The 288,358-nt window shown below is 38.2% G+C and overlaps 2 protein-coding genes and 2 long non-coding RNA genes across 6 annotated transcripts in view; 2 read left to right on the top strand and 2 right to left on the bottom strand.

Annotated features, from left to right (window-relative positions):
- Positions 1 to 108,532: 108,532 nt before the first annotated feature.
- alcama (activated leukocyte cell adhesion molecule a) lies at positions 108,533 to 194,900 on the top strand. Of its 2 annotated transcripts, XM_048180165.1 has the most exons (16): positions 108,533 to 108,871; positions 164,590 to 164,696; positions 164,874 to 165,093; positions 167,869 to 167,933; positions 171,353 to 171,440; positions 172,589 to 172,762; positions 175,729 to 175,853; positions 175,979 to 176,111; positions 183,119 to 183,231; positions 183,323 to 183,449; positions 184,215 to 184,336; positions 186,399 to 186,528; positions 187,345 to 187,371; positions 187,675 to 187,789; positions 188,057 to 188,180; positions 193,408 to 194,900. In XM_048180165.1, exons 1-15 carry the CDS (start codon positions 108,814 to 108,816, stop codon positions 188,145 to 188,147), a joined length of 1,695 nt encoding a protein of 564 aa, XP_048036122.1. In that variant the 5' UTR covers positions 108,533 to 108,813; the 3' UTR covers positions 188,148 to 188,180; positions 193,408 to 194,900. The 2 variants fall into 2 exon arrangements, with proteins under 2 accessions (XP_048036122.1, XP_048036115.1); XM_048180158.1 differs by lacking the exon at positions 187,345 to 187,371 and having other exon boundaries at positions 108,624 to 108,871.
- On the bottom strand, positions 132,938 to 159,736 carry LOC125261612. Its single transcript, XR_007183383.1, has 3 exons — positions 159,609 to 159,736; positions 140,106 to 140,241; positions 132,938 to 133,070 (listed from the first exon to the last, which is right to left on the bottom strand). It is a non-coding gene; the product is annotated as an uncharacterized LOC125261612 (long non-coding RNA).
- Positions 194,901 to 194,965: 65 nt separating the features above from the next.
- cblb (Cbl proto-oncogene B, E3 ubiquitin protein ligase) lies at positions 194,966 to 270,212 on the bottom strand. Of its 2 annotated transcripts, XM_048180146.1 has the most exons (19): positions 269,940 to 270,212; positions 269,140 to 269,302; positions 268,311 to 268,561; positions 229,226 to 229,372; positions 222,961 to 223,117; positions 220,709 to 220,830; positions 217,578 to 217,715; positions 214,820 to 214,907; positions 214,585 to 214,716; positions 211,382 to 211,573; positions 208,446 to 208,613; positions 208,004 to 208,366; positions 205,600 to 205,685; positions 199,644 to 199,772; positions 199,506 to 199,570; positions 199,161 to 199,265; positions 198,096 to 198,251; positions 197,870 to 197,992; positions 194,966 to 196,700 (listed from the first exon to the last, which is right to left on the bottom strand). In XM_048180146.1, exons 2-19 carry the CDS (start codon positions 269,290 to 269,292, stop codon positions 196,450 to 196,452), a joined length of 2,826 nt encoding a protein of 941 aa, XP_048036103.1. In that variant the 5' UTR covers positions 269,293 to 269,302; positions 269,940 to 270,212; the 3' UTR covers positions 194,966 to 196,449. The 2 variants fall into 2 exon arrangements, with proteins under 2 accessions (XP_048036103.1, XP_048036107.1); XM_048180150.1 differs by lacking the exon at positions 199,161 to 199,265.
- A 16,878-nt stretch (positions 270,213 to 287,090) lies between these two features.
- Positions 287,091 to 288,358, top strand: part of LOC125262926 — a 14,433-nt gene continuing 13,165 nt past the window's right edge. The window contains exon 1 of the long non-coding RNA XR_007183663.1: positions 287,091 to 287,193. This is a non-coding gene — a long non-coding RNA (uncharacterized LOC125262926). The remainder of the gene's footprint in view (positions 287,194 to 288,358) is intronic.

Raw genomic sequence — 288,358 nt, 5'->3', positions numbered from 1 at the left:
AAAGACTTTCCTGCCATGAAGAAGGTAGATATAGAGAATGTGAAGAATGCGCAGCCTCGGCAAACGCGAGATCCGAGCCTCGCGTTAGACTTTTATTCCCTCGAGAATAAAGCCAGCAGGAGTGGAGCTAAAAACTCCCGCTAGTGCATGCTTCTCTTTACACTTCGGGACATTTTTATGAATGACCACTGTCGGCCCCATGTGAGCTGACGTGCATGCTCCACTCCCAGCAAACAATACATAAATCGTGTATATACCCACTTGCTTTGTAGTGTAGCACAGGGAGGAATGCGATTCAAACTGCTGTTTGCTATATCTTAAATATTTGTAAGTTTACAAAATCAGAAAGATATTTTATTTAATTTTTTCAAAATTAAATCGAGCAAATAAACAATCAGACAATTATATCAAATACACACAAAATCATCATGGCTTTCAAACACAACTCATTTGTTTTGATGTTAGAATAATAAATGTGTGATTTTGAAACACAATATGTGTGTGAGGTGGCGAGTTCTCAGATCGATATCACAATATCCACCTCCTCAGAGCTGGACCTGTGAAGTAGGTACCGGTGCCTCAACCCGGGAGGAAGAAACTGCAGAGCGAGCTTCCACCTGGGAAAAGGCACTGAACCTGGCAGGTAAGGGCAGAGAAAGGGCAGTGCCCATCTCTAACCCCTCTGCCAGATTCAATTGTGAACCCCATGATCTGAGCTGCTGCTCAGCCTTGGCAGAAGCGGGACCCGACCACGAGGAAAGCAAGCCGTGGCGCCCTCTTCAAAGGGCGCCCGGCGGGAGTGGAGAAGTTTTATTAAACTTTTATTAAACTTATCACAATGCTCGCAAACAACCCCCTCAAGGGCTGCCTGGGCATGCTCCACTCCCATACAAACAACACAGAGCTTGTGTGTATCCCCACCAGTGAAGTAATGAGGGTAGGGAGAAGCACACGGTCTGAACTGCTGTTTTCTCGCCATTATAGTGTCTTTTATATAGAAATATTCAATTCAATTCACATTTATTTGTATAGCGCTTTTCACGATTTCGAAGCAGCTTTACACGTTTCAAAGCAGCTTTACACAGAATGCATGTCAACATTACAATTTAAAGAATGCAGTTAGCAAATAATGTAATAATTTAGGCAATTAATTAGAAGCAATGAGCTCCTAGAAAAATGAATTGCATATTAACAATAATTAGGATATATAGAAATTTGGGAATGTGCATGTTGATCCAGATGATTGCATCTTTTGAAGTCCTCGCAGGAGTTGGCGTCGTCTCTTCATAGGTGTTGGTCATCTGAGGTCTTCTTAAGAGGCTGGATCCAAACTGAAGCTGATGTCCTCTCTAGTCAACTCAGGACGGGTGTCCCGAGGTAAAACAGAAAAGCAAATGAAGAATAATTAGCGTAGCTGCTGTTCATAACATTATGCAAAGATCTGATCTGATATGAGATGCATTATGTGAATGCTTGGCTAAAGAGATGCGTCTCCAATCTAGATTTAAACTGGGTGAGGGAGTCTGAGCCCCGAACATTATCAGGAAGGCTATTCCAGAGTTTCGGAGGCAAATGTGAAAATACTTTCCCTCCTTTAGTGGACTTAGCTATCCTAGGTACAACCAGAAGTCCAGAGTTTTGTGATCTTAAAGAGCGTGAAGGATTGTAGGGCGATAGAAGATCGGTTAAGTACACAGGAGCTAAACCATTTAGAGCCTTATAGATCATTAGCAATACTTTATAATCGATACGGAACTTAATAGGTAACCAGTGTAAGGATGATATAATTGGTGATATCATATTTTCTTGACCTGGTAAGAACTCTAGCAGCTGCATTTTGTACTAACTGTAGCTTATTTATTGAGGAAGCAGGACAATCAGCTAATAATGCATTACAGTAATCTAGTCGAGACGTCATGAAAGCATGAACTAACTAGATAACATATTCCGTATCTTAGCAATGTTTCTGAGGTGGAAGAAGGCTGTTTTTGTAACATATGAAATATGATTTTCAAAGGACAAGTTGCTGTCTAATATAACACCCAGGTCTTTAACTATCGAGGATGGAGTAACAGTACATCCTTCTAAATGCAGATTGTAGTCTGAAAGATTCTGTGTACAGGTTTTTGGCCCAATAAGTAATACTTCAGTCTTATCTGATTTTAATAGAAGAAAATTACTAGTCATCCAATGTTTTACTTCTTTAACACAATCTGTCAAATTGGATAATTTAGAGATTTGATCTGGTTGTGTTGAAAAATAAAACTGAGTATCATCGGCATAGCAGTGGAAACTAATTCCATGTTTTCTTATAATATTGCCGAGTGGCTGCATGTATATTGAAAATAGCAGAGGGCCTAAAACAGATCCTTGCGGCACTCCATAGTTTACTATCGTTATCTTAGATTTTTCCCTGTTTAAATAAACAAAATTGTGACGGTCTGATAGGTACGATCTAAACCACCGTAATGCCTGGCCCTGAATACCAGTGTAATTTTGTAGTCGATCTAGGAGTATTTTATGATCTATAGTGTCAAATGGAGCACTGAGATCAAGTAACACTAGCTTTGGTCAGAAGCTAGAAGTAAGTCGTTTGTAATTTTAACGAGTGCCGTTTCTGTGTTATGAAGAGACCTGAATCCTGACTGAAATTTTTCATAGATAGCATTTTTTTTGCAAGAAGGAGCACAATTGGACTGACACCACTTTTTCTAGTATTTTAGACATAAATGGAAGATTTGAAATGGGTCTGTAATTTGCCAGTACATTTGGATCTAATTGTGGTTTCTTAATGAGAGGCTTAATAACTGCTAGCTTAAACGGTCTTGGGACATGACCTAGAGATAAAGATGAGTTAATAAAATTGAGAAGAGGCTCTTCTACAGGTAACAATTCTATCAGTAGTTTAGTGGGTATTGGATCTAATAAACATGTTGTTGGTTTAGACGCAGTGATAAGTTTCTTTAGCTCTTCCTATCCTATAGTTTTAAAGCACTGCAACTGTTCTTGAGGGGTGATAATTGAGGCTGAATCACAAAACGCTGTCAAAGGTTGTACATTTACATTTACAAATATATGTGGTGTAACACTGATACTCTTGTCCTCAAACAAGAGATCGTTTATGTATATGTAACTGACAGACAACAGCAAATAAGACAACGATAACACAGAGCGCTTGCTGAAGACACAGAAGCTGGTGTTCTTTGTTCTCAGGAGTGCTTTATAGTTTCCTAGCATAGACTGTAAAAAAGTTTCCTGGTCCGTGACGTCACCCGCTCTGACGTCCCGTCATCCTATTGGTTCGATTTCACAAGTGATTCATGACGCAATCACGCAGAGGCGTTCCCAAAGCGCTCGACGCAGCGTCGATGTCCCCCTGAAAGGGAACTACAGTTACATTTACACGCACGTGAAATAAGTTATAAAAAACAATATATGTTATGTAAACGATATAAACACCTTCTGGGTTCTCGATTTTTTGAGTAACCATAAACGACGCAAAACATACGAATTTTGAGTTTTTGATAGGATTCCTATATAGAAAAATCACTCCCTGCCCTCCAGACTCATTCGCGCTGCTGCAATGACGTCATGTCCAAACAACCTATTAGACCTAATTAGGGCATTTAAGTACTGTAGCTTTTATAAACGTGCTTTAGAAAAAAAAACATTACTGGTGTGCATCTTGAGAATGGTACTGACATATTTTAAGATATGTCAGTACAAGTTGCTTTCAGTTAAAACAGCTCAAACATGCATTTTCGTCTGGAATAGGCTTAAAGGCAGGTTAGGTGATTTGGCGTAGGACCATAATATGTTCGTCCAATCGATACAATGTCCTACCTGCCTGTCAGCGTATGTATTTCCATACCTTGGCGCACCCTGCTCACGCAGACATCACACATCATGCTATGCAGAGTTAGACACACACCGAGTCAGCCACTGAGCATGCAACCAAAACTGCAGCCACTTTTTAAAGTTACTCCTGAACCAAAACAACAAGGTTATGCTGGTTCACACCGTAACTACCGTAATTTGTAAGAGATGGAAACCATGGTTTGTGATGATTCGTGACTCAAATGTATGCGTTTTAATGGCAACACTATCAATGCCGACATGAATCTGCAGCAGTCAGGTGATATGGGTCAGTGCTCTTTAAGTTTTTTATGTTAATTATTACCAGGGGTTAAATTGGGATTTGTTATGTGGGGGGGAGCTCTGTGGTTTCAGGCTTTTGAGGGGTGCATGTGTATGCAAAGACTATATTTTTGTTATTTACCCTGGGGGCATTTTATTAACCTTTATAAAGGGCATTCCCCCACCCCCCAATCTAATTAAATTTATGTTTAATCTTTTATTTAAAATTCTAACATTTGATGAATTAAAATAGGAAGACACTATAGGGCTGTTACCAAGTTAAATCATTTACACTGAAAAAGTACAACTGCATTCAATAATGAGATTGTTGAGTATGAGATTGTTTAAATATTTTTGAATAAACAAATAAGAAATGTTGGTGGGAAAATTATACTTTTAAACATGAAATTAAACCGCTAGTAGATGGCGGCAAGTGACCGTCTTAATGAGTGAGCCACTGAGTCATATTCAAACGATTCATTCAAAAGGCTGAATCAAGAATGAAGCAGTTGTTTATGATTGGGCCACTGAATCTTCATTCAACCGATTCGTTCAAAACGCTGAATCATTCGAAACGGCTGAGCGTAGCTGCGAGATGCGCTGGTTCTGCCTTGTTTGGAACTATTTTAGCTGCTACAATAGAACAAAAAACAGGCAATATCGCACCTAAAACGTAAGTGATTAATATTAACTAGGCTACTTGTTTATTGAACTGCTGAATGAAATTAGTGTCAATTTCAATCGAGGTGATATTCAGGAATTAAGCACTTTCGGTCGTGTGACGCTTAACTTTATCATTATGTCGTAAATAGGTTGTTTTCAGTCACGTGGTTCTCGTGACGCGCGAAATTCCGGTGGAGGGCAAGCAGTGAAAATTAGAATGGAAGAGATGGGAAAAAGTCCGTTCTGTGCTGATTTAGACAGAAAATCACAACATATGTTGGACGTGATACTTATGTTATGAAGAGGAGCGACATTTCCACTGAATTGAAAGACTTGACTGCCATCGAGGAGGTAGATATAGAGGATGTTAAGCTGCCGTCACGCCGCATTCAGTTCTAGTCTGGGTTTGTTTATATCGTGCTGCCTTTCTGCAAGTGATGTTAAGGGCAGTACGTATAAATACGTATTTTAATTTTCTGTCATGATTGTGAAAAATGTCGCCATTGTTGGTCATTTATGCTGAATCGAGAACTGTAATAGGAACTCACGATATCGTTCGGGGGAAAAAAAACTGCTAATACAATTTTTGCCTTGGTTGAGAAGGTGAGACGACTAGCAAATGTAATAATGTCACTAAATAAACCCACTATCTTTCACTCAAAATAAACACATACTGTACTTGGCTGAGTTTTGTATTTGGTTTTTGTGTAATATTTAATTAACATTGTTTGTGAGTATGACTCACTCGCTTGTGAATGATTATAACTTGCACACAGCCACTTCAAAACTGTTGATGAGCTTCTATAGGTTTGATTTCGGTTGTCATTTGTTGAAATAAATACAAAAATACAGCGTGTCGGTGTCTGTCCCTGAATGTGACCCTCCGATTCTCCTTCGTGGTCATATGGGAAAGTGAATATTTACAAAAACAACATTAAAACTAGTTACATTTACACGCTTCCAACAAAGAAATGCATCGACTTCTGTCAGCTTGTTAAACATTTCTTTTATTTGGACATTTTCTATAATACGACGGCTGAAGCAGCAGCGCGTGACTGGTAACCAGATCAACATGAACGGAATTCTACAAAAATGAAGTTAAAACACCAAATTATCATTCAATAGGATAAAATATCTTCTCCTCCCTGCAAACGATAGCATGAAGAATGTGAATATTTAACCAATTCAAAAACAAAAGGTAAGCAGGTAGCCTATCCATATTCATTTCAGTATCAGCAGACGCAAAACGCTATAAAAGGCGACAACTTTTAAAGTTAAAAAAACTAAATAAGTTATAAAAAACGGTATAAGATATGTAAACGATAAAAACACCTTCTGGGTTCTCGATTTTAACGATTTGAGCAACCATAAACAACGCAAAACATACGAATATTGAGTTGTTGATAGGATTCCTATATAGAAACATCACTCCCTGCCCTCCGGACACATTCGCGCTGCTGCTGTGACGTCACGTGAAACCAACCTATAGCATGCAAGCAAGCTATAAAAACCCCACATATTGAATTTTTATTGCAACATGATAACGGAGTTTCTTTGTGTGAGCAGAGCTCATTTGTTTTGAATTCTCCTGTTACGTGCGCCTCGCAGGCTATCACCGACAATATAGGACATTACATATAGCCTATTACTATCCACTATCAATCGCCACATTCTCGCGTTTTCGTTGTTATTGACATTTTAATCAAGCTACTTATCTGGCAAGTAAAATTCTCTTTCACTTCAAATAATCCACTGGTCCCGCAGTCCCGGACAAGCGTATGTCGAGTCTATGTGCCGGGGCTCAGCCCCCGACGGCCCCGGCCCAATTTAACCCCTTATTATTACTGTAATGTTATATGCTTTGAGACATGAGGTTGTTTAACGATGCCTCTCATGATGCTTTTGTTTGCTCCCTGCTGTACGCGTTCATGTGTTTTGGAGGAGGCATGTCTGTGAAACCGCAGGAATAAGTGTCAATTAAGACTAAAAATCAGCTTTGGGAAGAAATAAAACAGATCCTTACCAGTTGGATAATAAATTTAATAGGAGGACCATTGATATTACAAGTTTTAAACTGAATAATAAGAATTATAATGTCAGTTTGGACACATACACTTAATCTTTATTATTACATTTTTAGAATTAACATTTATACTTGTTTAAAATGAAGACAAATGGATGTATGGGAATTATGTACTAGCTAAAATTTGTTAAATCAAAATTATAAAACTATTTTATATTTATCTATACTGGAAACTTTCCTGCTTTTCCTTCACTATCTGGTCAAACTTGCCAATTTAAAAATGTTATATATTTGATATTAAAATATAAATTATTGTTATATTTCATATAGGCTATTTAATAGCCACTTTATTAGTTACACTTGTTCAACTACTGATTAAATATCTAATCAGCCAATCACATGGCAGTAATTCAATGCACTTAGATCAGTACATATGGTCAAGATGATCTGCTGAAGTTCAAACTGAGCATCAGAATGGGGAAGAAAGGTGATTTGGCATGGTTGTTGGTGTCAGAAGGGCTGGTCTGAGTATTTCAGAAACAGCTGATCTACTGAGATTTTGCTGCGACATTCAGATGGTAGGGTCAGAATTTGGTGTAAACAACGTAAAAGCATGGATCCATCCTGCCTTGTATCAATGGTTCAGGCTACTGGTGGTGTAATGTGGTAGAGGATATTTTCTTGGCACACTTTAGGCCCCTTAGTAGTAACTGAGCATTGTTTAAACACCACATCCTGAGTATTGTTGCTGACCATGTCTATCGGTTTATGACCACAGTGTACCAATCTTCTGATGGCTACTTTCAGCAGGATAATGCATGATGAGCTCAAATCATCTTAAACTGGTTTCTTGACCATGACAATGAGTTCACTATACTCAAATGACCTCCACAGTCACCAGATCTCAATCCAATAGAGCACCTTTGGGATGTGGTGGAATGGGAGATTTGCATCATGGATGAGCAGCCGACAAATCTGCAGAAACTGCATGACGCTATCATGTCAATATGGACCAAAATCTCTGAGGAATGTTTCCAGCACCTTGTTGAATCTATGCCATGAAAAATTAGGGCAGTTTTAAGAAATAAGGCATAATTAAGAAATATTTTTGTCTGGTAAATTTCTTCATTTCCTCCAAAATTCTACACCAAAATTCTACACATTTCTACAAAATTCTACAGAAGTGTTCCAGCACACCTGCTGCTGAGCTTGCTCTGAAGGACAGAAAGTAATTCTGCATAAAGCCATTTTGTTCCAGGCAATGTAACAAACAACTCAAGTGTAAGCGATATATTTCAGAAGTAGATGCAAAATTGAACTCAAATAGAAACTGGAAATAGCAAATGCTAGCGTGAAGCAAGAGGAAACAAGAAACAATTACAGAAACTCAATACAGAATTAGGCTCAGCGCATCTGTCTTTACTGCTCATAGCGTCTGTCTGTAAACTATATAAAAGTAATTTCCGTTTACTTGAGCCTCTGTGTGTCTGAGACAAGAGTCTTTTACTGAAAAATGTTGAATTAGGAATGACAGGCATTTAGGGGAAAGGTCCTACCGAGATTAGGACACAGGCCCATTAAAGTTCTCTCCTAAGTAAATTGGTAAATTGGTTCTGGGTACTCAGTGCCCAAAGCAATCATATCACGTCATATTTTATTATTTAGACATGAATGCAAAGTTATTCAGGGAATCCCTGCTAAATCATAAGGGAAACCAAGATAGCACTTAAGAGTGTAGCATGTCCTAGAACAAAAGGCGACTGCAGATAAAGACAACGGGACTAACACAGAATATTAATGCAAATTTCACAATTTCCACAGAATAAAATCCCTTTTCACAACCCTCTCCCGAGACAGCAGCAGAATTTTAACAAGATATTTCACCCATAAATGAACATTTGGTCATCATTTATTCACCTCATGTCATTTCAAATTTGGCTCTTTCTTCCCTATAACCCAAGAATGTCCAGGTCACTCTTTCAAGTTTAGCAAAAACACAATAAAGTTGTGTGACTCATATGCTTTAAGGTATTTTAAAGTCATCCAAGAGTATTGTGTTTGCAGGTCATATACGGTATTACAATGACGTGAGTAAATTTCACATTTCCTATATGAAGTAATATTTCATAGCCCTGTCTGCCGTCTCCTGAGAAAACATCCGTATCTTAAGAAGAGGAGACAATGCAGTGCTACACATGGGCCACATCAAAAATCTGAAAAGCTCTAACTTATGCATTCATTATGTGGGAGTCATGCTTTTAACGTCTTGTCACTCTGGGGGACACACTGGAAGTATAAAAGAGACATTGAGAGAAAAACAGAGAGAGGGATAAAGAAAATCAGCAGCATCCTTGCAAGAGAAGTTAAAAATTCCATTCCTAATTAATGTCATTGCATCCTGTGGCTGACACGGGACAGAAAGCAGTGGGACAGAAATCAGCTCTTTGTGTAGAGACAATGAATGCTGAAGTCTGGGCGCCAAATGAAGAGGTCTGAATACTTTAGGAAGCTGAGGGAATAAATGTCATCTCCGCTTGTCTTATGAAACCTCCTGAAACATCTCCACTTATGCAACACTTTCAGGAGTAAAGGCCGTTAGTCAGCAAGTTAGGACAGGCCCATTTCTCTGGGCGATTTGTGAGTGTCTAGTCTGTTTGTTCCTGAGAGTGCAGGTGGATTAATGGCCCTTAAGTGCTGACGACTACATACCTGAGATTCTGTTTAAGGTGAATCGAAAGGCCCAAGATGCCCTTCTCACCATGAACGCATGTAACCATAGTGATGGAGATGTTAAAGGGATAGTTTACCCAAAAATGAAAATCAAGTTATTCCAAACCATGTATGAATTTCTTTCTTCTGCTAAACACAAAAGAAGATATTTTGAAGAATGTCAGAAACCAACTTGAGGGTGAGAAAATGATAACAGAATTTTATCCCTTTAAGTAAATAATAAATATGGCAATCAGACTAATGTGTCAGTTTATCTGTCAAATTTTAATTAACAGATAGCAGCTTCAAAAAACTGGATAACATTTTTTTCCCCAAAAGTATCTAAAGCTTCAAATGACACATCTCATATCTCCAGAAACCCACATGAAAGAAAACAATACACCTATTTTAGCATTTAAAATAGGACTTACAACTGTATTCTGCTATGAATGTGTGTGTGTGTGTGTGTGTGTCAAAAGTGACAAAAGTGATCAAAAGTGACATTAAACACTTTTATGTTACTAAAGAGTTCTATTTCAAATAAATGCTGTTCCTTTGAATATTCTATTTATCAAGAATATTAAAAAAATGTATCATGGTTTCCACAAATATATTAAGAAGCACAACAGTTTTCAACATTGTTAATAATAAAAAAAGTTTCTTGAGCACCAAAACAGCATATTAGAATGATTTCTGTGTGATTTCATCATTCGGATGGATGGATGGATGGATGGAGTGAGTGAGTGAGTCTCTTAATCATTGAATAAATCTGTTGATTCTTAAAAAAAAAAAAAAAAAAAAAAAAAAGCAAATCAAGTCTACTAAGACGCTCCAGAGTGTGTTTAAAGGGATGGTTCACCTAAAAATGAAGATTCTGTCATTTAAACCTGCAATATAGTGTCAGACCAGTTCCGGCCCACATCGGGTCGGCATGTAATCCACATGTATCAGATGTGGACTGGATCTGGGCCACCCTATGTTGCTCTCTGGGGTATGAGTTTCTTTGTTCTGCTGAACACAAAAGAAGATATTTTGAAGAATATCAGCAACCAAACAGTTCATGGGTCCCATTGACTTCCATAGTATTTGTTTCCATACTATGGAAGTCAATGGCTACAGTCAACTGTTTGGTTACCCATATTCTTCAAAATATCTTCTTTTGTGTTCAGCAGACAAAGAAACTCATACAGGTTTAGAACAACTTGAGAGTGAGTAAATGATGACAGAATTTTCATTTTTAGGTGAACTATCCCTTTAGGCATACATATTTTTCTCATGACAATGCATTTTCCCCTCCATTTTGTTAACTCCTGGGAATGACTTTTATCCTTCATTTTGAAAGAGAGCAACATCAGTGAATAAAATATGAATATGTGCATGATAGTGAACAAGGCTTATTCAACTACATCTGAATTAAGTTCCAGAGCAACATCTTGAAAGGGACTTCAAACTCTTGTGGCATATTAATTTATAGCTGAACAGAAACGCTTCCTCCCTGGTACGGGTGGTCAAGATGTAGACACTATCTCATTCCTGTTTACATCTCAAAGAAGGACGAATAGTGCACTTTTTTACTAAACACTTAACATTTAAATCTTTTATTTATGTTGTGCCTGTTATGCATTGGCTGGTATCCCAAAGAGCCTCTCAAAAACTTATGAGAGCCGTTGAACTATTTTCAACGATGGATTATTCAACAACACTTGAAAAGCATAGTAAAAACAATCCCAAAAGGTCTATACTTGCCAAGTGCAAGAAGCTGTGCAGATGAAAGGTGTTAGAGAGAGAACTTTCAAATTACAGCTTTATAACAGCAGCAAAGGCAAGAGCACAGGGGTCAGAAATGGAAAGTTCAACATGTTTTTGGCCGTTTGTCATGATTGCCTCAAGATGCCCCACATCTATGCTCTCTGTTTTTAAATGCACAAAAACTTGGATGAAATTGAAGCAATTTTTGAAGTTCTTTAGTGGTAAAACTTGTTCAGAAATTGAGCTCTTTTAGTAGCCAAAGATGGGTCCTGAGGGCACAGGATGGTAATTGAGAAGATCAATTGCCTTCTTAAACATCGGAGCTCTCAATTATGTTTCATTTACATACTTTGTCTCAGATGTTTCTCCTAAAATTCATTCGGGTATATAAAAAGAGATTTGATAAAACACAATAGGAGTTTTGAGCTATAAAATGTAGGCAGCACAGCCTAGATAATACAGACTTGGACATTTTAAGGTCACTTTGAAATCTCTGAAATTTTATTTGCAGATGTTGGTACCTTGACAAATCTGAGCACAGTGTGAGACAGTGTTGAGATCTCTTCTGAAAGCCTCAAAGGACATGCTTGAAAACTAAGAATCTTTTCTCAGAATAAAGTCTCCATTTGAGCACAATTTAGTCACATTCCTGTCAGGAGAAACACATCTTCATCATTAATTTTACTTATTTTCTTTGGGATAAGCCTTTGAGCTTTCAGACTCACTTATTCTCAAAGATTTCAGAGAAAGGCAGCCCAAGATGGCCACTCGCTTAGGCAAACAGTGAGGATTTGGGCTACCATGGTGATAAATTAGTGGAAAAAAAGCAGATGATTCATGCTGTTCATCCATCTCTGCCTTCGCTGCCATGAGAAACTACACTATTATATTATTATCAGCCATATTAATCCTACTAATTACTGATAAAGGTTCTTTCTTATTCTGGACAGGCCTCATTTCCCCTAATTCTAAATTCTGCTTTGCTGTCATTTTTGGGACAAAAATGGTTTTGAAGGAACAGTTTCTTTAAGAATGGAAACTGTCATCTTTTACTCACCCTTACTCAATCTTTCAAGCAAAAGTTCCTTTAAAGGACAAGAAGTCTGACTTTACAGTACAATAATTGTGTTTGCTTACAGTATTTGTCTAATACTCTGGCAAGATTTCTGCGAAAAGGTTTGAGTGCTGTCCCACAAAAATGAAATGTCAGAGTGCATGATCACTGTCTTTCTGATTGTCACCATTTCCGTTATCATGATCATCAGTGTTTTTGTGCTGGCTTCCTAGGCGGCGCCGTATGAATGAGATTTGGGGACGTTCACGTGCACGCACCTGCAAAAGCAGAAAAAAGCCCCATCATCCCCTCTGATAGACTGCAAAATGAACCATTCGGAGCTCCTTCACATCCTCCACTTTTAATTTGGGAAGGAGAAAATGACACTGAGAAGCTGCTATTTATTTCCCATGCTATCATTCACTCACCAGTGAGTCAGACATCCTGAGGACAACATAGCATGCCAAGATGAAGGGAAATGGCACAAACACTCATATTTACAGGCCACGATACTGCACCACAATGTTTCCATTCATTAACCTGTGCCAGCTGTAATCGTGGCATTCTGCCCCTTTTCATTTGGACACAGGACAAAGCCACATGAATGAAAGGAAACTCAAGCAATCAAAAGCACAGCATTGAGGATGATTTTTCTCGAGAAGGGATGTATTAGAAAATAGAGTCATGATAGATGACTGCAATTATCGGGGGCTGAAAAATGCTCCCACTTAGAGCAAATCAGCTTGCGCTTTGTCTCTATTGGCATTTCATCCACTCTAAAGTGGCCTGTGAATACACACTGAAGCAGTTACACAATCATCTAACTTCCATTTGCTATTAAGGACTCTGTCAATATATTATTTAATGATGAGCATGGATTGTCAGCCACTACCAAGGAGGTGAATAGCCCTTAAGCTGTCATTGTGCCACAAATGTTTCATCACATCACTTGTGAGCTAAGAATGGGAGGAATATTGAGATAATCCACATTTTTCTTGTTTTCCAGGAAAAAAATAATACCCAAAACAAGGCCAATTTACTTAAGCAAAATTGCATAAGATATTATGCCTTATTTTTAGAGAATAAATATTTTTCCTACCCATTGGCTTTTTTTTTTCTCTTGTTTTAGCCTCTCTGAATTATTAAAATAAGAATAGAACAAAAACAGAATAGAATAAAAACAAGTAGAAAGAAAAAATTACAACCAATTACCAAACACTCATCATATTCAGCAAGGACACATTACATTGATCAAAAATAACATGAAAGACATTTATAATGTTATAAAAGATTTGTATTTCAAACAAATGCTGTTCTTTTGAACTTTCTATGCTGAAAAATATATCTGGTTTCCACAAACATCATAAAGACAATAAAAAAGTAATTAAGCAGCACAACTGTTTTTAACATTGATAATAATAAGAAATATTTCTTGATGTATCAAGAAAAGATTGGAGTAGTGATGCTGAAAATTCAGCTTTGTGATTGCAGGAATAAAATATAGCTACAAGCAGCCATTAAAGGATTAGTTCACTTTCTTACTAAAATTTCCTGATAATTTACTCAACCCCATGTTATCCAAGATGTCCATGTCCTTCTTTCTTCAGACGAAAAAAAATTAAGGTTTTTGATGAAAACACTCCAGGATTATTCTCCTTATAGTGGACTTCAATGGCCTCTAAATGGTAGAAGGTCAAAATTACAGTTTCAGTGCAGCTTCAAAGGGCTTTAAATGATACCAGATGAGGAATAAGTGTCTTATCTAGAGAAACGATCCGTCATTTTCTAAAAAAAAAATAATAATAAAAATGTATATGCTTTATAAACACAAATGATCGCCTGGCAAGTGCTTCTGCCAGACCGCCTTCCGTATTCTTCAAAAAGCTTACACTGTATGTCCTACACCTTCCCTATTCAACTTACAGAAAAAAACGGAACTGGCGCCACGTTCGTTCCTTAATTTTATTCTGAAAGTGAACTAATCCTTTAAGGGGACAAGCACAAAGAAGCAAGCAAGAAGTAAAATCATCAGTAAAATATAGCATTTTATTTCATATACTTTATTGTAGTTTGTGGCAATTTAATATTTATTAATATTAATATTTATAACTTATGGTTTCATGTTAGGTATCACTGGACTCGGCAAGTATTCAGGAATCTAAGGAGATGACTCTCATGAACATAAGTCAACCAAAAGTTATGGTCATATGAATATTTTATATCACCACTAGGTGGCGCTGTCTTGAAACTTCTCAGAATCCTTCATGGCATTGTGCTAATCACCCATACCAAGTTTCGTAATGATATGCTAATGCATTAAAAAAAATACAGCATTTTGCAACAAAATGCAAAATGGCTGATGCCCAAAATGGTTGATATGGTAAAATTGCATATCATTTAACTTGGCATGCTGCCTTGAATCTAACAAGGACAGTTTTATCATCTTTGGCCATACTGCAGAAGTTATAAGCAAAATAGCCCTTTTGCTATCTCCAGACCAGTAGGCGGCGCTGAGCTATAGGGTGCATCTCAATCAGCTCCCTAGCTCATGAATCAGTATATATCTTGTACACGAATTCAGGCACTGGTAAGGACAGTAAAGGACACTGGCTCACTACACATTGGGACACTTATGACTCTTATGACACTTATTTCCGGCGACAACATAACATCCTCATTGTACAACACCACTACTGGTATTTATGAACAACAGCAGAGCTTCTGACATTACTTGTAATATTATTTAAAGTACATTATGATAAATACTTGTTACATATACGTGCAACATTTCAGCTGTAAATAAATTATACATTTTAGCTAGATTATGTTCATTACCTTTCTAATGATGTATGTTTGTGCTGAAATATAATAAAATAATGGTTTGTATTTTTAAAAACATCTATTGCACATCGTTATGTGTAGTGAGTTGGCTCACGTGATTCAAGTTTCACACTTCAGAACTTCTGTTAAGGGAGCATAGTGAGCATCGATCGGCCCTGTCCCAAATAGCACATTTCATGTGCACTTTCAGCCTTGTGGACTTACAATGAGCAACCGTGAAACGCTGCAATGGCTGCTACGTAAACTTTGAGCGTTGAAGGGGTGCGACCCAGATTCAAACGCTCCTGGAGAAAAGACAGTATCTGAGATACGTCACACTCCACTGGGTCTATGTTGCGTGTAGAACACCAGTCAACAAAGACCGACCATTTCTGGGCGTAGAGGCGTCTCGTGGATGGAGCTCTCGCCTGAGAAATGGTATTCAGCACGTCCCCGGGGAGGTTAGCAGGCTCCCGTCGAGGGACCAGAGGTGCAGAGCCCAGAGTTCTGGCTGGGGATGCCAAATCGTCCTGTTCGCCTAAGAGAGGAGGTCCCGTCTCAGGGGGATCGGCCACGGAGCTTTTGTGGAAAGCCTGAACAGCTCTGAGGACCAAAGTTGGCTCTTCCAGAGCGGGGCCACCAGGAGGACTCTGTGCTTGTCTTCCCTGATTCGTCTGATGACCTGTGGGATCAGAGTGATCGGGGGAAAAGCGTAAAGGAGGGTGCTGGGCCAGACATGGGCCAGCGCATCTTCCTCCTTCGAGAAATAAATTGGGCAGTGAGAGTTGCCTTCTGAAGCGAAGAGGTCTACCTCTGCCTTTCCGAAGAACTCCCAGATCATGAGAACCGTCTGGGAGTGGAGCATCCACTCGTCTGAGGGGACATTGCTCCGAGATAGCATGTCTGCTCCCAAGTTTGTTCTCCCGGGTATGTGAGTCGCCCTGAGCGACTGAAACCTCGGTGATGCCCATTCCAGAAGACGCTTCACCAGAGCGCATAAGCGGCTGGACGAAAGACCGCCCTGGTGATTTATGTATGACACCACTGTCATGCTGTCCGACTGGACTAAGACGTGGCGCCCTGTCAGGTGTGCCTGGAACGCATGAAGGGCTCGAATCACTGCCAACATCTCGAGGCAGTTGATGTGCAGATGGCATTCCTCGTGAGACCACGAGCCGAAGGCCGGTCTGCCCTCGCGAAGAGCGCCCCAACCTGTGTTGGACGCATCCGTTGAGAGCACCGTCCTTCTGGACACCGCCTGTAGGGGTACCCCTTGGCTGAACCATACAGGGTTCATCCAGGGTTTCAGAGCTGCCAAACAGGCCTGATTGACTCTGAGACGCAGGCGGCCGTGCCGCCAGGCGTGAGGAGGGACCCGGAACTTCAACCAGTACTGCAGAGGCCGCATCCGAAGAAGGCCGAGCTGCAGAACTGGGGAGGCGGAAGCCATCAGCCCTAGCATCCTCTGGAAAAACTTCAGAGGGAAATAGGCTCTGTTCCTGAGCGATGCCGCGAGCTGCTGAATGGCCAGAGCGTGCTCTGGAGAGACTACAGCCGTCATATGGACTGAGTCGAAAACCGCACCCAGGAACGTTATACGCTGGCTGGGGAGCAGTGAGCTCTTGGCAAAGTTGACCCTGAGACCCAGGCACTCCAAGTGGCTGAGTAACACGGATCTGTGATGCTCCAGCTCGGCTCGTGACTGGGCTAGGATGAGCCAGTCGTCGAGGTAATTGAGAACCCGGATTCCCATCTGTCTCAGTGGGGAAAGCGCTGCGTTCATGCACTTGGTAAAAGTGCGAGGAGCTAGGGACAGTCCGAATGGAAGGACCGTATATTAACCGCTTCAGCGTTAGCATCTTGAACTTCCGTCTCATGAGGGAGAGGTTCAAGAGCCTGAGATCTAAGATGGGTCTGAGACCGCCATCTTTTTTGGGAACTAGAAAATAACGGCTGTAGAACCCCGAATTGCTCTCTGAGGGGGAGACTATTTCTATAGCTCCTTTCCTCAGAAGAGACGTGACTTCGGCTCGGAGGACATGAACGTCGTCCGTGTTGACTGAAGTCTGAAGCACCCCGCTGAAGCGCGGGGGCCTTCGGGCGAACTGAAGCGAGTAGCCTCGACTTATGGTTCCCAGAACCCAGCTTGACACTCCGGGGATGGCCCGCCAGGCCTCGGCCCGTGTGACAAGGGGCTGAATGGTATCGGGTGACGGGCCGCCAATCGGGGGCCTGTGCACCAGAGAGAGTGGAAGAGGAACTTCACTCTTTCTTAGAGAAGGTAGAATATTCACAGTGTTCGCCATAATAATGGCGTTTTGCATGGACGCAGCACTGGGCCCAGTTAGCACAACACTGAACATATCTCCCACGCCCGGAGCTGAACGAGGTGGAGGGGGGTGGAACGAAAGAGCTTTTGGGGTGGTCCGGCCGTGGCGAGACTTTGCCCCATCCTCTTCCTTCCTGAAACATCAGGAGGGCTTAGGAGGCGTCGGGTCCAGCGTAATCTTAGGCCGGGGTCCCTGACGTTGCCTCGGAAAGGAGGAGTGCTTACGATGGCGCTGTTCCTTGGGTGGTGCTGCCTGAGAGGTAGAGGGGGCAGGTTTGTTCTGCTGAGCCGGCGCAGACTTGGGGCGGCTGGAAGCAGACGTGGAGCTAGAGCGTTTAGGCAGAAAGTGTTGCATAGCCTGAGACGACTTTTGTGCTGCAGTAAAACTCTCTGTAAAGCCCTCTACTGCTGGCCCGAAGAGACCAGAAGGAGAGACCGGAGCATCCAAAAAAGCCGTCTTGTCCATCTCCTTAATCTCGGTCAGGTTGAGCCACAAATGGCGCTCAAGCACGACCAGGCTGGCCATGGATCGTCCAATGGCCTGAGCTGTGGCCTTTGTGGCACGCAGGGCTAAGTCAGTGGCGCTGCGAAGGTCATGGAAGGCAGGTGCATCGACGAGGGGCCTGGCGGGAACCCGGCAGGAACCACTCATTGAGCCTGCTCCGTGATGGCTCCTCTGGCAGAGCCCATTCGAGGTCCAAAACCTCTACTGCTTTCGAGAGGATGCGGAAGAGCTCGGCATCCATACCCGGCTTGCAGTCAATGGGCTCCAGCGAGGGAAGGCGGGCGGGGTCAGAATCACCGGCCCAACCTTCGGTTTCAGAGGCCGCGAGAGACATGAAGTCATCAAGCGGCTCGTCCTCAGAACCGCCAAAAGAGATGAGGTCACTCGCATCTGCCGAGGGACGCAGCTCAGGGTGGGAGAACAGGACGGGGGACTGCTCTCTCGGGGGAGAGGGTGAGGCACGCGGGGAAGCCGGCGTGACGTCATCCAACTCTGTGCGCTGGGCCGCTCTGCCCCGCTGTCTCTTCCTAGCCGGCTCGCGGCTGAAGAAGGCGATCCGCGAGCGCAGAGAGGCGAGACTCATGTTCTCACAGTGAGAACACGAGGTCCCGGTGAGCGCGGCCTCTGCATGGGGTCTGCCCAGGCAGCCGACGCACTCACCGTGTCCGTCGTCGTCATGCAGAGGGGCTCTGCATGTGACACACGAGTGGCGCGGCATTTGTAACAATGCCGCCGCCGTGAAAACGGCGTTTGAGGGGCTCTTTTAGAGCGGCGAGGGCCGCTAGAACGGTGAAAACCGCTGTTGGAAAGCTCTTTTAGAGCAGCAATAAACCACGGGAAAATCACTCTTTTTTTCCTATTTAAAACTTGACTCTTCTGTAGTTACATCGTGTACTAAGACTGACGGAAAATTAAAAGTTGCGATTTTCTACGCCGATATGGCTAGGAACTATACTCTCATCCCTGTGCAAGCAGGGGATTACAGGCGCTGCGTAATATCATTGCGCCTGCTGCACTCATGGTACGGCAGCAAAGTTACTTGATTAATATGCCGGAATGAGAGTATAGTTCCTAGCCATAGCGGCCTAGAAAATTGCAACTTTTAATTTTCCGTCGGTCTTAGTAAATACAGAAGAGTCAAGTTTTAAATAGGAATAATATCGAAACTCTTTTGTCATTTTTGAGCGAGATGCTAACGGTCTAATCAGATTCAATGAACTATGCTAAGCTATGCTAAAAAAGTGGTACCGTAAGACCCGGAGATCGGCTGAATGGATTCAAAAACTGTTTAACTCTAGGGGAGTTGGAAAATGACAAACAACTAGTTTTCCAGTCCTGTTCCATTCACACAGCGCGAATATTCAGAGAATGCGGTTGTGAGTCCTGAAAATTTACGGGTGTGAGTTTGGTTGTCACGCGCGTAAATAACCATACTGTGTGTGAACATAACCGTATTAAGGACTCAAATACAAGACTGACAACCGTATTCTGCTGCTGTGTGAACAAGGCCTTATTGTCTCATGCAAGTACATTTATCTTGTTTTAACAATGTTTAGATACTTCTACAGGAAAAACAAGATAGAATATACAGATAAAAAGATTATGCTCTTCAGGTCTCATTCTCTGCCAGTCTGTCTTTATTCTCTTTCACTGTCTTTGACCGTCTCCTTCTGTTACTTTCACCCGTTCTCTGTCTTTCTTGCTTCGCTATCTCACCTCTCTCTCTCTCTTGCACACTCTCTCGGTTTCTCTGTCTCGCTCTTCCTCTGGTCTTCTCCCTTTTGTTCTCTCTTGCTGTCGCCCATGACTGACGTGCAGGAAAGAATCTATGTATTTTTATTAGCATTGTGATTGAGACCGTTGCACGTCTGCTGAATTTCATTATTCTAAAGGCCACTGATGCTCCAGGATACTAATGATGCCGCGGTGTACGGACGTATCTGTCTTTTTCATTTTCTCTCAGCTGAGCCTTATTAAAACGCTCGGTCGAATCTGTATGGAGGACATGCTCTGCTTTTACAGGAGGTCATTCTACCTCATAAAGAGCAAAAAACAGCACCACAAACCACCATAGAATTTAACAGACTCAATGAAGCGAGAACACATACTGTAAGCAGACACAACAGACACATTAAAATATATGAGATCCTCTAAAGATAGCGGTTTGCTATTAAAATGTCTTGTAAGTTAACAGGAATGTGTTTTCGAGGTTGGAACATAAACATATCACCACCTCTGCATCTGTGGTTACAGAAATTCTCTTCATTAAAATTGTAAGAGGAGAGATTTTCTGTTGGATAAGCATTCTCCAAGAACTCCAGACTTACTAAAGCCAAAGTTGACACAGTAATCACACTTCTCTTATTTATATATATTTTTAATCACTTAATATTTTTAATACTTAATCACACAACATAGGCTGAGGCAAGCAGTAAACATTTTCACAAGTTTTCTAAAAACACTCGAGTTGTGACTATAAAAAACACGGTGAGATCATTGGCTGTGTTGCCATGTAGAATATCAAGTCTTGTGAGAAGTTAAATAGCGAGAGTGTTGTTTAATACAGTTTGCCTGTAATGGTCTGATCCAGGACTGTAAATTTAACATGAATGTATAAAATATATATATAAATATATATATATATTTGGGCTGTCAATGTTAACTTGTTAATGTATGCGATTAATTCAAAATCCTTAACGCGTTAAAATAATTTGACATATTTAACGCAAAAAATTGCGGAAGCATGTGAAATTGCGTCATAACATAATTTACGTCAAGCAGTTAGATGATCTTAAAGTCCATGCTGATTATATCAGAGATGGCAGAGAGAATTATTTATTCCAGTGTCTGTTTTGCTTTAAAATACGAACTCATATTCTGTCATTGTATCTGAAGAGCACGAGCTCTCCCACGTCGCGCTGTTCCTGTCTAAACGGAACGTCGAAATGTCCCACCGCTGTATGGCCAGATGTTATGAAAACTATGTGTCTCGGCTGGATAAAGCAAACCAGCTTCTTGCTATGAAGGTTTTGATGGATGAGGGTTGCAATCAAGCTCTTGCACATACTATACACTGTGAATTCTGAAACGTTTTTTATTTTTTTGCTGTGATTTTTTCATGGGTGCTTTGGTGTAGCCTACATAAATGTATGAATTATATGAAATCATATAATTTGGTTATTTGGTGTCCTTTTTTGGAAAGACATCTAAATTTACCTTGAGAAAAGCTGAAAAATACAGTTTCGTGAAAATCACACTTCAGTCTGATGGTGGACGTGGAAGTGGACGTGTTAAACAAGATAAATGGTGTATGCTTAATTTCACAATAAATGTGCGATTTATCGCGATTAAGGGTGTGTGATTAATTGCGCTTAAAAAAAAATCTATTGCCAGTCCTAATATATATATATATATATATATGAAGAAGATTCTTGTCAAATGCACTGGAATGGAACAGAATGCATTTTAGCTAGATTGTTTAAAAACTTGGGGTTGGTGAGATTTTTTAAATGTTTTTGAAACATTTTTGAAAGTCTCTTATGCTCACAAAGGCTGAATTCATTTGATCAAACACACAGTCAAAATATAATATTATCAAATATGATAAAAAAAAAAAACTTTTCAATTTTAATATATTTTAAAATGTAATCTGGCAAAGCTACATTTTCAGCAGCCATTACTCAGAAATCATTCTAATATGCTGATTTGGTGCTCAAGAAACAATTAGTATTATTATCAATGTTAAATTTTTTTTTTTTTTTTTTTTTTTTTTGTGGAAACCGTGATCATTTTATTGGATAGAAAGTTCAAAAGATCAGCATTTATTTGAAATAGAAATCTTTTGTAACATTATAAATGCATTTACTGTCACTTTTGATGCATTTAATGCATACAGTACTTGCTGAATAAAAGTAAAAATCTTACTGAACCAAAACTTTTTAAAAGGTATAGTGTAAATATGAATTATTCCACCTGTTTGAAAAAAAAAAAAAAAGTGGTTCCAATGTCACCCACCTTACAGTTTTACTGTAAATTACATCTGGACCTACAGTAACTATTCGAAAAATGACCAATAATATTGTTTTTTTAGAATATCATTTAGTATAAACAAACTCTGTTGTCAATATGCATATTTAATAACAAGTAACTGTTCATTTTATATCATACATATCCGTAAAATGGTTCAGTGTTAGACTCTAAACAGTGCACTCAGCAAATCTGAATCAATACTGCTTCGTGAATCTTTATGACACATTACAAAGGACCAGTTCATAAGAGTCATTTGTTGGCAAATCATATGTCACAGCTCATTACACTGAGATTACGTATGAAATGATATTTTGATGTACAATGTTTGATGTTTCCTAAACAGATTTTTTGTGCAAATGTAACGAACATAGGCCGGTAAGAGCTGTGCGTGTAAACCTCATTCCCCTGATCACAAGAGGCGCTCTAGTGACTGATGCAAGAGACTGCGGTCTTTAGCCTCCTTGTTAGAGCGCCCGACTCCTATGCCGGCGACCCTGGTTTTGAGTCCCGCTTAGAGCGGTTGGTTCAAAGAGGAGGTGTTACACAAACATTGTGTAAACGTTTTGAATTATTTTCATTTCTTATCCAACATTGGCACTAAAATGTTTTTAATTTGATTATTTAATCAGCATATTGTGTAATTAATTTAATTAAAATGTATTTAATTGAAATGTAATCAATTGACAGACATAGTCTGAAGGCATGGCAAATAATTGATGCTATTTCAACATGGTCCAAAATGTGATTTTATTACCCTCCCGCCAACACACAAAACCAATGTGTATCCTTTGAGCCATCAAGAGAATAAGCACAAGGGGTCAAAGTCTGGCGTGTGATTGATAGGTCTGCTCTTTCAGTCACAGAGCAGATGATAGAGCTCTCAAAGGCAGTGTAATCCCCCAGATTACCCATTCCCACATCCAGGTCACGTTTTTTTTTCTCTACTCTCACTTTTTCATCAGGACCAGCGTTCAGTGGCTAGCCATGTGCCCGACTCACAGGTGAGCTGGCGAGGGAGGCTACAGAGGCCAGAAGGCTTGTCATTTTCAGAGGAAAATAAATGTAATCTCTCAGTTGGGGCTGCTTCATACTGGGACTCTCTTCTCAAGGTCATTTAAACAAAATGGATGTGTACCTGTGGCGCCACTGGGTTATCCATCACAACCGCTTCCTCAGATGAAAGCTACCCAAATAATATTTTCAGTCTTCTACAGTTTAACGCTGTCTTCATTCTGAACACTAGCGCTTACACTCACAGAATGGCTAAAATGGTTAAGAAAACACAGGCAGTTCTATGACAACCCACTTGACCCAAGTGACTTTGAGCCATTTGACCTTTTGTGACGGACAAAAAAAGGACCAAACAAACCAAACCAACATTGGAATGAGGCAGTGGTCTGAATGGTTGTTGCTAAGGCATGTAAAGAGTCCTCTAAAGAAATAGCCCTGCCAAAGCTTGAGAGACTTATTGGAGATATCAATTATGCATAATTTATGTATCTTTGTCTCAGATGTTTCTTATAATACAAACCCTTGCAGTAAAATAAGTCATATTTTATCAAATACAATGAGAAAAAAAAGGCCAAATACAAAAATGACTCTTTTGAACCGATTTTTAGAGGATCAAAAATATAGGCCTACAGCACAGTGTAGTACACAAACAAATTATTATTTGAGCTTGAGATTCAATTCAGTTCCGGTTTGGATTAAATTTGATTCGATATTGATATTGAGTATAGTGAGGGCTGGAAATAGGAAGGGGGACTCTGAGTGCAGGAAGTTAATTTCATGGGGGGACAGAGTTCCAGCTCAAAATGTAGAGGATTTCCATCTTTTATCCACGTAATACCATCCAAATGCTATATGCAAATTTCATACATAAATATAGAGGGATTTTCTTGTATCTGTGGTTTAAAATATAAAATATGTCCCCAACTAGGGTCCCCCCAGTGAATCTCAGCCATTTCAGTACTTACACAAGCATAAACATTTAAATTGCGCATAAGGCAGTTTTTATATATATGTTATAATAATAACAATTCGGTTTTTGAAATATAAACATTTAAACAGTTTTAACAACTGATAACCATTTTCATGGTGAATTTATATAAATAAATTAAATATTGAAGAACAGGTTAAGTAAAAATATAACGATTATGTAATATAGTGCATATATTTAACAAAATGCACCTCTCAAGTGTTCATTTGTCAAACTATATGTCAAATATCGAGCTATGGTTACTGAAGGGCTTTTATGAGATAAATGTAATGTGACATATTGTTTACGAACGTTTTATTGACGTCTTTCCGCGCTTGAAACACTGATTGGGCGATTACATGAGACATGATATTTTTAAGTAAGTTGTACAGTTTCTTTTAACATACCTTGTGGTGTAAATCCTCGTTAATTCCTGCTGGAACTAGAGATGATCAGTTCTTGTGCGCTCCGTGCAGACGCTTCGCTTGAGCTGAGGCATTACATATATCTTTCATGCTACATTTAAAGAGTGCCAAACGGCATTTATGTTTTGATTCTCATTATAATATTGACAGAATTTGAAACCTGTGACTTTGTTTCATATCAAAAGTAACAAAGCATAAAGCTTAAAGGTGCCATCGAATTGAAAATTGAATTTACCTCTGCATAGTTGAATAACAAGAGTTCAGTACATGGAAAAGACATACAGCGAGTCTTAAACTCCATCGTTTCCTCCTTCTTATATAAATCTCATTTGTTTAAAAGACCTCCGAAGAACAGGCGAATCTCAACATAACACCGACTGTTATGTAACAGTTGGGGTGTACGCCCTCAATATTTGCATAAGCCAGCCCATGTTCAAGGCATTACACAAGGGCAGAGCGTCTGGATCTGTGCACAACTGAATCATCAGACTAGGTAAGCAAGCAAGGACAACAGCGAAAAATGGCAGATGGAGCAATAATAACTGTCATGATTCATGATAACATGATATTTTTAGTGATATTTGTAAATTGTCTTTCTAAATGTTTCGTTAGCATGTTGCTAATGTACTGTTAAATGTGGTTAAAGTTACCATTGTTTCTTACTGTATTCACGGAGACAAGAGACGTCGCTATTTTCATTTTTAAACACTTGCAGTCTGTATAATTCATAAACACAACTTCATTCTTTATAAATCTCTCCAACAGTGTAGCATTAGCCGTTAGCCACGGAGCACTGTCAAACTCATTCAGAATCAAATGTAAACATCCAAATAAATACCATACTTAGGCGATTAGACATGCTGCATGACGAACACTTTGTAAAGATCTATTTTGAGGGTTATATTAGCTGTGTGAACTTTGTTTATGCAATGATAGAGTCGAGAGCTCGGGAGGGGGCAGAGAGCGCGAGCAATTAAAGGGGCCGCAGCCTGAATCGGTGCATTTCTAATTATGTCTCAAAATAGGCAGTTAAAAAAAAATGTATTAAAAAAAATCTATGGGGAATGTTGAGCTGCAACTTCACAGACACATTCAGGGGACACCTTAGACTTTTATTACATCTTGTAAAAAAAATGTTCGATGGCACCTTTAATGCGATTTACTGGATAAAAGGTGTGCTAAAATATTTAGTGAAGTTGTTCATGCATCACTTGAAAACAGCATATAGACCAGCACATTTTTATTTATTTATTTATTTTAAATTTGAGAAATCAATATTTTTTTACCCAACCCTAATGCATTATTTACTGAATGAACTCACTGAATCCTTATGAGCAGTTACTGAACCAAGATCAACGTATCATTACTTTCATTGATGGATTATTTTTACCAAGTTAGAAAGTTCCTTGTATATTTTACTATAAGCAAAATAGACATTGTAACTGAAGTATACCTAAATGAATTAGAATCAAATTGGGCAAAATAAACCCATCTATTCCTTTTACTTGCTTTTTTTGTTTGTTTGTTTGTTTGTTTGTTTCAGAATGCAGTTTCTTTTAAATGACTGTCAATGACAATCACCTAACAACAGCCCTAGCAACCACCCATAACACCATGGCAACCACAAAGAAAAAAGTGCTTAAAAAAACATGCACACAATTATTACACCTTAGCAGCCATAATGCAATGCACTGGCAATGACACTGGCAAACAACCTAATATAACTTGGAACGATTTCTGCATGGACAAGCACCAGTGTCTTTTAGTGGATGCAAATGAAATCTAGTTAGGATTGAAAGAGAACACAAACAAACAGAGTAGCAATGACATTCAAAATGAGAATGGTGAGAGAGATTGATGTTTGATGACAAAATATTCTGATGAGGTAATCTGGATCACTAACCTGAAGGAGGCATGTGTCCTGAGGCCTTAAGTGAGTATAGCATTAACCCTGCTTTTGAAGCTGTTTGTTTGAAGTTGAGCTTTAAGACTTAAAGAGACCATTAGGAGGTTTCAGGTACAGCTAAATCTCTTCTTCTGCAGCACTGCATCCAGTCAATCTCTAGTCACCAGAGAGGGATACCTATCCAACAGTGAAGGAAAGTCATATAAGCCTAAATATACTAGGATGTCTGAGTCAGTTTCTTAAACTGAAACTTCTGTAAATTCTCAAGCACAAGCAAATAATCAGGCTTCTGCATGCTTCAGTCAAAGACTTACAACAATATGAGAGAGCATAATCTTACAATCACAACAGCGATTTAATTGCAATTTGATTCCATTAAAATCCCATATTTTAACATGGCAGACTCAAGGCTGTCCATTAGTAATGACTCCACTGCATTGTTGTGTCTCATGAAGAGCTGTGTGTCTCCAAACACTGAACGATGCAATACTAACTTGAGTCTCAAGTGTGCCACACAGACTCCGGTTTACAATTCCAGCAGATTTGATTAATGCAATGGGCTTACGTACACACAAAGAGATGACTATCACTTTTCCGTGGGCAAGAAAACATGCTGAATCGCCTGATGCCATATCCAAAGAACACAGCACATTGATAAGAACCAAAGGCACAACAAAGATTTCAATGTTATTAATTCCATGAGCCATATCGACAACATAGACTCACTGGAAAAACATGCCTAAACATATAATTCACTGCAGATCCCTGCTGAAATGCACACTAGTGGCAGTAAAACTCCAACAACTTTAATTCCTTTTCACACAAATAACAATTATAGGGGCAGATTATCGATTAATAAAGCCTAATTTTTGCATGTTCCTTGCACAATACTATGTTATCACCTCAAAACACTTTTACCATAATGAATGATTTGTAAACTAATACATTTTGACATTTGCATCACATAACCAGCTCCATATGTTTGGCTTTTCTGCTATGTAAACTTGCTTAGTAGCTCACCTGTTACAGCACTGTTACGGAGCGCTTGGGTTCGAATTCCATGAAACACAAATCATGACTCTCAATAAAAGCACTCAAAGACTTGTACAAGCAAGCAAAAATGGCATGGCTGCTTCAGAAAATGCATTTTCATCTCGCATTTTCTTTTGTTAACGCTATTTGTTAGTTTTTGGGTCGGGTTTAGTGTAGGTAGTACATTATTTTCAAACACAATAGAGCATTAACCTTTTAGCACCACTTACCGGACATTTAATTTCCAAACAAACACAATATATAAAACAACTAAAGTTATAAAACGTTGCCACGTAATATCATTTTGCAGAAATGTTGCAATGAGCTTTTCCAATGAGCATGGGTTGCGTAGCAATGAGTTTTGCTAGAAAAAAAAAAAAACTCATTTAAGGTTTATCGCCAAAAAAATACTGTACTGGAAAGTATGGCAGTAAACGTTAGGCTTCACCATGCACAATGACAGCTACGTGTCAAAGTAAAGGTTCGGCAGTCATACTAAAAAGCTTTCCTGTTCAGGAGAGAGGACCTGACCTTTAGAAACATTGAACCTAATTCACACGCTCCAGCTTTCTCTGCCACATATGGCACATCAGCTGAAAGCACATTAGAGTGCATTAATTTACCTGACAGAGAAACAAACATAGAATTAAGAGGGAGAGAGGGAGAGTAGAAGGTGGAAATGACCTTTGGAGGCATCTGACTTAGACAGGGAAAACATACCTGTTCAAACACGCCCACCACAGACCGTAATTACATTCAACCCTCTCACAACAATCGAATATGAGTGAAGAGAAAGAAAGGGCTGCTGGAGCTGTTCCACATGGTTCAAAGCTTAAGTTCCTTTGGGGACAGGAAGTACAGTCATTGTTAGTGTTTAAAACGAGAAGGATAAAACACAAAGGCTTTAAAGGTGGTTTGAAATGCAATTACAACCTGATTTCTACAAATGAGTCTCAGTCAGGCTGCTCAAATCGGAATTCAAATTGTCTTTTGCGTCACAATTCTCAATGCTATGAACCTAAAGATTGAACTTGCATTCTTATGAAGACCATATGCGCCAGGCTAACTTAAAAGAATGAACGCGAAGGACACGAGGACACAGAATGCATCTTTGTGAGAATTGAGATGTGCTGTGATCTTGTAGCTTAACTGACCATTCAGCACATATTAGGCAGTGTGACAGCACCATCCAATGCGCACTAAATAATAAATAACATCACAGATGTCAAAACCTATTAAATATTTACTTACATAATTGTTATTATCTTGCGAGATATGATGCAAGGAAAGAAAATGAGATGGAGGAATCGAAGGAAATCTTATTTGTGTATTGGAATATTCTTGATCACTCAAAGCATCATCAGCTATGCTCATGGGATCTGCACTCATAATGTTAATGTATAGTTATCATAATAAATATTAATAAAGCAAGATACCCTGTTAAAATATGTGCAATGTATGGTTTCACAAGTTTGCCCGGCCATTCATTCTGAATGGTTAATGGTAAAACAAACTTGGTTTTGCTATCCTTGAAACTTGGCTCAAGCTCCGAGTTAACCCCCCCTATAACAGTACTGATTTTGCTGACTTAGATGCGTTCCTGGGTCAACATATTTTGTTGGTCCTGGAACAACATTCTAGTCTGAATATTTAGTCTTAACCCTATTCCTACCCCTAAACCTAACCCTACCCATAAGTTATCCCAAAAATCAGAGGGAAATGATGAATAACACTGATGTAGAAGCACCGATTCATGATTTTAAGCCTAAACTTGACATAATCTGTAAACTTGTCCCTCAAATCTGATTGGTTGATTTGAATGTTGTTCCAGGATCAACAAAAATGTTGACCCAGGAACATGTTGAACTCAGCAAAATCAGGTTCTGCGTGCAGAGGGAGAATAAGAGAAGTAGAGGAGGAGGGATGCTGAAAGAATTGTCGCTGGGATGACGAAGTGACTGCTGCTTATATGCGCTCGTAATGATGATTGACAGGACTGAATGTTTAGGCTCCTAACGAACCTACATTTGGAACTACATTTATTTAAACTGCAAAGGTAAAACATAAATTAAAATTATTGCGACAGATGTGAATGGGGGAGAAGAATTTATACATGCATCAGGTTTTTCGAAAAGACTTCCACATATGATACGCACCCTCGCTTCGCTCATAGCTCCTCTGAAAGCTTCCTCACTCCTCGCCTCCTCATGGTGCAATTAGAGAATTGAGATGTCCTTCAAGTTGGCTTACTTTGATCGGTTTCTGGGTCACAGGCTGGAGCAAGCATCAATTTGAGTATAGAGAAGCACCCCAAGTCTGCACTCAATGCTTCCTCAATATCAAAAACACATCCAGGCACATGCATTATTGGAGTATTGGAACCGGACTTTGATGTCCGAATTCACAGTACTGATAAAAGAGTAGGCAAAAATTACCCGGATGACCAATCCGTTCTCACGGCAATTCGTACATATTTTATGAGGTGGCTAATTCATACGATTCATAAAATGAGGTCCTTTGAATTCATATGTTTTTTGCTAAATCGAATTTTACGAGTTGCCAAATTCGTATGAATTTGTACGAATGACCTACCCCTAACACTGCCCCTAAACCTACCCGTCACTGGGTTTAGACAAATCGAATGAATTCAAACGAGCGAGGTTGTACGAATTTGTACGAATTAGCCACCTCGTAAAATGCGTACAAATTGGTCATGAGATAGCGTTGGGATGACCTACTACTTCCGGCGAAAGTAGACACTAGATTGACACTAGATCCCTTAAAGGGTTGGTTCACCCAAAAATTCTGTCATTTATTACTTACCCTCATGCCGTTCCACACCCGTAAGACCTTCGTTAATCTTCGGAACACAAATTAAGATATTTTAGTTGAAATCCGATGGCTCTGTGAGGTCTCCATAGGGAGCAATGACACTTCCTCTCAAGATCCATAAAGGTACAAAAAACATATTCAAATCGGTTCATGTAAGTACAGTGGTTCAATATGAATATTATAAAGCGACGAGAATATTTTTGGAGCGCCAAAAAATATTCTCTTCAGGAAGCATCGGAGCACAAATGAATCGAATCTGCTGTTCAGAGCGCCAAAGTTACGTGATCTCAGCCGTTGGCAGTTTGACACGCGATCTGAATCATGATTCGATACACTGATTAATTTGTGCTCCGAATTTTCCTGAAGCAGTGTTTTGAGCCATCGGATCTCAACTAAAATATCTTAACTTGTGTTCCAAAGATTAATGAAGGTCTTACGGGTGTGGAACGGCATGAGGGTAAGTAATAAATGACAGAATTTTCATTTTTGGGTGAACTAACCCTTTAAAGGATTAGTTCCCTTTCAAATAAAATTTTCCGATAACTTACTCACCCCCATGCCATCCAAGACGTCCATGTCCTTCTTTCTTCAGTCGAAATGAAATTAAGGTTTTTGATGAAAACATTCCAGGATTATTCTCCTTATAGTGGACATCAATAGACTCCACTGTTGAAGGTCAAAATTACAGTTTCAGTTCAGCTTCAAAGGGCTTTAAATGATACCAGACGAGGAATAAGGGTCTTATCTAGTGAAATGATCTGTCATTGTCGAAAAAAAATGTAAATGTATATGCTTTATATAAACAAATGATCGCCTTCCAAGTGGTTCCACCAAAACCGCACTTTCGTATTCTTCAAAAAGCTTACGCTGTATGTCCTACGCTTTCCCTATTCTACTTATGGAAAAAATGGAACTGGCGCTGCGTTCGTTCCATAAGTTGAATAAGGAAGGAGTAGGACATACAGCGTACGCTTTTTGAAGAATACAGAAAGCGGAATGGCGGGACCACTTGGAAGGCGATCATTTGTGTTTATAAAGCATATACAGTTGTATTTTTTTTTTTTTCGAAAATGACTGATCATTTCGCTAGATAAGACCCTTATTCCTCGTCTGGTATCATTTAAAGCCCTTTGAAGCTGCACTGAAACTGTAATTTTGACCTTCAACAGTGGAGTCTATTGATGTCCACTATAAGGAGAATAACCCTGGAATGTTTTCATCAAAAACCTTAATTTCATTTCGACTGAAGAAAGAAGGACATGGACATCTTGGATGACATGGGGGTGAGTAAATTATCAGGAAAATTTTATTTGAAAGTGAACTAATCCTTTAAGAACGTATTTTGAGAAACCAGTGACGGAAACACCACATCCCTCGCTGCACAGCGAAGACGGTCATGACTACAGCATCGAACATCAAAATATATACCAGTCTATTCAGTCACTCAGTTTGTCTTGAGCAACAAAGGAGTTCTGCACCATGACTCAACACGGTGCTTATTTGGAGAGCGAGATGATGCACCTACATTTTTCCTTGCATCAGTTTTGAAAGCCTCGTCACATACGTAGTACGCCTACGTCCTTACCAAAGTAGGTCATATAGGTTGGTTATTTCTGGACACAAAAATCTTATTTGATCACTTGCAATTAATAGCATGGACAGTCTGCCTGAAAAGATCTGATTTTTAAAAAAAAATCCAAATTGCCTGCAGTCTGAACATAGCCAGACACACCAAAACATTACTTTATACTTTCAAACTAGCGAACAAATTAATGCTGGTACATATTCGTCCAACTGCACAACACTCATTTTTGTTTCCACTGTTGTTTTTATTGCCATTTTCTGCCTTCTTCAATAGATTTTGATAGTAATGGCCCAACTGTGAGTCAGCATGAAATGGATATTAACCCTTTCTATTTTTTTAAATGCATATTATTGGTCTTGTGAATGATTCATACATGCACACTTCATATTTTTAAAAATTTGAGCTTGAGCTTATAATTTTTTAGCCAAGATGACTTAACTCGACCTTCTGATGAAACAACTTTTTTTCTGAGGTACTGTATGCTGGACTTCCTTGATAATGTTTAAATTGAATTTACATCAAAATACAGAAGAAAAGATCTTTCACAACTTTAAAAAGTTGAACAATACCGCAACCCTATATGTTGATGGATAATTAGTCTTGCACCTTTAGCTTGATTAGCACTGCTGTAAAGCCCATTTTGATATTTCATATTTTCCATTATATTATGTTGAACTTGTAACCTGAAGGTCGTGGGTTTGACTCTCAGTACTGGCAGGAAATGTAGGTGGTGGGAGTAAATGAACAGCGCTTCTTCCACTCTCATTACCCACAACTGAGGTGCTCTTGAGCAAGGCACCCAACCCCCGATCTTTCCCCGGGCGCTTCCAGGTGAGAGTTCACATGGATGGGTGAAATGCAGAGCACAAATTCCGAGTATGGGACACCACACGTCATGTCACTTTCGCTTTTTTTACTAAAAATACAATGGGCTTTATTTCTGAAAGCATTACAACTTTTTCAAATGCATGTACAATTGATACATTTTCTATATTGGTTCTGTTCATTTTCTTTCGCTAGTTCTGTTAATGGAAAAAAGGAAAGCAGGAAGAAAGGTTTATTAGATTAGACGTAAAAAGAGCTGGAGTGAAGATTCATAATAGAGCAAAAAGGAATGGATGGGATTTTCACTCTTGCTCTGTGAGAGTGGCTTAGCATCACTTATAGTGTGGCAGCAGTTATAACCAGATTAGTTAAGAGATTATACCTGGGTCATGGGAAAGTCGCCACACAGAGATCTGAACCAAAGCAGTAGCCTGCTAAGGTAAAAATGAGCTAACTCTCTGAAACACAACGACCTTCAATACTTCTTTCTCCACCCAGTCTAACTCTGCAGGATTTGTTGCGGCTTTTGACAGAAACCAAACCAATACACCAGAACAACAAACACTTCAGTGACAAACAACAACAGTGCTGAGAAAAAATTGAGAGCTCAAGCTTCAGATTTTCATCCCAAAAAAAAAGGGAAAAAAAAAAAAAAAGGATTATTGGTGGCTCACGAAGAATTCGACACTCAAGACATCCATTTATTCACAATTAAAATTGTAGAATCCACCCCAAAATGAAAATTCTGAAATTTCTGTCACCCTCATATTGTATCAAAAGTGACTGATAAGACTTTTCTTTTTTATCCTACTGATGAAATGAAAGTCATACAGGTTTAGAATAACATGAGGGGCAGCAAATTATTTTTTAGGCGAACTATCTTGTCAATTTGCTGGAGAGTTTTTAATTTACACTACCTCTACAATTCAGCTGTGGAGAAAGCACATTTCTAATAGATAGCATTTAGATAATACTTGAGTTACTGTTGAGTGCAGTTCTTGCAGGAGGTTATGGCAGCCTCTTTAGCCCAACATTCATTTCTCTCACTCACTCTTTTCCAACTCTCTCCACATAACAGACACAATTAAGGGGCTGTTCGGCAGCAGAACTCGCATAAAATTTCATTACCTGCATACTAAGTATTAAAAGCTGCTAGATGATTGCTGTTCTCCCCACTGAATCAGGCCTGCCAGTCTGGAACCAAATAAATAATATAGCTTTTCCCAATAGGACTCTAATTAAACGGGCAGAGAATACAAACTCGCCATATCTTTTCCCTGCTACAAAACCAATGCAAGCCGCAACTCTAAGGTCACTGTAATCCTGAAAATTTAGCCAAGATCATGTGGAGAGGTCTAAGCACTATAAAGCCCTCAAATTTCACAAAAAGGGTGATTTGGTGCCCAGACCTATTGCTTTTATTTGTTCACAGATGGAGCAAAACCAGGCCAGCCAGCCACCCTCTCTTTCACTCTCTCTCTCTCTCTCTCTGTCCGTCTGTCTCCTTCTCCCAATCCATCATGAGAATGAGGAATATTTGTGGCCATTGTCAGCTAGATAATCAGGGGATGTTTATGATCAGTGAAGGGGGGAGAGACGAAGAGATGGCTATTTATCAACCGGATCTTTCTCTCTGCAAACCCACCCACACAGACTCTCTACATACACTCACTCCCAGAAAGGGCAGATCCTGGCCCTTCTTTTTAATTAGTCATCTTTACAGAAAGAATCCAGAGACGTTTGCATCAGATGTACCGAGCGTTCAATGAAAATTAATACGGCTGCACACATCAGAGAGCAGCAGGGCGGGTAAATGAGGTAGTCAAAATTATAAAAAGCTAACTAAATTCACTGCTAAACTCCAGGGAATTAAATTATTCACTTGTGATTGATTGGGAAATGTTTTAATTGCTCACGTTTTGCCACATGCATGAGCGCCTTGATCTCATAAAATTCAGTCTCATGCAGCAACGAGAATGTGAAATGTTAAGAATCTTGTTGCCGCTCCCTCATAATGAAACTGACAGCCTTAGCATCAAATGAATGATTAATAAAACCTGATATTGACATGGTTTTATTTATATTTATTAGCAAAGAACAGCCCTTTCAGTCCAGCTGTCGCACTCTTTAAAATTAGCTCCGCCCCCCTCGGTTAATGTTCCCCATGCTTAGAAAAGCCTTACAGAATGTTCCAAGTAACAAATAAGATTAACATGAGTAAATTGTGCTGTAAGTGGTAAAAATGTAATGAATGTTATTCTTACTGGTACTAGAATAAAGTATAAAAATTTATCTGCCATTATTTCTTGGTAAATAAACAACATTAAACTTCGGAGTCGAGTCAATGTTTCTCATGTAATGTGTGAGAATTGTGTAAGCAAACAGATTTATCCCTAACGTTTCTACAATGCATTTATTATGTTACTGTAAACTCTTTAGTAATGCTTAGGTTAAGTATCATTCATACAAATAAATAAAAACGTAAAAGTTAAATAACCTAAATCTTAAAAATAAATACACTACAGCAAGATGTAGATGTTTGTATATTTGTGAATCTAATAAAGTATGCAGTTCTCAATTTATTTAAAGAGAAAAAATATTTTAAAATGAATCATTGTTTATATAAAATTATGGTCACACTTTAGATTAGGGTCCAGATTTCATCAAAAATATATTAATTTGTGTTCCGAAGATGAACAAAGGTCTTACAGGTGTAGAATGACATGAGGGTGAGTAATAAATGACATTATTTAAATTTTTGGGTGAACTAACCCTTTAACTAACTATTAACTACAAAGTTTGCCTCAATAAACTCCTAATTACCACTTATTAATAGTTAGTAAGATAGTTGTTAGGTATTGGGTAGGATTAAGGGATGTAGAATATGATCATACAGAATAAGGCATTAATATGTGCTTTATAAGTACTAATAAACAGCCAATATCCTAGTAATATGCATGCTAATAAGCTAGTTCATTGTGAGAATTGGACCCTAATTATCATTTACTTAAATTATTTATTAGAAATTATGGTAACGCTTTACAATAAGGTTCCCTTTGTTGTCACATTAGTTAACATTTAGCTGTATCTGTTAATATTATTTTATGGTCCTGAGCCAATATGAACTAAAAATGAACAGTTGTGTTTTTATTCATCTAATGTTAACAAAGATTCATAAATACTGTAACAAATGTATTGCTCATTGTTAGTAAATTCATTAACTAATGTTAACTATGGGACCTTATTTTAAAGTGTTACTGAAATTATAAATAATTAATTATAAGTAACCTTTTAGAAATTAAATATTTTAATATTAATTAAAAATTAAATAATATGAATATTATTTAATTAATTAAAGTTAAATCTAAATACATAGGACTTCTAAAAACTTCTATTAGTAAATTTTATATGATAATATGGAAAATACCTCCACCACTCTGTTAACGTTTTAAACAAAGTGTCAAGATGGAAGTGCATCAAATAAAAAATACACGTCTCAATACCAATGTGTTCTACTACATTGTGCTTTTTAATGCAAGATCATGTGCCGTGAATACGTCCTCTGACACATCATACGTCTAATAAAACTTACTGCTGACAGATCTGCGCAGCCCTGCTGCTAAATCTTATGGGCAAATACAAACATATGAAAACTGAGATGGGGGGTTGAAAAGGAATTGTCCTTGTCACCTGGAAACTGAGGAATGAGTCTTCTCATTTGAATAAATGAAAACAGGGACAATGGCTCTGCTGAAGACTCTCCACATCAATCAACACATGCTTTTGTCTCACCTATTGTAAGGGCGCTGTCAGTGAGGGTAAATGCGAGCAGCCGGTCTGCGGTCTGCTATTTGCATATGGGTTATTGCTATTCTGTGACTCCAGAACAGATTATAAATAATTCGGCGCGGTCTGTAAGGGCACGTGGATCAGAAGATGTTTAACCAAAAGGAGTCCTGTGGTCTCATTCATTATGGAAATTAAAGGCTAAATCCAGACGTGGAAAGGCTAATGAAGGAACTCTGACATCCCTTGACATGACTTTTAAAACTAGTGCAGTTTGTGTGACTCACATCTACAGACGAGAGGGCGAGAAGCAATGCTGGAGGAATAAAGATTGTACCCTCATTTCTGTATTCTTTCTCAGGGGTCTGAGAGTTGTTTGCTTAAATTTTGACATACGTAAATGCTTAAAATTAATGTTAAGCATATAAAATGCCTAAGAAAATGCTCCAGATTCTATTTAATTTACAAACTACTATACCTAAGCTACAGAAAATCAAGATTATTCTGAAGAAAAAGGTTGTCAAATGTATTTAACAACCAAACATCTCACCAGTATTATGGCCCCATTTTAAAGGACACTAGGTTAAATGTGTAGGAGGATGATTGGGGAGTTGGGTTGAGTGACAGAAACCAGCTACTTGCACTCCTGGTGGTGGTGCAACTCTATCATCCTGGGCCAAAGAGAGTGGAAGCAGCAGGCAGCTTATTGCTGAGTAAAATTCAATAGGGGCATAATGATGTCTCACAGCCACAGCCAGAGGTGGGCTGATAATAACTGCTGCTGGAAACGTGCATCATCATTCTCTTCACGGCAGAGAAGGGATCTTTCTCTCTTCGCTTCACTCGTTTTCTTTTCAGCGAAGAGAGTGATATGCCAATCACGGTCCTAGTAGGAGCCCAGTCATCACACAGAGCAGCTCCGCAATTAAACATGACTCACACTTTCAAAAAACGACTGCCCGCACCGATATGGAGAAATAAACACACTCATTATTCAGTTCATTAATCAGTGAATTAGCGATCGTGGATCAGGGATAAAGTACACGCAGTTGGGTTAACTTCTTTGAAAGTAAGTGTTCTCACAACCTCTCTAGTCTAATGAAGTCGAGTCTATCGCGGCAGACTGGAAATCCTTACAGTGCATGCACACTGACAGCAACTGTAGGAAAAGCAACCAAAAGTAGACGATTTCTATTGTGATAACGACAGCAGTTGTTGACAATTGGACAAAAGTTGAGCAGAGTTCAACTACTGTACTCAAACTCACATTTATTATTAAAATTGAGGCTATAAGTATTGCAAATTAACCGCAGTGTGTACATAATAAAAGACTGTTATTTCTGAATGAATCTACCAATCTGACTTGTGATGCAGCCTGGAATCATAACCACACCACACTGTAAACCCAAATAAGTTGGGCTAACTCAAAAAATTTGAGGTAATCAGTTACATAAATTTTTTTTGAGTTATAATGTTCCCAATTTTAAGTAAGTAGAACTATCAAGTTTTGAATTTGTAGTACTCATCCATGATAATTGCTCTTAACTTGAACTTAAGTTAGTCTAAATTAAAATAAATTAGTTCAACTCAAAACAATAAAACAGTTCCGTTTACTTAAAATATATCAGTGCTGTGAACTCAAAAGAAAAAAGTTTGAAATACTCATAACAGTCAATTTAACTGAACTAATTTGTTCAATTTAAGTTTGTCCTACTCAAAACAATTAAGTATTTTGAGCATTAGGGTTTACAGTGCATGTTTATTCGTTTGGCCAGAGGAGGACTGGTTCCCCGACTGAGCCTGGTTTGTCCCAAGTTTTTTTTTTTCTCCATTTCTGTCACCAATGGAGTTTGGGTTCCTTGCAGCTGTCGCCTTTTGGCTTGCTTATTTGAGGACACATAATATTCTGCAAAACTACTGATTTGACTGCACTGAAGCTATTGGATGAGAACTGAACTGAGTTGGACGATGACATCACTGTTTTTTACAGAGCTGTTTTATAACTGAACTGAACTCATTGCATATTTGATGATTTTTACAGTTGTTGAACAAAACTGAATCAACACTGAACTGATCTCAGCTGAACAATGGCACCATTTTCTTTTTAGAGCTGCTTTACAGCAGAATTGAACTCTGTTTGCATCAGTTAATCATTATTTTCCTGTTTATCCCTGCAAAAGCTGCTTTGAAAAATCGGTACTATTTCTGTCAGGACAACTATAGTCAAAGATGATTGACAATTAGCATACAGTTTGGATTGGCGGTATGTTTCTGTTCAGGGCAAGAACTCCTTGTGCATCTATGCAGCCTAGCATGGATAAGAGCAGGGAGAGCAGCGATAACCCTCCTAGGGTGAACAGAACCGAACATAAATGTATTGCATATCATTAATGTTCAATCATTTAATGTACAACATAATTTGAGAAATAGTCTGATTCAAAGGGGAATCAGAAGGCCAAATCCTGACTAAAAGAGCGGAGAAGCTGGGGATGGAAGAGGGTAATTAGCTCCTGAGCAACGTGATAAGCTGCTGATAATACTGAAGGACATTATATATGGATGTTGTGATAGGCGTGGAAGTCAGCTGATGCGGGCTTGACTGACATGACCTGCCAGAACTAACGCTGTGCTTGATATAAGTAAAGATGACTAGATTAGAATTAGATTAACTGCAAACATAATAAATCTAATTATTTAAAAAAAACAATTATGATAATAAAAAACTTTATGAAAATAAGCACTGCATGTGCTGATGCGGTGGCTACCAAGAATCACAAAAAAAAAAACATGACCGTAACCCATCCTTCTAGCCGCCTACAGTAGAACCTGATTTCACCATGTGCAACATGTTCCTGGATCAACATTCCAATCAACCAATCAGATTTGAGGGACAAGTTAACAGTTTATGTCAAGTTTAGGCTTACACCCAGCGTTAGGTGCTTCTACATCAGTGTTAATCACATATCATTTCCCTCTGATTTTAGGGATAACTTATGAATAGGGTTAGGTTTAGGTTAGGGATATGGTTAGGACAAAATTTTTGGTCAGGAATCCGTATGACTGTTGACCCAGGAACGTGTCAAAATCAGGGTGTGCCCATCTACACCAGACATGATACTGAATTGCATGCAGTTTCATAAAGAAATTCTAAAAGACAATGATTTGAGCTCTCTTGTGGAATCACGTTGGACTGTTTCTGTGGGGGTGACTAGTTTTGGCATAAAAACCTGCCTTCCACTCAGAGTGTGTGGTCCATTCATCTCTGACAGACTAGATGTGTCCCCATGTCTGCCGGTAAAGAGACATCTTTCTACCACCATCTATCAGTCTAATGGATATTACTGACACCAGGACAAGGTGGACAGGAAAAGAGACACTTCATCTTCAGAGATCGAAAGAGAAAAAAAGACAGCTTTGCAGGATACCACCTAATCTGATTCGCGACGATCCCCGGTGGTGTGACAAATCCCGCACCAGATCATTTCATGATTACCTTTTCTCTTCAAAAGAAGTCGATGGCTGTGAAGAGCTTGAAGAGCTGCAAATGTTTACATAATCAATGAAGGTGAACTCAGACTGAGACATAGACAGGTAGAACCACGAGAGAACCTCATTTGCAGTAAGACGCCTCAGAGATCACACAGAATAAGACATACTTCCCTCTCTAGCTACCTACCTCCCCCTCTCTCACGTCCTATTTTTCATACTCAGGCCGCGATGACTGAGGACAGAGCTTAATGATGCTGCATCTGCCGCTACATTAATGAAAGCCCCTGGGGTTTGTGCACCAGCCAATCAGCATTCTTTACTGGTGCGCCAATTATTCCAGTTCCATCCCAGACAATGGGAGAGTCAATGAAGGGCAAGGGGCATTGGACGAACTTGACCAGCGTGCTGTTTGGAGGGGAGTGAGATATCACTGGTCTCGGGTCTAAAGGCCACTGTGCTGTTAAAGAGTACAATGCTGTCACTAGTTATCCTATCCTGCAAGAAACGGACAGAGAAGGACTGTGGGTGGACGGGGACTCAGGGTCAGACACTGAGGGGGTGGAAGACAGAAGAGCTCCGTGGCACACAGATGTGATTAAATATAGTAAAACAGGAACAACACGACAGTGTGGGCATGGTCAGACAGCTGTCAGAACTTTCTCTTTAATATTTGCATTAACTAAGCCATGTTTGAAGAAAAGAAGCAGTAACACATGAAATCAACAAAGCAGTGATTGCTAGTCCACCTTTGTGAAGTCTCATACTCTCTATAGCATACAAATGGATTGCGTCTTTAACTCAGGCGATTCACTTTTAAGAAGACACAACACTTTTTTATGACATCAGTTAAGTATAAACAAAATCCATCCTGAAAGTGAACAGGTACTGATGCCATATAATTTGCATACTTGCATTCTCCCTATCACATTTATTATAGGATTCCCAACTGCCACCATTTTAGTGGCCATCTAGAGCCACTATTTGTAGAATATATCACACATATTTGTAGAAAATGAAAATAACACTTGAAATGAACAAAGCAGTGATTGCTGGTCCACCTTTGTCAAGACTCATATACTCTCCTGCATACAAATGTACTTCATCATTATCACCAGCAAGGATGCTTTTAAGAAGACAAGACACTTAATGAACAGATGAGAGTTATTCGAGAGGAAATGCATGTATACTTCATTAAAACACACACTAGAGTATCTGATAGGGCTCCATGTTCCCTTACTGATTGCTATAAAAAGTATAAGGCAGTGGACGAGTGTTTTTTTAAAAGCTTCAAGGTTTTTTCTTTTTATCTTAATAAAAGAACCGTGCCAAGCAGCGCTGAACCAACTAAAATGTTTCATCATGAACCACTTTCATCAGCACCATGGAAACCAATTCAAAGTATTTAAACAACCAGTCAAGTGGCTGAGATGATATATTTTTCCAGAGCTTTCAGTGTCTGCGCGGGACTGTTTTTTTCGTCCCGCTCCTGCAATGGTTCTATTCCGCACAAACCTGCTCCCGCCTAAAATTCACCGTGTTCACCCGCTATCCACATATAGTGATTTTCTTCCCGACCCGACGGGGCTAATCTTGTGTTGCGTTTAAACTTCCCCTAAAGAAAGAGAGTGATTGGGGATAACAAATATAAAATGTTGCATACAAGTATTTGTTATTTGTCTATAATGCTGTCAACACCCTAACAAATGTAAGAGAAAAAATGTCACAAAGAATAACAGGCTAAATATCACAGAGAAAAATAAGCTAAATTAAATAGCCTACAACATGTCACTCAAACTATAGGCTAAGCCAAAATTACATATGGCCACGTTCACACAGTCATTTTTTGGGATTGACAACCGCATTTACTTAACAGGTGTGAGTCTCATTTGTCTACATTTGTCTCGTTCACACAGCAACTTTCAGTAGCGTTTGGAAAACTGCCTGTATGAACGTGCAGCGAGAGTCAAGCCCATATTCTCTTACTAGTAACCATGACGACAGTGATCAACGTAATATTAAAGATGGCGACGTCCATAAAACTGAAAAGTATTATCACTATGACAAGAGTAACTGAACTGCGAGTCATCCATCAAAACTTCATTAACCAACAGCAGCATGTAAACGCGCTAGCCGGAGTCTTTAACCGCTGCACACGTTTGTCACGTCCTTTGCGACATCTCGCGCATGACATTTGAAAAGAAACACAAAAACTGACATGAGCCACTCCGGTGGAGAACAGTGACTGGATATAACACCTTAAGATGACGCACAGCTCACATCTCTGTCGCAGTAAGTTACCGAAACCACACACAACACCTTAGCAAGAGCGGCTCTCTCACACTGTTGTCCAGTCCCGTTCACACAGCGCGAATATTCCGAGAATGCGGGTGTGAGTTCGGTTATAGAATGCGGTTGTCACTCCCGTAAATAACCGTACTGCGTGTGAACGCAACCGTGGACTCAAATACAGGACTGACAACCGTATTCTGCTGCTGTGTGAACGTGGCCATAAAGGAAAACTGTTATACTGCAAAATTAAATCTTTTTTAACATCCACGCAAGAACAGAATGACGTTGACTGACGACCGTTTCAGAACGTCTCTAATGCAAAGAACAGGTTTCTCAGGAAAGGGAACTGGTGACTGTGTGAACGCCACCACTGCAGAAAGTTTTGTTCACTTCAAGTTCAAGCACATATGCGCTGATGTCAAAGCATCTCGGGAGCGACCGGGTTGTCAGACCGCCAGCTCCCGCCTAATGCACTCTATAGTTACCGACCGCAATCCACCTTTCATTCAAAATTTAATCCCGCGCAGCAAGAAATCTTATCGGGTCCCGCGGTTCCTGCGGGAGAGCCGCGGGAATGCAGACCTCTAGTAGGCCTATAGTGAGAATGTTTCTTCATACCAACCTTCACAACGCATTAACCAACATTAGTACTGACAGCTAAAGCATATATAAAAATATATATATATATATATATATATATATATATATATATATATAAACTCTGTTGAGTGCTTAGGTAAAGTGCAGATTACAGCATGAAGTCAAAGAATAAGAGAATTATGTTAGTTTCAAAATTTGTGTTGAGAAAAGCTAATGTGAAAGGTCCATAATTTGACATTTCTCACTAAAATTACTTCCTAGAATTTCTTTAGAACCTTCTTTGACATTGTTTAATGATTTGTATATTTGGAAGGTAAGGGCCTGGTTTCAGAGACAGAGCTTTATGCTAGAATTAGGCCTTAGTTCAATAAGGGGACTTAAAGGGATAGTTCACCCAAAACTGAAAATTCTGTCATCATTTACTCACCCTCAAGTAGTTCCAAAGCTGTATGAATTTCTTTGTTCTGCTGAACACAAAGGAAGATATTTGGAAGAATATCAGTAACCAAACAGATCTTGCCCCCCGTTACCTACCATAGTATTTATATTTCCTACTATGGTATTGACATATTTTAAGATATGTCAGTGCAAATTGCTTTCAGTTAGAACCGCTCAAACATGCATTTTAGTCTGGGACTAGGCTTAAGCCTTGTTTGTGAAACCGGGGGAAGAATACAAAACATACTGGAGTTAATATTTGCTTTGCCTAAAGAGAACAGAATAATTGCCTTCTTCAAAATGGCACATACTGTACCACAGCAGATTCATGTGTTTGTTTACCACCACTTCTCATTGGATATTATTGTCTATTTACAGAATTAAATAGTCAACAAAATTCTTCAGTATTCTGGTAGCATGAACAAAGCAATGAGAGAAAGCTCTGTAGCTCATTATGACTTAAATGAACGCAGGTCCTTCAGACGGCGATAAAGCTTGGAAATTAAAAACCCGCTCTCATTTATCGATGCCTCCCCTAAAAAGCACAAAGAATCTCACCATAATTGGATAATGGTTCTCTAATTGCAAGATTTCATTGTTTATGATTATGTGGTTTTGCTTGTGTCTCGACTTTACATTTTATACTCAAGATGTTCGGAAATGTTCAATGAATTGAATGAAACTAAGGAAAACGTCCTAGCGATTGAATTATGTTTTATAATTTGCTTGAACAGATTTGTTCTAGTCTTATTGGATGAACCTAATTTTCTTTAGTTATGTCAACCAGATGCAGTAAAAATTAAAAGAACTCAGCGAGAACATTGGCATCTGATCACATGGGCTTCCTATGCTCCTGTAACACAATTTTAAATAAAAAATAGTGCACAATAATACACATTTTTAATGCATTTTTAGAACTGATAGTTTTTGAAACCAAACACTGACAACTGACAGCTTTTGTCTGGCATGCAACCAGAAATAAAAGTAGCCATATTTTATTTTCAAGCACTAAATTAAGTCAACTGATTCACTGTCCACCCCTTCCATTGTACAAATTTAATGAAACAAAATTAACTTCAAGAATCATTTTAACTGAGCAAAAAATAAATAAATAAATAAATAAATAAATAATCATAATTATTTGTTATTGCTGAAAAATGCAGCAAAAATTCTTCTTACTAAAACTGCATCAAAATTAGAGAGAGCAGCCATGATCAGCAGTACTTCTGCCAATGCCACTTGGCCACACTATCTATTTTTTTCTGTAATGACACACTGCTGACCACCTTCCCCACTTCCCCCTTCGCCTCTCTCTTTGCCTCCTGGCAGAGATCACACCCTCAATAATGAAAAACTCAGTCTGAATCTACCAGAGCAGAGAGAAAGGGATAAAATCTTTGCATTTACTTGATACAGCCCCAGGCATCCCTCAAGCAGAAAAGCAATAATTCTGGCCTGCCATCAGAAACAAGAAGAAATAAGATCATATTTCCCTCCGGCTGATTCAAATACAGCATTGTATAGAACAAATTAACAAACTTAGCTTCTGCGTGCAACATGCCAGACATCCTGTTGACTAACTAGGCATGGATTCCCTCACCACAAAAGAGCAAGGGCATTATTCTGGAATAATTTTAATATGCACATCTAATTTGGAAGGAGGGTTGGTTTGTTTATTAAAATAAAAATGGAGGACAGAGCAACCTATTTTTCTTACATTACAGCACATCCAAAAACACTCTCTAAATGTGGGAAAATCAGGTATTCCTTAATTAGCCTTCTATTTTTGGCTCGCATAGTTAGAAATGTAATTAACCTTATAAAATACATTCATAACATTTGGCTTTCCTGAGTTTCCCAGCTGCTTTCAGAAATTTAGATTAGTATGAGCCCACTCAAGCAGCACTGAGCACTCTGGTCCTTTATTGCAGCATTCATTTGAGCACTCTTGACTTTTGATATATTAAAAAAACTCCCAGCTTAAAGCTATTCTAAAGACATTACAGCAAAGGACTGTAAAGAAAAATAAATAAAGTGGAACTGCTTTGAGGGTAAAGTCCTGTTTGAAGGAGTCCACTTGGCTGCCATCTTGTTTACACCCTCGGGCAGCTATGTCCAGTCATGCAGTTAGAGTTCCAACACTCGAATTGGGAAGAACAGTTTGCCAAACTTGCATTTCTATAACATGCCAAATAACTAATTCAATCTGATAAAATGATATACTTATACTCCTTTAGTCAAGCCAGAGTCCAGACTAAAAAAAAAACAAAAAAAAACATTATTTATTTTTCAGGTTCTCTCTATAGGGTTGGCAATAAGGCAACTGTCTCTTTTAATTAAAAGGTGTGACTATTTTGCTGGTGCAATTTCTCTCTTTCATTTTACAATGAGATGCCAGTCTCCTCCTTATACTGCCTTTCTTGTGAGGTATTGGAATAAATACACTGCCATTCAAATGTCTGGGGTTGGTAAGACGAGAATGAACCTCATTGGTTCTCGCACACGTCAAGCAAACATGCTTGAGCTTAGTGCTGGGCGGTATACCGGTTCATACCGAATACCGGTATTTATTTTTCTTATGATATGAATTTTGATGATACCGCAATACCGGTACATGTCGCTTAACCAACGTTCGGAACGCGGCGCAGCCCATCACTGTTTGAGAGCGTCCCATTTCACTTTTGCACTGTAGTGAGAGCACAGCTGAGATCGCATCACAGCCTATGTTAAGTCCGAAATCACCCACTAAAGCCTCGTTCACTATTCCCTACGTTATCCACTTATATTGTTCACTTGAAAGAGTGAATGAAAACGAGTGAGTGAATTCGGACAGCCGTTGTGTGTACATCAGCTGTACACTCGTTATTGCGATGCAATGTGAGATTGAATGAGTGTGCTCAATAACGTCCACTATGGTTTCGGACACCACTACAAATGGCTGTCGCCTCAGATAATGGCCTATTTGAGGTTATAGGGGGCGATTTCGGATTCAGCCCTTGATTACAGCGGAGAATTCAAACTACACGCGGCGCGCGAGATAGAGCGGTTCCCTTTCGTGGGAACATCGACGCTTCGTCCAATGACGCAATGGGAACCCTCTGCATTTTGTGTTCGTGAAGCACCTCTGTATCCAACCAATGAGGAAACGTGACGTCAGAGGCGGGTGACGTCACGGACCAGGAAGCTATAAAGCATGCCCGGAACAAAGAGCGCTAGCTTCTGTTGTCTTCAGCAAGCGCTATCTGTATCTTGTCTGTCTTATTTATTGTTGTTTGTCCAGTTCTATTACATAGTGATCTCTTCGTCTGAGGACAAGAGTTTCCAAAGCACAATTACAAGACAAAAGACATATATATATATATATATATATATATATATATATATATATATATATATATATATATATATATATATAAAATGGCGGAAAAGAAGCAGCAGTTCACAAAGTGTGTTCATCCTTGTCCTCGCTTCATTACGGACGGGGATACACATGAGATGTGTGTGAGATGCCTGGGAGTCGAGCACGCAAAGGCAGCTCTAGACCCAAGAAATCGTATTGGGTCCCGCGGTTCCTGCGGGAGAGCCGCGGGAATGCAGACCTCTAGTAGGCCTATAGTGAGAATGTTTCTTCATACCAACCTTCACCATGCATTAACCAACATTAGTACTGACAGCTAAAGTTGGTCTAGTCCTAAAGGCAATTATTTTCTTTCAGTTCACTGCGAGAGGCTCACTCTCAGAGTGCTGCGTTCACGCCGGGCGCTCTTCGAGGAGGGCGCCGCGGCGAGTGTTCCCCGCGGGTCCGGTCCCGCCGCTGCTGAGGCTCAGCGTAGTCTGCACTCATGGGGTTCACAAATGGATCTGGCAGAGGGGGGAGAGACGGGCCCAGCCCTATCGCTCCCCTTACCTGCTGGACCCAGTGTCTCTCCTTTGGCGGTGGAAGCACGCGCTGTGGTTTCTTCCCCCCGGAGGGAGACACCGACACTCAATATATCTTCCTCCGAGGAGGTTGATGTGGAGGGTGTCGAAGGTGGAGATGAGGAACCGCCATCCTCATCTCCAGCCTATGAGGAGCTGCTGGAGGTAGTGACCAGGGCAGTTGAAAAGTTAAACATTGACTGGCCCGCGGAGAAATATGAAAGCAAGCCTAAAAGCAAGCTGGATGAAAGATTCCTTCCCGCACGGTCACTACCCCAGCGTCGGGGTCTGCCGTTCTTTCCCGACCTCCACACCGAGGTGTCGAGGTCGTGGAGAAGACCTGTGAAATATCGTGTCTTCAGCCCCCAAACGTCACTATACAGCAAAATCATGGGGCAGAAGCACCACGGCTATGGGGCGATGCCGCGGGTAGAAGAGACGCTTGCAAGCTATCTCTCGCCCGAGTCTGCATCGTCCCTCAGGACCCCGACATTGCCCACCAAGCCACTAAAAACAACATCTAGTTTGGTGGGCAATGCTTACTCGGCGGCAGGTCAGGCGGCGGCTTGCCTGCATACTATGTCAACTCTGCAGGCATACCAAGCTGATCTGCTGGAGGAGATAGACGAGAGTGGGGAAGCAACATTTGATGCAATCCAGGAAATCAGAAAAGCAACAGATTTAGCTCTCCGGGCCACCAAGGAGACGGCCAAGTCAATGGGCCGCTCTATGGCAGCCCTGGTGGCCACGGAGAGGCATCTATGGTTGAATTTATCTGATATGTCTGATAAGACAAAGATAAAAATGTCTTGATGGATGCGCCGCTGTCTCCTGGCGGCCTGTTCAGCGACGCAGTTACAACTGTCGTCGACAGGTTCCAGGAGACACGAAAGCAGTCAGCGGCCTTCCAAAAAATTCTTCCCCGTCGCTCTCATCCCCCCGAGGCTGCTGAGCGGGAGCAGCCTCGGCCGACAGCCAGCTCCTCGGCGCACAGAGCGCAACAGAAAGCCAGTGTGGCCACCCGTGCTCCCCCGCAGAGAGCTTGGGGACCGGGGCGGTCAGCACAGGCGAAGCCATCTGGGGGGTAGGACGGATCTGAGGACTGTCATTATTTCCTGGAAGACTTCAAAGAAAAGGTCCTGACGCCATGCATCCGGGGCCTTTGAGGGAAGCCCCCTCCGGGAAGGTTCGGTTATTAAAACAACAGATGCTCGTTCCTTCCCGGTGCCCTCAGGGGGCCGTTCTGCCAACCCTGCCACCCAGTGTGCGTCAGGGTGCAGCGGTCTCCACCGATCCTCCGAGGAGGGTCGGTTGGCGCTCGATTCGTTTATCTGCCGGTGCGCCGCGTCAGATGGACGAGCCAAGTGCTCAAAAAACACCAGAGACCAGTCTCGAGAGATCCCTTAGTAGAATATGTGGAAGAATGGAAACGTCTCCCGAACATTTCGAAATGGGTGCTGCTCATGATAGAACAGGGTTACAGAATTCAGTTCGGTTCTACACCGCCCAAGATCAATGGGGTGCTTCCCACAGTGGTAATCCCAGAGCAGTCTCTGGTGATGGAACAAGAGGTTACGACGCTTTTGCAAAAAGGAGCTATAGAAATGGTTCCTCCTGACAGCAAAATGTCGGGCTTTTACAGCCGCTACTTCATTGTTCCAAAGAAGGATGGAGGGTTGCGTCTGATCATAGATTTACGTGTGCTAAATCGATCTGTAAAGAAGTTGAAGTTCAAAATGCTTACACTTAGACAGATCATCCCTCAGATCAGGTCCGAGGACTGGTTTGTGGCGATAGATCTGAAAGATGCATACTTTCATGTATCCATCCATCCTTCTCACAGGAAGTTCCTCAGGTTTGCTTTCGGGGGCGAAGCTTACCAATACAGGGTTCTTCCTTTCGGCCTATCTCTCTCACCCCGCACGTTCACGAAGTGCGTGGATGCAGCTCTGGCTCCGCTGAGACTCCAGGGCATCCGCGTGCTGAACTATATCGACGACTGGTTGATACTAGCTCAAACAGAACAATTGGCAGTTCAACATCGAGATGTTGTTCTGTCGCACATGAGAAGGCTTGGGCTGAGGCTCAATGCCAAAAAGAGTGTGCTGGTCCCGAGTCAGGTTGCAAACTATCTAGGAGTAATCTGGGATTCCACCACTATGCAGGCACAGTTGTCCCCTGCTCGTGTGAATTCCATTCTCGGGGCCGTGAATGGGGTGAAGTTAGGCCAGTCACTCACTGTAAAACAGTTTCAGAGACTGTTGGGTCTGATGGCAGCTGCGGCCAACGTTATTACTTTTGGCCTCCTGCACATGAGACCCTTACAGTGGTGGCTCAGGACCAAGGGGTTTTCTCCGAGGGGAAATCCTTTTTGCATGATCAAAGTCATGTGGCGATGCCTTCGTGCTCTGGTCATGTGGAAAAAGCCTTGGTTCCTGTCCCAGGGACCCGTGCTGGGGACTTCTCGTCGTCACGTAATGCTTATGACAGATGCTTCTCTCACGGGCTGGGGGGCGATCATGAGTGATCGCTCGGCTCAGGGTCTTTGGGAGGACCATCAGCTCTCCTGGCACATAAATCGGCTGGAGATGATGGCGGTGTTTCTTGCACTGAGACACTTCCTCCCAGACCTGAGAGATCACCATGTGTTGGTCCGCACGGACAACACTACGGTGGTCTCGTACATCAACCATCAGGGGGGTGTGCGGTCTCACCTATTATCAAAGTTGGCCAGTCGCATCCTCCTCTGGTCCCAGGGAAAGCTCCTCTCACTGAAAGCAGCTTATATTCCCGGGCGGTTGACGTTCGGTCGAGGCAGAGCGCGAGACCGGGAGAATGGAAACTCCACACCGAGGTGGCGGAGTTAATATGGAAAACTTTCGGTCGAGCTCAAGTCGATCTATTTGCCACAGAGGAGTCATCTCTGTGCCCTCTGTGGTATTCCCTGCAGCACCCAGCACCTCTAGGGCTGCATGCTATGCTACAGACGTGGCCGAGGCTGCGCCTGTATGCATTTCCCCCAATCTCACTGCTCCCGGGAGTTCTGGAGACGGTTCGCCAGGAGAAGGTCGACCTAATATTGGTGGCCCCTTACTGGCAGACCAGAATATGGTTCTCAGACATAATGTCTCTACTTCACGGCTCTCCTTTGGAGCTTCCTCTCAGACAGGATCTCCTGTCGCAAGCGGGCAGCACGATTCTCCATCCCCGTACAGAAATATGGAGACTGTGGGCCTGGCCTCTGAGGGGGCAAGGCTCATAGAATCTGGTCTCCCAACCGAAGTTGTGTAGACCATCCTTCACTCCAGAGCTCCCTCCACGAGGAAGCTGTATTCATATAAATGGAAACTGTTCGCTACATGGTGTGGCCAACGTAATTTGGACCCTGTCCAGTCTCCGATCAGCTATGTGCTGCAGTTCCTTCAAGAGAAGTTTTCGGAAGGTTTAACCCCTTCAATACTGAAGGTTTATATCGCAGCCATTACGGCTTATCATAGACCTGTAGGGGGTTCCTCGGTGGGTCGAGACCCCCTAGTTATACGCTTCCTTCGTGGCGCGCTCAGGTTGAGACCTGCAGTGCGCACAAAAACCCCGACCTGGGATCTGACTATTGTGCTCCAAGGGTTAGCCGAGGCTCCCTTTGAGCCAATAGAAGAAGTATCGGATAAATTCCTGACACTAAAAACTGTCTTTCTGTTGGCAATTTCATCCCTAAAAAGGATTGGTGATTTACAAGCGCTGTCAGTCACTCCATCATGCTTAGAATTTGCGCCTGGTATGATTAAGGCTTTTTTGCACACTAGACCGGGCTATGTCCCAAAGGTCCCAACGAGGGTCCCAGGTCCTATTATACTCGAGGCGTTCTGCCCGCCTCCATTTACAAATGTGGATCAGGAAAAGAAGAATCTGTTTTGCCCTGTGAGGGCGCTGGATGCTTATGTCCACAGAGCTGCCCTGTGGAGAAAAACAGATAAATTATTTGTATGTTATGGGTCCCCTAAGAGAGGGGGCCCAGCATCTAAGCAGAGGATGAGCAAGTGGGGGGTCGAGGCCATCTCACTCGCATACGAAGCAGTGGGACACCCATGTCCCTTAACTGTGCGCGCTTATTCCACAAGAGGTATGGCTGCTTCCAAAGCTCTTTTATCAGGAGTTTCCCTAGACGACATTTGCGGTGCGGCTGGATGGTCATCCCAGCACACCTTCATCAGATTTTATAATCTCAACTTAAATGTTACTCCAGGTGCCAGAGTTCTGCAAGATAACAGCCAGGCACTTGGAGACACAGCATAGTTGGGACAGCGTTCCCATTGCGTCATTGGACGTAGCGTCGATGTTCCCACGAAAGGGAACGTCTCGGGTTATGAGTGTAACCCTTGTTCCCTGAGTAAGGGAACGAGACGCTACGTCGTGTTGCCGTACCTCCTTCATGCCTGGAGTGCTTTTGCTTCAGACATATTACAGAAGCTAGCGTTCTTTGTTCCGGGCATGCTTTATAGCTTCCTGGTCCGTGACGTCACCCGCCTCTGACGTCACGTTTCCTCATTGGTTGGATACAGTGGTTCTTCACGAACACAAAATGCAGAGGGTTCCCATTGCGTCATTGGAGGTAGCATCTCGTTCCCTTACTCAGGGAACAAGGGTTACACTCGTAACCCGAGACGTTTCTGCGCAGAGCACCGTAATGAGATTAACAATGTTCTCCACATGGATCATATTATATATAGACCGGAGCGAGCGTGTTTAAGTTTTTTATGGACCTATTTCATATACTTTAGTGCTCTAAACATGAACCAGCAGCGTGTATGCGCACATATTTCATCACGTCTTCTTCAAATGAAATGTAACGTTATGCAAAGGACACTGAACTGTACATCTGATCACGACCGCGATGACATGATGGGTTATTCTGCTACACAGAAGACGATGTAAGTTAATAATTAGACTGACAATTCAAAGAAGAATGGGCAAAAACATTAACTGCCTAATTCTTTCTGTGTTAAACTTACGTATGTCATTTGTTCAGAGACTTCAGTGCTCTTAAATGTACTGAAAATATCCTTAGACAGTTTAAATGTTCTTCCGCGTTTCTCCCTCGTTTTGGCAGTTTGTTGTTATATAGGGTTAGATTTTTAAAATGCTTAAGGTGCCCTCAACTCTTTTTTTTTTCTATCTCCATGGTCATATTTTAATATTCATGTGTCTGTAATGAGTGTGTTCCAGGTTCCCACAGCATCATTTTGTGGGGCTTTGTAAACCTGTATTAACTCTAGTGTGGAATTTTTCTACAATATTCACTCATCATGACAGTAAAACAGGGCATTCTAGTCAATCTACTGCAGTATTTCCTCTCTCAATCAGTAGAAAATGTGGTTAATGCCCAGTCTTGCACAGGGGAAAAAAATACCGTCATATAGCCTACCGCGAAACCAATATAATTTTGAAAAATACCGTGATATAAATTTTTGGTCATACCGCCCAGCACTACTTGAGCTTCCATTTACCACAACTGATGTGTGCGTTGATGAATGTTTACATGTGAATAAAAGCCTAAATTCAGTCGGTTCATCATAAAGAGCGATTGTGTCTTCAGAAAATTTGGACTAAACTGATCAATTCACATGGATTAGTTTTACAATCTCTTTATGAACGTTTTGAAGTGTCAAAGTGTCAGTCACGTAGCTGTCTATGGAGGGACAGAAAACTCTCAGATTTCATCAAAAAGATCTTCATTTGTGTTCTAAAGATGAACGAAAGTCTTACAGGTTTGGAACGACATGAAGGTGAGTAATTAATGACAGAAATTTCATTTTTGGATGAACTAAGATATTGCACTATATACTTATAGGTCACCAATCAAATGCAAGCTTATTTTTTTTTACAATTATGGTAAATCCTTATTGAATTTTGCTAAGAAAAGTATAGTTAATGCTACAAACCTCTGTCTGTCTTTTTGCTTTGTCATCAGTGCTTCTCAGTGAGCAGCAAAAATATCCCTCACCGGCTCTGGCCTTTGCCTGCTGAGGAGCTGGCCATCTGACAGAAATTAATTCTCTCATTTGCTCTTTTCTGCTGACATGAAAGAAGACCGCAGCATGAATCAAATCACAAAAGATCTGAACCTCACTCAATCTCCATTTCAAGGCTTTAGCTTCACAATTATTTCTTGAAATAAAATAACATCAGATATGTGATAAAATTCCATGGTATTTGTGCTTATGGAGCTTACAAAAAGAGATGTTCATAGTGTTGTTAAGTTTGGGCCAACAGCTGAAGTGTCCCCTGTGTCATTGAGATAAAACTCACACAGGTATCTGCCCTGTTGGACAGAGCTTCAAAAGCTGGATCACAGCTGACACTCCAAATGTCAGTCAGTATGAGAGATTTTCTCAGTATTTGGAAGAGGACATACAGGGAATGACACATCCCACCAGAACACGATGAAGAGAAAAAGGGAAAATCGAAAAAAAAAACATTTTTAAGGTTTAAGTAGAAGACAGTATGCTAAAGATGTGGAAGAGTAAGAGAATACACACATGTACGTAAGGTGTTAAACACCCTGCAGCTCTTCCCTGGCTTCTAATTGCTTCACACATTGAACTTGTTTCTGTCAGAGGTAATTACACAGCCTGCTGAAGCCTATTAACAAAGATTCATTCATTCTATTAGGCCTGATTAACTAAGGCTGCTCACTATCATAAATTTTAGATTTGAATCCTCAATCAATACAGCACTGATAAATCAATAAGAGTTCTTGCAGGGACTGCAGGAAAGAAAAGTCCAAAATGAGACAAATCTCAATTGCTTATCCTTACGGAGCCCCGCACGACATGCAAGAAAAAAAATTAAATCGTGCGCATGAGTTACTATTTCGTTCCCTTGATTTACTAATTCGTTGCCTCAATTTACTAAAACGTGCGCACGATTTACTATTTCGTTCCCATGAGCATGATTTATAAATCGAGGGAATGAAATAGTAAACCAGGCGCATGTTTTAGTAAATCGAGGGAACGAAATTGTAAATCGTGCGCACATTTTAGTAAATTGAGGGAACGAATTAGTAAATTGTGCGAACGATTTAGTCTACTATTTTTTTTCCTGCATGTCATGTCTGGGGCTCCATATATCCCAAGCAACAAGAAGAGCTTTTTTTTTCTCTCACTTCTCAGATTTTGAGAAATAGATCTCAGGTAATTTCATGTGTCTCTTCTAGAACAAAAACCCAAGAGGAAAACGAGAAAGAAACCAAGACAATTTAGTGATTTAGCGATTTTGTCGCTAGATTTAGTGACTTGCCCGCCCCTTTTGAGATTTTTTTTTTTTAAAAGCCTAGCGATATATCTAGCAACTTCTTGGACAAACCTAATGTAGATTACATGACTCGCCCACTGATTTATATTTATATTAATATAGATCAGTGGACCCGCCAGTATGACGTCATTAGCAACATTTAGCAACCAGTTCAATTGGCAACACTGGAACTGGGTTTCGACACAGATTTCCAGATTTGATTTGATTTTAATTCAGTTTATTTTGATTCATTTGGATGTATTTCAGTTATGCTAACAATTTTGCTTACATTTGAAATGAAAACTTTCTCAGACAATGCTTTAAGTTACACAAGGAACATTCTGACTTGGGAAAATAAACAATTTTAAAATCTTTATTTTATTTTATTATTTTATTTTACAAAACTATGCCAAAACTATGCTGTTCAATTGAACAGATATAACAGATAATAATCAATAAAACACACAAAAAAAGCTGATGTAAACATAAATTACATTTCTTGTGTCTTTTTTAATAATTCATTAAAAGGTCCTGCTCAAGAGAGTCATTTGATCGTAAATCAGACTACACTAATCATGCCGTATGTTTCTGATTCACTAAAAAAAGCTAGTTGAAAACAGTTATTTCTTCATGAGTCAGACTGTAAGAATCAATGTTGAGATTTTTCAAAAGAAGATAAATTGCAATCATAAAATGTTATTTTTACCCTCTAGGGTGGGTAACAGATATAGTAGTCTCTGAGTCTTCCTCCATGGAAGAGGATATTTCTACCAGTGCTTGACTTGATATCTATTTTTTTGTGGAATAAAATAAGCCCAAAGGTCCACAGAGGAAGCTTAAAAAGCCATGCTTCACTTATTCCTGTGAGCTGTCACTCAAAACAGGAGACCTCAGCCCTCTTTTCACTTGTGCAAACTTAAACGGCAGAAAATGTAAGGGTAGAAACCAAGCGAAAACCTATTAATTTGCCAAAGATGAATCACAGTACTTGTAGGAAAAAAACAAATCTGGCATCCCAAGTGCAGCGAGTAAGAACTGAACATTTGACATCCTCTTGAATTCTGAGAGGCCTACGGACATCCTGAATAAAACGTTGACCCTTAAGGATCTCTGTTGGAGAATTATAATTTCGACATATTGTACCGCAGGTTCTCACGATTGCCGCAGGCCTTCGCTAAAATCTCAGATAACGCTGATCCTAAACTGTATTGAGGGCCACAAATCCCTGTGAGCAGCCTTGGGGACATGAAGCACCAGCTAAGGAAAGTGAATCACAGGTTACATGTGCTTCCCCGGGTGTCATCGCCCACATCCTCCCGGAATAGCACGACCTTAGAACAGCCTTATTCTCCTCAATATCAGACACTGAATCTTTCATGATTGGCTACATTTCAGCCATGAAGTGTCAAGAGCTCTCCAAAGCTGGTGTGATATCAGTAATGAAAAAGAACAAGAGGTCTGGGAGGAGAGCAAATCCGTCCTTGTGGAAAGTGGGAGGCAAGACGACCCCTGACTTATGGTAACCTGATCTTCACACCACCACAGGGAGTTTAAATTAATCTGCAACCTCATTTAATGTGCTAAGCAAATTCATCTGTAATATTTAAGGGCAACGGCAGAAATAAAAACAGCTGCTACTTTGATAATGTAGGTGTTTGGTGTCTTTCTATAAATATCAGATTAATAAACACAGACTGAAGCTTTCAAATCACATGGTGGCATAAGCAAATGCATTTAAGGGACATTTCGGTAAACATGCTCTCTTTCTACCATCTCATTTAGCCTGCAGTATTTATATGCCGGTGAATTACAGATGCAGGAGGTTTCACATCCAAAGCTTAGAGAGCACATTTCATTCCTCTCTGTATTGGTATGCAGTTGCTCAAGGTTAGTGGTGAGCTTCAGGTTGTGGTTCCAGTCTCCTTGAGGCCATCTTGGTAGGGTGGCATACTGATTTAAGCAGATGCCCAATGGGAGTTCAGCTTTGAGCATCAACAATAACTTCCTACTCCTGGCTCCTACAAGGCCACCAAAGGCTGTTTGGTTAAAGCTGACGACAAATAGCAGCGCCAGAGACAAAATCATGGCGTAATAATTACAAGTTTGTATGGCAACTGCTTACAAATCAGATCACTAATGAAGACTGTGAAACAAAAAAGAATGTGTTAATTGTACTAATTCCTGTATAATTGTACATGATTAGTTAAACAAATTCAATATACCTGGAAGATGTAGATAATGAATTGTCTCGCTGAAGATGTGATGCTAAGTAGTTCTGACATGCCATGAAAAACAGTTCAGACTTTATTTATGGCACGCACATATGTGCTCCCTCACAGGCTTATTAAAGATAGTTCACTTTTCTATGTTGTTTCATGGCTTTAGTTAAAGTTGTGCTGAGACTAGCTTTTGCTGAATAGAAAAAGATAAACCACATCTTCTTCAGAGAGCCATTATAATGCAAATAACTGATTTTTTTTAATCAACATGGCTAAAAAAGTATCCAAATTGTTTAATATAGTTTAATAATGTTTAATTGTGTTTTTTATTAATTGTTATGAGATTAATTTGATGTTGCCGCTCAAACCACTTAAAATCCTTCACGGACAATTTGAGAGATCTATTTTATTTTTTTATTACATAACCTCGTTGAAGTCAAACAGAAATACCTGTCAGAAATAATGAATGTTCATGCCCTGAAATGTGAAAAGCATTACAATAACTTGTTTAATTAATGTCCTAATGGACCAAAGAATAAGACCATGACATGTTCAATTTAGAATCTGTGACTGACTAATGAGCACAGCAACAAAGATGAAACTCAAGAGAGGGTAATGCACATCCTCACCACATGCAAATATAAACTAAGCTCTCTTGATCTGCGCACCTTCAGCAAAGGTGAAGGGTGCGACCCGTTGTGTCTCTCACCTGTCAAACACCACAGGAACACAACAACACATGCAAACTAGACTGATACCTGAATCCCTTTGATGCGCCGAAGGCTCAGTCTGACAGCAGATCCATTACTGCTTCATGCAGAGAGATGACAAAATACTCCAGCTGAAGCTCAAGGCTTATTCTTTACGATTTATGAATGACCTGCAGCAGGACATCAAAGGATGGACATGCCACTCACTATGAGAGATCTGCTTAGTTATCTCTTACTCACAGTGGGATATTTGCGACTCTTTTTCAAAATCTAATGCGAATCAGCCCTAGTGAAAGACATATCCACAATCCCCAAGTACTCTCCATGTACCGGTAAAGTAAACAAATAAAAAGCATAATCAAATTGTTTTCTTTCAACTACTACCATAAGAGAAATCTACAAAACATAATCAAGCCTGTTCACTCTGCTGCCATCTTGGTAACATCCAGCAGGCAGCCGTTATCTATGTAAGCAATCGACACACAAGTATCTTCTATCTACTTAAAAGTGGAATGCCTAAAATCTTTTAAAGTGCAAGGCAAGATTTTTTCTAAAACATATTTCAAATCTCCACTAAAATCTGATAACAATGCTATCACAAATTCAGCTTCTGTAGCTCATATCATGCTAAAAACTGTATTTTTCATACTGCCATATTGAGTGTTTCTAAAATGTCATCTTTTTCAACTTCATTTAATGCTAATCATTACTCTTGAGGAAATGTGTAACAAGTGTTACTATTCATCTTAGTGCTATTAGAATCAGTCTGTCACACATCTCAATGCACAAAATCTTTAGACAGTAAACACTTGAATAAATCACCAATATTCTTTAATTAATCAACAAGTTTCTCATTTAAATTCGCTTTAATTTTTCATGGTGATGAAATGCATCAAGAAACCCACTCAATCAGAACAGGAAATAGCTCTGAAAACTTAATTTGTGTGTTATCGGGTTTATTTTCCACAACTCAGAAGACAAAGACGCCTACTGAAGTGCACATTTTCACTATCAGGACCCTGTTAGGGAGACAAACACTCAACAATAGCTTGTTGTTTAAACATGTAATTAAATTTAAGAGTAAGTGCAGAATAAATGGTGCAGACATGCATGGGAAAGCACATAAACCAAGCACGAATCACACACATATTTTTGAAGAACAGAAAAGGGTTTGAGGTCAGTGGGCATTGATTCAACAATGATAGCATATTCTATTAAGATAATATGCAAGGATTGTAAGTGGTTTACAATAAACCTATTGTCATGCTGGACATTGACACCACAACCATTGAGGTCACTTCATTTTTGTGTTTTTGTATTCATAATTAAACCACAAAAACATACAAAGTCCTTATTTTAGCTATACTGTGTATTATTTTGGAGTATATTTCAGTTTTTTGAGTGAAACTGAGTTTTGTGGACTCAATTTTGAGCAGTGTTGAGGAAAACCAGAAGTAAAAAAAAAAAAAAAAAAAAAAAACTCTCCATAGGGAAATACATTTTTAACTTAAACTTAAACCTTTAAAGACAGCCTTACTGTGAGCTACAAGGTTGTTAATTGATAGTTTTTGCTTCTGTTGAAGCCATTAGTTCAAATTAATTCTTAATTTTAGAATACTTAGAATATTTAGAATACAGCAGAATTTGTGGTGGAAAAATTACATTACCCATGATGATGTACAGAAAATTCCCCCAATCAGACAGGTGAAACAAGCAAACACACCAAAAGATCTTGTTAGCTCCACCCACTATGAAGCGCCGCAAATAACTTAATCGAGTCAGTCTCCTTACACTCTCAAAATACTTAAAGGCCCACTGAAGTGCCTTGAAATGCGTCATTTCCACTGAAACAGGAAGACAGGGCGGGACATATCGAACAGCCCCTCCCCTTTTTCAAAATATCCAATAGCGCTTCGCTTAGATCACAGCTCGACCAGAGTAGTTGAGCGTGGAAAAGCCTACATTTTCTTCTAATCTCTAATCTCCTCCATAATGCTTTAAAATATAGCATTCTGCGCAGAATTCAAATGGGTCCAGTATGGTTTATGGTCTACGCCGTCTCGCAGATATGATTCACTCTGTGCAATCGTGTCTCTGGACCGGAGTAGACTGTGTGCACACTGCGCCAGTTTGTGTGAGACTAACGTGAAACCAGACCTCATTCTCCTCAATGAAAAGCATATTCACATTGTCTTAATCGTTCCCTATCCCCTATTGGAGCACACTATCGTATAGATAACAGTAAGGCTAACATATTCATACTAAAAGCCAAAAAACGTCCATTTTGATTTGACTTTAAATATAAGTAAGCAATAAGGTATTCGAGGCTAGTGCTGAGTGAATAAGTCACAGCTGAAGGGCGTTGTTAGGCACAACGTGAAGCGAAGTGCCTGCAACCCCTTCAGTCGTGACTTATTCACGATACAGCACTAGCCTCGAGTACCTTATTGCTTTTATAAAACGGTTACCACACTATACAAATAGTAAAGCCAAAAATATGCATTAATGCAACTTTCATGAAGTAAACTTTCACTAAAGCCTTCCTTCCGCCGGAAAAAATAGTACCTGACCGTGAACAGCAACAGAAGTTACATTATTAAGCCATTAGATGGTGGCAAAGACTGTCTTTATGAGTGTGTCAGTCAGTAGTGAAGACTTTTACACTGAACACGGAACAAGACGCAACTGACATATGCTTTGACTAGTGCTGTCAGTCACAGGAAAACCCCTTAACCGTTAAAAGGACAGGATAATACATCAGACATTTAAACAGATTTTTTATTATGAACATAGGACTGACCTGAAGAAAAATGCTAAATCTGAATGCAGGTAATAAACTCGCTCACTCAAACCTTTTCTCACAATACTCTTCTACATAATACAGTAAGCTTCAATGAAAATTATCAATTGAGAACATACAGTTTACGTTGCTAAGAGTGGTTGCTAAGGGTGTTGTGTAGTGATACACAGAACCATTTGGTGATCTATTCCTTTGAGGGGTTTGGGACTTTGAGATGACTCCATTTGTGTGATTTTAAAGGCAGTATACTGTAGATGTATCCTTCACTACCTATAATATCCCGTAATTCTCTGTGAGCAATTCGGTGGTTGAAAGAACAAAAATGGCACTTTGACACTTGTTAAAAGAACATATGATTCTATTTCTACAAAGATGAGCAATGTAATCATTACATTTTCTCGTCACTCAAATGTGTTTAAGATCATCAAATGAGTTACAGTGTCATAATTTTCTTGAGAAGGTACATTCATGCGTAAAAACTGACTGACAGGGCGGCGAGGCAGCTGCCTTCTCTTTGGGATGGACTCATAGAAAAGTGACCCCACTAAGGAGGAACTAAATACAGCCATGGACGAGTGGATAAGAAGGATTTACAGATGGTCTTTGCACACAAACATCCACAACACACACACAAACAAATACCACCAAACATATTCAGGCGAACCAGCTGCAATCGCTGCTGCCAATCCGCTATCAGTGGAAAAGAAGGCCGTAGACAGCTGTGAGATAAAGGCAGGATAACATCGGCACATCAGCACACAGCCTAACAGCACTCTCTCAGCCTTGACAACAGCTAGTGACAGACAGACGGGACGCAGAGAGGGAGACATACGCGCGCTGGTGTATAACGCCGTGCTGACATCCTCTTAAATCTGCTCTGTGTTAGCGTCTGATTAGCAAAAACATGTCTACAACAGCGTGTCAGGATGAGAATAATTCCCACTGATGAGACTCAGCTACCAGGCTCAAACGCATGCAGACTTTGTCATAAGCAGCTCTCGAGTGAAGGCCTTTCTGGCAGCCATGGGTTGAAAGGGGTATCTAGACTAATCCGCAGGTTCTGTGTTTGGAATCATCAGCCATTTGCTGTACATTCATTCAATAGAGTCTAGATTTTTTTCACCCAGGGCGTAACTTCTTGACGAGACAGTTATCTCCGAGGCCTGTACCTATCTTACAAAGCAGCTTTGATGCAGCCTTTATACACTTTTCGCAAATGAACGTTTTATTGTTGAATCCACACAAGATACTTGCCTGGAGCTATGGCTTCTTTTTTCCCCCCAAGTTGAACTTCAGTATGTTTAAAAATATTCTTCAGTCAATTAGCTGTTCGCTAATAGAAGTTTTGCTGAGCTGTGACACAAATACGCTACTGAGCTCAAGGTCTCACAATGTGTTATTTGTTAAAAAAGGCCAAAAGAGCAGAGGAATCTCGTTCCAATTAACACATTTGGCTCTTTCAGCTTCCTAAAAGGTGCATACAATCAAGCACACCACCATGCAATCTCCTTACACAAACATTTACTGTAGAATAGGGCCTTTTTCTGGTTCAGCATGATCAGCCTCGGTGAACAAAGCAAGAACAGTAAAGAAACACAATGTTTGCAGCAGCTACATTTGCACTTTCAAAAGTTTGAAGTCAGTGAATTTTGTTTTTAAAGAAGAATACTTGTATTCAGCAAGGACGCATTCAATAAATGTGACATTTATGTTGTACAAGATTTCTGTTTCAAATTAATGCTGTTCTTTTGATTTTTGTATTCATCAAAGTGTCCTGAAAAAAAATGTAGCATGATTTTCACAAAAAAATATTAAGCAGTACAACTGTTTTCAACTTTGAATGTTTCTTGAGCACCAAATCAGCATATTAAAATGTTTTCTGAAGGATCATGTGACAAACTGAAGGAATGATTGAAAACTGGAGCAATGATGCTGAAAATTCATCTTTACCATCACAGGAATAAATTACATTTAAATAGGCCTATATTAAAATAGAAAATAAATCTTTTAAATTGTAATAACACATTGCCCGGCCAAAAAAAAGAAAGAAAAAAAAGTTGCTGTTTGGATTTTAATGGACAAATACTTAAGAATCTATGAATAGATCATTATTACAGTTATAATTATGTTTCTAGCATGATTTATGTTTGGCAACAATTCTTTTAACCCTTAAAGATGGAGTGTGTAGCTTTTCATTTCTTAACCCTTTCGCACGTAAGTTTCAAATATTCTGGCTGACCTCCCAGCGTGAGTTTTTTAAGGCGAACGTTATTTAGAACGTATCACTTTATGGTTTCCATGGTGACGCGTCATTGTTTGTTACGTGACACACCGCAGCACTGTATGAATGATGATCTACTTTCATTTAATTTTTCCTTTTTTATTCAAAATATTCACAAATTTGTTAACTATAGCATGAAATATCTAATATTCCGATTGCCAAATACGTGCAAGTGGATGTATTTTGCTGTTTAAACACCTTTATAACGATCGCGTTAGTTGAGCCATATGAGCGATGGGCGCCGCCATGTTAGTTTGCACCGCGCAGAGAATCGGATCTGTTGGATTTACAACCCGTGAATTTACCCACTTCTCCCGAAATACATGAAAGTAAGTGTGCCGGTGAACTGGGGAAGAATAGAGTAAGCTTTTAAGTTACTTTCACAATGTGTATCTGATATGAATTAAACGTGTTGTCAAGTTATAATGGAAAGGGTTGTTATTTCCGCTTCTATAGACATCATTGTGTATTTTACAAACTCTAAATATATTGTTTTGTTAGTATCATGTGTATTTAAATGTCTGAAACCTGAAATGAACATTATTTGGTTGAAAACACTGCATATATGTGATATATGAAAAGCGCTGCGCGCGTCCGTCTCTGGTTTAGCGCCAGTTAAAGCGCGCACGCACATTTGAATTTGGCAGTTGATCACGTAATGCACTGAACGTTCTAATCACACAGGTGTGATCGTACGCTCCTGGGGCCAGCCAAGACTGATCACACCGGTGTGATCGTAACCATGTAGGAAGACACATCATGGCCACATTCCAGGATGACAATGTCAAGATTCACTAGGGTTAAAATTGTGAAAGAATGGTCCAGACCTTAATTTCACTGAAAGTCTTTGGGATGTGCTGGAGTAGACTTTACAGAGTGCTCACCTCTTGCATTGTCAATACAAGATCTTGACCAAAAAATGATGCACCTTTGGTCAAGATCTTCTATTGACAATGCAAGAGGTGAGCACTCTGTAAAGTCTCCTCCAGCACATCCCAAAAACTTACACTGAGGTTAAGATCAGTGCCAATTCCTGTGTGAAAATGATTCTTCATGCTCTCTGAACCATCCTTTCACAATTTTAACCCTGGTGAATCTTAACATTGTCATCCTGGAATATGGCCATGATGTGTCTTCCTACATGGTTGTTTAAGAAATGAAAAGCTACACACTCTATCTTTAAGGGTTAAAAGAACTGTCTGTTGCCAAACATAACACATGATAGAAATATAATAATCACTGTAATAATGATCCATTCATAGATTCTTAAGTATTTGCCTATTAAAATCCAAACAGCGACTTTTTCTGGCCAGGCAGTGTATTTCACAATATTACTGTTTTATTTTATTTTTAATAAAATAAATGCAGCCTTGGTGAGCATAAGAGACTTATCAACCCCAAACCTTTCAACTGTATATATCCAAATGTTTTGAATATTTATGATTGCAGCTGTTCCTTTGCAAATTACAAACCAAGTGATAAAGCAATGATTTAAAGCCAGAATTAAATCTGTTCATCATATAAAGTGATCATGTCTCTTCAGAAAATTTGGACTAAACCACTCAATTCATATGGATTAGTTTTACGATCTCTTTATGAACTTTTGAAGCATCAAAGTGGGAGTCACATAGCAGTCTATGGAAGGACAGAAATCTCTCAGATTTCATCAAAAAGATCTTCATTTGTGTTCCAAAGAAGAACGAAAGTCTTATGGGTTTGGAACGCCATGAGGGTGAGTAATTAATGACAGAATTTTAATTTTTGGGTGAACTAACCCTTTAAGTTCAGATGCAAAGGTAAAGTGATGGAATCTTTTGAAATGAGTTGAACATGGCATCATGTATAAGTAGATCTAAAATCTAAATATAATTTATTAAATACAATCAAATCAGCCTACTAGTAAAAATTCAGTATTCTTTAGGCAATGTACTAACCTAAAAGGATTCATAAACATTTGTGTCTAAAGTGGTCAATACATACACTGAATGATGACTGTGTGAATCTCCCAACATCACTGCCTGAGTTCTCTGATGCTCTTATCTGAAATGAAGCAAATCCCTGTATCCATGTTCCAACATCTAGTTGAAAGCCTTCAAAGAAGAGTAAAAGCTGTTAAGAAAGACCAAATCCACATTAAGGCCAAACACATCCGCTAGAAACAATCACACTAAAGATAACTGATGAAGCAAAGGAAGTGCATGACTGAATTCATTTGTCAAAGGGAACATTGAAATCCAAATACTTTATAAGAGGCAGGAGCTTTAATAGAGTCCATAACTTCACAGCTGACACTATAATGAAGTAAGGGGTATGACACAATATAGTGTGTTTTCTGCAATAATTGTTTGTTGAGGGGCTCAAAGACTAGAAAGATGTTCCCTTTCCTTTACACAAAACAACTGGGCTATTGTGCTGAGGAAATGCTGCATAAGAGCACTGTAAGAGAACGCCTTTAGTGCGGAAAGCTTTGTCAAAATTTTGATGGCAAAACAATTATTACAGTCCAGCTGTAGGAATGCTTTTCTGCCGTAGTGTGACTGCCAAAGTGGAAATGCTGGCTGCGTTTTTTCCAAGTCAGGACTAAACAGATTTCTCCATAAAATGAGCAGTTTGGCAACCAATTATCCCTTTCATCACAGTATGAGCACAGCGAGAGACAGTGGCTATAATATACAGCAATTTAAATGAGAAAAAAAAAGTTTAATGGAAAACAAAACTATGCTACCTATCATCACCAAATCGTGTGTGTGTTAAATAGAAATATATATATATATATATATATATATATATACACACACACGTATACACACACACACACACACACACACGTATATACACATATATGGATATGGCTCACCAAACTTTTCAACTTAATCATTATTTTCAATCAGCAGTACACAAAATGCATGTAAAATAAATAGTACAGTCAAAATTCACAATTACAGCTTATTATGATCAATGCCATAGCTTCCCACCATGATTTTTTTAATCACATTCTCCAACTTGCAAAGTTCCTTTGTTGAAAGGAAGTTTTACTACAGTGGTGTACATATGCATTAATATCAATCATCTCATTCTGTAATAGTCAACTAACCATGTTCCTGTTTTTTGTTGTGCTGTGCACTGGCACACATTGTCTCATATCATTCCAATGATAACATTACATCAAAAACTTTCAACAAAATCAAGCTAAATTAAAGCTGCTGGGGTGCGTTTCACAGCCAGGAAATACAGAAAGAATTCAAAACCCCAGAAAACGAGCTAACTGCTTTAATGACTGTCAGAAGAGCTTGCCAGCTCAGAGAAGCTTCTAATAACCAGAGTTGATTGTCATTCAGCTTGAGTTCTGAGGGAAGCAGTGTTAAGAAATAACTCTGCCCCATCTGTGCTCCAGCTCTTCCTCTCTGAGACCCATTAACGCCGAGAGTTAAGTAGGTATCTGAGTAGCTCATCGGCACCACGGATCACTGCACTCCCCTGCTCAGTGGGGCTGATAGCGTTACGGATGACTGGACGGCAGCACCAGCCAAAGGGGTCGATGATAGGATGTGTTTACAGACCTGTGTGAGGTCACCGAGTCGCAGTGGGTCACCTACTTTCTGACGCTCATGCATCTTCTCAAAGCCTGTGCTCCACAACCAGGCTGAGTGTCTTGAGACTCAACCCAGTTAGAGAGAAATACTGGGAAAGATTCAATTCCAACCAACTGGTGGCGAATGTTAATTTAGAATTTAAGCCTGACTTAAAGCTTAAAGTAATTGTAGGTGATTAAACTACTGGATTAAACTTGGATTTTACTGCTTTAGAAGTCACATTTTGATTTTGCTAAATAATAATAATAAAAAAATAAAAACAATTGATTAACAGCACAATACTTGTGCAAAACACAGTGGAGTTCTTTAACCATAAGCAAAGTGCAAGGACTAGAAGATTACTTTACATTTACATACGCGCAAATAGACTATACATTTCTTTTTTTGTACCTTCACCTCAGTCTGCCATGAATCACCAAGGGAAGGCCAAAACAAATCTAAAGACAAATCATAAATGTGGAGCCAAACAAAGAAATCGAAAAAGATGAGTAAAGTATTGACAATCTTTTCAGGGTTATAATAAGACGAACCTCAATAACGGCCAAATGCCTTTTCAAACATCTTTTCAGAAAACCAGTGTCAATCAAAACCAAACGCTTCTCACAAGTTTTGACAATTTTATTGAGTGAGACATTCTTTTTTGTGGCACATAAGAAAATGAAACAACTCTCTTCAGTGGTCAGATTCACAAAAAAAGTAATAAAATAAAATAAAAAAAAATAAAAAAAAATCAAGAAAACCATTATTCGGATAAATAACTTAAAGTTCCCAAGTGATAGTCATAAAAAAACTCATTTCTCAAAAACAGACTCTCATATAATTCTAAACCACTATGACTTACTTTCTTCTGTGGAACACAAAAGAAGATATTTTGAAGAATGTTGGTCACCAAACAATTTATATGGCCAATGAGACATTTCTTGAAATAGCTTTTAAATATCTTAATAAATTTCTATTTTGGGTGAAAGAGCTGGAGGTTCTTGTGGAGGCTCTCTCTAAGCCTACAAGTATGCTAGATTATACAAGTAAAATATTGTAGTATAATAGTAGTTTGTTTGAATATGTAGCAAGTATTATAACAAGTTTAATATTTGAAACAACTCAATACATTTTTTTAACCCTAAAAAGGGCAAGACCATAAAGAGGCATCAGAAAATTAATTGATTGCTATTTTCCATCTTCTTAGGACACAAATAATACAATTTCATATATTTTTTTTTTTTTTTAAAAACATGACTTTATTTTTATTTTAATGTTTGTATCTCCCAGGTCACGTTGCCCGTTTGGGAGTATAAATTAAGTGAAAACAGAATGCATGTTACAATATTTTAGCCACATTTTTAAAATCATTCATTCTCTCATAACTTAAACTAAACATTATTTGTAAAATTCTGTTGAACAATAAGTATAATGGCTATTTATGAATATATTGTATAATGCTGTATAATTTCTAGGGCCTATAAATTATCAATACGACTTCATGCCTGTTGTCCTCTGATTGATCATTCATACTTTTTTTTTAATTAAGTATAGTCTTTTTTGCTCAGAAATCTTTAATGATTTTTATAAAGTAAATGTAAGATAAACATTTGTTGTACTAATCCAGCTTGGGTTTACTTGATTATTCATACACCATTTTTTAATGTTGAAAATTAAAAATTCTTTTGACATTTTTTCATGTTAATGTAAATGTCAAATATGACACAGCAAACTTTTGGGGAACATTTATTTGTCCATCTCCCAATTATCACTGATTTGCAATAAACTGCATATATGAGCCATTAAAAGCCTGATGTATAAATATGATACTCAACAACAACAACAACAACAACAACAAAAACATATGCATGCATACAGTATATATACAAGTTTGCATGTGGTTTTTTTTTAATTTTTTTTAAGTATTTTCATATTTCACACACACACACACACACACACACACACACACACACACACACACACACACACACACACACACACACACTTATTCGTCAGGCTTTTATGGCATATATATGCAATTCATTGAGAGATGGAAAATGTTCCCCAAAAGTCTGTTATGTCATATTTGACATTTACATTAACATGAAAAAATGTAAAAAGAACTTTTAATATTTAACATTAAAAAATAATGCATGAATAATCGAAGTAAACCCAAGATGCTTCAGTACAGTAAAATATTTATCTTATATTTACTTTATAAAAATCATTAAAGATTTCTGAGCAAACAAGACTTAACTTAATAAAAAGTATAAATTATCAATCAGAGGAAAGAATGCATGGAGTAGATTATGTAAAACAAGTTTTTCAGCAAAGTTTTGGTTGTATTTATAATTTATAGGGCCTAGAAATTTGCATATTAAATATTATACAGCATTATACAACATATTCATAAATAGGCATTATACTTATTGTTGCATAGAATTTTACAAAGCATGTTTAGTTTAAGTTATGAGAATAAAAATTTAAAAAATCTGGCTATAATGTTGTAATACGCATTGCCAAACAAGCATTCTGTTTTCAATGGATTTATACCCCCAAACGGGCAATGTGACCTGGGAGATGCAAACATGTACAGACGAATTACAAAAAAATGTAAAAATTAAATTCATAAAATTTCAACATAAATGTAATAAGCTAACACTGACCAACAACTTTTTAAACATGTAAGTCCCCTCCAAATATTGTTAATATGTGAAATGTATCAACTTTTATCAGAAGGTTAGTAGATTTCATACTACAGGTGGTCATGTTGTTTATAAATGTTGCCCCTAAGCTAAACAAAAAAAATTTATGAACAAAGTCAGCAGATCTAAATATTCACAACAAACACCCTTTCAACATGAAATGAGACCCAAACTTTCCCTGCCTCACCCCACACAGCCTTTCAAATGTTTGTATCACCCAGGTCACGTCGCCCCTTTTAGGGTTAAACATCTTACCTTATATTTACAAGTTTGAGACTATCCAACCTTTAAAAAGTTTATGATTAATACCTTTTTTAAGAATTTAATTAGTGAGAACAGTCTTAAGAAATTCAATAATGAAACTTTTTTTTGTTTTTTTTGTTTTTGCTTCTCTTCAGAAGTGTTTGTTTTCAAGAAAAATATAAAGAAATTAATAATTCTTTTCAAAAAATTTTACTTTTGCTAACCCCTTCAAGCCACTCCATCTAAGTGTGGTTATTTCTGCAGTTTTAAAACAGCAACCAAAAGATGTCTTTTAAATATTACACAAGAAAAATTCAGTGTATATTTTTCCTCTCCAAAAGGCTTTAACTTTTAAATGTAAAATGAACAAAATTCGATAGTGGCACAGCCATTCAAGCAAACCCAGTCATTTGAACTGTACACTGCATTATCTCTGCTAGCCTGTGATTTGAAAGGCAGCACATGGAGCAGCACTGATGGATCTGTGAGCAGAGTAATATTAGAGCTGGAGTCAGACATGTGAAGATAAACTGAGAAAGGAAATGTCGGCGCTGCTCTCGGGTGTGACTTCCTAGCCTTTAGGAGAGAGAGTCTGGCCCTCCAATCAGGTACTGTGATCGGGAATTTGTGATTTATGTGTTGCCATCAAGTGATTTTGGAACGGCCAACCCTCTGTTCATCTGTTCCAGGGGTTCGGTTTTCCTGCACACAGAGCAAACAAACACAAAAACATCCAGCCATCCTGCCAGATCTGCAGGCGCTGGGGGAGGTAATCCCTTTGTGTGGCTTTCAAAGAGAGCTGTAGTTTCAGGCTCTCATCCATTCTGGGTGATTGGTAATTTAACGTGCTTTCAGGCCCCGTAAACGGAAGAGTTTGCAGAGTGTCATAGGGGTTTCTTATCCGCTTTGAGTTTCCTGGTTGGGATTAGTGTAATGGGGAAGCTTACGGCAAGCGTCTGCAGCCTTTTTTGGGATCAAACTTGATTTAATTGCTTTGCCTTCTATTTTTTCATCTGAAAGCCGAGACCAACAGCTTGTGGCATTAGATGTTTGCTCTTTCTAGGTATTCACCACTACTTCTCAAGCCTAAACCTCACTCATTTGACAAGCACATTTCACTCACATCAAATGAAAAAGTCCCAAAATGCTAGAGAGCATTAAAGTCAGCAGGGGCGATTCTAGGGTCAGAGCTTTAGGGGTGCTGAGCACCCAATGAGCCCCACTGCCACCACCCACCCTCTTTTCACACAAAAACAAAAAATATGTCTATTGAAAAATAACTTTATCATTTTAACATTGATTCAACTAACTCCAAAATCCAAATTTTTTTTTTCTTTTTTTTTTAGCCTAGTTATTAATTGAATAACGAGACACAAATTCAATTGTGTTTGGTCCCATTTATTTTTGATAGTGCATACACACAAAACTTTTAGTCCAAAAGTGCGCACACTTGGAGAAATGCACGTTTACCTCAGATTTCATTAGATAGAATAAGCCGGGCAGCACGCCGGGTTTTCATTACCGAGGTCAGAAAATGTAGTATGTTAGGGGGGTCGGGGGCATGCTCCCCCGAGAAAATTTAGATTTCCCTGGTGTACATATGTGCATTTTAAGACGTTTTAAGGCCAACAAATTAGATAACAATAGCTTTAAAACCATGTCAACAAATACATGCATGCACAGTTTTGAGGCAGCTTTAATCGCATGTTTGGTAATTTCATGACTTAACTTACAACAGAACAACGACGGTCATTGCTCGTAGTTTCTTTTGCGCTTTATTTAAGCTATAATAAAGTAATTATGCAGCACGCGCCGGCGCATTTGCGCATGCAATTCTTGAGTGCGCGCCACGAGTACAGTATAACGGCTGATTGGACAGTCGTGTTCATTTTTCTGAGTTTTACCGACATAGCCTGACAACATCTCATCTGACTGCAGTTCACTGTTGTTCAACTGAAGCTCCCTCGTCGTCACCTGCACCTTTTCCGAGCTCGTTTGACTTGCGCTGAGGTGAAGTCGGAACGCGAGTCTGAAAAGTGTCCCGTTTGTTGTGGTTGTAAAGAGACAGTTCTATATAAACGCAGCGTTTTACTTTGCGATGTTTTAAAAAAAGATTTATATTTTTGGTATTTTATATGCTCTGTTGGTGGTTTGAGTAGCATCACCCAGGGGGGATATTTTTTTTATACTGACTCCAGTAGGCTACTCACCGATATGGTTTCGGAATCGGAACAACTCTAGGTAAAAGGAAAGAAGTGTGAGACACAGCTTTGGAGCAACTTAGTTGATTCACAACACTACATAACGGGTTCTCACTCTGCGTGTTTCGCGCTGGATGACGGTCGTGCTGAGCGGTGCAGGTACAGAGGAGAAGTAGAAGAAGAGAAGAGGATGACATCATTTGCTAAGGGGGATGTTTTCATTTTCATCCTTAACACATACATTTTAAACCACAAACTACAGAGTATGTTTTGGACATTATTTAACCTTGTAAAAGACGAACAAAAATTTTAGAATAACATTTCTTACTCCAAGTTTTAGGGGTGCTGAGCTCCTTTTTAGGGGTGCTGAAGCACCCCTAAAAAGGGGCTAGCCTCACCCATGAAAGTCAGTCCAATAAATAAATATCTTCGTAAACAATATAAGCAATATCAAATGAGCAAGACTGCTATTGTTCCGATACACCTTCATAAATTATTCGTCATGTGACAAATGATATAAAATATTGTTACACAATATTTCCAAAATATGCAAAAGTGGTGCTGCCCTTTGCGGGTCAGCAACACACTCTGTATAGCGTTTTTTTCTTTCCATATGGCGTTTGAATGAATTATTGTATATGAATGAATTGGTTGAGTAAATGACTCAATAACTGATTCATACGAACAGTCTTTTGTTTTGTTCCTAAATGAATCAGTATTATCTAATAAATCAATTGAGTGACTGATTCAATGTTAAAAACAGCCCTTGTTTCGTTCTTGAATGAATCAGTGTTTTTTTTAAATGAATCGATGGAGGGAATGAATCAATGATTCACTCGTATTTTTTTCTCCTAAATGAATCTGTGTTTGTCGCTTGCAGTGTTGCCAATTGCTTTCATTTGAAAGTAGCTAAAACTGGGTGCTAAATGTCATTAGATGACGTCATACTGGCGAGTCTACCGATCTATATTAATATAAATATAGACCAGTGGGTGAGTCATGGAATCTAGATAAGGTTAGTCCAAGAAGTTTCTAGATTTGTGACTAGGCTTTTGAAAAAAGTCTCAAAAGGGGCGGGGAAGTCGTTAAATCTAGCGACAAAATTGGCAGCACTGGTCACTTGTTGCCACCAACTGGCATAACAATGTAACTTGCAAAAAGACATCATGGAAGTAAAATGGCTTTATGGCAATGATTTTAAAGAGTAAGAAGAGGACTATCAGTCAGAAAATGATTTAAACAGAATTAAAGTGATTTCAGGGTTATCAAGCCATGTGGTCAGAAATATGGTAGATTAAAAATGCATTGAATAGAATGTAAGTGCATTCATTGGATTGTAAAATTATGCTAATATGGAAATAACAGCTGCTCATTCAATAATTCACGGCCTATACCCCTTCAGAGAAGACGGAGACAGAAGATCAAGTGAAGGCACAGAGGACAAGAAAAAGATAGAACTCTCTGTGGACTCTAAATTAAACAAAAAAACCCCCGACATTTTTCTGAGTGCATGCTGTATGTGGAATAAAAAAAATAAAAGATAAAAGAAAAGATTCTGTCAGAGTTCTGAAAAGATCTGAACTTCATTTCATCCCCGAATAGTTGCCAGGAAGGATGTGACACCAGTTAAAATATGTATCTGTGAATTCTTACATTACTTCATTTGGAAGTTGCTTTTTAACATGACTGAATGTTGTTTTCCATTGCACACAAAATTTGGGCAGGATTCGCCAAGATAATCGCCACGATTCAACACGATTCAGTAAACTGTCGCTGTCTCGCAAATCATATCTCTTGCACTAAACGGCAATACTCGAGCTTGAGAATACCATCATTGATAACTATTAACTAATAGACAAATTGTAAAGAACATTATCGGGTGTCTGAGACTGTTACGGACAAAAGGATAGAAGACAACAGGTATTCAAGCAGATGGTGGTTTATTGACAAACAGCAGGGAAAACACAGGAATGCAGGTGAGTGAATGGCAGAAGGAGTCTTTGTGAAGTGATAACAGAAAACTGATACTGTCCTTGGTCTTAGGTTCGCAGATGGTTGAAGTTTGGTAGGTGAACTCGCACATAGAAGATATCACACGGACACTGGGTAAACACGCTCGAGTAGAATAACTTGGAAGTCTTGGAAGCAAACATGGAGAGTCCTTCATACAAACGAGACCAGACAACTGACTGAGGTGAGTGGTGTGTTTAAGTACTGCTGTGGTGATGAGTGGATGGCTTGCAGGTGCGGGTGATTACTGAGTGCTGGAGTGAGTGCAGGTGAGGGCCAGGGAGGATGATGGGAGATGGAGTTACCTAGTCTCTATGCAGGAACTACTAGTGATCTGGACTACATCTTTTTCACTTTAAAATAATGGTCCAGATCACTAGTAGTTCTTGAAGAATGACTAGGTACTTGAGTAATTAGTGATGCATTTTATGACCACGTTGAGAGTAAAAAAAGACAATTGCTCACATCTCAGACATTTTAATGTTGTGATTAGTAATTAATTAGTAATTCTTCATAGTTTGTCGTATACCTATTAGTTCTTAATGATGCCATTCTCATTCTCTAATTATTGATTAGCTAATAAGGAACTATCTTAGTTCTAAATTTGATATTACTTACTGATTAAGTTAAGCTTGTTTCTATATTAGTTAAAGGTAGTAGTTGAATTGTTAATGTAGTACTACTCATTAGTCCTGCATTACTTTCTGCATAGTTACTTATTAATGCCATTATACTAATGTGTTACCATAAAAACTATAATAGTACTAAAAATATACTGATTCATTCTCAAGCAAATTACACTCATTGCAACAGGTCAGTAAGCTGAAAAATTGCAATGCAGTTCAGATGGAACTGGCTCTCCAAAAACTTCCAAACAAAGTACTTTAAATGTTTGGACAACAAAAAGATGGAACTCTTTGTGGAGCCAAAATTAACGAAATGGCCAAGGCATTTACCTGAGTGCTGAATGTTGTCTGTGGATTTAAAAAAAAACAAAAAAAAACGAGAGAGATAAAAGAAAAGATTCTGCCAGAGACTTTTTAATGTTCTGAAAAGATCTGAATTTCATTTCGTCCCCCAGGAAGGATGTGACATCTTTGTGTGTATCTTTACATTATTTGAAAGATGCTTTTTAACATGACTGAAGGTTGTCATCCTGTGTACATTTCAATTGCAGTGTAGTTCATTTGGAATCACTGGCTCACCAAAATGGTTTAACTTCTAAACAAGTACTTTGAATGTTTGTTTTGCAAGCGTGACCTTTTTCTCAAGATCACTAGTGTTGGAAAGGTACACAGCCTCTGCCCCAAATCCAGCCCCTCCCCTTATCCACTACTGCATTGCTACAGAGCAGATCTCACCTTGAAAGGTGCTTTGCCTCAAGACCTGAAATTTAAAACTATGAAATGACTATTTTCTCTAAAGTTGAAACTTTTAATCCGTAGCTTAAGCGAGGATTGACAGGAACCTTGCATGCTTGCTCAATGCCACACATCAGAGAAAGAGAAAAAGGGTAGACAGAAAAGAGAAAAAAAATTTAGCACCAGCATCGTTCAAATGATCACAGAGCCGAGCATACACACATTTTTGTGTCCTGAGCTGAGTTAAACACTTTATGACACTCTATGACTGATGAAATGCTAGCATGCTGAGACCAGCAGAAATGTCAAGCTGGAAGAAATCTGCCCCAAACACTCGGAACAGTTACCACCCATGGAGTTCTCTACATCAGGTTCATTCTCAGATGATTTACACTCCCCGGTTTCTGGAAAAACATTGTGCTACATATTGACAGCTTTATGGCTTGTGTTTTATGGCTTAAAGGCTATTGTTTGTTTTTGTCCTGATACCTTTCCTTCTTTTACCTCAAAAGCTTCCCTTATCGTGCTAATGTCTCTCAAACTAACCCTACTGAGCGCTCTTCCATGTGTTTTTACAAAGTATCTCATGCTAGTTGAGATGCTCTGGGATCAGGTATCGGCCTGTCACTTCTAATCTCAGATGCTATCTAACAAAAATCTAAAGTGAGCCAAGAACAGCTGGTGTTTTAAGAGGCTTTGTGAATATGGGCCATTGTGATTACAGGAAAACAAGAAATCAGCGAGGGTCGAGATTCAGCTGCCTGCTGGCTGGCGGCAGGCCAGCGATGAGAGTAATAAGAACCTGCAAGGTGGTGTAAGAGCTGAAGTGGGAGGGAGCTAGACGGACAGTAGGGGGTTAGATAGTTTAGTGTGATGCTGTAGGGGGGTTCGAATGTTTGGAGAAGACCATGGGGAGTAAAACTGCAACAAGTGAGATGGGATGTGCTGCAGTCGGTGAGATGGTTTTTATGGGTTTGACTTTTGTGTTAGCTTTGAGGTCAAATGTATGCTGGTGTAGTCCTAAAAGGTGACTTTTAGCAGATTTAGCATCCCCCCCCCCCTTTTTTTTGGGAAAATGATGCGAAAAATATTGATGACTCATCTTGCACTACACAAATTATCATCCGATTAAATATTCTCTTGAAAGGGAAAGTCCTGTGACTGACTAACACTAGCAAGTTGCAAATCACACATCATAGATGTGATTTAAACTAAAGAAGGATTTCCTAACTTTTTGATCACAAAGACCCCCCCAAAATGATGATACCTTTGTAAGGGGCCTCCTTCATAAAACATACAAGCAGCTATATGTTTTCATGTACATAGAACCTGATTTCACCATGTTCCTGGATCAACATCTTTGTTGATTCTGGAACAATATTCCAATCAACCAATCAGATTTGAGGGACATGTTTACAGTTTATGTCAAGTTTAGGCTTACACCCAGGGTTAAGTGCTTCTACATCAGTGTTGTTCACCTATCATTTTCACCTGATTTTAGGGGTAACTTATGGGTAGGGTTAGGGATATGGTTAGGATTACATTTTTTTCCAGGATTAACAAAATATATTGACCCAGGAATGCCTCTAATGCATTTCGGTTCTGCAGGATTTTTTTTAAAGAAATCATTTTATTTAGCTAGGATGCACTAATTTGATTATATAAAAAATGTAAGCAGTACAAACAAAATATAAAAATATAGCTTTTTTCCTTTCCTCTGAGGTATTCAATGGACTGCCCTGGACCCCAAAGGCTTTCTTAAGCTCAAGTTTGAAAACTTTAGAACGAAAGCATCTTGACTATTTTTTTTTTTTTTTTTTTTTTTTTTGAATCCTTAAATATGTCCAACCCAAACTTGGAAAATCCAACAACATGCATTTCGGGACATTCGGGAATACTGTTGCTCCAACTCTCAAACAAATACTGTATTAGAAAACAACAATGTTCTATTAAAAACATCACGTCCTCTCAGAAAGACTTAAAGTCTCAGATAAAAGACTGCAGTGCTGACCAGAGCAAAACAACATCTAGCAATTATGAGTCTACTCAATAGTTCACTAAGTGATAGAAGAAGCCAACCGTATTGAACACAGGCCTGAAAAATCTTGCCAGCAGCATCCCGTTCGGCCCACAGACTCAGTCTTCTGTTCAGTCTGTTGGACTTTAATTAACTATTGATTGGCACTACGTTGTGAGAAACCTTCACTAATAAAACTATAGCCACTTCAGGTCAGAGTATTTAAACTTTTATGACAGGATAAAGTTGGCAAACAAGAGGACGCTGACCTTGTGTTGAAAGCTTTCATTAATCTATCCATCCACAGATATGTCAGACTAGCATATTTCCATGTATTAAGAAGGAGAAATCTGGGAGGATAAATTTTGGAAGGAGAAATGTTGTGCGAGGTTCTATGCTGTATACTACAAAAGTGTTTTTATTTTATCTGTGGAAGTGTAGGTCTAGGGTACGTCAAAATGGTGTGGCGCCTCGATCGCATCAAACAAACAGCCCACTGGTTCCTGTTTTGGAGCCAATATTTACCCAAGAATTAATCCTCTTTAAAAAAAATTCAGCATTGGCATAAAGATGGCAGCTTTGAACACTGCTAGGCCCTTCAGAGGGATTACCTGCCTTACTGACAGAATATTTCACAGACGTAGCAGTTGCTCTTACCTCAATAAAACTGCAGTATTACTTCAATCCAGCAGTAAAACATGCAGTTTTGTGTTGTACAAAGATGCTGCACTGTACATTGTAAAACTCTACTGCAATTAAATGCTTCTGTAGTGGGGATAGTTCACCTAAAAATGTAAATTCTGTCATTATTTACTCACCCTTGATAATATTTCAGTATCTTTCTTACATACTGTATAGCTTCAGAAGACCTTAGATTATAGTTTACCATACAGTAAGTTGTAAGTACTACTTTTATAATTCTTTGTTTAAGATTGACATTTCATTGGCATATTGTAGTATAGGAAAACGACTTAAGATCTATTAAAGTATAAATACAGTTGTCTGCATAATATTTTACACTAATGAGCCAAAACATTATAACCAGTCACAGGTGAGGCGAATAGCGTTGATCATCTCCTATCAATATTAAGGTCTGGATAGATTAGATGGTAAGCAAACAATCAATTCTCGTTATCAATGTGTTGGATGCAGGAGAAATGGGCAGAAATAAAGATCTGTGCATTTCCCAAAAGCATCGTCAGCCAACTATGGTCGTAAGTTCCATCATTACCAGCATAGTTCAACGAATCTATGTTTCCTGACACCATAATTCATAATTAATAGTTACGTAGTTGTTCTGACATGGGCAAAATTATTATGGCAAGGTGATTGGGTCAAACAATCTCTAAAGTGGCAAAGCTTGTGGGTTGCTCTCGGTCTGCAGTGGTCCAAGGAGGGACAAACCACAAACCGTCAACATGCAGGGTTTCATGTTGGGCGCCCAAGGCTCATCGATGTAGAAGGGCACGAGGCAATCCCGTCTCTTTTGAGCCAACAGAAGGTCTACTGTGGAACAAGCCACGAAAAATTTTAATGATGATTATGGAAGAATGTGTCACAACACACAGTGCATTGTGCTCTGCTGCCTGTGTAGCTGCAAACCAATCATAGAGCCTATGATGACCCCTGTCCACCATCAATGTGCCTACAATGGGCATGCAAGCGACAAGCCAGTGGAGGGAGTGTGATGCTCTGAGCAGTGTTCTTCTGGGAAACCGTGGGTCCAGCCATTCATGTGGATGTAAATTAGACATGTGCCACCTACCTAAACATTGATGCAAACCAGGTACAGCCTGCATGACAATGGTGTTACTTGGTGGAAGTGGCCTCTTTCAGCAGGATAATGCTCCCTGCCACACTGCACACATTGTTCAGGAATGATTTGAGGAACAAGATGAAGAGTTCAAGTTGTTTCCTTGGCCTCCTAATTCCCCCAGATCTCAATCCAATTGAACATCTGTGGGAGGTTTTGGTCCACGGTGGCTCCACCTCGCAACTTACAGGACTTGAAGGATCCGCTGCTAACGTCTTTGTGCCAGATACCACAGGACACCCTCAGGGTTTTTTTTCCATGCCTTGGCCAGTCTGCGCTGTTGCATGAATGCAATTGGCTAGCGTCTGCACTAGGGAATTTGGCGATCTGATTGGCTGACGCCTGCATTGGCGCTTGAAAAGTTGAGAAATGTTCAACTTCTACTGCGAGCAACGCGAGTGAAGCGACGTGACGGAACCCACAGTTTAGTTCGGCAATGCATGACGTCACCCATTCAAAGTAAATGAGAAGCGTTTATGACGATGCCCTGTGTGAATGAAGCTTTATTATTGCAGCGCAGGTGCAGTTCAATGCAGTCTAATATATTACAGTTCTCAACAGTACAAATGTAGCACAACTGCACGTTAGAGTAACTACAGTTCTGTACAATATAAGTTAAACTCAATAAAGAACAACTGCAACTCAGTCCAGAAGAGCAACATGTATTTGTATGACATCTACTGCAAAATGGCTTCAGTTACTGTGCAGCTGCAGCTGTTGGCATGGTAACGATGGCAGTTTTCATATTGCACTGAACTGCAGTTATGGTACAAAACTAGATGGTTCATATTGTGATGTGCGTACATTCTTTACATGCAAGCTCTTTTATATGTCAGTTGCTGGTACAGATTTTGAGAACAGATACAGCATTTTGTGGAGGCAGGGAACAGGGGATCTGGACACAGTATGAAACACTTCAGTACAAATGTGATCATTTGGATGCAGAAGTAGTGCGTGTTTTAGAGCTGCTGTTGAAATGCGTCCAATTCGCTATACTTGTATATCATTTTTGCATGGGTTGTGATGGACTGGGGATTCAAGGGCTGATGGGACATTGACTGCTTGAAATTAAGTACTAGACATGTGAGGTTTTTCGACTAGATCATAAGGGATACACCTAAATCAGAATAAAAAATACACCTAATGACAGTCTCCAAATAAAGTTCCATTGAGGTTACCAAGGGAAATGGTGGGGGTAGAAAACACCTTTGATGCTCAAGCAGACACTACAGCTATTACCACCAGTCTAACAGGGATATTGAAAACACCCACATGTGCTGCCTAATAAGACTTTAATGGGCCTATTAAATGCTGCACATTACGTTTATAAATGATGCTTTATTTGAAACTACATCTTTGGTGAATTAATTAATTGGAGATGATTTGTAAACATGCCATCTATTCAGTGAAAAAGTAAACATCTGTGTTTCTCAGATATTCACACACATTGACTTCACTTCATTTAGATTGCCTAACTTTTCAAATATTCACACTTTTAGGTCCTTTGGAATCTAGCGATTCAATATCTTTACTTTAATGAATCCCAGATTGGATTGCTAGCACTAATAAATCACTTTATTTTAAATTTATTAAATGCTATTATTCAGGGAGCAAAACAAAATAAGAGAGAAAAATACAATCAATATCCACCATGTAGCAAAACAACAACCGTGCAATCCGAATCATAGCTGTCTGAGTTGGCATGAGAAATTTGGGACAGATCCATATGAATATATTCATTGAATATGGACACAATCATTTCATTATGCAGATGTCATTGGGGGACTTTCATTCTGTGATGTGTACTTGAAAATATTAATTTCTCTTCACTTACGCAAGATCCAAACTTTCTTCCCCTTTTCTCCAATTAGCCTCATGTTCTGTGCCAGCAGTTAACAAGTGCATTGCTGCAATGTCATTGAATCTGAGGGTATTAGCTCATTTAAGCACTTTAAAGTCTGCCAGAATATAATATTAGCTATTTTTGGAGGGTTTGTTAGAAATTCTGTAAGTCCGAAAATGAAAGACAATGACATAAATCCCAAATTAAGTCCAGTGGACAGATAGTGGGGCAACTAAGCACTGGAAATTAACTGGTCAAAACCAGTTATAATTCCAAATAGAAATGACCTTTTCAGCACCAGATTAAACTCTAATTGGCCCTTGGGTAAAACATAGCACTGTATACTGTATACTCTTAAAAACAAAACAAAACAACTTTGGCACTCTATATAATTAAGTATTGGCATCATGAAGTAGCCTAATTTTCCTATGGATTCAGTTTGACTGGTCACATGGAATTGACAGCTCAGGCAATTGTCTCAAAAACATTGTTCCAAATGTCATTGAGATGAATGGGAATGCTAGCAGATTTTTTCCAAGTATAAAAGACAGTAAACTGACAAGACAGGAAGACATTTTAGTCAGCAGATTCACACATTTTGTAAACACTTTTAGTATACACTGAAATGTTTTTTTTTAAACATAGCAATGGTCCCATTTAGAACCATATCATCCTGAAGAACCATATCAAGTTGAATGGTTCTAGAGTTTAGGGTTCTTTATTCACACCCTTTTGGTTTTTAAATATGTAATTGTCAAAGCCACCTATTGATTTTCTGGAGCTCGACCAATCAGCTACACAGACTCTCAACAGGTACTTGATATTCTTAAAATATCTATCAGTTTTAACCTTCAAATGGTAGATGGCGTCCTACCAATCTTCTTTTTCTTTTAAGTCCTTGTAACAGAACATTTAAATGTGACCAGCTCTGTTTAGTTGAGGATACTTCTGTGACAGAGATTTTGAGTTTATTATGGGTATTATTAGAGGAGGGGTTTTCAAACCTTTCCTGGAGCACCCCCAGCACCACACATTTTGTATATCTGGCACACTATATTTAGGTTTTCAGTTTCTACTCAATGACACAATGATGACGACAGAGACTGAAAAAAAACAAGTGGTAGGTTTTATTATATAAGTGTTAGGAACCCAAACCAAGGTAAGAGCTGAAGAATGAGTTGAATCAACAATAGAGACTTTGGTGATGATAACTGGTTTTGTCTTACAGAATGTCTGGGCACACACACACACTCAAGCAGATGAGATGAGGAGATGACTTGGATGGCGAGGAGTTGACTTTGGATCGACTTGGAACAAAGTAACAGCGTTACATAAGCTTACAGTAGGAATTTTCCCAAGTAAGTTTTCAGGTAAGAGACTATGTTCTCTTGATGGGCCAGACAGCTAGTGATGGGTTCTGCTGTTATAAGCTAAAGAACCATAATCTGGTACTGTTTAGAACCATTTTTCTTAAGAGTGTAATGGTGACATTTTTGCCAAGAAGTCTCATAGCAATAATTAACTTTTTTAGCAGAGTTTGTAACCTCAGCTGTCAGATTTTAACTCCACTGAAAGGAGTCACTAAATTATCATTTTATTCCACATGCATCACAGCTGCTGTGTGCTTTATCTGAAGGTTTTTTTTGTTGTTGTTGTTTTTTTTTTTTTTTTTGGAAGTAGACATTAGTGTAGAAGATTTTCTTGGCGTACATTCTTTTATTGTTTCAAGATGCACTTAAAAGCACTTCAGTCAATGCGACACCGCAGAGCATGCAGCGAGTGCCTTAATGCAGGGAGGCCAACACACAGCTGTGAGCAGCTGTCTTTCTATCTCTCGCATCACAGCTCGGCTCGCTTCTAAACTCGGACGCTTTAAATAGTGACAGTGGAGAGACGGAAAAGAGCCTGATCCTTTATAGGGACTTCACACTAAACCATCAGCCATTTGAAAGATCTAAATGCAAATTAGCTCATTACAGCCCTGCTAACGTCGATACACTTTTGTATTACACTCAAAAAAATGATTTTTGATGCTGTTCACTTTATTTAAACAATTTATTTTGATTCAACACCATTGTATCAGGTTTCTGGTTTAAATGTGATTGATTCATGTTAAATTGTGATTGATTACTCTTTGACTTAATGTATTCATATAGAAATAACATGTTTCAATCAAGTAACCCAACCAAGAGTTAATCAAACATCATGCTTTGCAAAGGGGTTGAACTAAGATAGTAAATGTTGAAATAAAGTATTATTTTAAACATTTTTTTGCAACATGAGAAAATGGAGTGTCTTTTTAATGGTTACTGTTCTATTATGTTGGTATTTAAAAGTTTCTGTTATGCTAATGGTTTTGCACAGTTTTACCACTGTGGAGAAGTGTAGCACTTGTGCTTAGGTTGAGGACCAGCTAACTACAATTCTTTTCTCTTTATTATTGTTTTGGGTTGTATTTCCCAAAAGTGTCATAAATCTAAGATGATTTTAAATGCATTGGTGGCAATGGATCTACAATCAACTTAGAACATCATTATTTGCATAAATCAATTACAATTTAAGTCTAATTGAATCAACCAGATAGTTATTCATTAAAAAATCGTATATGAACAAGACATTAACTACTTAGTGTAACAAGGCAGAATTTAAAGTGCATTACCAGTAACACGTTACAAACATTTTGATTCAACTAGTTGCAAAGAAGTTATGTTGACATATTAAAATCATGTTTAAACTACAAATGTATATTGTGTTCATATAAAATATATTGTGTTCATATAAAATATTCAAAGCAATTCAAGTTTACTTGATTTGATTAGATGCTATGATTAAATCATGTTCATTCAACATTTTTTTTTTTTTTGAGTGTAGCTGTTAATTGTTATTTAATTGTTCGTTGTAGCAATAATTACCCTTCTGAAAAACAGCTTAAACCAGTCTAAGCTGGGTGCTGTATTATTAACTGTATTATTAATTTTTTTGTACTAAACCAAATATCCATATGCATAGCACTCTTTTATGTTGCTAGGAAGTACACTGGTTCAATCTAAGTACTTTATTCTAGTACCAGAGCTATTTTACTGTTTGCTAAATGGTACAAATGCTCCTAGCACATTATACTGAGAGTTTTTGGGCTCACATTATAGTCAACAGCTTAAAAGCAACAGCTTAATAAGCATAAACAAAACATGCCATTTCTTTTGTCACCAGCCTGCTAACAAGTGTGGGGTGATAATACTCCAGTTTCCAGTTGCTAAAAGTTAATTAGTCAAAAATTTCAAAACCAAATGGGTTAAAATGGCATCCATGTTTCTTGTTTACAGGGTTATTATGGTTATCTTATCTTTTTTTAAATCACACATCGCATTATATTACAGGTTGGACATCACACAAACACACACACACATGACCACTGATAGGTAAAGTGAATAACATTGAACATTGAATATCTTTTCATCACAGCATGTGTTAGTGGGTGGAATATATTAGGCAGCAAGTGGACATTTTGTCCTCAAAGTTGATATGTTAGAAGCAGGAAAAATGGGCAAGCATACAGATTTGAGTGAGTTTGACAAGGGTCAAATTGTGATGGCTAGACAACTGGGTCAGAGCATATCAAAAACTGCAGCTCTTGTGGGGTGTTCCCAGTTTGCAGTGGTCAGTATCTATCAAAAGTGGTCCAAGGAAGGAACAGTGGTGAACCAGCGACAGGGTCATGGGCGGCCAAGGCTCATTGATGCATGTGGGGAGCGAAGACTGGCCCATTTGGTCCGATCCAACAGATGAGCTTCTGTAGCTGAAATTGCTCAAGAAGTTAATGCTGGTTCTGATAGAAAGGTGTCAGAATACACAGTGCATCACAGTTTGTTGCATATGGGCAGACTAGTCAGGGTGCCCATGCTGACCCCTGTCCACTACAGAAAGCACCAACAGTGGGCATGTGAGCATCAGAACTGGACCAGAGAGCAATGGAAGAAGGTGGCCTGGTCTGATGAATCACGTTTTCTTTTACATCATGTGGATGGCCAGGTGCGTGTGCGTCACTTACCTGGGGAACACATGGCACCAGGATGGGTGGTCATAATGTTATGCCTGATCGGTGCATATAGCATACACACATATATGCACCAATCAGGCATGGTTTTATGGTTTTAGAAAGTGTAAGGAAATATATATATACAAACCCGATTCCAAAAAAGTTGGGACACTGTACAAATTGTAAATAAAAAAGGAATGCAATAATTTACAAATCTCATAAACTTATATTTTATTCACAATAGAATATAGATAACATATCAAATGTTGAAAGTGAGACATTTTGAAATGTCATGCCAAATATTGGATAATTTTGGATTTCATGAGAGCTACACATTTCAAAAAAGTTGGGACAGGTAGCAATAAGAGGCCGGAAAAGCTAAATGTACATTAAATGTACCAATTTGCAACTTATTAGGTCAATTGGCAACATGATTGGGTATAAAAAGAGCCTCTCAGAGTGGCAGTGTCTCTCAGAAGTCAAGATGGGCAGAGGATCACCAATTCCCCCAATGCTGCGGCAAAAAATAGTGGAACAATATCAGAAAGGAGTTTCTCAGAGAAAAATTGCAAAGAGTTTGAAGTTATCATCATCTACAGTGCATAATATCATCCAAAGATTCAGAGAATCTGGAACAATCTCTGTGCGTAAGGGTCAAGGCCGGAAAACCATACTGGATGCCCGTGATCTTTGGGCCCTTAGACGGCACTGCATTACATACAGGAATGCTACTGTAATGGAAATCACAACATGGGCTTAGGAATACTTCCAGAAAACATTGTCGGTGAACACAATCCACCGTGCCATTCGCCGTAGGTCAAAAAAGAAGCCATATCTAAACATGATCCAGAAGCGCAGGCGTTTTCTCTGGGCCAAGGCTCATTTAAAATTGACTGTGGTAAAGTGGAAAACTGTTCTGTGGTCAGACGAATCAAAATATGAAGTTCTTTTTGGAAAACTGGGACGCCATGTCATCCGGACTAAAGAGGACAAGGACAACCCAAGTTGTTATCAGCGCTCAGTTCAGAAGCCTGCATTTCTGATGGTATGGGGTTGCATGAGTGCGTGTGGCAGGGGCAGCTTACACATCTGGAAAGGCACCATCAATGCTGAAAGGTATATCCAAGTTCTAGAACAACATATGCTCTAGACATCGTCTCTTACAGGAAAGACCTTGCATTTTCCAACATGACAATGCCAGACTACATATTGCATCAATTACAACATCATGGCTGCGTAGAAGAAGGATCCGGGTACTGAAATGGCCAGACTGCAGTCCAGATCTTTCACCCATAGAAAACATTTGGCGCATCATAAAGAGGGAGATGCGACAAAGAAGACCTAAGACAGTTGAGCAACTAGATGCCTGTATTAGATAAGAATGGGACAACATTCCTATTCCTAAAATTGAGCAACTTGTCTCCTCAGTCCCCAGACGTTTGCAGACTGTTATAAAAAGAAGAGGGGATGCCACACAGTGGTAAACATGGCCTTGTCCCCAACTTTTTTGAGATGTGTTGATGCCATGAAATTTAAAATCAACTTATTTTTCCCTTAAAATGATACATTTTCTCAGTTTAAACATTTGATATGTCATCTATGTTGTATTCTGAATAAAATATTGAAATTTGAAACTTCCACATCATTGCATACTGTTTTTATTCACAATTTGTACAGTGTCCCAACTTTTTTGGAATCGGGTTTGTATATTTCAATGTATGACAAAAGGAAAGGTGTTAGAGTGCTGTAACTTAAAGCAACAGGGGATCATAACTGATTCAAACACACTCTCCATATGATTTTCCACTTGCCAAACTAACACAATTCATGAACGCCTGCAGACATAACAAGATCCTTTCCTTTACATGCAGCATTCACAAGCTGAGAATTGCAAGCAAAATTCAAAACACAGCCTATAAGTCACTGGGTTTGTTTCTCTTGCTAAAGGCAATATCCTCTATATGCACAACAGGATGAACAGACAAAACTTTTCTTTCTTTCTATTTTTTTTTCCAATCTGTAAATTATAAATGTGACATGGGTGCTTGGAACATTTCGCTTGAAACTAAAATGGCAAAATGGAGTCATCACAAACACGCTTTGGAGGATGATGCAGAAAAAAAAAGAGAGATCTTTTTGCTAAGTTTCAACAGAGAAGAGGATCTGTTTTGGTTCTCTTTTCATAAAAAGCTTTAGCGTGTTGCTGGGGAGAATGCAGAGTCCCCAGAGGTGACAAACAGCCCTTATTACTGCCAATCTACGCCTACCTGTGCCTCAAAGGATGTCAGGATCCAACCTGCCAGCCCTGTGCTCATGATACTGAGAAGATCAAACATAAGGTGTTTAAAAGGAGGGGGAAAACAGGAAGTTGGGCTGCAGTGTGTGAAAGAGTCTGGAGATTTTCACACACATGAAAATGCACAGTCCAGATACGAAGGGCTCTGTTGTCTGGGAGATACATTTTACATTTAAACCAGAATGTGGCATTGCTGTCTGTCACTGATAGTGCATGGTTGAATGTCAAATCTTTCTGCTTTAGAGACAATGCTAATTTACATTTTATTGACATAAAAGAAAGATGGCATCTTCTAATTGTTACAGTACAGACGGCACGGAGGCAGAAGTAAAAGCAAGTAAGGTTGTTTTATTGACAACAGCAATGAGCAGGTGAGTAAATGGTAGATGGAGAGTTTGATGTGATGATAGGGAAATTATACTGTCCTTTGTTGCTTGTAGATGGAGTTCGTAGTAGACGATATTGAAGACGGCAGACGGGGAACACTCACACACACGGAGAGAGGCACACAGGAGGAAGACTGGAGACACTGGAGACACTGGAGACTCCAGTGATTGAGTGCGCGGGTATTGCAGGGAGGTGGAGCCTGACGTGTCTGTGACACTAATAAGGCATCTTCTTTTTTTAAAGATCGGTCATTCTATAAAACAGGTGTCTTTTCCATTTAATAAAAAATTCTATTAATACAAATAATGAGCTTAGTGTTATTTAATTTCCATGTTAAGATAAATGTATACATTAATGGTGTAAGAGCACCTTCAAAATGGTAGCAGTGTTGATCATGTTATCATTTAATTTTACACTAACTCTGTGAAACAGCTCAATTATCGCTTGGTGTCTACAAAATAATGTTGTAAAATAACATTGACTGTTGTAAAATAACAAGGTTGACATTCTATGAAACGGATGTCTTGTCCATTTAATAAAATGCTAATTTTTTTAAGTACTTTTTTAAACATTCTATTAATACAAATATTGTGTTTAGTGTTAAGATCAATTGAACATTGAATAGATAAATAAGATAAATATTGCGTTAAGATAAATGTATACATTAATGGTGTAATAATGCCTTCAGAATGGTAGCAAGATTGATCATGTTATCATTCAATTTTACACTAACTCTGTGAAGCAACTCAATTATCACTTGGTGTCTACAAAATAATGTCTATAAAATAACAAGGTTGACTGTCACACTGGGTTTCCAAGAATACACGATGATGAAGAAGAACAGGTTCAGAAAGTCTTTAAATAATCCACATGAACAAAACAATAGAAAAAGGCAGGCAAGCAAACACAACACAAGCATTAACGTGACCAGACAACTGAAGAGTGCACAAGGAGGAACTTAAAGGTGCCATCGAATTGAAAATTGAATTTACCTCGGCATAGTTGAATAACAAGAGTTCAGTACATGGAAATGACATACAGTGAGTCTCAAACACCATTGTTTCCTCCTTATATAAATCTCATTTGTTTAAAAGACCTCCGAAGAACAGGCGAATCTCAACATAACACCGACTGTTATATAACAGTCAGGATCATTAATATGTACGCCCCCAATATTTGCATATGCCAGCCCATGTTCAAGGCATTACACAAGGGCAGGCAGTATTAACGTCTGGATCTGTGCACAGCTGAATCGTCAGACTAGGTAAGCAAGCAAGGACAATAGCGAAAAATGGCAGATGGAGCAATAATAACTGACATGATCCATGATATCATGATATTTTTAGTGATATTTGTAAATTGTCTTTCTAAATGTTTCGTTAGCATGTTGCTAATGTACTGTTAAATGTGGTTAAAGTTACAATCGTTTCTTACTCTATTCACGGAGACAAGAACCGTCGCTATTTTCATTTTCAAACACTTGCAATCTGTATAATTCATTAACACAACTTCATTCTTTATAAATCTCTCCAACAGTGTAACATTAGCCGTTAGCCACGGAGCACTATCAAACTCATTCAGAATCAAATGTAAACATTCAAATAAATACCATACTTACGCGATTAGACATGCTGCATGACGAAGACTTTGTAAAGATCCATTTTGAGGGTTATATTAGCTGTGTGAACTTTGTTTATGCAATGATGGAGTTGAGAGCTCGGGAGGGGTCGGAGAGCGCGAGCAATTAAAGGAGCCGCAGCCTGAATCGGCGCATTTCTAATTATGCCTCAAAATAGGCAGTTAAAAAAATTAATTAAAAAAAATCTATGGGGTATTTTGAGCTGCAACTTCACAGACACATTCAGGGGACACCTTAGACTTATATTACATCTTGTAAAAAAACGTTCAATGGCACCTTTAAATACACAACGGTGATGAAGTAAAGGATGACCAGCTGTGATGATTGAGTTAGAGTCCATGGTAACAGATGAGTGGCGGGAAACTAACACAAAGGAAACAGGAACTAATGAAAACCAACTAAGAGTCCATTAATGAAACTAAGACGAAAACAAAGTCCAAACATAATGAAACTGTGACAGGTGACATTTTAAGATCATTCCCTAATGACTAACATAAGATAAAAGTAATATAAAAGTGTAAACTTTAACTTGAAAAATTCACTTCTTTAAAGTCTGTGTAAAGTCAATTCTGAGAATTGTTCCAAAACACATTATAAATGTTAAAAATGTATTGAAACACATTACAAAGACTGTGAACTATGTAGTACTAAATTGTGGCCGTTAAACAGTTTTTCACCAATTCTGTGTTCAGGATTTTTTGGGCGGGGCTAAAACGTTGGCTTTATGAAGCACTGGAGCTTAATCACGAGTTACTGTCATTACTAACGGTACTACAGCCTACATTTTTGCTATCTGCCTTCGTCATGCAACCCGTTAACGTGATTCCTTTGTTTATATGCAGCAATATGTTCGACTCATTAGACAAGTAAGTTGAGAGAGACAGCATCTTTCTCTTGAGTTAGTGGTTTCAGAGCAGACAGCGGACATGCCCCCAGCATTTCAGAGCAGAGAATACTGCTTATTTTTTCAAGATTTTGATAACTTATTTCATTTACTTAACGTTTTTTTTTTTTTTTTTTTTAATCATTCAAATTTGGCTGGGTGGTTAATACATTTTTCTGTGGTGTGACAAACTCAGAACACATATTTTAATATTGCTTTAAGATTTATGCAATCATTCGTTGCTTTAAAGATGAAAAATGGGTTGATGCACAAATTGGGGATGCAACTTCAAATCTTTTTTTTTAAATACATTGACAACTAAAATCTAATATACATACTGTACTGTTCAGTATGTTTTTAGATAAAAATTAAAGGATGTTTTTTAAAAGGTTAGTTCACCCAAAATTATGTCATTAATCATTGCTCCCCCAGTGGTGAACCATGGAAATTTCAAAACGTTACGAAACACTTATGACATAATGAAGCCTCGTTTACTGAAATCACGTGACTTTGGCTGTTTGATACACGCTCCGAACCACTGATTCGAAACAAAAGATTCATAAAGCTCCGAAGCTTCATGAAGTAGTGTTTTAAAATCGCCCATCACTAGAAACCTTTGAATGAAGTATTTTGTTGGGTTTTTTTTTTTTGGCGTAAAAAAAGTATTCTCGTCGGTTGACCCACTGTAGTCACATGAACTGTTTTAAATATGTCTTTAGTACCTTTCTGGGCATTAAAAGTGTACATTAACTCACTAAGCCATCGGATTTTAGTAAAATATATTAATTTGTGTTCCGAAGATGAACAAAGGTCTTACGGGTGTGGAACGACATGAGGGTAAGTAATTCATTTTTGGAAAGGAATTTTAATTTTGGGGTGAACTAACCCTTTAAAACACTCAACAAGGATACATTAGATTGACAGTAAATTTGACAGTAAAGACATTCATAATGTTACAAAAGATTTCTATTTCAAATAAATGCTGTTCTTTTGACCTTTCTAGTCTAAGAATCCTGAAAAAAAGTATCACGGTTTAAACAAAAGTATTAAGCAGCATGACTGTTCACAACACTTATGATAACAACAAACTGATTTCTGATATTAACGAAATTGATTTCTGAAGGATCTTGTGAAACTGAAGACTGCTGATATTCAGCGTTTGTCACCACAGGGATACATTATATTTTTAAACAGATAAAAATCACAACAGACAAAAACTTTTTTAAATTGGTAATAATATTTACAATATTTGTGTGTCATATGTGTCATATAAAACAATAACAAAATATTTTTTGTGTGTGTGTGTGAGTCTACACATAGTAAGAGTTTGCATGAGCTATTTAAAGTCATTTTAACACGTTATATGACAGAAATGGCACCGGTTGTGTACAATGACCCAGATGGGTTCTAGTTTGTCTGTCTCTATCTTTCGTTTCTTTTGAACTCCTACTCCTACTCCTTTTTTTCTCTCTGTCCTTTTTTCTCTCAGAGCAAAGTGAACCTCTGAAAAATTAATTTGCGCAGTGCCGCAGTTTGGTGCAGGTCTGCTAATTCTGTATAGGTGCACTAAAGTGTCTCACGCCTGGAGGGTGCACCTGCAGCTGAGCCGACAGGTGTTAGATAAATCATCAGACACTCTCAGAATCACCTTGTTTTTAAAGCCCACGTGGAAAAATGCAAGTAACTAGCTCGTGACATTTTGGTAATTAGCCTCTTGACATAATTCAGAAGGAAAATGTTATCTGCTAATATGCTTATGATAGAGGTGCAAGCCTAGAAAGAGCATTTGAGTGGGTTCACATGCATTAGTGATTGAGTTAAATATATTAATGACATCACTCAGAGTCAATTAACAAAGCCTCTGAGGTTCATTCAAACATGTCATTCTTTGCTTTATAAAAACATGAATTAAAATGCAGCCACTATTGTTATACAGATATTGTGATTCTCTTTGTCTATAATGTCAATAATGAGTTTGAATAGCGAGGATATTCTCGACTGCAAACCTCACCGAAGATACAGTCTCGGCCGGTCTGTTTCAGGCGAATGCATTATGACTATTGTTCCAGGCGAATGCATTATAATCACCGAACAGATCAGATCGGGCTATTTACATTTAACATCAAGCTATTTCCAAGAGACATTTGCACTAATGTAAGAAAAGTATGCAAGCGGATCTGTAGGTCCATTTGGATAATGTTCACCATGTCTAAAACTTGCTTACATCTGACCAGCTAAAAAGCAAAAAATTAAATGTTCATTTGGGGGCATTGGCTTTTAAGACCATCACAAGCAACTTCTACAATTAAAAACCTTATGTTAGCCTGCAAGATAACTTTACAAGATATATGTAAATCAAGAAAAGTCACAACAGCATTTCCCAATATACAGTGTGTCTGGAAAGTATTCACAGTGCTTCACTTTTTCCACATTTTGTTATGTTACAGCCGTATTCCTACAAACAATACCCCATAATGACACCGTAAAAGAAATTTGTTTGAAATCTTTGCAAATTTATAAAAAAAAATAAATAAAAAAAAATCACACGTACATGAGTATTCATAGCCTTTGCGCAATACTTTATTGAAGCACATTTGGCACCAATTACAGCCTCAAGTCTTTTTGAGTATGATGCTACAAGCTTGGCACACCTGTTTTTGGGCAGTTTCTCCCATTCTTCTTTGCAGGACCTCTCAAGCTCCATCAGGTTGGATGGGGAGCATCGGTGAACAGCCATCAGGTTCAAGTCTGGGCTCTGGCTGGGCCACTCAAGGACATTCACAGAGTTGTCCCGTAGCCACTCCTTTGTTATCTTGGCTGTGTGCTTAGGGTCGTTGTCCTGTTGGAAGATTAACCTTCAGCCCAGTCTGAGGTCCAGAGGTTTTCATCAAGGATACCTCTGTACATTGCTGCAGTCATCTTTCCCTCGATCCTGACTAGTCTCGCAGTTCCTGCCACTGAAAAACATCCCCACAGAATAATGCTGGAACCACCATGCTTCACTGTAGGGATGGTATTGGCCAGGTGATGAGCGGTGCCTAGTTTCCTCCAGACATGACGCTTACTATTCAAAGCCAAAGAATTCAATCTTTGTTTCATCAGACCAGATAATTTGGTTTCTCATGGTCTGAGAGTCCTCCAGGCGGGCTGTCTTGTGCCTTTTACTGAGGAGTGGCTTCCGTCTGGCCGCTCTACCATACAGGCCAGGAGTGCTGCAGAGATGGTTGTTCTTCTGGAAGGTTCTCCTCTCTCCACAGTGAAACGCTAAAGCTCTGTCAGAGTGACCATCGGGTTCTTGGTCACCTCCTTGACTAAGACCCTTCTCCCCCGATCGCTCAGTTTGGCCGGGCGGCCTGCTCTAGAAAGAGTCTTGATGGTTCCATACTTCTTCCATTTATGGATGATGGAGGCCACTGTGCTCATTGGGACCTTCAATGCTGCAGAAATTTTTCTGTACCCTTCCCCAGATCTGTGCCTTGATACAATCCTGTCTCAGAGGTCTACAGACAATTCCTTGGACTTCATGGCTTGGTTTGTGCTCTGACATGCACTGTTAACTGTGGGACTTTATATAGACTTTATATTTGGAAAGTGTGCGCCTTTCCAAATCCTGTCTGTCCAATCATCTGAATTTACCACAGGTGAACTCCAATCAAGTTGTAGAAACATCTGATCAGTGACCATGATCAGTGGAAACAGGATGCAACTGAGCTCAATTTTGAGTGTCATGGCAAAGGCTGTGAATACTTATGTACATGTGATTTGTTTAGTTTTTTTTTTTATTTTTAATCAATTTGCAAAGATTTCAAACAAACTTCTTTCATGTTGTCATCATGTGGTATTGTAGAATTTTGAGGAAAATAATGCATTTAATCCATTTTGGAATAAGGCTGAAAGATAACAAAATGTAGAAAAAGTGAAGCGCTGTGAATACTTTCCAGATGCACTGTATCACCAAAAATCAAATGCATGAAAACACATACACACTAATTAGCGTTTATGATTTATGATTTATTTAAGACCTGTGGTGCAATTTAAAGACATTTTTATGTTTTGTGATAAACATAAATTACATCCAGTCATGCATAAAATGTAAATTTTAAAGCCACTGTGTGCTTTTTTTTTTTTCTTTTTTTTTTTAAATGGAAATTGTGACCAGTTTGCTAACATTTGTTGTAATCCTTATGTATCAATTTAGGATTTTAAAGAACATTACAGTTTTAAAATTCACTTTTACTTGGGTATCTTTATCCCCCAATTATACAAAACAATTTATAAGAAAGTAATTACAAATATTATTAAGGTCTGAATCGCTGATCGCTTCCTCTTTCTCTGATTGGCCACTTTGAATCTATCCGTATAAATGTTCTGCCGAGATTTGTTCCAGAATTTCCAAAATCTATTTGATTTTCTGAATAAAATCATTTCTAAATAAAAAAAATCACTTTTGAGGTAGTGACTTCTTGTTAATTATGTTGTATGCCATTATTTTTTCAGGTATTTCTTAAAAACCTTTTTTAGGACTGAAAGAGCTTTATTCACCTTTAGAGCAAAAAAAAAAAAAAACAGATGCTAGTACAAGTGGCAATTAGAATGATGTTTCATGTTTTCATGGCTCTGATAATGTGTTTTCACACGTGGGTTGTGTTTGAAAACGAAATGATAGGAAATAATAATCCACATTGAAGTTACTGAGGGAGATAATGTGGTTTATCTCTAGCACATGCAATTGCACAGGTCATTCGATAGTGTATTCTGTGTTGCCCACAGTAAATAATAGCTCTTGTATGCACCACTTGCTGGCCCCTCAGAGCCACTTTGCACACATAATTATGTAATCATGTTCATCTTGCCTGCTGAAAGCCTGAGATAGATCTGACAATTGGAGGCATTCAGGCTTTTGACAACCGCACCATAATCACCCATCTGATTCTTTCCCAGCTCCTCCGTTTTGATAAACATCAATCCCAACCATACAGCCATGACAAACAATCAGGGACTTTCATCAGATCAAAACGCAGCACAAAGCCACAACACAATTTTGTGGTATTTCAAATCTAAAACCAGAACCTGACCTTTATCTATTAAACATTTAGGATTAATGGTTGCAAAATGGACCTAATTCGTTCATAAAAAGACATTTATTGCAATTTCTTTGAGGCATGAAATTCATGGTCCACTGAATTTAATAGATGTAAATGATGGATTATAATTTGCAGTAATCCATTACCACATTATTGCCTTTTTTTTTTCTTCATCAATTTGCAGTGAGCCACATTGTTTCTTAGTAAGTTTTCTCTGTCGAGTGAAATCACAAATAATTATGGTCGGAACATATAATCAAAAGATTTCAAACCAAAATAACACAATGTTTCTAGATGGAGGCTAACAGAAATGAACACACAGATGAGATTTTGCCACAATAGCTTTACGTCCTGACACAAAAAGGGCTCAGTTTCTTGGAAACAGATTAAGTGGCCAACCAGCAAGGTTAAATTGCATTTGTCATTGGTGGTTTTTCATTGAAAATCCTTTATGGTCTTGGATTGGGCTTATATTGTGCCAGTGAAATCAATCCAATAGATAATACAGAGCAGCAGTCTGCAGCAGCAGTATCTATCTGAAAGATGATAAAATATACTAATGTCATGACAACTCTCTGAGTGTTTGGCATGGTAATGGGTATGACAATGTTGATATGTTTGGTCTTGGTGAAATAGATCTGCTACGCTGCTGCTGCTATTATTATTGCTACTGTTGGTTATTGCTGCTGCAGAGCAAGTACGGGACTTGCTACTGTCAATACATACACGAAACGCTGCTGTGAGCAAGTAAGACATGATGCTGCTGTACAATATAGTGTACATGAATTACCTATAGCAGATCTATTCACAAGTTTCCTACGCCCCATGAGTCTTTGCGTCAAAAGTGGGAGTGTCTTCCGGTTCGAAGTAAACAAGCTGGAAGTGACACTCATTCATTCAACAGTTGACAGTCATTCAAGATTTAGTGATCCAAACTTGCATATGTTTGACTTTTACTTAAAGATTTAAGATACCAGCATCAATATTTGAACAATGTTTTAAGGTTTGCAACTTTACAAAGTAAACAATGATCTGAAAAACACTTAGCCTCTTCGCTAATTACCACACAAAATAACATTAGAATGCTATTTCCGCTGCCTCACCAGAAGTTGTACCCACGTTCTTTTTTACAGTAGCGCCCTGCAGAAACAGGTGGATACAGGTGGATCTGGGGAAGGTGGAGAGTTTCTGAAAGTTTGAAGGTTGAGCTCATTGGCTACTGATACAGCAGGAACCAATCAGCTCTGTCCTATAGACCTTATTTTCCAGAGAAACATGCGCGCCGCCATCTTTAGAATATTGTCTTTGAACTTCCGTTTTCGCGATAGCCCTGTATATTTCTATGGCATCGCTGTTGAAGAATAATTAGCTGGTGAAGTGGATTTACGTGTTGTAGAGTTAACAAAAGTCATCATGAGCATTGTAATGTTTAAAGCGGGTGTCTTAACAAATGTCAGTAGAACGGGACGATTTTAAAATTCATTCATAAATGCATAAGATCGATGTGGAAATACAAGCCGGAAGTCAAAAGACAACGAGCGCAGCGCTGAAAAGGGGCGGGGCTACATAAGGTCTATAGATAATGATGTGATTACGAGCAGGTTGAGTTAAGCCGCGCACACACTTAACGATTGTAAGGCCGATTATGAATGTAAATTGATACTTATGACTGATCGCGCTCAAACGCGTCCAGTCAGAGCCAGTTGCGTTCAGTCTGCTATTACAGTCGGTGTTCAAATTCCATGTGTAAGTATATAAATCGGCTCCAGTCGAAGGAAACAATCGGTATGTGTGTTCAGTTCAGTCTTAGAATGTTTCAGCTAATCGTTAAGTGTGTCCCCGGCTTTAAAGGGCCTATTAGCCTGCGCCATCTAGAGTTTAATGACAGAACTTTGTATTTATGTAAAGGGCATCCTTAAACAAAATAGAGGAAGATCACAAGCTGGGCTCAACAATAAGGATTTTTTCGACTGTAACTTTTTTTTTTTTTTAATGTGCCAACATTGTTTTTTTCTAAAATAGGTTGTTTGCAATCACGTGGTTCTGGTGACGTGCGAAATTCCAGTGGAGGGCAAGCAGTGAAAATTAGAATGGAAGAGATGGAGGGAAGTCCTTTCTGTGCTGTTTTAGAAAGGTATAAACAGAAAATCACAAGATATGTTGGATCCTTATATATTATGAAGAGGAGCGACTTTTCCACTGAATTGAAAGACTTGATTGCCATCGAGGAGGTAGATGTAGAGAATGTAAAGCTGCCGTCACGCCGCGTTCAGTTCTAGTCTGGGTTTGTTTATATCGCGCTGCCTTTCTACTAGTGAAATTAGGGCAGTATTTTGATTTTCTGTCGTGATTGTGAAAAATGTCGCCATTGTAGGTCATTTATGCTGAATCGAGAATTGCAACAGGAGCTCTCATCATCGTTCAGGAAAAAAACTGGACGGTGAAATACGGTTTTCGCCTTTTTGCATATGATGGCTGCAGTGTTGGGGAGTAGTTAACTACATGTAGCGGCGCTACTAGTTTAACTACATTTTTCAGTAGCTTGTATGTAGTTCAGCTACTTTTAAAACGGAGTAGCTTTTCCAGTAGTTAACTACATTTTCCAGCAAGTATCGGTGTAGCGTGACCAAAAGCTACAAGCTACATTCCGTTTTGTGTTGCGTTCTGACCGCCTTTTTAAATGGATTATTCTGCTTTATTGCAGTCTATATCAACTGTATGCGAACTATTTTATTACAGTGGTGACCCGCCATAGTCTAATCTGTCCCGCCAGTTTTATAATGAACATAAGATCACTAACGCAGTGTTTTGAGTCATTGCATTGGCAAAGCATCCGTCAACTGAACCGAAAACAACAACATAGCTTAGTGCGCTGATCTAATAAAATCGGTTGCTGGGGTTGCGAGAAGCGTATGATTCGCGAAGTGAGACATTTAAGATTAAGTAATTTCTGTGTAGGCTAGTAATCACTTCTGAAACTGCAGAGTGCAATTGGTCGTCGGTCCTCTCGCATGAAAAACAAAACTTATAATACATTCAGAATTTTAATATAAAGCGTGCAAGAGAGTCAGTGTGAGATATAGGAGTACTGACATTTGAGTAGCCTATATACATTTGAGTATTGTATTTTTTTATATAGTTTACAAAATAAAACACTATGCCTTGAAATCATAATTGTAGTGCATTGCTTTGTTTAAACCACAAACATCTTACTTAAACATTCTTCATTAACAGTTATCCAGTTATTTGTAATATGCTATGTCATTTAAAAAAAAAAAAAAAAGAAGAAGAAAAAAAGTAGTTTCAATGTAGCTAGCTACTTTTTGATAGTAACTTGTAGTGTAGCTAACTACTTTTTCAAAAGGGTAGCTTGACTGTAGTTTAACTACTTTAATTCATGAGTAGCTTGTAGCTTGTCAAACTACAGTTTCAGAGTAGCTTCCCCAACACTGGATGGCTGAAGCAGCAGCGCGTGTGACGCTTTTCACGGTAACCAGATCAACATTGTAAACGGGATTCTACAAAACTGAAGTGAAAACATCAAATTACCATTCCGTGGGATAAAATAGCATCTCTTCCCTGCAAACTATACCATGAAGAATGTGATTATTTAACCAAGTCAAAAACAAATAAGGTAAGCCAGTATCCATATTCATTTCAGTATCAGCAGACGCAAAACGCTATAAAGTGACAACTTTTAAAGTTAAAAAACGTTATAAGTGATGTAAACGATAAAAGCTCCTTGTGGGTTCTCTGTTTGATCGATTTGAGCAACCATAAACGACGCAAAACATACGAGTTTTTCCTATATAGACGAGATTTTCCTATATAGAAAAATCAGTCTCTGCCCTCCAGCCGCATTTCGCGTATACTGTTAAAACGTTTGGGTTTGGTTTGATTTTTTAAAATAATTTTTAAAGTAGCCTCTTATGCTCACCAAGGCTGCATTTATTTGATCAGAAATACAGTAATATTATTATCAATGTTGAAAACGGTTATACTGCTTAATAATAAATACATTTAAATTGACTGAAAAAAATACACTAAAAAACATTAGATACAGCCTAAAATTTGAAAAGCTATAATGTAACTCCATGAGAGCTATAAATACCTACACAGACTTCTGATGAAAAATGATGGCATATGGTACAAAACATTACTGATTTGTTTATCATTTTCAACCCATTCTAACTGAGGCATCCAAAACTCTCAACAACTAATTCATGCAGTTCAACAAAACATCATCTATTTCAACCAGCCAGTTAACTTTGCCTGGTATATATTTAAATCAGCAAAATTTGCAAATGTTCAAAAGATGTAGTGACAACTGAACACTGATTAACTCGACCAAAACTTTCTCAAACTGGCCCCGGGCTGCAGGACATCCTTATTATTGACCCCTGACCAGAAAGATCTGGTCACCATCTTATGAGGCAGGATCACATCCATCATAGACATATTAGATAATATCCAATAACAATCCTTGTAACTTCAGTGATGCACATTATTATACTACTTCTTTTTCTTGTTTAAATTAGCACCTACAAAAGGCCATTATTACTTTGAAAGTAAATCAAGCATGAAAGTTGTGCTTCTTGTTTTCTAATATTCCCCATACACTGCAGTTACCTGCAATTAACATTTACCTAAACATTCATCTAAAAATTACAGTGTCACTTTAGAAAGGCTAAAAACAAAATGTAAAAAAAAAAAAAAAAATGTAATGTGAAAATTTGGCTTTAACAAAAATAAAAGTGAAATGAACCATTAATACCAATTGCTCTAAATTACCACCTTTGTCACAAAATACTTCTAATTTCTCTTAATACCTGATCAAACAGTCTAGTGTGCAACTTGTTCCATTTCATGACCATCACTAATAACTGTTTGAATCATGTACACTGGCAGGTATAATTACAGACCAGCTGCAACACACTGTGAATAGCAGGATTCATTTGATTATAAAATATACCATTTCATTTTCAATAGGTCTCCATGGCTCTCCCTCCAATGGAAATTGCTCTGGGCTTTCAATTCAAACACACATACGGGCCTGACGCTGACATAAACACAAGAGATTAAACTCGGAAAATCTGCATAAACATTTCTTTTCATGTCTACTGCCCGCCTTCGACAAACATTTGAATAAAATCAATTGTTCCACCTCACCAACTTCAAGGTTTCCCCACCATGCCAAATGAGTCAATATAACAATCAATCTTGTGTTTAACTGACATTTACTTCACAGAAAAATATAAAGGTATAAACATAGAGCCCTGTCTGTCTGACAGCACCCCAACCTCTTTTTTGTCCTTGCCAAACGGGAAGTAAACAGGTTCTAGCATCAGAAAAAATGGGAAAACACATCAGCATCAGTGCTGCAGATTACTATTCCACAGGTGTGAATGCCAAGGAGTGAGACTCACAAAGGAGAAGTCAGAAGCATATAGCTTCACAAACAAATAAATAATAAAAACATTGTATGAAAAATACAGGCGCTTTCTGGACAGTTTTAGATCACAATTTATTATCTCAAACAGAATGCCTTAAGCAAATAAATGATTCTACGGTGAATCAAAGCAAAAACTGAATGTCTAAATCATTCATTCAAGCACTCAGTTGCTGATATCACAAACATAAAATGGCATGTGCTTTCATATTAATCTGGGAAAGTTTGTGACACTCACTGCAGCAGTATGACACAAGGCATGCTGAGATGAGCCAGAGCCCATCTTGGATTAAAAATGCAGGATATAAATTATAAATGTTGCAAGTCTTGGTTTGAAAATGGCGCTGGACTGCAAAGGCCAGACAGATAATTAGTCTTCCATTCATTATGCCTGGAGGACAGATAAGGAATCCTTTTGTATTGTCCCATATTTGACTTTAGTTGTTAAAACTAAGTCCAAGGAGAGAAAAACCAACTAAATCATATCCAGTGGGTTCAGCTGTCTCTCAGTGATAAAGCTACTACAGTTTTTGCAAAAACAAATGCTGAATAAATGTTTTCCTTCTTCGATAATGAAAATGTCTCAGGTCTCAGGGACAGGTGAACCTCGAGTAAACATGCTGAACATAGTTTCTAACTGATCTAATCAGTCATATTTCCGCAGTTGTATTAGTTGGTTTATGACTTTGTCATTTTGTGAGTGTGCCGCGCAGATGATAGATGAGTATAGCTAAACGCATTTTCAAACCTGTGGTCTCTCCTCATCGAAAAAGAAGTCTATTTTTGTGGTTGGACATGAAACAGCCAAAACCGATTGAGGGATGAATTGGACTGACAGTTGAAAGAAAAAATCCGGCTCTAGTGAAGATTCCAGATCACAAAATCTGACGCGTGTCTTAGGCACACATCACGTCTTCCTCAGTTCAAAGTGGACCCCTGGTGATCAAATTTTTTCAAAGATCATAAAGTGTCTTTAATATATCCATGCCTGTTCATACAGTATAAAGCTGATTTTTTATTTAAATGTAGCAATCAAAAGAATTTATACTTCAGATACTAAATCAGCTTATCAATAAACAAGAGAGATGCGGTTTCTTTGGTTTCAGTTCAAATAGGTGACCAAAGAGATGTATATTGAAGCCACTCGAAGGCAAAAGCCTGCAAGGTTAGCAAAAAAATAAAAATAAAAAGTGTATGCCTGCTAATGCTGCGGTACGCAGGGAAGGAGTCCAGAGGCCATTTTTATAATGGATGTCAATGGAGGAGAGGCTTCACTGACTGTGCTAAATAAAGTACTTTTGTGGGAAAACGGCTTATCATTTAATGAATCTACAGCCTATTGGCTAATCTTCAACATGTTTGCTCTTAAACATTAGTTTTGGATTGATCTATTTTTGCTGGGGAAAAGAAATGCTGTTTTATAAGAGAAGTCACAGACAATTGCGTTACAGGTATGATTCAGTTTACGGCACTTCTCATTTATTTCTATGGTATCTTCAAACAGTAATTTAACAGTCGGACAACTATGAACACAATTCAGTGACGTCAAGTGTTAGATTTTGATGTATTTGGCTGCGCAATCGTTTGGGTGGCTCGCCAATGTATTAGATTTCTCTAATACATAAAATAAGTAAGCTTGACCAGAGTTCTTGTGAGGGGAAGAAATTATTGAAGGTAGTAGTGTAGCACAGTTCTTCAGCATTGATGTCAGCATCTCAGCCTTCAAAACATCTTAACCCAAAGTTCTGTCTGTGGTACAGAACTTTATACATAAAGACAAAAGGGCTACAAGCAATAGAACACTGTTAGGACCTCCCACAGAAGATCGATCTACCCTGCGATCTACTCTGAGCAATGCTGTTTCTTTGTCATTCACACCCATCAGTTTCTGTGGGCCATATGTCTCTATGGGCCATTTGGTTCACACCTTTACAAACACAGAGTTGATTGCATCTGAGTCACAGTCACAATGTACATGCATCTAACTAAAGATAATGAAAATACACATAATCTTTCACAAGGCTGTAATGTGATTGGTTATTAAGGCACACGTGATCCAAGTTGGCCGTTACGCTTTCTCCAATAGTAGAGCCACTGACCCTCATGTCTCCCAATAATAAGACCATCTCTGTATATATATTACTTGAAAAAAGGTATTCGGCTTCACATTCATGTTGGCTCAAGACCTGCCAGAGCTATTCGACTTCTACTAGGTAAATGCCACATGACTGATGCTTTAAAAAGACCTAGCTCATAAAAGCAATCGACATTAACTGGGATAACGTACAGAAAGACAGACACAATTGCAAAATTAATGGGATAGTTCACCCAAAAATAAAAATTTTCCCATGATTCACTCACCCTCAATCCATCCTAGGTGTATATAACTATCTTCTTTCAGACAAACACAATCAGAGAAATATTTAAAAAATCCTTAGTCCTCCAAGGTTTATAATAGTTGTGAATGGGTGGCCACATTTTAAAACAACAACAACAAAAAATGCATCCATCCATAATCAAAGTAATCCATAGGGCTCCAGAGGGTTAATGAAGGCCTTTTGAAGCAAAGGTATGCGTTTTTGTAAGAAAAATATCCATATTTAAAACTTTATAAATTTAAATAACCGTTTCTGGCGGATGACCGTACACATACTGCGCAAGTCGATTTGCTCCAAATGAGTAACCCCCTGACGCAATGTATGACGTAGGATGCAGGAGTAGTATAAGCTTAGATGCCTCGTGAGGTTTAAACAAACAGGGCTGGGCAGCAAAGTCAAGCTCCTCTTCTCTTATATTGAAATCCTCCGACATTTCTCTGTAAAATTTCTCAATTTAGACTTCTAATTCGTTTTGTTTTGCTCTCTCCTCTGCGCCTCCACGTTCGTCTTTGCGTCAGGTCAAAGGTTGCTCTTCCGTCCAAATTGACTTGTGCAGTATGCGTACAGTCGTCGGCCGGAAGCTAGTTATTTGAATTTATAAAGTTTTAAATATGGATATGTTTTTTACAAAAACACATCCCTTCGCTTCAGAAGGCCTTTTAAATTGTCTTTCTAAATGTTTCGTTAGCATGTTGCTAATGTACTGTTAAATGTGGTTAAAGTTACCATCATTTCTTACTGTATTCATGGAGACAAGAGCCGTCACTATTATCATTTTTAAACACTTGCAGTCTGTATAATGCATAAACTTCATTCTTTATAAATCTCTCCAACAGTGTAGCATTAGCCGTTAGCCACGGAGCATAGCCTCAAACTCATTCAGAATCAATGTAAACATCAAAATAAACACTGTACTTACGTGATTAGACATGCTGCATGACGAACACTTTGTAAAGATCCATTTTGAGGGTTATATTAGCTGTTTGAACTTTTTTTATGTTGTTTAAGGCATGCGCAAGCTCTTGGGGCGTGGAGCACGAGATTTAAAGGGCCACACACCCTGAATCTGCTCATTTCTAATTATGCCCCAAAATAGGCACTTAAAAAAATGAATTTAAAAAAATCTATGGGGTATTTTGAGCTGAAACTTCACAGACACATTCAGGGGACACCTTAGACTTATATTACATCTTTTTAAAAAAAAGTTCTAGGGCACCTTTAAGATATTTTTAAATATATCTCTGATTGTGTTTGTCTGAAAGAAGAGTAGCTTGAGGGTGAGTAAATCATGGGATAGTTTTCATTTTTGGGTGAATTATCCCTTTAACCCCGACAGGGTGTTCAGGAGGACTTGGAGCGCTTACTACACACCTACTCATTAAATAAATAAATATACCTACACACACACACACACACACATATATATATATATATATATATATATATATATATATATATATATATATATATATATATATATACATACAATCGTCCTAGCAACAAGACAAAATCACTGTAATCTAATACTGATTATACACAGATCGATTTTCAATATAATTGATAACTGGTCTATTATCCATGAACAACAATGAATATTAACCTTTCAGAAGCAAGTGTTTCTAAATATATATTATGTGTGTGTGGCAATTCTTATGTTTTGTTGCCCTTGTAATCTTTCATCAAAATAACTTCCCCTCCCTCAGCAGCAACATCTTTTCTCTGATGACGTGTTTACTGGCATGACGGCAGGACAACCTGTCACTCACATGAGATCACATAGCAAACCACAATGATCCAATCAAGTCCTGATGGAAAAAATCAAGTCCTGCCCTACATTTTTTTCTTGTTCTAGAAGCCATTCTTCATATGTGTCACAGGGAAAAAGAGATCTCAACTTCCTTTTAATGCCGGCTTTAAAACAGAATTGTTTCAGCAGAAGACAACTAATTTACTGCCAGATGGTGTAGTTACACTATCTACCAGCAGGGGCCATGTTAACCAGCTAAACCTTGACCCCTTGAATGCAACTAATATTTTACATTAGGCCAAATATGTGGCTGCACCTGTCAAACTGGCCAATTAATAATAGCACACTTAGTAAGATGAAACTAAAAATTAGTTGTTCTCAGCATTCTGATCATATTGTTAATTGGTTTCAGAGGTCTTTTAAAGCCTAATTATATTCAAATTGACATGTTCTTACCTGGAGGGTCATGTAAGGTCCTTAATCAGTTCCACTAATTGAATATTAAAAAATTGGTCTTCATTAAAAAAAAAAAAAAAAACAGCAAAAGCATCTGACCATTAAACAGCTAATTAATGTTAATGCCCTAAACATAAGGCGAAGTCTTCCCCCTAAAGCCATTCATTTGGGAGGGTCAGGAAGTTATTCATAATGAAACAGCTGCATCAAACCAAAAAGACAATGACAAGATCAATCTTTTATGCTATTATTAATATAAGACATTTTGTCTCTCTCAAAAAGAAAGCAACTCTGTAAATGAGAATGAATGCCCCCTTTAAGGCCATTTTGTTCTGATAAGATAACCTCTTAATTTTGGATTAAAATATAGGACAAAGTAATCATCAGCTACAACCAGGGGCGTAGTTTGTGGGGGGGATGGGGGGGGGAGGTAACCCCCCCAATATTCAAATCCGTCAGTTATAACCCCCCCAGTACAATACAACCATACCAACGTTCAACCCCCCCAAAGTTGAAACCAAATCTACGCCCTTGGCTACAACACTAACTAATACACTATACAGTATGTGCAGTATGTTTTTCTGTAGTCAGTGATTCTCTTTATTTTCAATGAGTAAAGAAATGCAAATGTAATGCATAGAGCAGATGTTATTTTTGCAATTTTCTGAAAATAAGTGAAAGACGTATTATATTACAGATAACGATTAAAATATAACTTGATATTATTGTGATTTGTCACTGCATTTCATTCATTTCTAAATTCAGTGTGACTCATTTGGTGTTAGTTTCTTCCCCAGAGCCTCTCTGTCTACTGACAAAGTGGGAACCAGGGTGACACTGCTGAACACAGATTTTTATTATTTGTAGGTGTTTATGATTAAATGCATTCATAAAACAATTGAGCTCACCATTGTCCTGAAACAGCTCAGATGTGGAGAAAATCTCAAATGGACTCGTTTTAAAGATTTTCTTTGTAAAAAAACTGGTTAAAATCAAACATTATTCATATCTTTACTGTCACTTTTGATCAATTAAATGTGTCTTTGCTGAATAAAAGTATTCATTTCTTAAAAAAAGAGACTTACTGATCTTACTGATGAGTGTATAGGCCAATATAGTCTATATATCTACACACTACATGCACACACACACATATTATGAGCAATATAACACGAGTAGCCGTGCGATATGGCTGTATATCAGCACGGTTGTGATTTGGCTGTAGGCAATTGACGGCACAAGTGCATAAATAAATAAGAACAACAATGGATAATAAACCCTCTTTTGTGAGGAACTACTTCCTTCTGCCATGGATTAAAATCTCAAATTGACAGTTTAACAGTTGAGCCCAAGCCTCCTTTACTAATTGTAAACCATCACTTTAGAACTAACGGAGGAACATTGAGTCACTTCTGTCACGATCACCGTCAGTTCCTGTCAGTTCCTGTCAGTTCCCGGACTACATTTCCCATAATCCTCCCTGCCAGTCACATGCACACTCCACACCAATTACCTGTTGCCACAAACAGCTTAGCACATTACCTGGACTATAAAAGACTCACACACTCACCACCACCTGGCGAAGTCTTGTTTACCACGGTTGCAATTCTGAGCGTTTGTTTCCTGTCTGCCTGTCTGTTACCGTTCCTGCCTGTTACCTTTTTACGATCCTCTGCTGCCTACCCTGACCTGTGCTTTGTATACTGATGGGGAGTCGACTCCAAAAGAGTCGATTCCTCGACTCTGATTAGCCCCAGAGTCGGGGTCGACTCCAGCACAGGAATTGACTCTTGGTGTTGGACTCTCTGTTGCTGTGTCCGGAATCGCTCACTTTTTTTTACTGATTCTCAAATCCATAGCCTACATAATGCATGGCAGTTAAAGGGTTAGTTCACCCAAAAATGAAAATGATGTCATTAATGACTCACCGTCATGTCGTTCCAAACCCGTAAGACCTCCGTTCATCTTCGGAACACAGTTTAAGATATTTTAGATTTTAAAAAATGTATGTATGGTAGACTGTCCATGTCCAGAAAGGTAATAAAAACATCCGGAAGAGAATACAATGCTGAATAAAGTCATAGTTTTTGTTATTTTTGGACCAAAATGTATTTTCGATGATTCAAAAACTTCTAACTAACCCACTGATGTCACATGGACTACTTTGATGATGTTTTTATTACCTTTCTGGACATGGACAGTCTACCGTACATAAATTTTCAATGGAGGAACAGAAAGCTCTCGGACTAAATCAAAAATATCTTAAACTGTGTTCCGAAGATGAACCGAGGTCTTACGGGTTTGGATGGAATGACATGAGGGTGAGTCATTAATGACATAATTTTCAGTTTTGGGTGAACTAACCCTTTAAGTGCATAATGTCTATGGTTAAGTGCACTAAGCAAGGAGTGAACAAAATGGAGGAATTCGGACACTGACGAACAGCATCAGAGCTGTCGCAGAAACTTTGTCACATACATTTATGTAGCTTACTTTAGAAATGGATAACAGTCAGTGACTTTAGTTTGTAATTATACATACCTCCGTGTCAGCTTTAGTATTAATGGTAGCTTATATTATTGCAATAAATATAGATTTGATTTTCCACAGTTAACCGTGTTCATTAAACTAACCATACATGAAAATAATAATAAAAAAACTCACATCAACAATAAACACATTAATAAGTGTACATTGTATGCATTTTTTATGTATTGTATTAAGTTTAGTATCTTTAACTCTCGTGTCCAAGCACTTTTAAGACAATGATCATGTGCGTTTAGCGCCATCCCCAGACCATTATAATGAGATGAATTCATTAAAGAATCCCTGCTTTCTCGTTTATTTAATTCTAATATAATATTCGACCACATATGTTTTTCGTGACTTTTCTCTCTGTAAAATTAGGTATCGGCAATTAGCAACATTGATAGGCTACTCATCAAGTCATCTCTCAATTGGACTAATTTGGACAGTCTCGCTAAACGTGTGTTGTTTTAATGAGGGGATTTTAAGGCTTTGTGTCTGGGAAAAATAGATTAAGTGTGTAAAGACTGCCATCTTGGCTTATTTATGACCCTGTTTTGATGTACAGTGAATGGAGTCGGGAGTCGGAGTCGACTCCAAAAAACCTGGAATCGAACACCCCTAGGATTTGCTCATCTGCCATGACACTCGCTGTGAGAATGCTGACAGTGGAGTGATTTAAATGATGAAACGGTTCCCGTGGTGATAATGGTAGCCTAGAATGTTGCATGGCTGGAAAGACCTCTCAGCCAATCAGATTCGAGAACCAGAAACAACCGTTGTATAAATAATTAGGCTATTCTTAGATTGTCAAAAAACATCACTTTGTTTTTCATCCCACAGTGTGATTTATAAGCTAGTTCCCCCATGGGGACTAAAAATATCCTCACAAGGACATGAATTTTCGGGACTTTCCATAGACATAGGTTAATGATTTTTGTAATATCATTATGTCTATGGAAAGTTCCCATAAAACATGAAAACCCAATGCATGCTTGTGTGTGACCCTGGTAAACCCTACATTTTGGGGACAAAATGTCACTACAAAGATCCAAAATCCTTGTCCTTGTGTGGACATTTTTGGTGCTCATGAGGAAAACAGCTTATAATGCTGCCTTCACGTGCTCTCGGAATTATTGTAAGTAAGAGTTTCCCAGGTAAAAATTGCACATGAATGCCCTCCCATTTCAAAACTTGAATGCGATGAGCTCGTAATCACTACTTCAGAAGTGGGAATTATCAAATTTCCGATAGCACTTGAAGGCAGCATTAATCACACTGTGAGATGAAAAAGAAAAACATCATGTCTATGGAATGTCCGCATAAAACATGAAAACCCAACGTGTGTGAGACGAATTGCAGAATTGTTTTTTAATGACTCACTGAAACAGTTCTGATTTTCAGAAATGAATTGCTAGAATCATTCGAACTTTCCAAAGCTGCTGATTAAACAGCATCGTGTCAAAAGTTACCACAGCGACGGGCTTCACCCGAAGAGGGCGTGTCGCTGGGGGGGCGGAACGGGGGCGGAGCCTCTCGCTCAATTCTCCAGTGTGGATTCGCACTATCTCCACTGCTCGTCCGGACTCCAGACTTCACCTTCGCGCTCCGCACAGAACAACCCGTCTGATCCTTTCAACGCGCTCAACCAGCGACTTCTCTCGTTACTATCCAACAACTTCAGACGTGCATATCTCTGAGATTCTCTTCGGACTGTATAGAGGAGAGCCGGGGTTTTCTTTAAGGATGCAATCGGTTATCTACCTTTTCGGTGCCTTCATAGCAGTCCTTGTGTTTCCTCCAGGTATGTCAGTTAATTTATCATGAAAATTTTATAATCTCCTTCTCCCATTCTTTCATGTAACATCGCTGCCGTAATCCGAGAATTTTGTTGAACCTGTTCGTTCCTATAGTGACCATTCGACTTTTTATACTTCCTTGTGTCAACATCAACAAGTGTTTATAATAGCCGTTGCCGCAGTTTGTTGGCAATCATTGCCATGTCATGTGTTAGACTTTTCATTTCTCCCACGTTAAGAACAAGAGGTCAACTCTCCACCTGAAGAAGATTAAGCCATCTGTGCTCGCCTCGGACATTCACATTCATTCATTTTTATCAGCAGCAGTAGGAGACTGTGATAAAGCTTTCAAACTTCAAGGTTTCTCAGTACAGAACAGTGAATACGAAGTGTTTCAAAGTTTGGACCGATGACTTGACATGCGAGGAATGTTGTTGATACTACGTGTTTGTTACTGCATCACGCGCAGAAACATATAGAGCAGTGACATCACACCTGCGCGTGTTTCTGAAATCCCCATAGCTCTATTGTATGCGTCAGTCAAAAACAGAAACTAAACACGGACCTTAAAGGGACAGTTTACCCTAAACTGAAAGTCATTTAACCCATGAACATTTTCAAAAAATACCCTGGTTGGTCGTTTCCATGACAATGTATGGTGCCCGATTCAGCCGCGAAACGTCAAAAAAGAACTTAAACCCCATAAAAAGTCGTCCACACGGCCCGTGTGCGATATAGCCTACAATAGGTTTGTGTGAGGAACAAACCGAAAAGAGCTGTTGTCATCGGATCATTGAGTCAGTGAGAACTGGATCAGTTTGATTGATGGACGGATCATTCAGATGGGGTTTTGTTCATTAGATTACCTGTCTGATTCATTGAAAAGATCTATAATAACACTTATTTTTTTGGCCTGTTTCTCACTAAAAGCTGTTGTTTGTCGCCAGAGGACTATATGTTGCCTTTGGACTAATTTTATGGTGATTTTGTATGGTACCTATTCATTCTAATCGCACTGGAAAAAAATCACAGGACATTCTTCATTCAGCTTTTATTTTTAGCAAATTAAATAAAATCATACGGATTTTTGAATATGATAGGCCTACATCATTTTAATTGTGTAATGCACTATTTTGGATCGTGCATGGATGTTGTTCTGTGTGCTCAAATTATTAGAAGTTAATCAATAATTAAAGTCTATTGGATTTTGAGACGCGCGCGAACAGCGCTGCCCGGCTTGAATCTTCTTTGAGCGCGTGAGTGCGCTATGAGTGTGCGCGCGCTATGAGTGTGAGAGAGAGAAAGAAAGAAAGCGAGCGTGTGCGTGCTCACGAGAGGTTGCGGAGGTGGAGTGCGGCGTTACAAATTCAGTCATTTGACTGGTGTATGGTTTTGTCAGTGTCACATGCTTGTTTGCTCATCAAAATTGATCTGATATGTCTTTATTCTTGTTCATAGATAGGCTACGAATCTATGTTAAGGCGGTAAAGTGATTGATAACTGAGGTACTAGCTACTGTAGTATTGCTCATTATTCTTTTTAAAATCTTTTTCTTGAATAATGGCCCACTAAAGATGTCTATCTATCTATCTATCTAATAGAAAGAAATGTGGAGAGATAGGCTAATGCTTTATTTATTTATTTATTTATTTATTTTCAATTTCATTGGCTTCTATATGGGTAGCCCTAGTTCTCACATTCCTTGATTAAATGATTATTACACACCCATCTTTTTCAAAATGAATGTTTCTAATAAGTAATTAGATTAGAACGTTTGAGTGTGCAGTTTACATTGTAGAATTAAACGTCAAAGTATCTTCAAGTTATGTTTACTAAAGGCTTTATTTTACTCATAAATTGAAAACCCCCATTATAAAACCCCACAGGAAAATCTTGAGGGAACCAGCAGCGAATTAGTCTTCTGGGTTTTTACATTATCCCTGCACCACTCTATTTGTGAACTAATCATATTCTGTCTAAAAATAAAATTTTTACTATGTTAGGTATGTAACAATGTGCCATGTACAGTCCATAATGGGAAATTTGTTAAAATCAAATCAAATGTGTTCAGCAAGAAATTAAGGAAGCTCAGTTACACAGCAGGAAAATGCACATCATGTGACATTTCCAAATATAACACTTGTTTGTCTGTTTCTTTACAGAACTTAATTTAATTTTATTGTGTGACAAAGAATATGTTGTTGATTCTAAAGAATGCACCAAACTGCACTGGAAATTCATTGGAAAATACAGTTTGAGTGAAGATTCTGTTCAGGCTATTGTTTTGGGATCCTGTGCTATATGTGATGGGTGTGGTTCATGCTTTTCCCTGAGGAACCAAATACCATCCTTCAATATTTCCTAGTGAGACAGAACATGACATCTCATGATTTATCCTGAGATGTTAGTATATGCCCCCCCCCCCCCACACACACACACACAGACATTGGTTTAAGCCACGTAGGTGGTTTCTAAGAGTTCTCCACTACCCCAACCTACCTCAAACAAACGCACACCCACACACACACACACACATACACACACACACACACAACCCATAGCCTTTACTCAAAGGGTATTTGCTGTTATGACCCTCTGGCTCTTTTTGGTTGTGTGTTGGAAAGGTCAGTTTCTCTGAAGTGCTGTCAGCAGGAGACTGATCACTTGTATGCAAACAGGTAAAGAAAAGCACCTCAGCCATCTTTGTGAGCCCAGTCCTTGGATCATATGTTCTAGATGTATTTTATAGCAAAAACCTGTTCTATACAGCCTACTGAATACATTATTTAATTTGTCGATTAAATAACCTAGCCGATGAAACATTTCCTTATTCTGATTAAGAAGAATTTTTCCTCTCATTCTGAAAGCTGCATGATTAAAGCACTGATGAATATGGACTAGATTTAATAGCATGCATGAAAATATTTAATAAATCATCATAATATTTTAAATAAAAGAGTTTATTTAAGGTGAATTTGCACTCTTGGAAATTTCCTGTTAGGTTACACCAGGATTACGTCTATGTTTACACATCAGTGATGTCACTCTGAATGACGTTTGACTATGAGGAGGAACTGAAACTCTCAGGGCTGCAAAGACAGGCCTTTGTTTAGCACGAGAGATGGAAAAACCTAATTACGTTAAGACTGACACTAAACCGCATCTACACCAGGAAATCCCACATCTGATCATTTAAGTATTCAAGTGAAAGATTCATGCCATCGTGGCCTGATGGGGGAATATTTTGTCATTGTTTATTGGCAGGCAAGGGCTTGAGCTGATTAATGTCAGTTCCACTTAGATATCAAACAGGAAAACGCATGTAGTGAAAAGAGAATTCTAATTCATATTTGCATATTCATTTAGTTCAAGCCTAACTATGGCACTGCTTTCAGGAACAGCCAATGGGAGCATATGGTGAAAGCTAATTTTATAGCTTTAGGGCTTTGTTCATCTCAAATGGTGGGAAGAGGAGAAAAAAAATGACATAGGCTAAGTGAACAGTGTTTTATGCTAAAATGATTTTGGGTATTATGCTGAAATTATTGGATTTAGGTTTGGAGGAGAAAGGCAGCTAAGGTTTCAGAATGTGCTTTTGACCAAACATTTAAAGGGTTGAAGTGCTGAGGCCATTATGTCATCATTTATTCATATTTAAATTCTCTCCCGACCACTCACATACATGTATGCTCCATCATAGGCTTTTACAGTAAATTACTCAAGCCATGTGTTGGACCAAGCATCTGCTGTCCCATGAACACATGCACACACATACATTATCCCTCCGATGGCCTCATTGTGAGTCTTTCTTGTCCATCAAATGCACTCCCCATTTGCTAATGGATTAATTGAAGCATTGCTAAGAAGGAAGACCTGCTGTCTGCACCGCCCAAAATGGCCTCCTGAGACTACACCCAGTCTTATCTACTCATCTGGTCTCACACCCCTCCCTTTTGCAACATAATCAAAGGGAATACTTACATTAGGTTCGTGTATGCAGTCTGGCGGACTGTTAAAACGCCTTTTACCAAGATTGCTGGTTGATAAAAGCCAGTTGGTGGTCTTAAGTGCCGCGTCGAGGGAATATTGTTCTCTCTCTTTAATACTGTTATGCATATAATCAGTGTAGCGATGCACAGCAGGGAGACACAAGCGCAAAGCTTCTGAGATAAGCTTTAAATGAGAACGCTAACTTTTGCGTGCTGTACACAATAACGTAATTTTCACAGCAGCATTCTCATCTACACCAAATATGCAAGTAGCAACGACATTTAATTCAAGTTCTGCCTTGCTTTTCACCAAGAAAAATCCAAGGCTGTATGTTTTCAGATCAATATCCATCATAGAACAACTCATACAAGACGTTTGACTATCAATCAGAATGCGGAAAGCTGATTAAATGTGCCGATTGGACTAGTTTATCTGCATTTATTTATTAATATTAATGATTCTTGCAGACTTCAGCGTCTGGTAGCCTGAGAGGATGCAAGTCAGAACGTTAATGACTGGCAAACAGATCATCTTGAGTTTAATGGGATTGTTTAAAGAGCCATAACTGACTCTTTTGGGCCACTCTTGCTCATTTATGGGCCGGTGGTATAAATATATTGATGTGGCAGTCAATGAAAGGGTCCGAGCGTGGCTATCGATCAGACAAGCATCCAATTATTTCTACACAATGTGTTTTTTAACATGCGCTCTTTGGCGGTAACTCAAGAGTGTGGTTAGTCGGTCCACGACGAGGCCACCCCGGGCTGTTCAATATAGTTTTAGCAGCAATTAGGTGGCAGTTGGAATGTTATTTATAAGTTTGCTTATAGTGCAAGAGTCATAAGTCACTCTTTCTGTGGGGTTGTCGTATCGATCAGTTCAGAGATCACAGCGTAGAGCCAATTTGAGCGTGTTTAGTGCTTGTGCTTATGAAATGTACATGGCGTTTTGATCCGAGACACTTTAAGCCATAAGTTTCGAGGTCGATAATACCCTCCAGAAAAGGATTTACATACATCAGGTTGCTTGTTCTCATGTAGTGGTTAATGGTGGTCCGGCGGATATTATTTCATCAATGTCAAATGTTTGTCCTGGCATTTAGATCCATCTACAAAAGGTTGCAAGTTGTAGCGGCCCTTAGCCCGTCTCCCTCCCGCCAAATCGCATTCTGTCAAATATCCATCAGAGGCTTTGAGCGCTTCAATTCAAGCTGACATTCAAAGCCACACAACCTTTCTGGCAGCCATGGAGACGCACGATAACCGGATTCCCATTCTGGGTCCGTCGCTTTGATGCTGTCTGTGATGTGCAGATTGCATTTCTCCATGTGTGAGGAGACGTTCCTGCCTGCCACTCTCGCCTCTTTAAGTGATGCTTTGAACCCAAAAGGGCATGACAGAGGAAGGCAAAGTTTTTTCCCCTCTCTTAAATCTGTTCCGGATAGAGTGAGAGAGAGAGGCGGATGGAAAGAAGGTTAGAGTGCCTATGAGCTCCATGTGTTAGGGACAGGATCTCCCAGAGCTGTCAGTGTGAATGAGGAACCACTGATGTTGGTTAAATCTATTAAAGGTAATGTGGGCTGAACCGTAAACTTGACGGGTGGAGGCCCTATTCAGAGAGACATTCAGCGCAAACAATGCGGGCTAAAGAAATGGTCTGAAATCTAGCCTTTAAAGCCTTAATTGCTCTTTTAAGTTCACAATGCGCCTATTAGTTTGAAAGCATTTCTTTTTCAGATTCGAGCATAAGGTTGTGACATTTAGGCTTGAATTGAGAATGCCTTTTAATTTCCAATTACACTTTGCATTGTAATTTAGGAAAGTGGAATTAAAATTCACATTAATTTAAAAATTGAAACTTTAAAAGTTAAAGGGATAGTTCACCCAAAAATGAAAATTCTTTTATGTACTCACCCTCATGTTTAAAACGTGTAAAAACTTTTGTTCCGTGGAACAAAAAAGACGATATTTTGAAAAAGTCATTGAGGTCTAATGTTTTTTGAAGACTAAAGACTTTCATTACTGGAACAAAAACATTCTTCAAAATACCTTCCTTTATGTTCCTCAGAAGAAAGAACGTCACATAGGTTTAGAATAACATGAGGCAGAGTAAATTATGTATATATTTATAAATAATGTATGTGTGTGTGTGGTTCAGGACAGGTATACCCTACATTATGGAGACAAAATGTCCTCACATAGATGGCAATATCCGAAATCCTTGTCCTTGTGGGGTCATTTTTTGGTCCCCATGAAAATTTATAAGCTGTTTTCCATCTTATAAATCACACTAAGTGATGTTTTTTGAAAATGTAAAAATGCATAAAGTGTTCTGTGATGGGTAGGTTTAGGGGTAGAGAGTTAGGGTTAGGGGATAGAATCTAAAAATCATTATGTCTACAGAATGTCCCCATAAAACATGAAAACCCAACACTTGGTGTGTGAGTGTGTGTGTGTGTGTGTGTGTGTGTGTGTGTGTGTGTGTTTTTCATACTTAATTAATAAAATAACTAGGGTGGAAGAACACTTAATTTCCAATTTAATTTTGCAATTTAGTCCTCTTTCTGTCATTACAATTTAATGTCCTTTGTAGTGAGGCAGGGTGACACTGTAACTCATATGATCTCAAACATGGTGTGAACCAAAAAACCCTAACCCTCATGTCTTATGACTCTTCTGTGGGACACAAAAAACCCAGAGGTTTTGTGATTCACAGAAGAAAGAAAATCATACACTTTTGGAATGACATGAGAGTGAGTAAATGACAAAATTTTAAATAGAATTTAAAATGCAACACTTTCAGTGTTGGGAAAAAACTCCCACAGACAGGAGCTATGCATAGTAGAGTTTCAAATGTGGCAAAGTTTGCCACTGAAAGAGGAAGTGGGGGCTTTTGAAGTCATTAGGTCCATTTCAGATGTATGTCATCTATCTTTTCCTGTGCGGTTTATCTGAGAACATAGCTCTAATGAAAAAGGGTCAAATGTTATTCCCGCTAACAATTTAGTGGCCTCCTCCCTCATGTTCACATGCCTTTTTAGCACCTCCCACTAAATCAAGCTCAGACCAGATGAATTGTTGTCTTTATGCACCCAAGTAATAAATTATACTGGATATGTGATTTAAAAGGGTTACTAGTGGGAGTAAAAGGGAGGATGAATGAATGAGGCTGCGGTCGGAGGAGTGTATGTTAAAAAAAAAAAAAACATTGTGGAGATGAAAACCTTGAACTCAAATCTCAGAGAAGGAAGTTCAAATGCAAATTCATGTTGCCCACTAAAATCACGTATAGGAGTATCATTAAGAGTTCTCAAACAAAAGGGTTCCCAAAGATGCATAGCATATAGAATCAATTGCGACTCAATTTATTATTCCCTTTTCGAATTTCCAAAACCGCTTTGCCGCATGACTTTACATGCAATAGTCGGATAGCACCGGATTTTTGACAAGTTAAACATTCAGTAAACCTCATGGTGAAAATGATTAGGGCAGGCAGCCGACCCGCTCCACTCCCGAGAGGCAGGGGAAGAAGCATCCTCTCATGCGATAAATTAGTTCCAGCTCTTGCGGGCTGGAGGAGCTCCCTCAGAGCGCCGTGTTGTTTCAGCGTGCACCGTTCTAATGCGATTTTAAAAGGTTGAAAGTTGGAGTAGAGGTAAATGGTTGATTATGTACACACAAACGGTGCACAGCTGCTTCGGTTCACATCGGGGGGAAAAGAAACCTGCTTTTTTTTTTTACCCCTCTTCATGAGCCTGTTTCAGCACATTGAGACTGGTGGCCTGAGGGGCTGTTGTGACGCCTCCCAAAATTCCTGTCTTCACGAGCGGGTCTTTATCTTTCTCTTCACATGCAAATTTGCAGATTTTTTTACACTATCTGCACTGAATTTGTTGCTGCTTTTATGATGGGAATGCCACAGAGAGCAGGATAAAGCAACAGTCTTCCCTAGTGGATCTTCGTCTTTCGTCTTTGCTTCGTCTTTCCACTCTCAGTTGTCTTTTGAGGGAAAGTTTAGGATGGATCCGTCTCTCTATTTATTCAATAAATCCCACCTCTGGGTGTTTGCCCTTTTCTCTCCCTCCCTCCCTTTCTTCAAAATCCCTTGTTTCTTTATTCATCTTGTCTGACAGCACTTTCTGCATTCAGCACAAATTGATTTATTTACCATCCAGAAGGGTCAAGTACAATGGGCCCTATGTTAAAAGTCTTGTAGATGTGTGCGGAGGAAAACCAAGAGCGTGCTACACAGAATATCAAGTCTAAGGAGGCTGTGCTCTTTAGAGAGCCATCAGAAAATAAATATCTCAAAGACCTCAGTAAGGTTTGCTACACTGGTAGTCTGCCATTTTGTCTCCACTTTGCAATGCTAATACCAATCCAATCACCCAATGTTAAAAGTTTCATAGATGCGCGTGGAGAAAAAACTAAAACTTTGCTACGTTGAATATCAAGTCTAAAGAGGCTGTGCTCTTTTTGAAAACCATTGGAAACGAAAATCACTTGTTGTATATCTCAAAAACCCTCGTAAGCTTCGATGTACCGGTAGTCTACCATTTTGTCACCACATGGCCTCCACTTTGCTATGCTAATACCAATACAATGGGCCCAATGTTAAAAGTTTCGTTGATGTGCACGGAGAAAATGCGAAAAAACTTTGCTATGCTGAATATCGAGTCTGAGGAGTCTGTTCTCTTTTTGAAAGTCATTGGAAAAGAAAATTACTTGGTTATGTATCTCAAAGACCCCTGTAGGCTTTCGATGTACCTGTAGTCTGCCATTTTGTCACCACATGGCCTCCACTTTGCTTTTCTAATACCAATATAATGGGCCCAATGTTAAAAGTTTCGTAGATGTGCACGGAGAAAATGCAAAAAAAACTTTGCTATGCTGAATATCGAGTCTGAAAAGTCTGTTCTATTCTTGAAAGTCATTGGAAAAGAAAATTACTAGAGTTATATATCTCAAAGACCCCAGTAGGCTTTCGATGTACCTGTAGTCTGCCATTTTGTCACCCCATGGCCTCCACTTTGCTATGCTAATAATGCTATTGACCTGTCCTGTAATTTTCCTCACAGCAAATGAGGCAATTGCACATCCAACATTAACCTCGAAAGAAATGGTTGGTAGCAGCTAAAAGCCATGATTTTTACCTTTTAAAATGGCTGCATTCTAATAGCAGGGCTAACTATTCTGTTCGAAGTGCTCATATTAGCCATTATGTGAACTAAAAGCCACTGTGAAATAGAAAAAACAGGAAAGCGAAGAAGAAAGATTGCAGTTGTTTGTTTTTTTTTAATGCACTAATCAACCACTGTATATTTTCGACTGGTCCTAATTTAACATTTTTAACATAACCGACAGCTGTTTACAGTGATATATTTGGGATTTATTTATAAATGTATAAACATAACTCTGTTGCAAGTTACTAGCACATCCAATGCACTTTAAGGAGTCCACTCCATCTTCTGAAGTGCCATTTTAGTGACATCAGGCTGTAATATGTCTGAGAGGAACTCTGTTGCTGTCTGCTAGCAACATGCTGAAAGCTTGGGGTGATAGCACACTAAATTTAACCACAAGCTGACCAACTTCCACTTCTTTTTTACATCCTTATTTGGAAGTACCTGTGAGCACATTCATAGCAGTCGGAGATAACACCATTCTTGGGAGGTTTTCGAGTGGTTATCGTAGATCTCTTACTAAAGGTATTTAAGCTAAAAGCCTGCGCCTTTGGTGTTCCCAACATTTCAGGTGGACGATTTGCAGGTGAAGAGTTTTAATTCCTTTTCTTGCTCTTCATCTCACTCTATCCCTCTCGTTGGGGTTGCACACACACTTTCAGAAAAGATTTCTTAAAGTGTGTTCCTTGGAGATAAGAGGCAATGTATTTTTCTCTGGGCAGTGCACTAATCTTCTGCTGTTCTATATATAGGAGACACAAGCTAAAGTATTTGTTTGATTCAGGCCCATGCAGTGGTCTCATGACCACATTTCAGATGTCATTTAATGAAATTGACCTACAAAACACAAGGTTCCTCACACTAACACAAAACTAGAAATACAAGGGCCGAATTTCCCCTTTCTATTTCTGTCTGGTACTTAGCAAGTTCACAAAAACAGGGCTTATGAAATATCAAAATCCCTGGTAGCCCTTCAGGCAGGCACTCTTCAGAATTTGGTAGCTTGAAATGAATTAACTAGCCCGAATAAAAAACTTTTTTCTTTTTTTTTTTGAAAATTTGATAGGAGTTTAAACATTTTTCAAGACACAAATATCAACAGTCATATACTGTATAAAATAATCAAATTACAATCATCAATGCAAATATGCATTTGGTTCTAACTGAACTGGACTTCCTGTGTGCTTGGTTTACTTTTAGTATGTTTTTTGCAGATGGCATTCATTTTGGAAAAGACACTACAGACTGGGCACCAATGCACTTCTTGTGATGCAGGGTTTTGTCATGGTTTTTGATGGGGTCTTTCATAAAATTACTGGTTCCAGTGACAGAAGAGCTTGTCGAGTCAGAAATTGTGGAGAAATGACGAAACACCCGACAGAACATTGTGTTGTTTACCTTGTCATGTTCCAGCCACGGAAATTCTTTTGTTCATTAAACCAAAAAAAACTGCACTTTCTTTTCACCTCATAGTCTGATTTTTTTGGAACTCTTGTGGTGGTCGGCTTTTCTTTGGCTGTACCTTTTTCTTCATTTTGATCTGTCTTTTTTGGCCGAGTAGAATTGAAATGCCCTGGGATGTCGGCCTACCAATATTGCAAGCCCTGAAGAAGTTTGTCTTTTTCCGAAGCAAGAGCTTAATGGTGTTGACGTCAAGTTTTAGTCATCATAGCATTCCCATTCATCTCAGTTACACAAGTGATTGGCTGAGGTCACCACAAGAACACTGTTAGTCTCAAGACCTCCCCTAGCAACTATCTTGAGCTGTGACATTCAAGCAGACAAAGGCACTGGTAATATTTGTTTTTGCAGTATTATGTTCTTGCAAAAAAAAATTTTTTTATCAGAACACACGGCTACTTATGAATGGCTGTCAAAGGAGAAAAATGCCTTTTTTATTCTTTTTTTTTTTTTTTTTTTTCTTTTTTTTAGAATGGTGTAGTTGGCATCTACCAGCTGACGCTAACTTCTTCCTAACTAGCCAAACCTTGACCCATTGGTGGTCATCAGCCTTTTTCATTTGGTTCAAAGTCTGTTTTATACAGTTCAGGCAGTGGAACTACAACTTTCAATATAATTTCTCTTATTTTCTTGTGCTTTGTTAACTCAGGCATGGGGAAGGGTAACATATCATATCGCTGTAAAGCTTTGGAGCATGTTTGATCCTTTTCATGAACTCACCCCAGTGGCTCTCACATCTCAGATGGGCCGAGGCAGCCAACGGCTCAGTGCAATGACTGATCCATTTTATCTTCAGCATCAGTCGCTGCACCATCCTGGGCAGCAGTACAGCTACTTTCCCTTCTCATCTGCTAAACATCCCAACTGTTTTCCAGCCAACATTTAAAGTCAGATGTGATTATTCAAATTGTATTGCTGAGTATATGTTTTTTCCTTTTTATTGAAAGTGATATTTAGACCAACAGTTTGATTTTGAATGCGAAATTGCTTTTACATATTAACTTGTTTATTGTACTATATATAAGACATTTGCAATATGGTGTGTGAATATATAATATATATGCCAATGAAAATAGATGACCAATGAAAAATTCCCACTACTAATGCAGAGACTAACACTGTATGTAGTTTTGCATCTCTGCCTTAAATATTTTAACTTCTAAAGTTCTCTTTGTCACGTAATTTGCATTAACGACCGTTTTGGCTCAAAACAAACATTGACTTGAGCAGAAACTCCAACACGAAGCTCTAAAAAACAAAGCGCTCCTTTATATTCAATATTATTTTGATTTTGCTCACATATTCCTCAGGTGTTTGTGTTTTATTGGGATCTGGGGCTCATTTCTTGTTCTTGGCCAGGGAAAGTGTTTTTAAATCTTATCTTAGCTTGTGCTGTTGTGGTAACTGAATCCTCAGTGCCCCCAGGAGCTGTGCGGTAAAACGGCAGGGAGGAAACTGGCTGCCCTCATCCTGTCTCTAGTTGCCAGTGGCTATGCTGCATCCCTCTGCATGATTGAAACTACAAAGCAAAGCTGACTTTATCTTCTCATCCAGTTCAGAACATGCCTCGGCTATGTTTTCCCCCTTTTCAAATAAAACGAAATCTACAGTATAGGGATGCCATAACGGTGTGCCCAGACCTGACAAGTATTTGAACAAAACATCAGGTGTCTGCAAGTCTTTCTGAACCTCCTGCTTTGAAGGAACAGAAGGTTTAGCTGCAGGAGCCTGATAGTTGAAAGCTCTGATGTTTCTACACAAATGATGTTTGTGTCTTGTGTTCACCTTCCTCTTTCTGTCCATTCGATGTTTTCACACAATATTTCAAGAAAAACAGCAACATTCACATGATAAACACCCCGTTTTCTCAGCTGCTTCTGATTTCTCCATCAGTCATTTGCGATAGCAATGTTTTTTGCTCTGTTAAATACCCCATAGATTTTTTTTAATTAATTTTTTTAACTGCTGATTTTGGGGCATAATTAACTATGCGCTGATTCAGGCTGCGCGGCCCCTTTAAATTCTCGTGCTCTCTGCCCCCGGAGCTCACGACTCAAAATGGATATTTAAAAAGTGTTTGTCATGCAGCATGTCTAATCGCGTAAGTATGGTATTTATTTGGATGTTTACATTTGATTCTGAATGAGTTTGATGGTGCTCCGTCGCTAAAGCTAACATTACACACTGTTGGAGAGATTTATGAAGAATGAAGTTGTGTTTATGAATTATACAGACTACAAGTGTTTAAAAAATGAAAATAACAACAGTCTTGTCTCTGTGAATGCAGTAAGAAACGATGGTAACTTTAACCACATTTAACAGTACATTAGCAACATGCTAACGAAACATTTAGAAAGACAATTTACAAATATCACTAAAAATATCATGATATCATGGATCATGTCAGTTATTATCGCTCCATCTGACATTTTTCGCTATTGTTCTTGCTTTCTTACCTAGTCTGATGATTCAGCTGTGCACATCCAGACATCCTGCCCTTGTGTAATGCCTTGAACATGAGCTGGCATATGCAAATATTGGGGGCGTACATATTAATGATCCCGACTGTTACGTAACAGTCGGTGTTATGTTGAGATTCGCCTGTTCTTCGGAGGTCTTTTAAACAAATGAGATTTATATAAGAAGGAGGAAACAATGGTGTTTGAGACTCACTGTATGTCATTTCAATGTACTGAACTCTTGTTATTTAACTATGCCAAGGTTAATTCAATTTTTAATTCTAGGGCACCTTTAACACCTACAAAAAAGTTGAAGTACAAAAATTATTTAAAACTGAAATACAAAGAAAGCTGAATAGAAATATAAAAAACTTTGACAAAAGGGCATAATTAATAAAACAAAATTGATAAAAAAAAACAAAAAATTTAAATAAAACAAAAAGATCAGTTCAGTATGGTCTGAAGCAAAAAAATAAATAAATAATGAAAGCAAATTCAAAATATTAATAAAATACTATATGAATAATACTAAACTCTGATACCAGTAAATTAAAAAAGATCTGTATTATTTGCTGATAACCGATATGGTACATATATATCATGCACCTGTAAGTATATTTATATAGAAATTAAAGATAAAGAAAAGAGATTCACAAACTGGCGCCAAAGGATGGTATGCTCGGTTCATCAGACTGGACGTCATGTCTGGTCTTGTGCAGTCCGTTGGGAAGGGGCCGTTGTTGGGTGTGGTCAGGACCAACAAAAATGACTGTTCTGTCTTCAAAGTGTAATGCAGATGGCTTCAGGGTAAAATTCCATTTCCCCTCTAAAACGCACACAGACACACACCCACAAAAACCCCCTCCCCAAACGAAACAGATGTGCTTTTCCTTGTGCATTTACGCACACAGATAAAAGTAATGAAAAAAATCAGCTTTATCCCTGCTTTTTTTTTGTGCCAGCAGCCCTATTCAGGTGAATTCATAAGCAGTTGAATACCACCGTTCCAAGGCCTCCATCTATTTTTCAGCCCTGTGGTGTGTCACAATGGCACTTAAAATTTGAGTGGAGCAGATTTAAAAATAATCCACTGTTCAAAATTAGTGCTGGAATATCACACCACAGTATTTCTGAAGGCTATTCTATGTCTTCCTATTTGTTATCCAATAAAAACTCCCCGTTACACCCCTGTTGGCTTGGTAGTGAGCCGGACAGCTAGGTGCCTGTACTGAAGTGAAGACCTTTGAAGTTATAAAGCAGATTTCATTTCTTCATCAGATCCCCAGCCGAGATCAGCTAATAATGACTAGGCTTCACATTCTTTTGAGCGAACAGGCCTTGAATTGAATTGTATTTTTAAGAAAGGCCAAAAGTGATATTTTACCTCTAAGGCAGGAGCTTCACTATAGTCTAGCATAGTTCCCAATGTGTCTTTTTGAAGCTGCTTGACATGTTCACCATTAAAATGCACTGAAAAGGACCTTTCAGTTTTCCATAGCTTTCTTAAGAAATGCTTGAACTTGGGGTCTAGAGGACCTGAAGATATGGACAGATCAGGGAGGATCGGTGTCAGCTATAGAAACGCACAACACAGGCTCGCTCTCATATTTCCTAGCCGTTAGGCATCATTGGTTTATTGGCTTTCCAAAAATAAAAACCTATTTAATCTCTGTCTTTGCTGCATTTCAAAGACATCAAACGTTCAAAGAGTTTATCGGAAACTTGTATTATATAAATATGAATTAGAACAAAAGATGTGTCTTACAAAAGACGGTCCTTTTTAAATTGCATTAAAAACCTTGTCACGTTTAATGCTTCAGACCATACTGAACAGCTTTTCTCTTGAAGGTGATTACATTTACATTGACTCTAAAGTATGTTGGGGAAAAAATTTAAAAAAAAAAGAAAAAAAGATGCACATTATGTTTTATGAGCCTGAAGATGTTATACAGCAGACTGGTGTGGGAATGGTTTTTCTGCCTTCTCTCAGATTATTAAAATAGCATGGATGAGTCTAACACCTTCTGATGCACAGAGTAAACAGTGTAAATGATTCAACACATGTTCCCTAGACCCAAACTGGCTCAGAAACACTCTTTTCAGCTCTCACACGATCATTAGCTTCTGCCTGCAGTTAACCGATGTGACCAGGTTCTTAATGACTTTACACAATTTGACTACATTACAGCTATGCCATCCAAACAGATGCACGGTGGGGTCCAAAAGTCTAAAATATTCACTATTCTGCACTATTTCAAGGTTCATGTTGTTGTCGTTAAAGGAATAAATCACCCAGAAATTAAAACCCTGCCATCATTTATTCACTCTCATGTCATCTTTTGCCGAACACAAAAGAACATATGCTAAAAACACTTTTTTTATTCATTTTGTTGGATCCCAGCATTCTTTAAAATAATTACCTTTTGTGTTCTGCAAAAGAAGAAATAAGAATAATTTTTTTCTCTTACAAACAAAATGAGGACATACATACTAAATACTAAGACATTCTGAAATGCATGTTCACTTTTCAATTCAACTTTGAAACTCTTATTGTTATGCTAATTATATGATTTCAAATGAAGAAAAAAATTATTAAATTAGTGGTCTGAGACTTTTGGATCCCACTGTACAGTATGTGATTAATAAAAGGAACATAATAAATAATGTAGCAAGTCTGTGCCGAAAATGACAAGAATCTCAAATTTCTTTATGAAGTTGTTAATGAGCTTGAATTGATTTTTTTCCCCTCTCATGGCAGTAACACAGTGGGCAGTTTTGGGCAGCGTTTGCCACTGGTCTGAAAGAGGCCGGTCTGATTGCATAGTAGCCTGCGGCGGAAGAAAGAACTGGTGTAATTGCTAAGTTTTGCAGAGCAATCACTACATGGGGTCATAACTAGATTGGTGGCATCGACTCTCAACCTTTCTTCCTGCCACCAACACTCCCCCCGCACTGCCTCAATTTTAAGCTATTGTATTTTTTCTTCCTCCCCATCACTTTCATGCTCTGTCTCTCTCTCTCACAGTTTCAATCTGTCTTCGCATGCCAAAAAAAGCAGCATTACCTGATGCTTGACATTCCATCATTCGGCAAACAAATAAAGAACGCGCAACAATAATTATCAGACCTGCACGTTCCTCAACATATTTTGATCTTTGTTTTTGCATTGTTGTTTGATTGAGGAAACTTTGGTTTCAAAAAACCTTCTGAATCACATTGTGATTCGTTTAAAGACCAAACCGGTATCGATTCAGTGTCAGGCTGCTGATTTCAAAGAAGCTTCAGTCAATTCTGAAGAGCTTGACTCCGTGGCCATTAATGGCCATCTTATCTGGCGAGAACTGACTGGAGAACCTGTTTAAAAACCAATCAGCGACAGCGTGTGCCCACACAATCTCCTTTGTATCTCCCTTTCCCAATGTCCTCTGTTACTCAGGCTTACCTTTTGCATGATAAATTGGTCGGAACGGTTCACCCCACACAACACCGCTGAATCAATTTAGCTGCATATGAAATGGCTGCTCGAAGTGCGAGACGGAGCACAGTAAAATAAACTTTCAAGGTATTTCATATTGAATAATGGATGTGCCAGAAGCCATTACAAAATCATTCCGTTTTCCATCCTCCCGTCGCCAGCGGCAGATACGAGACGTTTCTAGCAAATACGGTAATAAAGCAAGTGTATGATTCACAGACGGCGAGATGTTTTACTCCAGATACTGTGATTAAATATGAATGTTCTTCAATATAGAGACTCTCAGAGAAATCTTTTCAGATTAACCGCAGGTCCCTGTTTGCCACTGTCGGCTGAATGGCTGTATTGTACAATATGTGATAGTCTTTGTTTGTTCTCTGCTCTTTCACTGAATGCGCCCATGCCACATTGCTTTTACAGTAATCGCAAATGGCAGCGGTGATACATCATTCTACATAGGGCTTTGGTTCTATCATATGTGTACCCAAAAACACTTACATGGACGTCTTCTCTAAGCAAAGGAGGGAAGCACAGTCTTCCTTGGCAGCAGCTTTATCGCTCAAACCGAGGATGTGCTTGGTGTACTAATGCTTTCTCTGTCTGTCTTAGTGATTGTGTGCGCCTCCTTAAATGAAACCTGTTACCCGGGCAAACAAAACACATTTCCTCAAAGCATTTTTCTGCTTGGTGAAATGAATTTGAGCTTCTACAAGCACCACCCGCAATGAGAGTCAAAGGCACAGAGAACAGTTGGCACATCTTTCACTTAAAGGAATATACTGGATTATATAAATTGACAGCGCGTGTGGCATAGTGTTGATTACCACAAAAATTAAGTTGCCCTTGTCCATCCTTTTCTTTAAAAACAAGCAAAAATGTGTGTTACCGTGAGCCAATATGTAAATGTTAAAATACAGCCATAGGACGTAAACAATATGAATGTAAACATGATTTTAGTGTGGAAGAAAGTCTTACTAACCTTTTTTGTATAAAATTATATCCAGTTTGCTGCTATGGCATTATCAACATAAACACTAAAACCTTAAAATGAATATAAAAATGAGGATTTAAACTACTTTACCACTCAAATAATACAAGTTTAACAAAAATCAATGTAAGTGTTCTTATAAAATGATACGCTTCACATTTCTGCATTTAAATCCTCCAAAAATTGGCCCAATTCACTTTCATTGTAAGTGCATAGCCATTAATTTTTTATTTTATTTTTTTAAGAAAACAATGGAAGATTCAAAATTATGTGGTAAATATGCTACAAAAACTTTCAAATGAGCTTGACTTTTATTGAACCCTGAATATTTCTTTAGCAGTCTGTTTAATTCACAATGGGCCAAAACTCAGACATGTAAATTAGAATCCGTTCTGGAGGAGGTGTAAAAGGAGGTGAGGCGCTACTCTTGAAGGATTTATGTAGACAAGCAATGTGCATATCTACCCTCTGATGTTAGAGACAGCGTAAATTTTATGGGCAGCCTCTGAAGTTTCTCTTTCTGACCTCTGACCCTCGTCTGCAGAGAGTTTCCGATATCCATCTTAGACATGCATGTCTCGGCAGCCTCAGCTTCGAAGCTCGAGAAACCACAACCTTTGATTTAGAAGTCGCGCTGTGCTCACTTGTAATTTACACCTTCTCAGTTCTCACTCAGTCCTAACTAGTGAGCGCTTCTGCCAATTATATTTATGACGCACGGAAGAGACGAAAGTGGCTCCTGTCGTCTCTATTCCTCCGGGTATTCACAATGGTCCAAATATATCTCCTCTGATCCGCCACCCTAATCAGAGTTTCATCCATCTCTGGGTTTTGTAACAGCTGGATTAGCTACTAAACCACACAAGCTTAACGGGTTCCAGACCTATGAGATCGGCTTTGTGTTTTCTCGCAGAAACGTCGGTCTCAAATGTCAAATGTTAATCACTAACAAACATTAAGCTTTTGTGAGATTCTCTTACACGGTGGTTCTATACATAATAGGATACTGAGATTTGTGCTTGATTCTTACTCTGTTTGTTTGTTTGCTTGTGTCTTTGCCATTAGAACCGTCCCCTCACAGTCAAATGATTGATTATAACGACACACAAATGGCTTTGGCCTAGACAGTGAATCGGATCTCCAGGCAAAAGACTGTGTTTGTGTGACTAATGCAGTGATGAGTGTTATTCTGGAGGAGTTTGAGTGAATGTCTTATAGATAAGGGGGGGAAAACGAAGTGTGAAAATAATGAGTGTTTGGACAAACACAATCAAATGCTCGTGTAGCTTTGGAAATTACTTCCTCCATTTTCTCGTACAGCTTCAGGACCTGAGTAGAACTAGTGAACTAGAACCTCATAGAACTTTCATGAAACTAAATGGCCCTCATTTGTTTACATCATCACCTCTTCGTGATTGGTTGTGAGTTATCACCGTGGTCTGCTGTTTGCTCCTTTAATTGACTGAAACTTGTTAGACATAAATGTATGGACGACATTAGCATATTTTAATTATATGAAGATCCACCTCTGCACAGCCCAAGAGTAATTTCAGAGTGGGAAGAAGATAAACTAACTTGCCATTAACTCACATTCTTTATACACACGCACACACATGCAAAGTCCTCCTCAGAACAAAGTAATTAATTTATCTTAACATCAAAGTTCTTCCACACAGTACTTTCTCTCAGTGCTGTCCTGGATGAGATGTCTGCTAGATATTAATGGTGTTTAATACTCTCAATTTTGACAGAACATGAACAAGTTTTCCGGTTTACAATCTAATGCATATTGCACAGAAAAAAGACTGAAATCTCCAGTTTAAATCTGGTTGGCTGGTGCTATGCAACTTCCAAGAGTATAGGGAGGGACCAGTTTGCCTGGAAACATAGTTGTGTTTATGAGGTAACAGGTTGATACAGTGAGCGGTTTTGAGGACAAATTAAACATTCCTGACTTTGAAAGTCTTGTAGCTCAAATAAATCATGCTTGTAGCAATGCCAAGGCCATGGGTTTGATTTAGGGATGTGTAAAACTACATATTTTCAAAATGCCTGAACGAATAAATTGACTAAATAAGACATAAGAATTTTTAACTTAACATGCCATCTTAAAAAAAAGCACTTGTGTAAGTAAGACTGTGGCTAAAGCCATCAGTCTAGATGTGTCTGACTGATTCAACCATTCTTTGAAGGAAATAAGAGAGAGAGAGAGAAAAAAAGTAAGCTGCTTTGTATAAATGTATCTATTTACGATAAGCCCACCAAAACCTGGTTAACTGGTTTTTGGCCAGAATGAATGCTAACAGAAAGTCTGGCTACACTTAACTGTTTTGTAGGTGATTAGTTAACTAACTATGATAACTTAGAAGGTTTGATTGAAGTTTAAGGCTTAAGAAGGCTTAATTAAGGAGTTTTTGGTTGATAGAACAGAAGAGTTTTATAGATGTAATCTCGTCTGGCTTAAGTACAGTGGCTATTTTCTGTCCTCCATTCCTGGCACCTCTCTCAGCATTGCTGCCGTCCCCTGGTCCGTTTGTTGTCATGGGCCTGCAGTGTCCCATACAGCTCCGACTTGGCTTTATCTAAGCTGGTGTGAGTGGATGGATGATTCCGGAACGGCGGGCCTGATAAGGCATCGACAGGCTCGTGTGGGCTGCAGACTGCTTGGAAAGAGCCTGCTAACCTCTTCCAGAGCCCCCCCCAATAACAACTCCCCCCAGGGCTTTATCTGAGACGCCCAGAGACAGGGTGACCTCGGCCCTTGACTCACCTATCTTTCCGAGCACTCCCTTGCTGATAGTGAGCCCAACACAGGGCCCTCTGTGGCCACCGTCACATACACCTGCCCCCCTTCTTTCGGCCCCCGGCGGCCTGCTGCCATGGCTGGCAGCCACTGTTTGGTGAAACGGGTGAAACACGCTGATATGAGCCACAACACCAGCCCTCTCCCTTGTTGCCATCATTCCCATCTAAACTAAACTCTGACAGCCCTCAATGGGCCTTTCATGCATCTCAAAGGTTCCTCTGTCAATCCATGTCTAGAGTTCACATTCTGTGATGCCCTCTGCGGGTCAGAGTTCTCCAATATTTCAATCTTTCACCCTCAGGCACACTTCAAGTGTCTTGCAGTCCCTTGCCAGCTCAGTTTTTCTATCATGCATGACCTTTTCAGATACAGTGACTCATCTTAGAATGTGCTGGCAGATTGTTTGGTCATTCTCATTTCCTGCACATTCTATTATTGCTAATGATACAACTTTGTTTTGATTCTGTGATGGTGACTCACATTTAGCACCGATGAGTCTCTGCATTAACTCCATTCATTGGTCGCTGAAAAAGCAAGACCTGCGCAATTTCACTGATTGACAAAATCCTGCATGGCTTGTGTGTTCCTTTTGCTTATATAATATATAGGAAAAACAATAAACCATTAGACTTCAAATAAAAGGAGTTCTTATACGGAAGACTAGAGTTCCACTTAAAAACAAAATCAGTCAGTTATTATTTTATGAATTAAAAAAAAAAAAAGTACTTTTCAAATTGATAAATAAATAACATTAAACAGACATGTTTGTTTAATGAATGTATAAAATGTAGTTAAATAAAAAAGTTAAAGTTATATCTAGTTAAATCTTAAAAGTTTAATAATAAATTATTACTGGTAAATCACTTCAAAATGACAAATGAAAATACTTATATATAACTGTATTTAATTAATGTTAAAGGGTTTGCAAAATATAATGAATCAGCTCATATTAACAACATAAAAAAACAGCAAGTGTCCAAGGTTTTTTTATTTATTTAAAAAAAAAAATTGGTTTTACATAGCATTGGCCAATTTCTTTTCTTAATCCATTTGCTTTTCTTTATCCATCTGTCAATCAATTTAAAATTGCCATGAGACAGTTCACATCTGGGAGCAACCAATACAATTTTGACTATTTTAAAACACTCCTCCCTATAAAATACAGCACAGCTGCCAGTGAAATATGTCAATTTATTATTTGTAAAATTGAATATTGAGTGCTATGTTAATGTAATCTGTCGATATTCAAGCTGCTTGCTGTTGTTAATATGAATCATAATCCTGCACTAAAAAGATAAACAGTGATCTTATAGCAGAACTTCTTTTCAACCGGCCTCTGTGTTTCGTCTCTTGTGGTTGATTTTTAACAATGACCTTCTCCGGGTCAGTAAGTCTGAGAAGACTGAGGATTGTTTCTGTCAGCCTGGTTTTAATCCTTTCTTGGTTATCAGCATTTGGTCCTCATGCTGAGGGATAGGGGTATTTCGAGGTGAATGGGGGTTTTGATGTGATCTTTGAGGACTAACAGGAACAGAGTTCCTTCTAATGACAAACACTTGCTCTTTAAGAGAGCTTTGAGATCAACGCAGGTTCTGTTACAGAAGCCTGGCCCATAGGGAGGTCAAACACACCACCACACTCTCTTTCACTTTCTCTCACTTGCAAACAGACAAAATCATAGACTTTGGCCTCTGTTGGGAAGGGCGTTTTTGTCCGTTCTGTTGTATTTCAGAAGCAGGAATCACTTTCATCATTTACTACAGTCAGTTTAGATTAAAGTAATCCGGCTTCATTACAAGTTAAGATTAATTGACAGCACTTGTGGCATGATGTTTACTACCTCAAAAATACATTTTCACTTGTCCCTCCTTTACTTAAAAAAAGCAAACATCTGTGTTACAGTGAGACACTTGCAATAGATTCCTGTATAGATTCCTACATGTGTTTTGCTGAACTAATGAACTCGTCATCGGCTAAAACGCATGCGCATGTTAATTTACTTCCTGAACAAGCATGCACCCGAGTCCAAACTGCTTTAACATTCATGCGAATAGCACCACGGTTCCAACCGAACTCAGACCACCTCCTACAGGCAGTCTCGGGTTCAGTATCCTGATGCGCTACTGGGTCTGCATTACAGCTTTCACATTACCAATTTTTCATGCAAACTGTGCCCAGTTTCGAACTAAACTGCCAGTGTGAAAGCACCCTCAAATGCCCTCTGATAAGCCTAGAGCGAGCAGACACAGCTCCTCTTTTCCTTAAAAAATGCTCCACAGGAGCCCAACTTGGCAGGGTGTGCCTATGGAGTGAGCCACCAGGCTGAGGAAGTGGAAGAAACCAGTAGGTGGTCCACTCACAAGACAAGACGACTGTACTGTATTTTAAGAGTTGATAAATTTCCCCCTTAGCCAGTGACTAAGATTAGTCAGATAATGAGGATTGTGACATTTCAGGAAGGGTCTGATATTGGACTTCTCCTCATTTTTAGCAAGCCTCACTCACTAATGACTACTTGACTCATTCACCTCCCGTTACACATTATTGAAGTTGCCTCCAGAAGCCAAAATTAGAAGGAGGGGTGTATCTTAATTCTCACACAACGGGGCTTTCCCTTTGGAATTAATTCAGTAATCTCTCTTAGATCTTAATTAAAGAGCATTTTACGCACGCTGTATTTAGAAGCCAGGAATTTGACGCTTCCGTCCTCCCCAGCCCAAATCCATCTTGGTGGGATACCTTTTAAGTCAACCAGCCAACATAGAGGTCTGTCCCACAGGGCTGACACCCTGCTTTGTTGGAGATTTCATGATAATCAGACAATGTATATGTGTGTGTCCATAAAAATAGCTCTTTTTTTGTCAAGTAGTAATCTCAGCGGCAGAGAGGTGGGATCTATGCTGGAACAAAGGATCATGACCTCTTTTGAGGGCATGAAATGGGCCATTTTTCAGTACTCAGGTGTAGTACTGTGAGTGATGGCTTGGTAGGCTAATGGAATGTGTAAATGGGAATATGCTGTTGTGCTCATCCTTTCCTTTAAGACTTTAAGCTAAAACACACACACACACACACTACTCCACTTAGACTCTAACAGTATTAGTGTGATTGAGGGAACCGGCAATTTTATCGGACCAGCTGCTGTTTGGTTCCGGATACCATGTAGAACCATTATCTGCTGTTATCCTGTAGTAAGAAGCCAAGATTTTATTATCTGGCAGTGTATGGCAACAGAGCAGTATCATGATATCTTAGCAACAGTATCCAGCGGAACAGTCTCAATGCATTGTGTTATGTGATACATTTTATTTTGTACTTTATTAACATTTTTATTTGCAATGATTTTTGGTTTGTATTTGCTTTTTTTAATGGGTGAAATGAATATGTCTTTCTTCACTGCAGTTCACTTTTATTACTCTCAAAAAAAAAAGTAATAACTTTGGCCTGGACAAAGTGATCAGGTCTCTGGATTTTTGCCTTGAAAATAAAAATAGCCAACCTCTCAGGTTGTTGGGGTAACAACTGTGCTCCAGAACTTGTGGGCATGTACAGAACAACACAGTAAATCAATCCTGAAGATTCCTCAACTCGAAAAGAATAGAAGCTAGCAAACAATAATGATGACTAAAGCAGCTGGGCTTGAGGGGCTCCGGATGACCCTGCTGTGGCTCTGAGCAGTGAGGCAAAAAAGTATCAGCTATCAACTGCTGGCCTAACCCATGACTCCTGCTGCTAGGGCTGTTTATCCGACCCCTCGACCTTTGATCTGTGGGTTCTCAAGGTGGGCCAAGTCGGGGCCTGAAGAACTTTAGCAGGGGGTTGGGATGTTCTCTTCCCTCTCACCTGTTGGGCATAAATCATATACAGTACAGTCCAAAAGTTTGGAACCACTAAGATTTTTAATGTTTTTAAAAGAAGTTTCGTCTGCTTACCAAGGCTACATTTATTTAATTAAAAATACAGTAAAAAACAGTAATATTGTGAAATATTATTACAATTTAAAATAACTGTTTTCTATTTGAATATATTTCACAAAGTAATTTATTCCTGTGATGGCAAAGCTGAATTTTCAGCATCATTACTCCAGTCTTCAGTGTCACATGATCCTTCAGAAATCATTCTAATATGCTGATCTGCTGCTCAAGAAACATTTAATGTGTACAATTGTACAAAATATTTGTCTACAATATTTTTTTTCAGGATTATTTGATGAATAGAAAGTTCAAAAGAACAGTGTTTATCTGAAATCTATTCTTTTGTAACATTATAAATGTCTTTACTGCCACTTTTGATTGATTTAATGCATCCTTGCTGAATAAAAGTATCCATTTCTTTCATTTCTTTTCAAAAAAATAAAAATAAAAATTCTTACTGACCCCAAACTTTTGAACGGTAGTGTATAATGCTACAGAAGCTTTGTATTTCAGATAAATGCTGTTCTTTTGAACTTTCTATTCATCAAGGAATCCTGAAAAAAAAAAAGTACACAACTGTTTTCAACATTGAAAATAATCATAAATGTTTCTTGAGCAGCAGATCAGCATATTAGAATGATTTCTGAAGGATCATGTGACACTGAAGACTGGAGTAACGATGCTGAAAATTCAGCTTTGCATCACAGGAATAAATTACTTTGTCAAATATATTTAAATAGTACACAGTTATTTTAAATTGTAATAATATTTCACAATATTACTGTTTTTTACTGTATTTTTAATTAAATAAATGTAGCCTTGGTGAGCAGACGAAACTTCTTTTAAAAACATTAAAAATCTTAGTGGTTCCAAACTTTTGGACTGTACTGTATATCATGTTAATATATAATGTTTAAATAATATACATGTGTGTGGTTATTCATTTCTAAACCTTACCACAATGAAAGGTGAATGAAATGAAATTTGAAATTTTTGTCTGCTGCTGCCAGCTACAATGACAGCATCAAATGCAAAAAACAAGGGGACCCCTGAATGCTGTTTTTCATACCATTCATTCCCATTGTCCTTATTGTTGTGTTGAAATCTTTAACTATAGACTCTCAGGGGTCAATGCTAGACATACAAGTCAAAGCTAGACATACTCTGAGTTCCTGAAAGGACTGTAATGGAGAGGATCACCGTTTGTCATGCTTGAACAGCAAATGTATTGTGTGTCCTTTAAGTTATTGTTGTTGTAGGTAAGTTTCAAACAAGGTTTATTGTTTAGGGATGCACAATAGTAAAATTCTGGCTAATGCTGAAGATACTACATTTTGGCAGATACGCTGAAAATAAATTTCATGTTATGGTCAATAACCAATAATTGCACAATACTAAAATCCTTACATTTTTGTCTAAATAAATTATAAAAATAATAAAAAAGCAATCATTTTAAATCCAATAAGAATTTAGATATCACCATTATGATGTTCAGTGTGAAAAATAAATATTTATTGAATATTTGTTAAATAGTAAATTTAACATTATCAATAAATGATTGATATCAGTTATCTAAAAAAATCTCTAATATCATCCTATATAATACCAATATATATTGTGCGTCCCTATTTATTTTAGAACTATAGGGTTATGGTTAGTCTGTATTAATTACAGCATGATCAGCTTTATTTAAAACAGTAGAATCATGAGAAGTCCCCATTTAGCTGATAAATGTGTGAGCAAATGTACAGGCAGTGGTGCCACTTTGCAGCACATACCAATTACACCCTTATATCTGTGTATGACCCAACCTGCTTGCTTGAGTTTCTTTTTCCGTCCTCAGTCTCTCTGCAAGTCAACACACATACACACACAGCCAAACGTGATGAGATCACCAAATACTTCACATTAATAGTAATAAATGCAGCACCCTGTGCCAACAATACCAGCCATCCGTGAATGGAGGGAAGGTTTAATACAAGCCACTAGTCCAACTCCCTGGGTAAACTCAAAGATCAATGGCTTCCTCTGTCTCATCTTCACACCCTGGCTTGGATTACTGCAGAATCGGGGCTTTTAGTCAGGATTAGGGCTGTGCTGTGAGTGAACAACACAAAAGGAGGTCTGATAGCAAAAGACCGAGCACTTAATCGGCACAGCAGATTCTGGAGCCAACTAAGCCCACAGCAGACTTACTCTGGAGGGGGTCATCCTCATTAACTCTGCCTGTTACCGTGCTCAGGCAAGAAAGAAGATGTCCACAGGCTTCAATTAACTCGGTGTTACTGTACTGAACCATTATTAAGAAGAACTGAATGCATCTGTAATGGGATATTCTTATTAGAATGCAGGAGTCTGCACTCAACTTTTCGAAAGTTGGATTTGGCAAAGCAGCGTTTTGGGCATCTCCATGGCAGTAGAGTTAGCTCATAATTAATGTTGTGAAGTGTGTAACGGAGGAAAAGGCAGCCAGGTAAGGCTCTGGTGTAAACCCAAGACCATCTGCTGTCATTTTTTCTGTGTTGTGCCTAATTGCCCCTAGGCCTCAGAGAGACCCTTTTCTCTCTAAATGAGATTAGGCGAACATTGCACCATTTGCATGTCTTTAGCGTCGTGGGTGGATTTGGAGCTTTTGAAGTTGGCAGGTGGCTTAGGCCGCAGAAGTTGCACATTCGCCATAACTTCATGTGAGTGTTCTGCACAGCCTCAGTAAAGTTTCATCACCACCTTCACCCCACGGGGTTTCTGTCAGCAGGGATTTTGACTGCAGTTCCCATGTGAAAAATATAAAAGTTCTCACAGATTTGAAAAGATGGTTCACCCAAGAAAGTTAAGTTTTCATTTACTCAACCTCATGTCATTTTAAACTGATACGATTTTCTTTCTTCTTTAGAACACAAAAGGCAAGGTGAATTTTTGAATACCATGATTGCTCTTTTCAATATAAATATGAAGTCAAGCTACAAAAATTTTATTTTAGTAATATTTCTATACTTTTATAGTACTTATTAGTAATTAGCTTTTATTTTTGTATATTCATTTTTAACTTTAAGTTTTTGTATTTTTCTTATGTTCTTGTGTAATTTTTATTCGTTTTTGGAATTTTTATATTTCGATTTAGCTTTAATTTATTAAGTTTAGGTATTGGGTAAGAATTGGGTAGGATTAGGGAAGAAGAATATGGTCATGCAGAATAAGGCTTTACATTTTGTGCTTTATAAGTACTAATAAACAGCCATTATCCTAGTAATATGCTAATAACAATATCTGATTTGTGAATGAATTGTTCTTTTAGGTCAAATCTTTTCAGTGAATCATTTATCTATTTATCATACTGGATTGAATTTGCTAATTCTCTGGTTTTGATGGATATTAACCCATTTGAGGGCAAGACTGTCAGTGAATAACAACTTAAAATTTACTTCAGAAGACTTAGAACAATGTAAACCATTCAAATAGAATTGTGCATTATCAATGCTTTTAGATCCTTTTTGAAGTTTTTACATTTCCAGTCACCATTATAACTGCATAAAAAGAGTGATCGGTACAGTCACACTGTATATTCAAAACATCTCCTTGTGTGTGTTCCTCGGATGAAACCCAGACAAACGGGTTTGGAACGACATGACGGCCGTGCATTGATGACAGATTTCATTTTACATTAATCCTTTAAGTATAAATTGCACACATCACTAGTGATCTAAAGCCAAATAAAGGAATTTTTGGCCTGGATGCGCCAGCAAGATATTCGGCCAACGTGACTGACACACACAGTGCTAATGGTGCATGTCTCACACTTCTTCTCTCACACACGCTCTCACTAAAAGGCTTACACTCCCACAGGTGTGAAACGGTTCCAATGTGTAGGAGCACGAGGCATGTCAGTCGGTTCTCCGAGTCTGTGTTGCTAAATGGTCCCAAGCCATTAAAACAACTTCACACTGTCACTCATGCCCATCCTCACTTCCCGTCTGCTTTCAAACATGACTTCCTCCCAGTTCAACTAATGGGCAACAGAGCAGCAGAATGGAAACCTCCGAGTGTATTCATGTTTTTCTCATGGGAACATTTCTTTTGCGGGTATCAAGCAGGGGGGTGGTGGGGCGTTGTCCATTCCAGGCACACTGCTGGCCTTTCACCAGCATGAGACGGGAGAAGAGAGAGAAAAACAATCTCTGCTGAGAAGACCTTGAAACTTCAGTAAAACAAACACACAGATGAGTGAGAGAGGAATCATCCTTCACCTCTCCCGCTGCTGGTTATGGTTGGGAGCTGGACGAAAAAGAGGCCTTTGGCACTAGACACTTAAATTTAATAATAGGATTTTGCTTGGATACGGTGTGATTTTTTTTTTTTTTTTTTTTTTTTCTCACCCTGCTACTCTCCATAAAGCTTTGGAAATCTGAAAACTGCCAAAAGTGAGAAGGATTTCTGCTGTGTCAAGACCTGGCAGTACAGAACATTGACTGTAATAGAGGCATGCGTGCACTTGGCACAGTATCCCTGCACATGGTGTATAGCGCAAAGACCTATTAAGTAGAAACATGGGTTTTCCTATTCCATTTTTCAGCTTTAGTGAGCTGAGTGAGAAGTGCATGTATTTGAGCTAAAAGTTGTATCCCAAATGACATATTATACTACCTATGCACTTACAGTATACTATGCATTATGTACTCAACCGTCTAGTGTGTGAATTTTATAAGGTTGTTTCACTATCCATCATCGGATCTTACAGGTTGTTTCGCTATCCAACATCAGTCTTACAGCACCTCCCCCCAACCCACTATATAAGGAAAGCTGTGACAGTTGATTGCATAAAGTGTCCAACATTCCATTCCACACTTCATTTTTTCTGTTTACATGCATCATCCGTGTAAGTGCTCTTTTTCATTATGGAATTTTCAATGTGAACACACTATGCACACTATTTATACTAAAAATGCCACAGAGTAGTGCACAAAAAAACAAGTATGCAAATTGGGACGCACCTAATGTGTTATTGTAGAATGTGCAATTATAAACACAAATGCACCTATAAACACAAGACAAAATAAAATTACTTGTTTTTGCTTGAGACTGCAAAAATCATGAGCGCAATGGTCAAATTCATCAGTCTAGTGCACATTTACATAGAAAAACAATGAAAAAGCAGTGCAGGGGAATGCAAAAATGTGTTCTGTGTGTACTATGGTGTAATCTCCTTACTCTAATGTCTAATGTAAATACATAGTTTACCAGTTTTTATTTTAAAAGTCTTGTCTCGATATTCAGAATGTGAGTGTGACATTGATTTTATACAACAGTTCGATAAATTAATGTTGTGTTTTAGATACAGCGTTGCCCATTACTTTTACTATTTTTGCGCCACCTAAATAATCCTGAACTATGGGTACGTTTACACAACAACGATGTACTAAAAACTGAAAAGTTTTTCTCTTTTTACAGACGACAGCATCATCAAAACTATCCCCGTTCACATGGATCTGCATAAACGAGTAAAAACGCTGTATTACGCATACCAGACAGTTTTCAGGCCACCAAAATGCAATTGTCATGAAAATGAATGGCCAAAACACATAAAAGTTTTCCATTTTTAGTTGAGAACAGTGTCCTGTAAACAGCCCCTGAGTCAAAGCAGAACACAGCAGTAACTTTGCTGAATGAATCATTTGTAATGAATTGATTTAGTTGACTGAATGATTCACGCATAAAGACGGTCTTTTGCTTCGTTCTTGAATGAATCAACATTTCTGAACAAACCAGTTTGTTTGATTGAAGAATGATTCACTTATAAAGATAGTCATTTGTCTGGTGTATCAATAGCCCCTTTCACACATACAGTTTTTACTGGTAAATTACCGGTAAATTACCGTTAAGAGATCGTGTGAGCAGCACATTTGTGTATTTACCAGAAAAGTCATTCTGGTAATTTTAAGGCAATTTATCGGTATTACTGTGTGAAAGGGGCTAATTTAACTGTCCCTCTGCTATCGACATAGCAGAAAAAGTCAACTATCATATATAAAGACAAATATTTTGGACATATAAACAAATATTTTTGGTTATAATTTATATTCAGCAATAATAATATTTATAATAATGTAATATTCATAAAAGCTGGGCTCCAAAACAACAACAACAACAGTGTGAACCGAAAAGATAAACATTTTAAACAGTTTATATATTATATATTTATAATATTTTCAAGTTTAAAATTGTATATACTGTAGTAATAAAGTCCTGTGCAGTATTTATACTGTAAATGACGTGAAAGTAACTGCATTAAATCGTTAATGGCAGTTATTTGCATGACAATAAATCATCAACCAATAGCTCATGATCGTGACTGTCTCATTCATAGATGACAACTCAATTCAAAGGGTGTTCCACAGGAACCAATTCTGAGCCCTCTTTCTTTCTTTCTATTTTTACCGTTTCATACCAGCACTAACTGCACAGTGGGGAACTTAGCCTGAACTGCGGTCAATCAGAGCCTACACCTGAATATATAAACAGCAACATCTGCTCACACAGTCGCTGTAGGGATCTGGTAATGGGAGGATGCCCGTTTCCCCCCTGTTATCTGGCCACTGTGCTTTTCAGATGTTTGGTGTCAGGTTCCAGATGGACCGTAGCATCCTTTGTATGAGTAACAGACGCAGGGTAATGAATCCGCTATGTTACCTGCAGTACTAAATGAGATTGGGGAGTAATGATGCCCTGCAGCAAGTCTTTACTTACGGGGAGGTTTTGTTGTTGTTGTTGTTTCCAAATGGCCCTGCAGTGGGTTTAATAGCATTTCATTAAGGGTGGCAGATGACCAAGGATGGCGATGCAATGTTCACCACCAAGACTGACTTCTTGGGACTTCATGTAAGCTTATGCTTCGCTGCTCCCACAGGATACCCTGCACACCATATTCATAATGTAGAGTATTACGGAAATTATTGCAAAGTGCACTTACCTGCCTTCCATGACTGATGGACAGGTTTTTTATGACCATGTTCTTTGCTTTGCTCTGCTCTTGTTTTCCTCAGCGTGTGTATATATATATGCATGCATTTTCATTTCCTCCTGGTCCTTGAGAGTGGTATGCTTCCCTGTGAAGAGAGCAGATAAAAGGAGAGGGGAGAATCACTAGAGCCATTTTGACTTATTCCAAAAGCTGTACTCTGACTCTTGAAAGATCCTCAAATTTTTTTTCCACATATACAGTGTAGAGGCTGAGCTATTCCATCCACTGTGTGCTTTCGAAAGATGAACCTCACCCACAACATAGAAACAGGACACATTGTTATTTTTTTCTGTTTTATGGTGCATTTAACTGCAAGTATGTTTTACATGGTAAACATGAGTTTCAATGGTGGTGCTTAAAGGGATAGTTCACCCAAAAATGAAAATTTGATGTTTATCTGCTTACCCCCAGATGTAGATGTAGGTGTTTTTGTTTCTTTAGTAGAACACAAATTATGATTTTTAACTGCAACCGCTGCCGTCTGTCAGTGGTATAATGCAAGTCAGCGGGAACTTGGACTATAAGAGTAAATAAAACACGACAGACAAATCCAAATTAAACCCTGCGGCTCGTGACGACACATTGGTGTCCTAAGACACGAAGCGATCGGTTTGTGTGAGAAACCGAACAGTATTTATATAATTTTTTACCTCTAATACACCACTATGTCCAATGGCATTCATCACTCGATTCGTAAGGTCTGATCGCGCTCTGACAACGGAAGTGATGTCTAGCACTCATTGAAGTATATGCGCGAGACATCACTGCCGCTGTCAGAGCGCGATCAGACCAAACGAATCGAGTGATGAATGCCGTTGGACATAGTGGTGTATTAGAGGTAAAAAAATGATATAAATACTGTTCGGTTTCTCACACAAACCGATCGTTTCGTGTCTTAAGACATCAATGTGTCGTCACGAGCCGCAGGGTTTAATTTGGATTTGTCTGTCGTGTTTTATTTACTCTCATAGTCCAAGTTCCCGCTGACTTGCATTATACCACTGACAGACGGCAGCGGTTGCAGTTAAAAATCATCATTTGTGTTCTACTGAAGAAACAAAGACACCTACATCTTGGATGCGTTGGGTGTAAGCAGATAAACATCAAATTTTCATTTTTGGGTGAACTATCCCTTTAAAGGGATAGTTTACCCAAAAATGAAAATCCTGTCATCACCTGTATGAATTTCTTCTGCTAAACACAAAAGAAGATATTTTGAAGAATATGGGAAATAAAACAGTTGATGGGGCCCCAGTGACTTCCATAGTATGGGGAAAAAATACTATGGAAGTCAATGTTACATTTTTAGATTAGTTGTATAAAAACATCCACATTTGGATAAGATAAATGGAATTCTCTTTAACAAGCTCTACCTGCTTTTGCAAAGAAGAGATCAAAATAAGAAAAGTGAAGGGAGGGGATGGGACACGGGAGCTGTTTCGGGCTGACGCACAATGCTCAGTTAATTTGCTTCTTTCTTTTTTGTTCCTCTGTGTGACTGTTTCAGTCTCTGCGTTTGGTGCTGTTGTGTTCGAATGCTATGATAATTGGATTTTTGTTTTGTTGTGGCAAAGGGAGTTCTATGTCAAATTGTTTTCTCTGAATGAGAAATTTGATAAATTCAGCAGAGAAACTTGGTGACTTTCACAGTGTGTGTGTGTGTGTGTGTGTGTGTGTGTGTGTGTGTGTGCGCGCAATAGTTCAGAGTGTTGTTCTTGTGTTACTGAAAAGTGAGAGAGAAGCTCAGCAATCCTTGACATTTCAGTATTCAAGATGCTTTTTACCTTTTAAAACCTTTCATTTTCATTGACATTTCCCATGTGTCACCTGTATGGCCACTCCTATAAATAGACGTGGCAGATAGGTAATTGCAAAACTATTCATGTAATGTTCTATGATGTTTTTTTTAATTTACTTGCTTTAGAAGATGGTATGTTGCTTCCTTATCCAACTACACTCAGCAGTATTTTTCATTTGAATTATGCCTGAGGAGTTTGATGGATTTATTTATACCTTTTGCTACAGATGAATTTAAACTTAAATTTTTGTTAGAGTACAGAACCCCTTAGAGACACCTAAAAATCCTTAAGTGGTACAAAAGAATAGCTTTAGCCAGGCTACAAACTATGCTAATTGTTTTTGTTCCAGTAAACAACTCTTCCAGAAAGGTCTGATTAAAATGCTGTCCATAATTACCGTGGCTGCTTCCTTTTGCACTTTTGGGTTTGTAAACTGTCAGTCTCCTAAAATACCTTCTTTTTTTTTCGTTTTCTTTTTTTTTTTTTTTAAATATAAAATAAAGCTTGCCGATATGAAATGTCATTCGCAATCTATTTTACTTCTGTAATATGACTGAAACAGGATATTCAGCTGAAACATTTTCCATTTAGGATGGATATTACATACTGTTTTATGGACAAACCATAAGAATGCAAAACCTTTTTAATTTCGGAAGTAATAATAACATGCATTTTAGTAAGTGAATCAAGTACTGATTAGGTAAACACTCTCACGGATTCAGTGAGTTTATTCAGTTAAGAATTTGTCAGTTTCTCAAACCAGTAACTCATGAGTCTTATTATCTCATTTTATCTAATTTACCGATGAATTGGACTATGCTAGCAGCACTATATGGTTTTAAATCACTAAAAAAGAACTCTATTCTTGAATCAGACTTCATTGGTTGTGCTTTATGGTTGGGTTAATTAAAAAGTAAAATTCATTTAGAGCTGCAAGTTTACAATGACGCATGAACAAAGGCCAGAAATGTCTATTAAGAAAGTAAATAGGGTCAGTTTTGATATGACTTTAAGGTCCTATGCAACTTTTCTCATCATTTGGATTCATTGTAGATGTATACCTTCTCCATTACCTTTGACACCTATTGGCATAATCCTGATGTCAGGGCTATTTGACTGGAATACATTTGAATAGCAAATATGGCAAATGGTAAGGAGTGCAAAGGTTCAGAACTTCCTTAAGCCGGGCAGAAACTTGCGTTCAGTGTACACAGAAGCAGAATGAATGCCTCCCTTGAGAGTGTTTTGGCATAGCAGAGTGGCTTCTGGATTAAAATGCTGGCCCATGCCTCAGTGCAGAGACAAACCTCCACCATCAATGGGATTGAAATCTCTCAGTACAGACAGCACTGTAGCAGTGAGCACTGGGAGAGCCGGCATTGATCTGAAACACCTAACAGAGACATGGCGACACACCGAGAGAGAGAGAGAGAGAGAGAGAGAGAGAGAGGAGGAGGAGCAGAGGAAAAAGAAAGCTGGTTGTATGATGATGCTTATCCCTATGAGAGTCCTGAAGCCCTGTGGTTTCTTTCACAGCACGTTCACTCTCTCGCACACTGCTGTTCCTCTCCTCTTTTCTGTGTGTGTCCATTGAACAAAAACAACCCTTAATTCTAGCTCGGCACATTCTTCTCCCTTCTTCCTCCACACATCGATGTCAGCCCTAACCCAACCCTAATACCCAAGGCAGCGCGACTGAAAATTGTTGCATTGATTTCTTTTTGCATGGGAGTGGCTCTCTAGAGTCTGCTGCCCAAGGTTGCACAAGCCTATGTTATCACAGTACTCATAAGTCTCAGAAATCGTATTGACTCATATAATAGTTATTTGGCCCTGCGTTGCTCAATTTGTCCTGTTATACAGCCCTCAAGGTTTCCTTATAGAAATTCTGTAATCTACTTGAATTGAGTAAGTTTGTTTTGTTAGCTCAGCGTGGCAGAAATTGCGTCTTTCCTGCCAGATAAGGCCTTTCGGGCATGTGTTGCTGGCAGTGCTATTGAGAAACTGGCTCTAACGTGGTTAGGGCAATTACAGTGTTTTTCTCGCCCTTTCACGTCCATGTCGCTGTACCTCAGACTTCCTGCCACCTGCTCAGTGAAGCACAAGCTGTGCATGGAGATGAACTGTCTCTGTCTGCATGTCTTTTTCTTTGTCTCTCTCCATTGCCTGTACACATCAGGTGTTACAGGTGTGATCGGGTGAATCTCACAATCATATTCAGGTCACAAGGGACAAAGAAAAAAAACACTATATTTGGCATTAATAAAACATAGGCTGCATGTAGGACCACAGCTTTTACCAAACTTTACTGTAATGCATTTTATTATTCTTTACATTACATTAATTCTCAATAGTGATTCTCATTACTGTATAATACAATAAAAAACTCTGTGTATAAATTCTTGCATGCATAAATTATTTCTAAAGCTGTCAATTTCACAAGTTTATATTCTTAATATAATCAGTTCTGAATGATGAAAAACTCGACATTTAGCCATTTAGTAATCTGTGGCAGCTGGTGAGTTTAAAATATAGGAGGAATTGAATAGCAGTTGGAGGACCAGGAGAATTTTTTCCTGCTTACTGCTTTAAATGGATTCTTTTGGTCACTTTTAGACTTAAATAATAATAAAAAAATAAAGATATGACATCCAAAGTATATAAGGTAGTACAACTAGATCTCTTATATTGAATCCAAAACAATTAAGGGACCATTTTGGATCAAGTCATGCTGTCAATATCATGTGACAGGATGTGACATCATTCAGACACCTGCAAAGAACCACATGGTCATGAAGCAAACTAATGAACTCTCTTTTAACTATTTGAAAAAATCATGTTTTCACTTGCTCATACGCATGTCCCAAAACATCAGGCCATTTGGTACAACTGCTATAAAACATGGAAAAAGTTGTAATATTTTAAAAACTTTTACTAAATACAAAATGGTTGATTTGTCCTTTTGTTAGCTAGCTAGATATCAGCATGTTAGCATTGTTTGAAAATAACGTGTAATAATTCGGTAAAATCAAAATTTTGGTTAAACCAAATGACTTTTTTTGTTGACATTTTTTTCCCATCTTGTAAAAAATGACAAAAGCAGTGTTAATTAATTATAAAAACCACATAATCTCATTGTTAACACTTAATAAAACTTCAAAATTAATTATATCTCCATTATGTTTTTTTTACACTTTTAAAAACCTTATTCGTCAATGACCCATATACATATGCAAATTACAAGACAATACAAATATAGTAATATAATTTCACTCACTGGTATTCGGACTTTAGTAATATTTTATGGTTTACAATGGTGAAATTACAAACAAAAAATCCAAAATATAAAGTTATAAAATTAATAACTGGGAATTATATTAATAGTAAATTGCTCTTTTCTCAAAATTTGGCTGTGTCTTCTTTGCCTCCACTGACAACCCGCCACTATTTATAAAATCTATTCACTGCTACAGCAATGTCTTGGTATTATTTTTATTTTAGGGGCTTTTTGTAATTAGTTTTATTAATTGGCATATCATATAATTATTTAATAAAAATTTTTTAATTGACCTATTTTGATATCGGAAAGAATATAGGCATAATTAGAATAAATACCTCAGGTTTCGTGAGATTCAACCCAATAGACGCCCTTTGTGTTACAAGCCCTATCGTGTAGCATACCACGTTTAACTATGTCACCATCCTGGAATGTTTGGAAGCAACAAATACTTTTCCACGCTGTTAAAAATTCACATGGTTATGAAAAGTGTCCTTGCAATGCACCGACAAAGGGCCATATCCCCACCTCACCTTAACGCCTTGGGCTACGTCTGTGCGCCTAGAAAATAAGCAGCATACTCTCAAAAGAAGCACCTGTCTTAATAATAGCAACACGTATTCCTGTTCCAGTCTCAAACTCTCGACCTTCACTTCAGTGCATACTGATGTCTATTACAAGAGGTCTGGTCAGAGACAAGTAGGTCTCCATGGTCCACTGCAGGGCTTGCATTTGTTTAAGTGGGTTGTTGAGTTAGTCTGTCTGCACAGTGTTGTATTAAATGTGAGAAGAGTACACTGCACTGTAGAAGACAGCACTGGCTCACTTCAGTCAGGGGGGAACAGGCTCAGAACATGTTTCTTTCGTTTGTTTTTATGCATGCTTTGGTGCCTGATTCACTAAAGAAGTTATGCAAGTCATGTAACTGACAAAAATCTTGGAGTACGCAATTAGCAAGATGCAATTCCCAATCTTCTGAGTCTTGATTCAATTTGATTCAATTTCACAAGCTTTTCATTTGATTCCGATTTCCAACAGGGGTAGTACTTCAGACTGATTTAAACTGGCTTATCAGATTCATTTGTTTGTTACCCCAACTACACTGATTCCTACTCTTCCAGTTCATTAAATAATCATTTGTTTATGAATCAGCCTTTACTGTTCACGTTGTGTTTTGATTTACCATCTACTAGTAACTAAGAGTTATTTGTTTGTGTACTGACTACACTATCACGCTGTATGTTTTTAGTTCACTAAAAATAAACATTTTATAAGAGTCAGTTGTTCATGAATTGGGCCAACACTGGTTTTACTGTCTGATTGTTTTTGCGTGCAGCTATGAGGACAACTCAGTAGAAAGATTATTGCTATTATTTTGTCTGTTTACAGCATTACATGCAAAATAGACTGCAAACGCATTAAATTCAAGTAAAATATGATTTCTTTTCCCATGTTGCTGAAGTAGAGAAGTGCCCGAATCATCTCTTTAAAATACCCGAAAGTATACTCATCAACTGTGTACTTATGATATTCCCAATTTTACCACTTATTTGATGATGTTTGATGAATAAATGTCATGATCAATAGAAACTTTACATAACCATCTCTTTGTAATTTAATTAAGCTTTCTGCTTACCTTTTGCCATAGCTGAAAAGAATAACAATGACTTCATTGAAATATGACACAGCACTATTTCCGTACATTTAGCGGCTGCTTAAAGGGGACCTATAATGCCCCTTTTACAAGATGTAATACAAGTCTCTGGTGTCCCCAGAATGTGTCTGTGAATTTTCAGCTCAAAATACCCCACAGATCATTTACTATAGCTTGTCAAACTTGCCCCTATTTGGGTGTGAGCAAAAAACATGCCATTTTTGTGTGTGTCCCATTAAATGCAAATGAGCTGCTGCTCCCAGCAGCTTTCCAGAAAAAGGCGGAGCTTTAACAGCTCCCTCTTTGGTTGCTCAGCAACTACAAAGCTGCTGAATCTCACGTAGCCAAAATGGCAATTGTCAGTAACGGTGTTCAGCCTTACATTGTTGAAACCAGAGTCGGACACTGATGGGGAGACTCCAAAAGAAGTTACAACTTTTAGATTGCATTTGTATGTTTCTGAATGGTTAGAGGATAAATTTATGTAGTTGCTGTTGAGTTGATTCAACTCATCAACTAGCATGTGCCGTCATGTTAATCTTTTGTGCAAATCCAGTTGAATTGACCCTCGTATGTGAAGCAGTCCGGCGTAAAATGACGGCATGGCAACAACACTCTACTACAACAACTCTTCCTCTTCTCTAAAGCAGCCCAACAGGGCCTCACCCACTTTGTTGTTTGATCTGGGTTGTTTGATTAGGTTTATGTAAATTTTAGGGTCAGTGATGCCACTAACCTGGGAAGAAGCTTGTTGTAGTCCCTATCAGCCGTTTGTTGTAGTCCTTAAACAGAGAATTCTTTAAAAGAAAATATCTCCCTTTGCATTGAACTTTGAGTGTTGTAACTTTGCAGATGTTGTTTATGCTCTAACAGCAGCATTACACACTAACTAAAGTTAAAAAAGTAAAATCATAATCAACCACCATTTAAACTGGATTGTGGTCATTCAGTGAATGATAAACAGTTTGTTGTGGCAAAAAAGTGATCCAACTGTTTAGGGAGTTCTCCCTGAGTGCAACAGACTAAAAAAGGTGGAGAGAGAGACAGAGGTTTCTCATGATTGAGGCAGCCATCCTCTGAGAGTTTCTGCTCTTCATTTCATCAAGTCAATTATTTCGGCACTCCAGGCTCTGTGCCCGTCCGCTCCTGAAAGCCTGGGCCATGGATGGGTCAATTAGCCTGCATGCACCACCAGAGGCCCTCTACAAGGAGCCGGATGAGAAAAAAAAAGATGCTCTGATTTCTTTGCCTGCCTGCGGTGTAATGAAGACTTCCCTAATAAAGGCACTGCCCTTGACTGAGCCGCACACTTTCAGTATACTTACTGTTCACTTCTGAGCACGTAGTCACGTCGGCGTGTGTTTGTGTGCTTCATTACTCTGCGTGCGCCGGCTGTCTTAATCAATTACTTCTTGCTTGTTAACAGCACTAGGGACCAGATTCAGTAGGCGAGGGGCATTGATCCCCAGTTTGCATTTGCATTATAAGCGGGTTGTTTTCGTTGTTGGCCAGACTATGGTTGCAAACTTCTCTGGATCAGGTCATTAACCGATCGCTTTACTTTCGCCCCCATGTTCAGGCATGCCATGATGGACGGGAACTCTTTTAGCCCATTGTTGTACATTGCCATTAGAGTGTCTCCATCCACAGGAAGCTCATCAGAATCTTAATCTCTCTCTCTCCACTTCCCTCATTATTATTTCATGTGGTTAGTCAGAAACGAGAGGTATTATGTTGACAGCATGATGGTTTAGGCTAATGGAGGGACTTGTTGAAAAAGCAGAGTCAAGTTAATAGTATGGACGCCACTCTGCCAAAAGCAGATTTCCTCTTGTCAGTGCGGGATGAAGTTGTTTTAGATGGTGTTTATTAGACTGCTGTAGGCGATGTTCCTGCTCAGCAAATGCCATTAACGGCCGTCTTGCGCTAGTCGTAGAGGAAGGACAATTATCGCTGTGCGCTGTGATCCTTGAATGTGTGTTTTTCCATATATCCTAATGAAAACAGTACACAGAGGCACTGTGCGGTGGTCGATTCAACTCTTATGGGGTTGCAAATTTATTGGAGCATAATCAAACACACATCTACTGCTTCCAGAGTATTGGCCCTCGTCCTGAATGGAGCTTTGCTTGGGTCCTCAGAGCAAATATTTGCTCATTTCTTAAAGGGAAGTCACAGACTCTGCCCTGCTGAAAAGACATTGCTGGTTTGCTGCTGTTTCCACAAAGCTTAACCAGTACTAAGACCAACCAGCTTCACCAGAAAGACAGCTAAACCAGCACTAACCAGCATAAGTAAAAAAAAAAAAAAGGACAAATTTTCTTCATAATAGATCAATGTGGCTACAGTGGTTACAATGAATGCAGTGTTGTTTCATTGCAAACCACTCTATAGTGCCAAATGCAATCAATCAGAACATCCTATTAACCACCTATCAATGCCCTAGCAACCACCCAGAACAGTCTAGTAATGCCCTAGTAACCACCCAGAACACCCTAGCAATTACATAGCACGTCCCTAACAACCAACTACCGCATAGTGCCTCTGTATACTGTTTTCATTAAGAAAGAACACTTTAGCAATGCCATAATAACCATCCAGTACACTCTAGCAAAACTACCGCACAGTGCCTCTGTATACTGTTTTCATTAAGACAGAACAATCTAGCAATGCCCTAGCAATCACAAAGAACCCCCTAGAAGCCATCCAGAGCCATCTAACAACCACCTGGCAATGTCCTAGTAACCAACCAGAACAAACCATCTTGCAACCAATTACTGCATAGTGCATTCATTAGGACAGAACAATCTAGCAATGCTCTGGCAACCACCCAGAACACCCTAGCAACTACTTAGCAATGCCCTAGCAACCAACTATGACAGTGCTTCTGTATACTGTTTTCATCAAAGCAGTAACCACCCAGAGTACACTATCAACAATACAGCCCAATCTAGCAACCACCTAGCATCCAGACAGAAAATGTAGATTAGATAAATGTAGTATAGATTTTTTGGAGCATGCCTCCAAGCAAACATTGCTGGAAATCCAGTTTAAGCTGGTAACTGTGTTTTAGAACACAGTAGCTGGTTTCTATCTGCTCTAGGTAGTCTTTAGCTTTGCAAGCTCTTCAAGCTGGTTTATGGTCATCCAGTTAATAACCAGACTGGAACAGCTAGAAACCTACCATGTTTCAAAACATAGTTACCCTGTATTACACTAGCATCCATACCATGGATGGATTTTTCAACAGGCAATCATTTAAGTAGCTGATAGCATATTGCTAATTTGTTGAGAGAGCCTTCCAGTTAACATCTCAATAGCTGCACTGCAGTCTTCGGAAGCAATGGATCCCAGTTGAAGTCCGGACTTTGAAAGAGACAAGGAGAGAAGAGGGAAAGTAAAAAGAGTTGAACAAATAGCCCCTCTGACAATGCTCTTTCCCTGCACTGTAATTGCTGTCACCCATCACAAAGATGATTACATTCACGCCTATCTAATGCTAACACTTTCCTGACATAGCTCACTAAACCAGCTGCTTTATGCATGACCATTGCTATTGATGTACCATTGACAGCAAAGAGCACTGTCGCTTAATGCCATTTTAGAGATGGAATAATGGCTAGCTTAACAACATAGTGAGGAAGGTTAAAAAAGGTTAAAAAAGAAAAAGAAAAAAGAGACAAAAGCACCCAGTCAAAGTAAAGTGGTGATTATCTGCTTTTTTTTTACTTGTTTATGGGCAACCAGTGAGCAGAAATGTGGGTGATTTGGCCATGACTGTTTTTTTCAGGGGTTATGCAGATGCCTGGACAAATCCCTCAATTAAACTGAACAAACTACCACTTACTGATGAGACAGATGGTGGCGCAAACCTGGACTGATGTGCTCTATTGATGTGCATATGGTTTACAGAGGGATGGGGTACCTTCGTGATTAGGGTACCATATTTAATAAGGGTGCAAATTACAAAAGAAATGTTGAGGTATTTTAAGCTTGAGCAGACAATTAAGGTGAAAAGTATACAAACAAAAAGTATTATTCATATATATAACAGTTAAGGGGTTTTCCGTGACTGACAGCGCTAGTCAAAGCATTTGTCAGTTGCGTCTTGTTCCATGTTCATAACGATTCAGTCTTTTCAATGTAAAAGTCTTCCCTACTGACTGACAGACTCATAAAGACAGTCTTTGCTGCCATCTAATGCCGTAATAATGTAACTTCTTTTGCTGTTCACGGTCAGGGACTATTTTTTCCGGTGGAAGGAAGGCTTTAGTGAAAGTTTACTTCATGAAAGTTGCATTGATACATATTTTTGGCTCTATATATATATATATGAAGACTTCAGATGCAAAAGCCTCTAAGTGCCATCTGAAAGTTTCTTCTAAAATAAGCATTTTTATCAAGCTCGTATGTGTAGGTTCAGTAATTCCACTTTAATGGCAATTAATAGGTCATTTTCACTGCCATTAAAGTGAAATAACTGAAAATAAACATACGAGCTTGATAAAAATGCTTATTTTCGAAGAAAATTAGAGGCTTTTGCATCTGAAGTCTTCATATACAGTACAGTCCAAAAGTTTGGAACCACTAAGATTTTTAATGTTTTTAAAAGAAGTTTCGTCTGCTCACTAAGGCTACATTTATTTAATTAAAAATACAGTAAAAACAGTGATATTGTGAAATATTATTACAATTTAAAATAACTGTTTTCTATTTGAATATATTTCACAAAGTAATTTATTCCTGTGATGGCAAAGCTGAATTTTCAGCATCATTACTCCAGTCTTCAGTGTCACATGATCCTTCAGAAATCATTCTAATATGCTGATCTGCTGCTCAAGAAACATTTAATGTGTACAATTGTACAAAATATTTGTGTACAATATTTTTTTTCAGGATTATTTGATGAATAGAAAGTTCAAAAGAACAGTGTTTATCTGAAATCTAATCTTTTGTAACATTATAAATGTCTTTACTGCCACTTTTGATTGATTTAATGCATCCTTGCTGAATAAAAGTATTAATTTCTTTAATTTCTTTTCAAAAAAATAAAAATAAAAATTCTTACTGACCCCAAACTTTTGAACGGTAGTGTATAATGCTACAGAAGCTTTGTATTTCAGATAAATGCTTTTCTTTTGAACTTTCTATTCATCAAGGAATCCTGAAAAAAAAAGTACACAACTGTTTTCAACATTGAAAATAATCATAAATGTTTATTGAGCAGCAGATCAGCATATTAGAATGATTTCTGAAGGATCATGTGACACTGAAGACTGGAGTAACGATGCTGAAAATTCAGCTTTGCATCACAGGAATAAATTACTTTGTCAAATATATTTGAATAGTACACAGTTATTTTAAATTGTAATAATATTTCACAATATTACTGTTTTTTACTGTATTTTTAATTAAATAAATGTAGCCTTGGTGAGCAGATGAAACTTCTTTTAAAAACATTAAAAATCTTAGTGGTTCCAAACTTTTGGACTGTACTGTATATAAACTTAATGCTGGATAAGTGTCGATATTCTGGGACAATAAAATAATGTTGATCAAATCACAAAGACTTGCTATTACTGTGTGATATTTTTTTTTTTTTTTTTTTTTTCCTTCCTGTGGATAATGTTTACCTGTTTGAAAAAAAAACAAAATCAAAAAAACAAAACATGGATTCTTCTGTTGGTTAATACCTCCATAATTTTCGTGTGGATCCATGGCTCTGGGCAGGCAATAATATTTGATTTAGAAGATGAACAGACTTGCATTAGAAGAGATGAAAGCACCTTGCCAATGCAAACACTGTGTTTTATTAGCACTGGTGCTCAGAGGCCCTTAGCTGCAAGATCAAGCTCAACACGCTATAGGCACAAAATTCTCAATCACTTTTTTTTTTTTTTTTTTTTTGCAAAACTCCTCAAATTGTAATTTTTCTTCTAGCGGCAGGGTCGGGTTCACTGTAGGCTTGTTATGTCTAGATTGTGGAGGCAGTTTATAATGAGGGATCAGTAATAATATATTTAATCGAGCTGCAGGTTAACCTGGTGGACTATCTCTCGATACCTCTCTGTGTCTCTCCATGCGTAGTAAAGTGCCTCACTTAATGAGACTTTAGAATACAATGATGTTAATAACTGTCTTTACATTCAAAATCACTGAGTTTTCTAGAAATACATCTCCACAACACTTATTTAATTGTGAGAGTGTGTCTACAGGTAAGCGTGATTATATGCAGCAGATGGTTATTATATTGCATTATATTGGATTATATACAGTGCCCATTATGTCTTGTATTGCCTAAGTTTATGCCTTGACCAGAAGCCACACATTATAGTGATAGGTGTTGTTGTGATCTCTCTCTCTCTCTCTGTGTGTGTGTGTGTGTGTGTGTGTGTGTGTAATGACAATGCAGTTCTACTTCTGTGTGTATCATGCCTGAAGAAGAAGATTTAGGCTATGTGGATACAGGTATCATTCAAACTAATACTCTGTGCCACGCTGAGTGATTCTGTACAAAAGCAAATGCCCTGCTTGTTTGCAGCTGCCGTGTCTGAGGGAATCCACATCTAATGGAATTCCAACCAATTACTGGCTTTAGTTGGAGCTTCATTAATTCCGTCAAATCACCAGTCTGGATGCATTTCATTCACTTTACTTTAATTAGACAGGCCTTAAATCAATTAGTGTCTGGGGCTGGCAGCAAAACACCACAATAGCACCCTTTCTGTGGGTTTTTATAGATTAGGAACTTTTGAAAACACTTCCCTAGGGATTCCTCAAAACCTTTGCACAGCAAACACCATTACTTTTACATTTAATGTATGTCATTATTGAATAAAAACTGCATTAATTTGGTAAATATCTAAACATACATACTGGAATAAATTCTGCTGTTAGTAAAACCTGTGGTGGATCAATTAAAATAAATTAATAAATAAGATGGCAATGTTGTAGCGTATAAAATCTACTGCAATGCAGTGGGTCTTTCTGGTCAAATTATCAAAAGTCAGAATCAACATTACAAAAGTGTCAACTCAGCACAGCTTTACCTTTTTCCACAGGTGGAGGCACAGCATTTCAGGTTTCGATTTCGATTTGGTATTTCACTGATCATACAGGAGTAATTAGGAGAGATGGACCGTACCACCAGACTACCTGAGTACTCTAAATTTTACTCTAAATAGCCTACACATTGTTGTAAAGCAGCTTTAGTGAAATGAGAAAAATTAAGTTAAAAAGAAAATGGTCTAACAACCCCCATGTGAGAAAGCCAAAGGCAACCGCAGGAAGAAAAAAAAACACTCTCTCGGATGTTTAAGTAAAGCCTAGATAAGGACATTGTACACTGTAATTTTCAGTCCATAATTTTCAACAACAGTGCTCAACACTGAGTGTGTTTACATGCTTTGCAGTAATCAAATATTAACTCTTTCCCCGCCATTGACAGAATTTTCAGTCATTTATGAGACAATGCTTCCCCACCACTGATGGAATTTTCCGACTTTCTGTGTTTTCACTGTTATATGGTAGGGGGCACTATTACACTTCTTCTGAAAGAGTAGAGAATCTTTGGATCAAAACACAAGCAAAAAAGGAGCAGAAACAAGCGATAAAAGCATTACTTATGCACGTTGTTGTCTTTGGGGGAAAAACATAATTTCTCAGCTTTTTGTTCAAATGTTTCTTTTTTATGAAACTTACCTAGATTCAAGTGTTCATAAAATGCAGTGGTACATCTTTTGAAATATTGCATGTTCAGATATTCAACAAAATATTCAGAAATTTTTGTGAAAATTATCACAAAAAAAAAAAAAACCGCTGGGGGTGGCTAGCAACTTAAAATTAAGATTAGTTTACCCAAAAATGAAATTTCTGTCATTAATTACTCACCCTCATGCCTGTAAGACTTTCGTTCATCTTCGGAACACAAATTAAGATCTTTTGATGAAATCCGAGAGGTTTTTTTATCCTCCATTGAAAGCAACAATATTACTGTCATTCAAGGTCCCGAAAAGTAATAAAAAGATTGTTAAAATAGTCAATGTGACTACAGTGGTTCAACTTTACATTTTAAGTGAAATGACGAGAATACTTTTTGTGCGCAAAAACAAAACAAAAATAACGACTTTATTCAACAAATTAGTTTCTCCCTTGTCATTCTTCTACTCTATTTCGGCCAATACTGAACCGGTGTTCAGACATAAGCACGGAAGCTCTGCAACGTAAATAGCGTATGAAAATGATGGGGAGAGACGAATTTATTGAATAAAGTCATTATTTGTTTTGTTTTTTGCACACAAAAAGTATTCTCGTCAATTCATAACATTAAGGTTGAACCACTGTAGTCAGTGTTTTTACTACTTTTTTGGACCTTGAATGATGGTAATTTCATTGCTTTCAATGGAGGATAAAAAAAAACCTCTCGGATTTCATCAGAATATCTTAATTTGTGTTCCGAAGGTGAACAAAGGTCTTATGGGTGTGGAACGACGTGAGGAGAGTAATTAATGACAGAAGTTACTTTTTGGGTGAACTAACCCTTTAAGCTCATTTTATAAACACAAGAAAAACACATTTACATGAAATTTTAAATGGTTTTAAATGTTTTGTTTTTTCTCCAACAGCACAATGAATAAGAAAAAAGTGATAAAAGTACAACAAAATGGGTGTAATGGGTTAAAAAAAGACATTACGTGTTGGAGGAGATGAATCTCTACATAGACCAACAATTAAAAGTACAACTCCATCTCCATCCTGAAACTCAGTATTTTATAGATAAAACAACTGAATAGCCTACTACAGTTCTCAAATGGACCAAAATGCACTTGACTGTTTTGGTGAGTGTTTATTGAAAAAGCGGTGGTTGCCAAACTCTGGTGCATGTGAGCATTACCAGTTAACCATGCTCTGATCTTTTGCCAGCCTGAAGTCAACCCAGGTCTCCCTACGGGCCGAAGAACTCTAGCATAAAGCACTAGATTTATAGGTAGTTTTAGAATCACAGAAGCATATCTGACGTCAACGTATTCTGACGGTTGGCAGAGAATGGTGGAACTGTCGAGTCGTATTCAAGGTGGCTTTATGCCCAGCAGGTTTTAAATTAAGGAGAATGTTGAAGTTACGAGGCAGTGCCAAAAGCTCTTTCGACGGTCTGTTTGAGGGAAAGCAGAGCAAGATAAACACTGAGTGCTTGTGAGAAGCTCCTTCAATCTGCTCTCGTGTTTAGCCACTAATATGTTTGGGTTTGATCATGGGCACGGCAGGCGCCGTTTGATGAATCGCAGGCTGTAGAGCGAAGCGGAGAAGGCATTGATTTCCCCAGTGCCAGTTCTTTTACCTCCCTCTCTCCTAGCATTGCTGCTCTCTGTGAGGGGCTTTGGAATCCATGGAGCTGATTTAGAGGAACTGGAGAGCGCAGAGTATTCCAGCTGTCAAGCTCTAGTGCTGAGATTGGCGATCCCAGATAATTAGCATTGTCACAATACCAGAATTTGAATAGTTAATGTCAGTTTAATTTCATGATTCTCCAACTCCATATTCCATACAATAGCAAAAACGTATATGCTAACGGACACATTTGACCTTTATTTAAGCATAAATACTGAACGCTACTCTTCAAAAGTTTGGGGTCAGTAAGAAAAAAAAAGAAATTATCCTTTTTATTCAGCAAGTACACATGAAATTAATCCAAAGACTTTTATATGTTACAAAAGATGTTCTTTTAAACGTTCTATTCATCAAAGAATTCTGAAAAAAATTGAGTAATGGCTGCTGAAAATTCAGTTTTGCCATCACAGTAATAAATTACATTTGAAAATATTAAAATAAAAAACGTTATTTTAAATAGTAATATTTCACAATATTACTGTTTTTACTGTATTTTGGATCAAATTAATGCAGCCTTGGTAAACAAAAATGGGGCGTTTTGAACGGCAGTGTATATCTGTACCATATCAGATATCGGTCAATATTAGAGTTTTTTTATTGTTGTTGCTGTTGTTGTTGTTGTTTTTAACAATAACTTAACACTGTTAAATGTCATTTTAAGCTAATTTTAAAATGAATATACATTTTTTTATACTGTTCATTATAATCTTGCAATGCCTAAATTCACTTGTAGCTTTTAAAACTATTTATTTTAGTTTTTAGAATTTTATTTTAAATTTATTTAGACAAAATAATAGAAAATATAAGTAAACAGCAAGTAATCAAGAAAAAAGCAGTACATTTTGAGCAGTGAATGGTTTTCCCTTGTCAGATTTCTTCAGGCTAAAGCAGAAGGTTTGCTGTTCACCATGGGAGTGAAAATGACATTCATTTGGGCAAATTTCTTTTAACAAAAGCAAAGAGAACAAAACATCTGAATAGCATTGCCAGGAATGAGGCTAAATTCTGCTGTGAAATTACCCAGTGGGAGCAAGTTGACCCTGAGGACAGTACGAATGCTCAGCGAATATTAGCATTATTAGTTTGGCGAGCACAATAAAAGCACTTCAGACACAGTGAATCATCTCTCCCTCTTCTGATGCTGCCCAAAGCACTTGTACTGGCCAGAGCTTATTCTCTTTGAATACAAACCTGCTGAAGATGCTTTTTTGTCCGCACCAAAAACTATAAACAAGTATTGGGTGTTGTTGATATTGGGATTGCTGGTGCGTATGCATTTATGTGAGCTCAAATATTTCCACATCTTCAATATTATCCCAGCAACATCACATTCTGCAAAAAATGCAACACCGATGAGATGAGATGAGATCGACCTACTCTTTGAACGGCCCAGTGTCCCAGCGAGAGATGTTTTGGGATGAAATTGTTTTCCTGCAGAGATTTTTGATTTGAAGTCCAATCGCTCATCTTTGAGGTTTGATAGTTCTGACAGAAAACACATTCTCCTTATTGGTTTGGTTTTGTTCGTCCAAAAAGCAGTGTGATACAGGTCTCCCCCTCTTTTAACCAATGAATTTCTGTGACATTTCTATTATTGTATATTATTTGTATACATTTATTTATAAAAGCAATTTATAGCCAATAAACACATTCAGCATACATTTAGATTTCTATGACGTGTGGCTTTTAGTATTCCCTGTATTTTTTCCATGACCGTGGGAACGCTGGTGATAAAAGCTTTTCAAACAGCGTACAAACACAGTCATAGAGAAGGACTCAGACTCTCTGCAGTGTGATAGATGTGGTTGCCGTGGGTTGTTTAAATAAGGTGGCGACCGGTTGTGAGACATTTCTGAAAACCAGAAACAACTCGGTCAGGCTTGTGCTGTCTGGTCTCTGGAGATCTCTCTCAACGCCCATACTTTAACACTTTTTTTTACCGTATTATGCAGATATTTGAGAGACGTTTTGACACATTTTAAAATTTGAATGCCTTCATTTGCCTTGTGTGAGATGGCAGACAGTGTTGACACATTCATACATTAGAATGTTTTAGGTTAAAGTTTCTTGCAAATGCAAATGTTTCTACTTAATATCTAGTTATAAATACATTGTCCCCTGGTTTCACAGACAAGGCTTAAGCCTAGTCCCAGACTAAAATGCATGTTTGAGCTGTTTTAACTGAAAGCAACTTGCACTGACATATCTTAAAATATGTCAGTACCATTGTTTTGTTTCAAGATTCACATAATTTTTTTTTTTTTTTTTTTTTTTTTTTATCTAAGGAATGTTTATAAAAGCTACTTAAATGTCCTACTTAATCCTGGGTTAATCTAAGCCCTGTCTCTGAAACCTGTGAGTTCTTAGTTTAGGTTTTGTCTGACACAAATTTGAAAGTGCAATGCTTGTTGTGGGACACGACACAGCGGATAGAGACATTTCTCTGAATGTGTATGGCTGTTGTACTACAGTAGCAGTGGTACTTCAAATTATAATATTGATATTATTATATTAAAGCATGAAACTTTTCTGGTAGGGTTTTATGGTACAAACGTTCTAACAATTAAAGCACAGACCGCTGCCTCTACTGGGAAAAAAAAAAGAATAAAAACCTACATAAACTAGTAAACCTCAAAAATTGATTAGTCGTTCTTGGATTACTAGTTGACTATCAGGACTCAACCCTAGTTTTACAATTACTGCTTTGTTTTAAAGAAAATTATGCCTATTTACACTGTTCACACTGTTACACATGTTCCCTTCAAAAAATCTCATTACTGTAATACAGAAAATTCTTATTCTCATTACTGTAACATTTAAAAAAATTGCATTATCACTACTATAGAATCAAAATGACAATTATCCTGTAAAATAATACATCAGCATAAATTAAATTCAGTACAACAAATACTACATCTATGTAAAAATACTTCTTTAAATATCTCATTGTCCAGGACCATTCTCCACATCAAAACAAAAAAGAAAAGTCTTAGTAAAGGTCAATTCCATTGAAAATTAAAGTAAATGCTGGAAGTACTTGAGCACCTGCTGTCTACTAAAAAGCTTCCTGAATTATTTGAATGAAATGAAAAGTCACTTTCTTACTGAAAATACATTGCATTAACTTGATTGCATCATGCTAAAATACCAAAAGCAATTACCTAAAAGTTGGTTGCAAGGTAGAAATATCCAGATGAAGACACAGCACCATCACTAACTTAACATCATTAGCAATTAAAAAAAAACAATTAACAAAATAAGAATAGCCTGAACAAATACAGTGCAGCTAAATGAAGTAGCCTGCTAGCTGGAATGCTAATATTAAACAGCCTTACCTTCAACATCGGTGATGTTGCGTAGACTTTGAGCTACACTTCCCATGTGATTTGACATCTCTTGTTTAACTTTTACACATTTAAAACCATTGCAGCAGCTCCAGGATGGTATTGCAGCATATTGTTTACCTTTCACTTCCAGGGATTTCTCACCAGAGCCTTTCAATTTTCAAAATGGCGGCAGTGTGAAATCAGTGAATCATGGGAACAAAAATAAGTTTCTTTATGTGAAATATAATTTAATGAAATATAAAATGCATATAATACACAAATATAATACATTTTCTTTTGATTTTGGGATGAAATATGACCTACCCTGCTGAGAAAAAAAAATGGTTTAATCTAGTCAAAGATGGTTTGATGGTCCTGGCTGGTTTAAGCTGGCCTAGCAGGTCTAGCATTTAGAATGTAAACCAGCAAAACAGACCAACCTGACCAGGTTGGAAAACCAACTTACACAAGCAAACCAGTTTTAGCTAGTTTAAGCTGTTTCTTTCAACAGTGCAATTATGTTTTTGACAGGTTTCAGAAGGGTTTATCCATTTGTGTTTAAACAGTCTTGTCGATATATCTCTCTTTCCTTGTCTTTATTCAATGTCAGAATCTTCCAGCAGATTATCCGTTGTCATGGTGCTTTCCCACCTGTGCAGGTATCATATGTCCATGTGCTGGTGCTGTATTTTAGCATAGACCCTGTGTGCTGTCTAAACAGTCAATAGTCTTTATATTAATGTAGACCCTCTATGTACACAACCTGTTCTTTTCGGCTGTCACCATCTCAGTTCTTCCACTGGATTTATTATTAGCTCAAAGCTTTTAGCAAAAAAAAAAAGAAAAAAACGTATGTCATTTATCAGAACCTGTTGAGAAAGAGTGACTGCAAAGCCTGTTTAAAGGAGCAGTTAATGCATAGATTAATATTCTGTCATCATTTACTCAACCCATATTCTATTTATTTTTTCTTTGAACACAAAAAGGGAATTTTGAAGTAGCCATTTTCCATTAAGTTTAAAGTGAAGATGTCTTGTCAAGCCTCAAAAAGGACAAAAAAAGTATGGAAACCTGTTCAGAGTATAGAAAAAAGGTAAAAATGGCAATTTCTTCACACACATGTGGTTTTATAATGTGCAGTTGTGACTTTGTATTGTACAATGACATTTTTATTTCACGTTTGTGTCTGTATCACACAATGTGGCTTTATATTGTACAAATGTGGCTTTTATTATTGTAAAATTCCAACTTTTTACCTCAATTGACAATGAAATTTATTTTGTATAAAACGTATTTATTTAAAAAACTTGGTCCCATTTTATATTAGGTGGCCTTAACTACTATGTACTTACATTTAAATTAATCAGTGCACACTGTAAAAAAAAAAAAAAATCCCCATAAAATTTACGGGAAAAAAACGGCAGCTATGGTTGCCAGAACTTTACCGTAAAAATACGGGAGCAAAGTTTTAGGTTTTACGGGACAGCACTGTCTAATTTACAGTTCAAAACCGTATAATTTAAAGGTTTATAATTGTAATAATTACGGTTCATAACTGTCTATTTTACACACTGCAAAAAAAATTCTGTTAAATTTACGGTAAAAAAAACATATTTCATTAACTGATATAATGTTAATTTAGCAACCTATTGGAGTACTAATATCTGCTTTGTACCTTGTAATACATTGAAAACCACCAAACACGGTGATGCGAGTCACATGATGAATCAAAGTTCATCACAAGCAGCTTTTCCACAAGCTGAGGAGGACAATAGACCCCTTAATCGCCTACGTCACCGTGACGTCACCGCTCTAGCTGGAGGCAAAACATAAATAAGAACTCATAGCAGGCGCGCTAAAAGTTTGAGGTTTTGACTTTAAAATGTCGTCTTGTTGTGTTTTTGGCTGCCAGAATAGAAGGAACAGGACTTTTGGTTCAAAACTAAAGTTTTACCAGATCCTGGCAGACATTCCTTCACAGAAATCAAAAAGATAATTGTGGTTGAATGCAATACGGCGTACAGACTGGTCAGACGATCATAAATAATACTCGTGTTTGCAGTGCACACTTCATATCAGGTAAAATAATCGATGCATATGTAATGGTGTGTTGGTTTTATCTAGTACAAATCAGCAAGTTTCTGTTTTATAGGTGAAAAGTCGCCAACTTTCAGCGCACTAGCTAGCTTAAATGTTAAACAAACATACAGCGATAGATGTGTGTGCCATTCTTTGAATGGTCTCTTAAAATAATCCACATTGCAAGCCATAATCATAGTTAGCCCAGCGTTAGGTTACATTAGACAATAAGCCTTGACAAAATTCCCCGAACCACCCGAAAGTAATTCATATGTTGTCTAGGAAATATCCAAAACTTAAGTTAATTTACAAAAATATCTGTCACGGTCCTGCAGAGTCAGTGACTGTACATATTCGGACAGTTCTGAACCTTCTTCTGCATCTATGTTTAATAAATCCCTCCTAAAACATGCTAGCTTACGCTTATCAACATTGAGTCCAGCATCTCTTTTTGCCTCCAGCTAAGCCCCGCCCACCAGGAAATGTTGCAATGTTTACAAACTTTTAAGGGGTCTATACTAAAGGCAGGAATGCGGTCGGCCGACTAAGTTTTCTCAGTGTGTTCCGCACCGTCGGCTGAAGTTGGTCCACGTCGGCTTTTTTTCGGCCGATTCTAAATGTTGAATTGGCGTTGGAGCTCGTCGGTCCGTCGGGCCATCTGATCATTCTGATTGGCTGTTCAGCTACTGCCGCCAGCTGGTTCGAAAAGGCATTTCATCTCACGCAGGCGCAGAACTGACGTGCTACTTGGCCGTCGGCTGTTTAGCGTCGGTTTGGTGTGTCAGGGCAACTTTGGACATAGACGCTGCCGACGTGAGCCAACCCTGCAGTCTGCTTTCGTCGCCACTAGTTTGTCGGCGTCGGCTTGGTGTGTTTTGGCCTTAATATATAGAAAGGGCACACAGTGTCATTCACATAAACACTAAACGCCATCATGGTAACACACATGAAATTTTAAAAATGCAATAAACATTAATTTAACAACATTAGATGTAACATAAAACCCTAATGTACGTACATATCTGATTAAAAAAAAACAAAGTAAAACTAAGAAGAAACAGTTATTTCAACGAAAATACATCAAATGTGAAGTGTGGGAATGTCAATTTATGACTTGTTGTTTTTCACTTCCAAAAACAATAAATGTAAGGGTTTTTTTTTACCATAAAATTAAATTAAATGTACTGTTAGATCTATTACTCACTGTATATAGTACGGAAACTGTTTTAGACCGTAGCATTTTTACAGTCTTTTACTGTTAAAATCAAGGTCATTTTTTTACAGAGCACTTATTGTGTACTGTTTTTACATCGTACTTATTTTTTTTTTTTTAAAACCTGCATGTAATTACATCTGTAAATAATTTCTGTAATTACATCTATAATTACACTGTTGACCCATCCCTTAACCCACCCTTAAACCTACCCATACCACCAAACCTGTACCTAACCATACCCGTATCCACCTCAATAACAGCAAAAGTGTTTTACAATACAGTATGTACACAATAAGTACATTGTAAGTACATACTTTATTTAAGTACATAGTAGTTAAGGCCACCTAATATAAAGTGGGACCAAAAACTTTATTTCGTATTTCCTTTGGTGTTCAACAGAACAAGTAATAGCATACAGGTTTGGAAAAAAACATTTTTTTTGTGCGAAATGTTACTTTAGCCAACACATCGGTCATTGTGTGCCTATTGATTGCTTGTTTAATGGCAGTATTCCGGTATCCAGAGTGAGGTTGTGAAATTTAGTCTCTGTGCAGATTAGTCCATATTCAGTGGTTCAAAATGACCTGTTCTGCTGAATTGGTGTGAGTGTGTATGTGTTTTCTAGAGTGTGTCTATATCGATGTAGTTTCTGCTTATCAGCTCTTTTATCCTCTGCATTGCAGCCTCTGAGTCAATATTAAAACTGCTATCACAATGAAAAGTTGCGAATATGGGAAACGATTGCCCTGGAGACAAGGCTGACTGTGTGCGGAAGAGCGGTTGCCTACAGCTAGCGTCTTCGGTTTGACCACAATTTGAACCTTCGTTGTTCAAGCTCTTTGAATAGTCTCTCTTGGAGATGGGGCGCTGATGGAAGTGGGCGGACCGTGAAGTCCCTTCAGCCCTGACCTTTCAACCCCCTATACTGCTTTACCTAAATCCACCGTGCCACTGAACATGGGGCCACATTGCTATGACAACCTCACCAGGCATTAATAAAGGGCCCTGTAATCTTTAAGTGCTAAGTTTTGCTTAACACTCTGAGGATAGGTTCAGCGTGTTATTGCGCAAAAAAATACCAGCTGTTTCATGTCACGATGCCAACTCTTTTTGCACTCCAGACTATGATCGACTGTCGCTGATTGTCAGCGGTTATCTGCGTAAGACAGTAGGATGTTTACAGAGCTCACCGGCTCAAGTGACAAACAACGTTGTCGTGTCGGCAGAGGAATGATGGCATGCAATCTATCATTCCAGATGACAATGTTCAGCTTCCACGTCTGTTATTTCATTCCTTGCCTAAATGCACATGCTAATGTGCAGACAATTATGCATACATGCATGCACTCACTTCCCATGAGAACATTTCAGACTGGTTATTTATTGAAAAAATGCTGCATGAACGTAACTCATCGGTGGCCTTGCGTTGAACGTGCTTTTGTTTTTTCAGATTCCGCGAACGCGTCTAATTTAAAATTAAGATGCATAACGTGCACATGTTTTGGGAATAATCAAAACAAGACCTATCCTCCCTCCCATTTCTTGTTGCGCTGTTTCAGAGTGGAGATAATGCCCTGATGTTTGTGTACGCGTGCGTGTCGCATTTGACAGTAATTTCTGCCGATGCTTCACAGCCGCTCTGTTTGATACCAACCCTGCATCTAAAACAGGATGTTCTTGTCTTGTATTTTCCAGGGAGCTGCTTGCAGACAGTTATAGGTCTGTACGGTGAGACCATTGAAGTGCCATGCAACAATGGAAATAACAAGCCAGATGGCCTTATTTTCACCAAATGGAAATATGTGAGTGTTACTTTTTCTATCCTACTAAGCATCTGGGCCGTTACTCTGCCCTGCTAGCCTGTCTGGGTAGCCAAGCAATATACAGCTACTCTCACCGTCATATTGATTCTAATTTAATCTCTATAGGTGCTAAATGTGTGTTTGTCGGTGTGCTAACGGCCCTTCTATCTCGTTCAGGTGAAAGATGACGGCACTAACGGGGATCTACTCGTGAAGCAGGCTGCCAAAGACCAGGCAACCGTGTCCGCCACTGACGGCTACAAAAGTAGAGTTAGCATCGCCACCAACTCCAGCCTGCTGATCGCCCAGGGCTCTCTGGCCGACCAGAGAATTTTCACCTGCATGGTGGTGTCTTTAACCAACCTGGAAGAGTACTCTGTGGAAGTGAAAGTTTACAGTGAGTATACATAAAATACACACTCACACAAAATATTAATAAATAAGAGCAAATCAGAGAGGGGAATAAGATTATTCAAGCACTGTTTTGGTATATGATGAAACCGAATGTAAGCGTCAGATCTCAAATTGTATTGGAAAGTGGGTGTGGAGATGTTAGATAAGGGAGAGAATAACATGTGTGTAGCCTTTGATATGCTTGCATGCTTTTAGAGATATATCAGAGATATGATATTGATATTGCCCAGTGTATTCCAAAATCAGAAAGATTGGCTGTTCTCTGGTGTGCATACATATATACAGTTGCATGAAAAACAATGGGAACCACTTGCAGAATCTGGGAAAATGTGAATAATTTTAACAAAATAAGAGATCATACAAAATGCATGTTATTTTTTATTTAGTACTGTCCTGAATAAGATATTTTACATAAAAGATGTTTACATAAAGTCCAGAAGACAAAAAAAATAGCTGAATTTATTAAAATAACCCTGTTCAAAAGTTTGGGAACCTCTGGTTCTTAATACTGTGTGTGGTTACCTACTGTAGATGATCTACGACTGTTTTTTTGTTTTGTGATGGTTGTTCATGAATCTCTTGTTTGTTCTGAGCAGTTAAACTGAGCTCTGTTCTTCAGATAAATCCTTCAGGTCCTGCAAATTCTTCAGTTTTCAAGGATTTTTTTGCATATTTGAACCTTTTCCAGCAGTGACTTTATGATTTTGAGATCCATCTTTTCACACTGAGGACAATTGAGGGACTCAAACACAACTATTAAAAAAGGTTCAAACATTCACTGATGATCCAGAAGAAAACACGATGCATTAAGAGCCAGGGGGTGAAAACCTTTTGAATTTGAAGATCAAGGTAAATTATACCTAATCTGTCTTCCGGGAAACATGCAAGTACCTTCTGTTGCTTCCAAAGGGCAGTACTATATGAAAAACAAAACAAAAAAGATATTTCAACAAAATATGAAAAAGTTCAAAAGTTTCCACCCCCCTGCTCTCAATGCATCATGTTTTCTTCTGGAGCAGAAGTGAATGTTTGAACCTTTTTTAATAGTTGTGTTTGAGTCCCTCAATTGTGTGAAAAAGACGGATCTCAAAATCATTCAGTCACTGCTGGAAAGGGTTCAAATATGCAAAAAAATCCTTGAAAACTGAAGAATTGGCAGGACCTGAAGGATTTTTCTGAAGAACAGAGATCAGTTTAACTGCTCAGGACAAACAAGGGACTCATGGACAACCATCACAAAACAAAAACAACAGTCGTAGATCATCCAGGTAACCACAGTATTAAGAATCAATGGTTCCCAAACTTTTGAACGGGGTTATTTTGATAAATTTAGCTATTTTTGTCTTGTGGACTGTATGTAAACATCTTTTATGTAAAATATATTTTTCAGGACAGTACTAAATAAAAAATAACAAAAATAAAATAACAAAAATCTCTCTTATTTTGTTAAAATTATTCACATTTTCCCAGATTCTGCAAGTGGTTCTCATACTTTTTCAGGCCACTGTGTGTGTGTATATATATATATATATATATATATATATATATATATATATATATATATATATATATATATATATATATACTGCCCTACAAAGCAAAAAGGCAGTAACTGCATTTTTGGTCAAAAATTAGTTATTGTCATTTTCATGACATTCAAGGCATCCTTTGTTATGTGACAAATTAAATATGAGGATTGATATGTACAAAGAATAAGCTAATATAAAGTAACATAACAGCAACATGTCCAATAATCTACCTACAACTACTTAGCTGGATGACAGGATAACTTTTAAGTCATTTTTCTCAGTTCTGCACTCTGCGTAGTTACTGCCTTTTTGCTTTGTAGGGCAGTATATATATATATATATATAATATTAAATTCATATAATATAATATTCAGTGAATGGCATGCAGTTATCACTAAAAGTTATTACTAAATTCAATTTTGTGTAAAAAAAAAAAAAAATTGTTTTTAACTTTCATCCAAAGGAGTTAAAACTTGTGGTTGATATTGCTTCCAATGCATTTGTCACACTGTAAATGGAAGGCCAAGTGGAGGGCATTGAATTTTGGGATACAATATTGGTCACAGTGTGCTCTGGTTGTAACTATAATGCATATTTTAGTGAAAAAAGTAGGTGGTCTGGGTAGTTGATATGTAATTTCAAGCAGTATCTTTACTTACTTAAACATTATATGTACATTATACACACACACACACACACGTGTTTCCATTTTTTATGGGGACATAATGATATGAACAAACAAACAAACTGTATATTCTATCCCCTAACCCTACACATCACAGAAAAAAAAACATCCCTTGTGTGATTTATAAGCTGTTTTCCTCATGGGGACCATAAAATATCCCCACGAAGACAAGGATTTTTGATATATTGCCATCTTTGTGGGGACATTTTTGTCCCCATAACATAGGGTTTACCAGGCGTGTGTGTGTGTGTGTGTGTGTGTGTGTGTGTGTGTGTGTGTGTGTGTGTGTGTGTGTGTGTGTGTCATTTAAAAAAAAAAAAAAAAAAGACATTTATAGACACGTTTTATTAGAAAATGTAAAATGAAAAAATGTGTATTATTAATTAAATGTAAATTAAATATATTCTTTTTTAAAATGTAGAATCCAGATGAAAAAAAGTTTACTAAACAGTAACTACCCACATTCTATGCAAACAGAAAAATATGCATTATGTTGACAGTATTCATATCATAGTCTGATACGATGCTTGATCTCTTATTGCAGAAAAACCATCAGCCCCTGTAATCAAAAACAAAGCGAAAGAACTGGAAAATGGCAAGCTGACACAGGTGAGTCGTTGTCTTTAAACTTTTCCCTTTAAGAGCCAGAGTTTCTGCTGCTGCTGTCGTTGCCAGTAGATGGTGTTTTCTCCAGTACACAAAACAGCAAGGATACTAACAATGTGCAGGATCAAACCCTGTGCCTTTGTTTTCATTACCCAGCATGCCTCTCCAGTAGTGTCAACATTGACACTCACCTGCTGTTATCACAGTCAGAGGTGGCTCAAAGACGGCACTAATGATACGGACATCAGCGAACGCGTCTGTGGGGCGTACACACCTGATTTAGGCAGTACTCGAACGATTGTCACCCACGGCTACACAGGAAACAGCCACTTTTATGTTGTGTAGAGTTTGCATCTCAAACACAGGAGGATAGTAATATTATTCGGCTGCATGTGAAGAGGAAGGAGCTTTGATTTGAACTACTTGGAGCACGTACAAGGCATCCCACGCAGTCCTTATGACTGGTGTTTGTAAATGGAGCTGGGGGTCGTTATTTTTCATTTTCTCCCTCTATCTCTCTCTCTTTTTTTAATGTAGTTCAGAATGCTAGGATCTTAGAGTCTGGCTGAGGCGGAGGTGTGGGGTGGGGAAGGCTAGTGTTGTGTATACAGCGGTATGGGGCTGCTTTTTCCGTGGCCACCCACTGAGGTTTGTCATGTTCAAAGTGCCGAGACTTGCTTAGACAGAGAGAGGGGAAGGGCACGGAAGAAAGAGCGCCTCCTCTGAATATATAACATTTAAAATAGCTACTTGTCTTGAAAACATGCACATCTCTGGCTGAAGGTCTTTGGAAAGAGGGAATTATAATGAGATGGGTGAAAACATTTAATAGGTGCACCACTTTTGCAAAAAAAAAAAAAAAAAAAAGAAAAGAAAAAAGAAAAAGAAAAGATGTTTATGTACATTTTCCTTTTATCATGGTAGCAGTTATTCATGAAAAGGTCAAGGACAGTCATATATATTGCTGATCTTAATCTGATTTGGATCTTTAAGATCTTTTGGGATTTTATCTGGATCGCAGAGGTGGAGCAATTCTGTAGTCACATAAAAGCATGTTGAATCAAAAACAAACAGCACAACCAGTGTAGTCCATTTCTCAAACTATTGACTGTTATGAGCCTTTTTTTTAAAATTGTTTTAGCATGTTTTTGATTGACTAAAAGAACCTTCTCATAAGAATAACAAAAAAAAGTGCAACCAGTGTAGTCTGATTCACATATAAATCCCAAAATGTGAATCTCAAAAATAATTTGTTCATGAAACAGACTACATAGCATGACTATTGTAGTCTGATTCCCAAATGAATGACTCACATGAGCCAGTTCTTTTAGTGAATCAAAAAGCATGACCAGTGTAGTCTGATTTGCAAATTATAGGGTTAGTTCACCAAAAAATGAAAATTCTGTCTTTAATTACCCACCCTCATGTCGTTCTACACCCTTAAGACCTTCGTTCATCTTCGGAACATAAATTAAGATATTTTTGATCAAATCCGATGGCTCATGAGGCCTGCATTGACAGCAAGTTAATTTAGACATTCAAACATCCAGAAAGGTACTAAAAACATATTTAAAAGAGTTCATGTGACTATAGTGGTTCAACCTTAATGTTATGAAGCGACGAGAATACTTTTTGTGTGCCAAAAAAACAAAATAACGACTTTATTCAACAATATCTAGTGAAGAGTGATGCTTCATGAAGCTTTGAAGCTTTACAAATCTTTTGTTTCGAATCGTGTATCAAACTGCCAAAGTCACGTGAATCATTGAAATTTCAAAACGGTTATGACGTAACGAAGCTTTGTTTACTGAAATCATGTGACTTTGGCAGTTTGAGATCGTTTGATACATGCTCCGAACCACTGATTCGAAACAAAAGATTCATAAAGCTTTGAAGCTTGATGAAGCACTGTTTTGAAATCGCCCTTCACTAGAAATTGTTGAATAAAGCGGTTATTTTGTTTTTTTGGTGCACAAAAAGTATTCTCGTCGCTTCATAACATTAAGGTTGAACTGCTGGTAGTCACATGAACTGTTTTAAATGAACTATCCCTTTAATGACTCTATTGAGTCAAGTTCTTTTTGGTGAATCAAAACCATAGAGCACAAGCAGTGCAGTCTGACTGATTCTCAAAAGTTTTTAGTAAAACAAAAACATACAGCATGACCAGTGTGGCATGATTCCCAGACGAATAACTCTTATGAGTAGTATAGTAAAAGAATACAGTGCAAGCAGCAGTCCAATAGATTCTTGAACTAATGACTCTTATGATTTTACTCTTTTTAGTCTCTTACAACTTACTGTGATATATGGTATTCACGGATTGAAGGCTCAAGAGATGTAAATCAGTGATGTTCCTGACTGTTTTTTGTGAAGCTTTTGTGTGCAGCATCTAAAATAACATCAAAAATAAAAGTATTAATAAATACTGTAGGTCATACTAAAAGAATTAGTAATGAAACGGAAATCCGTAAATTGTTTGCATAAAGCATGTGCAAATAAACCACGCCATTAGTGGGCAGAATTCATTCTTAGTGAATCCCCCAGAGAGTCCAGGAAGGAAAGTGCTTAGTCACAGCTGCTCTGTTCCACGGCTCAATGAAAACTACAGGCTTCAGGCAGCACTCTACACTTGAGAGGTGATGTATCATCGTCCGGTTCCTGAGGAGGGTCCGGTGTGTTAACGGAGATCGGAATCACAGTACGGTGATTTCCCCTACCTCATCTCCCCCTTATTCGTGGTTCCTCTAAAATCTTGGATTTCTCACGCCACCCTGAACACCTGAGCACATGCATCATCCTGCTGTCTGCTTCTGCTTCCCTGCCATTATTACCCTTCTCTCTTTCTGCTGATCTCTCTATCCTGGGGCAGATAGCTCGTCAGCATGTGATCCTGTCAGCGTGTTATTAATGCAGGGCCTCTTCGGCCTCTAGCAGTGTTTTTACTCAACCAGAGAGAAGGAAAAGGGCGAGAAAAAGAAAGTGAGGAAATAAGAGACCTGTATCACAACTGTAGAGTAAAAACCCTGCCCACTTTAGCTCATACAGATGATGTCATTATACTGTATATATAAAGGTATCTTCCCTGGGCCACCCCAGGACTTACCCACTAGAAGTACAGCAGCAGTGGGATAAAAGTACCTGGAAGGTCATGAACCTTCATTAGGGAAAGTCCCAAGGAAATGAGTCCCAGAGTCACAACACTTTCAAATCATGTTGAGTTTGGTAGACAACATCATGTGACAATCTAATGTGATACTATGTGTCACAGGTCTATAAATAGCTGTCTGACACAGGCGGAACCGAAAGTGTTTCAGACTTGAAACTCATCCAAATTTTTACTGATGAGAAGTTTCGATATAGTCACTAAAGCAGATGCATTGGTTTTTTTTTCTTTTTCTGGCTGTGTGTTTGTGTGTTAGCTGGGGGAATGTGTGGTGGAGAGTGCCAACCCAGCAGCATATCTCATCTGGATGAAGAACAGCCAGCCCCTGGAGAATGACAACAAGAGTGAGTTCATATCACAGTCATTACATAAAAGAAGAATGAAGATATATATATATATATATATATATATAATTTTTTTTTTCCAATTCACTCTAGATCAATCACATTTATTTAAATCATTATTTTAATTAAAAAATAAATCATTTATCTGTATTTTTATCTGAATTTTCATTCCCGTCACATTTATTTACCTCAAAATAACTTTTTATTTATTTAAAATGACATAATGAACAAGAAGTGACATCATTTTGAGCTTTGACAAGCCCATTTTAAAGGATCTTTTCATGTTTGCTAATATTTAATGTCTAGCTTATAAACTAATAAAAACAGACAGAATTTATTTTCTGTTTCTTTTAATATTTTCCTTTTTTTATATATAGAAAAGTCATTCTTAAATGCTAATGTCAGGAGGCCAAACCCTTAATAACAAGGAACAGTTAAGAATATCCTAACATATTCATTTTTATTAATGTAGGTTGAGATGGCACTATGTTAGTTTAAATTAGACATTCCCTTGAAAATCACTTTTCTGTAGTCAAAAGGCACTTGTTTCATTGAATGGCTTAACAAGTATGTGCAATATTTCTGTCAAGTTATTATGCAAAGAATGAATGTGTTTCTGCATGTTGTGATACAGCATAACTAAATATTGTGCATATTGTAAGCATATTGGAGCTGTCTACACTGCAAGCATCCGATATGGCATGTCACGTTTTCATATGACAGATACCCGGTACCTGTTTTTGACATGCTGCAGAACTACTCCTGACACTTATTTTCCCATCTCTCTGAAATAAAGAAGAGTCATTTACAAAAAGCATAAACTGATTACTATGAAATTTTATGTTACATGTTTTAGTTTTTTCAGTTTGTGGTCTCAGGCTGACTAGTTACGTTTCTAACCATACGTATATGCAGATTTGTTCTTTTAAAATAACCCTTACAAAAATAAGTAAATAAAGGAAACTTGCCCCTTTAACTGTTGCTGCAGTCTTGAGCTCGCAACTGATTGGTTTGTGGTTAGTGAATATTCTGACAGTGTTCACAGACTCTGTTGTTACGTTGTGTTAGGCACTTCCAGTGTGACAGTCACTATGTTTGCCAGCTGTAATGACTGAGGTGTCTATATGTGTGTTTGTGTGTGACTGCAGCGATCATTATCACATCTGCTGTCACCAAGGACCCAGTCACAGGTCTGTCCAGCACCTCTTCCAGACTGAAGTACACAGCCAGGAAAGAGGATGTGACATCACAGTTCACCTGCACAGCAAAGCATGAGATGGGCCCCGACCAGGTTTCAGCAGCAGAGACCTTCCCAATTCACTGTAAGTATTCACTTCTTCAGTCTCACATGATCTTTCAGAAATCTTTCTAATATGCTGATTTGGTGCTCAAAAAACATGTCTTATAATTATATCAGTCAGTATTAAAACAGTTGTGATGCTTGATATTTTTTGTGGAAACCGTGATAAATTTTTTTCAGGATTTTTTATTATTATGAAGATCAAAAGAGCAGCGTTTATTTGAAGTAGAGATAATTTTGTAACATTATAAATGTCTTGTCAGTTTTGTTTAATCAAATGCATGGTCAAAATTTATATATAGCGCCTTAAAATGATATGAACACTTATCCAAGTGGTGCACAACACACATTTTTGCATCATCCTGCAAAAAAAAAAAAAAAAAAAAATGAACAAATGATAACTGGTTTAAATTATTTTATTTTATGTATAAACATAATACAGAGCAACACCTCACAATGAAATAAAAACTTAAAAAATACTAATGTAACCAAGTTATGAATAAGCCTAAAAGAAAAGATACATTTTAAGAGATGCTTTAAATGCAGATAGTGTAGGGAGCATCTGATAGAGAGATTTAAGGCATTCCAAAACATACTGAAAAAACCCGGTCGCCTCGTTTTTAATCGTGATTTTGGAACAATTTGGAGCAGCAGCTGGGAAGATGATCTGTGCGATCTCCGAGAAGAATGGAGGCTTACAGGATCTGATATGCAAGTAGGAGCAAGCCCATGTAAGGCTTTAAATGGTCACGAAACCCTAAAACACATTTTCTGAGATGTTAACAGATATGTACAGGTTGCACATCAATGAACACAACAATAACTCTCATTAAGTTCATTATTAAAAAGTTTTTTTTATTTTTTCCGAGCGATTTCATTCTTCCAGTTTAAAAAGCAAAATTGAACCAAAGCAAAGTCCCTTTAAGAAAAGTCATTTCACTCGGCGGCCAAAATTCTCCGAAGCTGTTTTCCAAGCTTTCGATTAAATTTCATATTTGAAATCACCAATGATATCTGACAACAACTGTCTCATAAATTTTGTTTCTAAACGCTAAAATCATGACAAAAAATTTTTCGCTATTTTTCAGGCTGTATCAAGCTAATGCGCACACGCAGTCCTAAATGCACGTCTCGCGTCTCATTTCAGAGGCGCGCGTCTGACTGTTTCTATAGGAACCAGAGCTTCTAACGGCCGCTGCAGTGACGCGATGATTTTACCAATCGGCGACTGGCTCTTATTTAGAAGGCCATATTGCGCGTTGCACTTTCTCCCATTCAAAACAATACGAGTGACGCATCTTGTGTTATTCTATAGACCTTATGTAGCCCCGCCCCTTTTCAGCGTTGCGCTCGTTGTCTTTTGACTTCCGGTTTGTATTTCCACAGCGATATTACATTTATGAATGAACTGCTCGTTTTAAAATCTTCCCGACCTACTGACATTTGTTAAGACATCTGCTTTAAACATAACAATGCTCATGATAACTTTCATTAACTCTACAACAAGTAAATCCACTTAACCAACTAATTATTCTTTGACAGCGATGCCATAGAAATGTACAGAGCTACCGCAAAACGGAAGTTCAAAGACAATTTTATAAAGATGGCGGCGCGCTTGTTTCTCTGGTAAATAAGGTCTATAGTCTTTGACCGACGTCACGAAAAGTGAGGTATATGCGTTAATTCGGAGTGGTTATTGGCTGCTGTGGCTGGAGAGTATGCATTTACGTCATCAGTTTCTCCATATTATTCATGAGAATAAACTCATTTAGCAGAGAATTCAAATGTGACAGGCAAAAACTAAAATCTTGAAATCAGTTGTGTATCGCAGCAGTAGCCATTGAAGAAGAGCAAAAGATAGGCGAGATATGCTCCGTCTTTTTTCGAAAACACCTAGGTTTTTGACACGGGTACGGATATTTGCTTGAAGAGGACCCAGATAAACCAAATAATTGATTTCTTTTTTGATTCTTGTATTATTATTAAAAGCCAATATATTACATTTAGCAATTTAGCTGTTTTTTTTTCCCAAAGTGACTTACAAATGAAGAATATCACAAGCAATTTATCAGCCAAGAGCCAATGTTATTTATTATTATTTGTGTCTAAAAAAAAAAGGGATGCATAACAGTCATTCAGACTGCCCTAGTTAAGCTGTATGTTGTTTGTATACAGCCAGAAAAGACAATAAAAAGATGTCTATTTACAGAACCTGTTATTTTATTTATGGAAAGTACCAGTATGAGCTTTTTTTGCATCATCTTATGTATTATTTCGTGGTCTTTTTATATCTTCAAATTCAATTCAGGTAAGATGTTATTTATTGTGCCAGTAGATTCAGGCCACTTGTACACAAACCAGCACCCCCTAGAGGCGGATCTGCCTTATTAGCCCAGAGATGAAAACAAATTGGGATTGGGATGGTAGTCAAGCACTGGGGCTTTTTCTCTTCCCGAGATGTGACACGTGCTGTTTCTAGTGCTTTGATGCATTATTTGCTTGATTTTACAGCTGGTTTGAGGTGTCCGTATTCACGGGTATCTGCGTATCTGTACATCACCCAGTATATGAAGCCATCTCTTGAGTCCTGAACCTTGAATTGAAGGTCTCAGCTGGTAGCCAGGCTCAATTTGATGATTTTTTTTCTAGGTCTTGTCAGGCATAATGCCAGTAACCGAGTCTGCTGTAGCGTCACTCTCTCTCTCTCTTATCTGAATGCTGAGAGGTTTGTTCAGTGCCTCAGGGTGAAGATGTGATGTGAAATGCTCTGTGGCTGCTGGGCGAGAAAACGAGGGCGAGAATGAGAGACTGCAAATGGTTGTGGAAATGAAGGCGTTTAAGCCCCTTGGGGTCTGCAGAATGGCGCGGTGTCTTAGAGAATGTTTTTTTAGTTGCTTGCTACATGTTGGAAAGTCACACCGCATCCCTGCAATGACAACCATCATGTTTTTTCCTAATGTTTGTTTTCTCTCCTTCTTTCTCTTTCAGACCCCACTGAGAAGGTCAATCTACAGGTTATCTCTCAGAGCCCCATTAGGGAAGGTGATAACGTGACACTGAAATGCCAGGCGGACGGAAACCCTCCTCCCACCAGCTTCAACTTCAACATTAAGGTGAGAGATCGCCAGCCGTGTCCACAGCAACCATGCCAGTCTTTCATCCAGGGTCCTGCTGTCTGCCCTGTATCCTTCCCTACAGGTTAATTACACCATCTCTTTCTCTCTCTTGCCCTTTTCAGGGCAAGAAGGTCACGGTGACTGACAAGGATGTCTACACTCTGACTGGCGTTACCCGAGACGACAGTGGCTTGTACAAGTGCTCCCTTCTTGACAACGATGTAATGGAGTCCACTCAGATCGTCACAGTAAGCTGTGAGTGGGAAAAATATGCTTTCTTCTTCTCTATCTCTCTCCCATCTCTCCCTAAGGGCACCTACACACTAGAGAAAGACCTGATGGAGCGTTTGACAGATATGGAAAGATCTTTTTGAGGTTTTGGAATAATACAGAGAATTGGAGTTCCAAATGCATTCTCTGAAATTCTGTTGGTCAGTGCAGCAAAAGTTTCATGTTTCTCAATGTTTGGTCACATGACGGAGCTTTACTTTCACAAACTCTTCGCAAATATGGCAGAAATAGTACAAGAGGCATGATATTTTACCATCAATTCCATCATAATCATGATAGCACCTCAAAGTGCATATAATGTAACAAGGATTACCATATTGTTCCGAATATAAGACCCTGTCCACATGAACACGGGTATTTTCAAAACCGCAGCTTTTTCTATGAAGTTTGGCCGTTTGTCCACACGTAAACGCAGTATCAGGTCACTGAAACTGAACATTTTTGAAAATCCCTGCCAGGGAGAAGATTTTCAGAAACTTCTTCAGAAAAGATTTTCAGAAATTTTACGTTCCCAGAACATTTTCAGAGTGTCCCCACTGGTAAGGACGTTGCCTAGTAACGTTCCCCGTACGTTCAGAGACGGTCATGATGTGGAGTTCTTTTAAGGTTTGGGGGACGTTATTTGGTGGACCTTCACAGAACATTCAAGATGTTCTCTGAACGTTTAGGGAACCACTTTATTTGGAAATGTTCTCAGAACGTCCCTGCTGCCCTTGTCAAAAAATTGAATTGAAAATTAGAGCTAAATTGACTAACAAAAGTGGCTGTTCAAACAAAAACTAATTTTTCTTAAATGTCTTACAAAAAAAGCTCTTTATAGGTAATTCCTGGATTAATATTATGAAACTTTTTCTTTAAAATGCAAATGTCATGCAGTAAGTCATTAGCTGACAAAAGCACATGCATGAGCTAATGTAACTGCTGTATCACTGCACCAGCAACTACACAGTTACTGCAGCCTTTAAATAAAGCAACATGCTGCAGAACATCAGTGTTTCTGGATCATCACTGACTGAAGCACAGGCGCTACTCTCCAGCACAATGGTAACCTCACAAAACTCGGATAACAGAAACAGAACATTAAACTCTAACAGATCTCTCTAGATCTCAGCATCTTCACTTATTACAAACCACTCTGACTTTATTTCTTTCATTCAAATCTTCTTAATGAGGTGTTGATGTTTTATCAAAATTTATAAATGTCACCATTTCGGAGGTAAGGGCTTGCTTTAGTTGGGCTCTTGACGCTTGACATTTTGATTTTACATTTTCTCCAATTGTTGTAACTGTGTGTTTTTAATGCACATTTGTTGCAAAAAAATTTGTGAGGGAAAAAAAACCTGATCAAATGGATTTAGTTGCTCATTGTTGATGATTTTACTATCATACAGTGGCCTTATTTACTGATCTCTGAATATTTTCTTCATTTTTTGTTGTAGTCCTATAATACATAAAATCTTGTCCTGCTTTGATATTTTGAAAGTTTTTATCATTGTGCAGAAATGATTCAGACAGGATCATGTGTCATTCAGACTCACACAGGCATCAAGATTCTGTGTATGAACCTCAACAATGGTGACAATTTTCAGATAAACAGATTAACTCTGAACATCACAAAACAAGCTACTAAAGTCACATTGAGCCTTTTATTGTCACCATTGTTGAGGTTCATACACTGATTTGTGATGTCTGTGTGAATGCAAAACTATCAGTTAATACACATAGTTTAGTCTCTGGAGAGGATCAGTGAATCGCAATCATTAAATAACCCAATTCATCTGATCAGAAATTCTCTTGTGGTTTTTGTTATAACAAGCATGCTTTGGAAACACAGTTAAAGCAGCCAGAGTAAATCTAAAGGTAAAATGTCAAGAATCAAGAGCCCATCTAAAGCAAACGCTCGGTGACTTCAAACTTTATCGTTTTCTGTAAAACACCCATGTAGAAGGCGGCATCCACGTGACCTTGCGCAACTTTGCCTAAAAGTTCTCTAAAAGCAGGGGTGGGTAAACATTTAGAAAGACAATTTACAAATATCACTAAAAATATCATGATATCATGGATCATGTCAGTTATTATCGCTCCATCTGCCATTTTTCACCATTGTCCTTGATTGCTTACCTAGTCTGATGATTCAGCTGTGCACAGATCCAGACGTTAATACTGGCTGCCCTTGTGTAATGCCTAGATCATGGGCTGGCATATGCAAATATTGGGGGTGTACACCTCGACTGTTACGTAACAGTCGGTGTTATGTTGAGATTTGCCTGTTCTTCGGAGGTCTTTTAAATAAATGAGATTTATATAAGGAGGAAACAATGGAGATTGAGACTCACTGTATGTCATTTCCATGTACTGAATTGTAAATTCAATTTTCAATTCGATGGCACCTTTAATGAGATAAATAAGTGATTAATTGAGTGATGATTGACCATTATTGAAGACACCTGATGATAACAAGCAGAATCACCAAAGGAGAAAATCAAAATTTTTAAGTTACCATCATCAAGGTAAGGGTTCGTTTTAGTTGAGCTCTTGACCCTTGACTTTTTAGTATTAGATTTTGTTTGGGCAGTTTTAACTGCATTAAGACCAACCAGACAAGCAAAGTTAAAAGATGATCAGGTGGTGTTGGTTATGTTTTCACACAATCATTTTTTTTATCTGAATCACTGAACTCATTTAGAGCCCAATCTCTGAGTTAGATTCACATTATTGATTACAGCAGAAGATCAGCTTTAACAATACAAAAACATTTTTTAAAGTTGTCCTTATCACAAAAAAAAATAAAAATTAGGCACACACAGACATCAAGAATCAGCGTATGAATCTCAACAACGGTGACAAGCAACATATTTTGATAAACAGATCAACTCTGAACATTAGAAAACAAGCTACTAAAAAGTCACAGAAAAACAGCAAAATTTAAATATTGAGAATAAAGAAAATTACTAAGACAATTCAGCTCATAATTTATTCATGCAGCAATGCATGATGGGAGGCATGGATGAATTTTGATTGGTGGCACCCAGAATGCATTGCAACATGCTTTATTATTCTCACCATTGTTGAGATTCACAGTCTGATTCTTGATGTCTGTGTGTTTAAATTTTTTTATTTTTTTTTTTTTTAAATCAGAACAACTTTAACAATACAATTTTTTTTTATTTTTTTTTAAGTTCTGCTGTGGAATCACAGTGCTGCTGTAATCAATGTAAATCTAACTCAGAGATTGGGCTCTAAATGAGCTCAGTGATTCAGATCAAATAATGATTGTGTGAAAACATAACCAACACCACCTGATCATCTTTTAACTTTGCTTGTCGTGTTGGTTTTAATGCAGTTAAAACTGCCTAAACAAAATCTAATATTAAATAGTCAAGGGTCAAGAGCTCAACTAAAACGAACCCTTACCTCGACGATGGTAACTTAAAAATTGTGATTTTCTCCTTTGGTGATTCTGCTTGTTATCATCAGGTGTCTTCAATAATGGTCAATCATCACTCAATTAACTCAATTAATCGCTTATTTAGCTCATTAATGCTTCAGTGGGTGGAATAAAAATATGGCAGGACTTTTACTCTCTGACCCCTGGACTACCCATCTCTGTCTAAAAGTGACGAAAATTCTGAACCATTTGGGAAGTTATCAGAACGTCCTATAGTAATAGTCCCCTAAACATTCCCAGAACATCCTGAATGTTCCCTGAAGGTCCACCAAATAACATCCCCCAAACCTTAAAAGAACTACACATCATGACCGTCTCTAAACGTACTGGGAACGTTACTAGACAACGTCCTTAACACCAGTGGGGACGTTCTGAGAATGTTCTGGGAACATAAAATTTCCTTCAGGATAACCTGTTACCTAGTAACATTCCCAGAATGTTCAGACGGTCACGATGTGGAGTTCTTTTACGGTTTTGGGAACGTTATTTGGTGGACCTTCAGGGAACATTCAGGACGTTCTGGGAATGTTTAGGGAACTATTACTATAGGACGTTCTGATAACTTCCCAAATGTCCTCTTTGTAACGTTATTGTGCGACTATAAAATAACCAAAATAGAACGTCCCCCTAAACTCACATCGGGAACGCTATTAAATGACCAGCAGAGGACCGTGTGGGAACGTTCTGTTAATGTCCCAAATGTCCTCTTTGTAACATTCTTTTTTGACCATAAAATAACCAAAAGAGAACGTCCCCCAAAAGTCATATAAGGAACCTTAAACTACAGCACTTTCATTACCAAAAGAGGATGTTTTAGGAACTTCCCGAATGTTCTGTAAAGGTTCAGAATTGTCGTCACCTTTAGAGAACTTTTAGGGAACGTTGCGCAAGGTCACGAGAACGTCACCTTCTACGTGGGGTGTTGTCGTGTAGCCGGTGAAACCGGAGATTTTGGTTGCGACGTCAGAGTGCGCACTGTTATCTCCTTTGTTTGACGTCAGATTGCGCTCCACTATCTCCTTTGTTCACATGAGGCGAGTCTGTGCAATGGCGGATATAGCCAAAATATTGCTGCTAATAACTGTGCTAATAGGGCTTTGATTGGCCAACATGGCTTCACGGTTAGGGTTATATCGCCACCTGTTGGTTTGTCATGCTCTTGACAGCACTTCATAACATGTTTTTGTGTGGACGGAGATTTTTTTTTAAACTGTGCTTCTGTGTATGAGGTTGTTTGTTTGTTTTTTAAACGAAGGAGGAAAATTAAATTATTAAATTACACCTGATTATTAAAATACACATGTACGTGTGGACTACGCCTAAGACGACTCTGATTATAAGATGACCCCCTTTTTTCAAGATGTACTTTTTTTATAAAGAAAATGCTTTTATTTGAAAGTAATTTTCATATTGCATATTTTTCAAATGTTATTTTTTTGTATTGAAAGTATGGTTAATATGGGTAAAATGGTAAAATCTCATTGTGAAAACCATGTAGCCTGTAACGGTAGGAATCTTATTTAAATCTAGGTACCTTATTACATTTTAAAATAACATACATGGGTGATTGTGAATGCACATACTAATTGTGATTGCCCATCAAAGTGTTAAAGTAAGCAAGTGCAAGGTTTATAAGTTTATAATTTTATAAGTTTATAATTTATAATTATTAGAGACTAATATAAATAAGGAATAATTGACTCCGGGCCGTTGAATTCTTAGAATATAATGCACACCCAAAGTGGTAATGCGGCCACGACATGAAGCAGAATGGCTGCCTGTTACACCTCGGGTGTGCATTATATTCTAAGAATTCAACGGCCCGGAGTCAATTATTCCACTTATACTACGGGTACCACACCTCCAAAATACTGTTCCAGTGTTGTATTTCAAGACATTTGTTAGGTTTTTGTCCTTAAAACACTCTTTTGTGTGGGACTAATTTCTAACGATTCTCATCTCAAGCTGTTTCTGATTCCAAAATGTCATTTCAGAACTAGTAACGGAAGCTTGAGCCTTGATAGCAGAATAATACTGTTGATTAGCGCAGTGAGAGAGAGAGAGAGAGAGACTAAGCATATGTAAATTAGCGTCTACTAATAGTGAAATAAGATTATCTACCTTGAGAACCGCACAGTTGTCTCTCACGACAGCAGTGTCTCTACTAATAGCGAAACTATAAGTTTATCTACCTCGAGGACCGTATAGATATTACCTCGCTGGTGAGTCATGTATCTTTTAAGTTGCTAAACTATATTACTGATTAATTCATCAGAGCATCGCTAACAAAATGTTTCTGTGCGAGTGTGTGTCCGTACTATACAGTGCGTGTGTACGTTTGAAAGAGAGAGAGCACAAGAGAGTATGCGCTTTCAGGACGCAATAAAACGTATTTTGTGGCAAAAACCATGACACTAATTCGCCGTTTTCATCCTGTTGTTTGCTATATTTATTTGTTTGGTCGGTGTCGTTGCAGGATTTGTTACTTTTCGGCTGTAAGGATATTGAAATAACTGAAATCATTTACTAACCAACGCCTTGACTAAATGGCACACAGGTTTCACCTAGCCAAATGAGAAATAACATTTACATTTATAGTTCATGAATAAATACACTTAAGCAAACGCGTTTAAAATTGTACAAGCATTTTCTGGGAAAATAAAAAAACAAAAACGTTTGGAAATATTAGCTACCTATTCGCTATGTCTCACTTTCGTTTTACCTGTTTTCATAAATGTGGAATGTGTTAATATGAATAGGCCTACTATAAAGATAATTTTATCATGTTTTTGTAATTACCATATAAAAATGGGCGTAAAAGACAAAAGATGCAGCGTTTAATATCTAGCAACATTAGCTCACCCAAACTTAATCCATTGTTTGAGTCAGTGTTGCTGTAGTCAAGCCTGAATAAACTGACTCAGCCGCTGAACAGATGAGCATCCAGAGTTCACCAAACTCTTCCTTTCCAATTAATTTCTTCCTTTATAGTACGAATAACTGCACGGGTGAAACGTTAATCAATTCTATCTTCAGTAGGATTAGCGAAGGGGGTGGGACACCAGGCAGACAGCTTAATTAGGAGTTTTTGACTCGAGTTTGAGGCTGCTACGGGCTTCTGCACGCTGATAAAGCTCACAATCTCTTGGCCTTTCAATAATTCTCATTGGGGTGAGTGTGTGCGTGTGTGTCTATTTGGTTCAAAAGGCCTGATGATCTCCATAATGTGGATTTAGTGACGCTTCGGTTTGGAGATTCAGATGTATTTCACGGCATCTGTGCAGCACGGTTTCAAAGCGGGTGGCATCTCAGACGTGCGTGCGAGGATAGAAAACAATGTCTCAGGCAGGAAAAAGGGGTGCGAAAAGGACCCCTTAGTGCTTTTAGTTGGCAGAGAGATGTGATGTTTTTCAGCCTCTTCAGTGGTTGAGATATTTTGAGGGACAGGTGTACAAAAAAGGAGCCTGCAGCGGACTGATACACACTTGTCATCTCTTATTTTCTTTCTGTCTCTCTCTTTTAGTTCTGGATGTAAGCCTCACTCCCACAGGAAAGGTGTTAAAGAAGCTCGGGGAAAACTTGGTTGTGTCATTGGAAAAGAACTCTTCTAATGAAGCAAAGGTGACATGGACTAAGGTAAGAGATTGTAAGGAATCTAACAGATCTGGGTCAGTTCATTTTAGTACTCCAAGTCATGCTAAACAAACTATTTGTTCAATTTCCCCAGGATAACCGTAAACTAGACAAACTGCCTGAATTCTCTCAGTTGTCGTATAACGACGCAGGCCTGTATGTGTGCGACGTGTCCATTGAAGGAATCAGACGCAGTTTGTCCTTCGAGCTTACTGTAGAAGGTATGATTTATTATACACACTTTTATTATAGTCATATTTCCAATAAATAAAAAATAAAAACAAAAAAAAGGATTTTTTTTTCAGTATGTATATACTAAAGCTACATGATTCTGGATAAATTAATTAACAATTTTTTTGTTTGTTTGTCTGTTTCAACTAGATATCACGATTCTCCCATGATTCTTAACAGACAACTAAATAAAATAACACAGTTTACTGGAGTTTCTGATAAAATGTTAATTGCTGCAGTCTATTTAAATAATTAGAATGAATTATTTAAAAAAAAAATTGGTTTGAATGAATGATTCAATAACTCACTCATAAAGACTTCACTTGTTTCATTACTGGATGAATCAGCGTTTTTGATCAAATCTCTTGAATGAATGATTCAATGACAACTACGTCATTTGTCGCCACCTAGTGGTGTACCAATGTAATCGAGGGGATCTGAAAAAAGTGGATCTGCTCTATTTTGTTTGCTACCATAGACATCAGTGTTTATATCCGAACTATAAACTTTTATCCCAGTACTTCTGTGACTATTTGAATTATTGTAAGAGAGAAATAATGATACTGTGTAGTTGAAAAATCTGTTTCTGAAGCTGTTTACCTATACATAACAGCTGCTTTCTCTGGTTCATCGGCAGTGCAAACACAGATTTGAATGTTCCGGATTGAGATAGCAATCTTTTAATTGTACAGCTCTAATATATATTATATTTTTGTTTATTGATATATTTTTGTTATATATTATATTATCTCCAGGTGTTCCAAAAATTACAAGTCTGACAAAGCATCGCAGCAATGACGGCAAACACAAAGTCTTGACGTGTGAGGCAGAGGGTTCGCCTAAACCTGACGTGCAGTGGAGTGTCAACGGAACAAACGTAAGTCATCGTCACTGTCAGACTGAATATAAACTGAATCTGACCTGATTTGTTCATCACCGACATTACCGTTGTCCCGAAAGAACCTTGTACCTTGTACATTTTTATGCGAGAGGGAAAGATGCCCAGATATTTCACTTGATTCCGGTCTAGAAAAGATGAAAGGTGCACAGGTGTTTGAAGTCGCAGGTTTTCAGCACCCAGAAGGGAAGAGCCAACTTTCAATTTACGTTTTAAAGGGAACAGTTGTCCTGGGACACAACTGTCTGGAATCACATACAAAGCCTTATTATTCGTCCCATGTTCGGGAGACTTTGCTTCTGTCAATCTTTTTTTTTGACAAGAAGCAAATTTCCACAGAGGCCCATCTGTCTCCCAAACTCCTCTCTCTGCCAGCTCTGAGGGGAGTTGATGACTCTCCTTGACTTTACCCCACACCGTTTTCACTTACTACAGTCGGAAACACTGTGCTTGTGTCTTTGCTACCCCAGATATTCCAGACATAGTGTGTGTGTCCCATGAGTCACAGTGTTTGGGTTTTGATAGAGAGCAGTCTGACCAGCACTCACCGTTACAGTACCGCAGGCACACCCTGATACAAACACACACAGTTAGCTCTTTCCTGCTTCTCAGTGTCTCGCTGGTCCCAGTGGATGCATTTCAAATGAATGAGTTTAGATCTGGTGTGCTTCCTGTAGGGTTATGGAGTCACACCCTGTGTACTTTGACTCCTATAAAATCCAAGACAAGTGTTTATTAGTGCTGTAAACATACAACCATTTATTACACACTTAGTTCACTGTAGTTTTACAAAATATCAAAAATAATACATCCTTTTAAAAGCAAAAATGCAGTAACCAAATTATTATTATTATTATTATTATTTAATTTAGATTAATTTGGTATAATTTCTTACTTCATAAAATATAAATATATAAAATATTAAATAAATATTAAATTAAAATAAATTAAAAATACAAACCAGTTAAAATAAACACAAATTTAAAACAATTACAAAACTAAATTAAAATTCATGTTTCCATGTTTATACACATTACAAAGTTTGGGGTCAATATGCTTTTATTTTTTTAAGAAATTAATATTTTTTATTTAGCAAGGATGCATTAAATTGATCAAAAGTGACATTAAGGACATTTATAGTGATACAAAAGATTCCTATTTCAAATAAATGTTGTTTCTATTTAATATAATGGTTTCCACAAAAATCAACTTTTTTAACAGTGATAAAAATAAGAAATATTTCTTGTATATCAGCATATTAGATTGATTTCTGAAGGATCATGTGACATTGAAGACTGAAGTAATGATGCTGAAAATTTAGCTTTGCCATCACAGGAATAAATTACATTTTAAAATAGGTTAAAATAGAAAAGTTATCTCAAATTGTAATAATATTTCAGACGTAGAAAAAAAAAAAAACTTACCAACCCTTTTACCAACTTTTGAACGGCAGTGTATAATAATAATAATAATAATAATAAAAATGTGTTTATATTAAATTGGGGTTTGGTTGTGTCTTAATGGCTGCTTATTTATGGTATATTTTGCTGCTGATTTGCTGTGTGTTCCTGTGGATCACAGTGCTGGCATTAGTAACTCATCCTGCGCTCTGTGAGGGGTTCAGCACTCACTGTCTGCCTTAATGACACGGATATTGAAGTGTTTTTGTGATGGAGACTCATTTAATGGCTGTGTGATTACTGACAGTGAGATTTTTAGCTCCACACTGCACTCGTTCTTCCAAACTCTGAGGTGTGTGTGTGTGTGTGTGTGTTTGCTGTGAGAGTTTCCATTAGCGCTGGGTGTGGTGCAGAGTACATGATACTAAATAAGCTGAGGATCGTTCGCGCCCTCTAGTGGTGAGGTGTATTAAATAGCGCCTTAAGCAAAGAGATCCTACATAATTAAGCCAACTTCACATTAACCTTCTTAGAAATTATTGCTGACTCTTGCTTTTTATTATTTTTCTTTTTTAATTAAATATAAAACATATATAGAAAATAACTTTCCCATAAACAGAAAATGTCTGTTTGTCTTGCAGGATGAAGCATCATATGTCAACGGGAAGGCCACATACAAACTGACCGTGGAGCCCAGTAAGAACCTCACCGTCAGTTGTCACGTGACCAATAAACTCGGATACGACACTAAGGAGATTAGCGTGTTTTCCCGTAAGTACTGAACGCGCTGAAGGGGTTTCCCGCTTTAAGGACCGCTTACTAACCACTCAATCGACCCCTTTAAAAAGGCTCATATTATAGGGCTGTCAAGAAGAGATTTAGATTAATAAGACCCATTAGGCTATACTTAAGATGGTTAATAAGACCTTATAGTGGTTTGGGATCAGACACACTTGTATACAGTGCAAAAACACTGAAATAGTTTATTTGAACAGAAATAGATGAAACATACTATATTATTTTGAGCATTAATGACATGTATTTTGTTCATGGCAATAGACTAGTTTGACAGCCCTGATAAGTAGATGCCATATCTAACATCTCTTATGTGCATGTGAGGAGATCTGTGAAAACTAGCATGTTTCACACAGTTTTGCCTGTTGCACCATTCAAACGCAGGGTGATTTAGTTGACTAGTTTAATATTATTATTAGTGTCCTGGTGTGAACACTGGAAAGACAGGGCTGGCTGCTCTCTCTCAGGTCCTGTTGTTCACTCACGGGGCACGAGACGCTCTCTTTCTCTCTTGGTTCTCGCTTTGGCTCGGGTTTTGTTTGTCTGTGTCAGGGTGCTTGGACTGCTATCTTTTTTCCTCCTCCTTCTCCTCCTCTCTTTTCCGACCGCTATCGCATGCTTGTGGTCATCTTCCTTACTAGAATCTGATTGGACAATACTTACTTCTGATTTAAATCAGTTTTGCATCAAACCACGGTTGGGTGGTGGCTTTTTTCTACCAAATTTGTTTTAAAATGCCAGTTTGGTTTAATTTTGCACCCAAAGTTAATTTAATTTTATATCTGATTTCAGTATTTAAGGAGGACAAGCACAAACCAGGTAAGATAATCTGATTTCATTCACTTGAATTTCACTTAAAATGAATTAGAAATTAAGATCATGAGTCGGAGGGTGTCAAGCATCCTGACATCATGCAAACTTTGTGCTTCACGTCTTTAATCGTTTCTTTTAGCTGCGGTACCTGCAGAAATATGTCATCTTGAAATATTCTTAGCTTTCATTTTTCCCAAGTAGTGGGATTCTGTCAATTATTTTTTTCATTTCCCAGGATTGCCTTTCCCTGTCAAGAATCATAATGCTTTAGAGGAAATCATAAAGTGTTTATCTGTCCATCACCCTTAGAAAAAAACGAAGATGGTGCAGAGCAGGCCAAAGTGATTGTGGGTGTCGTGGTTGGACTTTTCCTAGCCGCTGCTCTGGTGGGACTCATCTACTGGCTCTATATCAAGAAAACAAGGTAAGACTGAACATGACTTTGCAAAAACAAGTAGAGTATGAAAAAAAAGAATATATTTCAGGCCCAAATTATCTTCTATGTTTAAATTACAACCTGTACTTTAGATGAAGTACATATGATTGCAGTAAAAGTCACAGTATCTGCTGTTATACATCATCATGATTTGTTCAGATTGACAAGAGAAGTGAGTGAGTCAAAAATGGTCTAGCCGCAGAGCTCAGTTTGAAATGTGCTGAAAGATTAATCAAGGTAAAATTGTTCTGTTAGACAAGGCAGTTGGAAGACCGGAGAGAAGGAGACAGGCACTTCAGAGGAGAGTAAGAAACTGGAGGAGAACAATCATAAAGCAGATGTCTAAAAGAGCAGAGAGGCGTCAAAAGGAATGAAAAAGGTGAGGATTTTTTCTCTTGCATTTTGGACATTTCAAAGCTCAGAGCCGGGTGTAAAACTCACACCTGCCAATGGTGGGTGAATTAAGAAAACTGGCACTAATATTTTTTACTGGCCATGAGACTTGCATGATATTTGAAATGAATACATAAAAAATCTAGTTATAAAATGTAATACATTTTCAATTAAATAGTGTATATGTATTACTAAAATGTATTTATTTTTGAAAAAACAAAAAACTGTCATGGCCAGTAATATTTATTTTCAGTAAAGATGTGCAATATACATATGCACACACATGTAATTCACTGGCAATAAATATTAATGACCATTTAGGGCTGTGACGGTGGCAAATTTTTACTACCGCAGTGGTAAATCACCAACAACCGCCGGTGTTGCGGTGGTGGAGTCCGAAGGGATATATATATATATATATATAATATTGTGTTAGACTTGCGTTTCGCCGTCATTTTGATGGACAGGATCGTAAAAAAAAATCCATCATAATCAATATTACCCGTCATTTTAATTTTTATATTTTAATGATAAGACATTTTATTCACGAACTTACAGGATAAGCAAATAGGCATAGGATTGCATTTATTTATACTATGAAAAGAAAGTTGATCAAAGACAAGCTGTGTCACTTTCAGTTTTCATCTTGAACTCTTGTCATGGATTGTGCGTGAATGCGATCATCCTTTCCTCTTTACTACTGTAGAGAACAAAATAAACATGAATGAAAATAAAAAAATATGTTGAAAGATACAGTAGCTTACCGAAATCTGTATCACGTCAGTTCAGTCAGTGTTGCCAACAATGTCTCCTAACATTATACCTCAGAAAAGCCATTCGTTGACCATAAACTTATAGTCAGCAAGAAAAATAGAAAAACTTAATTAAGTAACGTTAAGCATGCATAAGTAACTTTATCATTATACAATTTACTTAAACTGGGTGCTCGTCTGTGTGTAACCCATAGACTGTAAAAAAATATGGACGTAGCGTCCGTGACGTCACCCATAGAGTTCTGAACAGCAGTTTTGAAGCGAAAATGAGGCCGCGGCCATCTTAGCTGCGCGTCACCGCACGTCACTCCCGGATAACTGAAAATGGGCAAAGAGGCGGGGAGGTGGTTTGAGCTGATATGACTGGTTGCTGAAACCACGCCCGCCTAGCTCGACGTGACCATGTTAGCAGCAAAGGAGCTATCTATCTATCTTAGATACGATCTAAAATATTAATGAAGATAAGTTTTATCATCAGAACGTTCTAAAGGTTTACTGTCAATCTACGGTGTTTTTTAAGATATAGATGCTCCAACACCAGTAGTGTTGGGTGTGCAAATAACAACATGGAAAATCAAATGGGACTTCATACCTTTATAATGAAATAGAGATCGCGAGATGAATCCAATCCGTGGCACTTGGGTAAAATATGAGTGTCCATTGCAAAACAAAAAAACATGTCACATTTCTTCTGAATGATCTGCTCTCTGTCATTGTTCTTCAAGAAAGGATGCAATCTGAGCAGCGTTTATGTTGTAAAACTGTATACGATCGTATCTAACAAACAAATGAGCCCGTGTCCAAAGTATATTTTTTTTCAAAATAGTGCAGCAGTTTTAGTTATAATATCCAAGCAGTGCTGTCGGATTTTGATATCCTCCCGCCATTGTCATTGTAGTAAATCTCACAATCAAAACTTTCAGCCAATGCCACGATCCAACAACGTGTGTTCTGTGTCTCTTCCCCATGCATGCACATCTACACAGACACACATCAGTCTCGAATATTATGCAGCAAGCCATATTTTATAATTGTATAAAATAATCGAACACAAATACGGCTGAGATGCCAAATTCAGCGGCAGCTGAGGTAACATGACGGCTCACAGACAGCAGCGCAATCTACCTGTCACTCAAGTGACCACGCCCTTAATTATGCAGAACTTTAAGGCTTAATATAATTTAAACGGATGAGTTATAAAAAAAATTCACCCCCCTCAGAGTTGTCATGAAGGGCAAAAATAGCAGTATAGACCAAAACCACAATTTGAACCAACTTGTAAACATGTTTTTTTCTGCTATAAACTTGGCCAATTTAACATGGGACTCTATGAGATTCTGCTCCCTTTTGGAGCCTGTCCCTAGCGGCCAGTCGATGAATCGCAGTTTAAGTTACTTCCGTGTTGGCTTCACGAGAGAAAGGGGGAGGTTGCCGCTTGGTGTAACCAAGCGCATCGTTTTCATTTTAATCTGGAGACTGAACTCGCGCTCTGCTGCCACACTGGTGCGCACTCACCACCTACTGGACATGAGTGGGAATTACAACAATCTTACATATAAACTACATAATCTGTCAAAATGACGGACGGATTTTTTCCGTCACTGCTACACAAATTCCATTAAAGACGGAAAATTTTCAGTTAACGCGATCTCTGAGATATATAAATATATATTATATATGACGTCACACTACCGCCGGTGACACTCCACGACCGCGGTGGCGCGGTTGTCATGCCTACCGTCACAGCCCTAATAACCATATATATAGACATCTGAAGTTTTCTTCTAAAATGAGCATTTTTATCAAACTCATTCAGGTTCAGTAATTTCACTTTAATGGCAATCAATAGGTCCTTTTCATTGCCATTAAAGTGAAATAACTGAACATAAATATAAAAGCTTGATAAAAATGCTCATTTTAGAAGAAAATTTCAGATGGCTTTTGTATCTTAAGTCTTTTATATATATTATATAGGTAATCACAGCGTGCTGATATACAGCCATATCGCACGGCTACTCGTGTGATATTGCGTTTATACAACAGTTCGATGGCACGAGTGTGTAAATAAATAACAACAACGGGGTGTCTCTAAAAACCTCTTTTGTGCAGCACTACTACTTCCTTCCGCCACGGATTCAAATCTCAAATTGACAGTTGGACCAAGCCTCCGTTACTAATTCTAAAACGTCACTTTAGAACTAGTAACGAAGGAACGTTGAGCCGCTTCATCTCGTCTGTGCAATGCAAAGGTAAATAAAGATCTGATGTTTGAAAAAAAAAAAAAATTGTAAAGCGTTTTCTTTACTCAAAAAACACTGTCTATAAAGGGAAATGTTTTATGCATTTGAAGAGCGGAGAACAGCTCTTCGTCTGATATTTCCCGTCTAGTTGTAGTCAATATGCTATGCTATATAAAGGATGTAAGTTAATTATTATCATATTTAAAATAGCACAATTCGACTTGCTCTGGAACAAATAATAGATTAATAAGACAAAAGGTTGCCCGTTTTATGTACTAAAATTGAATTATGTCTCTTGTTTAACCACTATAAGTACACAAGCACTGAACGGCCGCTGATGCCCTGGATCTCGCATCTCCGAAAACGTCTAAACAAATTGTAAAATAGGCGCTATTATTAAATATGAGTCACATATTTCAGGTCTAAAAAACTCTTAAAACTACAGTTCGTGGTACAACAAATGTAGTATTTGCAAAAATTACATTGGATTTGCTCGTCCGCTATGACGGTCACTTCTAGCGGAGTGATACAAACGGTGAAAAGGTAGGAGTGCTGTTATCACTGAAATATCGCATGGCTATCAGCCAATCAGATTCGAGAACCAGACAGAACTGTTCTGTGTGTGTGTGTGTGTGTGTGTGTATATATATATATATATATATATATATATATATATATATATATATATATATATATATTACAGTTTATTCACTATAGTTTTTTTTACTTTTATTATTAGTCAAAAACATTGCAGATTATTGTCACTCTGAGTATCATATACAAGTTGAGTCAGTTTCCGCTTCTCACAGATAGGTAAGGAACATTGTGACTGATTTGAAACTCATTTTCTCATTTTGGTGGCTTAATGTGAGGAATCTTTCATTTGTCACACCATGGAGGCTTAGGTGATGTTATTTTTTCCACTGAGGTAAAAGGTGTTAAAATTTGTGTTAGTCATGACAGATGTTTTCTTTCATAGATGGTTGTGCATGTCTTTCATTTGAATTGCACATATTTTCATCAGTGAGATTTCAGACCACTATTCTTACAATGTGATGTAAATAATAGTATATTGCAGCAGAACCTTGTATTTGGCTTTGAAATAAGTGCAATATTGAGTATGCCAACTCAATATTTTAAATAGTTCACTCAAAAATGAAAATTCTGTCATTAATTACTCACCCTCATGCTGTTCCAAACCTGTAAGACTTTCATTCATCTTCAGAACACAAATGAAGATCTTTTTGATAAAACTTGAGAGCTTTCTGCTCCTCCATAGATAGCTATGCGATGCTTCGAAAAGTTCATAAGAGATTGGAAAACTAATCCACATAGGAATTGAGTGGTTTAGTCCAAATTTTCTGAAGAGACACAATCACTTTATATGATGAACAATTTGAATTTAGGCTTTTATTCACATATAAACAATCATCAGCTCACACATCAGGGGCCTCATTTATAAAATGTTGTGCAGAAACCATTCTAAATTTGATCTTACGATCATTTTTCAGATGTGCGTAAGATTCATAGAATGAACGTACACACAGAAAACGAGCGTACACCTCTCTTTCGGATGTGAAATCTTGGTTTCTCCACGTTTTAAACGGCACCTAATTAATGTCATTTAGATATAAAAGATCACCAGTCATCGTCCAAATCCTTAGCGAGCTGCAAGAATAGCTTCCCAGACAGCAACATAGTGTGGCCCAGATCCGGTCCACATCTGATACATGTGGATTACATGCAGACCAGATGTGGGCCGGAAATGGGCCGACACTATATTGCTGTCAGGTTTAGATTTCCCAAAACCTGCAGTAAAAATCAGGCTTTTGATTTGAGACCAGGAAAAGTGCGTACGTCTGCTCAGACCCTGACGTGGCTCTAAGCACTTTCCCACGTCAAAGTGGACAAACTCGCTTAATTCATATGTATTAATTTTATGATGTCTGTATGAACTTTTTGAAGTGTCAAAGTGTCAGTTGTGTAGCTGTCTATGGAGGGACAGAAAGCTCTCAGATTTCAGTAAAAATATCTTCATTTCTGTTCTGAAGATGAACGAAAGTCTTACAGATTTGGAACAACATGAGGGTGAGTAATTAATGACAATTTTCCTTTTTGGGTGAACTATCCCTTTAATATCAGGCTAGTCTTTTCTTCTCATCTTTCAAATCACATGTATTGTTTTTGTGTGTCATGTCAGGTATGAACCAGGAAAGAGGCCTTGTCACACTGAATGTGCAGTACTACACACTTCAATCATCTAATTCCAGACATCTGATTGGACAGCGACGCCTCCTTCAGGCTGCTCGTTTGCGTCACGCATCGCAGAATGTTTCCAGAATATTTCCTACTCCAAAAGAACAGTTTCCTAAAAGAAAAAAGAAATGAAATTTCCCCACCACGATCCAAGAGTGTAAAAGAGAAACCACTTGTGTTGTATATTTAGTCTGCACTGAGGACTGCATTTACTTTTGATCGATTCTGGATTTTTCTTTTTGTGTTCCCAGTGAATGTTCTCGTTTCATGCGCATTGCTGATGTGGTGGGCACAGCTGTTTTGTTCCCCCTATAGTAAAAAAAAAAAAAACATGTAAATTCGCTGTACACTTTTTAGGTCTGTGTAAATAAGTCAGGGGAGTACGTTCGCTCTGCTTAACGTTGGGATTATTGAAAAAAATAAGGATTGTGAGACTACATATTGAAATTGCACAGTCCCTCATCAAAAACTCCTAAGATCGCGGTCGGATGCTGGAAGAACGATGAATTCACTGCTGTTACACATCTGTTCGCTCATGTTTTATTTATTGGTACCTCTTTATGACACTGCCCCGTGACATTCATGTTATTTCCTCTAGTTTGAAGTGGCTGAGTAGTGAAAACGGGTTTAGAAAATTAGCATAGCGTAGGGAAATATCCTGCTACACCCAGTGGCCTTCAGGTTGCATTGCATGATGTCATAGTTGTAGGGTTTTGGACACGGCCCGCTAGAGTTTAACGTAGTGACATTGACGTGACTCGCATATAGTATAAATAAACGAGCAAACATCCGCTCTCGGTATCAGACTGGGTGGTAGCGACCTTGCATGCAGAGACTTTATTTTTTTTGGTAGGAAGTAAATATAAAAGAATAGCCCCTTTATATTGCCTTAACAGAAAGAGTCAGTATCGGAAGGCAAACTTCAGTCAGTATATTAATGTGAAACCTCATTGTATAGCCTTTGTTTTGCACTTCCCTCAGACTACAAAAACTGCATCTTTTTTGTTTTCACACATCATTTTCGATGTTTGTCAGGTTGATGTCCGACACTGTAGTCTTTAGCGATGGTTTGAAGCATTGTTCCGTTCACATGGTTTAAAGAGGCTGTAAATATGTTTGAATGTCTTGTGTTTGGCTATTTATAAAGTGTGAGAAATGCAAGGTTAGCTGTGCTTCTGCTTAGTCACTAAAGAGACCCTTATTATTTAAACTGTAATCTCACTTTGTCACGTATACTTAGAAGAAACTCGGCTTTCGCCTGTTTTGTTTCATCTCCACAAAGGAGTGTTTTGAATGTTCATGTTTAGCATATTTTGAACCATCAGGTCAGCAGTGAAACCAAAGAGGGTAACCGCAAAAGAAGGCCATAAAGTATTGTAAATACTGACTTTTGTTTTTGTACTTTTGTTGACAATAAAGTGTACATTTTGAAGAAAATATCTGGATTTCTTTTTCCATGCACAATGATTTAAAAAAAAAAAAAAAAAATCACATGCAGCAGATGTTAATACTGGCTTTTATAAAACATTTTTTCCACAAGAACAGATCACGGGTTACATACATTACTGAAAGATGAAAATAATCTCAGAGAAAACTTTTAACAAAGTATAAATTAATTGCACACATCACTGCTTTTTAAATGATCCACAAGGCATTTTCCAACAAACACATCTCTCATAAAAAGAAGAGGGGAAATGAACAGAAACCGTTCCCCTGCAGACCTGTCGAAGGCCACGTCCTCTTCCGCTAGAGGGTCCACTCAGTTCTCAGACTTTCAAGTGTAAGATGGAGAGCGAGACCAGTGCAAAAATGAAGTTTCAAGTTCAAGAGAAAACCTGATGGGGAGGAATGACACAGCCAGTGGGAAAAGGAGTCGAAGCGGTCCAGCTTCCATTCCCAGAATTCCCAAAAGGCCTTGAATGAAGTCGTCGCTGGAGTGTCGCTTTAAATCTTTAGTTTGTGAGCATCACTATTATGTCAAATTCAATTTGACGCCATTAAAATGCGTGTTTTTGGTTTGTTTTCTGCACGTCCAGTTCTTGTTTTTTTTTTTTTTTTTTGCATATGGCGTCAGTGCAAGTGGGCACCGAAAGAAGGGAAGGGTAAAGGTTTAGGTGGCTCCCTCCTGCACTGAATCGAAAATAAATAAGGGACTGATGCATTCCAAAGGGATGCAGACATTCGGGTTTGTTTTATTCACGAGTTGACAGGCCCTTCTATTTACAGAAAATGAAACCACCATATTAGCCCTTGCTTGCTAACGCTGGAATTCACTCAGATCTTGAAGGCGTCCGTTAAGAGTTGATAAAAAGCTAAAAAAAAAAAAAAAAAAGCGGACAGAAAGAGAACTGTGAACCTGATATTCGAAATTCGTCTCTTTCTGCCTCAAACGATCTGATCTGGTTTGTCATGTTCACGGCGAATTAATGAGATAAAGGAGACATGGTCACACCGAGAGCCATTACTGTGAAATTCATGATACCCAAGAGGCCAGGAACGAGCGACTGGATGTGTGTATATGTGTGTGTGCGGCAGCAGCGGTGGCAGGAAAGGCATGAACAGCCCGCAGACACTGGCAACACAAACAGAAGCGTTCAGAGCTGCTCTCATTTCCGTCCAGCCAATTCGAGAGAAATACAAACATCACTGCTTTGAAGGATGTAGCAATCCCACCCTAAAATGTGGCTGGACACCTCCAAATATGAAAAATCCAATTTCAGTTCCTCTCTTCCCGAACATCCCGAGCTGTAATGACGATGACCTGAGTGCTGCAGATAAGCCACGTCACTGTAAACACAAGGCTTTTTTTTTTTTTTTTCATAGGATGCCGTCGTTACAAACGCAACACTCCGTTAGGATCCTTTTGGCAAAAAAAAGCACACGTTTTCGTCTCGTTTGTCGGGTGCGCTAAACGAAAGCAAGCGGAAGTCAGCCTGCGGCTTGTACACTAAGAGTCAGTCATAGTTTGAAATTGTATTGACACGGGCTACAGGCCCTGCCTGGGGGCGACTAGCGCAAACTCCCGCAAAATGTTCCGTGCCACGTCCACTTTGTTCTGCGCGATCATCAGCGCTCGTTTCACATCTTCAAAAGAGTAGCCCTCCCCCATCAGCTTGGCGATCTTGGCGTCTACGTTCTCCCGGGACGATTCGTGCGGTCTTCTGTGGATGTCTGGTGGGATGATCCTGGGAAGTGGTTTTGGAGGTCTCTCAGGTGCCCTGAAGCAATCTCCAGCCACTGTAAACAGGAAACAAAGAGTGTTTAGTCAAAATGGGCCATTGAGAGTGGATGGTAGCAGGCCGACTAAAAAGACTCGGAACGCATTAAAAACCCATTACGGGCTAATAATTAATAATTCATTGTGCGCATTCATCTCGATGGCTAATGGCTTCATTTAATAAACCTGCACGGCTATTATGTATTCATAACAACACACTGTGCTCACAGCTGTTTTATCAGGATATTACGGGTGTATTTTTGGCTCATTCTAGAAGTGTTAGTCATTTTTTTCAGCTCATAATTATTGCATAGGTTGCTTTTATTCGACTAAATACACAGTAAAAACAGTAATGTTGTGAAATATTACAATTTAAAAGAACAGTTTTATGTTTCTGTATTCTATTTGAATATGTTTTAAAATGTGATTTATTCCTGTGATGGCAAATCTGGAGTCATTACTCCAGTCTTCATTGTCACATGATCCTTCAGAAATCATTCTAATATGCTGATTTGCTGCTCAATAAACATTATTATTATCATTGTTGAAAACCATTAAGCTATGTGGAAACTGATACTTTAAAAAAAAAAAAAAAAAAAAAAAGTTAAAAAAAATTTGTAAAATCATAAACATATTTACTGTCACTTTTGATCAATTTAATGCATCCTTGCTAAATAAAATCTTAAAAAAACTGACCAAAACTTTTGAACTATAGTGCGTATTAATATTAATAAAAAGTATTAAAGGTAAAGTTCACCCAAAAATGAAAATTCTGTCATTAATTACTCACCCTCGTGTCGTTCCAAACCCGTAAGACTTTAGTTTATCTTCAGAACACAAATGAAGATCTTTTTGATGAAATCTGAGAGCTTTCTGTCCCTCCATAGACAGCTACGCGACTACCACTTTCAAGCCCCAGAAAGGTTGTAAAGACATCATAAAAGTAATCCATGTGAATCCAGATCTTCATTTGTGCTCCAAAGATGAATGAAAGTCTTACAGGTTTGGAACGACATGAGGGTGAATAAATGATGACAGAATTTTCATTTTTGGGTGAACTATACCTTTAAAAAGGTACACAAACTACCATTGAAATGTTTATTTTAGCTTAGCTTAAACTGTATAGACCAATCATCATCCAAGACAAAAACTATTTGCTTTATATCAGCCCTTATGCAATGAGTAATACCTGAGGTGGGAGGCAGTTGATCGTAGTCTTGAGGAGCCCTGAACGGCGTCTTCATGTTGTCACCGGTTAGTCTCCGCACGGGAGGATTAGGAGCCGAGTTATTCAATGTGTCTATGAACGTGTCTGTGAAACACACTGGTAATTAGACATCAAATACAACCCCAAATACAGCAGTATTTGATAGTTATACTATATTAATAGTCAGATACGTGGGATTTGGCCTCACCAGGGCTGAGCAGGAAGTGGTCGTGTCCAGACGAGGGGCGGGCAGGTCTGGGGTAGGGTGAGGAGGAGGAGGGTTCTGTAAAACTGTTCCTGATGGGGGGAGGAGGAGGAGGCTGGGACGGAGGAAGAGAGTTGAAAAGGTCTTCCATTGGAGACGCTGGGAGAACAGAGAGAATGAGAGAGAGGTTGAGTCTTCCTACATGCCTCAGCAGTTCCTCTTCTCACCAACAGATGGAGCTAAAATATCATTCAGGCATGAATTGCATGTCTTCTGAATTTTTTGTTTGTTTTGAAGAAATGTTTCTTGAGCACCAACTTAACATATTAAAATGATTTCTGAAGGATCATGTAACACTGAAGGCTGGAGGAATACTGCTAAAAATTTAGCTTTGCCATCACAGGAATAAATTACATTTTTAAATATATTCAAACACAAAATGGTTATTTAAATTCTAATAATTTCACAATAATACTGTTTTTACTGTATTTTTGATCAAATAATTGTAGCCACAGATAATTACTGACCTCTAACTTTTGAACGGAAGTGTAAATCACAAAATTAACAGATTTATAACTTGTGTGAAACAGAAATAGAGTTCATATTTTTGGGAAACTGCATTTTGGTTTCAATTATTTGGCTAAAAGAATGGATTTTAGTAACTAAGCAGTGTAATATACTGTATTACCGTAAGTTTATGACAGTAGTATGACTGAATTAAACTGAAAGGCAAACTGATGTCTTCATGAATCTGTCTGTATAAAATCAAACAAGCTAAAAACAAAGATTTATGGAAGTGAAGGTGAATAAACGTAAAAAAAACAAAAAAAAAGATTTCATCTTGAGTGTCTGAATAGAAGCACCACACAAACACACCTCAACTACATCCAACAGCTCATATAATATAAGCTAATAATGAGATTTAGTGACTCAAAGACTGCATTGGTGTTCGCAGCTCGTTTTGTGTAACCTAGTGCAATAGTGAAGGCAGAAACCAACAAATGAACACCACTAAACAGTCAGCTAATCAGGCAACCAATGAGATTGAGGCGCTGTGTCATCGGCTACCTTGAGGGGGCAGTAGAATGTCGTAGTCTGAGGGTGTCCTGTTGTGCAGGGGGCACTGTGTGGTGTGAGCCACACCCGAAATCAATGAACCAGAGTCAAGCCCACCTGAGGAACACAACACACAGTTATACTGACCTACAAATGGCCTAAACGCCATGTCAGCAACAACTGACTCCAACAACCACTGGCCGCCACATTTAGGATACTTTAGTCCCTGATGCTACAAACACACACAAACTCCCACAATCACACTAAAAGATGGTCATACAGAAAATGAAGATGACAGATGAGAGATTGTGTGTACTGTATATGTGTGTGTGTGTGTGTGTGTGTGTATTCTCTCACCGTGCTCTGGAGGTTTATGTTTCTTTATGTCTGTGGAGAGATCCGACAAGCCATTTTCTAAAGCCCTTTAAAGAGAGAAAACACATTTAATTGGATGCTAAAACAGTCATTGTTTCACTACTGCGTCTGTGTGTTTACCTGTTGGGGATGCGGAAGGGGATGCAGACGGGCGGCTGTGTGATGCAGACGGGATGTGATGATGGAATCTGATACTCGTCCTCCACTTTTTCTGTCAGACTCCGGTGGCTTGTGAAGGGGTTGGTGTGTCTGTAGATAAAACAAAACTTATTAAACAACATGTACAGGCACAAATGACACCACAGAATCAGAACCACGCAATCCCATGATGCTTCAGGCATAAGATGGGCTGAAGATCAGGTTCTCTAACCACAGAAACAGCATTCAGCCTTAAGTTTCATTTTATGTGTTTGCTTAATTCAAAAGTAGTTGCCACAATGTTTGGGAAGTTTTAAGTGGCTTAGGAATTCAAAATGGTTGATAGGGTGCTCCAGATGGTTGCTAGGTGTAAAAAGAGCCCACACTCTTTAATGTATTAAAAATACTCCTAACACTTAAACCACATCATAGCAATGTAGTTTTGAGCATTTTGCTTTGTGGTTGCTGTGTTTATAGACTATATGATATTTTGGTCTATATATTGGGCTTGTTATGGGAGCAGACCTTCACTCAAACCACATGATTTGAGACATGATTCATGTATGTACCATGGAAAGTTTGAAACAGATCTGAACAACTCCTAACTCTAAATATGAATTATTGCATTAGCAAATACTCAAATAAAACCAACTCATGTGCTCCCAAACTACAGAAAAGTGTGGAATAACCATATGTAAATATTTACATAGATGACAGCATTATAAGTGATGCCGCAGCACTCTTGGAAAAAGGCTCTTTGACGGGGATTTGGACGATGTTCTCCGCCTTCATGCTGACTCACTGAAACAAGCACTCTGCAGTGTGTGAGCTGGACGCTGTGAGATTAGCCAGTTTAATCACGTAATGCTCTAACTAAAGAGTCACAGGCTGGGCTGAAGTATGCAAAGACGTCCAATATTTAAACAGACTGGCACCTACTGGGGGGGAGATAGGTTAACTAGCTCTTGCTGGGATACTATGGGCGGTTTTCCAGGCAAACTTTAACTGCTACCGCAATGCACCATTAGAGGGCGCTTTAGGCACTTAATCTCCATGTGTTGATGAAGCGATTCATTAAAAGATCTTTAAGTGTTTCGAAGTGTTCCTTGTTTCCAAGACATCAAGAGAGTGTTTATGGATGTACATTTGCCAAGTCTTTAACAGAAGCCAACCAAAGCAGTGTGAAAACACCTATGAGTGAGGGAGATGACAGGTTCACAAGTTTTGCTTCCTTTGAGGAGGTGGAAAGTGCCCTAAACAGTTCCAAGTCAGTGGTGTGTTTGTGTTTCTTTAAAGTAAACATATGTTGATGTGTGCGATGCCCATCACAAAGAATCCAGTGTGCCCGGAGAATTTATTTTATATAATATTATATTATATATATAATATATATATTATATATATATATATATATATATATATATATATATATATATATATATATATATATATATATACACACACACACACACACACACAGAGAGAGAGAGAGAGAGCTGGGTAGATTACTTATGAATTGTAATCAGTTACTGATTACAAATTACATGACAAAATTTGTAATCGGTAATATAATCTCTTAGATTACACATTTTTGGTAACGTAATCTGACTACTTTTGGATTACATTTAGATTACTTTTGTGCTAAGCCTTATTTGATGTCACATATATTGTAGGATAATCTTGTACTATTTTGACTGATACAAAGAAAAAATATATATTTCAAAAAAATATATTGTATTCACCAACAAGAGCCTCAACAGATTCTTTTTAAAGTGCAATGGACAGTTAATACTACAAAATACTAACACTAATGTACCTGTTAGTGTTTGCTGATAGTAACACTGAATAAAACAAAATCACATCTTATGATTTTAAAACATATTTACTTACTGTGAACAACTTACTGCCATTGTGTAAATAATATGTAATCATGTTATCCATAAAAAAGTAACTGTAGACTGATTACAAGTATTTTAAAAAGTTGTTTACTCTAATTACAAGTACTTGATTTTTGGAATCTAAGTAATCCAGATTACATGTAACCATTACTACCCAGCTATCTCTCTCTCTCTGTGTGTGTGTGTGTGTGTGTCTGTGTGTGTGTATATTATATATATATATACGTATACGTATAGTATAAGTACATATACTTACACTTACAATAGTTCTTACTGGCTCTCAAATCTGATTGGCTGAGATGTCCAGCTATGCAATATTCTACCAGTATCACCATTTGAATCACTCTGCTTTCATCATTCTCACAGCGAGCATCATGGCGGACGAGCATATTTTTTATAGATACTCTGTTATTGTGTCACGGAATGTAGTTTTAAGAATTTTTCAGGCGAGAATTTACTTGAGTGGGTACATTAGTGCTGAACGGCCGCTGATGGCCTGGAGCTCACATCTCCAAAAGCGTCTAAGCAAATTTTCGAATAGGCACTGTGTTTACATATAAATCGCATATTTGAGGTCTAAACTATATTCCTGCCTAAAAAACTCTTAAAACTACATTCCGTTACACAATAACAGTAAAAATATGGTGGGTTTGCTCGTCCGCCATGACACTTGCTGTGAGAATGCTGACAGCGGAGTGATTCAAATGGTGAAACGTGGTGATACTGGTAGAATATTGCATGGCTGGAAAGACCTCTCAGCCAATCAGATTGGAAAACCAGGAAGAACTGCTGTATAAAGTAATAAGCCCCAAGAAGCCGTGGTTTACAGTGAATTTGTAACAGCTAAGGGGCGATGTTAGGCACAACGCAGAGCAGGGCTTATTGCTTTTATAAAACGGTTACAACACAATAAAAATATTAAAGCCAAAAAATATTTATCAATGAATTCATCTCAATTCAATTCAAATCAATTTCATAACGTAAAATCACTAAAAGCCATCCTTCCGCTGGAAAAAATAGTCCCTGACCGTGAACAGCAACAGATGTTACATTTATTACGCCATTAGATGGCGGCAAAGATCTTCTTAATGAGCGAGTCACTCAGTCGCAAAGACTTTTATATGGAAAATTGCTGTGAACACGAAACAAGATGCAAATAACAAATCCTTGACTAGAGCTGTCAGTGTCAGCAGGGCACGGGAAAACCCATTAACTGTTAAAAGGACAAGATTGCACAGGAAATTCAAAGAGATTTTTTTTTTTTTATTGTGAACAACGGACTGACCTGAAGGAAAATGCTAAATCTGAATGATTTCCAAATGATCTGATTTCCAAACTCATGCTGATGTAAACAAAAGCTTTTGCGCTGACAGATCCGAAGCGCGTGCACAATCCCGAAATATACATACACAGAATTACAGTAAATACAAAAAATAAATAAATAAATAAATCTGACTAGGTGAGTATTCATGCAAACATTATCTGTTATGTCTTAAGTGAACGTTTGGTTAACTGTTGGGGAAAAACATCTGATGTGTAACATTATATTAAATCCATGTGACACAAAAAAAGTTGAATATATATTTCTTTCTATAGATATGAGTTTATGCCAAATTAGGTGTTATTAACAGGGATTTTAAGGTATGTTTGCTAGGTGATTGTGTTGGAGCCTTAAGAAAACTGTAACTTGATTTTTCTCAGAATTGACTTACTCTATCGACTTCAAACAGGTGTAGCTCAGTCATTTTTTGTCAGATTCCAACAAATCATACATTATTTTGAAGGTTAATAACAATAATAATAACTAATTTTTGATAATTTGCTCATTGCGTCTCATTTTGCCAGCATGGGTCACATTTATATATACACAATACAGTAATTTCAGCCTCTATAAACACACTGACGCAGCTCTATGGACAAATACCACAAAGACACACAACACTATTCTTCAGGGCTCTAAACAACAGCCATTGTGGTTTCCAGAACCTCGGTTTCATTTGTCAAAGTGGTGACAGAAACACAGTTTTTCTTGTAGCAGGAACTGCTGAGAGGAGCAGAACATTGTTGCATGAATGAAGCCATTAACACTGACAACCAAACCAATGACTAGAGCTAGGATGCCATGGGTGGTAGTCAGGACAATTTCTATGAAGTGTTCTGAGTGTTTTCTTTAGACATTTTATCAACCCCATGAAAACATTCTGAAACAGCATAGCAATGTAAAAAGTAGTTTGCTAAGGTATTTAGACTGAAAACCACTCCTTACCAACTGTATAGCAACGTATTAACAATAAGCAGAACACTTAGCAATAGCATAACAATGTATTGAGTAGTTTTTGGTATGTTGCAATGCAGTTACTAAGGCATTCAGTGCTTTAGAACACTTTATTGACTGTATAGCAACATACTATTCCATATCATCATACCTACAGTATTTAGAACACCTTAGTAACAGTTTTTTATCTATTATTTTTAACTTTTGCATTGAGAAACTGCAAAGCAACATCTAAAAAAACATCTTAACATGCACTGGAGTTACTAAGCTGTTCTGAGCAGTTTTTAACTTGCTGCTAAAGGCTGATTTATACTTCTGCGTCGAGTGTACGCGTAGCCTACGACGTAGCCTGACATGCACCTCTTCAAAAATGTAACAACGCGTCAATTCTACGCGGGCCGCAAGCGCTGTGATTGGTCTGCTAGAACCCCTCCCTCGGGTCAAAAAAATGGCGCGGAGCACTCGGAGAAGAGCGAGCGCTTTCAACTTCACTATGAATGAAAAAACACTCTGTTTTAGAGGACACATGAAGTCAAACTGCAACAAAAGTCATTACCCATTTGCTGCTTCTCTGCCGTTTCTGTTTGTAAGCTTCTCTGACAACGTACATGACGAGTTGCTTCTTCTTCGGCTTTTGTTTTGATACTCAACACAACACAACCCGGCGTAGGTCCGACGCTGAAGTATAAATCAGCCTTAAGCGGTTGCTAAGGTATCTTTTTTTTTAGATGTTGCTTTGCTGTTTCTCAAAAGTCAATTTAATCATTACCCAGGTAAAAAGCGCAAGTCCAATCATTTAGAAAAGTAACAGCATATCTCTCTTGAACAAGCAGCATAATGTGAGGTATGTATGTAGTACAAACGGTGCAAGATAAGAGGCAAAGTTTATTAAGTTCACCACTATTCTTGACTATCTAATAATAAATAATAACATAATTCCAAAAATTCAAAACCCAGAGCGCAATAAGGGAAAGAAAGAGCATAAGCATTTGTGACAGAAGAGGAAATATGGCTTGCTGCTTTAAGTGCAACCTCTCATATGCTGGTTCTGCTTAATTCCCTCAAAAGACCCACAGGAAGTCCATCACTGCTGTGTGTGTGTGTGTGTGTGTGTGTGTGTGTATGTGTGTGTGCGTGTGTGTGTATGCCTTTATGTTTGTTTAAAGAGCACATGCTCTCCGGATCCTGGTGCTCTTGCATAATTGGTGCACATGTGTCCAAACATTGCTGTGTGTGTGTGTGTTGTTCTGACAGACCTCTAGAGATATACAGGATGCAGCCTGTGCACACAATCCCTGGATCACATTAACACATTTATTAAGTCCACATGATCTTTTTGTCTTTTCACCACAGAAATGACTTGCGAGAATGTAATAATTCAGTCTTGGAACACCACAAAAGCAGGTCAATGAGCAAAGCAGGGAAAGATGCTCTGGACTGGCATCACAATGAGATCCGCAAGTCCACAGAAAAACACAGTGCTCAAGAGCGGTAAACAGGTCATTTGTAATCATATGAAGACGATATGAGTGAATTGGGCAGGGTAAACAGTCAGTTGTTTGTTTGTGAGGCTCCATTCAGAATAAAGAGACAGATTGAGCTGCTTTGCAGTGATTATGATCAACATGGACACAAGAGCCACAGCAGGGCTCGAGGGATGGGAGTGGCACGTGTGTGTGTGTGTGTGTGTGTGTGTGTGTGTGTGTGTGTGTGTGTGTGTGTGTGTGTGTGTGTGTGTGTGTGTGTGTGTGTGTGTGGCACTCACCTCTGGTTATGGTCCACAAGGGGAGGGGAATGACGCAGTGGGGGGACGTCGTAGTCGTCACCAGGTAACAAACCGTTGATGAAAGACTGCAGAGAAACACATGCAGACAATGTTAAAAAACACCAAGCTATTTATGATAACTAATTTATGGATGTAGTTCTCAATAAGCAACCTGACATAAAGATACAGATGATATCCATATGGGACGTATACGTATTTGTAATAGTTGTTCGATTATTTGTCACATAATCTAATAAGTATCCATGGAATGGTGGACTGATGGGTAGATAGGAGGATGGTTGGATGAACATATGGATAGAAAGAAAGAAATATGGATGGATGGGTGAATGGATGGATAGAGAGTTGGATGGAAAGGACTGATGAATAGCTAGACGGACGGACGGACGGATGGATGGATGGATGGATGAATAAGACTGATGAACAGCTAGAGGGATGGATGGATTATAGATAAAAAGGACTGAGTAAGAGAGAGAGAAAAAGAGAGAGAACATTAAAAGTATTTTCACACAGATCATCCTTGTTATTGTGCCTCATTCATGAAACACGAGCAGAACGAATGTGTGTAAATCATTCCTAAAGCCTTTCTGACGTAAATTTTCAGATACATGAAAACTGTCAGAATGTTAGCTGGTACGAAAGAAATTTACACCTGCTCCCTACCACGTGTAAATGGTGCGTAAAACATTAGAAAGTTCTGTGTTCTTTTAGGCAAACTGATGACTTTGGGTAAAACGCAGCACTCGTCACGGTCACTTTTTACCCAGCCGTCCAATCACAGTGGAGGAGGGGCGGGACAAATACTACACCAACCAACCATCATACTTGTACAACGACTGAACAACAATGGATAAGTTAATAAGGCTGGTTACTGCATTTTTATATTCAGTAATACTCTTCAAAATGAGATGGCATATTCTGTATCATAGCAACCGAACCAAAAAAAAAAAAAACCTGCCGCGCCTCCAAAACGCTCTCAAACACCATCAGCTGGCCGTTTTCAGAACAGCGCCTGGCATTTTTTTTTAGCTGGCTAATAATGCTTTGGTGGACACACGTTAACTGAATATTTATTGTTAAACATATGGCCAGTTAGTCTCTTTAGCATGTACTGCATCTCTTTATGCAATTTCCTGGAGCCAATTTTGAGAATGGAGCCCAGAAGATTCCACAGCATTCCTGGACATGTAATTTGCATAGTTGTAACTCATGGGCGGGGATTAAGCTTATTATGGATGAGTGTGCAAGCACGCCCTATTTACAAATGATTCATTAACATGCACACGATTAACTATCAAATCAGATGATTACAAAGAGTTTGTAAATCCAGAGTATAGTTTTAGCTGAAGGTCCATTTTAGGTGAAAAATACTCCAAATTTACTTATATATTTACGAAAGTTTAATGAATGAGGCACTGTGTGTCTATTGAATGAACTAGAAGGATCTTCTAAACCTCTATCATGGAGCTCTAGAAGGCTTTTATTTCTAGAAACCATTTATTTCAGAGATCAAGAGCAGTGTGTGATGCTGCACACTAGCTGTGGCCTGCAGGCGGTGGGCTGAACTGAGCTGTGTGGGCTTGTGACGGGAGAACAGGGGCCAAACTCTCTGTGCCCACACTGTGACACTAAATGAATCCATACACTGACATGCCAACCAGGGACAGAGAGAGAGAGCGAGAGAATTTTACAGTCCATTGGTGGTTACATATAATTGCACGTTGCAAACCTTAATAGAACAAAAAGATCAAAAAAATCCACATGCACTTCAAACAACCCAGAACATCTCAGAGAAGATTTTAGTTTCCAAAAGGGCTTTAATGAGAGACCCGCTGCAGCTTTGCAACCAAATATTTAACTCTCTCCAATCCCCTTGTGCAGAACATGCTTATTTAATGCATAACCTATAAACTCCCAGCGAGCCATGAATATGTGTGTGTATTTTGCATTCTGGTGCATTAACCTAGATATATGCAAAAACACATGTCGGGGTGGGAGGGCAAGTGCTGTAATAACGAAAGGCACTGAATGCGTTTTAAATACCTCCTTTTTTTTAATGCCAGGGCCAAAGACAAGCACTACACACAGCCAAATTTCACAGCCCTGCTTTACTGCGAATATCGTCACTGTTGCTTAGTAACAGCCATGAGCAAAAAGTGAATATTTATGGCTTAAAATAGGCATGTAAGGGCTTGTGAATGAGTACAGAGGGTTCTAGGTGATTACGAAACACAATGTCCAGTCATTTTTCTGCTCTTATCTCATGTTCTTGACTCTGCTTATCAAAGAAGGACATTCCAGCCCTAATATAAAGTGTCGCTCTCCAAAACGAGCTCATGTGATCGTGATCCGCATGATCCAGAAGGAATGTGTGTGCTTTCCTAACCTTGCTACACTCTGACTGCGCATTCAGTCTGTGGCTGGTCCGGTTCAACCCCAAGTCCGCACCGGAGCAGCTGAGGGGTCTTCCGTTGATGTGCGCAGGGGCGGCATGGGCGAGTTTGGGTGAGCGGTCGGCAGCAGACGTCCTGCAGTCTGACAGAGCAGTGCTGTCTTTAGGGCTCCAGGCCTCCAGGGGCGCTCTAGGGTCCCTGGGAAGGCCAGACGAAGGGGTGACGAGCCAGGCGGCCCGGCCTTCTTGAGGGATATGAGGTGGGCGTTCTGGCGGAGGAGGAGGAGGGGGGTCTCTCTGTGGGGGTGGAGGGGCAGGGAGGGGCTTGTCCTGTTTTCTGGACATGCCTGGAGATGACTGCAAAGAGAAAAGAGAAATATTAGAAAACAAAAAATTAAATTGAGAATCAAAATAATTATCATGATCAATAAGATACCTTGGGAGAGCCGGTGGGGCTGGGAGCGGGAGAGCGGATGAGATCAAGGCGGGGCGGTACGGGTGGAATGTTCAAGTGTGGGCCCATGTGATCTGCAGCGGTTTTCCGGCGTTCACACACAGGGGATGAGTTCGGAGACATTATCGGAGAGTTCTGGATCTCCATGGACTACACAAAAAAAAAAAAAAAAAGAAAGAGAAAAACACTAATGGTGATTTATGACATATTTAGTAGGGTTTGAAAAGACAAGCACCTTTTTTATTATTGTTCATACAGGGTTTCTTCATATCCATAACCTTAAGATTAAAATCACAGAAAAAAAAATCCAATAGAATTACACTGAAGTTCAGATCACAGTCATATCTTGGGAAAGTTATTAAGAAACTGCCTTGATCGTTTTTCACAACATTTTTGAGACATTATTGTCAAAGATAATATTCAAAGGCCCCCAAAGATATTTCTGGTACTTCTGCTGTACTGACAATGACAATGACATGTAATGATTATTTACCTAAAGTACACTGTAAAAAAGAATTGTTGGTTTAACTTAAAAAAGTAAGTTACCTGGTTGTCTTAAAATTTTGAGTTCATTGAAATTAAAAATTTGAGTTAATACAATGACACGACTGGTTTAGTCAAGAGAAACTCAAAATATTATGTTTTCTGAACCACATTAATTATCTAAGTTGATTTGACAAAAGAAAAAAAATGTTGTGATAACAAATCATGAAAAAAAAAAAAAAAATATATATATATATATATATATATATATATATATATATATATATATATATATATATATATATATATATATATATATATATTTTTTTTTTTTTTTTTTTTTTTTACGGTGTACAAGAGAAATATATATTAAATAATTAAAGAAAATAATTAAAATAAATAAATTCCATAATTCCAAAAGGTTTTATTATTCTTCAGGGTTTACACTTTTTTAATTATGGGGATTTTTATTTATTTATTTATTTATTTATTTTTAATATTTTGACTTGCAAAATAGTTTCCACCTGATAAAATACTTTAGAATTTGACATTGCTAGAGAAATTCATATTCATTATATTAATTTCCATGACTTCTCCAGGTCTAGAATCACATTCTTAAAATTAAGTTTCCGAGAGAACAAATTAAAATAAGAAATATGATGCCGGTTGATTTTGATCTTGATTTTATCTGCTTTGGCTTATTTTAAAGCTTGTTTTGTCTTTTTAAAAATAGGTCCCCTTGGAAGTTTGTTGATCCCTAACCATCCCCAACAGGATTTAACTACCCTGGGTCCTGGCCTCATTTGAAAACCACTTATCTAGAATTTGCCTTGCGACCACCAAGAAAAACATTTAGATCACCTAAGAGACCGCATACAGTAGACCACATACAACAGCCTGGCAATCATCCATCCGATTGAGTTTTACACAATCAAGCAGTACTCATTTTCTTTTCTTTTTTTAGAAAATCTAAAATCAAGATAAATACAGACTTGATGTTGCACAGGTCTTGGTCTTGATTGAGATAAAATGCTTGAAATAAACACGACAGCAGTACAAAGAGAAGAAAAATGACAAACTCATTATTACCCATCATCATGATTGCGTACAAAGGTATCCTAATGGGCTATTACCTCCATGAATTGCATCGGGCAGGTTAGGGTATTCAACTTCCTAATCATCTAATAGTCTCATTAGCATATCCATGAACAGAGCAACTGCAGCTGAACAGCTTTTGTTCAAACTGCACAAAAAAATATACAGAGGGAAAGCGCTGCTAAAATAAGCTTTGTACAAACAAGTTCTCACTCACTAGGAAGCCAATATCCTCTACACGTTCCCTTGCAAGGGCATTATGGGAAGAGAAAAAGACTAATATCTTGCATTTCTATTTAAAAACATTCCTGCCAGAAGGTGCCCTCTATTGCTCTCCAAGCTCTAGCATTTAATGAATCTACTCAGTGGAGCTGCGGAGGCTGTGTCCTCGTAAGGCAGGTTCCGACAGGTTTCTTTTTCTAATAAAAGAGACTGACATTTATTCTGGTGAAGAGCAGGAGGCTCTTGCACCTATATAAAAGCAGGATATAGGTCTCTTTGAAGTCCAGTGAAGGATAAGATTAAAACCACTAGAAAAAAAGATTTGGTATGGGATGACAACAGTGCTGAATGAATATCTACTGATGATGAATATCTACTGAGCAGGTTTGGGCAGAAACAAACTTCTAACAGACTTGTAAAAGTGTGATAACAGACAGTGTTTTGACTTAAAATCAACATGAAATGCATTCAACACGTATTCCAGAGTGAAAAAAAAAAAAAAAATAGGTCTGAGTTTGATTTTATCCATCAGGAATTGACTGAGTCATGAAAAGTGGCCATTATATAGCAGAATGGATGGGAAGGATTGAAAAATAAAAGGGCTTGGTGAACTCATCCAAAAAAGAAAGTTGTGTCAGAGGTGAACAAGTTAATAAATTTAGGTAAAATATTATGTGGTCAATAATTGTATTATCTTGATGCCCTGATGAATTGTTCACAATAAGATCATGAACAAATATTAAGCGTACAGAATTAATAAGAATTCATATTCAATACATATACACTACCGTTCAAAAGTTTGAGGTTATTAAAATTTTTTTACTTTTATTCAGCTAAAGCACATTAAATTGATCAAAAGTGACAGCAGGTAATGTTATAAAAAAAAAATTTTTCATTAATATATTTAAAACCCTGAAAAAAAAAAAAAATCTATCATGGTTTCCACAAAAATATTAAGCAACACAACTGTTTTCAACATTATGAAATGTTTTTTGAGCACCAAATCAGCATATTAGAATGATTTCTGAAGGATCATGTGACAAATGCCAAACTTTTAAACAGTAGTCTAAGTAATTAGGATCAATGTTGATATGTTGGGAATCTCATGGATTTTGTACCTTCTTGATGTGGTCAATGACCAACGATTCCTCTCTGTCATCATCGTCATCCAGGTCCAGCAATGGGGAGCTGAAGTGGTCCAGGAAGAAGCACTTGGCCCCTTCATTGCGTGGGTCAAATGGATCCACAATGATGGGCTCAGTCCCTTTGATCTCACAGCGACAGAACGGGCAACCCTGACCGTCGGAATCCTGCAGAAAAGAGTCGAGGAAACACTGAGTGAACTTTCAAACACTAGTAACGTGCACTCTCAAACATACACACACAAAGGCTCCAACACTTGTCCAGAAAACCGCCTCTTACTTAAAACAGACATGTGCACACGCACACGGTGTAGTACCTCCGCTGATATCAACCTCAACGGTTCTAGTCTGCTTGTTTGTATAGTGCTGTAAACACTGACAGACTGTTGTGGAAATATGCCTTGGCCATGAGGAAACTCTTTACTGGCAGGATCTGAAGAGCCATGTTTGATTACAAACAGCTGGAACGCACATGCTACCCCCTCAGGCCGGGTACCGAATTTCTCTTTTTCGATTTAGGAAACAGCAAAGCAAGACAGACACACACGCAGGCCACTCCTCCATGTCGCACGGCTCCATACGGCCTGGAGACGGCTTACACATGGCAAAATGAACAACAATCATCTTTCATTTCCTCTATTAAACTCTGAGAATCAAAGTGTGTCGATATTTACAAGAACAAAAGATGATCATGGCTGCCATCTGGTTGAAGGGTCATGGAAAGACATCAAAGCATCGTTTGAAACCTAATCCTAATTAGAACCCTTAAACGGAAAGAGAGAAACACACCCGAACTGACTTGGCATAAAACAAGGCCATTAAAACGAGAAAAGAGTGAGATTTCTAAAGGATAGCCACCATCAAGACTTCACTGCTGTGTTTTCGTAAACTTACCAGAAAAATAGCAATGAATATTAATGTTCCTTCCAGCTAGGAGGTGAGATGATACTTCTCTAGGCTCTCAACCGGTTCAATTGTTTATTTAACGGTCAGGTTCCTTTTATAGGCAGGTGACAGGTTAAAAGGGAAGCCACCCTGGCTGTTTTATAATAATAAGAGGGTGAACAGCACCAGAGGAGATTCAAAAAGCCACATAAGCACTAGTATTATGTCTCTTGTTATCCAAGAATGGACTTGTGATGGACCACAGCTGAGGCGTTCTAGATGTCATTTTAGATATGTTGTGACAATGTGTGTTCAGTGACAACAATTTTAACCTGAAGGAAAGATGACATCCTTCTTCACCTATTCTCACACTAAAATATGGAACAAACAAGTAAACACTTGCTACACTCACATTTCCCAACCAGAAAGTTTATGAATACTTTTAATCTTAAATTTGAGCAGTATGTCTACTATTTTATAAATGTAAAATCAAACTATTTTTCCAATATATATATATATATATATATTTTTTTTTTTTTTTCATTTTTCTGAAATGTTTTGCTTGAAAAATGTGAGCTTGTGCTATCTTTCTGTTAAAATAAATGGCACTTTTTTTTGACATTTTGTTATTCAAGGCACTGGCATTCATACAAATCAGTTTTGGGGGCCACTGTATTGTTACGATGAAGTGCACTTTTGAATTCAATTAACTTGAGCGCTTCACTTCAATGTTCATGCAGTAAAGAACACTGGTTCATGGTCAATGAGCACAAATTTGAGCTCCAGCCTCTCAGAAATCCTGATGGTAGCAGAGAGAAATCTACTGTGCCCGACAGGAAAAAAAAAAACTGCTTTTCCCTTAATTTTCTAGAGATATAATGAAGAATAATATATTATTGGGGAGAGAAAGAGGGGATGGGATCAAGGGCATGTTGCTGGTCAGACTCGAACCTGCTTGGCCCACATGAGCACCAAGACTCAAATCGGAAATATTCTCAGATCAACTTTAGTGAGTGAAGTTTCCATTATAAAAAGAAAAAACAAACAAAGATACACACACAGCATGCATCTGGCTGAAGCGTCCAAGTTTATCTGGCCCTACCATGGCCCCGAAGTATCTGTTTATCCTAAGAGAAGCTCTGATGCTCGGACAACACCCTAGATCTGAACATTTCTGGCAATTCGGCCAGTACTTAAAATGTAAACACATACACACTTCACCTCACATGTGTAACATCACTCTAACATCACCCATGTAAACATCCTCAATCACAATCATACACTGACACACATTAATACACAGAAACACACACCCAGAAGATAAATGCAACCAGATAGGACACATTTTCCGCCCTATCTGCCTTTCCTTCACCTGTCCGCTGTCGTGCCGCTTGCATTTGTGATCAGGACAAATGCAAGGGTGAAGGAGAGACAGATTACCTGCTGTTCGTTCTCCATTGAGCCCTGATGACGCTCAGTATTCAGGTCATAGCATGCCATTAAAGTACTTTTAACTAGATCCATTAGCTGAGCACTGGCCGTCACTGAAGCATTTACATGTGATGCAAAGAGTTTCCCCATAGCGCATGCAAATAAGTCACGTTTAAGTCATGCATGAGCACAGCTGTGTGAAAAGCTGCAGTGGTGTAGTGGTTCAGATATACATTGTATATGGATATTTCTTCCACTTCAGGGGCTTTATATAATATAATATAAAAATAAAATAAAATAAAATAAAATATAACTTTCCTCCTATTTGTTACACAAGGGTTGTGTAAACTTGTAAATAAAGTATAAAAAAAATAATTATGATAATAAATAATAAATTATTACAAATGAAATAATTTGAAATAAAAAAAACTTTTAAATATTTATTCTGTGTAAATTATTTTTTTTAAAGATTATGACTGTCACACAGTTGTGCCATCATTTCCACCCCATTTCTGCCCCAAACAACTCCGCTCCAATAAAGTTAGCATACAAAGCAATAGCAAAATCAAGGTAATTATCAATTTTAGTAGAATTTGTTTGTGCATCATTTCTAAATCAACCTGTAATTTTGTAAAACTATACATGTGCGAAAATTGTATTTATTGTTTATTTACATTACATAAAAAAAGCTAGTTATGAAATTAGCCTTACTGAGACAAATGTTCTTATTCCAATCATGTTCAGAAAAAAACTGACAGAAATCTCCTGTGATGTACGTATATACATGTCCATGCATATGTCCAGCCATTGTTAGTAGACAAATTAAATACAGCAGTGAAGTATAAAAACACGTCCATACATACCTGCCATGACGTCAAACAGGAAGTGCACATAAGGTGACCACATGGCTCAATCTTTACATCTTTATCGTTTTCGGCGCAGATCTTACACAGCTGAAACGTAGAGCCCATTTCACAGTACAACTCATACTGTTCCTGAATAGACCAAAAAAAAAAAAAGGAGAGGTAAAAAAAAAAATAGATGACGAAGATGAAAAAAATCATATATAGCCAACTCAAACGTGCATCAGTTACTAACCTGTGTGACCTTAATGTGGTCGTGTGGGGTGGGTTCACACAGGCCTGTGAGATCTGGGTTATAACTGCGCCCATCTGGAAACAGATAACTACAGATGGAGAGAAAGACAGCAGAAAGAGTATGAGGTTAAGAGACTTGTCCTCATGTGCAACTGGCTCTGTGGCATCTCTATTAGCAGTGCTGTGAAACTGGGCCACCTCCACAGTCCAGCCAATCACGGCCGATGTCTATACCACTGCACTTACAGCAGGGATCAAACCTCTCGGCTAGGGCAATCAGATGAGAGAGAGAGAGAGAGGTACAGACAAAATCTGCAGACTTTTTTCTGCATTTTCTAAGCTGATTGTGAGGAAAGAATGCAGCAGAATAGATTTCGACATGATAAAATGTGTTAAATGAAACTGATAGCAGTTATTGATGGCTGAAAGCATAATCAAATGATCTAAAAACACTACAAAATGCATATAAATTTAATGATGGGAGTTCAAATTCTTTAGAAATCAGTTTCTTGTGTGTGCCTGGTGATAGACACGTGTCTATTAACATAATCAATGTGTTCTTTATATGTGAAGTTCCTATACCAGACACTAGCGTTATGCATGCATATCAGATTCATTATCTGAAATTAATGGGTGAGCATGGTACAGCTCAGATGGTGTGAGATTGGCATGTGGCACTAGTCCGGGCAGACAGAGCCACAAGCCAGTGTGATGTGGTTTAGAGACAGCTGACACAGCAACAGTGACAGCTACATGCAGCTAAAACTTGTAAATGACACCTCAAACAGACATGCCAGTAAGACACCTGCCAATGAAGAGAAAGAGGAGTGTGTGTGTGTATGTGTGCGTGTGTGTTTACAAGATATACTGCCAGTTTTCCAGAACATATTGAGCTGAGGATGCTTCACAGAAGAACTACGGTAGTTGATTCCAGGAAAATGGGACAAAATGAGCAGACCTGGACACAGGGGCGCCAGAACCCCATCTTTGGCCCATTCAATCAAGCTTAGTCAGTTAATATTAAAATATGTACCACTGCTGGCTCAGATGCAGGCAATAATTACTTGTACTTATATAGATGAAATATGAAATAGCCAATTAATGCTCCACTATTTTAATTTAACTTAATTTAATATTTGGTTTAAATAATCTTCAATTTAATTTTTTTTAGTTCTTTCATTTTATATCATCTCATTTAATTTAATTAAAAAAGTTGTGTGTGTGTGTATATTATTATATTATATTATATTATATTATATTATATTATATTATATTATATTATATTATATTATATTATATTATATTATATTATATTATATATATATTATATTATATTATATTATATTATATTATATTATTATATACACTACCGCTCAAAAGTTTGGGATCTGTAAGATTTTTAATGTTTTTAAAAGAAGTTTTGTCTGCTCACCAAGGCTGCATTTACTTAATTAAAAATACAGTAAAAACAGTAATATTGTGAAATATTATTACAATTTAAAATGACTGTTTTCTATTTGAAAATATTTTAAAATGTAATTTATTCTTGTGTTGGCAAAGCTGAATTTTCAGCATCATTAATCCAGTCTTCAGTGTCACATGATCCTTCAGAAATCATTCTAATATGTCAATTTGCTGCTCAAGAAACATTTATTGTTTACAATTGTACAAAATATTTGTGTACAATATTTTTTCAGGATTCTTTGATGAATAGAAAGTTCAAAAGAACAGTGTTTATTTGAAATCTAATCTTTTGTAACATTATAAATGTCTTTACTGCCACTTTTGATTGATTTAATGCATCCTTGCTGAATAAAAGTTTTAATTTATTTTCAAAAAAATAAAAATAAAAATTCTTACTGACCCCAAACTTTTGAACAGTAGTGTAAAATGTTACAAAAGCTTTGTATTTTAGATAAATGCTGTTCTTTTGAACTTTCTATTCATCAAGGAATCCTGAAAAAAAAGTACACAACTGTTTTCAACATTGATAATAATAACAAATATTTCTTGAGGAACTGATCATCATATTAGAATGATTTCTGAAGGATCATGTGACACTGAAGACTGGAGTAATGATGCTGAAAATTCAGCTTTGCCAACATGAGAATAAATTACTTTGTAAAATATATTCAAATAGAAAACAATTATTTTAAATTGTAATAATTTTTCACAATATTACTGTTTTTACTGTATTTTTAATTAAATAAATTAAACCTTGGTGAGCAGACAAAACTTCTTTTAAAAACATTAAAAATCTTACCGATCCTAAACTTTTGAGCGGTAGTGTAAATATATATTATATTATATTATATTATATTATATTATATTATATTATATTATATTATATTATATTATATTATATTATATTATATTATATTATATTATATTATATTATATTATATACACACATACATATACACATATACTGTAGTATTTATTCAACTTTATATAAAGAGCTGGGTACCTGTTGTAACAAAATATATTGCTTTATGCTAGTGTATGGTTTGTATGCAGATAAAGTTGGACATAAAAGGTAACAAAAATATCTGATCAAACATAAAACTAGAATGCCAAATCAGTGTGGAGCATCAGCAAATTTGGTAAGAGCAAATTAATATTTATGAGCTCAGCCTTATTCATATATTGACATATATAACCCACCCGTCTTCAGTCCCACTGACTAGACGACATTAAATCAAAGAAAGATCAAAGACTCTGACGTTTGTGTAATAGTTTAAGCTGACTGAGGTACTCACAAGCCTTCTCTGCATCCATCGATGAGCGCCTGGAACAGCGGTTTGTTATGTGGGATGGTCTGCAGGATGTTACCGTCACTGGTGACGTAGCCGATGGCCCACTGGCCTAACCGCGTACAACTCAGCCTGAAGATGTAGCTGGGGACAGTGCGAGAAAGAGATAAAACATACCAAACCAGCTGACACATAACATTACTAAAAACAGCAAAGCACAAATGTTTTTAGCATGCTTCTGTCGCAGTGGAAAATGCGGCATGTCGGCATGGTCTTGAGCCTTTCCTCTGCTTGGGTTAATTACGTTAAAGAAAATATTTATTTGGGTAGAAACTGAAAACAATACCAATTCATAACAGTTTTGATATCATAACAGCAATTCTGAAATAATTGAAGGCTTTGACAAACACTGAAGAGAAAAACAGAACCATATGGATAACGTTTACTTCTGCATGCCCCTTTACTGAGAAATGTAAGAGGAAACAAAAAGCACATTTTTGGAGTTATTCAAATAGGTCTTTTGGTTACGCAACTGCTGAACAACAAATTCAGCCAGGATTAAGAGACTAGCTGGTACCAGACTGAACCTTTCCATTCAATATCCCACAGCGTCAGGGTGTCACAGGCTGGCACCGAGGCTGGAAAAAAGAAAAACTTTGGCTGATCGAGAAATGGATGGAGAACAGGTTGACATTTCTCAGCAGGAGGTGGAAAAGTTTATACTTGAATGCGGGTGCACAGCACTCGATTTGCAATGGTAAATGTTCAAACTTTAATGTGAGGTCACAACCTTAACATCCTTTTGAATAAAATGGATTAGATGAAGATTAGAAAAGCCAAAATAAGAACATTTGATTTGGTAAATGCAAGCAAAAAGTCATGTTTTGTCATGTTTGAGCCACTATTTTGAGACATAAGACCACACACACTGACTCATCACGTGAAAAGGTCAAGGCCTGATGTAAGGGATTGTTGCAAGACTTACATTAGAGTTATTTCTAATGCAGCTGCTAGGGATGAATGGAGCTCTCTGTGTTAAATGTGATTAATCCCATAATGCTCCACTGTGCTGCTTTCACACTGGACATGGCTCTTTTCACACATGGGGGAAACATTGTATAATCTCTACACTCTTGTTAACACTCCCTATACTTCCAACTCAACTCTCCCTCTCTGTCACTCACTCTGTCTCGCTTTTGTTTAATATGAGACTTGCTACTGCCATTTTTACTGAAAGTGCCTTTCCTTAATCATAATTTACTATTAGGATCACTATTATTTGCCTTTTGACACTTTTTATTTAGAGGATAAGCAAACTCAGTAACTATATCAATACTGAAACTGAAGAAAATGGCTTCAAAGTTTTTTTGTTTTTTTGTAATTGAATTTGACTGATTTTATGTCAGTTTTTACTCTGAAATCTGAGCACAGTTGAGCAAAACCCATCTGTCCCAGGATAGATCATAGTCTAAGAGACTTGCTTTTAGTCAATTCAGTTTTGACAAAACTTTCCTTGCTATTAGAATGAATGGGGACTGAAGCTTTGAGGGTAGAAAAAATGAGTACAATTACCATTTAAGTATCAGAAAAGTGCTCCATATGACTTATATCACAAGCCTACTGAATTCATACGACAGCTTTGTGTAGCAAAATGTAAGTTATTTTTCACTGAAAATCTTTCCCTCCAGTGAGCTGTTAACCACTGTGAACATATCACCGACTCTAGTGAGCTGAACTCATGAATTAAATCGGTTTGATTCATGAACAAATCATAATAAATTGGATTTGTGAACAATTCATTAAAAAGAACCTTTTCAAAAGAATGATTTGTTCATGAATTGGACATTGCTATTTCCCTCATGAACGTCCCAAGAAGACCTACAGGACAGATTTCAAGGTTTTCAGTGAGTAACGATTTCAATTTCTGTATGTTCATCACACAAAGTTAAGTTCAGAAGACCTCTTTCATCATGCTTTCATAACACTTTTTTTCAGGCCTCAGTCTTCATTTACTTTCATGCGACAAGGGTTTTCTTCAAAAATGCACTTCCAGCCAGTAATATTTGTTTCTTGGGGTAATTTAACTTCCTACGGCTGGTTATTCTGCACTGTGGTACCGGGCAGACACGCGTCCTAGTAGGCCCAGAGTACAGACTCAATGTGGATGACCAGATGACCAAATTGTCAGGGGAATCAAGCTAACTCACAAATACCCTCAGACTTTTCACACGCAAAGACACACACTGATCATAAAAAGCTCTGAGCTACTGTGACTACTGAGGCAGCAAGTATGTGTTTCCGCACTAACGGGCCCTGCTTCTCATGTCACACTGCCCTGATATAAATATGACATCTAGCGTGTCAAGAGCATGATTTTGCCAGGTGACTGTTGTGGGTAGACAAACAGCGTGAAACACATATAGTCCCCTTGGGTGCTGCCATGACCTTCTCTAACCGCACACACACAGCTGCTGCTCCTCTTCAGTAGATTGGTATTTGCATACAGTTCTGCTCGACCACCCACCGTCCTCGACTTCCGTCTGTTTGTTTAGCCGCATCTCTCCAACCCACATCAGCCATTTAAAAAGACCCACTTTCCTGGTGAAAATCAAACTGGAGGAGTCCTTTCCCATAAAGTTTCTTATTTTATGGCCTTGCTATTATCTTGCTGTTGCGTTAAACGACTCTAACCAGTGTGTAATCGTGCCTGCCGTCTGGCTCTGGACCTCAGAGTTGTTTCAGCACAGATGCAATGCTGTTTCTCTAATCAGCTAATCCAAACAGACTGGATTTAACTACCGCTGTCTCTCTGTGGCACTGTCCGCCACCCTTGGCGTACTGGTACGGTACAATCTGGGTTACCAATGCAAAGGTCATGAGTTCATTTCCAGGTTATGTTGATCCTAGATCCTAGAACCAGTGCCTGCTAAATGACAAACAAGAGTTGGCAAGAGCATAAGCACAGACAAAGAGACTCCTGTAATAAGCTAACATCTCCGCCTCGCCCACTTTCCCATGCAAGCGGGGTCGTCTGCCAGACTGGAGAAACAGCTGGCTGGCCCTGCGCAACACAGCAGATGGTATGTCTATTACAGCCATCCAGTTACACACACACACGCACGCAGACTAGTCTGTACCTGCCAGGTTTGTTGATGTACTTCTGCAGACGTGCCTTCACTTCGTCGTAAGTCAGGAAGGCCATGTATCCTGGGTGCGTGACCGCCAGGAAGTTCCAGTTCCTCAGGATTGAGCCCCATGGCTATAGGGAAGAGAAAAGAATTAAAGAGAGAGGTAGTGAGTTTAGGAAGTCCGTAATCTGTGATACTTCAAATAGCCCCGAAAACAGAAGTCAAACTGGAATGCATCAGCATATGTTTCATTTTTACCATCACTGACCTCCCAGATGGTAAAATCAAGAAGACTAAACTAGGTATACTACTGTGCCTTGTAGCTGGACATACATCAACTTCAAAAAGTATTTGAACACTCAAGTCATAGTTAAAAATGTATGACTATTCTATCTAATCAGACAATCAGATTTCAATCTAAATCCAATTTAGAGGCATTTATTTAAAAAAAAAAAAAATTAAAAAAAACAAAAAAAAAAAACAAAAAAAAAAAAATCAAACCATGTGCTATTTAGTTCAAAGAAAGAGCTCAAACACAATTTTCAAACTAAAAATTTAACAAAAAGAAGTGTGTTAAATTATAAACTACAATATATGCTGTTCAAAATGAGGAAAAAAAAGGAGCAGAACACTTTCAGGAAGTAAAAGGTTCTTTATTGTTAGTGCATAATGGTAATGGGGAAGTGACTTTCTCCATTAAACATCTAAAGAAAAGTGAAGTTAGTTCTGATAAAGATTTCCAATAATTTGTTTGCTGATGCTGTTTGGTTTGAATTGCATTATCTAATGCAGGGATTTTTAATGCTAAGGACTCCCAAATATGATTATCCCCTGCCTAAATATGTTTTCATCTATAGATCTGTTACTATGTGAGGAAAAATGTGTTATTATTTAAAGGCTTTTTTACATTAAATAATTAGCTTTTATATTGTCACTGTACAATGCAATAAGTAAAATATTATCTAGAAATATTTACTTTTTATTAAATTACTTTTTTTCCCCAAATCACAGTTCATTTTAGATGTATATTTTTTGTATAAAAGGAGGAAGATTTTGAATTTAATACAGATTTATTTGTAAAGTATAGCATATTTTGACATATAATTGCAATAAAAAATATATTAAAATATAAATATGTATTTATTATTATTTATACACATAAATATTATAAGTTAAAATATTCAATTTTACAGCCCTAAAGACATATTTTATAAAACATATTTATTACATATTTTCTGCAGATCTCCTAGTACACCTTTATGGCCCATGGACTGCAGTTTGATAACAGTATTTAGACATTTTTTAAAAAGTGACTTGAAAGTCCAATACTTTGTTTCTCTGTGTATTCTCAAATAAACTCATCTTGACATGTCAGAACTAAAAAAAAAGCAGCTGAGACTCTTGATACTGTGAATATGTGGTAAAATGGAAAAGTTTGCTCTGTCTCCTCTTTCCCATTCAAGCTGACTAACCCAAACGAGACTTAAGCAATATCTAAAAATCTGGAGAAGAGCTACAAAGAAACGTTTGGATGTTCAAATGAGCAGGGTGGAGTGTTGTTGGCTTTGGCTGTAAGGTAGCTGGGGTCGTGCGTGGTGATTCAGCCGGGGGAAGGTCACACGACGATTAGAAGCATGGCATGAGATAAAAACTCCATATTGCTCACTGATTGACTCACCCACATAAACAAATCCACGCTAATGAAATGATGCAGGTCCTTCCAACACATTTATGGGAATTTTAGTATTTTTGCAGCAAAGGCTTGAGTAGGTAGACAAAAAGTGGGTGTTTTGCAACCGATCCGTAATACGGCTTGTGCAAACACAGGTTTGTAAGCATGTGTGTGTTGTGGTTAAAGATGAGGTGTGTTTTTCTAAGGGATTCCTCTGCGTAAAACAAACCTCCCACTCTACACTCATTTGCAGAGGTGATCCCCAGTCTTAGCACTATTTTCCATCATCGAGACAGGAGACGTGATGACTACGAAACTTTGAGACATGTTTGATGTTTTCAGTTTAATCGTGGTTATCTGTGAGACGACTGTGCAAGGTTTCTCCACAGAATGAGTAGATCGGCCCACGCTGGAGAGAGAAAAACAAGGGTGATCCTGCCGTATCGCTTTCATTATTACTATTAGCTGTTTTGAGAAAGTAGTTGACATTTAAATGTTAGCTTATATGCAGTTCTAACACGTTTGTCGTGGTGAGAAATTGAGAGATGGGTTGGATGCAATTGTGGGAGGTGAGGAGTTCAGGAGTTACCTGGAAAAGACGAGTGAAGATGTCGAACTCAAAGACGGAGATATAGTCATTGCAGGTGAGGTCGATGGTAGATTTCAGAGCCATGGCTTCCAACCCGGAGCTGATGGGGTGCACGTCGTGAAGGCACTGCCGGAACATTTTCCATGACACTATTGTCCTGGAACCACACAAAACACACAAATGCACACTGGGATTAGACTTGTGTAAATCCTGCTTGAAATACATCCAGTTGCTTTGGGCTATGAACATGTACTAAATCAGACATCAAATAGTTCAGGCACTGGCCTGTGAAAATGTTGAAAAAACAGATATTTCTGAAGAAAAAAAATGGTGGCTGCCATGAGTGTGTTGCTATAACATATTAAAGCAATATATAAAAGTAGTGCTAGTGAAAACATTGAAGTATAGATATTTCTTTTGAAAATAGGAGTGGGTGCCATGAGTGTGCTGCTGCAATGACATGTTAAAGCAATATATAAATTTAGTGAAAATATTCAAAACAACATTTTACACTGGGACTCCATGGGTTAGCTGAGAGTCTGAGGGTTCCTCAAACGTGTAAAATGCGTGTGTACAAAATAAAAAAAACAACACGTTCACCAGAATGACTAAGAACGCAAGTTCTTATACTGTATCTGTGTCTATGACTGTAAACTCTTATTCATGTACTGTAAAAATGTTGTATACATTCCCCTGGTGGTCTATGACAGCCACAAAATGGAAGTTCTGATGTAAACAGCAGAGCATGTGGAGAAAAGTGCCACCCACACACTGCTTCGACTTCTCTAAAGAACAGTTTCATAAACACTGACCATCACAAATTGACCAGCAAACACTTTCAGACACAAACACATACTCTGAGAAAAAGAAAAGACAAAGCAGAGATGTGGCTTCTTAAAAGTTAGTTCTCTTTTCTTGGTTAACAAAAAAAAAAAAAAAAAGCACTTCGGGCTAATGGCACGTCATATCAGTCCTTCAGGTGAGACAAGAAAACAGACTCGTTTTGACAATCTGACGGTGTCAGCCACCCTGAGAGAGTATTACCCATCATTCTTGTGATTGGATTGAGGATCAGAGCCTGTTAATCAGTACAATAAAGAGACAATGGCGTCGAAGATCCACAATGAATCAGACAGACCAGCAGGTTAATGAGGAAACATCGGCTCTGCTGATTCTTATTAAAGAGGGCAGTGGCCTGCTGGCTAAGTCTCAACACGTACAGAAACCTTTCTTAAACACATGATTAACTAATTATCTAAATGACAACTTCTTGACTTCTACTGCTCTTAAATAAAAGTTAACAATATTCAAATTCCCTTCCTATATGACTCACTGGAAGATGTTATCTGATTACAGTTTTTACTGTATTTTTCAACAAATAAATGCAGCTTTGGTGAGCATGGAAAAACAAAAAGCTTTTTTTAAATTCTGACCGACGCTTCAAAGGTGCTGTTCAATTTTTTTCATGTTAAAATATCCTAGCTTTAACTAAATGTAGAGACAATAATAAGTCACATGTAGGTTGATTTCCCTAAGCTTTATCAACTCAGCATTCAAACTCATTTCCATCATGTCATGAGTTCTGTGCATTATGCATCCTCAGCATGATTAAATTTCAGTTTAGCGTGGAATTTTTCCATAGCAAAATTGTGTTTTGCATATGTATTAATCAGCAGCCACAGCGAAACAGCACAAAAGTGCTGATGCATCACCAGGAATAAGGAAACTCACTCTGGCCTCTGATACATTTGCTAAACGTCGGTCAGTGCGGTAAAGAAAACAATGAATCAATCTAGTGGGTTTACTGGAGGGCACCGAAATAAAACTTGGCTCATAAATACCCTACATATCCAATATGGAGCGTTACAAGTAATTTTTCTGCGCATATTTCCCTTTAAACTGTCTCTGATGCACATCAAGTAGCTAGACAGAAGAGTTTTGTGAAGAAAGACGAGATCTAGTTTAATTACATTTATTAGAATAGCTGACCCCTTAATCAAGGAAGACTTTTTAATGGGCTGAGGGCATCTCTCAGTGGATGGAATAAAAGGGAGCTCATTAAGGACCCTGTCCTTGCCAATTACTGAACCAGGACAGGTAGAGACACACACATAATAGCATGATGCCAATAAATAAATGAGGGAAGGGGTGGAGAGTTAGAGCGAGGCAGGTCACAAGTCAGGAGGCAGATTTCTGCATCAATTTAAAGGCTTCAAAAAGCCTCGGCAAAGCCATGCTGTGCGTTAAAAGAAACAAATTGGGTAAAATTCTGAATCAGAGAGCCTGCTCTGGGGTGATTTGGTTGTGTGATAATCTCCATGCTATCAGAGTAAAATCAGCGAGCGCATTATTTTAATTCACTAAACAGCTGCCGCCAGAGTAAGACAGAAACCAGGCAGCTCAGTCGGTGGCCTTCAGTGTTGCCACTGGAAACTGTGCTCTTATTGGCTAGTGGCCACTTACAGCATTTAAACGAGAATTTAAAACGGATTTGAGTCTCGGCGGACAGAAGGGAGTTTAATAAGAAAAATTAGCTTGAAAACAAATCTCTCCTCTACCCGTCATTCAGGAAACAGCAGGACATTTATATGAACTGATAATGAGGAAACGGTGAGCAAGAATTCCTGCTGCTACTATAGAGGAAAATGTAGATTTCTTTTTTTCCCCTCATTATATCATCTGCATATCAAATACCCACACTGCATCTGGTCGGGGTTAGTCTATACATCATAGTCTAAGCTAGACCTTTCTGAAGACAGAACTGAAACTGATCTGAGAACGGTGTTCGGATGAGAGAGGGGGAGGTAACCTCACATTTATTCCATTCTCTGGTTATTCTGAGTAAAAGCATTATATTCCATTATCAAGAGACTTACGCAGAGAGAGAGAGAGAGAGAGAGAGAGAGAGAGAGAGAGAGAGAGAGAGAACATGTAAGGCCTGATATTATCTTTCTAGTCTCAAACCATTCTGAACTGATAGAAGAATTACTGCAGTGACAACAGCCTTGTTTCCAGTAAGGTCTAGAGAACGAGTATATATATACACATCAGGGTCCAAAAGTCTGAGATCATGAACCGCAAATGCTTTAATTTTGCATTTTTTTCCCCAAATGACAATGTCATGAAGCTAATTTTTTGTCCTATCTAATAAGTTATACAAAAATACATTAAATATGGAAGTCACACACACAATTAATTGACCTCTAAGATGAGCATGTTTGTCTCATAATAAAGAAAAAAGCCTCATTAAAGCAGAACTCAGTAAGATTTGCGAAGCTCCCCCTACAGGTTCCTTCAGTGAATCACACTGTCGTAAATACTCCAAGCGCAGCTCTGGACTACAACGACTAAAACGCTCACCAGCACAGTAGTTTTGCAAATACAGTACAAGAAATCTCGATGGAGGTGGGTAATTTTCGAAATTGTCTTATAAAGTCATAATATATACAGTTTTTGAATTACCGTAAAGCATTTTGTCACTCTCGCGTGAACATGAACATGTGGCGAGATTATGTCGGGTCGGCGCAGCTCAACTTGCAAGTGCTGTTTTCTGGCGTAGACGTGCCAGAGGGGATTAGTGCATGCCTCAAACACACCACAAGTCAATTAACCATCGTAAGGACTTAGAAAACTATTTATGAAGGTAAAAAAAGTTACTTAGTTCTGCTTTAAAAACTGATTTCTTAAAGAAAAAGAAAAGAAAGATTTGTTTTGAGATAATCTTTGATTATTATTTCATAAATCTATATAATATACTACCATTCAAATGTTTGGGGACAGTAAGATTTTTGTAATGTTTTTGAAAGAAGTTTCAGTTGCTCACCAAGGCTGCATTTATTTAATCAAAAATAAAAAGGTCACATGATCCTTCAGAAATCATTTTAATATGCTGATTTGGTGTTCAGGAAACATTTCTTATATTATCAATGTTAAATTTTTAATATTACATTATATTATCAAAAAAAAAAAAAAAAAAAAAAAACACCTTACTGACCCCAAACTTTGAATGGTAGTTTAAACATCCTTTCCCCCCCCCGTGTCTTACTTGTCACTAGGATAAAAACTATTTCATTACAAAAGACAATTTTCAGAGTTTAAGTGAAAAGTTTAACTGAACTGTACAACTTGGAAGCAAGAACTTCTGACAAAGAGTTCACATAATCATTGTCACTAATTTACTTGTTTGAATGCAGACCTAAAAATCTGAAATGTTTCTTCATTCCAACTTTTTAAAATCCTCACACCAAGATTTTCCACCAAGAAACCACTGTATATATGGTTAAACAAGCTCATTTATCTTGTCTCACACGCACAGACATGTTTATATAGGTTCGCTACGTAGCAACTGTAACTCTGCAAGCTACAGATATGAGCTCTAGTGCTCTCTGGATTGATGGCATAAGGATGCTGAGCTTTCTATTTCCACACAGAGAGAGATAGAAGAGCCAAAGGAAGGCCGCTCTGTTTCTCGTATCAATGACTCATGCACACTTCCTCTGTACAGAGCGGGAAGTAGACCTTTATAATAATCTATAATATATCAGGGCAGTAACTAGATACACACTAGAGACTGCTCTAGTCTTTTCCCGTCCCTAAATCTCTCTTTCTCTCTCCCCTTCTCTTGCTCTTCCTCTCTGGGATAGCTGATCACACCTGCCCTATTACGGGGCCTTTCCGTTCCTAGCACAGTGTATCCGTGCACACATTCACACTTCCTTTAACCCTCCGATTTGCTGGATTAAACAGAAGATAAAATATGCAGCAGCCACAGATACTGCAAATTAATTAAACATTGCAAACGGACGACGCCTCCTAAAGATCTAGAGATATCGTTCAGACGATCTGTCAGTGTTGAGCTGGAAATCAAAATCAGCTTAATTCCAAATTATTACTTCATTTTTTCTCCTATCAGGAGAAGCAATTAAAATAACCTTAAAGTCAAAGATTAACTGCTCAAACTAACGTATATAATCAAAATTAAATTCTCTTTCAGCAACAATGTTCACAGCAACACACTTTGCAAAACTATATAAGACTAGTCGACTAATCACCACGTACTTATGTATAAAAAACACAATACAATACAACCAAATGACAAATTTTTTGTTAAATAGCATAAAGATATTTGTAATGCCATTAAAAAAAAAAAAAAAAAATTATTTTATATATATATATATATATATATATATATATATATATATATATATATATATATATATATATATATATATATATATTTTTATTTAATCTTTTTTTTTTTTTTTTTTTTTTTTTTTTTTATACAAACACAGTTGTGCTCAAAAGTTGCAAAGTTGCAGAATCTGTAAAATGTTAATTATTTTAACAAAAAAAGAGGGATCATGCAAAATGTGTGTTCTTTTTTATTTAGCACTGTCCTGAATAAGATATTTTGCATAAAAGATTTTTACATATAGTCAAAAAATAGCTGAATTTATAAAAATGACCCGTTCAAAAATTTGCATACCCTTGATTCTTAATACTGTGTGTGTTTACCTGGATGATCCACAACTGTTTTTATGTTTTGTGATGGTTGTTCAAGAGTCTCTTGTTTGTCCTGAACAGTTAAACTGATATACATCTATACATTTTTAGAGTACTGTTAAATTTTAAACCTTAAAAGAAACATAAAACTACTGTAAACAATAAAAAAGAATTACATGATTTTTATATTATTTTATATATTATTTTCTTCTCAGTGGACCACCTAGCACTTCCTGTTGGTTGCCCGTATCCCAGTTTTCAAACTTCTGAACTAGCCAATCTTACTAATCGACTAGCATGAACTGCCACAATGTTATCTCCTCTATCTACATTTATATGCTGGCAGTACTACATTTCTCTTCCCGAAAAACAAGCCCAGGCTGATCAAGCTGTCTGAAAAAACTCATATTCCAGAATTAAGTCAGAGACAGAAGACCCTAAATGTTATCCATTAGCCTGAAAAAAAAAGCAGCTAACCAGTGACCTTCACCTCACAATATCGGACTAGGGCAGTTAGGAAAGGCATCGTCGTGTCTGGTTTAGTGTGCAGATGTATGCTAAATAACAGGACTGACTCAAGAGCAGCACTCCAGCACATGACCAGACAGTTCACCCCACTTACTCGCTGCTAAATGGAGGAGAGAAAACGCATTTCTCCCTGACAAAGAGTTTTAATTGATTGGAGCTCTAATGAAAGACTGGAAAGATCACATCTGATTTGGCAGATACATCTGGAACCAAGAAGAAAACTACTCAAACTTACTTTTCTCCAAAAGACCTTCTCCAAAAATCGGCGGCGTCTGCCTTGGTAATGCGGAATGTGTCTCCTTGGAACTGTCCACCTGGAAAGATGGCTTTGATCTCGGCCAACATGTGACTGAAGATCAGCGAGAGCTTGGTAAGGTTTCGTCTGCAAGAGAACGAGACGAACAAAGTATATTAAACACAGGAAATTTAGCAGTCAAGCAGTGCAAGTGTACACACATACAAAGAGAAAAGTGAACTCTCAGCATTCTCTGTTGAGCCAGTTTCTTGTCCTTGAGCTTGTCTGGAAGTTAATGTGCCGCACACGTCTCCCTTCAAACAGCACGAGGATACAGTGCAATCTGATGCACACAGTCTGAAGGGCATGTCGTGGCCACACCAGAAAACAAACACTCGCTGGGCTCCGGCCAACAGAACGGAGACGATCTGCTCCTGTTGCAGCTGACCACTGCAACATGATGATGACTAACTGTCTGCAATGGTGTATAGTCACAAAACAGATTTCTGAAATACTCCACTTAGAAAATATATGTATATTAATTAGGGATATATATAAATTAGGGGTGTAACGATACCCTTATGTCACGATTTGATACATATCATGATACTGAACTCACAATACGATATTATTGTGATACTCCAAGACATATAATAAAAGGATTACAAAAAATGTAGGCTACTCTTGATTAAAATGCTAAATTTGGTATTACATTGAGGGTGGAAATGAACAGGCTTGAACTTGGTGCTGGTAACCCAATGCACGCAGGACAATGGTGACACCAGAATAAAAATATTAATGATTCTAACGTTGAAATACAGATTTATTTTAGATGAATATGTTTGCACTCTGTCACTGACTAGATATATTTAAAATAATGTAGGCCACTTTTTGCTGGTAACATAAGACATTTGGTATTTTCAGGACCCACATATATTCTCCCACTGCATTATTATACATTATATTCAACATTATATATAGTAAATTAATGTAGTACTGACACTAAAACTCTGTAAACTTGATTTTTTTTTCACAGTAATTTTCATTTTGGGTGAAATATGCACATTTTTTTTTGTTTTTTACAAACTGAAGTTTTTCAATTATTATTTTTTGACTGTACAGTTATTATAGATTTTTATGTTTTATAAGTAAAATATTCTCTTCTATACTATTCTATTCTTCTTTTTCTTAATAATAATAATAATAATAATAATAATCACTATTATTATTATTATTATTATTACTAATCACAAAATGGATAATAATACATATTTCATTTTTAATATATATAAAAAAGGTAAAAATACATACATCCCATACATTTTCTTTATAGAAAAATCAATTTACTCAAATTCATTATTCATATAACTTCTTATACATTTGTATATGCATTAATATAATGCAATAAACATAATAAATTAAATGATAATTATCAATCCTGAGTTTTTCTTTGCACCATTGTTGTTAAAATTGTTGTTTTTTCATTATGTCATTCGCAATGCTTGTGGGATTGTAGATCATATAGCTCATAATATATATCACTAATTGTATAAGTGGGATGCAGATAATAATTTCTGACTCTCAAACTGATTGAATCTTTTTATGGAATCATTTAAAAGTGTTCACAAGAAAGCTCAAATTATTTAATTCCATTATTTATGCCACTCTTTCATACTTCAAATGCACAAGCAAAATCCTTTGCTTTAAAAATTGTACTTGTACTTTTCCAAGTGTTATGTTAACCTTGAGCATCTTTACTTTTACTCATGTGTCTATTGGGTAATTTATAGAACAGTAGACATGCAAACAAATATAATGAGTTACACCATCTCTAGGTACCACAAGTCATTAATATTTTCAAAGTTGTGTCCATAATTGGCTTTTCCCATACTGCCTTATGGCTGGCAGAAAGGGACTCCAGCCCTCAGAGGCTTGTCCCCTTCCTCCCCCTGTGCCGTCCTCCTGTGGGATTAGAGCGGGCAGATAACCCACCTTTCAGAACAACCTTTCAGGTGGCACTCAATTACGCTGGGCCACTCAGCCCGAGGGAGGTCGAGAGGAACCGGGCTGCAAGCGGTAGATAACTAGCCCCTCTGAGGCACAACAAACACACACAAACTTTCAGGATTCACAGTGGTATTTTGTAAAGCTGCAGTTGGGCACCTGGAGCTCCCAGGAGCGTTGTCGAAATTCGCCCCAACCGTCTCGCTCGGCACAAACAATTTCATCTGCATCAGACCCTATTTCACATTTGCATTTCTTGTCTAAATCTGGCTGTATTTAGAGACCCATTAATTAGTGTGCTACATTAGCGTATCTTCCTGTCAAAACATAACTGTGACAAAGCAATTAGCATGTTAGCAGCCATGCAGAACCGGCGAGAGGGGAGAAATTGGCAGATGAGAACCGGGGGTCAAATCTGGAGGTGTATTTTACATCAGAATCTTGATTTTTCAGCGTTGTTATAAAGCTCTGGTCATAATCAAGCATGCATTTAAATGGGTTAAAACTGTCAATGATTAACCAGTGTGAAAAACTTCCTTAGTTCTCAGTGGTATTTGCTTTAGATATAGCAATAAATCTCTTTTCAGCCTAACTTAGCCAAGGGGATCCTTTTATTTCTTTATAAGTCTCTGATGAACCCACCGCAGAACATTTCTCTCCATAAACTTCAGTTCAGTTAATACCTCCAAGTTGTCAAGTTTTCAATATGGTGAGTCACCGCTCATTTTATCAACCCATTTAATGCAGTAATACTGAAACTGCAGAGGGATTTCTATATATTCAGTGTCAGTCTGGAAAAAGGCAAGCTCAAACGACACAGACCGCCTGGGATGACTCTAGGCTAGCTTTTTTAATAATAAAAACATGCACACACTACCATTCAAATGTTTGGGCTTAGTAAGATTTTTTTTCTTGTTTTCTTTTGAAAGAAATTCATACTTTCCTTCAGCAAGGGCATGCTAAATTTATCAAAAGTAACAGCAAAGACCTTTATAATGTTACAAAATTGTTTCATTTCAAATAAATGCTGCTCTTTTGAACTTTCTGTTAATCAAAGTATCCTGAAAAACATGAAAATATAAAAAAAAACAAATACGATAAAAAAATATTAAAATAGAAAACCGTCATTTTTAAAGTTTTTACTGTTTTTTTTTTGATCAAATAAATGCATAAAAAGACTTCTTTTAAAAACATTTAAAATATTGGTTACACTTTATTTTAATGTGTCCCTATTACTGTGTATATATATATATATATATATATTTTTAGGATTAGGTTTGGTTAGTTGCATATAATTATGCCTAATTTATGGCTATTATTATAGTAAATACATGTAATGTGTAACAGGGACACATTAAAATAAAGTGTTACCAAAATCTTATGACCCCAAACCTTTGAACGGTATTGTGAGCACATATACTGTATATATAATGAAAATCATAACATCAGAATATCTTTCTGAACTGCAAGTTGGTAAGACAATATAATATAATATAATATAATATAATATAATATAATATAATATATATATAATATAATATAATATAATATATATAATATAATATAATATAATATAATATAATATATTATAATAATATTTATTGGCTTATTTATTTACTGTTACAAATGTATTTTTCTAACTACACATTGTCAAACAAAGAGCAAGTTAGTAATGAAACAGATTTAAGTTTCACCAGTAGTTAAGAAAAAGAGTCAGATGTTGATTCACTTAATGAACTGGCTCATAAGAGAATGAAACTCATCTGCTCAAATGTCTTTAGAACATTTACACGTCTTTATCTTTAACACCCAACATATCCATTACTAGCAAACAACATCCATTCCACATCAAACATGGTCACACCTGCTGTCTTCATAACTATCATAGGATATTGGAGACAGGTTCACACAGGAACTACGTTATAATATTTCAACAATATTTAACACTAAGAGAGTGACACCATTACACGGATGAATCCTAGAGATGCCCATGTGTTGACAGTTGAGTTCACAGAGATCATTTAAGCTTCAACACCTCTGACACACACCAGTTCCCAGCCATGTCCGTGAATCATTTAAACCCAATCCATGAGGTAGAGACTGATAACATGTCACACGCTAACCACAAAGCCAGGAAGAAGACGGCACACACCTTTGAGGACATTGAGTGATGGATGCACAGAGAGAGAGCTAATCCTAGTACAGAGGCTTGTCCTGAGGTAGAAGAAATTGAATTTAAGACAGAACAATAATCTCGGCCCACAGGCAGCTAACGTATGCTAATTCCCTCTGCGCTGCTGGGGTGGATGAAGGTTTTTTATGTGCCTCACCTCTTATCAAGAGGAGCGGGGGTGTGCTTGAACACAGCCAGTACTCCATAGCACACATCGCTACCTCACGCAACACCACAGCTCAGCAGGATATGGCTGGAGCCTAATCTGGGATATGTAAAACTATTTTGCAAATCATTTACAAAACAGCTACAAGGGCAAAATATATGCTGGAAATGACAAAGAATAGGATATTCTTTGAGGCTGTTTCTCTTTATATTTGTGATTTATCCTTAGTTTTATGGTCAGATGCAACTAGACACCACCAAGAAGGTACAGGGTGATAAGAATGGTTGTCAGTGCATTGCTAAGTAGTTACCAGGGTGTACTAGATGGTGTGCTCTGGGTGGTTGCCAGGTTTAGGGTTTTCATGGTGGTTGCTAGGGTGTTCTAGATGGTTGCTAGGAGGTTGATCGAATGTTCTAGCCGGTGGGTTGATAGATGTTCTGTATGGTTTCCAGGTCTTGGGTGTTCTGGGTGGTTGCTAGGTGTTCTGGGTGGTTGCCAGGTCTGTGGTGCTTAGGGTGTTCTAGATAGATAATAGGAGGTTGCTAGCATGTTCTGGGTGGTGGGTTGATAGATGTTCTGTGTTGTTTCCAGGTCTTTGGTGTTCTGGGTGGTTGCTAGGGTGTTCTGGGTGGTTTCTCGGTGGTCTGGACGATTGCTAGGTGTTCTGGGTGTTTGCCAGGTCTAGGGTGTTCTGGGTGGTTGCTAGAAGGTTGCTAGCATGTTCTGGGTGGCGGATTGATAGATCTTCTGTATGGTTTCCAGGTGTTCTGGGTGGTTGCTAGGGTGTTCTAGATGGTTGCTAGGAGATCGATAGATGTTCTGTGTGGTTTCCAGGTCTTGAGTGTTCTGGGTGGTTTCCAGGTGGTCTGGACGGTTGCTAGGGTGTTCTAGATGGTTGCTAGGAGATCGATAGATGTTCTGTGTGGTTTCCAGGTCTTGAGTGTTCTGGGTGGTTTCCAGGTGGTCTGGACGGTTGCTAGGTGTTCTGGGTGGTTGCCAGGTCTGTGGTGTTTAGGGTGTTCTAGATAGTTAATAGGAGGTTGCTAGCATGTTCTGGGTGGTGGGCTGATAGATGTTCTGTGTTGTTTCCAGGTCTTTGGTGTTCTGGGTGGTTGCTAGGGTGTTCTGGGTGGTTGCTATGGTGTTCTAGATGGTTGCAAGGGTGTTCTGGGTGGTTGCTATGGTGTTCTAGATGGTTGCTAGGAGGTTGATAGATGTTCTATGTGCTTTCTAGGGTGTTTTCTAATGGGTCCAAGTCAAAAGAGTCTATCAAGTCTATGATAGTCTAGTATCTAGACATGATTCGGCTCCAGCCTTCAATGCAAATCTATGGGATTTATCCTCTGCCAGGTGAAAATAATAACTCTGATTGCTTAGAAAAGTAATAACATACATTATCCCACAACAAGCCACATGATATGAGGTATCAGTTAGCCATGTCCTAGTGCAGAATTACTGAATAATACTGATTTCTGAACTAACAATACTGAATAATAATAGCGATGACAATACTGAATAATAATGCTGCTAGTTTTAGCCACTAATAAAATAGACTGCACATTTGAGTCTGTTGAAGGGACAGAAAGAGAAATGGTGACTCGTCTCTCATAAGTGCCATGTGACTAAAGGCAGCACAAAGCCTAATCATTTCAGCCTTGCTCAAGTCATGTGATACATAGAGTGAACCTGTTGAACTTAAAGAATTATAAAAGCAGCAGTGACAGGAAACAAAACAAAAAAAACCACACACAAAATAAAAATGCATTCAGCTTAGTTATTGCACAAGGCATGCTGCTCTACTACTATTCCCGCTGTTTCAAGACACTGCTGCCTAAGTGGCCAAACCAGAGAGTCAGACTTCCTACCATCATCTCTGAACTCTCCAAACCCTCAGTGCTTCCTGTGTGTGTTCTGCGGGCCGGATGACTCCTGCCTTTCTGAATGAAACCCCTTAAAACATATATTATTGGGAGACAGATGATGACAGTGCTGTATTTGAACATAGATGATTTTATGGTAATTGCAGATAATGGTAGAGTACCAGTGTTGGGGATCATCCAAGCTCATCTGGAGAGAAGAGGAAAAACTGTGAAATAACTGAAGAGCCTATATTTTCAGCCTTCAATTACGTTCAAGCAATCTGTCTGGATTTTCAGTCAAAACCTCTAATAACCACCCCCCATACACACCGAAACACGCACTCACACACACATAGTGTTTCAGTTTATGATGGTGCCACGTGGAAGATGTTTACTGGTCCGATGAGGGCTGCAAGTTTCCATTTGCTGCACTTTGGCTGCTTCATATTACATAATGAGAAGCGTGAAGTGTGTTCGCAAACTTCTAAGAGTCACATCTAATCTGACCAGCTCAGAACTCGTACTCCAATGCCATGTTAAAAGGTCACCGTAGCCTAGCAGTAATTGACCTCTGTGAGGAAAGTCAGTCAATACTCACACGTTACTGGCAGTTTGCAAAATGAATCATGTGCCTCAACTCCTGTTATTATGCTCTTATTCCACTGGAATACAAGAAAAATAACCCAAAAAATATTTTTTCGTCAACATCGTTGACCACAAAGTCACATCAAAACTCAATCATTGTCACCTCATAAAAAAAAATATAAAAAAAACACACACACACACACACACACATCAGGCCTGTGTCGTTAGTATTAATGAAGTGTGATTGCGTAAAGTATTTCATTGCAGTCGGGTTTAAAGGTCCTCATCAGGGAGTGTCAAGTGCAGGGCCATAAAGGTAGTTTCAGTACTGAACTATTACTTGCACATGTGATGGCCAAGCAGAGACCAGGCATTGATTTGATTAACAGCCTGACCATTATGGAAAAGAGAAAGCAACAGCTAGAGAGAGAGAGATCGAGAGAGAGAGAGAGAGAGAGAGCGCTCCAACCAGCCCAGTCAAGCACCCATCATGCTCTCTGGAAAGTCGAGAGACTGAGTCACTTTCAGAAAGCGTTTACATGTATTATTGAATTCAAAAAAAAGAAAAAGAAAAAAGGAAAAACTGTACTGGTAAAACACCCTTATAAAAAATAAAGTAATATTATAAAATATTTACTAAAATACTTAATAAAATATTTAATTTACTTCAGTCTTCAGTGTCACATGATCCTTTAGAAATTATTCTAATATACTAATTTTGTGCTCATTTCTTCTTATTTTCAATGTTGAAAACAGCTGTACTGCTTAATGTTTTTGTGGAAACAGTAAAATGTTTTTCAGGATTCTTTGATTACTAGAAAGAACAATTCAAAGAAAATAATTTATTTGAAATAGAAATCTTCTGTAACACCATAAATGTCTTTACAGGCACTTTGAATCAATTTAATGCATCTTTGCTAATAAAAGTATTAGTATAAGGGTTAGTTCACCCAAAAATTAAAGGTCCCGTTCTTCGTGATCCCATGTTTCAAACTTTAGTTAGTGTGTAATGTTGTTGTTAGAGTATAAATAAAATCCTGTTAGTGAGGTCAAAAAACCCGCTCTGCTGACGGAAGTGATGTCTCGCCCATATACTTCAATGAGCGCGAGACATCACTTCCGTTGTCAGAGCGCGATCAGACCTCACTAACCGGAAGCTGAACGGAGTTGGACATAGTGGTGTATTAGAGGTAAAAAATGATATAAATACTGTTCGGTTTCTTGTACAAACCGATCGTTTCATGTCTTAGGACATCAATGCGTCGTCATGAGCCGCAGGGTTTAATTAGGATTTGTCTATGGAAGTTTTTTCGACTCTTATTGTTCAAGTTCCCAATCACTCCTATTATTTGACTGACAGACGGCAGCGGTTGCAGTTAAAAATCATAATTTGCGTTCGACTGAAGAAAAAAAGTCACCTACATCTTGGATGCCCTGGGGGTAAGCAGATAAACATCAAATTTTCATTTTTGGGTGAACTATCCCTTTAATGATGTCATTATTAAAGGGATACAGTTTTTTGACTAACCTCCGCCCACAGGAATACACAAGAGTTGCGTTTGTAGAGTGTGTTTGTCGCCATGTCGTCGAAACGCTGTTATTTTCATCCCGCAGTCCAATCACCGGGTCTGATTCCGGCTCAAATTGATAGGGTAAAATTAAAGACATGTTTACAATAACACTGAGCGCGTGCATCTCCACGTTTTGGTAAGAGGCGTGACCTTTCCGGGCAAGGAGCGCTAAGCTGCTGTCGAATCACAACACAGGAACCGCTGGCACAATCAGAACTCGTTACGTATTTCTGAAGGAGGGACTTCATAGAACAAGGAAGTCATCAGCCCGTTTTTATGACAGTGGAAACAGCGGTATACAGATAAGTAAATTATGTGAAAAATACTGTGTTTTTTTACACGCGAAACATGAACACATGTTATATTGCACACTATAAACACAATCAAAGCTTCAAAAAAAACACGAAAAACGGGACCTTTAAAACAAAAACAAAATATTCAAAACAAAAGATTCATAAAGCTTCAAAGCAGTGTTTTGAAATCGGCCATCACTAGATAATGTTGAATAAAGTCGTTATTTGTTTTTTTTTGGCGCACAAAAAGTATTCTCGTTGCTTTATAATATATAAGTAGATTAATTTATAAGTAGAACCACTGTACTCACATGAACTGTTATAAATATGTTTTGAGTACATTTCTGGATATTGACATTGCTGGCAATAGAGGCCTCACTGAGCCATTGAATTTCATAAAAAAATATCTTAATTTGTGTTCAGAAGATGAACGAAGGACTTAATGGTGTAGAACGACATGAGGGTGAGTAATTAATGACTTATTATGACTTGAATTATTTTTTTAGTTTATTTTCAACTAAACCTTTAATTTCTTTTACAAAAAAAAATCTTACTGACATCAAAAGTTTGAATGGTAATGTTAATATATCAAATAATGATCCCTACATGCACAGCAAGGCAAATCTGCGAGTGTCATGCCCACTATGTAAAAACTAGAGAACTGTAGCTCAACCTCAATCTGCAAAACACACAACCCTGCAAACACCTCAAGCAAGGTGCAGTTGATACCATTCAAGGCGTGTGTGGTTCATAGGCACATGGAAGCACCTGTCATGTCTAACGGCCGGCGTGACATTCTCTTAGGCTTCCTGACACCTGTAGGATTCAGCAATGCTTGCTATTGTCTTTCACTTATTGTTGACCTACATTCAGCAGCACACACCCTCCTCCATAAATACAGTCATTACGTCAGCTGTCAGTCAGGGCACAGAATGCAGTGGATGAAATGTAATCAATATGTGGAAGAGCTTTCCAACATCACTGCATTAAAAAAAAGGAGTACTTTTACTTTTTTCTTGTTGGAGCGCCGGCCTAGTGGTTAGCAGCATGTGATGGGAACACTCATTTAAGTTTTATTTACTTCTTTTTGCAATAAGTACAAAAACAATACAATGAGATTAATGAATGTATCTTAACTTACATATAACTCAGTTGATGCACAATGATGCACAGCAGCATATCAATAAATATTTCGCTACAAAAAAAGACAGAATCAGACTGGCTACACGGGGGGTGAATTTCAAATGGCATCCTACTCTTACTATTTCTGATATTTTTTTTTTTTTGATGAATTTTAAAACTAAGCTGCGAGCGCAATACAATGTAACAAAAAAAAAACCGTAGCATACAACAAAATTTTACATGGCTACTTATAAAGTACCTTTCTACTGACTTCTACAGGTGATGATATTTTAAATCTGGCGATCTCATTACCAGTCATTTCCTGTCTCTACTGTATGTTGCTTGCTTACAACAGAGCAATTCAATTGCAGAGCGCCAAAATGAGAGATGAACGGTAATTAGTGTTAAATTCACTAATTTTCTTCCTCTCTGTTCTGCTTTTATCTGAAAGTTCCTTGCAAATGCGAGGCTCACCAGGCCGGTGACATGATCATCAATAAAACACCTGGCAGACTGCTCCGCAGCAGGACCATCCCAAGCGTGAGACTGAGTATGGTTATAGCGGCAGGACCCCTCAGAGCTGGAGAACATATAAGATATCTATCAGGACCTCCTGCTGCAGGCCAATCTGCCACACACTTCCACACATAAAAAACACATTACTGGCAACACCCATACACAAATCACTATGAATTATTAAAACCGTCGACAATCATTTTGCAAAAGAACTGACAAACAAGCCTGTCCATTAGCCAAATACAGCTGTCTGATCTTCCTCTAAACAGCTGAACCTTGAAGTGGTCTTCTAGTGTCTGTAATGAGGGATGAGGTGGAGGATACAGGAAGGAGAGACTAGCATGGGGGGGGGGGGGTGTTGAGACATCACAAGCCTGTTTTATGACTAAATCAATGCTGCCACAATCCCCTCATGCTTTTCTCACTCTCTCCCGCACACACACATACACACTAATCCACTCCAACTCCACTGCTTTGAACAGATTCATGAGAAACTGATGGGATTCCAGTAACTGTATTGTTCAACTTTTTTAATGATCGCTTTTGGCATTAAGAAGACAAAAGGGAAAGAAGGAAAAAACAGGAACTGCAACACTTAACTAAAAGTTTGTGCTGCAGACATGGATGATCCCTCAAAATGTGTTTTCTATAGGGTTGTGACTGTGAGGAAATTTGTGTGTGTGTGTGTGGGGGGGGGGGGGGGGGGGGTTAATCACTAATTCGAAAGTGAAAGTAAAATATGCACAGCCACACGGGCATTCATAAAGGTGCGGAGGAGAGCGAGGATTTTCAATCAATTTCTATGGAAGACAACACCGACTATCGCAGCAAGCCTATTTTCTAAGCAATTGTTTTACAATTTCCACTTGGCAGATTTACAATTCTTGCTTGGTAGACAATAAGGAAAATATCAAGGAAATATCAGAGTAACCAACCAATCAGAACAACTCTAGCAACCCAGTGGCAACCCAGAACGCCCAAGCAACTGGTAATCCATCTAGATGAATATGAAAATATGTGCTGTGCGCTTTCCTCTTAATAACAAAAACACACAATAAAAATGACAATGGTGAGAAAACAGCAGTTAAGAAAGCATCTGATCATAGCGGTGTGGATATGCTGCAATTCGGCACTCCTGTCAAGGTGCGTCATGTTTATTCATATACCACTTTATACAATAGCTTGCTTTAAATTAAGCAGCTTTACAGTATTAAATGTTTTCAGTTAAAATTATAAAACAGCTCGTTCGATCTTCTATTTCACTTGAACTAAATAGTGTTAAGGCCTGTACACACCGGGACGAATATCGCACGCATTTATAGCCAGCATTTTTCGAGACGTTTTTTGTGTTCATATCCAAGCGATTTTCACTGGCGATGTGCAGAGTGGACGTGCAATTTAACTCCCTGACAGTATGTGGCGCTTGTGCTTAACGGTAGTGCAAATAAACATATTTATGATATTAATAAAAAGTTAAAGAAGATACGAATGCAGATATAAAATGGTATATATATATATGACATATGAGAGATGGTTGTCAGAAACGGTATAGTTCAAATAAGTCACAATGACAGTAGTGCAAGTGAACGGTAGTGCAAATAAACATATTTATGAAATAGACATTTTCAACTATATTTCCTGAATGTAAAAGAAAAAAACAGGGATAACAGGGATAGTTTGTAGGGGTCTTCCTCGTCTACTTACTTTCTCTTCGTCGCCTTGGTATCAATGTGTGCTCGGCAAGACCGTTTTGTGCTTGAGCGCCACCAGGTCGTGTTTTACTGTAACTTCAGCAGCTCCAGGCACGTGAACAAAAGCGCCAATCTCATTGGTCGGCCAGTTTTTAACGCGGCGCGTCAAACCAAAAAAAACGAAGCCGAGGCATTTTTTAAAAAAATTACGCGTTTTTCGCGTTGGTGTGCACACTCACATTGGCGCCCTTTGTTTAGTCACGAGGCGTTAAACGTCAGCGATAATTGTGCGTGATAATCGTCCCGGTGTGTACAGGCCTTTATAGTCATGGAGTAGACTCTGCACTACTTGAGAAATGAAAAACTGATAAACTGTTGAATTGATAAATTTAAAGCAGGACCTAACAATACAATCTGTATTATATTATACGGTTTATATTATAACATTTGTTTACCTAAACTCCTGCCAAGCACTTCAATAAATTTTTTTATTTATTTTTTTTGTACTATGATTTTGGATGCTACAGAGACAAACACAAATGCACATCCTACTGTTCTGGTTAAATAAAATAAACATTTTTTTTCTCAGGTTTTATGCATATGGTGGGGTGTGTTCTTTATGACAGTTTTTCTAAAATTAGATCATCTTCCTAAAATAATATTGTCTTGCTTTAAGTATCGCAATATATTGTATCATAACCCTTGTATCGTAATACATATTGTATCGCTAGATTCTTGCCAATATATAGCCCTACTAAACAGCATTGACATCACTCACATTTTCTTTGGAAAATTGTCAAAATCAATTTTTTTTTTTTTTTGTGTTGCTGTTGTTTAGAATTTTTTGTTTGTGTCATCAAAACATGGACATTTATTCATCCCTGGCTTTAAAAGCGTTTTGACCACCTCTATACACTCACATCAACAACAGGGGGCATTTTCAGCTTTAATGAAACTGATAGTGTGGATGACAAGCAGAATGCAGCTTTCACACAGCGGTGGTCTTTTAAAGGAGCACTTACTGACAAATACCTCATATATATCCTTCGCCCTTATCTCTTGCTCCATTTTCACTTCTATAACCATGTAGAAACCGGGTAGAAAAAGCTAAAAATTGGGGGTCGAGATGAGTTTTTACTAGTCTGGCTGTGGTGTGAAGAAAACACAGTAAACAACCGTCTCTCAACCTTAAAAAGAAACCACCACGACTCACAAAAAAGGCAAATGCTGTCAGAAAAGAACAGACAAGAAGAAACTTCTAAGACCTGCTGAGGGCTTAAGACAGAGACGATCCGTTAGAAGTTATGAGACGCACTTAATCTCATCTTAAAGTTTTATTCTCATCATTTTATCTCCGTTTCTGCCGCCTGAGTATATCCTATCTGAAGCGCTGTAGTTTCTCTGATACAGTAAGAGCTTTGTGAGTTGAAATACACAGAGCTTTTACAAAAGGCAACAGAGCTTTATTCATTTCATATGAGGCGATGCATGTTTTATTAAATAAGTCCAATGTAAACATATTCACGGCTTATGCAATCTAATGAAAAATATTCAAATAATTAAATGGTAATGTGTGTCTCCGCTCAGGGCTAAATCATTAACATGCAAATGCTGCCAAACACAAATTCATGTGGCCGGAATATTTCATGCACTCATTAGCAAATCCTCCCTCTCTTTATGCTGAAATCACTAATTCCACGTACACAGCCACAAATGCTCTTTGAAAAAAAGACTACATGGCAGAGATAATGGTGCCTGCACGCAGGATATTACCCACAATCTTATAAACACAAAATTGTGGGGCAAAACAATTTCTATAAAAGAGCAATTTCAATCTCATTATCCTTCTATAATGAGTCCTCAGAGACAGCAGGCGTTCCCTGCCGCTCACAGCAGCTGAGATGCAAAGTGCAAGCTCGAATTACATGACAATCAGTTCGATTACGAGAAAAGAGAGTAAAGGAGAGCGGTGCACATCAGCCTGCTCAACCATGCAGGAATTTGGGGCGTGATGTGTGTAATTAAAAGGTCAAGTTCAATGCCTCAGAGTGAAGAGTTTAGATGGGCTGAGTACGGAGCCTTGGGGAACTCCCTAACACAGGAATGAAGAATCTGCAGTCAGTCAGTGTTGAATTCTCCACAGTTTTCTGTAGTCTTATATTTTTCATTTTACTTTTAATTTTAATGTTAGGTAACGATAAAGCTCAAAATAATAAAACGTGTCAAACTAATATTTTCTGAAAAACTAAAAGTAAAAAAAAATGCACAACATTTAATAATGTAAACATGTATCAACAACACATAGGCTCCATCAACTTAAAATACAACAAACGGTTGTTGTGAAACCTGAGCTCCTTATAGAAGAAGAAATAAAATTCCCAAAATATTACTGCAATGAGATTGCACTTTCACAGTAGCTACTTCAAGTTACTGTTATGTGATATTTAATTATATATAGCGTTTCAGAATGCGAGCTACAAATTCTGACTTGCCTAAACATACCAAAAAGGTTCAGTTTACTTCTAAAAATGCTGTTAGTGCATACATCGCAATATTAATGTTATTTTGCCAACTGAAGAAAAAAAAAAAAAAAAACTGCAAAACGAAAAAAAGCATTAAAACTGTCAACCATTAGCCCTCTCTATATACAGAAGACTCTCTCTCGTTCTCTCTCGCTCTCATCTTCAACCTGCAAATAAACACAGACTCAAAGATGGAATCTAAGAGACAAAATTCTCTTTGAAGTTGGGGATATAAGAATATTAATTCCAGGCTTTTCTGTCTCCGTTTCAGAGGGCTAAGCTGGTGGGATTCTATGTGTGTGCAAATGTCTGGAGAATACTGCCTCATGCCAATCAAAACAAAGACTGGGGACACTTCTGTCTCATCAGGCCACTGCCTGGTTAAGGTCTGTCCCAGGGGAAAGGGAGGACACATGTGCCTTAGGAAATGAAAAAGGGGGTGGTGTGCGCAGACGGGGCTTGTCCCCTGCAGAAATCCCCCTAAACCCACCCTGCCAATCAAACCTTCTTGATATACTCATACCACATCCTGCACACCCTCCATCTCTTTGTTTTGTTCCCCCATCTACTCCCTCGCTTTCAGCCTTCAGTGTTACAAATTATACATTTGTTGAGAGCTGGGCAAGCAGCCCACGTGCACTTCATTTCAACGGCCTGCCCTGGGATGGGCACACTGCCCTGACTGCTACAATGTACACTTAATATCAAAATATCAAATATTTATGTATTTATAATATTACAAATTATCACACAGACACATATATTTATTGCTCATTATACTTAGTTATAAAATTATATCTATTGTACTAAAAAAAACCAATGTAGCCTTCAAGTGTTTCTGAATTGCTTTAAAAAAATATTCCTTCAAAACTGCAAAAAGGCTTGTATTATTGTTTTTTTAATTTTTTTTATTTTTTTTTGGTGTCAAAGTACCACTGTTTTTGACCCTTTGTATCTATAATGACACACTGATTCATTAAAGAGAGAAAGCATGGAAGCACAAGAGGAAAAAAAGAGAGTGAGTGTGAAAGGGAAAGAAGTGCAGCACAGAGCACAGAAATCAATTTCAACATTCCCACCACATTGACACATTGATTCAGATCCACTTTAAGCAGAATATTATCTAACAAACCATAATCAACTTTGCATGCTATTTTTACATATACCAAATTAATATTTGTCCAAAAACATTTTTTATATATATATATATATATATATATATATATATATATATATATATATATATATATATATATATATATATATATATATATATATATATATATATATATATATATATATATATATAGCGATGGACTTTGCAAGACAAATTTAATGCCAATTAGCAGCAGAACAGGGTTTTTCATTGATTAGTTTATCTAACAAACTTCACTCTCTGCTGGCATCAGGCTTGAAGGGTGTGTGTGTGTGTGCATGTGTATGTGTGCATGCATACGTGCATCGGCCAGCCATCACAAAGGGAGCTCTCTGATTGGCTCCTCACTGTCAGTTCTCTCTGTGCTAATGGATTAATAGATTTTAGAGGGATTCTATAACCTCTGATTGGTTCAAAGATAATTCTCTCTCTCTGTCAGATGGTGGTTAGATGTTTACATGAGTATGTTTGATCTACTCTTACATCTGTAAAAGACAAATTTATTTTTTGATTTGTTGCTCAAGAAACATTATTATCAATGTTGAAAACAGTTTTTGCAGCTTAACATATTTGTGGAAACAATGATACAATACAAACATTTGTGGTAAGATTTAAAAAAAATAAAAATAAAATGGAGAAATTAATACTTTTATTAATCAAGGATGCATTAAAGTGATCAAAAGAGAATGAAGATATTTATAATGTTACAAAAGATTTCAATTTAATAAATGGAACTTTCTGTTCATCAAAGAATCCTGAAAAGGTATTACTATTTCCACAAAAATGTTAAGCAGCACAACTGTTTTCAGCATTGAAAATAATAATAAAAAGAAGAAATGCACCATTCTAATGAGCATATTAGAAGGATCATGTGACACTGAGGCATCACAGGAATTAAAATTCAAAATATATTCAAACAGAAAACAGTCATTTTAAATTGTAATAATATTTCCTAATATTCCTGTTTTTTTATTTAAATAAACGCAGGCTTGGTGGGCATGTGTGTGCGCATTGTGTCGATAAACACAAATATTAATTATCAAAAAACAGTTTTGGAAAGGAAACTCTAGATGAGTAAAATGCAGATCAGCGCATGGTAGTCATGAGTGTTTGTGGTAAAGACACTTATTTCAGAGAGTAAGAGGATACAGCAAAATTTAAATGAGCTCTTTCACACTGCACTAGAACATCTAAGAACTGATAAGACAAATATATTAACACATACACAAAACATAATCAAGAGTTCATGCAAAAACAGGAACAAGAATTTAACACAGCACACTGTATACACACACTAAGCTACACGTCCCGCATGACCCGTGTGATGACAGCAGAAGATTATGGTGTGTAGAACAGTTTGGACTGTTTGTCTTGCGCTGCGCTCAAACTCAAACAAAACAGCACTGTGCTTGCATGTCAGATTCTGCCACTACAGGACAACTAGTACCACTACGCTCTTATTGTGCTGTGTGTGTATGGGGGAAAAGTCATGAAAGGTCATGTGATTGAATTAAATTGTGTGTGGGTGTGCATATACGTCTTTAGACACAAGGTGTGAAAACAACTTGTTTTGTTTACTCAGAGGAAATATTTTTTGCTTAGAGCTGGGGTCAGCAACCTTATTTGACATTTTTAATTTCATATCATCATATCGGTACTAAATGTGCCATTTCACCACCGACCTGAAGCACCATTTGCAATATATATATATTTTTTCTTCATATTTTGAAATTTGCAGAGTATCCGAGGCCCAAGCTGTACAGGCTCCGCCCTCTTCTGGGAAGCAGGGTGGGGAGCAGCAGCTCATTTGCATTTAAAGATACATGCACCAAAACAGTTTTTCCTTCCACTCAAAAATGGGGATTAACAACATGGTATCATAAACGATCTGTGGGGTAAACTTCAGAGATACATTCTGGGAACACCTGAGACTTCTATTACATCTTGTAAAAAGGGACATAATAGGTCCCCTTCAAAGAGTCATACGAGACATCAATATGAATTGCACACATCACTCAACAAGGATCCGATTATCATTTGTACTACTCAACTTCTTTCGAAATTATGTAATGTTATAGTTAACTGCTGAATCTGGAATTTGATGAGAAATATTGCATTTGAATATCACGTAAAAGTTTCTAACTTTGCGTTTTGAATCTCATTCTAGCTGGACCTGAACCATTGAGACTAGAGTCACGCCAAGATCTCGGAGCACAGTTGGGTGAGTGTGGGTGTCAGCCTACACTGATCACAGACCAGCAGTGAGTCACAAACTCAGCCCCAAACTCAACCGATAACTGCAGTTATTACTACACCTCGCCGAGCTGCACTGACACGTAGCGGGAGCCAATCACCATACAGGGCAGAGAGGCCTAGGACAAACACGCAAGCTCCTCAACCGAATCCCACCATCAATCATTCTAGATAACTAATAAATGTCACTCTTTGCCGAAGCCCCAGCCTGGCGCCTCCACGCACGCTCGCACATACAAACACATGCATACCACACAGACACAAGCAAACAATCTCGCACAAAAGTCAGCAAACAAACCCACGCATCTCATCTCCTCTGGAGCCCAGATGCTAGTTCTGCCTTCTAGAATACTTTCTAAACTCTTGTGGACAAACTTCTGGCTTCTTCTGATGAGTTTATGAGTCTCCGGAAAAAAGAAAAGAAAATCAATGGTGTGAAAACCTGTTGCTAACAGAACAAGAACGACAAAGAACGAGAGGACGCGTTTTGTCCTCCCACAGACACAGGATGTGCTGCAGGAAATTCACTGGAAATCATATTCACATACTCTGTCAGCTCCAGTTCACTTCCTGCATCAAGGTTACACTTCCATTTCCTCTAGCATTCGCATTTCTGACCCTTTAATCAACAGCATGCATGACTTGTGTGGTTAAAAAGCTTTCTTCATTAACGCAAGGAATAAACGGATGAATAAAACGGCATCCGCGCCCACGAAGTGACTAAGCGCGTGTCATTGAGTCTTTATAGTCAGCATTTCTAAAGAAAGACATTGTCCTCCTCCTCCTCTCCACCCACATGCTACACCTCACTCTGGCATGGCCTGAGCCATAGACTTATAATTACTAGATGGCTCAACCCCACTCATGTCCGTCTCACCACATCCTAGCAGATGGGCCCCAGACTTCAGGCTCAGATTGGGTTGTTTCTGGGCCACACCGAGCTCTCAGGCCGTCTGCGGTCATATTTGCAAGATGGATGGATATTTTGGTCATCTTTCTCAGGTACTCAACAGATAATTAAACAGAGCATTCAAGTACAGGGAGTTGGATTCTGTCAAACTGTTCTACGTACGGCGCAAGATAGATATTGTTAGCTGTTGCATTTTTTTAAATGTAGTGATAGAGACGGTCACCAGGCGAATCACACAACGAAGAAAAAAAATGGGGTGAGGTTGATGTTAAAAAAAGATGTTTATTAACAGCAGATGTGCAAAAATGTGCAAATAAATATGGTCAAGAGAAAATAAAACTATGTAGAAAAACAGTACAAATTCGCCTTATCAACTATTAAAAGGATAGTTCACCAAAAAATGAAAATTATCCCATGATTTACTGACCCTCAAGCCATCCTAGGTGTGTGTCTTCTTTCAGATGAACACAATCTGATATATATTTAAAAATATCCTTGCTACTCCAAGCTTTACAATGGTTGTGAATGGGGGGCCACATTTAAAAGCAAAAATAAAAATGCATCCATCAATATTAAAAGTAATCCATACGGCTCCAGTGGATTAATAAAGGTGTATTTTTTTTTAAGCAAAATATACATATTTAAAACTTTATAAATTCGAATAACTAGCTTCCGGTGGATGACCGTATGCATACAGCGGATGTCGACTTGCACCAAATGACTGACGGAGCATACCATTTTTTTAAATTACCTTTTGCCTCACCATATGATTAATAAACAGATAAGACTTAATCATAGACAAGATGATTAATAACTAGGGTTTAAAACAAATTAATAAATACAATAAATAAAACCAACACATAAAATCAACAGATAAAACCAACACATACATTTGCACAAACATTTCCAAAAATAGCTAAAATGAGCACTAGTATAAAGTCAGTAAGAACAGTGATAGAAGACAAATTCAAGGTCTCCATCACAAATGCACTTTTAGATATGTTAAAAATAAAATAAATAATATAGAAAATAACAAAAATTGTAATAAAATGTAATAAAAACAAAAAAAAAACAATGCAAAAAAAATATGTTTTCATGATCAATTATTGCTGTCAATTTCTAGTTCTAGTACTTACACCCATCCCTCATTTCCAACAACAAAAAAAAAACTCAAAAGGAAAAAGTAGATCAAAAAGGAAATGGTATCACTCTAATGGGAGCATTTTTCCTTACTGCGCAATGATGCACCTGGAAGCTGTGGTGTGTAAACCATAACAATGAATAGCTTAACATAAACAAGCACTATAAATTCTTTCTGTGTGTAACATCTGGGAGGAACTCAGAAAGAAACTTAAGGGCATTACGTATCAGAGCCTGGATGAAGAAGGGGGGACTCCCTGAATTTGTCACACTGAAAGCACGGCTCTGTGAGTATGCAGGAGAGAACATGTCAGTGCAACTGCATTCTGGGTGATCCCCGAGTTTGATCATAGTGTGGGAATGGCTCAGCTTTGAGTAAAACTCTCATGCTAAAGGGAGACTCCGTCATACCTTCCTCCTGTGTCACTCGCTCCATGACTTACTCACAGACGTGAGTAAAACACCCCTCTTTCTCTCTAGCTCAAGCCCCCCACACGATCACTCAACCCCGTGCTTTTATTTCTCATTCTTTTTTGGGGCCTATTTCCTCTACAGATGGCGTAGGTTAACAATATTGATAAAAGATGTACTTTATTGATTCCTGAAGGAAATTTCTGTGCTAGAGCAGCAAACAACCAACACTATATACAATACATAACGGGGCTCTACAAAAAAGGATTTGTCCTGTTGGCCTGGTCAAAAAAGTTGAATAATATTTGTAATTTGCAATAATAGCAGTACATTAACAGAAATAAATTAATTTTGCTGGAAAACTATGGAATATGGTAATTTGTTTATCATATTCAATAGGGATGTGCTAAACCACATATTTTCCAAATAGATTCAAATGTGATTCTAGGTTCCATTAAAAACAAAACTAAAAAACTAAAAAGGCATTTTAACCTGCTCACGACAGGATTGTTAAAAAAAAAAAAAAACTAGCACCACACAACACAGCAGCATGCTAATAAATTCATCCCCACTTAAAAAAAAAGGAAAAAAAATTAACAAATCTAGATAAGTCAGTCTTACTAATCAACTTGCTGGATGAGTAGGTAACCATCGTAACCCATTCCTACACACATTCTGATGCATCACAAATCATTCTAGGGCTGCTTGATCGTGGTGAAAAAAAAAATAAATCATAAAATCTGGTATGGAGTGTATGAGTTTTGGCGCAATAGATCCAGCGATTGTAAAGGGAGCATTCTTTGATCGCTTTCTATAATTTAATCACCTTTAAATAACAGATTATTTTCATCCTACTAAGAGAAACAATATGAAGTTGCTTGTTTAGTCACTAGTTTGATTTACTGACACATAGACAAAGAACATCTGATATATGAATCATTGAATCATGAATCAACTGTAAATGAATCATTCAATATCAGATCAGGCATTAGAATGAACACAATAACTTACATGTTGTTGCATTACTGTCGAGTCCATATCGTAAAAGTCACGCCGAAACATGATTGATTTACCAAAGAATCCACAGTGAAATGTCCCGAATACAAATAAATAAAGCTCAACTGAGACATTTACATTGTTGAAAATAAATAGCAATAGGATCCTTTCAAAAGGTAATGTTATTTTTAGTCCTGTATCGCTCTTCTCTCCTGAGTCTCCTAGTCAACTCACTAACACGCCACTGGGCGGGACTAAAATTGCAATGATGAAGAAGGCATTGAATTCTTCTGCAGAGGCGGCATTTCACCTATCTATGATAGGCACATTCCAGAATTAGTCGTTCGATGGGCCTGGTGTCAATAAAAGCTTTTACTGGACTTACAAGGAAATTTATTCTTATAGTACGATGACCTCTTATATACCAAAAGCTCAAGGAAAAGTTGGTTTCTCAATTCATGACCCATTTAATGCTGGTTTTATACAAAAGACAAAATGAGTATCACTGCAAAACAGAATGTGTCACAGTAATGGTTTATCTCAATCTTGTTTTCATAACTGTTGGAAAAAAAAAACTGTTGGAAATAAAAAAATTGTAATTGAATCACCCATTCCTACAACATTCTCACAATTTCGACAAACCTCTTCTATACTAGCCAGTTAGATAGCATAACCTTGGTAGCAAATTCGAAATTTAAAAATATTTAAAGTAGCAAAAAAAAAAAAAAAAAATCGCAATTTAAATATTTAAAGTAGCAAACTTGCAACTAAAGGGTTCATCTGCAAGTTTGCAAGCTCTAGTTTGTGGGCTCTTTGTGGCAAATGCATCTGCACTCTTCTCAGAAAACCAATTCTGCCATTTTTAATAATGTATACTTGCAAATTTATAGCTTTAATCTGCATTATAGTCCCCAAAGCCAAGAAATACATTAAACCCTCTACTGCTGCCAAAGGCTACTCTCGTACCTCTGTTTGTACCATCTATGTATTCAAACACTCTTTGAGAGGCAGATGGTTTGCAAAGTTTCCTAATAAAGAATATTCTGGATTATTTACAACTTTAGACCATCTGCGTCTGTAGCATGCTGTCAATTACCTCAGTTTGTAAAAACCCAGAACACTGCATCAGGTCCCTTCCTGGTATATCAAGCCAAAGATTCCCTGTGCTAATCGACAGCGTGCTACAGATGGGGTCCATAAACATTAAGTTGTAAATAACCCGGATTATTCCATTAAATTACTGTTTATGCTGCTTTTAGTATCCCAGCAGTCAAACAATGTCAGGTTGTTATTTCATAACCTTGTCTTGTTGTCTTAATCTAATGTGTGTTGGAACAAGCATCTGGTCTACATTGTAATGAATTTAAACAACAAGTATGACCTTAAAACCATATGTGGCGATACAGACTTTTGCGATAAAACATTGCTTCGCTGTCCCGTGTGGGTATTATGAGAATATCCTGGAGAAGATATTTCGACCATCACTTCCAAAACACCACAAAGCCACATTGTTTCATTTCCTGTAATATTGGGGTATTATAAAAGCTGTATCTCTTCAACAAAACAGAAAGAAATCTCCAATTCACCACTGGCTCTGAGCTTTGGCGGTCTCATCAAATATCTACCCAAAATTACGTTTGTTTTTTTTGTTTTTTGTTTTTTTGCAAGTGACTTGAAATGGCATTTCTGAATCAGCAGAACAACTTACAGTTAGTTCAGTGACAAACAGGAAAAAGAGATCTGAGATTAGGTATATGATGATCAGCTTTCTGAAACCTAGCTACAAACCTAACAACAAAGTCAAGCCACCATCAGGAAGCAAAATGATATCATAGCCACGTGAAGGACACTGCTTCACAGTCACTTCCTGTTTGAGTAGCCTATACTGTTTGAGTAGCCTATAGTGATAAGATTGACACACACACACACAAAATCTAGATATTGACCACACTTACTGGCAGGAAACTGATTGGTGCTGAGGTAAGTTGTGAAATAATCAATTCACATTTTTCAGCTTCATACCTATTTATTAACTAGCTCACTGATCCTCAGTTCTCATTCTCAACCTTTGACTAGTGGGTAGCTTTATGCTGTAGAGTCCAAACAAATGTGGTAAACAAAGAGAACAATATCTATGGCCTGGCAACATCCTGTTTCCTGGTGCGACACTAAGAGCCGAGCAGATTGAGTGGTGATTACTTTAGGAAGCTACAGCGGGTATGGCTGTCAGATCAGCCATGAGAAGCAGAAACTTATCGCAACAGCTGGAAAGATTTCCCATGCTCTTGTGCGTAGATATCAACTGCTCTGAGAAGAATGAGACATCATACACTCCATACCAGAGCTTATCCAAAAGTCTCCATGTTTCTTGGTATGCATCTAATTTTAACCCATTCTTAAATTGATGTTTATGTTTGAGCACAATATATAATTCAAGACACCATGAAATCAAAAGTCCATGAGTGTTAGCTTTTACATACTCCAAAACTTCTAGAAAATAAACCTTTAGTAGATGTATATTTTTCAGTCTCTCTTTTCTGGAAAAACAGAACCAAAAATATTAATGACTCATCCTGCACTGCATAGATTTTTATCTAATCAAATACTCTTAGAATGAGAATGTTCCTCCCACGATGTAATCTGCCATAACTACAACTGTACCAAATCAGGATTTTGCTGCAATGTGACATAAATTAAAATGCAAGAAGTTATAAAATAAACAGAATAAATAAAAATTAAAAATGAATAAAGATGTAAAATTAAATTAAATTAAATTAAATTAATAATGAATACACATCTAAAATAAAAATAAAATGAATAGATATAAAAATAAAATAAAATAAAATAAAATAAAATAAAATAAAATAAAATAAAATAAAATAAAATAAAATAAAATAAAATAAAATAAAATAAAATAAAATAAAAAATAAAAAAGGACTCAAACATGATAGAAACTAATATATAAGGTTGGGTGGTGCAGGTTGTTATGTTTGGTTCTTAGAGAGAACCTGTGCTTATGAAAGAGTGATGAGTTTCTTTCTCCACATCTCTCGTTTCACAAATCTGTTCATGGGCTCAAAGAGGATGCTGCTTCCGGGACGGAGCAAATCAATACTGGTTTCAGTTGAGGAAGGTTGTAGGAGGATCTATCCTGACTTATCAGTGTAAGTGCAGGTCTGAACCTTTAGAGAAAACACACACTCAGAGCGGGCATGTCCAAGCACTTAGCCGTGATGTTTTAATTAAGGAAAAGTCAGAGATATCCAAAAGTTTCATTAATCTAATAAAAAAAAAAAAAGATGCTTAAAAGTTGTTAATGAACTAATGAGGTTATCTTAAGACACATCACTTAAAACATATCACTAAAAAACAAACAGTTAATAAATAAAACTTTAAAAATTTTCTGAAGAAAATATAATATAAAATATATAAATATATAAATATATATATGTGTGGTTGCTAGGCGGTTGCTTACTGATTCACAGAATTCTGAATCACAAAGAATTTAACTGGACATCATGAAATCATGTTTAAGAGCAATGGATTGATAACCGCACACTTTTCGGAATTGTCTCTCACACCCAGCGATGATTGACACATCTCTTGGTTTGAGTGACAGACAGGAAGCAACCAATCCCAGAGGGACTAATCCAGTCTGACAGTTTAAACAGGCTTTTACACTGAGGTAGCGAGTCAGTCACAGTGCTGCGGGCAGTTTCAGGCCACGTTACGCTGTGTTAAGTATACGGGAGGATTCTGATCAGAGAAAGAAAAAAAGAAGCCGTCGTCAGCTCAGAGTTTCCATTCATGCACCTTAACAGCACAATGCACAGCCTGACAGAAACGTTCATGCGGTCCCTCTGATGAGGTCACCACATTTACGGCGGGAAAAGACAAAAGCTATTCAGATCTCTGGCAGGTGTTCTTCTGTGGCTGCTTTAAAAATATAAGCCTGTGGTTTTATCGTTGCACATAAAGAGTTTCATTGACATCAACTGGATGTATGGTGACAGATATGAAAGTTCATATAAAGGGAGACATTTTTTAAGTCTCATGCACGCTAAGGCTGCATTTTTTTGTTTAAAAGTAATACTGTAAAATATTATTTGAATTTAAAGTAACCGTTTTCTATTTGAAGATATTTTAAAATGTAATTTATTCCTTAGATGGTAAAGCTGAATTTTCAGCATCATTACTCCAGTCTTCAGTGCCACATGATTATTTAGAAATCACTCAAATATGGCGATTTGGTGCTCAAGTAGAATTCTTATTGTTATCAGTTATTAATTCACTTAATATTTTTGTGGAAACTGTGATACATTGTTTCTATACTATTTTCAATAAATAAATAAATAAATAAATAAAACACTTAAAAAAAAAAAATCAATTATTTTAAAGGGGTCATGAACTGCGTTGTTTAATTGTTTTATAATGTTTCCTGGGGTACACTTCTAATGTTAGTACGCTTTTTACATCATAAATTGTCATAATTTAGAAATAAAAGGCATTTTTCCTACCCTGATTTTAGCACTCTTCTTTGAACGCTCTGTTTTAAGGGGCTTGTCTGCTGTGAGACTTGTGTAAACGCCCACTGCTGTGACTGGCTAACATCTTTGCAATATGAAATAGCTTAGTATTGCTCTCTCAAAAACTTTTAGCATGTTTTTACTATTACAGCTCTCAAGGTTAAAGGTGCTAAAGAGGATGTTTTGTTTTATACATTTTTGCAATAGTACTTGAAACTGTCTTTACTAACTGATAAAAGACTATTTATTAGGTGCACTGAAAGTAATAATATTAATATACATCATCTGTGCACGAGGTAGGGCCTTAAAAACATCAGCCAATCGTTTATGCGATCATCGCGTAAACAATTGGCCCTCTGGCTTGTCAATCACTGCCGTGACGTTCCTTGTGAGAGACGTGCGCGGATTGGCCCTCTGGCTTGTTAATCACTGTTGTGACGTTCCTTGTGAGAGACGTGCGCGGATTGGCCCTCTGGCTTGTTAATCACTGTTGTGACGTTCCTTGTGAGAGACGAACGCGGCTGCGCGCTCCAGTAACTTTCCACACTCCACAGGCGCCTCATGCAGTGTTTTTGTCAGGAGACAGGAGTAACAACTGCAGATTATGAGTTACCTGCGGTGAGTCCGACATAATGAATCCACTAACACGACACAGCGAATGCCGGTGGTAAACACTCGTGTTCCAATACTCGTGCATGAGTTTTGGGAGGCGTTCCCTTGAAATGAGCTGTGAAGAAGGGGGGTTGTTCTTACGTATGCGCTCATTTCAAAAACTCACTAACAGTCTTTGGATTCTCAGTCGACGAAAAAATCCTCTCTATCACCTTTAACTAATCATGAAAAGTGATGATTATAGCATTACACTTAAATCTATGGTATTATATTTAGATGGTGGCATGAAAGGTTGTAGTGATGAACACTGTAGCCAATCACAGACACGTTATTGAGCGCTAGAAAGCAGTGATCTCATCATTGCAACTCAATTTCTGCATGCTAACGAATGCAGTCATCATAACTAACAGTGTTAACGTGATGTAACTAAGAGATTCATTGAATAAAACGGGATTTTTGGCGCAAATCCAGAACTCAGTCACTGATAAACTCGCACTGTTTGATTGACAGATCCAGCACACGCTGTTTGATTGACAGCTCCAGTGATTGTAAAGGGAGCGTTCTTTGATCGCTTTCTATATATAATTTAATCACAGTTTAAATAACAGATTGTTTCTCTTACTAGGATGAAAACAATGTGAAGTTCCACAGTGAAATGTACCGAATACAAATAAATAAAGCTCAACTGAGACACTCATTTTGTTGAAAATGAATAACCATATTCCTAGCATTAGGATCCTTTGAAAGTTAATGTTATTCTTGTCCTGTATCACTATTCTCTCCTCGCATCTCACCAACACACCAGTGGGCGGGGCTAACATTGCAATGACGAAGTAGGCGTTGATTTCTTGCGCGGAGGCGGGGTTTCACCTATCTATAGATAGGCACATTCCATCAGTCGTTCGCTGGGCCTGGTGTCAATAAAAGCTTTTATTGGACTTACAAGGAAATTTTCAGTTCTGAAATTTGCAGGATCTTCTTATAGTACGATGACCTCTTATATATCAAAAGCTCAAGGAAAGATTGATTTCTCAGTTCATGACCCCTTTAAATGCTACAAGGAAATGCAGGTATCACTTATATTTAACAGTGTTATTAAATTATTTATGTTTTTAAATATTAACTTCAAGAGAGTGTTATAGGTGATGGCAAAGGCAATCGAAAAGTAAAACTAACAGATAACAGACAAATGGCCAATAACCATAAAATCTATCAGGATTCCTTAATGAACAAAGTTTAAAGGAACAGCACTTATTTGAAACTTATTTGAAATTTCTTTCAAAAACCCAAGGATTTCTTTGAGGAAAACATGTTGTTGGTATAAGGATATATTCCATATGTATTTAGCATGTTTAAGTACTCTGGCTCTGAGCCGTTTGTTCACAGTTTGCCTCCAGGGATTTCATTCACAACAGCAGTGGATGGTGACTGGGCTCAGATGGCCTGCTGCCGTGTTTGTGTGTGTGTGCGTGTTTGTGTGTGTGTGTGTCAGAGTATATGAGGAGGAAAAAGAGGAGGAGTCAAACACATCACAATAAATCAAGCATGTCAGCCAGACTCCCAGAAGACCAGCACCACATAGACACAAAGACACAACACAGTCCCAAATGGACACCCGTGAAACCTCACTAGACAAATCCTCATTCCCTCTCCAGACTGGACACACATGCCCGAATCCCCAAGCACCTTGCGGGAAACAAGGCAGGTTTCTGTTCTTGAAAGCACACATCTGCCGTGATGGACCTAACCCAGAGCTCAAACGGGACATTACTAGATGTAGAACAAACATGGAAACAAAAGGCCCGTTCTCTCATCTTCCGCTCCTCTCTTGCTCTACAAGACACCTAACCACACGAGACACAGCTGTCGAGACTAGTATTGATTTGCTGTTGGGTTGATTTGAATTCATCCTGAAGTTCCACCTGCTGCCCGCACCATCCGCTAGAGAAAAAAAAAAAAAAAAAAACTGCGCTAACACGCACTTGCAGTCATTTAGAAGACAAGAAGCTGTCACAAATGGGGCTCTGGTTTCAGAGAAATACATTTTCACTGCTGTGGAAAGTGTGACACTCTCCCACTCAGTTCACGAGCACGACAGCACCCCGTGACACCTGAGATGTAGAACTTAAAGACTGAGAGGTAAAGATGGAGAAAACAAAGGAGATATTAGAGAATGAGAAGAGGCGAGCAGATGTTCTGACATTTAAAACCACCAGCAGAGATACAAATGAAACCACAAAAGCTGATAATTCATTAGATGTTCATTTGAAGAGGCGTCCCGTCTGTAAGATTTTCCAGATGAGATCAGCAAAGGTTGAACCCCTAATTTTTGGGGGGCTGGGGTACAAGGAGACTTTAACGTAGACGAAAGGGTGATGTGTGTTTTAAGGGTCAGGGAGACGCTATATCTGAAATCAGCTAATTGCATTATAATGAGGCCAGAAATACACAGATAGCGTGTTACAACAGCACATTTACATTTTAACGTGCACACTTTACTGTGGCTGTAACCTCAGTTAACCTTGATAATCAAGAGAATGACTAAATTCAAATATGCCATTTAGGGATGCAATGACATTACATTCTGACATATACAGATAAACTGATAATGATCAATTGCTGATATTCAAATTCTTTACTTTTTTCTAAATAAATTTTAAAAATAATAATAAAAAATTAATAATAGTTGTAAATGCTACAAGGAAATTTAGGCATCACATATTAACATTTAACAGTGTTATTAAATTGTATTTTAAAAGAAAAAAAAATAACTTTAAAGGGTTAGTTCACCCAAAAATGAAATTTCTGTCAATTACTCACCCTCATGTTGTTCCACACCCGTAAGAACCTTAGTTCATCTTCGGAACACAAATTAAGATATTTTTGATGAAATCTGAAAGGTTTCTGATCCCCAAGAGAAAGCAACATAATTACCACATTCAAGGTCCAGAAAAGTAGCAAAGACATCTTTAAAATAGTCCATGTGACTACAGTGGTTCAACCTTAAATGTTATGAAGCGATGAGAATACTTTTTGTGCGCAAAAACAAAACAAAAATAACGACTTTATTCAACAATTTCTTCTCTTCTCTGTCAGTCTTCTATGCTGTTTACATTGTATAAACAGTGCAGTGTTTTCAGGTTCTACGTCAGAATGCCGACTTGTTGCGCACAAAAAAAAATTCTTGACACTTCATTCTTGACTATCTTAACGATGTCTTTACTGCTTTTCTGGACACTGAATGTGGTAATTAATTACGTTGCTTTCTCTTGGGGATCAGAAACCTCTCGGATTTCATCAAAAATATCTTAATTGGTGTTCTGAAGATGAATTAAGGTCTTACGGGTTTGGAACGACATGAGGGTGAGTAATTAATGACAGAATTTTCATTTTTGGGTGAACTAACCCTTTAAGTGAGTGTTGATGATGGCAAAGGTAATCATAATGTAAAATTAACAGTAACAGAAAAATGGCCAGTAACCATAAAATGGCCGATACTCATTTTTTTCTAAATAAATTGAAAAAAATATAATTCAAGATCCTTGAATTATGAATTGAATTCTAACATCTTGAAACGCAACGACATTGCTTGCGTGCCTAAAAGCATTTGCGTACTTGCGTATCATATGCATTCTGACCTAAATGTGTTTGTGTTGGATAATTGTGGAAGGGAAACAGAAGAACAGGATGTTGTGGGGCACTTCCTCCTTGAGTTTTCCACCAGATGACTGAAGAGAGGAATAAATTGTGCAGCACATCAGAATCCGAGCGAGCAAAAATCATAACAGATATCTGCTCTCAATGCTGCTGATTTGCAGCATAAATCCTTTAAGGTCTGGATAAGTCTTGGGATCTTGAGAATTCCCATCCAGTTAAAATGTGGAGAACAGAGACAGAATTTATTCAGAACTTCTCGGAAGTGAGGACTTTGCCAATTAAGGCCAATTCAAAGCAGCATACAGTGGTATCTCCTAGATCTGAGGCTCGGAATCGGTCCGTGACTTCCTCATTAATGAAGCTTTTTCCATCATTAGCCGGGCACCAGATGAACCTCATCATCACACTGCAGAGCAGACGGCGCAGTAACCGAGGCGTGTTGGGGTGGGGGAGTTCAGATATGTGGCTTGCCATCTGATTGGTGGTAAACTGAGGGCTGCTAATTGCGCTTTTACCCAAATGCAGACCTCCGCTCATTAATCAAAGCACCAGGCCTACATCTGACAAGACAATTTAAGAGAAATAAACACAAACATGATCACAATAACACCACAGGAGCACTTAATTGACCCTCCGATGCAGGACAAACATGTTAAACAATGGGATGATGAAGGAAAAAGAGCGGGAAAACATGAAAGAGTGACCGGAGAGCGGGGAGACCCCTAATTGAGTAGAACATCTGGCTCTGTTCCACTGTTATTTGGCTGTTTGAACTTCATTGTGCCTGTGTGTGATGGATGCAGCTGGAGAAGACTGAGATTGGGGGATGTAGAGGGGCGAGGGGCCCATTTGGTCTGCAGACTCTGACATGAGGGGAGGATATATTTTCCTTTCATTCTCTGTGGGAGGGCATTAACTTACTCTGTAAATAACTCCAATTAACTCCAGTCAAGGGGTGACATGCCCTGCTGCAGTCCATCATGTACCATGTGCCCAGGTCTGGCAGGTATTGGACATCACTGCAGTCAGTGATTACTTGTTTATTTAAGCAGTAAGGTATGAAGCTGTGCTGTTAAAACTAGGGAAGCACAGATATTAAAATTCTGGGAATTACAAGACATTTTTCTGGGAATTATAGACATTAATTATTTTTTCATGTTATGGCCGATAAAAAATTATATACTTTTTTGTCTAAATATATTAAAAATAAAACATTTTAAAAAATAAAAATCAATAATTTAAAATGCAACAAGTGAAGGTAATCTACATATAAAAACTAAAATGAAATGTGACAATAAAATGAACATGAAAAACTAATATTCTAAAGTTTGGGTCAGTAAGAATCGTTTTTAAAGAAATACTTTTTTTTGTTTAGCAAGAACACATTAAAATAATCAAAACTGAACATAAAAAGGTATTACGAAATATACAAAATATTTCCATTTCAAATTCGAATGCTGTTCTTTCGAACTTTCTGTTTATCAAAGATTTAAGTATTATGTATTTCACAAAATATTAAGCAGCACAACCGTTTTCAGCACTGAAAATAATGAGAAATGTTTCTTGAGTACCAAATCTGTTTTCTGAAGGATCATGTGACACTGAAGACTAGAGTAAAGACTGCTGAAAGATCAGCTTTGCCATTACAGGCAATAAATTTCATTTTAAATTGTTATAATATTTTCTTAATATTACTGCATTTTTACCTTGTTTTTACTGCAATCAGTTAAATGCAGCACTAGTGAGCATAAAAGACTTCTTTCAAAAACATAAAAAAAAAAAAAAAAAAAAACTGAGCCCAAACATTTCAATGTTAGTGTAAATGAAAAAAAAAATAGACCAATATAGTGCCAAAATATTGTGCATACATAATAAAATGTTTCTTCGTTAATCAAATTCATTTAAATTGGTAAATAACAAAATGGTATTGTCCAATCAGCATCCAAGACATAGAAACTGAAACATAATGCAATTATTACTTTGAATGAAAGAAATAATCTGCTGCATGCTGAAATGTCTTTTGGAGCAGAATCTATTGGAGAATGGGCAATTGTCCTTATCTACCAATCAAGCAAATCTATAATTAGTTCCTCCTCTGAAAGAAAACACCGAACATTAACTCCAGCTTGAGCAGTAAAAATAACCGAGTCAACATTTTAAGAGATGCTCTTTGCAGTGTGCTTACTCAAGGTCAAAGGAAGCAAGGCAGGCCGTCTCTAAGTTCCCCTAACTAGCAGTTTCAAATCCACAGCTCCGTTTCCATCAAGGTCTGCACTTTCACTTCAGCTTTCCATCAGACGACGTCTTGAAATAAAGCTACATCGGCGACCTTTTCTGTCAAATCTGCTGCCGCATTAGCAATAACGTTCAGTCTATTTCAGCACAGCGTTCAGTCCAAGTATCATCCTGTGACGTTCCTGCTGCCTCCTGTACTGAAACGTTGATCCATTTCTGTTTACTCACAGCAGATGGTAATGGGCTCCAAAAGAAGGCAGCTTCAACAACCAGATCATTGTGTTTGCATGGGGAACATAGTAGCTAGAGTCCTTGTGGTCAGACACGAATTAAGGATGGTTGGGCGGTATACATCCTGTGCTTTAAGGAAATAAAAACATTCCAAACAGCACATCATGGTGCTAACGCCTACACAAGTTTACAGGTGTGAGAGAGGTGTAAGCTGGGAAGAAAGATCACTTTTTGCACATTTGCGGAAAACAAAAAACCTCATCGAATGTTCCATAGCTGTTAAGCGGTTTTAAACCGAATGAGTTGAGCAAGGAGATTTAAACAGATGACTGCCACTCATGAGCTAGTGCAGTATATTACCTTTCTCAGAAGGGAATTAGCTCTCCCGAAGGGCTCTCAGAGCTTAAAAAAACTCTGTACCGTTTCGTTTTTTGACATGATGGCACTGAAAGAGGAAGAGTAGCACACAATTAAGGATAAGGGTAAATACACTAGGGTTGGGCACTACCGACACAAATTTCACAATTCGATTACATTTAGATTCGATATTGACTGATTTGTATCAGGCACAGTACTATCGAGGCCTAAACCTGCAGAAATTATAACTAAATAAATAAATAAAATATATAGATAAATAATTAAATGTAATATGAAAATAAATCAAATAATAAATAACCTAACTCATGTTTTATTAAATTTAATGCTGAATTCATTTTTCTATGACTTTTTTCTTCATTTATTATTTATTAAATGTATTTTTTATTCTTTTTATGCATTCATTTATTTTTAGATTTATTTATGCATTCATTTATTTTTAGATTTATTCAGACATGTTCAGTGCTTAACTAATTTATTAGACCACCTGTCATAATAAAGAGATCATAATCAGTCTTCATCAGAATAATGTCAAGACACCGCAGATGCAGACCTGTGAAAGGATTCTTGATATCTTGAACTCCGTTGTCATGGCAACGCATTAAACTTTAATATTGTTTATGGGAGATTTTGAGGCACTTTGCATGCTTCAAATTGCATGAAACTTGACACACATCAGAGTTGCAAGGCAGAAGACATGGGCAAAACCTTAAAAATGAGTGTGGAGGAGGATCTCTATAGCGCCACCTTTTGTCTAAAGTTGAGGGTTAGTTTTATAAATACAAATATTTTAGGAATCCGTCAAAAACTTTTGTTTTATTGACATTTATTAGGCAAACAACAAACTGAAACAACTAAATAGTCTTTATTCACACATAATAACCAAAAAAAAAAAAAATTATATTTTATTTTTATTTTGTATGGCCTCCTTTGGCATTGATAACAGCTGGCTGGCATTGTTTTTATGTACTTTTCCACAGTCTCTGATGTTATTGACTTCCAAATAGTTTCTAGATTGAAACTTTTGTGCAATCTATCTTTGAATCCATTAAATCCCAACAATAATTATATTTCAGCATTAGAAACACCACTGTGACTAAAGAGCTTACACATACTTGTGTGGATTATCCATTTCAGAAACATAAAAAATGACTTTGGTAAAAAATAGTTTAGGGCAGCTGTGGCACAAACCTGGGTGGTGGTCTAAGAAATTTAAGCACTGCATCTATTTTACATATTTATTTATACATTTATTTATTTATACATTCTTTTTGCAACATGGAAATGAGGGAGGCGGTCCTTGCGTAGCTCCAGTGAATCAATGGTTGAGAGCTCACATATAAATGCGTCAGAGTGTTCAAAATAGTATTTACTGTTTGAACTTCATAATAAAGTTTATAGAATTTTAAAGCTGAGAATGTTTCATAGACTAAAAGATCGATTCTTGGGATTTAAGAATCGATATCGGTTCATCAAAATGAAAATCGATTAAAATCGAGAAATCTATACTTTTTAAACCAAGCCCTAAAATACACTATGTGATTTCACAGTCAGTGTGAATGCAAAACAGCTCCTTGGACGGTCCCCACTGTCTGTGGCCTGCTTAAAGGCCAAACCTCAGATATTTTCTTCTGCGAGTTTGAGAACATTACATCTGAAGTCTCTATCTCTGTTGACAGCAGTCTCTCACACCTCAAAGCCACAGGAACATTAAAACATCTGCCGATCTTCTCATGATGCACAATGGCTCAAAAGCAAGCATGTCAATGAGGCCAAGTCTGAGGCTTCAGTGAAGTTCCACGTCTACTGCATGGCTACATGCTTCTCTCCACAATGCCATCCATCTCTGTCACCGAAAAAGACACTGAGGAGATTAAAGCACAAGAGATCCAACACTGCAAGGTTTAAGACTGCCACCTCAGCCCCACATACAGCAGAGCTTGCCAACGTCCTCTAGATTCAATACATCCGGCCCATTCATCTCTGTTCCAGACCACCGTTTTGTCCGCCCTCTTAATGTCAATACTAATAGATAGTAATGCATTTAGATCTTTCCAGTAAGAGGAGAAACTCAGAACCTCAGCAATCTTCTGATAATTATCAAGCAGGGTTGACATTGCTACAGTACAGCACACAATTTGAAGAAGGGTGTCTGTATCGTCGCCCTGCCTAGATTTTTTAATAGCTAGAAAATTGTGCAGTTAATAAAACAAAGAAAGACCTGGTTCCTTTTTCCCCATTGTTCCATCGGTGGCTTTATGGTTATTTTTTCTTTTTTTGTTGCTGTTGTTGCTTGCCCACAGCTGTCGCAACAATGTAAACATAAAAAAATAGTAACACAGACGTGGTCAACAATGAGATTTCTTTTTAAAGGTAGTTTTAAAAAAAAAAAGCAAGGCATATAAATAAAACAGACATTATTTTGGCAGGGATTAAAATACATTAAATGCTTTAAAACTAAAAAAACGTTTTTAAAAGTGTGTAAGAAGTTAAAAAAAGTTTTAAGTGCTTTTGTAGACTTCTGAAACTGGTGTAAAAAGCACAAACAGGCATTTTAAGTTGTTTAGGGATCATTTAGTCTTCCACAGACTGTCTAACATTGCATGGCAGAGATGATATTTATGGTAGGAGGGTGCTGGGGGAGAAAGACAGAAAAAGAGAGTCCCATTGTTGGTCTCAGGAGCTGCAATATAATTACTGTAGCACATGCGGGGCCTCCACGAAGATGCCTGGCTGCAGGCCGGGGACCAGCTCTCTGTACTGATGTCTCCCCGCAGCCCCACTGCACTATGTATGAACTCGCTTTTCCACATGCCTTTTTCTCCTGTTCCCTCCCCTCTTACTGTCTATTATGTCCTTTCTGCACATCTCATTCAGGGGGCTCAATAATAAGGAATGTTTCTGCTGGCCTAAGTGAGACTTTCACTTCCCCTGCCAACATTTTCACTGGTCCTACCACAAAGATAAATTAATTAACATGATAAAACACACACACACACACACACACACAATATTTTGGGTTTTCATGATTATGGGGACTTTTCAAAAACTTTTTTTTTTTTATATATACAAAATATTCTGTTCCCTAACAGTAACCCTACCCCTAAACCTACACATCAGAAAACTTTATGCATTTTTTCATTTTTAAAAAACATCACTTTCCTCATGCAGACCAAAAAATGTCCACACAAGGACAATTTTTTTTTTTTTTTTTTATCGTTGTATATATATATATATATATATATATATATATATATATATATATATATATATATGTAATTAGTCAAACCAAAATTTATTCAGACACCTTGAACATTTCATTCATTTATACAGTTTATTCATTATAGTTTAAAAAATGGTAATAAAATATGACAAGATCTCAGAGTTAAACTGTGTCAGAAATAAATGATCTTAATTATGTCAGATAACACTTGGTCATGGTCAGGTCAAAGTGTCTGAATAATTTTTGGTTCCAAATTTTCTATCAATTTTACTGGTAGTCCACTGTATGAAGAATTCTTGGGTATAATATGTCACAGTTTACTTTATTTTGCTATCCTCACTTACATAAATGAACTATAGTGTCCTGCACCCACTAGTAAAAATATATTTTAAAAAAATAAAAATGGATGTATAATTTTTGATTTGACATAAGTAAATTATTACAAATAATTAAAACAAATTAATTAAAACAAAAACAAATAATTAAAACAAATTAAACAAATTAATATTATTTATATTTAGTGCAAAACAATATTAATACAAAAAGAAATGTTCCATTATAACTAATATTTTCAAGACCGATTCTAGTGACAAAACCTCATCTACACTCATAAAAATGATTTTTTGATGCTGTTCACTTTATTTAAACAACTTATTTTGATTCAACGCCATTGTATTAGGTTTCTGGTTCAAATTTAATTGCTTCATGTTAAATTGTTGATTCATGTTGATTACTTTTTGACTTAACTTGATGTTTTTTCATATTAAAATAACGTTTCAATCAAGTAAACTGAACCAGAACTCAAACAGGACTTTCACTTCCCATCATGCTTTGCAAAGGGGCTGATCTAGGAGAGTAAATGCTGAAATAAAGGGTTATTTTAAGCAGTTTTTAGCAAGATGAGAAAATGGAGAGACTTTTTAAATGTTTACTTTCTATTATGTTGGTATTTAAAAGATCCTGTTATGTTAATAGTTTTGTGGTTACCACTGTGGTAAAGTGTTGAGCTTGTGCTTGGGTTCAGGACCTGCTGACAATAATTAAAGTTGTTTTCATAATAAAAAATAACTACTTTGGACATGCCATGGATGTAACAAAACCGTCTTCTGGCTAACGCCTAACAATAAAAGTCTTTACAGAATAAAGATTTTGTTAAAGTATTATTCTAACTTTTGTAAAAGTTAATAAACTGATCAATTAAACTGGATTACTTATTTTAATTTTTTTAATATTAATTTTAGGATAATTGAACTTAATAGTTTTGGATAAATTAAGAATGTTAACCTGATTCAACTAAATGGCATTGAATTGGCCTTATATATTAATGGCCTTATTATTAACTTAGGTTTACTGAAATAAATAATGTTAATTAAATGCAACATAGCCCAGTTATGTGGAACCTGTTGACATAAAGTAAACCCAACGTATCTTTTTTTGTTTTTGTATCTTTTTTTGAGTGTATGCGAGTCAGCTACATAACGTTCCAGTGGCGACATATTTAAATTAGCAGAATTTTTCATGTTCACAGAAAACCAAATGTTTCAGTTTGCAAGCCACAAAAACTCATATACATGATCATCAAGCACAAGATACAGTGACAACGCAGAACTGCCCTGATAGGACTACTGACACATCCATCAACTAGCATTGCACCATAAAACCATTCTCATTGATGAGCCCTGCACTCATCTCAATTTCTTTTTCTTCCTCTCTGCAATGTCCAAAAAGGACACATAACTATCCCCCCTTTGTGTGGGACAGGGAGCCAAACGCTGGAAGGCAGAGTAGAGGATCTTTCCCTTGAGATTTAAGACAGAGTGACACAGCAGACGTGGAGGGTCTGACAGATGATATCCCTGCTCCTGTCCGGAGCGAGTGTCACAGCTTCTGGATACGACAACGTGTTAGGACAGCCTGTCAATTGGAGTCCGCAGGCTAAAAAAATGCTGCTTTACCTCTCCATCAACCCTAAAAATTTCATTTCAATCATCTCACCCCTGCAGAATCTGGTGAGACTGGGATCAAAAGCATTACTAAAATTAAACTCTTCTGCCAAAACCCAAGCCAGAGTTGCCAATCCAACGCACTGGAATATAAACTAACAGCTGAAACACTATTATTTGCTGGCATTATCAAATGCCTTATGATACGTTTTCAGACTTTGCAGTATTTACCCAAATAGTCAGTGGCCTAAATGCAGTTTAATTGATGTGAGGCTACACTCTAAACCAGATGCTGGGAATGTTACGCTTGGCTGTCAGTAAAACAGAATGCTAAGATTTTCCTCTTTAGTCAAGGCCCGTGTTTCATGTCTGAAATGCACAGGCTGACCCAGAGCTCTAATGGCCCCCGGGGAGAGTATTCTGCATGTGTCAGCTTATGCCCGAGACACACTTGCTCTGTTAATAATCTCTCTCCCTGCGCAGAGTCTGCTCGGCCCACCAAGGGTTTAGATCCAGAGGGGGTCAGTCTCTTTCATTCGGGCTGCTGCTCTTGATCAGAGTTGGATTTCCATGATAATTAGCCTTGACTCAAGTTGACATGAAACACCAGAGGAAACTCAACGAACAGACCAGTCATGTGACCTGACCTCTCCTATGTCTATGTCCATCAAGCAGGACGTTCAAAGGGCAACAGATCAGTGTCAAGCGTACGAGTTATGAGACTGACAACCGTGATAACGCTTGAAGATGACCTTAAAAACAGACATCTCGATGCACAATGCACATAGAACAAAAGTGAAATATCTGCTCCATCCCTTTCATTTCACTTCACAATGGACAAAAACAATCCTTATATACAAAACACTGACCAGATTACGTGTGACCAGACCACAAGCGAAGTAAAAAGCATCCTACCTGTCCTGTGACTGTTCTTCATACATCCTCTCCTTGGCTTCCTTAAAGAGGCGGATTGCTCTTTTGGACTTCTTCATCAGGCTGTCGATGTACACTTTGAAATAGTCATTCTCGCTTAACTGAGTAAGTCTCTGGTTCTCCTCGTATTTGCACAGAATCAGCCTCAGGTGCTGGTAAGTGTCAGGTAAAATATCCAGGATGTACGGAGGACTGTTCTTCAGCTGTAGTCTGGGGTTCTGACATAACCTCACCTAAAATACAAACAAAGTCGGCTTAGAAAAATCGACTCCTCTTTATCGAGAACACACTACACAGCATTTTTTTTTACTAAACAATTCAGTTTGAATAAAGAAAATTTCAAAAGGTAAGTGGTACCAAGACTGAAAACCTTCAGGTATCAGATTAGTCAAGAGAAATGAAGATGCTTGCACTTTGTAACACAAATCATGATCGTCACAGTGTATACAGAACTCTATTTCTGACACATCTTTTATAAAATATTGCATTAGTAATGAAAGATGGATGGGAAATAAAGTTATACTTGTATAGATGATATAACATGACAAAGCACTGCATATAAAGTAGCTATAAATACAAAAAATTAATAAATATGTTCATAGATAGATAGATAGATAGATAGATAGATGTGTATTTCAGCTACGAACACACTTCTCGCGCTTGCCGCCACTCAGTAAACATTTTGCTACAACGTATCAAACAAATGCTTCCAAACAAGCGACTTCATGGAAAAGTCTCTCAGCGCGTGAGAGCAGAGGAAGCACTGTTGCGTCATCGTCAGGAACACTGTAAACACAGTCAAGACACTTACTACTTTGTCCATGAGTTTCCATGTCTTCTCTACGGTCCGGCGGTCCGCAGCCGCCTGTTTGGGGGGTCCGACAGCGTCCTGGATGGCATCAATAATGCCTAAAATACGGCCTTTCCTATTGTTAGGTGGGCGTCCACTGAGAGCAGTTGCCATTTTCTGCACACTGTAATATACAGAAATGTTGAAGGCAACAAAACACATGTGGGCAGATGTGTGACAGTATAAAAGAACAGTACCAGGACTGAAAACCTTTACTTTAGATCTTTTATAGCCTATCAGACCAGCGATTAGTACAAAAGACTAAGAGAAAGTAAGACGCTTGGACTTTGTAACCATTTAATACCACTGATATACATTTGTGAACATTACTTTGTATATTGTATAACGTTCCATATAGCTACAAATACAATTAACTGTTGGCAAATTATGAACGAGATTTGTCTGTCTCACACAAATCATAATCACCGAACATGTAAACAGAACTCCATTTGAAATAAGTAAATTATTTAATCACATTATAAAAGTTAACTTGTTAACTAGTTAAGCATGCAGTTTGTTTCGTTGGGCTAAGCAGTGCCTGTTTAGCTGGGAATAATTTGGGATGAAACAGATTAAAAACCACCCTGCTGAAATACAAGATTAGCTACTGTGTTGCACTTTTTAAAGAGCATGTAGCAAAATGCGTTGTAGTAAGAAACACAACTTGATCTCCAAAGACTATGACAACTAATTAGCTAGAGCAGAGATGTTAAATTCACTGTAAATTGCTCTTTTGTATAATCTAAAAACTCCAGACTTACTGCGGCAAAAGGAAAACAGTGTAGCTGCCAATACAGGGAATGTCAGAATTCCTGAGTTGAAGCTTTAGGGAGGTCCCCACAACAAATTACAACAAAAGCAACAAAAACACAACGCCAATCCCAGGAAACTGTTACATCTCTGCCCAGATGTTCAAAATCTAGAAGCGGCTCGTCCGTATCCTCAAGCAGAAACCGCTTAAACGCAGTACAATCCCGCTTTTCTCGCTGTCTGATATGGTCGTGACACTGCTCGGTTAAAAATCAGTACTGGAACAAGAAGCAGCGAAAGCAATAGGGAGGAGCTGAATGGGCGGAGCTGATGAAGCAATCGCTCTCAAGTGGCCAATCAGAAGGCGCGAACGTTCCCAAAGGTGACGGAGTGCTCCAATCGCCAATTGGAGTTGAGACTTTAAGTGCATACTTAATATTTCCGTAAATGAAGAGGCAATGAAATCGTGCAAAGCGTGTTGTAGGTTGTTCCTATTTTGCAAATTGTATATTCAGTCAGCTTCACTTTCTCCGATGGAAACAGGTCTTATGGCAAGCCGTGTTAACATTTATAACGCCTAGAATAGGTAACTTAAATCTTAGTTGTTGTTTTTTTTAATTACTAGTAGCCTACCTAATCCAATAATGACTAGTATCTTTTAATTTTAACTACTCCTTTGTTACTCGTAATGAAACTAATAACAATTGGAATAGAAAGTCTAGTAGTTACTCATATTGGTAGTATCTAATAGCCTAAATACATACTACTACTAAAGCTGAAATAGACACTAGTATGACAGTTAAACTAGAATATGTACCAGCAATAACTGGAATACTAGTCAGTAGTGAATAGTTGATAATTGATCCTCAAATCCTTATTAAATTCAATTGCAAAAATGTGTTAGTAACAGAATTGTTGTATTGGTGATGTAAGTAGTAGCCTACACAAAAATAATTTTGTGTAGAAACAACTTTCACTCAGAAGTTGCTAGTAAATTTAAAGGGTTAGTTCACCCAAAAATGAAAATAATGTCATTTATTACTCAACCTCGTGCTGTTTTACACCCGTAAAACCTTCGTTAATCTTCGGAACACAAATTAAGATATTTTTGTTGAAATCCGATGATTCAGTGAGGCCAACATAGCCAGCAATGACATTTCCTCTCTCAAGATCCATTAATGTACTAAAAACGTATTTAAATCAGTTAATGTGAGTACAGTGGTTCAATATTAATATTATAAAGTGACGAGAATATTTTTGGTGTGCCAAAAAAACAAAATAAAAACTTATATAGTGATGGCCGATTTCAAAACACTGCTTCAGGAAGCTTCGGAGCATTATGAATCAGCGTATTGAATCAGCGTATTGAATCTGCCAAACTGCTGAAATTACGTGACTTTGGTGCTCTGAACCGCTGATTCGACACGCTGACGGGTGTGGAACGGCATGAGGGTGAGTAATAAATGACAGAATTTTCACTTTTGGGTGAACTAACCCTTTAACAAACAATTACAAATAGCAAGTAACGTTGAATTAAATATGGAATTTTGAAGTAGAAAAAAATAGCATATAAACTTTCATTTACAACTTTGAAAAATCATTTTTACAGTGTACTAGCATATAATGAATAAAAGAATAAAAATAAGCAAGTTACTACAAATGTAAACATACAAGTTAGTTTAAAAGAATAAATGTTAAAATGGCTTTCCACACAAGTCCCGTTGTTTAGGTGCCCTAAAACCACGTGGGCCATTGGCGGAACATTTTGTTTTGCTCCTTTAATAAGAAATGTCTTGATCTTCCTCTTCTACATATCGTTTTCCTCTCATTCAGCTTTATTCCATCTTATTCATGCTTGTATTCCTAGCATGAAATTCAGTCATAGAAAGCCAGGAAATATCAGGGATTTCATCATTTCGATTTCTAGGCCTGGAAAATTCAATTTAACCAGAGTTTTGTATTTGAAGACAGTGCATATTTTTGAAAGGATTCTTTGACAGAAAGTCTCATAATAGCATTGAATCACAATGTAACAGTCTGGCTTTCGATTTTTAATCATATTTACAGTTGTATCATATTCAGTTTTGTAAACAAACAATGTAAGAACTTTCCAGCAAAGACAGCAATCTTTTAGATTAGCATTCCACTCATCCTTTGAGACTAGCTACGGATTTCCTATTCTAACCTTTAACTGGATATACAGAAAACTCACTGTGAAACCTAATACAGTTACAAGAATGAGTGATTGTCTACAGAACATGTGTCAAAATGTGAAACTGTGAGGTCAAACCACTACAAAAACATGGTATAAGCACTCAACAAGGAAACAGGAAGTAGCAAAAACAATGAAACAACTTTGCACCTGAAGACACTACAGAATATGCACACACAACAGAATAGAATGGTTTAAATTGAGGTGATTTAACACAATCTGTTAATGGTGCAACCTGTCAATCAGTAGCGGAAATCAGAAATTTAAGACATGACTCATTTAACTGAGAACCAAGGTGTGGGTCTTGATGTATCCAGAAAATGCTCAGACATGTTTGGATTAAATGAAGCTATTTATGTGGTTAGTATATATATATCCCTTCTGCTTTTTTTCTTCAGAGAATCACACACACAAAAAACAAAACCATTTCAATGAATGAAAGAAAATGTCATATCATCCTGGATTGTATGTACCGTATGATGACAAATTTGAAATTTTAAACTTGCCCCCATCTGCAGCGAAGCACCATGGATGATGTTTGTAATGAGAATGGGGTCCCTGGGGCCATGACCAGGAGGTCACACGATACAGCGCAGTGCTTATTAAAGCACAACGCTCTCAGTTCCACTTCCATGACACTACACACACACACACCACACACACAGGAAATGTGATCCAATGTCTCCCAGGCATATCTTTCAGCAAAGAAAGTAAGGCAGATAGAGAAAAAGGAGCAATGGAGTTGCACAAGATGAACAATCATATCATTACAGGGGCTGATGATGGTTCTTTTTACTACCTAATGCACATTATGACTCATTCTTTATGCCTCAAATATTTCAGAATGAATCTAAACATGTTTTAGATGTTTAATAAACAAATTATATATGGAAATACATATATGGCGTGAATATATGTGTATGCAAGTCAGTAAGTGTGTGTGTGTGTGTGTGAGACAATGAAGTCATATATATTCAATAAATATTAAAATCTCACCATCTTCTCAGTATGACATTACAGGATGTAAAACGATTGTAAAGTTATGCTTGAAAGGTCAGCACAACTGATTTCCTCTCAAAAGTATCAGACGGTCAGCATAATATCTTGCTTCTCTGTTAGAATGTGACCCTGCTTTCGATTTCCCTTTTCCTGACCTGTGGAGGTCAAGTATGTGATAATAGTTTAGAGGAAGGAGGCAAAAGAGCCCAGAGTGAGTGTTTCTGGTCAGCCAATAACCCCCAAAAGTAAGTTAAACCATTCATAAAAACATGCAAACAAAAAGAAACAATCACTTCGCAAATTGTATCTATCTCAACCAAAAGAATAACATACATTGCAACATATGGAGGCATGGCTTTGGCACAATACGCTGAATGAAGTGATGAAAAATATCATCGGCATGTTTCCGAGTTGTTTTTAATGAGTCATTATTTCTCTGTTATGAGTAAGCACACTTCTGTATTTCAGAGCTAGTTGTCTTTCAGGATGTCTGTGGCCTGTTAATTGTGTGAAACGTGACAGTGACAGACTGTATTGTACAACAGGCTTCACAACAGAGGTGCGGAGGTTCACAGTGAAATGTCAAGATTATCAGGATTGGTATGTCTCATTGTTTCGATAACAATATTGTTTTTGGCAACAGGGGGCAGTGATGTCATTGAGCGTTGCAAAAGAATTCCCTGGATATTTGCTGAGATGAAAAATTATGAAACTCTGTTGCCATAAGACTTCTGAAGTTCGCATTCAGCAGCTTTCCATACAGGAAGTTGTATAGCATGGAGTTAATTCAATTAGGGGGTTATCATGCGTGCCAGTGTGTGTTCAGTTCAGGAAATGTAAAAGGCCTTATTGTGCCCACAGGATTGACCGAATGGCAATTCGCTTCAGAGCAGCCTGATAGTAAAGAGATTATTATGCCTGTGCTTGACTTATCTGTGCCTACTTAAAGGGATACTTCACCCAAAAATGAAAATTCTGTCACCAACTCACCCTCATGTCGTTACTGACTTTCTTTCATCTTCAGAACACAAATGAAGATCTTTCAGATGAAATCTGAGAGCTTTCTGTCCCTCCATAGACAGCTACACAACTGACACTTTGACACTTCAATAAGTTCATAAAGAGATCGTAAAGCTAATCCAAATGAATCGGGCGGTTAAAGTCCAAATTTTCTGAAGAGACTTGATTGCTTTATATGATGAACAAACTGAATTTAGGCTTTTATTCACATATAAACATTCTTCAACTCACACATGCTGTTTACCACAGTTGTTTACCACAACTTACAGTTGTGGTAAACAGAAGCTCAAGCATGTTTGCTTGACATGTGCAAGAACCAATGAGGTTCATTCTCAAGTGTTACGCAGAGCGTTTGATCTTCAGGAAGAGGTTTGTTCTCACATGTCAAGCAGGTTCGGTTGAGCTTCTGCTTGTGTTTGATGATCAATGTTTATATGTGAATAAAAGCCTAAATTCAATTTGTTTATCATATAAAGTGATTGAGTCTCTTCAGAAAACTTGGACTAAACCGCTCAATTCATATGGATTTGTTTTATGATCTTTTTATGAACTTTTTAAAGCATCAAAGTGGTAGTCGCATAGCTGTCTATGGAGGGACAGAAAGCTCTCAGATTTCATCAAAAAGATCTTCATTTGTGTTCTGAAGATAAATGAAAGTTTGGAACGACATGAGTAATTAATGGCAGAATTTTAATTTTTGTGTGAACTATACCTTTAACTTCCACTGTAGCTCATTTCTAGCGGGCTCAAGCCAATTCAGACTGGTTTTGATGATTGACTAGAGTAACTATCAGCTGGCCCTGGCCATTTGTTCAAGGCTTCTGCTGCAAAAACATACCAGATTAAGGTCCAGCTGGTTTTTGGAACTTGTTAGCTTCTTTCTGGTCTACCAGCCCAGCCAGGTCCCTACCAGCTGGTATTTGAAATCAAAACTATGTCAGACCAGCTTGGGACAGCTACCATGTTCTAAAACACTAAATCTTGATTTTTCCAGCAGGGCAGTCGTGTCTTGATTTGAACAGTCTGGATATTCTCTTCAAAAAGCTCCCTTCTGATTATTTGGACATAAAGTTTAGCAATTTGTTCTGGTAATGGCATAGTAAACAAAGACTTCGGCACACAAACACAAATATCCGGCCCAGACAGTCCAAGCCCTGCCAGGACAGGAGATTGTTACCCACTATTTTTCTCTGACAATAGAGTTTCCTGAGGCCGCAACCAATAGCTTTGCTGAAATTAACTTTTTTCTATCAAAGTTAGACACACAGATTTAATATTTAAAACATAAAATAAGCATCAATATTCATCTAACCTTTCAGTAATTTGGTCTGAACTGTGTCATTTCTCTGAAATATCTTTCTATCGTTCCTCTTGGTTGGTGTCAGGCTGTGTATCCACAGCGATGCCCATGGCAACGGAGCTATATAAAGATTCATGAAAGGCTGTGGCGCTCAGATAAGACATAGGAGTTCTGTCAGAGAGGAAACAGCTAAAGATGAGAAACAATCCAGTCAACCAGAAAACCACACAACCTCTAATCTGTGCTGCAGCTGGTCTTTGGGCTACTTTGTACCAAACTTATTCACTCACACACACACATTAACAGATATGCACATGTACACACAGGACTTGCTCTGTGGCCTTGCAATGAGGTCACATAATTGCACCATCATCGCCATCGTCATATAGTCATCTTCATCATCATGTCCTGTCTACATTTTCAAGCCCTGATTCATTTATTCTTAAAGAAACAGTTTACCCACTTTCATGTAATTCAAAACCCATATGACTTTCTTTCATCTGTGAAACATAAAAGGAGAATTTTCAAGAATTTGTCACGATCACCTGTGAGAGTGCCTTCAGCCTCTAGAGGGCACTCCTTCCCGGACTCATTGTTTCACTCATTTCATGAACTACATTTCCCATATACACTCCCTGGACTAATTACCATTCATCATTGCACCCAGCTGTTTTGTGTTTGTTAATTAGTGTTTGTCTATTTAATCTCAGTTGTGTCTGTCCCTGGTTGTGGTTCGTTGTATTTGTTACGTGCACTGTTTATATCTCTGGCTTGTTGTTTTGTGGACTGATTACCTGGATTTTGACCTCTTGCCTGCCTTGGATTACGTTTCTGGACTCCCCAATAAATACTTATGCTGCACTTGGATCTGTTACATCTTGTTCTTGTGCACCCGTGACAGAACGAACCACCACTATGCAAGGATCCAGCAGCAGGAGACTCCGGTCATCAGTGGGGCTGAGGAGGCTCAGGCCCTTTTGGCGACTCTCCGCCAGAGGAGAATGGGAGTGCGGGCATTCGTCCAGAAGTTCTGGTCACGGGCGGAGGGGTATGGTCTCTCTGATACGGTCCTCAAAGACACTATTAATAACTGTCTGGATAGACCTCTGCCGCAGTGGGAGATGGAGCTGGTAAGGGGGTTAAACTTTTGGAATTTCTCCAATTACCTGCATCTGCGTGGGAATGGGCCGCTTCGACTACCTCCAGCACCCGCTCCAGCCCGTGTGCCCGCTCCAGCCCGTGTGTCCTTTCCAAGGCCTGCTCCAGTCCATGAGTGCGTCCCAGCCCGTGAATCCGCTTCAGAGGCCTCAGAGGAGGTTGGCACTGAGTCTCCGCTTCCCACATCTAAAAGGAGGAAGAGGAGGAGGAAGGCTTCCATTCCCCAAAACCCGGAGGCCTTTCCAGAGCCCGCTCCAGCCAGTGAGTCCACTCCAGCCAGTGAGTCCACTCCAGAGCCCGCTCCAGCCAGTGAGTCCACTCCAGAGCCCGCTCCAGCCAGTGAGTCCACTCCAGAGCCCGCTCCAGCCAGTGAGTCCACTCCAGAGCCCGCTCCAGCCAGTGAGTCCACTCCAGAGCCCGCTCCAGCCAGTGAGTCCACTCCAGAGCCCGCTCCAGCCAGTGAGTCCACTCCAGAGCCCGCTCCAGCCAGTGAGTCCACTCCAGAGCCCGCTCCAGCCAGTGAGTCCACTCCAGTCTCGCATGCTCTCCCTGTCAGTCCCGTGATGGCCAGGAGGGCTGTCTTCACTTTTTATATTTTGGCTGTCTTGCGTGCCTGGAGGATGCACTCAGAACAGCCCGAGCCCGCTTCAGCCAGTGAGTCCACTCCAGCCAGTGAGTCCACTCCAGCCAGTGAGTCCACTCCAGCCAGTGAGTCCACTCCAGCCAGTGAGTCCACTCCAGCCAGTGAGTCCACTCCAGCCAGTGAGTCCACTCCAGCCAGTGAGCCCGCTCCAGCCAGTGAGTCCACTCCAGAGCCCGCTCCAGCCAGTGAGTCCACTCCAGAGCCGCTCCAGCCAGTGAGTCCACTCCAGAGCCCGCTCCAGCCAGTGAGTCCACTCCAGAGCCCGCTCCAGCCAGTGAGTCCACTCCAGAGCCCGCTCCAGCCAGTGAGTCCACTCCAGAGCCCGCTCCAGCCAGTGAGTCCACTCCAGAGCCCGCTCCAGCCAGTGAGTCCACTCCAGAGCCCGCTCCAGCCAGTGAGTCCACTCCAGAGCCCGCTCCAGCCAGTGAGTCCACTCCAGAGCCCGCTCCAGCCAGTGAGTCCACTCCAGTCTCGCATGCTCTCCCTGTCAGTCCCGTGATGGCCAGGAGGGCTGTCTTCACTTTTTATATTTTGGCTGTCTTGCGTGCCTGGAGGATGCACTCAGAACAGCCCGAGCCCGCTTCAGCCAGTGAGTCCACTCCAGCCAGTGAGTCCACTCCAGCCAGTGAGTCCACTCCAGCCAGTGAGTCCACTCCAGCCAGTGAGTCCACTCCAGCCAGTGAGTCCACTCCAGCCAGTGAGTCCACTCCAGCCAGTGAGTCCACTCCAGCCAGTGAGTCCACTCCAGCCAGTGAGTCCATTCCAGAGCCCGCTTCAGTCAGTGAGTCCATTCCAGAGCCCGCTCCAGTCAGTGAGTCCACTCCAGAGCCCGCTCCAGCCAGTGAGTCCGCTCCAGCCAGTGAGTCCACTCCAGCCAGTGAGTCCACTCCAGCCAGTGAGTCCACTCCAGCCAGTGAGTCCATTCCAGAGCCCGCTTCAGTCAGTGAGTCCATTCCAGAGCCCGCTTCAGTCAGTGAGTCCGCTCCAGCCAGTGAGTCCACTCCAGAACCCGCTCCAGCCAGTGAGCCCGCTCCAGTCAGTGAGTCCACTCCAGAGCCCGCTCCAGTCAGTGAGTCCACTCCAGAGCCCGCTCCAGTCAGTGAGTCCACTCCAGAGCCCGCTCCAGCCAGTGAGTCCGCTCCAGCCAGTGAGTCCGCTCCAGCCAGTGAGTCCGCTCCAGCCAGTGAGTCCGCTCCAGCCAGTGGCTCTACTACTGAGCCCGCTCCAGCCAGTGGCTCTACTACTGAGCCCGCTCCAGCCAGTGAGTCCACTACAGAGCCCGCTCCAGCCAGTGAGTCCACTCCAGAGCCCGCTCCAGCCAGTGAGTCTACTACAGAGCCCGCTCCAGCCAGTGAGTCTACTACAGAGCCCGCTCCAGCCAGTGAGTCTACTACAGAGCCCGCTCCAGCCAGTGAGTCTACTACAGAGCACGCTGCCGTCCCAGAGCAGCCCCAGCCTGGGCACGCTGCCGTCCCAGAGCAGCCCCAGTCTGAGCCCGCTGCCGTCCCTGAGTCCTCCGCTCTCCCTGATACGGCCACGGAGACCGTTACCGAGCTGTCCGCTCCCCTTGATACGGCCACGGAGGCCGTCACCGAGCTGTCCGCTCTCTCTGATACGGCCACGGAGGCCGTCACCGAGCTGTCCGCTCTCTCTGATATGGCCATGAAGCACCCTTGGCCTACTGCCCTGCCGCCGTCCAAGCCTTCTGCTCTGCCGCCACCGCCCAGATCTTCTGTCCTGCCGCCGTCAACCAAGCCGTCTGTCCTGCCACCGTCGTCCAGGCTTCCTGCCCTGCTGCCACTGCCCCGGCCGTTGGAACCGTTGGAACCCGCCTGGTCAGTTCCGCCAGCACCGCCCTGGCACTCAGCCAGGATTCCAGAGGCGCTGGCACCAGCCTGGTCAGTTCCTCCAGCACCACCCTGGCACCCAGCCAGGACTCTAGAACCGCTGGAACCAGCCTGGTCAGTTCCTCCAGCACCACCCTGGCTATCAGTTGGGGACCCTGGATCTGGCCCACCATCCTCCCCTGATCCTCCTCCTGTCCACCTCCCTCCTGAGTTTTTTTTTTTTTGTGTTTTTGTTTTTTGTCTGGTGGAGCGTCTGGTAGCCGCTCCTTTGAGGGGGGGTAATGTCACGATCACCTGTGAGAGTGCCTTCAGCCTCTAGAGGGCACTCCTTCCCGGACTCATTGTTTCACTCATTTCATGAACTACATTTCCCATATACACTCCCTGGACTAATTACCATTCATCATTGCACCCAGCTGTTTTGTGTTTGTTAATTAGTGTTTGTCTATTTAATCTCAGTTGTGTCTGTCCCTGGTTGTGGTTCGTTGTATTTGTTACGTGCACTGTTTATATCTCTGGCTTGTTGTTTTGTGGACTGATTACCTGGATTTTGACCTCTTGCCTGCCTTGGATTACGTTTCTGGACTCCCCAATAAATACTTATGCTGCACTTGGATCTGTTACATCTTGTTCTTGTGCACCCGTGACAGAATTGGCCTGGTCACTTGTGTCAATCCAATTATTATAAATAAGGGATGACTGAGGCTTTTAATTTTCAAAAAGGACACAAAAGCTCCGTAAAAATATAATTGAAATGGTCCATACGTCTTATGTGCCTTCTAAATCCAAGTGAAAACTTTGTGTGAGGACCACACTGAAACTCAGAACCAAAAACAGTCAGATTTAAAGGGGTGGTTGATTATGATTTCACTTTTTTAACTTTAGTTAGGGTGTAATGTTGCTGTTAGAGCATAAACAACATCTGCAAAGTTACAACACTCAAGTTCAATGCAAAGGGATATATTTTCTTTTAAAGAATTCTCTGTTTAAGGACTACAACAAACGGCTGATAGGGACTACAACAAGCTTCTTCCCAGGTTAGTGGCATCACTGACCCTAAAATTTACATAAACCCTGCCCCCCAGAACATGCAACAAAGGGGGTGAGGCCCTGTTGGGCTGCTCTAGAGAAGAGGAAGAGTTGTTGTTGTAGAGTGTTGTTGCCATGCCGTCATTTTACGCCGGACCGCTTCACAAACGAGGGTCAATTCAATGCTGGATTTGCACAAAAGATTAACATGGCGGCACATTCTATAAGTTGTAACTTCTTCCTGAGTCTCTCCATCAGTGTCCAACTCCAGTTTGAACAATAAAAGGCTGAACACGTTACTGACAATCGTCATTTTGGCTGCGTGAGATTCTCCAGCTTTGTTGTTGTTGAGTAACCAAAGCGCGAGCTGTTAAAGCTCCGCCCTCTTCTGGAAAGCAGCCGGGAACAGCAGCTCATTTGCATTTAAAGGGACACACACTAAAACAGTGTGTTTTTGCTCACACACAAATAGGGGCAAATTTGACAAGCTATAATAAATGATCTGTGGGTTATTTTGAGCTGAAACTTCACAGACATTCTGGCGTGACATCAAGGGGGTGATAGAATTACATTCAAAATCTCTGTTATTTTTCAGATAAGTTGCTATAAAAATATTAGGTGCATCCAAATTTGCATTCACTGCCATTAGGTGTGTTCGGCTTGAAGCGGCGCTGCACAGACCGATCGATGTACAGTGGCATGAAAAAGTATGTGAACCACTTGCAGAATCTGTGAAAATGAGAATTATTTTAATAAAATAAGAGGGATAATAAAAAATGCATGTCATTTTTTGTTTAGTACTGTCCTGAGTAAGATATTTTACATAAAAGATGTTTGCATTTAGTTCACAAGACAAAACAATAGCTGAATTTATTAAAATAACCCCATTCATAAGTTTGGGAACCATTAATTCTCAATACTGTGTGTGGTTACCAGATTCTGCAAGGGGTTCACATACTTTTTCATGCCACTGTATGACATCAAATGATCAGAGCCGTCTGCTCACTAATCGCTCTCGCGGTACTTTGATGTCATACATCGATCTGTCTGTGCAGCGCCTAAGTTGAACTCCTTAAAGTGTCCATTGAGTGCGCATTTCGCCTACTGCTTTATGAATAGTTTGATTTCGGACATGCTATTTTCATGCTGTTTTTCGCCTACTGGAGGGGCCATGACAGTAGTTGACCATAAAGCAAACAAATGACCATAAAAGAAGATATTTATAACACTTTTTCCAATTTTAAAATACTAATTTAAGTGTAAACATTGTTTGAATGACCCAATGTACAGTATAAATGAATGAGTCTGGTATGGGGCTAAAAACAATCATTATTTTTTTGGAATTTAATTTCAAAATCACCTTTAAATGTTCTCCTATGGCTTTAGACTGTAAAATCTTGATTTTTCTAAAAATGACGTTATCAGACATGGTGACACACTAACCAAAACTTCTTCTCTGCAATCTGACCTCCAGATATTTTTCTCCTGAGATTTCCAAGCTGAGCCTTTGACCATGACAGGAAGTGGCAATGACGTTGTTAGGATGCGTGGGCCGCGGGCTCTTACATCACCAGCGTAATATTTATCCCACTCTTCTCCTGAAATCACAGACGCAGAGAGCCAGAAGAATGCGAACACTCAGGAAATGGCATCTGCGAGGAGGAGGAGGGCCTGCTGTTGCTCCATCGTCCTTAAAAGGAAGCAGCACTCCATTCCCAAACACAGAGCTCTGGATCCTCTGTTGTGAAATGTGACACCCTCAGTCTGCGCTCCACGGGACACAACTCCACTTTACTTTACCAATTCCAGATTGGACTCTGGGATAAATCTGGAATGTGTTCAAGAAATTGACACTAGTTAAAAGACTTGATAAGAGACAAAGTTCAAACTACATAAAGTCTAAAAGAAGTTGTATGGTAGTAAAAGTGCTGTTTTTTGTACTTTTTAAGAAAGTAGATGTGGCTATAACTTGATTTCAATTAAATCCAATAGAGTTTGATGTTAGCATGTTGCTAAGCTAACAACACAATACTCTAATGAGCATAAAATAGCACATAGCACAAACAAATATTGGATAAAATAGACAATTACTATTCATAATTGACAAAATATCAGTTTTTATGTGTTTTTTTGTAAGAAAGATCTAAAATTTCTGAACAACCTACAACACCAAGTATGAACAATAGTAGTAGGCCTAATGCTTGCTCTAACTAGCAGTGTTGTTATTGCTATAAAACTAAAACTATTAAAAAAAAAATGTTAATTGAAATAAAGCTGAAATAAAATATAAATATTAGATGAATAACTTAAACTTAAAAAAAAAAAATGTTGCCCTGGCAACTAACTCAAATAATAAAAGTTGAAGAATTAATATGACTAAAACAAAAACTGAAATAAAAATATATTACAGATAAATAGAAATATAAAAACTTATAAAATGACAAAAGCACGAAATTACTAAAACTTAAACTGAAATAAAAAATAAAATAAATTAAAGCTAAATAGGAGTATTTTTAAAGGTGCCCTAGAACGTTCTTTCACAAGATGTAATATAAGTCTAAGGTGTCCCCTGAATGTGTCTGTGAAGTTTCAGCTCAAAATACCCCATAGATTTTTTTAAATTAATTTTTTTAACTGCCTATTTTGGGGCATCATTAACTATGCACCGATTCAGGCTACGGCCCCTTTAAATCCTCACGCTCCCCTCCCCGAAATGTTGCTAACGAAACATTTAGAAAGACAATTCACAAATATCACTAAAAATATCATGTAATCATGGATCATGACAGTTATTATCGCTCCATCTGCCATTTTTCACTATTGTCCTTGCTTGCTTATACCTAGTCTGATGATTCAGCTGTGCAGCTCCAGACGTTAATACTGGCTTGTCTAATGCCTTGAACATGGGCTGGCATATGCAAATATTGGGGGCGTACATATTAATGATCCCGACTGTTACGTAACAGTCGGTGTTATGTTGAGATTCGCCTGTTCTTCGGAAGTCTTTTAAACAAATGAGATTTACAAAAGAAGGAGGAAACAATGGAGTTTGAGACTCACTGTATGTCATTTCCATGTACTGAACGCTTGTTATTCAACTATGCCAAGGTAAATTCAATTTTCCATTCTACCGCACCTTTAAAAATGACAAAAGCACATACAATTACTAAAATTTAAAATGAAAATTGAAGATATAAAAATAAAAGCTATTTAAAATATAAATAAATAATATAGTGGTATATAAATAATACTAAAATAGCACTTAACTAACACTACTAATACAAAAACACATATATCAAGAGATATTTTAAGTCAGTAAATAACAAATAACATATTTTTAGGTTTACAGATCTAAATGCGTATACTGAGCAATATATGAGTTTGAGGTCACTGCGTGTGCAGACTCGATTCGTGCTGCTTGTGACGGACAGATAAAGGTGCATTGTGTTTTGTTTCAGTCACTGTGTGGTCTCAACACGCACAGCAGCAAAACAGAATGGTTCCTTTAGTGCTGCTTTTTGTTGAAATTAAGTGTAGACATGTGACTTTTTACCATCTTACCCAGACCACCATGACAGAGTCTAATCAGATTCACCACAACTGTCAACATGCATATATGTGTGATACAATATATGGCCATATATAGGGAGCGCCTGATGGGAAGCATTTCATCATTTAGAACATATAAATCACAGAATCAAAGGGGGCAATGGCCAAAAAAGAAAAGGATTTTAAAAGATTAAAATCAGACTAGCATCAGCACAAAACCCCCAACTCAGCCTCAAGATGGTGGCTTGATTCAGAAAAGCTGTGTGCAGAAGAAATGATGTGGTTAATGTTATTCAAACTATTTACAAACCTTTTAAACTGCCAGACTGGAGGGTCAGTATATCATTGGATCATCATTTGTAAGTTTCTTTTAAGTTTCTTTAAATAAAAGTGCCTGCTAAATGAATGAATGTAGATGTCAATTTAAACCAGAATTACTTTTAGACTATAGAAGCCAAAGATAGGAAAGTTGTGATGCCACTGAGACTATGCCCATGAATATTAAAGGCATAGTTCACCCAAAAATTTAAATTATTCCATGATTTACTCACTCTCAAGCCATCCTAGGTGTATATACAGTAACTATCTTCTTTCAGACGAACACAATCAGAGATATATTTAAAAATATCCTTAGTCCTCCAAGTTTTATAATGGTTGTGAATGGGGAGGCAGCTAGTTATTCAAATAACTAGCTTCCGGCAGATGACCGTACACATACTGCGCAAGTTGACTTGTACCAAATGAGTAATCCTCTGACGCGATGTATGACGTAGGATGTAGGAGTATTGTAAGCTTAGACACCCCTCGCGGTTAAAAAAAAATAGGGCTGGGAAGCTAGTTATTTGAATTTAGAAAGTTTTAAATATGGATATTTTTCTTACAAAAACATATCGCTTCGCTTCAGAAGGCCTTTATTAACCCACTGCAGTCGTACGGATTACTTTTTTTTTTTATGGATGGATGCATTATTTTTTACTTCAAAACGTGGCCCCCCCATTCACAACCATTATAAACCTTGGAGGACTAAGGATATTTTTAAATATATCTCTGTTCATCTGAAAGAAGATCATGTGTAAAGTCATATACACCTAGGATGGCTTGAGGGTGAGTAAATCATGGGATAATTTTTATTTTTGGGTGAACTATCCCTTTAATTAGCTTATGTTGACTATAGGTCATCAACATTACATTCCATTAACAATAAATTGACATGCAGATTTCAGAGTTTAAATTTGGTGTTACACAATTATTGATGCCACTAAAATACATTATCAAGTTCGCTTATATATTTGTTTTCATTTTAGTTTAAGTTTTAGTAATTTTGTTATGTGCTTTTGTTTGATTTAACTTTTATTTATTTGCATTTCAGTTTGTTTCAATAATTGTATTACTTCAACTTCAACTTTTATATATATATATATACAGCAATATATATATATATATATATATATACAGCAATATATATATATATTTTATTTCAGCTTTATATCAAATAACGATTTGTTAACAATAACAACACTAATCCATTCTTTTCACTCACGAGCAGGAATATTGTGTTTTGTGAATATATATTTTATTTAATAACATCAGGAATATGCAAACTTAAAGCAAAGTCAGATTATCCATTAGAAAACTCAATGGTGGAAATCATGGGAACTGCCTTTTTTCTTTAGCAAAAATCAGCAAGCCAAGAGGGGCTCAAATTTTAACATCAGATGACTAAATTTGGATGAGCGAGCGCAAATGATTTGAACATACTAACAATTCCCTCAAACAACTGATGAAACCCATTGAAATAACCACATCTCCCTTTATACAAAGAGATACTTTAACTAAATCTGTGAAGGAGGGGAGAGCTTGAAGGCATGGAGTATTTACACAAACCGCTCTTTCTCTGTGCCTTTTCAAAGAAAAAGGAAGAAGGATGTGGACCTTGAAATCTTTATTTCTCTGTTAAATAGTTGAATTTGCCAGAAGATGTTAATTCACACACAGCACAAAGCGAACGCCTGAAACGGAAGCATGCAAACTGAGGCAGTGTGTGTTGTACCACGATGTGACAGGGTTTGATTGTTCTAGTTATATAAATAGGCACTTCAGTTGACATTCTTTTGGTCAAGCTGAGGTAAGTGCACAGGCTAGGTTGAACGACAAGCATATTGGACCTACTTCCTCCAAAACAGAGCCCACTCAACAGGCCTCCCCACAGAGCCACAGGTGTGTACAAAGCAGTGACGTTCAACCCACAGGAAAGAGAATGGACAAATGTCTCCTTGTGTTCAAATTACATAGTAACCCCATGTAATTTTCTACTCCTCTTCATAACCACAGCAATACCGTTCACAGCCATGCTGGCTTTAGCTTTTAGCCTTCATGCTGCACATAACGCCTGCAGTGCCTGAAAGATTCTTGTCAGCTACAGAGTTAGAGAAGACTGTTTGAACATCAAGGATAAAGTTCAAACCTCAGCATGGGAAATTCAGCAAACCCGCAGCTAGCTGCCGGAGATGGGATATTAATAATATAGATTGAAACTGTCAAAGATAATAAGGCTGTTGTGGAGGCCAAGCGTTCTATCCAGCCTGTCATTGAGGAAATTATAGTTTATTCAAGTATATTTAAAGAGTGATTACCATACTGGATTACACCAGAATGATGTGGGTCACATGTGTGCGCATTAGCCATGTTATCTCGTCTGCCACACTTCCACGTTTGCGGGAACGGCAAAGGATAAGTGTAGGATGACTGCTCCATCTGAGGAGAGCTCCTTCTCCATGCCTGTCAGATCTCAAATATTCTATATCCACCTACACAGATCAAAATCTCAGATGGATTAACCCACAGACCTGCCAGGCTCTTGTACAGGGCACCAGACCAGCAGGGGGCCCTGATGAGCGTTACATTCATATTTACCAGGCCCGTAGCATTAAAAAAATACATGTTGTCTTATGCTAATAACAATGATGAATGCTTTGACATTGGATTTGTTAGTTATTAGCGATGCACGACAATATCGGCCAGACAAAATAGAGATTTTAACATTATATTTGTCAGTATTAGTTGATTAGTTGCTCATTTCCCCTATTTTTACATTTAGTTTATTTTTGCCATCCTTTAACGCTAACTTAAAGTCTTAAAATCTCACTTAAAATCTAGTTTCGATTCAGCGATTTGGATCAACTGCTGAAATTATGTGACTTTGGCGCTCTGAATCACTGATTCGAAACAAAAGATTCGAAGCAGTGTTTTGAAATCGCCCATCACTAGATATTGTTGAAAAGTTGTTATTTTGTTTTTTTTGGCGCACAAAAAGTATTCTCGTCTCTTTATAATATTAGGGTTGAACCGCTCTACTCACATGAACTGTGTTGAATATGTTTTGAGTACCTTTCTGGATCTTGAGATGTTGCATTGCTGTCTATGCAGGCCTCTCTGAACCATCGGATTTCAATCAAAAATATCTTAATTTGTGTTCCGAAGATGAGCGAAGGTCTTATACGAAATGAGGGTGAGTAATAAATGACAGAATTTTCATTTTTGGGTGAACTAACCCTTTAAAGTTAATCTTTAAAAACAATAATAATTTCATAACCGTGTTAAATGTAATTTTGTAGCAAATATCAAAAAGACGGATATCAACCATAACATGAAAATAATTACTGGCTTATTGTATCAAACAGACAATATTTTTTTAATATCTGTGCATTCGTATTTATTATAATGAGTATAATCATGGATATAATATAATATTGGGTATAATATAATAATATCGTTGCAACGTATCAACATGCTAACAGTCAGTCTGTTATTCTGTGATATATATTGGTCTATATACTCTACTGTTCTTTTTTGTTGAAAAAAAATATACTTTTATTCAGCAAGGATGCATTAAATTGATCAAAAATGACAGTAAAGACTTTTGCATTGTTACAAAAAATTTCTATTTCAAATAAATGTGGTTCTTTTGAACTTTCCATTCATCAAAGAATCCTGAAAAACAATATATCACGGTTTCCACAAAAATATTAAGCAGCACAACTGTTTTCAACATTGAAAATAATAAGAAATGTTTATTAAGCAGCAAATTAGTAAATTCTGATGATTTCTGAAGGATCATGTGACACCGAGTAATGATGCTGAAAATTCAGTTTTGCCATCACAGGAATAAATTACACTTTAAAATATATTAAAGGTGCCCTCGAATGAAAAATTGAATTTATCTTGGCATAGTTAAATAACAAGAGTTCAGTACATGGAAATGACATACAGTGAGTCTCAAACTCCATTGTTTCCTCCTTCTTATATAAATCTCATTTGTTTAAAAGACCTCCGAAGAACAGGCGAATCTCAACATAACACCGACTGTTACGTAACAGTCGGGGTCAACGCCCCAATATTTGCATATGCCAGCCCATGTTCCCAACATTATGAAAGGCATTAGACAAGGGCAGCCAGTATTAATGTCTGGATGTGCACAGCTGAATCAACAGACTAGGTAAGCAAGCAAGAACAATAGCGAAAAATGGCAGATGGAGTAATAATAACTGACATGATCCATGATAACATGATATTTTTAGTGATATTTGTAAACTGTCTTTCTAAATGTTTCGTTAGCATGTTGCTAATGTACTGTTAAATGTGGTTAAAGTTACCATCGGTTATTACTGTATTCA

The sequence above is a fragment of the Megalobrama amblycephala genome, linkage group LG2, assembly GCF_018812025.1.
Source record: "Megalobrama amblycephala isolate DHTTF-2021 linkage group LG2, ASM1881202v1, whole genome shotgun sequence".
Classification (NCBI taxonomy): domain Eukaryota; kingdom Metazoa; phylum Chordata; class Actinopteri; order Cypriniformes; family Xenocyprididae; genus Megalobrama; species Megalobrama amblycephala.
This window is presented reverse-complemented; position numbering and strand designations above follow the sequence as displayed.

Excerpts from the sequence above, each read along its gene's own strand:
- alcama (XM_048180165.1), top strand. The coding sequence starts at position 108,814 with ATGCAATCGGTTATCTACCTTTTCGGTGCCTTCATAGCAGTCCTTGTG. Across the intron at positions 108,872-164,589 it reads AGTCCTTGTGTTTCCTCCAG|GGAGCTGCTTGCAGACAGTT; the intron begins GTATGTCAGTTA and ends TGTATTTTCCAG. Across the intron at positions 171,441-172,588 it reads CCTGGAGAATGACAACAAGA|CGATCATTATCACATCTGCT; the intron begins GTGAGTTCATAT and ends GTGTGACTGCAG.
- cblb (XM_048180146.1), bottom strand. The coding sequence starts at position 269,292 with ATGGCAACTGCTCTCAGTGGACGCCCACCTAACAATAGGAAAGGCCGT. Across the intron at positions 211,574-214,584 it reads CCTGTTTGACGTCATGGCAG|GATTCCGACGGTCAGGGTTG; the intron begins GTATGTATGGAC and ends TCTTTTCTGCAG. Across the intron at positions 199,571-199,643 it reads CCCTTCCGCATCCCCAACAG|GGCTTTAGAAAATGGCTTGT; the intron begins GTAAACACACAG and ends CTCTCTTTAAAG.